The sequence below is a fragment of the Larimichthys crocea genome, chromosome XIII (assembly GCF_000972845.2).
Source record: "Larimichthys crocea isolate SSNF chromosome XIII, L_crocea_2.0, whole genome shotgun sequence".
Taxonomy (NCBI): domain Eukaryota; kingdom Metazoa; phylum Chordata; class Actinopteri; family Sciaenidae; genus Larimichthys; species Larimichthys crocea.
This window is the reverse complement of record NC_040023.1, coordinates 41595838-41877982: the sequence shown is the minus strand read 5'-3', so window position 1 is coordinate 41877982 and position 282145 is coordinate 41595838. Positions and strand designations below refer to the sequence as shown.

The window sequence follows — 282145 nt, the reverse complement described above, 5'->3', positions numbered from 1 at the left end:
GCAGTGGAATCAGCCAATTATTTCTCTGCTGGACTTAAAGCTTTGCCGTTTTTTGCTCAGTGGCAAAAGGAGCTCAGCTAGTTTAGCCAGGAACACCAGCTGAATGACCAATGATCCGGACAGACAAAGGTTGAATGACAGACGGGAGAAAGCTGATTGAGATGGATGATGAAAAGTCACACAGTGCGGAGACTGAAGGCAGGAATATTATGTCAAAAGGCGGGGGAGCCCGAAAGAGTCAGACCATATTTGTTTCTATGACGACTCAAGCATACCCACGCCGCATTGTGCGCGGCTCTGCAAACGGTGGGTCAAAAAGTTGCATATTTGGAATACCACAGGGACAGGTTTTGATTGGTTCGGCAAGTCTGGAGGGATGGGGGGAGGGACAGAGTTGACATGAGGATCTGGTTTGCTTATTGAGTGATGAAAGATGGACAGAGAGTGGGAGGGGATGGCTGACACTGATGGATGAATAGAAACAAAGAGTTGGAGTAAAAATGTTAAACGGTCCAGCTTAACTAAGCTCATGATGCACCTCAGCAAGGCGTCATCTCTCTCTGATGTGCCACCTTCCTCGTGGATTTACAGATATACCTATAGAAAATAGCTCCCTTGTGTCCAGTGTCCTTCATCGCACTGTTAATGCCTCTTACTATCCTCTTTTCCCCTCTGCAACTATGAACACCCTCGCACACACATGCATAGTCAGTGTGTCTCTTTCTGAACTCTAAAACGCCAGTGTAAAAGGAGTAATACCCCTTCTCTTTGTGAGAACAATAGATGTGTGTGAGGGGGGGGGCTCCACCCTGCCTATCTCACCCCTTTACTCTGCCACCAGCCCTCAGCCCCTGCTCTGGGCCTCGCTGTCCACTCTAAGCCCCTGTATTAAGCAGGGTCTGGTGCTGATGAATGGACCCGAGCTCAGCCTCTGCTCTACCCAATAATCCAGGCTTGGATGAGCCGATTAGGTGGTCCCCACATTCCGGTTCACTCATCTGTGACGTAGGCCAGTCACCTTTTGGGTCACATTAATGGCGTGTGTATAGTCAGAGAGGAAAGTAATCGTGTTCATGTGTTTGGTGTGACTGTGTGGGGGACAGCACAGGTTAAGTAGGCGACAACTCCTGTTTTTATGTGGCATGGTCATAAATGTATATTATGTCCTACCGTGGCCTTTATGGGACTTAGAATAGAACTGAATCAAAGAGAGTGATTTAAAATCCACTAGACCCCCTTTTGCTGACTATTCCTGTATAAAATTCTCCAGTGCTGACTTTGCGATTGTCCGACCTTTGATCTACATTGCGGCCCCTTCGCCTCAGAGGTCCAGCATTCCACAGGGCGATAGAGTGCAGAGATGAGAGGGTGATGGATGGATGAAGGGAGGGGGTAGAGGTGGAGAAGAAAGCAAAATGCTGGCCAGAGAGATTAAAGAAGAGAGATTAGACTCCTGCTCCTGAAGAGGCTCCAATAAATCAGGAATTCTTTCTTGGGATGGGAGGACGAGTGGCCGGGTTGGTCTGTAGACGATTTTCACCAGATTGTCCGTTCGCATGCACACATCGGACCACTTTACACACCCTCGCTTCTATCATCTGTGTTCATTACTGGCATTTTTTAACAATCTTATCACGACTGAAACACACTCCCAGATTCCTTTAGAGCGCTTCAGACGCAACACAAACAATCACACGTTTAAATGCCTCAGGGTGAGACAGACACACGCTCACTATCCCCGTTGCATATCTGCCATAGCTCCATAAATCATCCTAAAGTAGAGAATAGAACAACTCCTCCACTCTTACTTGGGCTGAGCGTCACTGTCATTAAAAGAGAGAACCCTGGGATAAACAATGGGAATAAATCAAGACAGCTCACTGACAGAGAGGAGGAAACAGTCTGGAAGAGGAAAATAACAAGGGACTCACACTGACGGAAAGAAAGAGGATTTTTGTCTGCTAAAGTGAAGGTGGCACGATTTGACTTTGTTAGTGAAACCTTTTCACACCAAGGCCTAAGCTCGCTTTGAAGTGCGTTACTGCAATCAGTTAATTAAGCTGATGATGTGGAACGTTTCAATGCCGAGGCGTTAGAGAGGAACAAAAGGCAGCAGGATAATTAAAACTATTTGCCATTAATAAAAGCGGGGTAGCCAGCCTCCCCGGGTGTGTATTCAGCCGCTGTTCTCTCTGCTAAGTGAGGTATTCCATCAGTGCCGGCACATGAACAGACACACTGTATGAAACAGAGGCATTGATAAAGCAACTGTAGCACTCTCATAGATACTGAGAGAAACTTCATAAGCCATTTCCAACTCAAGCCCTTTGACCCCCCCCTCCCTCCACCCTTCCTACGCCTATTCATGGCCTCCACACCCCCCCTAAACTCTCAGCCTAAAGGGGCTGGGAAGTGGGGAACAGGAGGGCATAATTACCCCCCTCTGGGGCAACTTTAATACCCTTTTTTGTGCTTTAATTGCACCCCCCTTCGACCCCCTTTTGATGAACACATTGGGAACATACCACAACCAGTTTGTAATCGGGGTTCTGAGTGAAGGGGGATTTGGGTGTAGGGTGTTTGTTTGTGTGTGTTTCCAGTGTTTGCAGGGGGATGATAACTCTGTCAGGCAAAAGCAGACAACAGTGTTTGTTCAATAGTGTTATCGATTCGACTGGAATTGAAAGTGGCAGGGGGAAAAAACACTTTAGCGCCAATCTGGTAAACAGAGCGTGGCAGGCAAACTGCAGATAAGCACTAAGCTGTCTGGACCATGACAAAATGATAATTATTGCCTCCCCACCTCAAGAAAGTTGACTGGAGCATACTCTTCTGCACAGTTAGATGGAAGCTTCATCAGTATACTAAAAAGGTGCTTGTTTTCTAACAGGCCTGTGTTGCTGTTGTAATGGTGTTGCCAGCTAATCAGGTCATCAGTATTGAGGGAATGCAGTCAGGCGAAGAGGGCTAACGGGAAAGGGGGAGGCAGGGAGGCAGAGGTGGGGGAGCAGGAGTCAGGGCTCAGAGTATGGAGCCACAGCGTCTGTCCTTTTTACCAGGGGGGTACCAGAGAGACCACCGGCCACAAACAAAAACACCAGCTAACAAGCGACTGGAGCCTGTGCCTGGCACTTTGATCGTTAGTCACACATATGGACCTTGTCACACAAACACAAACACACACACACACCCCCCCAAATGCTACGTCTTTTTATTTGGAGTTCTCAAAGAGAAATCCACTTCAGTGCTAGAGGTGTCTTCTCAGCACCCTGTAGGCTTCCAAGAAGTTGTTAATCTGTCAGAACTGTAGATCTGATTAAGCGGTAACTTAACTTAACTCGCCTTTTTTTGGGTGGGTGGGTGGTTGGGTGGGGGGTGGGCGGTTGAAAGTCTGATGAACCATCCGTGTATTCATTGCAAAAGCAACAAAACCCTATATTAGACACACATTCTCCTTGTGTGTTGTGAAAATATTTAAGTCTGTCAAATTTCAGCCATTCTCAGGGAACCCACGGTGATCCAGAACAGTAGGAGACCGTAAAGTGATAGGCATCACTTGGGAGCTCAGTACCGAGGGAGGAGGAGGAGGTGTGTGTGTGTGTGTGTGTGTGTGTGTGTGTGTGTGTGTGAGCAGTAGGTAGCTACTGCTCTAAGTTGTTGATAGATGGGAATTACTGTGAAGTGTGTGTGAGTTTGTGTGTGTTGCTAGTGGCCAGCTACAGCTCCGGGCTGGTGATAGATGGCTTTGGCTGAGAAGAGAGCATTAGCTGTGAGCCGCCCCTGGAGCAGTCACTCAGTCAGGGGGAAGGGGACAAAGCTGAAATACCTTTAGTGACGATTCCCTGGAGATAAACTCATAATGTCTCTGAAAGAAAATCCGGCAAGGGGGAGGAAAGGAGTCATGGGCAGCTGAGATAAGGCCAATTCAAAACAACTTTAAAGCTTGCTAAAGTGTTATTTAACTTGTCTAAAGTCCTCCATAATAATTGAATTGTTTTTGCGGGTGTAAAGCAAGCTCAAATTTTGGTCTTTGACCGAGGTCCAGAAGCTGAGCTGGAGGACGTTTAGTTTACTTAAAAGACCATCGTAAAAAGGGTGGAGGAGTGTAGGGAGGGATGCGGGGAGGAATGGAGGGGAGGCAGACAGTCTGACTGTCTCTCTCTGTGTTTGTAATGAGAGGGAGTGTGGTGGGAGACAGTTACAGACCGTCACCAGCCTCGTGTTGTATGTGTCTGCCTGTCTCTCTCTCTCTCTGACCCTAATGAATGGGTTAAAACATATGTGACCTTTTTTTATTTTTAGCCTTGTGTGTATCTTGTGTAAGCTCAGGTGTGTTTCTGCTTCTGTTAAGGTGAACATCATGAATTCTGCCTCTCCAAGGGCGTGTGTTGGTGTTTGCATGTATGTGTGTAGCCCCGCGGATGTCGATACTCATCTCCTGTCTTGACGAGCTAACTGACTGCTAATGTTCCTCTGTAAACATCATTCAGCTCCCGGGGGACTTAGGATCAATGTGCACTCAGTGCTAACTTGCAACACAGCAGCAAGCAGCAACAGCTACATTCGTTTCACGTTCATCCATATTTATGCGCATGTCCCCTGCAGATCACTCTTCCCCTTATTGCGTTTTTGCTCTTCATTCCCCTCCAACACACACATACATCCCCTCTCCTTCCCCTGCTCTATCTCTAGTTCCCAGGCCTCTCAGTCTTTCCTCTGATTTCCCTGTTGTACACCGGCGTGTAGCCGATCAATATATAATCACAGGTTTTGAGGCTTATATTTATTACTGCTCCGATGCTATAACCACGGTTATCAGTCTCCTGCCACTTGCATAACTGTCCTCCTCTGCTTTCCTCCCTGCAGGTTTCTGTGGGACGACTATGCCGTGGAGGTGAAGCTCAACGACTACCTGGACATCGTATGCCCCCATTATCCTCAGGGTGAGGTGCCGTTGCTGGATGCTGAGAGATACGTGCTCTACATGGTGGAACGCGAGGACTACGAATCCTGCAAGCCCCAGTCGTACGATCAGATGCGCTGGGAGTGTGGCCACCCGTTCGCTCCTCACGCCCCCGAAAAGTTCTCTGAAAAGTTCCAGCGTTTTACTCCATTTACTCTGGGAAAGGAGTTCCGCCAAGGAGAAAGCTACTATTATATCTGTAAGTGTCATATGTCAACGTGTTTGCCATTAATTATGAGGGGGACATGAATATCTGTAGCAAACTTTATGGCAATCCATCCACTAGCTGCCCAGACTTTTCACTCAGGGGACCATCACAGTCATTAAGATCCATCCTATGGCAATCATGAATCATGTAATCATGGAATCATGTAAGGTTAGATCTGCAGTTTTGTCATGTTGGTCTACTAACTGTGATATACTTGAGCTTTGTAGCCAGCTCTTTGAAGCTTGACATGGACATCAACTGGGGTGTCGGCTCAGTTTGCCAAGTTTATGCAATACTTACCCTGCTAGAATGTAACCACAAAGAGCAAGCAGTGTTGTCACCCTGACCATGGCTGTAATTAGATAAACGGCAGGACAAGACACACTTCGCCTGGTCACAGATGGCGTCCTAAAGCTTTGTCCCCGTGTCTGTGTGTGTGTGTCTGTCTGTTGCCAAGTGTGTGTGCGTATGCATGAAGGTGAATTAAGGGGCCAGTGGAGGATAAGTGCATTAGTTAGGATATTAACGCCTGTGTTGTTTCTGCTCTCTTCCCTGCAGCCAAACCTTTGCACCACCATGGAAAGGAGTGCCTCAGGCTCAGGGTGGACGTCGTAGCTGCTGATGGTGAGTTCAAACCACTTAGCTACACCTCTTGGCTGTAAAGACAGCACCACAATGACCTCTGGTAGTCGTGTTAGACTATTGAAAGCAGTCATTTCATTGTTTTTTTTCTCCTTTTCTTTCAGGCTCTCAAGAGGCCAGAGTCGCTAAAGGAGGCACAGGTGGGGCTGGAGTTGGAGCTGAGGGTGGGGTTCATAACCCATCCAACAGACTGCCTGCAGGTATGCTGACCAACCCTGTGTCCTTTCTAATTATCCCTGACCTTTAAACAAGCCGGCACATTCAGGACTACGGTGTAAATTAGGGTGTAAAAATGTGGTAGTAATGTGTCTTCTTTATCTCCCATCTTCAAGCAGATGACCCAGTGGTAATCCTGCCAGACATCCAGAGGGTCACAGGGAAGAGCTCTACAGTGGCAGCTACAGCCTTCACATTGCTAGTCCCATTTTCATTACTGCTATTGTTGCACTGAGAGTACATGAAAGGACTGCTGTTGGCAGACATCTTTTTCAGGGACTACAATGAAGACAGTCCGTGGGGATGAAACCACTGACTCAAAAAGACAGATTTCCATGCCCAGTGCTGGCCACAGGGAGAGACTTTTGAAGCTTGTAAAGTACAGAGAGACTCTCTTGCACTACACGTGCCGAGTGACTCTGAGCGTTTGAGACAAAGTATGTGTGCTTCGTCTTATTTTTCAAAAGGTGACAGTATGTTTTTTTTCTCGGAAAGACCCAGCTCTCCGTGATTTGTATTTTTTTTTTAGGGCTCTCTCCAAAAAACTTTTTGGATGATAATCCCAGAAGAAAATATGAGGAAATCGAAGAGGAACCTTAAGTGGCCGAAGAACAATCAAGAGCAAAGACACCAACTCTGTTTGAATTCAATAGATATCCATTAAGACGGAATAAATCCATGTTCAATGGAAAAGTAATCTATTACCTTTTGAGCCAAAGATCAGTCATCTCTCCAACTTGTACACTAATCCACCCTTGCGTATTGTGTACTATTTGTTGTATTGTTCTTGTAATGGTATTGAGTGGCATTGATGTCCCAAGTGATTACTTTCTCTAAATGTAGCATTGACAGACACAGGGGCTGTTCTCATGACTACCATTCCTTTGCGAACTCGACCATGTGCTTATATACTGTAGCACTAATACTGCACAGTACAGAGACGCCTACACACACACACACACTGCACGGCACAGACACACCTACATACGCTCCACACACACTGACATCAGATGACATGCGGTAACACATGAGAAACACTACATTGAACTGTGTTACGTGTACATTCTGTGAAGATAATTTATGACATTTGCAGCTGAGACGTTTTACTGTATATACCATGTGTTCACGAAAAGAAATGTTTACCGTTGGCTATGGGGAGAGCCTCTTCTCTCTCTCTCTCTCTCCTGGTAGAGTTTGTACTTGTGTGAAAGGGAAAATGTGTGCGTTGATGTGAGAGTTGAAAAAAAAAAAGGGAGCGAGTGATGAGACAAAATGCAAAACACTGAGACGTTGTGTTCATTGTAGAGAGGCTGGACTTCTCTGTTTGTTGGATCTTGCCCCTGTATTGGTTAAACAGTCTGACACGAAGAGCTGGGATCAGATCTTTATTACTTAACGGACCCCCTCATGGTGCTTTCCTTCATGTGTTCAATCTCAGTTGGGAAATAAGTGTATGCTAACAAAAGGGAAGTAATCAGATATTTAGACTTTCACAATAAATTCTCACAGTTTTTTGGATCTCATTTTTAAGACGTTATAATAGTCACCTACTCACAACAGACACGGCATCAAACTGATTTGCCAAGCACACCTTCACCTGACAGGCTGGCTCGATCAACAAAGCACAACCGTGTATGACTACGATTGAAGTCGGTCTTTTTTTAATCTGAATTCTTGTTACCTAATTTTGTACATGTGTAAGTAAGAGAAGTGTATATGTGTGTATATATATAAATATATATACATAGAAGATTATATAAAGACTTGTTTGATAAATATGCTAAATGTGAAGATTTCATGTGAAATAAAAAGATATTTTTTGAAAACCAGAACAGCTTTCTTGTGATTATTTTTTTTGGGGCTGTAGAGATAGGAATGTTGGTCGGTTGGACAATCCAACACTGTGGTCCAAACTGAAACATCTCAACAGCTTTTGAGTGGTTTGGCATCAAATTTTGTTCAGACATTTATGGTTATCGGATGATTACTCCTAATGACTTAAGTGATCATCAGACTTTTCCTCTGCTGCTACTATGTGGTTAAAAGTGAAAGATCTAAAGAATGATTGGATAGATTATCATTCAATTTCATTCCACTTTCAGAATGAATTCTAATAGATCTAATTATCTTTTCATCGAGTGCCATCATCAGATCAAAATGTCATGTCAAATCTTTTGGTTTATGATCAAACACCTGCTGAACTAATGACATTCCCATCAGCCCCAGCTGTACTTTGTGTTTAGTACTCATGGTGAACGTTATACCTTCTCAACCAGTATTTCTCAGCTTTTACACAGAGTAACACCTCAAAAAAGAAGGTACAGTAGTCAGACATTAAAATACAGTAGTGTAGACCGACTCTATTCAGCTAGAGACCTAAAGATTAATTATTGTTGACTGTTGAATACTGAACTGAACCGATTAAGACTAGACTAGAGCTAATTTGGTGGAAAAGCGTTACTCCCAATCTGCACTTCTCATGCTAATACGTCCTGTTTAGGGCCATGATTTCAGTGTTTTTGAGCCATGCATTACCTCCATTTGCTATCTTGCTGTTATATTTTAGTTCATAAAGAAACATGGATATATGTGCATGCTACGTGCATGAACGTAACTATGTAGCAGGCTGATATTGAATCAGTATTGGAAACCTGAAATGCAAAACTTATTTTAAATCACACCCCAGCAGCCTTAGAGTTCTTCATTGACAATTTTGCAGTGTTTTGATAGTATATGTTTTTAATTTGTTTACCATAAATTCCTCCATGTACCACTAGAGGAAGGTTATACCATAGTTTGGGGACCAGTGTTATCTTATTATGTTATATTACATCAATATGAGTATGTTGCCATACAGATGTTTCACTGTTACGTAGACATGATTTGGGGTGCAGGTTCAGTTATCTGCCCTATAAAAGAAGCAGCAAGCTTCCCAGTATCATCCTAAATGAAAGATCACTTTTTCCCTTGTAACTCAGGTGATTTTGGTGCTAATAAGCTGTCAGGAAATGCAGCCCATTTCTCTTTTTGATTACACCAGAAAGATCTCCACAGAAAGAGCCGACAGCACAAATAATGACTCACACACACACTAATGTGACAGGAGTTGAATGGAATCAAGGCAGATGAAGCCAGAGTCTGGAAAAAGCCACAACAGAGAGAGCTCTAAGTTTATTATCACTATTCAGGTTTTGCCTTTTGGTTTGAAGACTGAATACACAGGTGTGATCCCTCTGCTGTCTTTATCTCAACCTTCTGGCAAGCCTCCACCCTGAGCCCCCCCTAACATAAACACACACACACACCTCCCTCTTTTCTCCAGCCTTGATACTTTGCTCATCTGCAAGTTGCATGTCAAGCCATTGTTCTCATCTCTCCTTCTCCTGTCTCTCCCTTCCCAGGGGAGCTTTATGGCCGTGACAGTAAAAACAGCTGTAGCATCAAAAACTGGTGCCACCGCCTCCCAACTCCCCAATGTTTTCAAAGGGGTGGCTGTAAATTAAGGCTGGCGGACAAGGCCCCTTAACCGCCCGACCCCTAGAAGAGACTCCACTGAGTAGTAACTCGTCAAGATGAGACAATTCTTTTTATTTACTCACTCGTTCAGCATACCAGCTTGAGTAAATGTGAGCAGAGAGTGTGAAACCTTTAACGCTGTAGTAAATGTTAAGGGCAGTCAGGAGATAAGCAGAACAAACGTGGAACGCAGAGAGCAAGAACATCCCGAGGACAATGTTTTTACAGGCTGTTGGCACAAGATTTTAAAGCCCAAATTCATCCATCAGACAGGCTGTAGCAGGACAGCATGAATTAAAATCTTTGAATGTTGAGATTAGGATCAAAGAAGATAGACAATGTTTCAATATAGCATGCTATATAGTACAATATATATTAAATCTTAGAGCGGTTTGTACTGCATGTATTACTATTACATTCAGCTAAGCATCCATCCAAACATTAATAACTGTCAATGATTTTAAAGGTTCTAGAAGATTTCAGGTAGATCTCCAGGTATCCAGAAATGACACCTCCATGCTTTCTCCTCCCTTTGTACAATCCAATAAAAACATAAACATATATATATTTTTTATAAAAATAGAAGAAAAAAACCCACCAATATACACAATTAAAACAGTGACAGTACAGTTTGAGCTTAGACATACAGTATTTCAGACTAACTTAATTTAACAGTAGTCCGACTTGAGAAATAATGAAAATCATTTCTATTGTGCAGCAGATGGAATATTTTTATTCAAGAGTCTTTAAAGTTTCTGGAGGTTCCTTCAGAACAGCAGTAAATGTTGTTCAGTTAACCTCTGGATTATTTAGCCATGCTATTGGCATAGCTCTATACAGTGCTTGTGATTCTGTCCCCCACTTTGGTCCAATATCTCAATATCATTCATTCAATATAATCTTCTCCAGAGGATGAATCGTACTGACTTTGGTAATCCTTCGATGTCTCATCTGGTGTCACATTTTCTACATATCCTGGAAAATATCTCATCATCTACTGCATGGATTGTCATTAAAATTTGTATTTATCCACAGTAGATGAGTTTTGAGTTGGCTGATTCTTTCCTCTAGCTCCATCATCAGGTCAAATATATGGTCCATGACTGTGTACCTGCACAACTAATGATATTCATGGTGAACACGGTAAACATTTAAACATCATTGTGAAGATGTTCACATGCTGGTGTAGTTCAATACAGCACGTGCCTAGATACAGCCTCACAGAGCTGCCAACGTGGCTGTAGACTCTTGTGCAAAGATCAGAGTATTAATATTTCGGGAAAAATGAATGCTTAGGTCTGTGACTCTAATGTAGTGGGAATACACAAGACACAAACTGGAACTATTGTAAATCAAACATTTAAGAACAAGCAAGAAAAACAAGGCATTTATTAATTCATCAGTCTGAGTTTAACAGAGCGAGAGAGGAGCCAACAGCGTGTGGCACTAGAAACTGGGAGGAGGCCATGAGGAAGAAAATTTCAGAGTAGGTTAGGCATGGACAGCTGGTCTCTGCGTCTCTGGACTGAGTCAGGCCTCACTATCAGCAGGGCACATGATGGCCAGTCCCTGTCTGCCTTCTAGCGTATGTTACTACTTAGATGAAGCCAGGAGTATCTGCCTTACAGGACCTCTGGGAGGTTACCTAATGTTACTGTGGCTATTTGTAGCATTTATAAGCTTCAGCCTAGAATGGGAACCCAGTGTCCTGTAAATATCAAAGCCGCTGTTTATGAGCAGCCAAAGAACAATAGATTGACCCATGAGTGACTTTTTAGCCCTATTCACATGATTTTTATGCAGTGATGATGGACTGCATGTTTGGATTAAATGCCATTTTAATGTAGCAGCCTGCTTGGAAGCTTTCCCTCTTTTTGCTTGAATCCTGCTGTAAAAGCTTTAGATGACAGTGGCGTCAGACGGGGCTGATGGGAAGGAAACACCTTAGGATATACAGAATAAGTCAGAGCCTGTGGGCCAATCAGGGCACATTTTGGACCCCTGCCATCACCGGCGGTCGGGGTGTGGTCTCCTCTTCCCGAAAAAATCCTGTCACACAGTCTCTCTGCCAGGGTCGTCTGTCTTGTTCCAGCTCATGCTTTGGTTTCGGGTTTGACCGTGTCACTTAGTCACTTTCCCTTTTTTTAATTCATTCTCACTTTGACACTTCTTTTGTTCTGCCCCTTTAATTCATCCACTCTCTCTCTATCTATCTCCTCTTTTCATTCGTCTTCATGGCAATCGCATCCTGTCATTACTGTTGTTCGCTTTTCTGTATCTGAATCAAATCTCTATCTCTTTCAGCTCTGGGCCTCGATTACCAACTCCATCTCTCTTTCTGTCCGTCTCTCGATGGTTTTGAGGTTTTGCTGTGAAATGTGTGGGTGGGGAGAGAGAAAAAGTCTTTTCTGTGCAGAAAAATGATAACCTATCATTTTTCAGTCTTAGTTCCCAGCCTTTTGAGATGGATTTGCTCCCAGCAGTGTCACCGAGTGTCTCTAGAAATGTTTTTTTATAGTATCACTAGGTCTCAGTGGGGCCAAGCTGCGGGCACAACCCCATGGCCTGACCCTCTCACTTTCTCTATCCCTAATACAGTTTCCTCCTCGTCTCATCACTCTATTTATCTGACGCCTCAAACCTTGCCACTTTGGAGCAAAAGTTAAAGAACATTCTGTGCATGTTTGCCATCTTTCTCAGCCTCCCTTACTGTCAAAATCTCTCAAAATATGACAAAGACAGATAGAGCAAATGTGAAAAAGCTTGCTTGTACCCCAAAAATCTCCAAAGAAGTTATTACTTAGACCTGTTACATCACAGAGAATTTTAGCTGACACATGTGTAACTTACCACTTTGTGATACAAGTTAATCAAATATTTAGATACGTCTCCAATGATTCTCAGCTTCGATGTTTGTATTATTTCAGGTCACCTGCTACAGTAAATGAACGAAGAAGTGTGTAAATGTTTCATTTCCACATAGGGAAGCTTGTCATTGCTAGGAAAAGAAAGAAACGCATGAAGAGTTATGCACGATAAAAATAAAAATACTCATGGTAAGCCACAGTCTTAAGGCAGCACAGATACTGAATTACTACACAATCGTTATTATGGATTTTGGTCTGCGCTTCAAGTTACTGCACTCTATCCGGTGTATCCTCTCTTGTGAATACTGCCGCTCTAACAGCAGCTAAAGTGATGCTCATCGACTCACAGTCGGCATGGAGATTTTTTTAAAAAAAAAGAAAAAAGCTAAGAAGAATACTTGCTTATTGTTACATCTCCGTCTGAGCATCAGATTACACTTGCTATCATGTAAATGATAAGGGTTCAGTCTGCGAGGAAGCTTACGTACAGTATATAAGGGATTAAAGAAGAAAGGCTCAAACATGCTTACACTGTTCATATACTGTACGTGGCCTGTATGTTGAGCCTAATCTGATTTATACATTTGTCAGATGTATTAAAAGAACGAACAGATGGATGCGTTCAAAGATTTGGGGGGGAATGATTATTTAAACCAAAAAAAAGAAGAAAAAAAGGAAAAAGTGATGAACTAGTTCACATGTGGCTACGAGTGAGAACATAACTGCCTACCAAGGGAAGCCTTTGGTGTAATTGCCAAAGTAGAAGATTTTTCTGGTAAATAACAGGTTGCCTTTCATCCAGTCTGCTCTTGCAACAGCTTGCAGACATTCGTGGGGGGTGACGTTGCAAGGCATGATGGGGCTGAAAGCCAAACAGCACAACAGGCAGAGCTTGCACACAGAGAACCGTCGACTCTTTTGCATTTGTTCTTAAGTTATGGGAGCTTTTGAAACCCTATAATGATGCCTTTGGCCAGGCTAGCCTTTGTTTGCACACAGCAGGGATTTTGAAAATGAGCTTAGGCAGCCTTTTAAAAAGGCACACACACAAAAAAAAAAAAACTACACTTGCCAACATCAGATTACTTCAGAACTACATACTTAGCTTACATTTTCTGATTGGAACAAACCTCTGTGAGGCAAGAAAAGAAAAGGACTGTATAATGTATAGTTCATGTCGTTAACAACAAAATGGAACAAAAGAGATCTGTGTCTTGCACAGAAAGAGGCATTGAGAAGTTGATATAAAGCCCTCAGGGCATGTGGGTTATGCTTGACGAAGGAATGCATCATATGGGAAAGCATTCTTGCACATACTCGTATACCTCCTGGCCCTATCCGAACCCCAACCCACAAACGCGCACACACACACACACATTAGGCAGAAAAACTGAAGAAAATAGACTTCCAATTTAATTAAGTCACAGCAAACCGTCTCAGAATGGAATGTACACTTCTTTATAGATAAAATCTAGTCCATCTACGTACACACACACACACACAGACACATAACAACGTCCACACTGTGTCGTACCATTTCGGAGCTGATGCAGATTGAAAGCATCTGAGAATTCTGAGTGGAAAGCGTCTCTGATTGTTCCAGTGTGACTTCTTTGGGGTCGGTTTGTTTGCATTTCAGCGATCAGCAACTGGTTACAGATGATAATTTAGCATACCAGTGATTCTCAAAGGTATTTAACTGTGGCCAGTTTGCAAACCAACGATGGCGCCATGTGTGTTCTTCTTTCATCTGGTTTATGGGGTGAAAAACCTCCTGCTACAAACAGAAAGTGTTTTTTTTTTTCATCATCCAGTAACAAACTGCTCTGTTCTCGTTTATGAGAAACTCAGAAAATCATCAAGGACATTCATGTCTAACATCTGATCTGTATGAAAACAAATGGTGCTTGGTGAAGGACATTATTAGGATTGATGTTTAGGACATGACGGCTCAGAGTTCAGTCTCATTTCTCTTGTGAGTGACTCCGACACCACGAGTGCAGGCTTGGCTGTGTGTCCCTTTCAGTCTCTCAGGCGTTCCTACATACTCCTCCTCTACATCTTCAAGCCTCTTTTCCTCAAGTCCTCTTTGGCTTCCTTGATCTGCTCCTGCAGCTCTTTCGCTGCCTCCTCACAGTCATTGAAGGTGGCCACTCTGTATCCCACCGTGGCCAGAGAGTAGCATCCAAATGAAACCAGCAGGTAGAGAGGCATCGGCCAGGCCACCTCCCTGTAAGTGTGCGGCAGGCTCAGGTCCAACAGGTCGAAAGTAACCAGAGCCCAGACTGCGCCCACCAACGACACACCGAACAGCCACTCCACAAGTTTAGTCATGGTGAGAGCTGCTGCGAGGAGTTCAGGTGAGCGACCGGGGAAAAACAACCTGCAAGAAGAAGCAGACGGTTAAAACGCCATTCATTCAGTTAGCTTAGCTTTAGCGCGCCAAAGCAGCACCGTGTTGTCGAACTACACCGCGCGAAGAAGACAGACGACAGCTCGGCGGCGGGAATGCAAAGTACAAAAGCGACAGATTCAGTGAAAGTACTCGTTCATTTAGAGAACGAGTCGTTCAGTAATGAGTTTAAGAAGTAATAATCCGACATGTTTACCTACCTCTCAAAAGCCACCTCAGCTCTGCCGCAGGTTTGTGACGTAAGAAACCGCGTCGCCTTGTGGGAAATGTAGTTACCGCTGCCTTCCTAGAGCTATTCCAACAACTCAGCTGTATTATTGCTTGATTTTCTTGTTCGTCAATTTCACTCTGTTCGCAAAACCTTTCATTCAAAAGCAAATAAAAAAAACGAAAACAATATTTTTTAAAATATTATTTACATCTGCATTAATTGCTATTTTTTGTGTTTTATATTTGGTTATTAATACTTCCCTGATGTAATCCTGTACTGAATTCATAACATATTCATTAAAAGAGGAGTGACACGACGTGGTCAAAAGGATTAATTACTACATTTCCTCCAGGTTTTTTTTTATACTTCTCGATAAATCTCAATATTGTAGCTGCCTTTGTTTTTCATTAAAAACTGCCCGAGACTGTTTTCTGATATATTAACAACACCAATACTCAGCTGAGATAGAGAAAACAATTTATTTCCACAGAGTCTTTAATGATGTCCCCAGTCAGGCTTTTAACACACATTAGACCTCTAACTGTTTCTCTTTATCACCCTCTTAATTTAGAAAAGCCATTTTGAAAATTAGATAACCATTAGCACCAGCTGAAAGCTATCCATAAATACAAATGTTATTCCAAAGCGTGGAATCCAACAACAATTTCATTAGGGGCCACCGGGACAAACACCCATGTTTGATCTGAGTGTCTCTTTCGGTGCCAAGGGGCCTGTCTTTTCATTTGGAGCTTTGAACTGTCCAGGTGCAGAGGGCACGGACCTCTCTAGGGTGAAATCAGGAGGAGTGGGAGACGTAAACATCATTCAATTAGCTGGAGAAAGGGACACGCTAAAGGCACTGAGAAATAAACATCATTCTTTGGGGGAAAATGGAGAGATATTCTTAGAACAGTGGTGTTTATGTTTGTCTGCACCGGTGTTAATCGTGTAAGTGATGATAAGAGTGCATGCCAGACGAGTAAAGTCTGTTTATTCTGTTTATGGAGACTGTTATATGCAAGGCTGGAAGATAGTCAAGGTTTATATCTGTTTGCTGAAAGCGTAAATCATTAAATCCTGAAATCTACAATTGTCTTTCCAAGTTTGCGATGTAGTTTAAGGATGCTTTATACTGTATATAGATGCATATATCCTTATATATAAATAAAAATATAGAGATAAATCAAAAGGTAGAGGCACAAATGGAAATCTTCTGAATCAAATCAAACAATACTGCATTTGAATTACAACCTGTGCTCATGAAAATGAAAGCAGTCTGGACCTCCTGCTATGCTTCATAAGATGTGAAACATATCAGACTGTGAAGGTCAGGTCACTCCACTGCATCAATAGAGTAAAGTGAATCCAGGTGGGATTACCCATGACATGCTGCATCATTACATACATCATGGCATGTGCTGCGTTCTGCCTGGTGATGCATCGGTATGAGCAGCAGTGTGAGCGTGTGTGACACTCAGTGGGAACAGTCGAGCTGGCTTTTCTCAGTGTATCTCCCTGCCAGCTCCTGTTCCGTTCCAGTACTCAGGAAACCTGTGCTCCAGCCGAGAAGGCCTGGCAGACACAACACAACAGCCTGCGAGCGGGAGGGGCACTGAAACAAGAGAGAATGACACAAAGAGAGAGAGAGAGACATAAAGGACGGGTGAGACAGGGTGTCATGCAGAATGAGATAAAATCGGACAAACGATGTGGGGAACTAGAGTGAGAGAAACAGGGTGAAGCAGTGGCACTAATTACTTTGGGTAAAGAACCAGAAGAGGGAGAGAGAAGATGGAGGGATCATTTCATAGCTGACAGGGTGAGAGAGAGAAAGCTGAGAGGGCCAGGAATCAAAAGAAAGGGTGACCAAATATGTGGACGAAAGAGGAGAGGGCAAAGCGGGGAGAGGAGGGGACGGAGGGAGCAGACAGGGGAGAAAGGTTTAGCCGGGGGTGGGGGGGAATCAGGGGATTTGCAGGTGCAGCTTGAACAACCAGTGACCTTAATGGTGCATTAAATCCAGCTGTTGCTTATCCAGACTTTTCTTCAATCCCCCTAACACCTTCAACTGCGCAACAGACTGGATGCAGCACCTTGGTTCCCACCACGAGGAGTGAGTATAACAGTGTAGGCATAAGGGATGAGGAAAGAAAGAGGGATTGGCAGAGACAGAGCGATGGCAAAGGAGATACTTGATCCTCAAGTGCAGGAATAGGAGTGACTAGGTGACTCCATCCACAGAGCAGAGATAAGAGGCATAGATAAAACAGGAAGAGTGGTAATGGAGAGTTGTGTTGACTCAATCCCTCTGGATTTATCAATATTAGTAGAATGAAAGGCCAAGATAAGAATGTGTGCCGCTAAAGAGCTATATGGGGGATCAAGATTTGGCTAGATAATAATTGTGTAATATTTCACTGTGTACCGCACTCTCTGTAATGTGTCAAGCAAGACCTGGAGAGTCAGAGACCGATGGGGGGGAGAGAGAGAGCACGTACTGTCAAAATGCTGTTTAAGATAACAAGTTGGACTTAAAAACAGGAACCCTCTGTTTCCTGAGCTGGAGACTATAGCTGTGCGCTGTGTTGTCATTAGATGTGTGTGTCGATGTGTTTGGGAAAAGGAAATGGTGACTAAAAGTGCGTCACAATGTCCTCAGGTTCTGAGGGTATTGCTGTTGGAAGTGTGAGAACTGATACTTACTCCTAACAAGGAGAGGTTCCTGACAGAACTAGGCCTAACCTTCAAGTTGTTTTTTTTTGGTAAGAATCAAATGAAAAAAACAGCAATGTTGTAGTCAAGATCAGCTAAACTGAGACCAATATATATACGCCATAAGACACATAATGTACGCCATATCTCTCGTGTCGCAGTCTTCTCAGTAATTGTATTGTAGGATTTAGAGACTATTGCTAGTTTTCTTTTGGATGCTGTTTTTCAGCTGTCTTTTTTTAGGAAGTCAAATTTTATTACAAGAGGTTTGACTGACAATCGCTTTCAGCCGTGTGTGTGAAGGAGGTTATAGTGAGGGCTAACAGCCCTTAACAGTGACAAAAATTTAAAATTAGAAATGAGTCAAGTTATTGGTGTCATTTGAAGCAGGAAGTTTCACCTTCATATTAATTTCTTTTTTTAGTAACCTGCTTAATAAAACACAGCTGGCTCATGGTCTCTGCTCTAAAACTACAGACTGTAGAACAACTTTTTTTAAAGTGTAAAAGTATTTTCAGTTCATTATGACTGTGGTAGGATAAATTTGACATTATTAAGTGAAAAATATGAAAACACTGATGATATCCCTACAGTTGTGGTCTTGAGTCCTCTTTGTCCGAGAGTGAGACAAGGCCGAGTAAAAATGCAGTCATTTCTGAGAAGAGACCGAGACCTTCAAAAAGTGGTTTTGAAAAGTCAAGTCCAGTGTAAGTTAATTGGGTCTTTGAAAATCAGAAAGCATTTGAACATCCATTTTCCATAACCACTTATCCTTATCAGGATAGCGGGCGGCTGGAGCCAATCCCAGCTGACACTGAGCTAAAGGCAGAGTAACAACCATTTACGTTCACATTCACACCTACAGGCAATTTAGAGTCACCAATTAACCTGTTAACCTGCAAGTCTGTGGGAGACCTGTGAGGAGGAAGCCAGAGAGAACCCACGCAGACACGGAGAGAACATGCAAATAACCAGGGAACCTCTTGCTGTGAGGCAACGGTGTTAATCATTGCACGATACCACCCTACATTTGAACAGTATCCCTTCAAAGAGTGTCTTTTACATAGATAAGATTGCATGGGCATATTAATATAATAATTGGATTTACCCATTTTGCGCAATTAAATATGCAAAATGTTTGGCTATGCCAAGTCTCCTGCTTTTGCAATGTCAAATCTTGAGACCTAAATATGTTGGCTCTCTTGAGTCAAGTCTGAAATAAGTCAAGTCTCAAGAGTTTTTTTTTTTTTTGTTAGGTCTCAACAGCCTCAAGTCCAGCCAAGTAAGTTGTTCTTTCCCTTAAATCGAGGGTTACATTTGTGTTCTCTCTTTGAACAAGAGTACTTCTCAATACTCTCTTGTACATCCATCTTGAAATGTCACCTCCGCCTTGCAATTTCCTGTTGTGCTTGGACCAACCATATCGAGTGAAGCAAAGTTTGCGGGGATGACTTTGCAAGTTTAAGAAAAGAGCTCCCCAGACAGGTGAGGTGACCACGCATCAAAGTAGATGGATCAGGGTGGAGGGCCCCTGTGATACAGCTCATCAGGGGTCCCTGAATTCAAAACAGGACTGAGAAAGTTTTGACGTTGATAAGCAAACTGCTCATAAATATCCTTGAACTAAGATCATTTATGGACAGGGAGAGGCTGTATTAAATTGCCGAGATAATAGTTGTGAGACCCCTGCACCACTTAGGGCCTTCTTAATGAAGTCTTGTGCTACTCAAGTGGGTGTAAGGTCAGAGTGTGGTCAAGTGTGACCAGTCTGAACCATGTGAGAATAGCACTTGTCTTGCCCTGGGTGCCCTGAGTAAAGACACACACCTGTTTCAGCTGCTGCTGTGACGGCTGCAATGAAACAGCGGAGGAATGCGCCCCTCCCCACGCACTCTCAATGCTGTCCTAATGAATCTCATCACACGGCCTGTGTTTGTCCCACTAGTGCTTTGTTTGTTGACCTTTATAGAACGTCATTACTTATTATCTTCATGAGTTGTGTAATTCTGCCCCATAACACAACCCCCTCAACATCCACGGCCCACAATATGTGTATGTGCGTCTGATCAAATGCTTCTTGTCAGTGTAACAGCCATTAACAATGAACAACGGGCATAAGCTTGATGATGTCTCCCTCCTCCCTCTATCTATCCTCTCCTCTCACCCCAGAACACAATGTCCTTTAGCATTACCATTATTGACAGTGGAACTAATTGGCACATGGTTATGAAAGTTCCCCCTGGGGCCATTTTAAATTGGACTGCACAATTTCCTTCAACATCTGATAGGCGAGTCCGCTCACGGGACCTGAGGAGGTATCGATTAGAAATGTATTAATGTGGGTTAGTGCTGTGTACTCAGCAAGGGGTGGATGATGTAGGGCTACATGTCTAGACTGGAATAAACTGACCACATCTTGTGTTTACATAATGGATGGTAATGGGAGGAAGGCGGAGTGGGGGTTCTGTCCTGTAGTTCTGCTTGCGGCGCTATTTTCCTTTGATAGATCTTTTGTACACAGGTCTTAGGGAGAAGTAGCTACCGTGGTGTAGGTGAATTCAGTCTGATTGCTAGCATAGTGTACAGCTGTAAACCATCAGGAATACCACTTCGATTTCAGGGCAGACATTATCGACTCATTCTACTGATCTAATGAAGGGGATCTGGAGAAACTGGGGCATGCATTAGACAGCCAAACATGAAGTTACATACAAAAACTCATTAAATCCAGTCGATGGATGCAAGCATCTCTTCATGCATACAAGATATTGCCTTTGGCCTCTCATTATATCGACAATGTTCTTTTATGCTCCACCAGCATTCAGGGCGGAAGTCGTATTGCTTTGCGCAGTCAGATAAATCACGCGAGTTCGGTGATTTGGGCACACATCAATACGTTGTCGATTAACTCTGCAGACTAATTATAGTGCAGTTTGCATTTAAACAAGCTACAAAGTTAAATTATTGTGCTGCATGTTGCGTGTAATCAGTAACTGTCCTTTGAAAGGCGCATTTATTTATTTATTTATTTTATAATTACAGATCGGCTTTGGAATTGAATTCATACAAATGCACCGTACAATTGTCGATGCCTTTGCAACTGTCTGACTTGACTTTATGTTGAAAATGCGAAAGGTCAAGGATTCAAGGATTCAAGGATTATGGATTTATGGTGGACAGTGAGTAATACCCTGAAAGCTGATTGTGGCCGCCTCAGGGGCAGGTCGTAGCTGTCTGTCATTGCCCCGTAAATGAAGTTGATTAGGTGAGGCTGCTGCTCTGTGGTCCCGTCTATCTCCTGCCATGGACACTAGCCATATTGTCCCTCCCACCCACTTCGCTCGTTCCACCCAACAACTGCGCCTGCTTGACCTCTCAGAAATCTAACCCCGAGGCTCCTTGCTGCTCCCCCAGGCACCTGCCAACCTTTCACCCCTTCACTGGGTGAGCATCTGGAAGGTGAGGAGGGACAGACGAGGAGGCCAGGTTGGGCTGTCGAGAAGTATTGACATGGTAACAGATAGGACTATGGAGTTGTCAGACTTCAGAGAGTTGGTCAGACTGTTTTTCTCTTTTCACAGATCAAATAGCAACTCCCCCTCCTCCACCTCATAATCTGTGTACGTCTGTTGGTATCTGTTGTTACACGTCTGCCTCTTTTCTGTCTTTATTTCTGTCCTCCCCTCTTGTCTGTCTTTTATTTCCTTCTTTAACTGTACACACAGATCATGCAGGCTGTGATGTATGCACAGCTGGTCTTGACAGGGCTGTCCAGGAAATGTGTGGTTTACAGATCCCCTGTTGACATACTGATTTGACTTGCCTTTCACTTTTCAGAGACCTGGAATTTTTACTGTGCAGGGGCTATTAAGGTCCGACTCAGCATGTCTGACCACGGTGGAAAACCACTCAAAATATGCTGCGTCGTGACTGACTGACTGACTTACTGAATGGATGTGTCACATAATACATAAAGCTCAATCAAAAATCATGGTTTTCTAAATGCACGTGCAATGTTCCCACACCTGCTCACGCCATTTGTTACAAAGAATTTGGTATCATTAGTCTCGCTAAAATGCTATTCCACACTTTGGTTTTATGGAAACAATAATATCCTCGCTGTTAGGTTACAGGCAGAGTGTAAAGACATATATCTGAAGTTACGCCAGACTTAAAGTTACACCTCAGGGCCAAAAGCTATGTAATATAGTTCGGTCCACTTGACACCTGTGATCCAAAAGACAGGACTTTAATGGTTTAAACCAGTGAACTGTTACTTTGGGTTCAGAATGAATCAGGAATCATAAATCATTTCTAAAAGATAGGATCCACACATTCTTGTTTTGTGTTTAAACCCGCTATAACTCATTTCTTGGCCACTTGGGGCAAATCGTGAACACGCCACAAACATATAATCACCCTTTAAGTAACATCGTACTTCATTTGGAGTCGTATTTCTGGCTACCAGATGATTTTAAGTCCAGCACTGATTCTCATTTTAGCACTGTTTTTTGTTACTACTAGCTCCACAGGGAAATATCTTTAGATGCTAAAAGCTCCACTGTGTTCACCAACTCCTCTCTAACTGCATCTGTCAGCTGTTTGATGCTGAGCAGGTTGTGTATAATGGATTTTTAGGACTTTAAAGGTCCATTGAGTAAGATTTAGGGAGCTATTTACAGAAATCGTATATAGTGTGCGTAACTATGTTTTCATTAGTGTACAATCTCAATCTAAAAATAATTATTATTTTGTTTTGTTACTTTAGAATGAGCTTTTTATGTCTACAGACGCCGCGAGTCTACCTTGCTGAATGGCCATTTTTCTACTATAGTTCTGAACATGCTACAAACTAAACATAGGCTCTAATCAGGGCCTTTTTTAAGCATGTATTGTGCCCACTGTTTCTCCTTCACACTAGGAAGGAGAGGAAGCCACCATGGGGGTTGCAATGCAGCAACTACGCCAGTCGATGTCACTTAATCCTACACATTGGACCTTTAAAGCTGTGAAATGCCGCCTGCTGTGACTGAATTTGATAAAAGAGAAAGATTGAACACAAGCAAAAGAAGTTGCAGACAGGAGAGATAAACTTGCTATAAAGCACTGTAAAACTTGGAAGATAATTCCTAATAACAATTATTGTAATAATGAATGAATTGTTTTCACATTGTGATTTGAAAAATTGAGTTTGATATTTTGGAAATTATATTTATTTAGTCAGTTGAAATGATTAATACCACAACCGGCAGCAGGTAAGCTTAGCATTTCTTAGACAAAGAAACAGCCAGGAGTGAAATAGTCTGACACACAACCTCTGATAAAACTACAACTTGCGTTTTTTGCACTTTGGCTTTTGTGGCGATTAAACAAATTTAGATTCAACTTTTTTTATATCTTTATGCAAAGCTAAAATACCCAGCTGAATAATGTAGCCCTGTATTTAGAGTAACATGAGAGTGATCTAACTCTTACCAAGACGAGTTTTTCCCGAAATGTCAAAGTACACCTGTAATAATGTTTATTGTAACCGAGCACTCTCTTTATACAACTGTGCACTGTATGCTGTTAAATCTATACAATAAACTTCACAATCACTACATGATACTCATTGTATCATTAAACAGAGAAAACAAAGTGCGGTACACAAATCCAATAGAGTAGGACATGCCACTGGAGTGTTATGTTAAACTGAATTAGCCCTGTATTTTCTCTTACAATTGCAGTGCACTAGGTTACAGTATGTGGCCATATGGGCTCTGTCTAGCATTACTGTCACCCCTCATTTATTATAGTGAGAGAAGATGGCCCTGCTATGGCCCTCAAATCCTCTTAGCCAACATTTAGCCGATTGATTTTTTTCCCCTCCTTCTTCCTCTATTCAGATTATCAATGTGATAAAAGCAGGAAGTTGTATATTATTAATGCTATTCAGTCTCATGGGTGGATGGATGGGAGAGAAAGAAAAAACATAAATGTTTCAGCAGTGGCCGCGTCTGGAAGAATAATACCAGGGCAACTTTATTGAATTCAAAGGCAGAGCAAACTGAGTAAAACGAAATGAATGATGTGAAACGTGATTCAATCCCTTCAGCAAATAACCTGTTACATATGGAGAGCGAGTGGATGATCAGTGAAATTAGAGTCATTGAGGTTTGTGCTTATGACGATTAATAATAAATGTACTTCATCAAATTGAAATTCCACATGTAGGTAGGAGCTGTCGGAACCTGAGCTCGCAGCTCAAACCTATTATATTCATGTCTTTTTTCTTTTCCTTTCATTTCAACCCCTGTCCACTTAATTCCTACGTTAGGTCTCCATCACAGAGATCCACGATAATGGTTCAGACTCAACAGAATAGTATTAAGCAGAGACGGTATTCCACTACAGAAACCACATAGCAGGTTCAAAAAACAAATCGGGGTCTTTTGAACATGTGGTTTTAGCTTTATGTTGTTTAAGACAGTTGGGTGAGCGGATTCAGACCCTGTCCTATGTGTTCTCCAGATGGCATCACACACCGGCTCTCACAGATTGTACGCAGCTCTGAGATCCATCATAAGTTCAGATGATTTCCTCCCCCCCTACCATCCTCTTCCTCTGAACTATACGAAATGATGATCGTGGAGATTATGTATTGGTAATTCCTGCCAGGTCTTTAAAAGAATGCCCATGCTGTGTGCTTAATACTCAGTGAAGGGATTATGCAGACCCCTACATGTGGTGTTGTGGCTGCATACCTCCAGTCAGACTAAACCCAATCTGTTACAGATTTGGACTAAAGAAGAGAGGTGCAGCAGCAAGCAAAAGGGGAGTGGGTGGAGGGCTGTGCACTGCTTTATTCATGCTTTACAGTACATTCCACTTCTTCTATATCATAGGGGATCAGAGCTAAACCTCCCTTTGGAGGCAGTATTTTTATCTGTGCGTATTAGGACATTTAAAAAAGAATCTTGGCTTGTGTCAAGGGTGTATGCTTTATTATTTTTTTTTCCTCAATCCTCTTTTTTCTTTTCTACAATTTTATTTTCCCTTTGTGGTCTAGGCAAACCCAAATCCTGCTACAGTTTCCCCTTGAATGTGGGTCCAATTAAACACACATGTGGATTTTCATATTGAAACTCATAAAAGGTAAACTCTGGCCGATTTACATTACATTTACATAAGGAATGCTAAGTACCTACACATGTGAGGTGTTAATATCTGTATCAAAAGCAGATGCTCATCACGATTCATTATTCTCAAGGTGTTTCACTGAGAAAGAATTTGATAGGGGATGATTTTTGATTTGTGTAAAATTCCATAACGGTATTATTTCCTTTCAGGAAAGGCCAAAAAAAAAAAAAAAATTAACATTTGGAGGTATTTCAGAGGTCTGCCGGGTCTGTTTTCTATTTTAAGTTGTGATTAGCCAATAGGTGGCGTTTTTTGCACTTTACAAAACTCAGTCATTTTATATTCAGTATACAGTGTCAGGGGACTCACAGGTCTAAAAAGACACATATTTGATGTCGGTTACTATGTGAACTTTTTATTGCATATGTGTAAACAATAAAGTTTGATTTACTGGTTCCTACACAGCCCGTCATACACATAAAGCCGTACATAAACGTAAGAGACTATTTGGCAGTGAATGGTATTCTGTAGAGTTACAAACTTGGCATGTATTGTCAAGTTTATGATGGTTGTCCAGATCAGCCAACATGTTTAAACATGCTGTACTTTATTCTCAAGGCTATCAGTGACCAGTCAAAGCGGGGCAGTGCATATATGGTTATAGAAAAAAGAGCGAAAAAAAAAGACAGACACTTTAATTGGGAAGGTAATAACAAAAAAAGGCAGCCGATATATGCTTTAAAGATCTATAAAAAGCAAATCTGTGATTTTGGAGGGAGATTTGGATGCCAATTTTTCAAGTTTCCAATATTTAACAGCACATTTCGAAATGTATGTTGGCCAATATCCTGTAACAAAGAGCTATTTTATGGAAAATGGGTCCAATTATTCATCATTCCAAGTAAAAAATACTTTGACCCGTACAATAGCTGCAGTATGTCGAGACGAGGATGGAGCCGTTTCTGATAGTCTGCTGATGTCTTGCTGCACCCTAGTGGTGAAACAGTGCACCAAAGCTTCACCCTCACAGCTGAAGCAGGTGATTCCGATCTGTTGAAAGACTGGATGGAGCAGAAACAACAAAAGGAAACAGAATGTTTTTTTTTTTGTTTTGTTTTTTTGTAATTTAAACAATTAGCATTTATTCACTGTTTATTTCCATAATCCATTTTTCTTTCTGCAAACATTCTGCCAGCAGGTGAAGTTTACATGAATTTAATCTGCTTATCATTTCATAAGAAGCTCGTTAACTTACAATCAAGCAAGGTTAAAAAAACAAAAATCAAAACTATTGTTTGCGTGAAAACAACCGTTTTACCATCAGCCAGTGAATCATCGCTGTGATCAGTCAAACCACACGCGTACCCATGCACATAGGGGAGTAAACACATGCACACACACACACGCGCGCAGACATCAGATTCGTGTTTGAAACACACACACACACACACAAAAAAGAGTGCAGCAGAGGTATAATTGGAGCTTCTAATTACAGTATTTCCTCTTTGTTCCTCTCTATCTCTAATTAACCACATTTACTTCCCAGAAAAACATTGACTTTGGTCGGGATCATAATGTGTGAGTGAGTAGAAAGTGTTCAAGGAGAGCCAAGAAATCTGTGTGATTACACACACGTTTAGTTACAGATGCAATAAAATAGTCGAGGCCTTTTTTTTTTTTTTTACTCGCATAAATGTTTATAACTCTAAAACATAAGCATAAGCTTTTCACATTAAGAACATGAAATGGCAGTAAAAGCGTCTACAGGATGGGCGACACTGTGCGGTGCTCTATCTACATTAGCTTTATAAATGTATGCAATATAGCCTGGCTGCAAGTGCAAGCATCAAAGGTGTAATTCCATATTAAGTGCTGGATATACCAAACACTACATAAGCAATCATTTTTGCAAAACTGCATATAACAAAAATGTAAAAAACTTAATTACATTGCATATTTGTTGCTATAGAAACATTTTCTTATACAAAGAAAATTAAATACAAAACAAAATCGCTGAGATATCTACCTTTTCGCTCTAGCTGAGTAAATACTTCACAATTACCAATTACATTCCAAATTACCATATGACCTCAGATCAGCCTTCAGTTGCTATTTAAATTAGAGACACGGGTTTGGATGGTTACCCTTCTGACTGGCGTCTGATCTGCGTTGCGATTAGCTACCAGCTCCTGCAGCTGCAGCGCCCCACCGCCGATGAAACAAAAAGCCGGGCACACGGGGCCGGAGCAATCTACATGACCTTCCCACAGAGGTCGCAGAGAGTGGGCATCGTAGAAGGTGACGCGACCCTTCTCGAAGTCAAGGCACACACCAAGCCGAGGCGGCAGCGGGTAGGTGATGCCTGAAGGCGAAGAGGGGCCGTTGCTGGTGGGGTCTCGGATACCATTCCCGTGGTTACTGTGGTGGTGGTGGTGGTGGTAGCTGTGTTGGGGCAGGTAGATCTTACCCATTCCCATAGTGAGGAAGCAGAATGGTGGAGCAGAGTCCAGGGTGTCCTCTGCACCGCTGTCATGACCACTGTCGGGGTCGTAGCTGGAGAGAGAGAACAATTTGGAAAGTGAGGACTCCTTATTTTGTTTGTTTGTTTTTCTGATCTATTATTATATACAGTGGCAGATGAAATATTCAGATCCTTTACTATTGCATTACCGAAAGTACCAATAAAACAATATAATTGCATTGCAAATAAAAGTACATAAGTATTATCCTAAAATGTATTTATGTATGTAATAAAACAGAATATTTCCCTCTGAAACAGTGGAAAATAGAAATATCTGAGTAAAATACCATAGAACACAGTTACTTCCCACTTCTGATTACATACTACTATTTCTTTTAGTTTTGTCAATTCATTTCCAGTTCATATTCCAGCTGCTCACCGGGGGCTGGCCATGTCTTGTGGAAGGTGAAACCATTCCTGCAGTTTTGATTCCAAACCCACTCCAACCTGTTCAACAAAGAGAAAACCATGTACTAAATATTTCTCTTGTCAGGTAAACGATTACTGAAATATTACTTAAAGTAAAGCAGAAATACAAGCATCTTTACTGGATGATAGTGTTAAAATGAATGGTTCAACAATAAGTGCGGATCAGGAGTACTCCCATTGTAGCTCTGCTTCTGGAACTGGTTCCATTCAGGATTTAATAGCAATAATAATAGTCAACAATAAATAATGGTTAAGAACAATAAATAATAAGATATTAGTATTAATAAATATTAAGAATAAGAACTTATTAGGAATTCTGTGTAAACTGTAAACTGAATAGGGTCGTCCTACTGCAGTACTGCTGTAATTTAACTTCTGTTTTACTGGTGGTTCTTGGAGAGCCTAAAATTTTACAAGGTGGTACACAATGTCCTAATGCATTCCACATACAGGGCAGTGTGCAGTATAGAGTAGTAGTATCTTGTACATAAAATTCCAAGTACAAGACGGATGCTGTATAAAATGTATTTCTGTTTTCAACAGAACACAATGATTTGAAAATCCATTTTTTTGTGCTGTTGTGCTTGTTGGATCATTTCACAGATACACAGGTTCATAGGTTATGGTATCATGAAAACAGAATTATGTTACCTTCACTAGGTAAGATCCAGGCTCCACTGAGCATGCCCAGTAGTGCCGTCCCTGTGTAATAGCCACGTCCCCCACCAGGAGGTCAGATGTCAGGTGACAGGAAGTGAGGGCGTGGTCAGCAGCCTGCAGCAGAGAGAGACCGGGGACACTTCGAGCACCACGCTGCTCTTTACTGACCACTAGCCGGTCTGCATGGAGACCCCAGCGAGAGTCCAGGTAGAAGTTGAGGACTAGGGGGAGACGGGGTGGGGAGAACACAGCAAAGAAAAGGAAAGGGGGAGGAAGGGGGGAGAAGAAGTAGATGTGAGGATAGAGGGAAGAAAAAGACAGGTGCATCCAAAATGACATAAAGGGTTTTTAGAAGCGACCGGGAAGTTTGGGCAACAACAGAGGGAAAGTTTTACAGATTTGCAGTCAGAGACAGAGAAGAGCAACGAAGAGAATACAAAGCAACTGAGAGGAGAGAGGAACAAAAAACAGGCATGCACCTCCTCCCACCAGCACTGGAAGAGAAAAGCATACTGATCTATACGTTGATGAGTCAGGGAGTGAAACACAAAAGGTATAACAAAGAAGCTCTGGTTGTGGGAAGTACAGATTTTTCCAAAGGAAGAACAATTTACAAAGGGAACATACGCATTAGCAGGAAGGAAAAACAGCCTACAGGGACACAAGGAATTCACCAATCACTCAACTCGACCAATAAAAAGCCTTGGATCTGAATCCGATCCATGTTGTTAAGCCTCACGTCTTAACAAAATGCAAACCTCATCAGCGCTCGGACAGATCTCGTTATAGAGTGGGAGGAAGAACAGAGGATGCATGGATTGACCACAGAGAGAAAGAGGAGAGGAGATGATTATGCTGAATGGGGTGCAGAAGGGTGGTCAAAAAGACATGAGTGCACTTCTTACGTTCCTTAGCAGGCATGTAGGTTGGCAGCGTGGAAGTAGCGCAGAAGAGGATGACATGTACAAAGCTGTGAAATGGAAATAACATGAGAGAATGATGGAGAAATAAAAGAGTAAGAAGGTGAGAATGTGTAGAAAGTGAGGAAGAGGTGGGAAAATATTGAAAAAAGGAGATGGGAATGGACAGAAAGAAAAAGAATGAATTATTAAATGCTCACCATAGTAACAATCCTAATGTTTTTATGCCCGGTAAATAATAATGTAAATAATAAATAATAGTGTGAGGAGATGAATGGCTCCTACAGCATGGAAATAACACGATTAGCTCTAGCTGTCATATGCATGTCTCTGATTTAAAGGTGACATCTAGTGGACTAGTAGCAGATTGCAACCCATCCTGTTCCAAGCATGAAAGACACAAAACAACCAGCTGGGAACTGTGTTTGGTTCATGAGTTCTGGGTTACTGTAGAAACGTGACAATGCATGTATAAAAGGTTTATTCTAAGGTAACAGAAACATAACAATTCATATTTTCAGGTGATTATCAACTCATGAAAACATATTGCATATTATATTCCATTTATACCAGAATCTGTAAAATAACACCCTAAATCTGACACACTGGACCTTTAAGTAATTATTAGTCATTAAAGTAACATTGTGTAACCATAAAACAACAGATTTTAATTATTTTGATTATACATTGACTTGGGAATGTTTGTCTCTGTCATTCCCACTTTGCACCCTGTATTTGTGCTTCTGCTCTGTTTTACTTTTTTCTTTGGTACGATCACTGAATGCTGAGGGGGAACGTAGCTGGCACTGTGCCAGAACCAGAGCTGGATAACATATGGTGCAACCATAACCAGGTTCAGCAGCTATGGACATAGCTAATAGGGAAAAGAGACTGAAGAGGATGTTGATGAATAGAGCGGACAAGAGTAAATCTGGGACTCACTTTTAGTGATTGGCGAAAGCCTCTTGAAATAAAAGGCTGACAGACAAATGCAGAGCATGGTTTCTTGCTGTTGGACTAGTAAGTAATATTAGCTGGCTGCTGTTGTTGACATTATAATTATTATAACACACAGGCAGAAGATACAAAAACAAATCCATAAAAGAGATACTTTGTACAGATGAGGGATGATCCTTCTAACAGTCTGTTCTTGGACACAGAACAAGGATCGTTTCAGTTTACAGTGCAGAGTCATCTCTTATTTTCACAGTTTTGGTCTTTCCGCATAGTAAAAACAAGATTGTAAAGACAAAGTTAATTGCAAAAAAACAACGACATTGCCTGTTGCAGCCATGTATAGTCCATCACCTCATGTTTGCCCCACCCTTCTTTACAACCTTTTTACAGTCTGTTGTAAACATCATTGCTCAAACGTCCTGGCACCTTACCACGAAGTGTCTAAAAGTATAATTAACTGTGATGTTTGAGTGTAGATGTTTTTACTTAGAAAGGTGTGTGTGTACCCTCACCTGGTGCAGGCGGGGTGTGCAAGTACACCTCCTCACTGTATTCCCCGTAGCCTGCCTTGTTGCAGCCTCTCACCCGCAGCACGTACACGCTGTCCATCTCCAACCTGTCAATCACCGCGCTGCTCCCACTCACTTCATCCAATCGCTGCCAGCCCCAGCGAGCGGCTGCCAATCCTCCTCTGATCCCACCTCTAGAGGCTCCACCTGGCACCACGCCGCGACGGCGATACTCGACGGAGAAGTGCCAGGCGGGTGCAGAGTCTTGGGGCAGTCGCCAGCACAGGAAGAGCTGGTCGTAGGCCAGGGTACGCTGGGTATCGATCACCGGAGCCAGAGGAGCTGTGAGAAAAATGATTCCGATGTAGTTTTGTTAATAAATCAAGGTTAACAGTTGTGCTACCATCTTTATTTTATCAGTGAGGTAAAAAAGCCATCCTCTTCACTCCCATCCTTCCTTATCATGCTCCTTATCATCTCCATTCCTTCCTTATCATGCTCCTTATCATCTCCAACCCTTCCCTTCCCTTTTCCTTCCTCCCCATTTCTCTCATTATTCCCTTCTCACCCTGGATGAAGTTCAACTCTGTCAATAATTTGAGCTCTTTGGAGACATCCAGCTGGAAGTGTCTGAAGGATGGATCAGCAGCCAGAGTGAAATGCTGCAGACTCTCGATTGCTTTGCTCAACCTGGTGCAGGAAAAGAGGAGGCACAGATTGTGCAACAGCAGGGTTAATATGTTTCAACATGTGACATGTAACATCATGTAACAACATGTAACAGCTAATTAAATTCATTTTCTAAGACAAGCCTATTTGGGTTTTTTTTGCAGAACCCCATGGTGTGACAAAAAATACATGGGAAGAAATTAAAAGCAAAGAGTGATTCCAAAAAAATAAGCAAATAAGCACCTGTTATGAGTCTGGCGAGCAGCCTGCACAAAACATGGCTGGTCTGTTTCTTTCAACAGCTCCTGGGTGAATGCCATGAGCCCTGCGTGTTCCATCAAGGACCGTCGCTCTGCAACTTGAGCAGCCAATGCTTCGCCTCGTTTCTGCCTCGTTGCCTCCAGGGCCTGGGTGAGCGACGCGTGGCGCTCAGCCAGAGCAGCTGTCAGATCCCTGATGCTCTGAGCCAGCTGCTCTCTGGCAGCCACGCTGTTTACCTGGTGAATAGATAGAAACAGTCAGCTGATGGCAGTTGACAAAAACTTTATGTCAGGTTGACTGTTTATACAAATAATGAAAACAGATTCCCAACCATGTGATGGGAGGTTCAATTAATCTTTAAAAATCTGATCATGTCTGTAACTTAGTCGAAGTTCAAGTTCGAAGTTCTTTTACAGCAGAAATAAACATGTTTACAGCCTGGTACAAAAAACAGTTTTGGTCTCTATAGCTAATTTCACAGTTTTGTACTGAGTCTGAATTTATATATAGCTCACCTGTTTAAATTATCATGAAGGCTTAAAGTTATGTATAATTGAAAATGTTGCCACTTTGATTATTACAGGTGGCTTGTTTGAGCAACCAGGCTTCATTTAAGCAACCTCAGCTCCACCTACTGTCCACCTCATTTTTAGATTAGCTGGGAGCCAACAGAGGCAAGATGCTGAAATGACAGTGGCCAGAGTCACCACACTGAGCTTCACAGCTCCTCAGAAACCTGTCACGGATACTACGTCCATGTTTTATACAGTTTATGGCAGTGAATGTCAACTGGCAGCCTGCGGGCCACATCCGGCTCGCCAGAGCTTTCCATCTGGCCCCCAGAATATTACTGGATACAGGAATAGCCTAGTAAAGTGGAAAAAGTATGTTTCTACATTTTTCTTCAAGTGAAATGAAACAAACGCCCTTAGAAAAGTAGCTTGTGCCATAGCCCGACTCCAATCAAAAATGACTTTCAATCTTTTATTGTTTCACATCTGTCAAAATGATCCTTTCTTGGGCTTCATTTCCCCTCACAATAGCGCACTATTGCAGTGACTCAATAAAAACTGTTAACATAACAGAGAAGAGCATTGTATGTGCAAACTTTGCACATCAGCAAATAGATACGACAAATAAAAGCGTCAGGCCGTCAGTTATGAGAAATGTTACTCTTTACATCAAATTAAAGTAGCCTGTAATCCAACAAATAAATACGAAGTAAAACCAAGAAAATCACAAGACGGAAATACTCACGTTTGGTTAATGAAAGAAGTGACATCCGACACTGTCTTTTTATCATCGGCTTGCTTTATGCGCCTGCAGCCCTAGTTAATTTTTCACAACTTCACAGGTGTATGTTGATCCCAACATGGTGAGCACATACATGGCCAATGTCTTCAGTGTGTTATACTTTTGGGGACAAGCCACCCAAAAGGTGCTCAAGATTTCAATCAGTCAATCAGTTCACTGTGATTGGCCGCCTTGTCCAGCGGCATCGCCTTCCCCACGTTAGCAGTTGACAGCCTTGTGAATATGAAGCCTAAAATATCATTTTCGCCCCCTTGTGGCTTGCTACTGTACAAGTAATATGAGTCTGGTAACACTGACAAAGGCTAAAAAAAATAACATACATTTCAAAGGCAAATTGATATATGAAATAATAATATATTACTTAGGATACAATATTAATTTAATTTTACGAGAGCGTCTGGCCCTGATAGTGTCTGTCGAGAAAAATTCTGGCCTTTAGAAAAATGTAGTCTATGACCCCTGGTCTATGGTATTTATACAGTATTTATTTATCTACAAAAACCTCTTCTTTACAACAAGCAATGTAGTAATTATCTTCACAAGCTTTGAAAACATTTAGTATTACAGTTTAACAGTATTCAACAGCAGCTTTGTGTATTGTGTTATTAAAAATTAACTGTTTATATGCCAGTCATGGATGCTTCATGGCCTAATTATTGATAAATATAACAGTAAAAAGTTATGGCTGTGGCTCAGAGGAACAACAGGTCGTCCACTAATCAGATGGTCGGCTATTCGATCCCCTGCTCCTCCAGACTGCATGTCGAAGTGTCCTTGGGCAAGATACTGAACCCACTGTTTGAATGTGTGTGAATGGGTGAATGATATATGTAGTGTAAAAGCGCTTTGAGTGGTCAGAAGGCTATATAAGTACAGTGCATTTACCATTTACCATAACTGTGTTATGAGAAATGGAGGGATATATTTGAAAAAAAGTGTTACTTGGAAGTCTTTTAGTCAACTTAATATGAGCGAATGTGAGCAATCACAAGTTGACTGTCAAAGAAGGTGGTCAAAAAATGAAATATTAAGTATTAATAAGTGTTAATTCCATGTTCGGTATCAAAGTTTTAATCACCTCAGTCTGAGTGATGGAACTTTCCAGCTGGGTAATCTGACTCAGAACTGTGTCCTGGTTGGACAGGATGTAGTTAATCTCCTTCGTAATCTTCTCCTGTAAAATAAACAGTGAAAACACAACAAACAAACAGCAAACACAGCCATAGTTACATTATCCGCATAAAGCTGAATAAACATAATCCAGTACCAAAGAGATATCGTCCTTCGTTAACATAACAAGTGTTATTTTAAATTATGTAAATACAGCAATTTATGACTGGTGAGTATAAAACAAAAGTTTTCTATTAAATTGTGCAAAATGTGTATTTTTCTAAACTATCCTGTAAATTAAACATTTCATTTTGCGGAACATTTAGAGAAACTCCATGTCAGATTTAGAGTCTTACCTTCAGGGCTTGGTATGCATGGGCCACTGGCAGGATTTTATGTCCGGTGTGGACACGGCGCAGTTTACAGAGAGGGCAAAGCAGCCGGTGACAGGACCGACAATAGAACTGTAGTTTCTCCTGCTCATGCTCTGGACATGTCAGAACCTGAGGACAAAGATCCAGTTCTGAATTTATCTGAACAGTAGATCATGAAGAGAACGTATTTATACTGTATGCAGGGTCAGTCTTCTGTTCAGGCAAAGGAAGGAAACTTAGACACAGAAACATTGGTATAAAGTTGTTTTGATGTTTTGATTTGATCTTGTATAGATCTTGAGCAACATGGCCCACATCTGATCTAAAAACGTTTGTGTTCACATTGTGGAATGAGAAAAAATAAGATCAGTGTGAAATTATGAGGAGACAAAAATCAAATTGGGTTGCAATTGGAATGCAAGAACACAGTGGCTTGGTACCATTCTTTATAAGGGATGTAAATGTTGTAAGTAATGTGTTTTATCTTGTTAAATACATTAACTCTTAAGCTTCATTATTCGGTTAAAAGCCATTAGCTGCTTTTGGGTTGCCACTATGTTCATAGAAGCTGCTGAGCCCAGTTACATTGCCCTCTTGCCCAGCTCCAGTTCTGGCACGACACCAGCTCTGCTCACAGTCACTTGCTCTTCACAGTCGTTCAAAATGCCCGTGGTAAAAACACTATCACTTCCCTGAGCTGGGCTAACATTAGCTAACAGCAGCTATAATTTGCAGCAGTTTACTTTACTGTCCATCAGGAAACTGTTTAAATGTGTTATTTCATGGTAAAAAAAATAAAAAATAAAGTTAATGCTCCTATTATTAAATGGTGTCACAATGTCTTACCTTTGGTCTGAAGTTGAGCGTAGGCTGGATGTGTTCATGCTGTGCCCGTGGCGTCCCCCACGGGTGATACAGCTTGAAACACTCGTTACAGAAATTGGCCCTGCAATCAGCGCAGCCCTTTGTGGCCTCCAGAGCTTGAGGAGGCTTACAGAACTGGCACATCACAGCAACACTGCCCAGGCTCACTGTGTGCCTGTACCTGGTGGTTGTGTGGAGAGAGAGCAGCAAGGGTAGGAAGAATAAAAAAGGTTGTTTTAGCCCATAACCTTTTATCAAGAGGGATCCACCAACAGACGAATAAAAATGTTCTAGACAGTCAGACAATCTAAGGATGTTAAAATATATAAAATGGGGGAAAAGGCCAAATGCGAGTTTGAGACCAACAGCATTGAATGGGAGATAAAGTGACCATAAAGTCAGCCACTGTAGCTACAGTATGTTGCAGTGCACGGTCTGCAGGATTCTTCAATACCTCAGCTACTGCTGAATACTTACAATCAGCATTGGACATGTTCCCACTTTTTAGGCCAACAACATCTATTCACACACCACTGGCCTCAATCATCACACCCACTTAAAGACACTTGGACTGTGTTATTTTTAGTGCATATCTTATTGTTTTTGGTTCAAGAGTGTGCGTATATGTACATGTGTGTGTGGTACCTACCTCTCCACTATACGCTCCAAGGTGAGATTACGCAGACAATCTGTAAGGCCTTTCTCTCCCAGCTCCACATCTCGGCCACAGGGGACACAGGGGAACATCATCACCAGGGGTGGGCCTTCCTTACGCCGTCGTCCTGCATACGTCCCAAATCCCGGAGACCGGGGCATGGAAGGGGAAGGCGGATGGGGACCTAAAACCAACAAGAAAAGCCAGTTATGAGCAGAGGGGGAGACAGAAATGGACTTTTCTCAACATACATATTTCATATTAGTTATGGTTTGATGATGAGGTATGAAGAGTTATTACAAACCTGCCCGTAGGACGCGATCAATAGGACGCTGCTCAGCTTTAGGTGTAGGCCTGCGAGCCTGGCGGGGTGAGCGGGTGTTGGGTGTGGAGGCTGGGGAGTTTGGTTCTGGGGGAAGGTCTGGAAGTGGGTAGCCGCTGGCCACTAAGACCTCCGAGGCACACATGAGGCAGACGCTGTGCTGGCATGGCAGGACCACGGGCTGTTTAACTATGTCCTTACACACAGGACAATGCAGCTCACACTCCAGGCTCTTCATGTTAGACTGTCAGAGGGAAAAAAACGTGATGTGTAAACACAAGCAGCTGTAAGGACTTAACTAAAGCTAAAATTAGCCACATTTGGATTCAAATCAGAAACGTTCTGATTAAAGAACACGTAAACAAAATTATGAACCTGACCAGACTCTCAAAGTAAATATTGAGGTATCACACCCAGCCATACTTGCAGGTGTACCAGCATCACAGGACATAAAGTGACAGGCGAATGTGAAGAGCTGTCTCAGAGAGGCATCATTCTTGTTAAATATGGATAAAGATCAGACATTAATCATTCAACAACTGCACAGAGTGCATCCATTACTTTGCAGCCCTGCATATGAACATGCTTTTGTAACACACTGAGCTGGTCCAGTAAGTTGAAGGATGACATATATTTATATTTTTCTAAGCACCTTAAATATACACTGTGGAGTGCATGGTACAATGGAACATAACATGCAAAGTCACACACATATACCAAGTATACATTTTACTTTTCAGTTCATTTAATCAGTTTTACCACACTGGCTTTGTTTCTTTATATTTATGAGCGTGCTACACAATTGTACATCACTGCCACCTTCAGTTTTATATAACCACAACGGTCAGAGCCGGGTCCAGGGAGGTGGGGAGGGTGAAAAGCTGCACCTCTGGAGCACTCAGTGTGTCACATTCCTGCTCAAGGACATGGATTTACCAGAAAAGGACATAATGGATGATGCAGAAGCAGTCTAACCTCAAGACTGCACTGCCTCCTACAGTTAAACCATTCCTTCATCAATTTCTCTGAGCTGGCATGTGTGGTAATTGCTCAGTTTTTGTGTCGAGTCAGTAGTTGTTAGAGCAGCACAAGAGGAGCATATTATATTTTCAGGCATTCTGCCATTCAGGATGGCCTGCTTTCATTTGACACAACCTCAACATACAGCTTAAACTGTTGCAGGGCCAGTGCCAGAACATCTACATCACTTCACACTGTGAGTTCACTTCAAAACCAGGACAACTGACTGACTGTGCTGCATTGGGGATTTGGGGATTTTGTCAGCATGATGTGATGTGATGCAGCGCTGGGAAATCTTATTACAGCACACACACACACACACACACACACACAAATCACTGATTCTCGGCCATGGTGGGGTGCAGAACCAGTAGGGATAATATACAGGTGACCATATAGCCTACAATTCCTGCATGTTCACTGGATTTTAAGAAGAATAAGAACTCACACAATATAAACTGGATGACAAATCACATAATGAATGATGAAAGCAATCTACCCAATTTACATGTCAAATAAAAAAAACACAGCTGCAGACAAGGAGACCCATACCAAGACAGACCCACACTGATCCGGTTACAGTGGAATAATTGGATTCATCATAATAACCTACTTTCTCCCTCAGTCCACCTCTGTCTCTCTGTGTCATTCTCCAATGTCAACTTCGGCCTGCCTTCCTCTCCTCCTCTAGCAATTTTAGCCTGTCGCAGTTCCAGGCTTTTTGCGGCTGCAGCCGGCTCTACACACACCGCACACACGATGTTGGATCTATCGCAAATGAATAGCGCTCCTAATGCTGAGCCGGGCGCGGTGAAGGCGTCAAAGGAGCGATGCGACAGCGCATCCTTACCTTCACCTGGAATCTAGGCGCCATGGCAGCAGACTACGCGTGTATATTTCCAGCATCAAGGCAGCGTTGTCTCATGAAAAGAGGGGAGGGGTTTTGAGGCATTGCATCGCGAGCACTGAGCCCCCCCTGCGCCGGTAAAGATGTGGACTGAAGGAAAAGGACCGACAGCATCAGATGGGTGTTATTTCCAGTTTGAATGTGGCACGAGGCGAGACCTGCGGGCCTCTAGTTAGTCCGCCATGGTCTATTGTAACCATGCCTGCAGAGTACTTCTATATTTTAACCCTATAACAGACGATGCTACCAACGACAACCCACACACACTGTTTTTTTTTCCTCGCTTGCCTCAGCAGCAGAAGGTCCTGCATCCCGTTTCCATGGAAACGAGCATCCCGTGAAAGAAAAAAAAAAAGAAACGTGTCAATTCTCTCTGCACCCACACCGTTTTGTCATTTAATAATGTTTGAGACGTCTTAATGTGTGATCAGAGTATAAGCACGTTTTCTTCTGATCCTGAGGAGGAGTTTGGCTGGAGTCTGGCGCACCGAGGCATTTTAGGACCTCCTTTATCACGGAAACAGAACGAACCTCAGGTTATAGATTTCCAACAGGAAGCATTCAAGACAACACATATTTTATCAGCAAGTCAGGTTATAACATTTTATTTTGGACGGTGCTGTTAATCTGAGTGCAGGAAAATACACACGAAGGCCCGTATCATAGAAATGCTCTGGCAGGTGAAACATGGAGACATGGAGACGTGCCATCCGTGCCGTTCATTCGTTACTCCCCTTCGGTTTGTCGTCGTTGTGGGGGGAAAAAATGTGATACATATATTGTGATATATATACTATATATTACTCTAATCTGATTATTGATCTAGTGAGACAAACACACACACACATACTCACACTGATACGAACCAATGCTTCCATCGTCGATGTGGCTGTTTTTAAATCCATATCTGCCATTTTAAGAAGATAGCTCCCTCCGGTTTTCATCATCTGGATATAAATCGCGATGTATCGCGGACATACGCCATATGTTACTGATTTTAAATAATATATATGTGCAAACTTCTCGATAATAAAATCTTAAATTCTGCGTTTTTTGATGATTTTTCTAAAGACACTCCATCTGGACATTTTTACGCACGCGAAAGAAAAAGACTGACACGCATCACCTTCTCGCCATATACTGAACAAAAGAAAAGGGAAAAAATGAAGACACCGATTTCTAAATTTGGCAATGTATATCCACACTAACAGATGCCTGTGGCTTTTAGTCCTCACCCAGACATCCCTCCCACAACCCTCCCCATCATCCCTCACCGGATGCCTTCAAATGATGTGGCACACAGCAGGATGAAAGCTTGATGTCATAGGAGAGAGAGAGAAAGGGCATCTCTAATGTGGATCTCTAATCAGGTATGTAGACCAACGTCCTCTATCGTTTGCAGTTGCCTAATCTGTAGGTCAACGTTTTTTCTAGATCCTCACACATGTACATGGTAGCCCTATAGCCTGCAGCTGATGCTGCTTATTTAGCGCACATACATATGCCAAATGTGAAGGTACTCATTATTGTTATTATCATATTATTCTGATTTTTACTATTGGTAGCAACGTTTTAAGGTGGTAGCAGGTGGAGATAAATAATAAAAATAATGATATGTTCTGTATGTACACTCTTAGTGTGTGTCTGCAGAGTAACTCTAACTAAAGCTAAAAAAAAAATGGATAAAAAATATTTTGAATTTGAAGCCAGCAACATGTTTGAAAAAAGTCTGGACAGGGTCATGTTTGTCACTCTGTTCATCATCTCTTAAGCATCTGGGAACTGAGGAGATGTTAAGACTTGATGTAGGATCTCAGAGGCAAAACTTTTCAGGGTTTCATATTACACCAAACATTTTCAGTACATGACAAGACTGGAATGCAGACAGGCCAGTGAAACAGGTTTAATGTTTCCTAGAAAAAAAACACCTGTTCAACACCTGGATTTAAAATGTCCACACAGTGAAAAGAAAACAACCTATGAGTGATGCTGACACACTGTGTTGTTTCAGGTATTCTGTCTACACGTATTTGTGATTGATAAACCGACAAACCTGGAGATTTCAGACTGCTTGACAGTCTTACAGTGACAAATATCTACACCGGTGGTGCACGTTACTTTTATTACCATAATTAAAACAACAAATAAATACAGCATTTTTAAAGAATAAAAAAGGTTCTTCAGAGCACCAAAAGTATTACGAAGGGTGACTTAAAGTTAAGAACGAGCTGCCTTATACTTTATAAATTCATCTCTGCTTCTCCTTTAATCCAGTCCCAGAAGGACCCTGCTGCTGCAGACCAAATGAGTGCCTGGACACCAACAGTGATGGCCAGGTGGATTATGAAGAGTTTGGTTGTTAAACTTTCATGGAGGAAACAGAAGAAACCAAAAAGCAGTTCAATATTTGTAAAGATTTTGTTCTGTCCAATAAACAATTTCAAACCTGGTGTGTCTAGTGGTTATTACATGTGTGTGTGTAAAATATGTTTCTGCCTCATTTTAATATACATCCTCCACCTCTTCCTTTGAGTTTTTATAGATTTGATTTGTGTAAAATGTAAATGCCGCAAATGATATTGTAGTGCAATGAAGTAAACTTATTTTTCTTTTAAACGCTTGATTTTTGCACTTTTTGTACATGTCAGTGCACAATATTTGTGGTAATATTGCCTTTCATGCCTTAAGTCTTACAGTGGAGGAGTGATATAACTGCAGGTTGTGACATGAAGGATGTCACTGAAGCTGATTTTATCACATATCTCAGAGCATCACACTATTAATTACTTTATATTACTGGATTATTATTGTTTATTGATCAACATAACATCATTTTAATGTTGTAGTTTGTTGTGGTCAGGTTAATTTCAACTTAATCCAGTGATGTAGTGGTTCATATTTAATAATGCATCATGTTACATAAACTGATCATGTGTTTTGTATGTAAATTAAAATCTACAAAGTATCTGTTGCGGTCAGATAAATGTAGTGGAGTCCATTTAGCCCTGAATTTTACTGGTGTAGACGTGAAGAATGGAGTTTACAGTAAAGAAAAACAATTCCAGGAGGAAGTAGTCTGTGGTTATTTGTGTCTTGTATGCAGGCCCACAGGTGCATTACCAGTCCACTAGATGGCACACATAGAGCTCGAGATCATTTGCAGCGTGACTTAATGATATCAGATTTATTATTACATTAGTAATAACAATCCCACATATAACACTACTAGGGCCCATCATTTATGCTTTTATATTTGATGTTTTGAATAAACTTGACTGATACTCTATTTTTGTACTTTAACTTAAGAAAGGATGTGAATGCAGGATTAGTTTTTGTTATGTGTAATCTAGTAGTTTCATATTCCAGTATTTCTATTTTCACTTAAGTAGCATCTGAATGTTTTTTCAGTATGATTCACTGAACAAAAGTGAAAACAAATCTATTTAATGGAGAACAAAGCTCTCTTATTCAAATGTGCACGTCTACTTTAACACACTAGATTTCCCTGGTGACCCTGGGTCACTTTGTAATAATATGTTTCAACCACAAGAGGGCCCACCATTCATTTATTAAAGAGCACTTACCAAAACATCCATAAAGTATCATACAGTAATATCGGTGCATTAATGTGTTCATTATTTTACTACTGCCTCTTGTAAATGTGGGGCCAATTTTAAACTAATTATATATTTATATATGTATAGATATTACTAGAAAAAAAGTCTAAAATTTGCCACTGCAGTAGTAAAGTAAAGTACACAGTTGTTTTTTAACTGTATTTGGATACAGTAATATCCAAGTAAATACAACAAAAGAGGTGTATGAGGAGAATAAGTAAGAAACTGTTATAGAAAACAAATACTTAGAGTAAGGAGAAGTCTGTAGTGCCTGTGGGACAACACAATGAGACAACACTGTAAACTATTAAACTCAGTATAGTTTATATTATTATAATATGTAGTTATATAAGTTCTTCAGAGGAACATAATAAAAATATTAACAGTGATATTTGCTGATTGACTTGTGTTATCAGTCACTCAATCACTAGTGATTTTGTTCAGTGTTTATCTAGCAGATGATTGACTAAAACTCAGTGTAATCAGGAGCACTGTGATTACACTGAGCTTCAGTCATTCATCAACTCCATCATGTTTTGTTGTCAGTAGTGTTTGTAAGAAATCCTCTAAATAAAAGTTCAAGTTAGACCCTAACGTGGTTCTTGAAGTTGATACCATAGGGAAACCTTTCACCTGTTGATTCTTCATTTATTATCAAGTTTTATATGGTGCGATATATAATAATTTGAATTAATTTCTATAAGTTATTGTCACATTATGAATCTCTCTCTCTCTCAAAAGTCGAATTTTACCCTTCCCAGTTAGAAATGACACCATGCACAACCATCATATCCACACACAGTCACAAGTTAGTCAATAGGTTCTATATAGTCTAGTATACAGCAGCCATTAGTTAAAGCCATGTGTACTTCGGGTTCCTAAAAAAGTCTGTTCAAAGATAGTCAAACTGTCCCGTTGTTGGTTTTTATAAAAACCAGGCCACATTGCTGCAAAAGGTTGACTTAAAGAGCTATTAAAGATCTTTCAAAGCACCAAAAGTACTACAAAGGGTGACTTAAAGAACTTTATTGTTTTTGCATTCAGTTAAACAGATAGGAAGGGGAGAATAACCTGCTTACCTTGCTACTGATCTTCTGTTTCTCTTCTGCAATTCATCATTCAGTTATCAGCATACCAGCAGTGTCAGATATGACAGAAACTGACTTACAGCACACAAGACCATTTGTAAGATGATTAATCGATCATTAATCATGTGCTATTTTCTTCTCTACAGTCTATACATTACTAATTAAGATTTGTCTATCAGAAAGTAAAACTGTTATATTTTATTTTGGTAACCACTTCTACCGTTATACCAGTGGTTAGTGTATTTATTTAGGCTTGGCTGTGTTAGATTAATGTTTAAACGCATTATTAAAGAAGAATGTTAAGTTGATCAGTTTATCACTAAGTGTTACCGCCCACTGTCCGTTCAGTCGGCAGGGTCCACTGTCCATGTCGCAGTTGACTCATAGCACATAGCCTGCAGGGCGGCGCCTCACTATAAAATCTCCCCGCACTTATTCCCGATCTCTGAACATTCCTACTTCTCCTCTGCCGACCCGTCCCACCTCTGCACGGTAAGAACTAACGGTACTGCTGTGTCTAACTTTGTCAGGGTGTTTTATTAAGCAGCTAGATGTGGTTAGATGTAATTGGATTATAGTGGATCACTTACTCTTTATCTGATAATCAAAGTTTTATTAATGGAAAAACATATTTTATGTAAAGTATTTCTGCTGTTAAGTATTTTTATGTGTATATGTTTAGAATATTCAAGCAGTGTATTCATATGATTCCTCTTGGTTTTTACTTTTTCTAAACTTTTACATTATTTTACTAAGGAGGACTAACTTTTTAAGATGTACATTCAGCTAACACAATAAGCACACAAAGACTAACTATGACTGTTGAGGTAAATCCATAGACTAGAGGGTGTGGTTGGACTGTGCATGTACACACAAGTCCTGTGCTACAGTTGTGTCACCTCTTCTTTTTTTTCACATTTTTCTTCCTCTTTCAGCTCAAGTTTTCCATTCCCTCAGAATCTAACATACGTTATCCCTCCTACTTCTTCCCCTTTTTTTAACTCTTGCAACACTCACAGTGGTCAGACCTATTTGAGTTTTGTGATTTTCTATGTGGTCTTTTTCTTCCAACTTTTCTCTTTTTTTCATACAATTTTATTAATCTGTTAAACAGTTGTATAGACAAATAATGAGACACAACCCGATGACCAACTTTCGTAAAAGACCTACTCCAACACCCTTCCAAGTGATGAGTAATACTCAGAGTCTGATGACTAATACTTCAGTGGGTCAGTTCTTCTTTGGGCTACACCACATGCCCTTTTGCAGGACGGAGTCTGACCTTTATTTCAACCAGATATGGTATATTATCTCCTCAAGATTCTCAGATGAAGCTAAGTCTCATAGAGCTGGCAGATTGTTTATTAATCAATCCAGCTTTTGTTTCATGCAAGGAAAGGCTACTGTTTAGATGAGCTACCTGGGTTTTGAACGCCCCCTCGCCACTTCGGGTCATCAGTAGGACACAAGAGTCTTTTGATTAGTTTAAACCAAGTATCACAGTCCAAACTACAGTTCTTTGGGGCCTTGTTTTAAAAGTGTCCAAGCTAATGCTCCAGTGATCCATATTCAACAATTTCTTCTTTATCTGACCTTTATTTTTCAGTGTAAACACACCAGCAATCATGCCTTCAGAACTGGAAGGAGCCATGGAGTCACTCATCAAGGTGTTCCACCGCTATGCCTCTAAGGATGGCCGGGGCACACTCAACCGACGAGAGCTCAGAGAGTTGATGGAGAACGAGCTGTCTAACTTCCTTAAGGTGAGACAGGACTGACACGTAAAGTGTAAAATCACCATCCACAATTGTTATATCAGTTATCATGCAATACATTATAAACGTTTTCTTGTTGATGCCGCCCTCACACCTCTCCTTTAATCCAGTCCCAGAAGGACCCTGCTGCTGTAGACAAAATCATGAAAGACCTGGACACCAACGGTGATGGCCAGGTGGACTTTGAAGAGTTTGTTTCTCTGGTTGTTGGACTTTCCATTGCCTGTGAGCAGTGCTATCAGATGCACATGAAGAAGATGGCAAAGAAGTAAAAGATGAAAGCAGAGGAGAATAGAAGAAACCAAAAAGCAGTTCAATATTTGTAAAGATTTTGTTTTTTAAATACACTGACTGAATTTCAAACCCGGTGTGTCTAGTGGTTATTACATGTGTGTGTGTTTCTGCCTCATTTCAATATATTCAATACACACCCTTCACCTCTGCCTTTGAGTTTTTATAGATACATTTTTGTACTTGGACACAAAGCCCCACGTCAACTATTTCCCAGCTATTTGTTTGGTATGATGATGCAATACCCCAACTGTATTTTATGCTTAATGGGTGTGAAAGGACAGATGAACCTCTCCCCTTGTGTTCAATAAAGCCCTGCTTATCACTGGACTGTGAAATCTGCAGAATGCTTCAGGCGTGGACACACCTTTATGTCAAGCTGATGTGGCAACTCTCTGAACTGTGGCACATTCACGAACAGTTAAATTGGATGGTAGTGCTCATGATAACTGATTAAAGTTTGTAGCATTCTGGTCAATTTGGCTTTACTGGCTTTATCGGCACTGTGAAGAAATGACTTTTCACTGAATTCTTTTCATTGCGTTTCATGTCTGGTGAAGGAGAGCTTGGGCAGGATAACCCCCTCCTTCCGACTCTCCCTGATGACAGAAGATATTTCTTATGCTCTAAAATAATGTCTTCCAGGCAGCACTTCTTCTCTGACTATGAGCTAGAACTGATCAAATGTTAAAGTCATACATGGTTAAGATATGATTTCGCTAATTTAGGTCTTGTTAGGGTCTGCCGTTTCCTAACAAGACCTACCCGTTTCCCGCAGGTAGTAGGCAGAACTTTAACTACCTGAAGAAAGTCTGCCTGAAAGTCTGCCTGAAAGGCTAAACTCAGGGCAAAAAAGTCTCTAAATCTCTTAAGCCCTGCACACACCTCCTTGGCTAGGGCTACAATTTGTGGCCTACCAGTCTTCATGGTAACAAGGCAAACACTCAAGTTGCTAGGTTACAACACTTTGTACAGTGTGGGTAAAGTTTTTCTGTTTACACAAGCACCACGCCCATGTGACCCACAGCTGAGCTTAAAGCCAGGAATTCCTACTGTACTGACTGCTTTTCACAATATCACTTCTGTGTAGTTAATGTATTTTCTGTTAAAGGGCTGCAATCACTGCATTCAGACATGCTGTATGTTCATCATGTGGCTTAAAACAATATGATCATTATGTGTGCAGATGAATAACTCTAGACTAGACAGAGGTCACAGCTTGTTCCCTTGGTAAAGAGATGTACTAATACGGAGATCATGAACTTTGGATTTGGAACAATCCTCCACACTCACAGTTTTAAGATTTCTTATTTGATACACAGTGGAGGTGTGTATTGGTGTGAATTCCAAGATGAGCAAACATACACTAATGCATACCACACCTTCCTTGAACACACACAGGCAGAACAGCCCCTTCTCTCTCTGGACAATTTCATTTGTTAAACAATAACACCAATGTTCTGAGCCGGCCAACCCTCAGGTTTGATGCTTTTGGAATTGGATATGAAATCAGGCTATTATGATCTTGTTATTGCAGATGATACAGTTCATAAAAATGTTCACTGTCACTTTAGCCCACGCTTTGCTTTATAATTTATATTCACAACTGAAAGACAATGTCTGCAGTTTTCTACCCCACCCTCCATGCAACAGTTAAAACATCCAAAACACTTCAATGATTAAAGGGTGGATATGAAATTTACACAATATATAATTAAACAATCTTGGACTGCTCATCAGTTTTAGGAGTTCACCATTCATACACATTCACACACACCGATGATGCAGCCTTCAGTAAGATACTGAAGGCCTGGCATCAAACCACCATTCATCTGATTAGTGGACAACCCCTGAGCCAGTCTTTAGTTTTCATTCATTTTCATTCTGTGCTAGAAACAGTTCAACGTGGTATGACTAAAACTCTCATTCTAAGGTCACAAAATATTCTATTCAATTTCTACCATACCGTGTAAATAGAGCCCCCTAAATCTGACGTACTGGACCTTTAAGGTGTCAAACATAACCTGCAATGTCCCCAGTTCCTGTGTGGTTAGGAACCTCACACCTTCTTGCTTGTCATTCCACCTCTTATTTTATGTTGTGTCTTTCTAATAAAGGCACAAAGTGCAGCCCAACACTTTCATTCTTTTCTTTTTTTTTTTTATTATGGATTCTGATCAAAATCTTCTGAAGGAGGTGTGGGTGTGTACTGGGTAGACTCATTAAACAACTGACTATATAGCTCTGGGTGGATGTTAAATTGCTGTTGGTAGTAAAATGGGGCATTTGTGCTTCACCTGTGTCTCAGACATGGCTGCATGTGAACAGTCTGTGCCGTCTTTCTCAGTGTACTTCTGCTTAACCACTAGATGGCACAAGAGTGCAATTGCAAACATAATGTTGAACATATTGTAGCATTTGATAAATTATTCTAAGCGCTCCAACTGCACTAAGTTCAGTTTCACAGCTGGATATAATATAGAATATGGTTTCCATAGATACTCCCTGGCTAATTTAGTAGGTGTGAGTGAGTAAGATGGACGAGAAAGAAAAAGACACCACACAGTGAAAAGGGACTCACATTGTGTTTGCATAAAAAAAAAAAAATCAGTTGGAGAATACATGAATATTGTTCAATTTATGTGCCTTGACTTCTAATTTATGATCTATAGTTTGAATGAAGTTGTTAATTAGAGACCAAAAACAATTATACCCATGCAGAGGAGAGACAGGGGGAAAAAAAACCTTTGATATCTAACTCAAAGTCACAGAATAGACCACACACAAATAGAAACAAACATACATACGTACAGAGCTGCCACAGTGCTGATTTTCATGTCCCTAATTTCTAGTGGCGGCAGTAGGAGTTATGAGCTTCAGGGATATATAACTCTGAGTCACAGCCTCCACCACAAAATTGCAAGGGAGACACGACCCACTCAGGACCATAACTCTCAGTGAGTCACTGTGGCCAACGTTTTCATTTTAGCATCATGTGCATCTCAAACAAGTAAATAAAAATAGAAAAAAGACAATTATATACAACAACACACAGAAATTAGTTACAATATACAATTAAAGTGTCCTCTGAAACACGGACTTGGATAGAAAATAGACACAAAAGTTTATTGCTTTAGTTACTTATTTTTCCAGACAGGAAGGTTTTTAAGAAGGGCATTGGAGCAACATTTGATCCTCAATCAAAAAATTATCAAGGTATACACAGTATGAGAGGAAAGTGGAATTCTAATCTAAAATGCATGTGCAAAATTTGTAATGATTCAAGTTAGTTTTAATTAAACTTTCTTAAAAGGGTTCCAGCATTTGTCTTTTTGACTTCAGGGGTTTAAGGGATTTTCTTTGCAAGAGTCCAGGCTATCCTGTCTTACACAAACTGTGGATTTTCTTTAAAAAGAATAACAAAAGTGAGCTCTAAATGGAGCGGCTATATGTGACATCACTACAAAATCTGAAACTTCTTTATTCACCATCAAAGAGTAAAAAAAAGGGGCTGTAATATGACTAGTTTGACTCAAATTATACTGCAGCTGTAACAAGTATCAAATAACGCTAACGTCCCATTTTTGCTTTGAAAAAGAAAGCAGCACACTGCTCCACTTTTTCTCCATGTCTCATGCTGTCTACCGTCTTATTAGCAATAGCTGAGATTCGAATGCAATCTTAAGATCATAACATTAGAAATATTTTTGTGATGAATGAAGGGCTTCCCTCCTGAATGCCAAAATGCCCTATAATGTAGTCACACACCACCAACTATTTCACTTATTTTCTGGTTTTCCCTCTAATGTACTCCAGCCTCTCCGCCACGACTCACTATGATTTGCAGTGTTTCCTGATGGACAGTAAAGTAAACTGCTGCCACTGTAGCTGCTGTTAGTTAATGTTAACTTTGTTTGTTAGCTGGACTGTAAGCTCAGAGTGTTAGTGTTTGTACCACAGCATTTTTAAAGAGGAGGTTTCCAGGCTGAGGTGCAGGAGACTGCAGACAGAGAGCGGTCCCGGTGTTGTGCCAGAACCGAAGCTGGCCAAGCTGGCAATGTAAACCGGGCTCAGCACCCCCTATGGACATAATGACAGAGGCTACTGAGGATGTTGACGGAGTGAGCTAAGAAGAGAAAAAGAGAGAGTGACCAAGCAAGAAACCATCAGACCTAAGTAAATCTGGGACGAGCTGGGCTTCTTGCTGTTGGACTAGTAAGGAATATTAGCTGGCTGCTATGTCTTGTGTTGCTGCATTTCCTTGATGTTTAGTTGCGTTAGAAAGTTGCCAATTTGCTAAGAAAAATCACTTAAATTACTAAATCACAAAAATGCCAATTTCTAAGCAATGTTGTTTTAAAGAATAACTTAGGAAATGAAAAAGGTGACAAGATAGGGGGGAGAAGTAGGAGTGGTTGGTGATGAAAAGAGAATTATAGGGGGAGGGATAAAGGCTGTGGTGGTGTATAAAGCATCATTTGCATCCATTTCTCCATCACTGCAGCTCATCTAAGACTGACTGGCTGACCTTCACTCTCTAATCTCTTTAAATCTACAAATCAGCTTTGGTGAGTAGAAAATCTAAAGAATGATCTTTTATTTGTTTGATTGATATTATTTCATGACTTCAAAAAATGCACCAATACTTTTTCCAACGGGAAATTATTTTGAATGCAACAACCTTAATGTCATTTCAGTTTTATTTATGAAAAATGCAAATGCAAAGTTACCAGCTCTGGGGAAATGTATATTTCTGAGCAAACCGTGGCTTCTCTTCATTGCTTGTGAAACTAAACGTTACAACAGGCATTGCTCATGTTGCTCGGATGATGTTATTCAGCAGACTTTAGCCTGAAATGAGTCTAACTATAGGGGCAGCTGTGGCTCAGGTGGTAGAGCAGGTCGTTAGTTTGACTCCCAGCTCCCCAAAGCGTCTTTTAACAAGTTAGTGAACCCTAAATTGATCCCGATGTCAGTGCGTGTATATGGGTGGTTTAGTATCATTGTGGGCATCAGTAGTTTATCAACCTTTCATTCTTACTTATATTTAAAACCTTACTTATAATTACAACCACATGAAACATCAGAACGGTCATTATAAATATGTTTTATGCTCTCTTCCTCCACAATTCAAATCTGTTTACAAAACCTTTTCCTCTGCTTATTACACCCCAGAGAGGGAACAGCACCATGTGAGTCAGAATGCAACTAGAACTGACTCTCTTGGGTTTATGGAGTCAATGGAAAAAACACTATTCCGACATACAGCGTTAAGAAAACAGACTTCAGATTTCACCTCTGGGATTTAAATCAAGTCTTGGCCTGCTTCTTTACCAAGTTCAGTTGAGTTACCTGGAGAGATTAAGCTGTTGCCATAACAATGGCTTGTGTCACTCGGCAGAGATGATGCGTTAGAGACCGGGGACAGGGGGAAATAAGACTGGGCCCCGGTGGAAACTCAGGGTTTATTTTTATCTCCAGCTCCATGGAAAAAAAAAAGAAAAACAAGAGACAAAAGCAATGATGTCAGCCGCTGCTTAATGTATCTTTTATGTATACTTTGCTGTATGCATATATATATTATTTTATCTCAATAATTACAGCATATGAATAAATTAACTGTAGCAGGAGGGAAAAATGGCCAACAATGGCACAACATAGCGATGCTGCCTTATAATCAGAATGTCAGATTTTAAAGATCAATGTTGAGTCTTAAACTCTCTTAGTTAAACAGGGCCTGCACTCCTTTCTGACGTGAATTTAGATGCATCTTCCCTGCAGTTAATTCGCTCAAGTTATGAGCAGAAATGCTGCCCGTAATTAACATTCCAAATGACCTGAACCCATTCCATCCTATTATATAAACTCTCTTATGACAGCGAGCACATGAACATAAGTCAACATGTGTCAGTTTCTAACTCTTTTTTTTCCTGTTCTCTTAAAGTGTCCATCATCATGTCTGACATCGTTACAGCTATCTCTCTCCTCATCAAGTGCTTCAATAAGTATGCTTGCAAGGAAGGGAACCCGTGCACCCTGAACAAGGGAGAGCTGAAACTGCTACTTCAGAATGAACTTGGAGAGCTGCTGCAGGTAAGCGACCTCTGACCACTCTCTATCTTAATCCTGCACAACCAGCAGGATGCACACTGGCTTGATGCACGTGTGTTGTGGTGCAATGTATGGAGTAGGAAGAATTTATGAATCATCACAGCCTGTGGTGCTTTCTTATCGTTCACATGCCCAAAAAGCACCTAAAGAGTAGAATACTGTGTGTCTTTGGGTTGTGTACATGTTTGCTAAGACTTTTCTCACCTGCAGAAAGCCAATAACAAGGATGAGCTGGACAACATCTTCCAAGACCTGGACACAAACAAGGACAACAGTGTGGACTTCACTGAGTTTGGCAGGCTGGTCTTGTGCCTCACTGTGATGTGCCACGAGTACTTCATCAACAAAAAATAGGAATCCGAGCGCCACCTTGGGGTCAGCATAGAGAGCTGCCTCCCTGTGAAAGAAATGTTTCCCATTAAATCTGTTCTGACAAAGGAATAAATATTTACTACTATTTACTAAATGACCCTAAAGTCGCGAAAAATGATATTGTAATGCACAATTATTGAAATAAACTTCTTTTTCGTTGAGCACTTTGTGTGTTACTACAAAGTCACTGGATGGTTGCACAGACATGTCAGTGCCAAAGTCTAAATAAGTTTATGATACATGCGGTTCTTGCTCAGAACACCTGACATGGTCATGTTTTGTTGACAATAAGCTTTCGTGCCTTAAATTCACTTCAGGAAGGAACAATAGAAGTGCAGGTTATCACAGGAAGGATGTGACTGATGCTGCTAGTATCATGTATAAAGGTGAAAAGAACAGAAAACATTTGCCAGACACGTTATTTAAATGTTAATTCATAAGCAATGAAATGCATCATTTAAACTAGTTTATGGTGGTTAATAATTGCTAATGTTAGCAATCATTAGAAGTTGTTGTTTAGTTAAGTGCCATTACAGAGTCACATCACTGACCTCTACTTGTGCAGCTGTTATGGTACATTTTAGCATTTAGAATTATTAAGTAATTGTAGCTTGCAGTGAGTGGTGTTCAGCAAAACCTACAAAGTTTAAGGCTGCCTGACTGTTTTGGTTGTGTTGTTTGACTCTGCTACATTTATAGACTGCCTTTGTGGTTACTCAGTCAAATGAAGCTTCACATGCAAAACATACAATAACTATTACAAATAAATCAAGGTCAGCACAATGGTTAAGCCTCTGATATCTTTGCCTCACTGTCACAGAGTGCTTGCTCGTGGTGGGAACCTGACCTCGCTGGCTGGTGGTTTCTACATGGGGGTCTGCATGATTTCCTGTACGTGCCTCAGTTTTTTTTTTGCACAGCCTGAAGACATGCAAGTTAGATTATTGGAAAATTTTAGGTGTGACTGAGAATGCAAGTTGTCTAGATCTGTGAACCCTGTGAGAGGCTGGTGACCTGACTTTGTGTTGTGACCCTACCTTTCACCGTGTGCATCAGAACAGGCAGCCTTGATGAGGAGATATAGAAAGTGAATGGCCCCAATAGGTATCATTACTATACTCAAACTCCATAAATATATATGAATTACCACATTTCTTTATATTGTAAGAAAATGAATTCTTTTATTTTGAGGTATCATTTCTTATATTTTAGGTAAAATTATAAATAAAACCTAATTTATTTATTTATTTTTTGGTAGCATTTGTACTTTAAAAAGAGTTTCCATCACTGATTTAAATGAGTTTCTTTTGCTGTACACGTTTGTCCTTGCTTCTTTTTCTTTGTTCTAGTCTGTGGCGTGTATCACTGAGACAATATTAAAATATTCTTCTCAGGTCATACACACCGCCTCGAGGGCTGATAACCTGCAAGTTTTCATTCCAAACAAACACTGCAGCAGGTGACTTACTCATGACTTTTCCCTCTTTAGAAATGAGTAATCAACACCCATATTGCATGGTTGTCTTTTTAGACAAAGTACAGGAGATAACCTGAAACGAAACACAATAATATCAGTGTTTGGCATCAGTTTTGCCTGATGCCAAACACTGTCACAATATGGTAAACTTGTTGCAAGTGCATGAAGCGTGAAGACACCACCTATACAAATATTTGATATGATGAAGTGCTGCTACTGTACTACCTGCCTGGCTACTCAGTTTGTGAAAAGACTCTAAGGGCTTACATAACTGTCTGCACTACAGACCTTTATTTTATAATATATATTTTATTTTTTTATAAATGGCTTTTTAGAATTAAGCTAAAAGTGAATAGTAATTTTAAAAGGAAGAAAATGTCTTTGAATGCATGTGATTTAAAAAAAAAATCTTTATTCTGTTCTGTTAAAGTGGGTGTAAAATATGTTTATATAAAATGATATTTTCTTTAATCTCTCTTATAATTTTGGAGTACAATAGAAAATAGCTAAAAGAAGTGATAAGTAATGTTGCATTGAAAAGTTACTTATCGCTCCAGACCTTCTGTGACGCCTCGGGGAGGTCACGTTGTGTGGCCGTGTCTCGTGACGCTACAGAGGGGCGGGTTATCAACAACAGAGTCGGTCTGTGGAGCTAACGTTACGGAGGGACAGAGCTCGAGTGTTGTTTTGAATTTACTAGAAGACGCCGACTGGAAGGGGGGCTAGGGCCTGTGGATAAGATGGCGGATGTAGGAGACGATGAAACTCGGTCGACTCTCCCTTCGGCATCCCGTAATGGTCCGGTTGTCGGTTCATCCGCGAGCACCGCGGGCCAGAACGCGACCATGGTAACGTCGGGTCCGCGGACGGTGAGGATCGTCAAGTCGGAGTCCGGCTACGGATTCAATGTTCGCGGTCAAGTCAGCGAAGGAGGGCAGCTTCGGAGCATCAACGGGGAACTGTACGCTCCTCTCCAGCATGTCAGCGCTGTTTTGCCTGGAGGTGCGGCGGACCGAGCCGGGATAGCGAAGGGTGACCGGATCCTGGAGGTGTAAGTCGGCTCCTACCCTTTCAGTTAAGCCAGGTAGTTAGCCAGTGAGGCTAGCTGCTCAGATTAGCCCGTGTTGATGTGTTTTCAAACATGTGTTAGCCTCCTTCAAGGTGTCGTTATAACGCTACGTCACCTGTCTGTTATGACAACAAAAGTGGTCGTTTATCTCCCTGACTACTTATTCGTCCAATTCGGGGCCACAGTAAACATTTAGCAACGTAGCTGAATGAAGCTAAGGCTGGTGAGTTAGCTGTGAGTGGAGCTAACAGCTTACATAAGTTGGACTACAGGCTCTGCATGTTGATTAGCTTTAGCGAGCTAGCGAGCCAGGTAGCTAATGTCTTTGCGCAGCGACTGTTTGAGCTCGGCTGAGAGGACGACGTCTACCTGACAGCCTTGTTGACATTTCATTGTCGTATGCATAATGGTAAGGTGGTGTATTTGGACCCTGTAACGTAGACAGTGGATGGCAGTGTTGTCACTCAAATTCAACATCATATGCTGTGTGTGTGCTCTTCTGGTCTTGAACGGAGCTTGACAGACTATCCATCACCACAGACATGTTGTTTACATGAGACAGTGCTGTCTGTGTTTTTGCCCTTCATTCCCATCAGTGTACAGGAGTGATCTTCATAAACATGGATTGAAGCTGAAGATGTTGTGTGTGTTTGTTTGGAGAAGTCAGGGCCAAATGAACTGTCTGTCTTTGCCAAGAAGAGATTTTAATGACAGTTTTACCGTATTTATAATTATTTAAAAGAGAAAGCACATACAGGTAGATCACGTTAAACAAACTATCAGTCATTCCTCTCTCGTGGTTGTAAACTTTGGTAATAAATGGAAATGCTGGAAGCCGTATGAGGAACTGAATATTTACAACAAGTAACTATGTGCTAGTTACGTAAAGCTGTAAAATGTCCATGCGTGTCAACTTAGACTAAGGGAGAAGAGAAACAGAAAACAAGGAACCGTGATCTACTTCTACTTGCTGAGGCATCAGAAAGGTTTTTACACAACCTTTTGTTTTCTCCGTTTTATCTACATTTCTCTCAGGTCATATGACAGGACCAGTGCTAATCATGTGACTTATTAACCAGCTTGCCCTTTTTGCAAAAATGCAAAAGAATCACCTGGTTAAGTATGTTATATGTCAGCATTTTACTTTTACTGCTTTATGAACAAGGAACGGAAACAAAGCTGCTTTATTGGTGAGAACCGGTTTTATTTCTTTACTGGCTCTGCTGACTTCTGCATTACACCAGATTCTTCACAGTCACCTTTAAGGTCACCGTTTCGTTTTGTTTTTTAAGATATTTTTTTGGCCTTTTCAAGCTTTATTTTTGATAGAGACAGCCTGAAGAGTGACAGGAATGTGGGGAGAGAGAGATGGGGAATGAACATGTGGGAAAGAGCCACAGGTCGGATTCAAACCCTGGGCTGCCGCAGCAAGGACTGAGCCTTCATACATGGGGCGGCTGCTCTACCAACTGAGCTAAACGACACCCCTAAGGTGACTGTAAATTGTTACAGGAATCTGTCCTTGTTTATGTTCTTTAATACATGAAATAATTCATCCAAACATGTTCATCGAATTAACTGATAATAGCTTAGAACCAAATAGCTGAGGCAGCCATTCTTCAGTGTTCATATTAAGTGCTTAATTTCTGTCTTCACATTTTTCCAACCCCCTTGGTTGCTTTGTTTCTGTTTTGTCTAGAGGAGGATGGAGGGATCAGAGCAGTGTTGAGACCAAAATATCTCCCCTTATCTCCACCTTCACTTCCTACCCTCAATTTTGCCAGACAGTTCACCATCTCAGGAGGAACGCCGTCATGTCAGCCTCTGTTCCTACAATAGACCAGCTCTGCCCATCTCCTGTTGTTGACTTTACTTTCCACTTCCCTCTCTTTATCGGCCTGACTTATTCCCACTTTGATTCATGGTACAATACAGATACACATATCTAAACACTAATTGAGACGTGGCATACAGTGGACAGACGTATGCTCGCGTCACGCTCTCACCTCGCCTGTGTCCGTCCCGCTGTTTTTCATAGGAAGATTAGCAGAGACACCTGATGCTGCCGCCATCTGGCCTCGGCAAAGCCAGGATGGGAGGTGTCTCACGGCACCAAAGGAAAGGGCGACATTAGAGATGACCTGGTTACTCAGCACTCCCAACACTGTGTTTCAACTAAGGCACACACCACACAACGTCATAGGAAAATTAACAAGATGCAAATTTGGTATACTGGTGTAAATATTTCAGAATTATCTAAATATTTAGATATGTATCTATCAGTAACTACACCAATACTCCCCTATCAGTAACTACACCAATACTCCCCTTATGAAGTGGACTGGTTGTCCATCCACATTAAATATACTCACTATCAGAATTACTATGAAACAATTTGTTGATGCTATCGGCTACATTCACTTGCAGCGGACCGTTGATCAAATTGGTATTCAGAGAGACCCCGAGCTGGTTCGGCACGCTAAAGGTTCAGTCAAGCTGTGGACAGTGCTGAATACTTGATCTGTTCCCTTTTGTGTGTAGAGAGCAGCATTATCTGCCATGTGGAAATATAAACTGATCGTAGGGAAAACAGGATTTTCAAAACTCTGCTAAATTGTCTCTCCTTCCCTTCTTCTCCCACCTTTCTCTTACCTCCCCCTTCTAGTAATGGGGTGAGCGTGGAAGGTGCCACCCATAAGCAGGTGGTGGACCTGATCCGTGCTGGGGAGAAGGAGCTGGTCCTGGCTGTGCTGTCTGTTCCAGCACAGGAGGCTGATGGATTGGAAGGAGGAGAGGATGTCCAACCAAACTACGACTACAGCGACAAGCAGGCAGTTCCCATTTCCATTCCCACGTACAAACATGTAGAGCAGCACTCGGAGAGGTTTGTGGTGAGTGCTGATTTGATTTATCATAATTTTTCTTTCCTGAAACAGCCGCAAAACTTCAAGCAGGTAGGACATTTTTATGTATTGTCAAACATTTGTTCTTTCTTCTCTAATGCACTGTGATGTGTCTGTCCTGTCTTTGTCTCGATGACCACAGGTATACAACGTGTACATGTCAGGTAGACAGCTTTGCTCAAAGCGCTACCGGGAGTTTGCCATCCTCCACCAGAACCTAAAGAGGGAGTTTTCCAACTTCAACTTCCCAAAGCTTCCCGGTAAATGGCCCTTCTCCCTGTCTGAACAGCAGCTGGATGCTCGCCGCAGAGGCCTGGAGGAGTATCTCGAGCGAGGTAGGCTGATTTGGAAAGGTCACTCGCTTGTAAACCCGCTCGTGTGTTGATTTTCAGCATGGGCGTTGGGCTAGAAAAGAGGTCAAGCCCTGGCCGTGATCAACTTTGCGCCGTACACAGGAAATACTGTAAATCTGAACACAGGATACAGACAAAGTGACATTTAGCTGTCCTTTTCTTTATTTGATTTATGTTGACCTCCTTCTCTTCCTCTCCATCTTTCTCTGCCTCTATATTTGTCTCTAGTTTGCTCTGTACGGGTGATCGGGGAGAGTGACATCATGCAGGAGTTTCTCTCTGAATCAGATGAGGTAAGCATCCCATTATTGTTGTTCTGATATGGATTGTACCAGATTTAGATGGAGCTATTTCTGTGTGATTTATTTTTTTCATTCTGAGCTTTCAAAAGTTGAAGCTTTGAGAGGGGGAAAGTTTTCCTGCAAGTCTGTCAAAAAAATCTCCAATATAGAACTTGTGCCTGGTGGCAACACAGCACTTTATTTATTATACTGTCTGCTGTGCGTTCCAAAAATCAGACAGTATTAGGACTGTATTTATCAGATATTCTGTGAGCATATTTTAGGAAATTTCAGTGTAAAAAAAGTAGGCTAAATAAATAAGCACCAGCAGTTATGGCAGTTGAGTTTAATTACTTAAAAGTAGCTGGTGGCCCATCATGACTGCCGCTATGGTGTTTAAACGGTAGAATCAAATGACGACAGCACCAAAGACTAAGCACTGATTAATCTAGCACTTGATGAGGATTTGTAACAGAACTTCTGTTTTGTCTTGTTTGTTTTTTCAAATACACAAACACTTGCCAGTAATTCACAACAAACACACTCATACAAGCTTGTTAATGTACACATGATTTGCTGTGCAGAACTACAACGGAGTGACAGACGTAGAACTGCGGATAGCCCTGCCAGACAAGACCACCATCTCCGTCAGAGTCCGCAAGAATAGCACCACAGACCAAGTGTACCAGGTAAAAACACACGATACCTGGGCTGATGCTGTCATACAACTATATCATAGATTTTATCCTCTCATTGTTTGAATCTGTACTGGGCTGAGCTAAACGGATGACAAAGCTGATGAAAAACTAATTCAGAGACACTTTATAACCTCTCATGGTGCAGTAGAAACGATAAAACAATGTTTTTTCTTACATAACTGACTGTACTGCTCTTCCTGTAGGCATTAGTGATGAAGGTTGGAATGGACAGTATTATGGCGAGCTACTTTGCCCTTTTTGAAGTCATCAACCACTCCTTTGGTAAGAACTGCATGTGTATCTAATGTTTGTGAGTGTTTCAAAGTGAATGTCTCTCATGTGTTTAATTTAAAAGTTCTCTCTTGGGGGTGATTTCACATCACATGGCCACTAGTTTTCTAAATAAAGACCTCTGTCATCCCACTGGTGAGTTTGATCCATTTAGCCTCAGGGTATTTGAGCAGTTTTGGACAACAAGGGCAGGTAATTTGGTACAAGCTAGATTTTTATGTAATGACTAAACAGACCCCCCTCCTTGCTTTTCATGCCCCTTCTTATCCCTCTCCTTCTTTCTATTATTTGTTGCAGTGCGGAAGCTGGCACCTAATGAGTTTCCCCACAAGCTTTATGTGCAGAATTACACATCGGCAGTGCCGGGGACTTGCTTGGCACTCCGCAAATGGTTGTTCAGCTTCCAGGAGGAGGAGTTGCTAAGAGACAACCCGCTGGCACTGCATTACTGCTTTCACCAGGTAATAACAATAATTGAATCCCGCTTGCCATGGACTTAAGGGAGCTCAGCACAAAATTTGATCTTCTGGGTATAAGAGTTTATGGACTTTGAGTTAAAACTGTTCAAACATGTTGGAGGTGTCAGCATTTTTGGTCATGGATCATTTCTGCCGTAATCAGGGAGAATCACTCTTTTACTCTTTTGTAATGATTATATAGACTCTCAGACTCATTAGATCAAAGTTATAACACTTTTAAAGTAGTCTTGTCTTCTATAAGGCTACTTTCCCCAACAGCAACCAGCAACAGGTTTGGCCTTAGCTCAATTCTTCTTCTGTGTGTGTGTGTGTGTGTGTGTGTGTGTGTGTGTGTGTGGGCATCTACAACAGAGATCTTAAGTCTCATTCTAAGCAAAATATCAGGCTATTACCATTTCTACAAGCGAGCACAGCTTTTCTACCGTTTTTGAAATATAAAGTGTGAGCTAGAAAACAAGAATTCTCCAATGCAAATGCACTAAAAATAGCAACAGCAGAGCAGAGAGCTGCTATGGGCTTATCTGCTGACCAACAAAGGTCACCACCTGAAGCATGTGAGGTTGAGCAGCGACTAATTAAAGCTTGCAGCTCTAAAAAATAAATTAAACCTCAAATAACTCATTGTTTGGGTCATCTGAGGGCAGTGGAGGCAAGTTGTGATGCACATTTAACACCGTTCAAGATGATATGGTGAACTTGTGAGCAAACAGTTGCATTTACACATCTAGCATTTATGCTAGATTAAGTTATTTGAGAGCAGTATTCTTTTAGCTCTGTTTTTCGTCTCCACCAGCTCCCGACAAAAAGTCTCTTTAGCTGCTAAATGCTCCACTTTGTTGCCTGTCTGGTGCTGAGCAGGTGGTGTACAGTGGGGTTTAGAGCCTTTTCATTGAAAACCGTTCAAAATCAGAGACATGAGAGTGAACCAAAACAGTTCCATCTAAACAACTAAACAAGAAGAAGAAAGTCTATAAATGTCTGTAAAGTCGAGCTGAGCCGAGCTGCAGATTCAGATGACAATTCTCTGTAGGTCCATCACTACAAGGAACCCCTTTCTCATTTTATACTCTGTTATTATCAAAGTATTATAGAAGAAATGTTTTTCAGTAAATAATCGTTTTTGCGCAGTGACCTCAAATGATAAACTGAGTTGTATCTCTTCACCCCACCGCCCTGTCTGTCCAGGCATTGGAAGATGTGAAGAAGGGATTCATAAAAACGGAGGACAAATCCTACCAGCTGCAGAAGCTGGCAGAGCAGCGCAAGATGGCCACGGTCAGTCCCACAGACCACTCTTTGTTCGGGGAGGGGATCGGGATGACTACACTTTTTGCCTGCTGACCAGAGCCATCACCAAAACATTACCAGATAACAAAATGGGCAAGAAAAGCCAAAAACCCCTTTCACACTTTAGAATACAGCCCTCTGTGGTGTAAACAGAGATAAAGCCACTGAGTTGATTTGACCGTTTGTAGAACATTATCTGAGAATGTGTTGAGTGAGAGGGTCTCTGTGTGTAAACAACTATGTAGCCACCCAGCACAACGTTTTCATGGTCTTAAAGGGTAACCTCAGATAAACTAATCCAAGAGCAACGCTTTCCAAATGTAAAGCAGCAAACTGGAAGCTGGGGAAAAGAAGAGGAAATTGAAATATTTGGTTCTAGTACACCAGTCTGAATTTTACTGAAAAAGACAAGAATGTGTGAATGTAGTGGAACAAAAGGAGAGATTATTACTCATAGCTGTGCTAAATTCCAACTCAAACTAAAATTTCTGCTTTATTTTTTCTGCTATAAACTGTGTCAACAGCTTAACCAAAAATGGGGGTGTACTATGAAGCGAGATTTACGTGTTAGCAAGTTATATTAAAGTTCAGGATCTCTACAATGTGCAGCTGTCAGGTTAGGAAAAACAGGTGGTGTCGGGAGTGCATTGAGTTGCTTTTGGCTGTATTAATTTTTTATAATGTTATTCTTCATTGCTCGCCATTGTAACAAAGTAGATTGCACACAATTGACCTACTTTGTAAAGCGTCAAACTTCCCTTTTTATCGGGACACGCACAGAGCGAGAGAAGAAAACCTGAGATAACAAAGAAAGTTGATAACTGCCGTCATGATCTGTGACTGGTTATGACTAACTTGCTTCGTAGTTCACCCCTCTGCTCCCAAACTACTTGTTCACTAAGATTTAACTGAATTAAGAAAATAAGTTACATTACATTACATTACATTGCATTTAGCAGACGCTTTTATCCAAAGCGACTTACAGAGGAGGACATAAGCTGACAAAGGTGTAAAGGAGCACAGAGTAGTTGTTAGTTTTGTTAGGCAGGGAAGCATTCTCGAAACAGAAAGGTTTTTACAAGTTTTTTAAAGGTAGAAAGGGATGTTGCTGTTCTAGTAGCCGTTGGTAGGTCATTCCACTATTTGGGGACAACCACAGAGAAGAGTTTAGAGTGACTTAGTGACCTCGCTTTGCGAGAGGCGAGGGTACAACTAGACGGTTTGTATAAGCGGAGCGTAACGCCCTGGTCGGGACGTGAGCCTTTAGTAAGACGCTGAGATAGGCAGGGGCAGATCCTGAGATGGTTTTGTAGGCTAGCGTCAGAGCTTTGTGTTTAGTTCTGGCAGCTGGCAGCTACAGGCAGTCAGTGCAGGTCGCTACATATGAAACATAATCTTGTTTAGAGTGTCTTAACCTGCTTGCTAACAGTATAAGTGACGGATGTGTGTGTGCTCTGTAATACCTGTAGTACCTCAGTCTGCTGCGGACATGTGAGGGCTACAATGAGGTGGCGTTCCCCCATTGCTCCTGTGACTCCAGGAGGAAGGGACACGTCATCACAGCCATCAGCATCCATCACTTCAAGCTGCATGCTTGTACTGAGGATGGCACGCTGGAGGTGAGTCTGTCTGTGCTAGTTTGATTAAAACGTGTAAATACAGAACAAATGGCAAAACCTGTTTTTAACTATTTAGTAAAAACATGGATAGTTATTTATTCTTAAATAAAATGTATTGTTTCTTGGATATATAGTTTTTAAACTTGATTTAATTAAAATCAAATTATTTCGTTATTTTCCTAAATAGATTTTGCAGATAATAACTTTAGAATCAAACTAGTGCAGTGATGTTGATGTTTTCACTGTAGTGAATCACCGAGACCCACAGGTGGTCATTTCAGTGAGTCCCAGGAAAATTGAGTGTTTTCCCAATAAAATTGAAACTGTAGTGTTAAATTCATGTTTGCTACTATGTGCTTATAATTGTGTTTGTACAGAATATTTGGACCTGAACAAACAAACAGTTACATGAGCCATATTTCCCATTGATCCAGTCAGAGCAATTTTTTTTACAAACCCATTTTGACTTAGGACAGGTTCAGTTTGATTTGAGTGAAAGGGGAAGTGACAAAGTCCCATTTTGCCTCATTAAACATTGTTTTAGCACCACACCAAATCCCTCTCTCCAAGTTAACACTTTAAAGTTTCTTTGCTTACAGGCCTATGTGGACTTCCCTCAGAATATTTATCCGTTACTGTGTGAACTCCACATAAACCACCCTTCACACCGGCTTATTTACAAAGTCAAGCTGGTTCAAATGTTATTTCTTTCTTCCTGATGAGTGGTAAAGAACACCAGGAGCAAGTGCCAGCAGTCGAGTTTTCATAAAAAAAAATTAGGACTGATGTGTTAACTGCATGTCAGTTGCTGACACGCAATGTAGCTTTTTTTATTACACACAACATACTCAGGCTAGCTGACGACACTTCAGAAAACTTTTATTCGAACATTCTGGCTCAGCTAAAAACACAAAATCTGTGTTTAATGTGTCCTTTCAGAATCAAAGACGCAGGATGCGTACGCAGCAACATCACTACAATGTTCAGCTAAACATTCATATGCCTATGTATGCGCAAGGCTTACCTACTGTAAACCCTGTATCTTCATCAGAACCAGGTGATAGCTTTCGAGTGGGGGGAGATGCAGCGCTGGGACACTGATGAGGAGGGAATGGCTTTCTGTTTCGAATATGCCAGAGGAGAGAAGAAACCTCGCTGGGTCAAGATTTTCACTCCATACGTGAGTGTGCACACTGCCGCACTGCTGTTTGACATTTTGAGGGTTTTCTTTGGTTAGAATTTGCAGTTTTAGAGTAAAAGTTGTTGTAAATTTGAATTAATACTTCATAATACTGACACGATTGGATAGTGGATACACTTTCTCTCACATGTAATGAACGCAGTAATAAGAAGAAACAAAGACGACTGATAAAAACGTAGCTTGCAGGCAGAATGTGCTGTATTAGAAGGCTGGATAACAATTCTTTTGTCTTTTTCCTCCCAGTTTAACTACATGCACGAGTGCTTTGAGCGGGTCTTTTGTGAGCTGAAGTGGAGGAAACAGGTAAGGACCACTCCTTTCCTCTTTCTTTCTGGGAAGCACATGACTACATGCCAAGTTTGAAACTCTATACTTAGCTTATTATTAGAGTTTTCTTTACAAATACAAAAAGCCACTAACGTGTTTTCTTCAGGCTTTTGTTTCAGATTACTAATTTTGTATTGTACCGTATTGATTGCTTTTCACTGGCAGGTCGAGGAAGAGGCATCTGACAAAGACAACAAAAACTGCAGCAACAATGGTAAGCAGCACACATTTTCCTGTCCTAAATACAAAGAGATAACATTGTTTGTAACACACACACAAAGCACAACACAACAAAGCGCTGAAGGGCAAGAGGCTAGATTCTATCTAGGGCATATCATGAAGAAATATGCAGTCAGATGTGGTGCTGAGTGGTGCTTTGAATGACAGCAGCCATAGAGCACTATGATTAATGCAAAATTTCTCTTATCTGGCAAGAAAGAAAAGAAAAGGGCAGGACTTCATGTGTGCAGCCTTCTTTTATTTCTGTCTATTAAAGGCAAGATATTCCTTAAGTTCAGTGACATTACAATACACCCAACCCTGAACAAGCTGCATTCAGATATGCCTGCATTGTTTAATTATCCCTGTGCATCTACTATGCTGTTATAACAGAAACAAATCAAAGGGGGCCACAAAGCAGCGAAAAGGCTGCATTTTGTTGACAATTCACAGACCTTCACGATGCACTTAAGTAGTGAAAGATAAATTCCTCGGTGCTAACCGGTTACTGTGAGAAGCCACACACTGATGTGTTTGTGTGTATAGACACGTGACTCACTCACTCTATCAGAGTCATCTCCAAGAGGCTGACACGTTTGGGGGAAGTGAAACTATGTGAGCCACGTGAGTCAGCACAAGACCAGAAATACCAGAAGTACGTGGATGAGCAAGTGCAAGGCGTCAGGATGAGTAAGGAACCTTATAGGAACAGAGGCAGATGACAAACAGCAGAGGGAAAGATGGGGAGGATGTAAGCCCTAACCCCCAGATGTAATTCCACTGGGCACGGCTGCAACGCGTCCCGGCTGCTGATCGCGGCCTTTCTAGATGAAAGTTTGTGATCCCAGCGTTTCAGAAAATAAAACACCTTGTACACACTCCTGTTTGGAACCAACAAAGGGGAACCAATTAAACTACATACCCTACTTGCAGATGATAAAAGCACAAAAATGGTCTAATCTGAGCAAATTCATCAAATCTGCTGGGCAAACTGTTCCACTTCTGAATCACACCTGGTCGGGTGTGATGAACAGACCAAAACAGTGTTGTAGCCGCAACATTAGAGCTGTGACTGGTGGGATTTAGGGGTACAGCGAGGGCTTCAGTATGCCAAAGAGTCTCTCATGGAATCATAATCACTAACTGAAGCACAGTAGACGCTGGAAAACACTGACTGATCTGTGTTGCATGACAAGAAAAAAAAAAAAAAGAAGGCCAATCATTCAGACTTGTCCCCTCAACCCTTTCTCTGTGTTCCAGAGTATCTGCCTCCTCTGGAGACACAGCAGAAGGGATGGCGCCACCTAGGGGGGGAGATTGCGACTTCCTAAAACCATTTGTCATCACCTAAACTAGAACTGGTCCACTCGCATCATCACAGCCACCCCAGAGAGCGCCCATCGACACACACAGAACTGAGTGACAGACTGAGGCGATCCATGCCCCGAAAAACAAACTGGAAGTGACCTATTTGGGAAAATCGGAATAGTCACACTAAATCAACCCCAGGGATACACACAGCAAGAAGAGCAACGAAGGAGAGTAAACAAAAGCCAACTTTCATGTCATTTACTAGATCTCCATAGCGTTTCTGTTGTTTTCCTCCATGCATCCGCCCTGTGATGTGGGGCAGGACACGAGCAAAGTCTCGCCACCGGTTGAGATGTAACACATAAAATACAGTGTGTGACTGGTCAGGGTCACCACAGCGCCGCAGCACCGTTTTGCGCAAAGGGAGCACAGTGATGAATCGCTGCCCGACGAGGGGGCCGACGTGTACGAGAGAGAGAGAGAGAGAGAGGATCGTGACGGTCGGTTCGTTAACAAGACCAGTTCCATCCGAAAGCCTTCGCCGTGGCCCTCAACTGCTGAACTGAGATGATGATGGCGGTGAAAATAAGAAGGGAGGGATACAGAAACGTGGGGTTTTTCACTTCTTTTACAGTTAGTGATGAAGAAAGAAAGAAAGCAGAGTCATGCTTTACACCGATGAAGGACATTAACACAAAGATGTTTTCTATCTGTGGGCTCAGAGGTGTTAGAAAACAAAGCAACACAAATGTAACTAACTGCAAATGGATGTGTGGGCGGGGATGTGTTCATAATAATGTGTATGTTTAACAATCTTAGTTCTGATGAAATATAGATTAATATAATAAGAGTTATAATAATTGGTTTCTTGATCTAACACAGATGAAACACTAACTGAATTGCGTTCCAGCTGCTCTTAAATAATCTCCATTTTTCACCTTGTCTTCTGGTCCAGCCCACACTACTTCAGAGCGACGTCTGTTGGCAGTCTGCCGTTAGTGTGTGTGTGTGTGCGCGTGCGTATGTGTGTGTTTATCCCCCTCGCAAGTGTTTTATTGTGGTGATTTTGCAGAGCTTATACGTTGAGAGGAAGAGGCTTTCTTATTCTCAGCTCTGCACAGAGATGATCTCTTGAACAAAAGGTCGACGGGCCAAACCGTTGATTCGTGTTTTTTTTTTTCTGCATGGGGAATCTGTCTGACAGATTTTTTGTGTGTGTGTGTGTGTGTGTGTGTGTGTGTGTGTGTGTGTGTGTGTGTGTGTGTGTGTGTGTGTGTGTGTGTGTGTGTGTGTGTGTGCTGCATGGGGAATCTGTCTGACAGATTTTTTGTGTGTGTGTGTGTGTGTGTGTGTGTGTGTGTGTGTGTGTGTGCTGCAGTTTACTGAACAGGCAGCAGAGAGCAGCAGAGTGTAAGACAGATGTCGACGTAGGTTTCTGAGCAGAAATAGAAATCCTCTCAGAGCTTCTTAAAGAGTGATCCCTCAGGCGCTGTAACTCACCCAAAAGTATCACTCCACTGCAGTTTGTCCATTAACCATGTCAGGAGGACAGGTGTGTGTGTGCGCGTGTGTGCGTTAGACAGAGAGTAGGTGGTGCGTAAATTTGCGTGACCGCAGCCATCATTATACATAGCAATGCGGGCAGCTGTCTGCCTCTTGCTGCACCTGAATGAATCCAGTATTAGCTGCGCGTGTCTGCACACGACATGATTATCTGACAGTTTTACAATTTTCCACAGATTTCTTTTTGTTTTTGAGCGGCATTTCAGTTTTTGTTACATGACGACAACATGTCTTTCTTTCTCCTTTCTCCGTAGATGTCTCACTGTTTGTGTAGAAAGCAGGTTTACTGACAAAGTTGAGACAATATGTATAATGTATTGGTTTAGCCTGAATGCGCTGAATGAGTTTTGTTTATCCCACTAAGGGCTAGTGGTTTTATCTCAGCCAATTCATTACGGACTCATTCTTGTGCTTCACTCGCCTTCCGGCAGCGACCAAAAACCTGACACTGAGAGTGATGTTGGTTTATTTTTTTTATTCACACTGACTTTTAGAGCACAAAGTTCAAGTTTCAGTTTGTTAAAAGATTTTTTCTTGTTTACAGTCGAGCTTAGCTTTCGGCTCAATAAAATGATTAATTCATGTCTAGGTTTAGTCATAATTTGCTTTCAGTCAGTTACCTTGTGTGTGTGTGTGTGTGTGTGTGTCCTCTGTGTTTATCATTGACATTGCTGATAAGCTTTTAGGCCGTGATTGGACGGGTCTGATGAGCTGTCGGTGTGAGAGCCGGCAAATGAAGATGGGGTTTTTTGTATCTGTACGACAGCGGAGACGCCAGACAGATGGAGACAAATGGGAGGCGTCTCCTATTGTCTAGCTAACATTCACAACCCCCTCCATAACACTCACACACACACATTCATGTCTCCGTACTACTCTGTTTGACAAGATGTTTTTGTTATTTGTGATCCAGTTGTTGCCTCTTAGGGCAATCTCAACCTATAGCAATACATACCATATTGTAGTAACGTGTGTTTTACACACACACACACACACACACACGACAGGTAGCTGGATTGAGAGAGAAACTGCAATGAGCAGATTGCTGGATGGTCATTTTGACAGCCAAAGTAATAGCCAATTCTAAGATGGATGACATTAAGAATTGGAGCTGTTCAACCATGATTTTTATTTTTTCTCTTCATAAGATGCCGAGGGAGAGGCAGATAGAGGTTGTGTGATTGTGTGCGTTAGCTTTTCTGTCCTCTGCTCTTATTTTCTCCAGGTTGGTCTCCCCATCATCACAGGGGGATGTGGTTGCCGTGGCAGCACCACGTTGGTTCAACGCACTCAGTGCAGCCTCTGTTCCTTTTATTTCTGTCAGCCAACTGACTCACTCCTCCCAATAATGTATTCAAAGCAGTGTTTTTTACTGTTTGATGTTTGTTCTCTGTCCCCGTGGCTCATGCTGCTGTGAATAGGCTTTTAGAAAGCTGCTGTTTTTTTGTTGTTGTTGGGTTTTTTTTTTTTTAACTTTTGTGTTTTTCGGTTTGTCTCGTTCGCGCCAGGTGCCATCTCACGCCCGGTCTCAGTCGCAGCCAGGTGTGCATACTGTCAGTCGTCGTCCGTTTGGGCCATCTGTGAGATAAATGTCATAGTAACAGTGTTTCGGTGAAAGCAGAGAAATGACAGGAATGTTAAGAAGCACGTCTTTGTACGGTTGGCCAGTGTTTGTTTGTCAGTGTATGCTGTGCTGTGGGCCACCTGTGTTTATGTTTGAGATGCTGGACAGCCATGGCCTGTAAATTAATATTTACCAAGAGGATTGAATGTCAAACAGGACTTAACAGATAAACGTGTCCACGTGTGTGGACGGAGCGTGAGGCTCAGAAAGTTTGCACTCATCATAATCCGCCACTGAAATGCTCCGTCTAAATGATACTGTTGCTATAGTAACATCAGCTGTCTGAGTCTCCTGCCAAATCAGCGCTGATTTCCATAATATCATAGTGGCTGATATTGTGTGCGTGATCTTTTCTGTCAGTTCCGACTTCTACGGCATTTCACAGTCCAGTATTCAGAGTGGTATTTATGAGGCCACTCAGTCAGTCTCTTTCCTTTGACACCGTTGGTTCAGTCAGAGCCGCTACGTTCGTCTCCTCATCAGCGCTTTTGTGTAGACTTGATGTTCGTCGACCTCTGGAACACTCATCCAGCTTGGAGTGACATTAGCTTCTGGCTTTTCCCGTTTCAGCTGACATGTCCTACCCATGACTAACATGAGGGGTGGATGTAAAGTGTTTGTTTAAAAAAAAAAAAAAAAGTGTTAACGTTTGTGTAATTAATTTCTCTTCATTGCTTTGACACATAGGACTTTACCACGGCAAGTAGTCAGTGACATGAATTTAAAAAAAACAAAGCCTTGTTTGTCTGTCTTCAGCATAACCTGTAAATAGTTGTTTTAAAAAGAAAAAGAGAATATCCCTTGGACAAAATGCACTCTTGTTTTCTCCAATTCAAACTTTTATTTATTTAAACAGAAATTATAAAGATTGGGGAAATGATAGTGTCCGATGCTAGAGCCACTGCTGATCATTAATTTTGTGCGTGGGCAACGGCTGTACGGATTAGCTAACTACACAATGAAACAAGCTGTTCAAAAGAGTCAGTGTCTACAGACATCAATTAACACCTGATGCAAAACTAGGCTCCTGAATGGAGAGTTTTATATCTAAAAAAACAAACACACACATGAAGGTTTACTAACCAATATAAGAAAAATGGAAAAAAAAAAAAAAGGTTTGAAAATGTTGTGTAGAGTAATAAATTGTAACAATATTTTAAATAAAGTTATATATTGGGAAAAAAAACCCCGCTGTCTGTCTGAATTTATTGACTCATAAAATGAACCGTGGATTCATTTTCTTTATGTTGGCAGTAATCTGGACTCACTTCCAGGAGGCTTTTTACCAGATGTTAACTCACATTGTGTTTATCAATGTATGGATTCTCTTCCTTTCCAGTGGGACCTGTCCAATGTCATGGCTGTCCTCCCATAAAGACAAAGTGATAAAGCAACAGTGTTCATGTGGGGCCAATTAACTTCTTGAAGGAAAAAAGACAAGTGCACCTAACAAGCTTATAATGCCTCTAAAGGTCCAGTGTGTCAGATTTAGGGAGCACTGTTTACAGAAGATGGTAGAAATGGAATATTGTAGTTAAGGTTATGTTTTCATTAGTGTGTAATCACCTGAAATTAGGAATTATTATGTTTTTGTAACATTAGAATGCCTTTTATACTGCAGCCATCATTGTTTCTCTTTAAGGCTAGGAAGAAAGAGGTTGAGGCGAGGGGTTGCAACAAGCAGCTACACAGCTAGACGCCACTAAATCCTACACACTCCTTTTAAATTGGATTGGTCAAAATGTTACAGCAATGCCGAATAATTTCTTTTGCTGAATGTTTCTTTTGTGAGCTGCCAAGCAAGGTGATGCCAGCCTCTCATTCATGCATTTCATTCATTCTCAAGGGGTTCAGAGACATAAGAGCTGTAATTTGCGTGCGTGCGTGGGAGGCATCTATGCAAATATAGTTCCCATTCAATCGCTGCTGGTAAATTATAAGTTCAGGGTACAATTGTTTGGCACAGAATGGCATGAGTTAAGCGGATGAAGCTTGATTTGACAGGGATTTTTGTATTTCTCAACACTTCTAACTGTGCTGTTACAGCCTGCTGGATGAGAAATGAAGGAAGGCTGATCATGACAAGAAACGAATGTGACAGTTTTCTGGCAGTAAACATTTCCCTTTATCCATTTCAGTAGTTTAAAGAGGTTTAAGATGAAAAGTACAATGTCACTACTTTTTTGGAGCTAAATAAATGACAGAAAGATTGTGCTTCAGTAGTAGATGTCTCATTAATGAACAGCCTTGCTTTGCTGCACTGTCTTGATAGTTTACAGTCCACTCTCCTGAAAACAGCCTCAGGTCTGCCGGAAAGGGAAAAGTGTTGTACAGTACATAACAGGTCCCATGGTAGAGAACAGCAGGGCTAATAAAAGGTCCACAGGCACATTATTCTGGCAGAGGAACAGGCACAGTGACATTTTGATGGTCACATGCTGCACAGAGGTTTATGTTGTTTGCTGTGCTCAACAGGAGCTGTTGCAGTCCATGAGGAGGTAGTGGGAAACTGAGGTGAGGCATTATTCAGACCCAAAAATACAGAGCCTTTTAATGCACCCTGTGGAACCAAGCCCATAAAATGTTGTGTGCACTGGCACTGCTGAGGTGAAAATACTCATCTCATTAAAGCTGTCTCACGTGGGTGCTGTGTGCTGACTGCATGCTGCCACCAGGACTTCACCACCTGCCCTCACTTCCCATTTTTCTAATGTTTAAACTCAGCAGTGTTATTATTCATTAATCAGGTGTGACTATTGTTGAACCTTATTAACACCAATTCAAATTATATAAATGGATACTAAGTATCATATATAGTCATAGTATTACACGGTCACCTCTTGTTTTGAGCCTGGACCTTGGAACAACCAGAAAGTCCTAAAGCCAATCGTAAAATGCACTGGAAGCCAGTGGAGGGAAGTTAAAATTGGTGAAAAGTGATGTCGTCTGAACAGTGAACAGTAAAATCTGGAAAAGGAATTTTGAGCCATCCAGCATTTTATGTCATTCAGGCAGTGAAAGACAGCAGCTTGGCTTCCCGGGGTTATCAGGTCTCAGCGGGAGGTATATCTGTGTGTCGTCTGCATAGCAGTGGAAAGATTATGGAATATGGAAAGCCATCATGACTACTAATAATCTGAACTAGGGGGAGCATATAAATAGAAAATAAAAGTGGACTTTAAATTGATCCTTGCGATACACCACAGGCAGCTTTAGAACATGTGTGACTGCCTATGATGACTGCATAGGCTCTTTTTAAAAGGTAGGAATGAAACCAGCTATGTGCAGTGCCCTTGATGCCGACCTGGGTCCTAAAACTTTCAGTTAAGATTCTGTGGTCTAGTGGAAAAAGCTGCACTTAGGTCTAAAAGGATTAAAATTGCCTGACAGATAGTCCTCAAAGAGGTTGTTGTGACACATAAAACCTAAAAGCTGAGTTGAAACCACTTTTTCTCAAATCTTTGATAAAAACTGGAAGTTTAAAAATTGGTGTAAAATTATTAAGAACTCAGGTGTTGAAGTTATGTTTCTTTAAAAGAGGTTAGAGCACAACATAAAAAGACAGGAAAAATGCCTTTGGTTATAAAGCAATTAATAATCAATAAAATACTGGGTCTAACTGTGTCTAAAACCTGCTGCACGTAGCATCATATAACTTATGGTTTCATATAAAAATGACAGTGAGACTGAGCTAAAATTGCTGTAATTGCAGTGAGTGTCTCTACTGATAAATAAAATGCAGTCTGACAGGGTGATCTATTGTCTTATGGTAATGATTTTGTTTTTGAAGAAGTTTAAGAATATTAGAAACACTTTGATGCAGTGTGTAGGAATTAGTTGCATCTAGTGTAGTAATTGCTGCACTGCAATCTCCTCTCCACTGGAAGAAGACCCGCTTCCACTGTAGATACAAAAGGATAATTTTAAAGTAACAAAAACAAAAAGATTCCCCTTGGACCTTTAATATACCTTCATATAATGAAACTACGCTAAACTACAACCTATGTGTCAATTAAAACTGAAACATTTGAGGCTTTGTAAAAGTAGGATTTATGGGTTGTTGGATCACATTGACCTAATCACCTAATGAAGTGGCCAATTGGTGTATGTAGTGGAGTATAAACATGAGATAGACATGGTATTGTAGTATTAAGAAGATACATAGACCACAGTAAGTCCACATATTAGGAACTTACATAAAAAAAGTTATGTTGATGCATTGTTATAACTACACAGAACTATATTCATTAATTTAGCCAGCTAGAACATTAAAATGCTGGTTACACGTTAATGTATCAATCAAATGTTGTAATATATGTTAGTATAATACTGACTTATTAGTCATTTTATTTAATTAATAAATCACCCAAGTAGCAGTTTGGTAGCAGAGAATTGTGAATGCAGGTCTTTGACTTGTAATGGGATGTATTGACTCTGCAGTATGGTGGCAGACAACTGGCAAACACCGAACTGAACACTCAAAATCAAAAGTCATCAATATGTCTACATTAAACTAGGTTAAAAGGCAGAAAAGGACAGCTTTAAAAAAATGAGGTATAAAAACATGTGTAGGTAAAAAAGGCTACATTTCAATGTAGCCCACCCACAGGTTTCATGTAACCACTGTTTCAACTGAATTTCAGTGACTATTTCTTAACATTTAATAAGCTTCACATTAAGATTAATTCATTTTAATGAGCTCTTTTTTAGTCGAAATGTTCAGTTGTTGACCTGCAAATTAACATATGACTAGCATAACACCATAAACAGTTTGTAGTGTAGTGTAGTGTTATTCACATTGAACAGTTCAAATGAAATGCCGCCTGAGAAATAAGATCATAAATGGATAAACGGCCACTTGTTAAATATTTCGACATGCAGTGGAGAGGAGGAAGAGGGGAACCCTATAATAAGAACACTTGTGAACGCTTGAGTGATTTTAACTGTCAGCTCAGACCCACAGAGTGGCTGCTTACCCAGTGGTCACACCTGAGGGAAAATGTGTTAAGTCTACTTAACGTCCAGTTGTGTTGATGCTTCAGTGAGAACAGTGTGGGAGTCGCTCCAGCCTGCCATTCTTAGTTTCACACAGAAGCAGCTGTGGGGGTCTTAACCTGTTGGATTTACTCCTTTCTTGTGTGTGTCTTCCTTGTCTGCTTTTTAGAATAGAGGGATGCATCTGGAATCTGAAATAACATTATATAACAGCAAAAAACTTGCATAATTCTATCATGTATAATTTAAATCTCTAATAATTTCAATTCAAGACTTGTAACACCCTTCATGTATAGAAGTTCTGGATTGTCCCTGTTTGCTTTTCCTCATCTGTGTAAACACATTTGAGTTTCACTGGATTGCAACATTCTCCAGAGAGGAGCAACTAAAGACGAGTTTGTTGTGTAAAATACAAACTGCACATGTGTAATGAGATTTAAATGAAATTTTATGCATACTCTTAAGAAAAATAGAGTTTTTATTTCTGAAGGAGCATCTAATTAAAACACAAAGCACATCCCTGCGCTTAATAGAACTTTTATTTTCTTATTCATAGTTATTTGATATGATTGACTGTAGCTCTATAGTGATGCGGAAAATAACAGGTGTCTAACATAATCAGTGTCTGGATAAGAGTGCGTGATGATGCAAACCTTATTCATTTTTATCAGACTGATCTCATGAGATTAAAGCACAGATAACAGCTCAGCCATGACATTCATTTTTGCACTCATTCTGATTCAATCATTGGCGTTAGACACTGTTTAAAGGCATGTGAAGTTTAATTTACTCGTCAATGTCTTCTGTTGCTCTGGAGGGAGTTGCTCTGAAATAACTGTGATATCTCGGCTGTGGTTCGGAGACACTCTTAACAGAGAGCAGGCATTGCAAATTGGTGTGGGATGTAAAAAGAGGTGGGTGTTCAGGATGCAGGAGGTCTAATTGCACTGTGGAAAACGTCTTGGTTGAAGTGCGCGGTGAATAGAAGCCAGCATATGTTGGCCTCTGCTGCTTTAAGTTTCATTCTGTTTTTAATCTCTCTTTCTGAGTCCCTCAATTTTATGAAAGTGAAATATTAGGTCGCTTGAGTACCCCTTTAAAAAAAAATCAATGATCAGATGAGTCTTAGTTCATTATTCACAGTGCAAGTGACATAGATAAAACATCATTGATTTCCTTGGCTTGGAAAATGAGCACAATTCCTTTGTGATTTAGAATTCGAATTTACGTCTTTGCCAATGCTCGTAGGCCCCGTGGAGTAGAAATTAGTTGAAAGGATGAATGAAGTTATTCTACTTTAGCTTGACATATCGGGTGCATTAAGAAATCAGAACTCACAGTCAAAATGCCAGTGCTGTAGAGAGCAACCAGCCACCATTGACTTATCGGTTAAGAGGCCTTTGTTCCCTAGGGCGGACACCTCGTGTCCACTTAACCTTGTGACCGCGGCAGCCCAGGCTGGTTAAACAGCGGTCTGTAAAGTGAGTGAATGTGGCTTGGCAGGATTAATCAGGCCTAACGACACATCTGTAGGTAGGCTCGCTGGGAGGAGTGAGCATCAATCACCGTCTGGAGAATCTCCCTGCCCCTCTCTCTCTCTCTCTCTCTCTCTCTTTCTCTCTCTCTCTCTCTCTCTCCCCCTCTCCCTCTCTCTCTCTGTCTCTCTCTCTCCCTCTCTGCATCTCGTCAGCTGTATCGACCAGCGCTTTGGGCCCTCGGTAATTAAAAGGCATTGATCGGACTCAGCCGCAAGATGTTGGGATGCGATCATGCAGCACAGAGCACTGGGACCCTCAGAGAGAACAGGTGTGCATGCACATGGGTTGGGTGCATCTGCATATATATTTTCACATGTATGTAATTAGTATGTTGTGCGATTGCTAATGTAGCCCTCTCCAGAGTGCTGTGTCTGCAAATGTTATTGTGGTCCCATGTTATCATCTCTCGCTGTGTTTAGTGGTTTTTTTTTTTTCAAGGCTAACTTTCTCTTGCCGGTTCATTTGTATTCTTTGCAGTGATCGCATCTTTTTTTTTCCATATCATCACCCCATTTACACAGTCATAGAGCTTTGTGAGTCCTAATGTGCCTCCGGCAAGGTTCAGTAGAATTACCCATCTGGTAAAATATCTGAGGTTTGAGAGCAAGCCTTAGGTCGCCACGCTCTTATTAAATGAGAATTGGAAGTGGAAAAAAAACAACAACAACTGATTGATTCGATGCGTACACAAAGTCTCAGCCTCATCTTCCCCCCATAGACACACACACACACACACACACACACACAGAGCCTTCACACACGTTCGCTCTCTCTTCTTTTATTCCATCCGAGTGAACACAGTAAATCTAAGTGCCGCTAGATTGCTAGCGCTGCACATTTTTCAACCACAGAGAGAAAGAGAGTCAGCCCGTCGAGCAGGGAGCCTTGGCCCAGGCTGAATAAGGACCAGCACGCTACTATAAATACACCCCTGACTCTCTTTACGCAGTCTGACACACTGACTGAGTGACACAGTGAAGTGCTACACACCCAGCCACACACCTTCAGGGTCCCCACACTTGATGGACATATGCTTGCATGAAGATATGCCTCTAATTTCTGTTTATTTCTGTGGTATATATTTTCCCGTGTGCCATGATATACTGCAGTGGCCTTTCATTTGATGTCTGTGACTGAGTTATGCTTGTCTGAGCACCCATCTCCCCTGCCTCTGTCCCTCATAAATCCGATGAATTACCCAGTATACCCCCCTCTTTCCTCCATTAACCCCCCCCCCCCTCCCGTCCGATCCCCCACCCCACCACCGCCTCCCTCTCTCTCTCCTTCCTGAACGAGTGATCAATTAAGGCCCTGTCCAGCTCTCACTACTAGTCAGCACTTTCTCTCCTCCTCTTATCCCCTCGCTCTGTCATTTTTCTCTTCTTTTTTTGGGTGTTGGGCCAGCCACTGTCGACACAGAGATATAGGGAGCAGACCAGCAAAGGTGGTAGAAAAAAACGGGGGGAGAATCCTTTATTTTCAGGAAGAGAAATGCTCTGTACAGATGTGAGTGTTTAGTTGTCAGTATGTGCTGGAAGGAGGACATCCTTCTGTGAACCACTCCCCTGGCAGGAAGTTTACTTCCCCCCCTGCTAGGGGATTTGACTTTAGGGAGAACACAGAAGATGAAGAGAGGTATAGAGACAAAGTATTTGTACAACTGTCTTCACTCTGTAGAGCACTTCACAGTGACAGGATGCATGTGTACAGTCATTAGAGACAGTGTAGGTCCAAAATATAGCATCTACTTGATCCTTGTGTTAAAAGCAAACATTTGGATGGTTTTCTTAAAGGATGAAGCAGCCAATATTCTAGATTTTTTTCTTATTGTCATCAATTGTCATGAAATCACACATTTATCTTAATATCAAATACTGCTGTGTAGACAATGTCTGATAGAACGCCATTGTTTTAAAACTTAAAACACATGGGTGATATGTTCCTTCATCACAACAAAAATGGGCTCTGTAATTTATTTATTTATCCTACATACTCTCCTGCTAATGTGTATTATTCCACAGCTGAAAATAGTCCCCAGTGAAGCACTGTTTACTGTTTTCTACTAACTGCAGTGCCCAGCTGACCCGTTTTATTAAGGATTATGTTTTCATTTGGAACAATTGGGCATGGAGCTTTGTGCCACAGGCAGTGTAGAAACGTTTTGACAGACAGGTTAGTTTTCTCCATGAGATTTGTTGACAATGTAAAAAAAATATATAGAGTAACTCCAGCCTCCTGCTACAGTCAGACAATCTGCGAGATGACTTCTTTATGCCTTGTTTACAGTTTGAATGTATGTTTAAATAGTGAGCTTAGTTTACTTTGCTCAACTCACGGGTATCAGCCACTCAAACCCAGGGAAGTACACTTTATCCACGGTTTGAAGCAAAAACATTTGTTTTCACCACTTCTGACAAAAAGAACTAGGGTCACAAAAAGCAACTACTACCACAATTTTCACAAATACAGAAAAATCCCACAGTCAGAACAATTTTTTCTGACATTTCTATATTTATTATCAGCGGCTGTGCATCATACCCATATCCATATGGAAAGTAATACTTAAGACAATGTGACACCATCTGGGAATGTGTGAATCACTGGGAGACTCAGCAATTACCTGCAACTGATCTGAGTTGTTGGAGGTACGCTTACAGCTTGTTGCTGCTCTGGTGCTTCTAGCGAGTCTGAATGACTCATCCTTCTCTTCCTGGGCCATGTCCAACATCACTCGCTCATTAACTCTTTCACTATACCCTATGTAACAGACGCTCAGCGGTTTACTCTATAGAGAGCAGTGAAAGTAAGATTATAAATCATCACTGATAGCTATAGCGTCATTTCCACATGTAAAATGTGACTTTCCACTGGTCCTATTTGAGAGAACCATACAGATTTAACATTGTCTAGTACACTATACTATAGAGCATAAGCAGTAAACAGAAATGTTTTTGGACACAGCTACATACAAAAAAAGTAGATTGGACGCTTGATCTAATTTCTCTGTTAATTGTTAAGTGCTTATGTGTAGTACAACTTGTACTTTGCTCTGGTCAGACAGCCATCCTCGGAACATCTGAACCCATAGACATTCATGAATCGAGCTAGGCTAACCTTGCCTTCAGCATACATTCAAACTGCGACGAGACACGAGAAAGTCAATTATGTTTGTCTGACTCGGTGAAGTGGAAGAAAAAGTTCAATTCCCTCAAACCCAAACTAATTTAAGACCTTATTGGTTACCACTCTCTCCATATGCTTTCTGGCTGAAGGTCATACTTCAAATCCAACCCATTTAAATCACCACTTTAGCAACTAAAGTCAATTTCATGAACATATATCTCTATCAAAATCCCATCTCCCATTTTCGATAGATGTGAAAATCACTCATGAAGCCGTAAACCCCCCCCGAAGGGATCTGACAGGAATTTGATAGGATGTTGCTTCTCCGTATAAATTTTGTAACTTTGAACGGTCGTATCTATTTTTTGTGCCTCTTTTAAAGACCTGACCTCCCATTTCAGTTTTTCAAACATTTAGCATGAAATCCAATGTGATATGTTGGCCTATTAGGACCTGCCAGATACAGTTAGACAACTGCTTCATGAGTTATTATTGGGTCGAGCCTCCACCACCGTGCAGCTACTGGCCATCGCGTTGTTGATGACCGGTTAATTCCGTTTCCCGGTCGTAATAAGCACTGCACACTGTGCCCGCTTGCTGGGGAGCTTTTGATCTCTGCTGATTGTTGCAGATTGGCAATCGTCTCAGAGAGATAAGGCCTTGGAAATTTAAAGTGGTGTGCAAGCAGAGAGGGGACTTCATCTTTTAAAAGGTTATTAGTCTTAAAGATTATCCAAGGTCTTTCAATTTGACGGTCATTAGATGGTTGTGATTGAATAATAGATGAGATCCTCTTCTGTTGCTCTCTGCTGCAGCGTTCCTGATCTTCAGTCCAGTTTTGTATATCTGAGCATCAGGCTGCCTCATCCGCCTAACTCCGCTAAATTCTTGTTCCTTCAAGATCACTCTTTGTTGTCGGTCCTTGTAAAAGTCTTTTTCTTTTACCCCAACCTTCTCCTCCTCACATCAATATAAATGATGCAGTCTTTTCTCAACAAGTGGGAGTGAAGGACTGTATTCCCTCCTTGAGAAAATAAAACAGCCAAATGTCTGTCTTATTTATCTGTCCCTACCTAATGCCTGTCTCTTTTCCACTCTGACTCTCTCAATCACCCTTTGCCTTTAAGAGTTTTCTTACTTGAGGTTGCATTGGACTGATAATCGTTTCTTTCTTTTTCCTTTTCTGACTCAGTTTTCTCCTGATTTGGGGGGGAGAGTCTTTGAATTAACCACAAGAATCCATTTCACCTTGTCAAGAATCTGATAAAGCACCCTGCTCAACCTAATCTCATTTTAAGTTCACCCTCTGTACCCTTCCTCATCTGTTTTCTTCTTATATTTCGGTTACAAAACACAATGTATTCCAAAGAAAACCATTTGTTTTTTTGTTTTTTTTTCTATTTCCAAGTTTCTCGCAATCACAAATCACAGAGCCCACAGTCTGCTGGAAATTGTGTTTCCTTGGATCCAGGCCCACACCATCCTTCATCCTAAATTTAATTCCCCCATCCCTTCCTTCACGCTTCTTCTCCTTTTTCCTTTCAAACGAAGTCCTTTGAAATAGCCTCCACAAAGTTAGGCGCAGACATGAGGATGGAGATGGTGCATATAATGTTGAAAACGCTGAACGCCACCAAACACAGGCGGTCGATTACAGCGCCTGCAAATTTCCACTGGTCGGACATGCTCTCGGCCTCGTCCTGCTCCCGAAAACGGTCTGCCATATAACGCACTTCCTCCAGGATAGCCTGTAGCTGAGGGTCTCCTATCCCTGCGGTCGAGCACCCTCCAAGCCCTCCAGTTCCAACTCCAAAGCCCCCACCACTGGAGACAGTGCTGGGGCAGCCTGTATCCATATTAGGGGTAGGAGGTGGTGGGGAGCTGCAGAACTGAGATGGCAGGTGCGGAGGTGGGCTTCCTGCTACTCGTGGAGGCCCTGCTGAGATGTTATTCCTCTGGACAGGCTCTGAGAGCATCGAAGGGTCCTCCATGCTCTGGAAACCCATGTAAAGAAGGTTCCCATTGTTGTTAGCGCTGGACTGGGCGTGAAGGTGAGGGTGCCCCGCATGGAGAGGCCCTGTTTGGAGAGGAGCCAGGTTTTGCGGGTGCAGCGGATGGAGGGTGGGGTCTTGAGGATTCGGGATGCTCCCGCTCTGGGAGCCAGAGGAGCAGCGTCGCAAGTGAGGGGCACACGGGGGCCTCTCTGGATCGTCATTCTCTCCTGGACGCTTCATACGCAAAAACCACGCAACCCACTGCAGCAAGACGAGCTGAACCTGTGGAGAGAAAAACAGAGAACATATTAAAAGAGCTCAAAAGCATAAAAGGAAAGAAAAGGATATATAAGCAAGCTGTAAGCTGCATTGAGAACCACCTACACATCTTGACCTTCACATAACATTCAGTTAAAAGCTGGGTGAATAGCCCCATTTGTAATGCACTGACAATGATGCTGTTTCCAACCTTGCATCTTGTTTCAAAATGAAGCTGCACATGTATAAGTAGAAGTATGAGATCCTCACTAGGGACCGCAAGTTAAAGCACCTGAGGCAAAGAAGATTTTCTATCTTGAACTGTATTTCTAGCAGAGAGGATACAGATGAAGATAGCACTAGGAATCATTGAGACTGACGATGAGATCAGTACTTCCTGACTACAATGCGCTTGCAGTAATGTTTCACTAAACTGCAGCATTAAGATAAAGAGATGATTAGCTGCTTGTAAGTTGTAACAAATTTAAACCTTGTTCTTTTCCACTCTATTTTCCACTCTGTTCTTCTTGTCTACTCTCATCTCCTCTTCTCGTTTCCTCTCTTCACCACTTCCACAACAGGAGAACAAAACTCCCTTGGAAAAAAAAGACTACATGTCCCCTGAAAGGGCATACTGGCCCAACAGCATCCAGATGGGTGTCTGGCATCTAATGAGTAGCTAATGTCCAGATGACTGCTCAATTAGTCTCCACCGAGTGTGTTTACTGGCCAGGTAACAGTCCCCGTTGCTGCTCCCGTTGATGTTGTTTTTGTCCGGGCTGCAATTATGAACTGCGGTGGTTCGATGCACTCATCTGAACCACATCAATTAGCTTGTTAACTGGCCATCGGACTGTCTGAACAGGCCATTCATCAACAGAACGTCCTCGCAATATATCGATACAGCATCTGCACTCTCATTTACCGAGCTATTCATAGATGCTGTGTATCAATAAATGTACAGCTATCAATTCTTTCTCTGCAGTCAAAACATTAATCACAAAAAATACATCAATGCCGTTCTATATTCAATTGATTCATATAATAGAATAATAACCGATGATAAGAATATCATCTCTTCACTAATTGGCATTTTTTATAGATTAGAACAAAACTTTTGTAAAAAAAGGCTTGATGCATTTTTTAGCATTAAACAGAAGCCAAGAGAAAAAAAGAAGCATGCAGAGGGAATGAGTCAAATCAAATCCGCCCACATATCCAGAGCGCTTTGAAAAGCATTCCTGTTGAAGTCTGCGGCGAGGCATTTGATGAACACGCTCCAGCAGACTGACACTGCCGGATGAGTCACAGCCGAGGAAGTTGGAGAAAAAAGAGAGAAAAGAAACAGGCGAGGAGCACAGGTAGCTTTAACAGATGGATGAAATGGCAGAGCAGAGGAATAAGACTAATGCTGAAATATTAACAAAAAAAAAAAATTAATACAATAAAAAATATATATATACCATATCGGAAATAGACATAGATATCACAAGCTGTAAAGCACAATGTATGGAAATGACTGTACACTTGAGATCAGCCTTACCCATTTGGGCATGTTCCCTCCGTTTGGATCGTGATGATGATACTGCAGCACCACCACTGTGGCGATGACTGACATCCCCACGATGATCATTATACTGGCAAAGTATTGACCTGGGCAGAGTAGAGAATTGAGCGGTGTTCATTTTTCATTCATTTTACACACACACACGCTGTAATCTCCTACTACTGTTTCTTCCAAGGTTACCATAAAAACACACACCGGTGTACTGACCATTTGATTTCAGTGGTTATTTAAGACATGTGTCCGAGAGATACTTAAAAATGAATGAAGGGTTTCCTCTCTGCTATATTCAAAATGAAAACATCCATTGTTAAACATCTGTGTGCCAACCTGGGATCTGCACTGACCCCACAGCCTCCGAGTAACCACAATGTGTTCAAATCAACCAACAGATTAAGTCTGCACATGGGTATTTATTCCTACTAGGAGAATTATGCTGAAGGCAGCACTCTAGTGATTACGACTCTACCTTTTTAAGTTTTTAATGATCAGGATTTGTGTCTTTAGGCAAAGATGTGCACGCATCTGTCTCTGGCCGCAGTCTTAGCTCAGTAAACATAATTTCCGGCAGCGTGCCCACAATCAGTTTAGCCAATTAAGTTTTAAAGCGAGCAGATGGCAGATAGCATTTTGTACCACAACCACTGTTAAGTGATCTGTTGTGATTGTGTTTTTTTCCGTTTACTTTTTGTTGTGTTTACCCATCCAAAGCGAGAGTCTTTGAATAATCTGGACAGATTGTAAAGAGTTCTGTGACAAAGGTGGAATCTATAGCTACACTGGCAGTTTGGTCAGTCAGTCTTTGGTTGAGACTGACTCAACTATGAGTCATTTCCATGTTGCCCGGAAGATCCCTGACATTTAGGGTAGTGCCATGGAGTTGACATTTGTGGTTTTAAATCTCTACAAGTGTTACCATGAAATCTGGTGCAGAATTCAGGATGAACTGGGACCATCATCAGGTCAATATTGAATTATGATGATAAACATGGTAAACATTATACCTGTCAAACATCAGCTCGTCAGCAATGTTACTGTAACCATGTTAGCGTTTAGCTCAAAGCGCCACTTTGCCTAAGTAAAACCTCACAGAGCTGCTGGCATGGCTGTGACCTGTTCTCTTAGCGATATATAAATAAATCTGACTTGACTTGACTATAAACCATGAGAGCTCCACAAGAAAAAACTTGAAGCTTCTACTGTACACCGCTGGGAATTACTGCCGAAAAATTGATTGTCACTGTCAGATGGAATCTTGATGCAGGATCTCTAACGAGGAAAACATATTGACAGTCATTAAATGTTTTAGCAGTGGGTTTTAAATGGATGTGCAGTTAAACAGCTTCCTCATTAAGGTCCACGTGAAGCAACGACTTGTGAAAATACACACAAACGCTTGTCTCTCACATACCTATGAGAGGGACGGAGTCAGATGTGGCTGGCATGATCTCTGCAACCAGCAACATGAACACAGTCAGAGACAGCAAGACGGTGATACCTACGGAGAGACAGATGGACTTTACCACATTTTGTTGAACAATCAATATCGTAGTAGTCGTACATTCTTTTAGGAAACTGCATTAGTGTGGTTTTTTGATAAATGGTCACACTTAGGACGAGGTTTGATTTATGTAAATAAGTAGCTTATGCTCAAACAGAATTACTTTCTGACATTCTATACCTGCACAGCGAGAACAAAAAGCACTTCGGTGCAGCAAATAGACATTTTTTAAGTTGGCCATATCCGCCTGTGTGCACATGAACACACACCCCCATACGCTCCCGCGCTGAACCTCATCTCCATCTTCATTTATCCACCTCCCCACTATCTGTCTCACTTCTCCAGCAGACAGAATTTAAGGAGTGCTTTGCTGGCATAACTGTCCCCATTCAGAAGCATTCAATTAAACTCCTAGGCCACAAGATAAAATATGAATGCCCTTTAAGGATATTAAGGAAATTAAAAATCCCTCTCTTATGTTGCTTTTTCTTTTTTCTTCGAAGTAACACTTATTTTTAAAAGCACGCTCCTCTGACCCTAAAGGCCTAGCCACTTGGTCCCTGTGTCTCCTCCATCAAGTGAAGTGACAGAGTATTTTCCTGGAAGGCAGTGTGTAAGCTCTCTCCCCCTAATCAATTCACTAGCCTTAATTACATCAATAGGTTAATTGGCCGTGTGTGTAAGGCTTGGCATTTTTTTTTTTCTGGAGAGAAATGCTGCGTAATGCATCCTGTATTGAAGAGGATATGCTTTGACAGTGCTCGCGGTTTCACTCCCACCCACACATGAGTGGAAGTGGAAGCCTTTATCTAAAGGGTTTGGAGTATTTGACGAGTAATTAGACTGGTTCAATAACGTCAGAAATAGGGCATAACAAATATTTTTATTCAGTTAGTTTGCTGACTATTTTCGTGTTTGATAGAGTAAGAGTGTTTGTTTATAAAATGTCAGAAAAGAGACATATCCACAAAGCTTTTTCTGTCCAAACCACCAAAAACAATAATTCAAAAGTCACTGAAACAAATTATCGGTTATCAAAAATGATTTTTCTGTTGGTCTTTCTGTCTTCCATTAAACCATTTATCCAGCTCCAGTTAGAAAAGTCAGATCTTGAGTCTTTATTTCCCTGATGAGGTGTACACCATCCATCGTGCTCTAAGCAGGTTAACAGAGTTATTAAAAAGTGTTTGCAGCACGGCTTTCCCTCTCTCTCTTCCAGCTTATTATAGTGCGATGGTTGTCTCCCACCTTTTCCTCCTCATCATTCCTCCCCGTCTTTTGTGCCGTCCTCTCTCATCCTTTTCGAATTCTTCTCCTGTCTGCGTTCCATCTTTGCTATCCTCCCGGCACCCATCTGTCTCTGTACCCCCTCCTCGCGTTTCTCATCTTTCTATATCATCCTGTAATCCCTCTCCTCTCTCCGCTCCACACGCCGGCTCCCTGCGCCTCTTTCATCCCGCCTCATAGTCCTCAGTGACACTCTTTTTTTTTTTCTGCCTTTATTCTAGGAAGGTTTGCTTGTCGTGAACGTTCAATAGGTTGGGTGTTGGGGGAAGGGGGTGTTGTCGCCTTTTCAATTCAGATTTTCGAGCTGTAAATCTAACAAGATGAAAACACGCTGCATTGTTCCACTCCTGTACACCATGTTTTATTCACCTCCCCAAACTTTTGAAGGTGGCTGTTTTCATTTCCCATTCACACAGTCCATTCATTAATGATGTGATTTATACAATAACCTATAACCTTATCCTAAACATTAGGCATGCAATGCAATGCAACATTATCTTCATCTTTTGTTTTGCTGTTTGTTGATACAGATGTGCGTTGTATGAGTACAATTCCATTCCTTTCCTTTCCTTTCCTTTCCTTTCCTTTCCTTTCCTTTCCTTTCCTTTCCTTTCCTTTCCTTTCCTTTCCTTTCCATCTCTTTCCTTTCCTTCTTATCCCTGACTGAGTGACTGATTGATCCAATTGGTTGTTGCTCTTTCACAATGAACAGGCATGGACAATCCTCAAATACCAAAGGAGCACATTGACCATACACAATCCAGCCACTTTGTTCCTTTTCTGCCGTTGTTTGGCGCATTGCTGCCATTATTGGCGTGTTACCACCACATGTAGATCAGTGAACTTGTGTAAAAGCACGAGCCTGAATGTGTATCCCATCACTTAAGTGATGTACATATTGTTGCATGTTCACGGTTGAAACATAGAACAAAACAAAGAACTTTCTTCTGCATACAATGCTACAAGCAGCAAAAACCCCAGATGCAGAAGTCACATGACTGATGAATGGACTTTATAAAAGGAAACAGAAACAACTTCGTACACTACCAGGATGAGGACAGAAATCGTGACTCCATCATTGCTCTTTTGGATTCACTCACCCAGCGAGATTTTCTCCCCAGAGTCAGCCGGTAACACAAAGATGAGAAGGGTCATCGAAGACAGCAGCACACAGGGGATGAGCAGGTTCAGGGCATAGTAGAGTGTCCGCCTCCGTATTGTCACAACGAACGTGACATCCGGGTAAGGCTCCTTACAGCAATCATAGAAGGCCTCGTTTCTAGTGCCGGGAACTCCTGGATGATTAAGGATGCAGAGAAATGATGCTGTGACTGCATTTCTCTGATTAGGACACAATGCAAAAAATTCATCTTACTCACCAATTAGGTCCCACTCTCCATTGGGCATGTAGCCTGAGATGTCAGCATCATTCATCTGGAGGTCCAGCAGCCAACCGTCATACGTCCAAGAGCCGAACTTCAGCTCGCACCTCTGGATGTCGAAAGGGAACCAGCGAACGTCCACGTTGCATGTGCTCATAAAGATTCCTGAGAAGAAGACAATAGAGGAAATGTGAACCGGAGACAGGAAGATAAAGCCCCACAATCAATTCAGTGATAGACAGCATTGACCCCTGCGGCTTGCTGTACAGAGGTGGTGAGGGAAAGATGTATCAGAAAACACTTGTGTTGTGCAGAGAGCCTGTCCTGAATATCAAGTTGCTTGTCAAAAAGAAACATTCATTCATTTCATATCCAGCCATCTCGCCAGCGAGACCGAGTTTTTAACTTAAAATACAAGCTTTCTTTACATCGCAATGCTGTGGTAAAATGCTGCATCACAACCAAGAGTGCACGCTGCAATAGGATTTTTATTAACATCGTGCAAGTCAGAGGCAAGGTTTACTGTTTTGAAATTGAGTCAGAAGGCCAGAGAAGAGGAAGCAAAGACTAGATTAGAAACAACCTCTATTGAAGAAATGTGTATTATAAAAAAACAACAACCTGGGAGCAGTATTGTCACTCACTCAGGTTTAGGATATTCTTTTTCTGCAAACAAACGCTGTTTCTGCGCTCTGCCAGTGCACACAGCTGTTCGCTAAGCCCCGGCAACAGAAGGAAACATCAGCAGGGACACTGAAAAATGAGATTGTGTGCAGGGTCCTAATCAGATTACCACTTTTATTATGCAAAACGCACTCACATGCATATGCAGAGGCACAAAAAAAATCATAAAGACACACATTTCCACCCCTCAAACGAAAAGAATCACAATGATCCTTGCGATGGTCTCTGGCAAACTCCAGCCCTTAAAGTAATTACTGAAATAAACGTATCAAGGCCGTGGAGATGTTCAGACACACACATGCCAGTGAAGCCTTACAGCCCTCAAAGACATTCATTATGAGGCTGTCGACATGCAAATCAGCCTTCAGAGTAGAATGAAAGCAGAGTTTGGAGGTTAGCAGGTTGATTTCTGGTTTCAAAGCGGAGGCTGATCACAAAAATGACAGCAAATTAAGCAGCAGCTATAAATTGTCTTTTTATAAACTCTCTGCTCTCTCAAATCAAGTTCCTGACATCAGGTCATTCGCTCCATGGGATGATGTCTTTATAATTACTGCCATTAAATTCCACTGATTATGTAAAAGTAGTTTGCAGTCCACTGATCTGTGCACCTTCATGCACAGTATATTTTTGTAACGCGCCTCTCACAGATATCCGGTCACCTTGAAGCAGCGCTCACAAACAAGACAGCTGGATTCTTTTGCACCTTGGAACAATTGCTCTCGCTCTCGTAGCACAGCTCCCAAAATAAAACTCCATCAACATTCTGAGAATCACTTCCCAAGAAGACATTACCAGACCCAGAGACAAGATTACCCCGCTTGGAAATGTCACCCAATCAAGAGATGAGCTAAAAACCTGTTACACCTTATCACCATTAAACCCGAACATAACACCTCTGCAGCTACCAGAGGTATTCTTCAAATTGTGGTGTGCAGCAGACACCTGGGAACCTCCGCCTTTAAATTATATATCGTGTGTCAAGCTTCTTGCCTTCTTGCCTGCCACCCACAGACCTGTTGCCTTTAATTTACTGACAATAACGGCCAACGAAATTGGAACCAGGCTTGTGTGTGAATAAGTCAAAAGAATCTGCTTTGCTGCTTGTTCTTTTCCCCGTTCTATCATTTCTTTTCCATTTCATCCATCTCTCCCGCTCTGTCGCTCATCATGTTTTGTGATAAAGCCTCTCCTCCTCCTCAGCACTATCTTTTTATTCTGTTCTCTAATTGGCTCACATCCACATCGCAGCATTAAGGGAGCTGTATTTACATTCAGCGGCAGCCTGTTAATAAACATGGCCCGCTGAATAGAATTGAGAGGGTGGCTTGCTGAGTTTTTACTTTGACTTTTATTTCAGAGGGCCATTTTAACTCAACCCCCCTTTTAACACCAGGGACTCAGTCTCAGCACGCTGTAATCTGGAGTACAGAGGAACAACCAAGAAAATACAAAGTAAAGACCTGTGGGAGCCCAGGGGAGCCATTACTTTCACAGGCTTGCACGGCTCTTGCGATTGGGTTTAGACAGGAAACAGGGGACGCCAACATCCTATTTATAAGTGTAACTCACAGCACTGGGAACGTGTAACCGGTGGGTAACCAGGGATGATGTTTTTATCCTAATGAAATATTAATGTCAAGTGTACTAAAAGGGGAGACATGCAGAGACTGCAGAATGAAACGCTGCCCTTGCACTGCAATGAGATGAGGATGTGATGGGAAGAGATGAACAATAATGAGCATCAGCTCACCTGGAGGGAGGTACTCGGCGTAGCCGCTGGAGTTCACCAGAACATTGGTCTTAAAGGTGGAGTCAAAGTCGTCATCTGCACTGAGGAAGGAGAGATGGGGAAGTGAGACTACTTGTTGAAATATAATGTGTGTGTGTGAGTGTGAGGCGTGTGTTGAGATGTGTGTGTGCGTGTTTTACCTGTTGTAGAGGAGGATGTCCGGCGTCCAGATTTGATCTGTGGTGAAGCGGAGGTTTTTCACTCCGGGATGTTCACTCTGGTTCCACTGGAGATAGTGGTCGTACCAACTCTTAAACACACAGACGAGGATACAGTCTGCAGGCTGATTTATACATACTGTACCTCAAATATTATATAATAATATTATTTTTGTATCTATTTACTGTCAGAAAGGTGAGCTGTTAAGAGCATATAAACTAGTTCAAATCAAAATTAACTCAACCCCCATAATATCACCCCATACACAACTCTCCGGGGACCTTACCATCCGTAGCCATATGTTAGTGGTGAGCACCTGGTTCTTCTCATCCTGCAAAACATTTCAAACATTTTTAACACGCCTCTTTTCTTATAAATAATTTTCTCCGTAAATCACACAGCAAAGAGTTTTTTAATATCTTGTTGTTCGCATCGTCATGATTATTATTCTAAAATCACAGGATGCCTAACTAGGTGCCAAACGATGATTTTCTTTTTCTTTTTTTAGGACTCATTTCCATATTAACACAACAAATCCAGAGGGTGCAAATGTATTTTCTTTTAAGCTTCATCACACAGATCATCAAACATCAAACAAACATCCTCATATATTTTAATACACCTACCACGTCCATGATCTGTATCAAACTGAGGGAGAAGATGACGGTGAGAGGGTGGGAGTCGTTGCCCACCGGCCGCTCCATCCGGTTGTAGTCCTTCAGGAGGTTTTTCAACAGGTTCCTCTGGTGAGGACCCTGCAGCGACACTGGAGAGGCAGGATAATATGATGCTGAATTTAAATATGACAAAATGACTGAGATTAAGTCTGCGTTTCCTGTGAGGGGAATAAAAAATGACACCAATCTTCACTGTCACAAAAGGATTTTAATTCCCGAGTGACAAAAATGTAAGTAGGGATTGCTTCAAATGAGACTTTGGGGTTGGAAAACAGTTAGGAGGCGAAATAGGAATGAGAAGATCAGCAGATCAGATGGGAAGATTTCACCCTCAGGAATTTCCTTATCTCGAAATACATCCGGAAGGACAAGATTAAAAAGAAAATCAAGGTAAGAGAGAGGAACAGGAGATTTAATGATGTAACTATCAGAAATAAAAACTATTCTCTTATCACCATTAGTCACACTTATCCTGACATTTATGGTTTAAGGTTTTCAAATGAAAAATGATGGAGAGGTGAGGCCCAGCCAAGCAGCAGACTGAAATGTTTGACAAGAATATTAGAACATAGAGAAGGAAATGGACGAACGGGAGAAAAGATTCAGAAGCAGAACAGTCAGTAAACAAAATAGTAATTTAATTAGAAATATGGGAAACCTTATCAAGGCGTTATTAGCACTAATGAATGTGTAATTAGGTGAGGTCAGAGCAATACAATACAAATAAAATGCTGAGATGTTTAGTGGCAAATTTGAATGGACTGAGAGCAGACAATTTCAGATGTAAAGGATGTGTTACTGCAGCTTCTTTTGTTTTTCCTGTCCCATCAGTGGGTCCAAAGCTTACAGATTTTATTTTGTATTCTAGATTTCTGAATACACCATGCTGCTGTTCAGGGAAGTGAATGAAAATAATTCTCCAAACGGGAGAAGGATTTCTCCCAGCGTGCAATAGAAGCAATTAAAAAAAATGGAGTCCTGGATTTGAAAACATCACTCGCTTATGTTATATAATCTCAGTAAAGTCCTAGAAAAGCAGACACACAACATTCTCTATGAGAAGAGTAGGTGGAAATTGTTTTGTTTCTGACTTTGAAGGTTCAATTTGTGGCATGTTGAAGTGACGCCAAAGCCCTGGATGTTTCCTTAAATCCAGCGTTTGTTTAAAATTCAGTCCGCAGCAATATTGTCTGTCTTTCCTTATCCATCCTCTTGTCTTTTATTTTGTCTGACTTTCTTTTCTAAAGCTTTTTTATTGAAAACACAAACAAAGAGAAAAAGCATCTCACTGCTGGTACTTCTCCTGCCTGTAGGGAGGAAGTTCTCCTCTCAGCCCTGTCATCAGCTGTCAGCCTTTATATTTATATACAGCCACAACTTCTGCTGCTCCAAGCTCCATCAGCTCGGCTGCAGCAACACATCCACCACAGGGGCGGCAAGATGGAAGAGGGGCCGATCTATACGTGCAGTTCAATTGATCTGTGACCTGTTTTGTGTGGGGGTAAAGCTCTCCTGACATGCACACAGATTTGGACATGAAAAGGCTTGTGGAATAAGGAAAGAAAAGCGATGAGGTTCCTTCTACACACTGTTTCTGTCATCTGGCTCACTGCACAGACTAGATGTCAAGCGGCTTGTGAAAGCATCTAATGTGCGAGGAGATGAACCAATCTGATCAACCCAGTATCCAGAAAAATGTGAACACAGAAGTGAAAAATCCAAGAGATGTAAACAAGCGAGCAAACAGGTGAGCCAGATCCACACTTTTCTTCTCCTCTTCCTACTTTAAAACCCCGTATAGTATAAATCCAGATTTATACTTCACACACCGAGCATGAACACCGCTGACTCCAGTTCCTAAATTCCTATAAAATCACACACTTTGAGACTAAAGTGCTGCTGCTGCAATCTGGTTACTGAAATCAGAATTAAAGACAGAGAGAGAGAGATAGAGAGAGGCTCACCGTGGATCAAAGCAGAGAATCCAGAGAGGAGCAGAGCCACCGAGTGCCACATCCTGGTGATGAGGAGCAACAGAAAAAAGGAGAAGCTCCGGGTGTTGAAGGAGGAAGATGAGGAGGTTGGAGGAGGTGGAGGAGAAGGAGGAGGAGGAGGAGGGGAGGGAGGAGAGGGAGGACAGACTCAGGAAGCTGCTGGAAATCCCCCGGTCTGCATCCAGTCGGCATCAGAGGAAAGGAGTGTGAGCGTGTGCGCTGGGAGAGAGGGAAGCTGGGAAAGGAAGAGGAGGAAGGAGAGAGGAGATGGCTGTGATCGCTCTCTCTCTCCCTCTCTCTCTCTCTCTCTCTCTCTCTCTCTCTCTCTCTCTCTTGCTGCCTCCCTGTCTTTCTGGGAGGTGGGACTAAAATGGAGAGCAAAAGAGAGAGAAATGTCAGTGATGTGGGGGTGAGAGGGTTGAAGAGGATGTTTTAATTGGTCAGTCGCCATTAGTTGACCTTATTAAAGACAACAGAAGCAGATGATGCACGCGCTTTTAAATGATTTTAACGCTAATGGAGAATTGATTGAAAGAAAAGTGTGATAAGGGAAAAGGAATCCGCGTAGAAACAGTGGGGAAAGTAGGCTTCGCAAACAGGTCAGAGAAGTGTTTTAAATACGAACAAAAATAGGCGCCAAGAGGCAAAAGGAACATGGCAATCCTTTTTTTTCTTTTTTTTTTTTTGTTCCTTTTGCCTCTTAAGTGCCTGTTTTTGTGCACAAACTGAGCCCAGAAAGAAGCACATTACTGAAAAAAACACTTCTCTTCTCTCCCTTCCTTTTTCATTTTGTGAAAAGCAAATTTATACATGAAGTCCTGTTTAGAAGCTCACTCATTTCACACTCCCATCCCCTCGTCTTTCACTCATTCCACATCAACCCACTTTGTGTGTGTGTGCACGCTTTTAACATGTGCCATGTGTCAGAAACATATGACATGATAACACACCACAGTGGTTATGGTCATGGACTGCTGGACTAAACTGAAGCTGTGTGCGACTACCAGTGTGTGTGTCTGTCTGTTTGTGTGTGAGCTATCCCCCATTCAGTGGGGGGGTGAGCTTTGAATCATGGGGGCAGATGGACTCCAGTTTAATTGAGAAAGTGCTGGGCTCTGCAGGAGGGCAACGGGAATGTGCATAGTTAAACTCTACTTCTCATTTGTCCTCACGAAATGCTGATGCAAGGGCAGAGGCAGCGAGAAAGCGTAAGACTGAGAGAGGGGGTGAGTGGGGAGGCGAGGGGGGGAGGGAGGCAGGGGAGGGGGGGAGGGCAAAGGAGGAGGAAGAAAGAGTTGGACTGTATAATAGATTACCCTATTACTTCTACTGCCCTTCGGAATTACCTCTCTCCTAGGCAGCCTGTCACACATCCAGAGTGTTCCCCGAGCTACAGATTCATGCTCGGCTGCACACAGAGGATGGAGAGTGGCCCCTCGGAGGAGAAAAGAAGGATGGCTAAGTCAACGGTTAAACCAGACAAAACTGCATCCAAGCATGGAGCAAGGACACACAACGTGCCTCAGCAATGTATCATCAGAGGAGCATCCTGTTGCTGCTGCTGCTGCTGCTGGCTGCATCCTTGCAAGACTGCTGCTTAAATGTGTGCAAAATTGAGTTTGAGTTCATCTCTTAAAGAAGGAAAGAAAGAGAAAAAAAAAAAGGTGGGCTCCTCGTGCTGTTATGCACCAAGCGCCAGTGTGATACAGTGCCAAAACCAAAATTCATTACGCTTCATAAAAATACAGATTGGAGGCACTGAGGCGTGGGTGACATCTGGTGGTTTGTTTTCCAACTGCATGCTGGCTGCAGCTCAGCAGCACTGGCAAGAGGGCGAGTGAGGTGATGGTGTTAATTAACATGGAAGAAACTGAGCTAAATTAAACCCGAATATGATGAGAGCCAATGCTATAAAGAGAAGGCAAATTAGGAAACAATACAGACGGATGAATGAAAACACTGAGCAGGGTGTGGAATAAAGCCATATCAGTAATGACGATGGTTGGAAGGAGAGAGTGGGAAGCATGAGGACTGTGTGGATAATAATGTGGTGCTAATGGAGCCACAGATCACTCTCTGCATAATAATTTTGTTGATCATGATTGTGATTGGAATTGCACAGCAGCAGCAGTGGTGGCCATCGCTCTGACCTGGCATGACTAGACCTCATCCTTCTCTGGACTAAAAGCTGAATGCCACCCCTTTACAATGCAGCCATCAGCCCATCAGGGCTGCTGTGCTGTGTGTTTTTAATTACTCTGCTGATTGGATTAGACCCTCTCCTACGCAGACACGTCCCCTCCACTTAATAGGGTGTTATCGACAAAACTGGCACATCCACTCGTCTGTGAAGTCTGATTTGTCAGAGTGGCCTCTTTTTTTTTTTTTTTGTCCTGAATGGAGTCTCTTCTCTAATTGACGATTATATCGTGGCCCAGCAAACCCTGGAGCAAACGCAAAATGTTATCCAATGAAATTTTATGGTGTGAAATCTTAAAAAAGTAGGCCACCGAATTAGTGCCTGGCTTAAATAACGTTGTCGGACAGCAGACAGCGAGGCAGAAACAATTTATTGTCCTCGCATACGTCTTCCTTATCAAAATCTACCACTTATGATTCCCGCAATGCAACTGTGTTACACTAGTAGTGGCTAATTCACCTTTGAGCCACGAGTTCTCATGTTTGCACACTAACTACAAAGCTATGACCTGGAGGCGGTTAGCTTAGCTTAGCATAAAGACTGTAAACAGGGGGAAACCGCTAGCCTGGATCTGTTTAGAGGTGACAGAATTGCCCCATCAGCACGTTTAAAGCTCACTAATCAACATGCTGTGTCCTGGTTGTTCAGCTTTTTAAAATAAATCAATCAAAAGCTGTGGTGTATGGGAGGTTATGTGTCAGACATTTTCTTGGCCGGGTGCATTGACTTCCTAGAGTATGATGGTTACCTGGCAACCCCACAGCGACCCCACACTAGATTTCATTTGTGTTGATTAGCGTCTAATCTGTAGATTAGGTAGATTGGTAGAGGCATTTTGAAATCTTTGAGCTGAGCTAAGCGAGTTGTTTCCCTCTGTTTTAAGTCTTTATGCTAAGCTAAGATAACCATTTCCTAGTTGTAGCCTGAAATTAGATTTGAAGATATTTCTGTATCGAGTCTAGTGGACTACATGTGTTCCCCATTAATGAATGAGGAACTGTTATTCTTGGGTGGATGTGTTGCATTCAATGCAGATGGACTTGATATGAACACTTAGTCTGAATGATATATATGTTTACATATAGTGAGAAATGGATGTTCAACATTTTTTAACCTAATTATGGGCAAAGATGAAGAAGTATTTGTGAATGTTGTATTGTTTATGGTGATTGATATTTTGTAAATAGCATGTTCTGATTATAATGTTTTGTGTATATGTTATCCATGGTGATATATCGATCAGATGACAGATCATTGTATTGTATGTAGGGAAACTGGAAATAATCCCGACCTGATGAAAGCAGGATAGCAGAAAACATTTGGTGATGGTGGTGGATAGTGGAGAACTGCTGTGTGCCTTGCTGTGTGTGTTCTCAAAGTATGATTGTAGCTCTATACCTAAGAGATATTCATTTTTCTAAAAAAATAAATAAAAATAAAATAAACACCATGCAATCTTTGAAAACCCCAAAAGGTTATTTAACAGAGTGTAACACTTTCCTGAAGATGTTTTCAGAATCCTTTAAGACTCTTCTTCCATCTGGATGAAAAAATCCTGTTTGCACAATTTAATCTGACTCCTAATCCAAAGATGGCTGCTGGAAATGTCTTCATTTATACAACACCAGCTAAAAAATTATTAACAGTTATATTTGTATATTTTTCTATTATTTTGTATGTCATACAAAATCATAACTTTTAACATAACACTGTGAATGTATAGATAATACATGAGGGGCAATCAGTTTTCTTATCTAAAGAGCAATTAATCATATGTCACGTTTTTTTAATCTAACTTTTAACTCTAACTGTGAACTTTGACCTTAAAAACACACAAAAAAAATACTTCTGTTTGCATCCTAATGGGACTCTCCACAGATCAGACTGAAGCATTTAATGTCCGGACCATAAGATGAACTGGCACTCACTAAAGATGCAGGGCCCGGAGCAGATTTCCCATTTACCAGCCACAGCAATTAGTGGACTCAAAATACCCCCTGTTTAATTTCACTTTCTTAGCAGCTGATTTGCAGTAGAAAAGACAAATTGAAGACGCGCTGGCTGACGGCCACAGTGGAAAGATGAATTGACATACTTAGATACCAGCCACAGCAGTCAGGATTTACAAGCACTTGACTGGAGGCTTGAATTAATTTGAATCCTTGCAGATGTGCATATATCCTCACACCATCTTATTAACGGAACAACATAATTTAAGAATATTTGTAGAGTCAGAGTGCAGAGTCAGTCTTCTTCCAGCTTTGCTCTATTCCAGCAAAGTAAATAGTCTTATTTTAGGGTCTAGTTCACTGCGAGGATGTGAGATACCATCCATATTTACCAAATAGCATCCACAGGGGGTTTGATGTTGACAGTCACACACTGAGCCACAGACAGTTGGGAGCTCCCTGCCTGCAGAATATCAAAACAAAAAAGCCAGACAGCAGCATCTGGCTAAGTCTCAGAGAAGAACAGAGAGTAGTTTTTCGCATAATGAATCTATTTTACATCTGAAGGGACGTCTGAAGAAGTACAACTGTCTGATCTAATGTTTTTGCTGTCGCACCTGTGCACAGTCACGACTCTCCTTCTCCCTCTATCTATCTTTAAATACATGTTGTCTTTGGATTAGATAATGCCTTTCTTTATCCTGCTACTATCCGGATGCGGTCCACCCACTCCTTTGCTCCTTAGGTCTTTCCATTTGGAGGGAGCTCTGTTATCTGTAGCCCCATCTGTCATGCGGATTTAGATAAATAAATAAATCTGAATGTCATTGTCATGATGACTTTAATGCTTAATACTCCACCCCGATCTGTGCATATTGTTTGGTTAAGGGCTGACATATTTGATATTTCATAAGCTCATAAGTATCAGATCTCTGTCTCACTTGATTAATCTGCAATACTAATCTGCTGAATTGATATTGAGGACCATTATTCTCTTTTAATGATTAGTTTTTGATTTAGATTTAGTTTGTATAACCAGTTTGGAGTTCCTCTATATGACATTAATGACACTGGTTGATGAAATTACAAATAAAAAGTGATTCGATAGCATTTGTTGTCTGACTATGAAAATCATTTCAGACTGATTTTGGACACCAGTACACCCTGCATGTGTCAGCAGATGTCCCCACGCACACACACCCACACACACACATACACACACAGGAAATCTGTCAATCCTGGCTAAAAAAACTCTGACAGATGACTCATTCTTTGCTTTTGCTCCAGGCAACATCTGCAACTCAGTGCCTCCGCTGTCATTAAGCCTCTCCAGCTTTAAGGTAGAAGCCCTAATGGTGGACAATCATAAAGCAGGAAACACACGGCCAAACAAGGGAATAAATGCCTGAAAATGTCATGGATATCTACCTCATATGTCGTCACATGCAGGAGGTTATGACCCCTGCTTGATTCTGTGGGAGGGGCTCCGTGATGCTGATGCCACTAATGGATTGCTGTAAAGTTTATACATGCAGAGCGGGGATGTTTTGATCTGATCACCTCAGAGCTCATTGGTGGTGTTTTTTGGATTTTTTTACTGTTTACCTCATTTCATTGTCTCCTCAGTGAAAGTGGTTTGGCTGAGTCTAATTTGCAGCAGGATTTTATTTGAAGGATCTCTTTGTGATTCAAGCCGATGTGACCTACAGGACCGTAAGAAGATTGAATACTGAAACAGGAATTATCAGATAAAGCAGTCGCAGACTGAGAAATCTGACTGAAAAGGTAAGAATGAAAAAAAGCTGTATGGAAAACGTTTTTTTTTTTAGCTTAAACTCCAGTTAAGTTTTAGACAAAAACCTAATATAAATCCTCATATCTAAATCTTAATATTAGTATTAAAACAAACATTTGCAATTGATTATTTGATTTCTCTTTACATTTTAAAATCATATAATTGAATACAGCCAAGAATAAAAGTGGACTGAACAGGTAGGAAAGATTTAGGAAATCGTCCCTGATGACTAAGCTACTAATCTCTGAAGCTTTCTGTAGTTTCCTTCACGCTGCTGTTTAATTGCCTTGTCTAATATTGTGTTTTTTCTCTCAACTCTGTTCAAACCTCTTAAAAAGATCCGGTGAATCACCACCTATAAACCATCTCACCATGGAGCACTCCCCTTCTATGAACTCAGCGGTGGATGGAGACGAGGTGGAGGACCATCGCCCCCTCCTGCCACCCAGGAATGTCCCTCCACCTCAGGCCTGTCCTCCTCACTGTGGGATACACCAAAACATCCAAACATCAGCCAATCAGACCGTGTGGCTGGACAGAACCCAGGCCATGGCCACCACACCTTTATACAACGGCCACCTCTATGTCCCACCTTCACCTCGCTCCAACAGGAGAGGAGACAAAGGCAAAGAGAAGAAATGTGAGAAAAAGTCAGGGGGGAGTCGACAAAATCCGGCACACAAGCAGCGTAATCACCAGTGCAAATCCAAAAAGCCAGCATCTCACAGACTCCAGGAGAAAGTTACCTCTTTCATTGACATCTCAGTGTCTCCCTGCGGGTCACACTTAGATGTCAGGGATGTTGAAGGCAGAGGGCGGTGCAAGTCAGCCAGCGTTTCCTTGGAGATGCACAACCGCCAGAGTCTCCCAGAGATCATCATCACCAGCAAAGACGACGACCTGCAGTCGCACAATGAGACATCTCAGTATCACCAGGACCTGTCTGAGGCCAAAGGCCTGCTGCCAGAAGCCCAGCATCCCAGTCCGAGTCCAAGTCCAAGTCCAAGTCCTCAGCCCAGCCCAAAACACAAGGCATCCGACAAGGACGACAGCTACTGGAAGACCCACAGCATTGGCTGGCGGCTGGTCCACAGGAGGGCTCTATTTTTGAGGAGGCAGCGCCTGAACGACTGCGCCCTTGTGGTGGGGCTATTCGGGGTGGTGATGATGGTGATGGAGACTGAGCTCTCTTGGAGCATCTACAGCAAGGTCAGAAAGAAAAGAAGGAAGACCAAACCCTGAGCCACTGAGAAATCCTGGGAGAAGTGTGAATGTAATCACGGGGCTGTAAAAGTTTTTCAAATCATAAAAAAAGGATTGTTAAATAGAAGAAATCACGCTGCACAAGTGCAGTTATTATCTTTTCTGAAAGAGCTCATTACTTTTCAAAGCTTTACTGCCCGTGAAATCACATTTAAAGCAATAGAGCATACATTTCACTTCATTTGTCATTTTCTTTCATTGTATTCAGTAAAAATTTTTCCCCACAAACCTGATCTTTCAGGTTAAATCAGTATGAGCGTTGATCTCCCACCAACTGCAGGAAAATGTGAAACTAAGATCATTTTCCTTTTATCAAGCAAATGGATTATTATCGTAATGTATGTTAGATTATAAGGTTACAGCAGGGATCACTGATGCCTTTTGTAGCTTTTAATGACAGTCATCAGTTGACAGTGATGTCATATTTGTGTGTGCCTATCTGTGTATGTGTGTGTCTCCCACAGAGCTCCATCTACTCCCTCGCACTCAAGTCCATCATCAGCCTCTCCACGATCATCCTGCTGGGCCTCATCATAGCGTACCACTGCTGTGAGGTGCAGGTAACTTATCTGCTCATGATCACACAATCAGGTTTTGTTTCAAGGGTTTTTGTTCTCCAAGGAGGTGTATCTGAGAAGCAATTTAATTATCACCTCCTCTACATTACTTTTTTTTTTTTTTTTTTTGATAGTCACTACATAGGGAGCTGAAAATTACGGAAGCCCTAAAAGGCCATACATACATACATACATTTTATTCCACCCGTTTTCCCGTGATAACAAGATAATTTTCCTCCATTTTCCCGTGATAACGAGATAATTAATTCGAGATCTCGAGAAAACAAAACAATAGTCTAGTGTATTAAATCAAGTGCGCCCATATTACAGAATGTATGGCAAATGCATGTAGTCCATGATCCGAGCAAACCTATTACGCCACTGTAAAATCCCTTTGATCCATAATTTCTGACAAAGGTTTGTACACTTCATCTCAGGACTGGAGTGAGGATTAGCCAAAGTGTATCAACCTTTGTCAGAAATTATAGATCAAAGGGATTTTACAGTAGAGTAAATATTGCACATAATGCCCTTTTCAATTCAAAATAATGAACTTTGAGGATGAATTGCTCCAGAATGATACAGTAAATATGCTTTATACTGAGTGAGTGAACAGTTAGGATGGTCCTGAGATCAAGTGTATCAACCTTTGTCAGAAATTATGGATCAAAGGGATTTTACAGTGGCGTAATAGATTTGCTCACCCTGTATCATGGACTCCATGCATTTGCCATACATTCTGTAATACGGGCGCACTTGATTTAATACACTAGACTATCGTTTTGTTTTCTCGAGATCTCAAATGAATTATCTCGTTATCACGGGAAAACGGGTGGAATAAAATGTATGTATGTATGGCCTTTTCGGGCTTCCGTAGAAAATGATCCCAATGAAAGGAAATGAAGTTTCTACAGCCGTCGCCAACCTTTTTATGTTGCAGCCTATTAAAATTCAGCAAACTCAACTTACGACCACTCATCACAGGTTATGGCTGTGTGAGCAGCTCGACCAAAGAGTGATTTTTTCTTCTCAGGCTGTTTCGTCTGAAAGATTTTTAGAGGTGACAGTGCCTTTAAAAGAGTGCTCCAATAAGTTAGCATTGAAGTCACTGTTGGGAAATTTAAAAAACAGAATTATTGTATTGGGGTGGATGAGGTCCGCCCGGAGTTCCTCAAGGCTCTGGATGTTGTGGGGCTGTCTTGGTTGACACGTCTCTGCAACATCGCGTGGACATCGGGGGCAGTGCCTCTGGACTGGCAGACCGGGGTGGTGGTTCCCCTCTTCAAAAAGGGGGACCGGAGGATGTGCTCCAACTATAGGGGGATCACACTCCTCAGCCTCCCCGGGAAGGTCTTTTCGGGGGTCCTGGAGAGGAGGGTCCGCAAGATTGTCGAACCTCGGATCCAGGAGGAGCAGTGTGGTTTTCGTCCTGGCCGTGGAACTGTGGACCAGCTCTATACCCTTAGCGCGGCCCTGGAGGGTGCATGGGAGTTCGCCCAACCAGTCTACATGTGTTTTGTGGACCTGGAGAAGGCGTTCGACCGTGTCCCTCGGGAGGTCCTGTGGGGGGTGCTCCGGGAGTATGGGGTTCCGGACCCATTGATACGGGCTATCCGGTCCCTTTACTCTCGGTGCCAGAGCTTGGTCCGCATTGCCGGCAGTAAGTCGGACCTGTTTCCCGTGGGAGTTGGACTCCGCCAGGGCTGCCCTTTGTCACCGGTTCTGTTCATAACTTTTATGGACAGGATTTCTAGGCGCAGCCAGGGCGTCGAGGGGCTGCGATTCGGTGGCCTTAGGATTGGGTCGCTGCTTTTTGCGGACGATCTAGTCTTGTTGGCTTCATCGGATCGTGACCTTCAGCTCTCTCTGGAGCGGTTTGCAGCCGAGTGTGAAGCGGCTGGGATGAGAATCAGCACCTCCAAATCCGAGGCCATGGTTCTCAGCCGGAAAAGGGTGGAGTGCAGTCTCCAGGTCGGGGATGAGATCCTGCCTCAAGTGGAGGAGTTCAAGTATCTCGGGGTCTTGTTCACGAGTGAGGGAAGGATGGAACGGGAGATCGACCGGCGGATCGGTGCGGCTTCTGCAGTGATGCGGACTCTGCACCGGTCCGTCGTGGTGAAGAAGGAGCTGAGCCGAAAGGCGAAGCTCTCGATTTACCAGTCGATCTACGTTCCTACCCTCACCTATGGTCACGAGCTTTGGGTAGTGACCGAAAGAATAAGATCGCGAATACAAGCGGCCGAAATGAGCTTCCTTCGCAGGGTGGCTGGGGTCTCCCTTAGAGATAGGGTGAGAAGCTCGGCCATCCGCGAGGAGCTCAGAGTAGAACCGCTGCTCCTCCGCATCGAGAGGAACCAGTTGAGGTGGCTCGGGCATCTCGTGAGGATGCCTCCTGGACGTCTCCCTGGTGAGATGTTCCGGGCACGTCCCTCCGGGAGGCGGCCCCGGGGAAGACCCAGGACACGCTGGAGGGACTACGTCTCTCGGCTGGCCTGGGAACGCCTTGGGGTCCCCCTGGGAGAGTTGGCAGAAGTGGCTGGGGAGAGGGAAGTCTGGGTCTCCCTGCTGAAGCTGCTGCCCCCGCGACCCGAACATGGATAAGCGGAAGAAAACGAACGAACGAACGAACGAAGAATTATTGTATTTTTTTTACACATTCTACTTCCTTGTCAAAGAACAGTGCCTACATTACCCACAATGCAACTTGACTAACAATAAAATTTGGCTCCTGGAGATGAGGAGTGGGCTGCAGAAGTTGTGCTTTTTCAAAAGTCTTAAGCTGATGCTGACTCAAGTGACATCACTCATTTTTAAATGTGCGCTTGTACTCCCCAACACTAGCTAACCCTGATGGCAGAATAAGATGTATAAAAGCAGTGAATCATTTCTTCCCACCTCTCCGGCAGCTCTACGTTCACGACATTGGCGCAGAGGATTGGCGGATTGCCTTGACAACTGACCGCGTAGCTCTGGTAGCCCTGGAGGTGGCTGCGGCAGCCATTCATCCCTATCCAATGGGTCTGCTGACGTACTTCCAGCAGACCTTACAGCACACCAAGTCTCACCTGTCGCCGTTAGAGACAGAGCTGGAAATCATGCTGGCTCTGCCCATGTTCCTCAGGCTCTACCTGCTGGGCCGGGCCATGATGCTGCACAGCCGCCTTTTCACTGACACCGCATCTCGCAGCATTGGAGCGCTCAACAAGGTGGGAGGTCAACTATGAGGTCACCCCTTCAGAATCTGGCTTTTGGCTGAACTGGCTTGGATAGTACTGTGATGAGATCATGGCACCTTTAAATTTAATTTAAGAGTCACAGTGAGACTTTTTATATTATCTAAGGGACATAATTCATGGGATATTAAAGTTTTTATTTTGGTCATTTGGGCTGGGTTTTCCTTTATGAACACTTCATGCACATCTGTTTATGTCTTGTCTAGGTGGGCCGAGAGGTCTGTAGAGGTGTGAAGCTTGAGGTGTGACTATCACAGTCCCATGAATCCCAGTGGTTTCACATGCTGATTACATCCCTCGCTAGCTCTCCCTTGCTTGTCTGCTGTGTGTCCACAGTTGATAATATCCACTCGGTAATCCCTTCACTTATGAACGCTAAGAGTGAAGAAAATGACCTTTGTCTCCCCACTGCAATGCCAAACCCACTGTCCGTGTATCAAGCCAGATTGAGAACAAGTTTTCTTATCCCTCATCTCTCGTGCATTATATAATCATAATCTGACAGGTGCTATCCTAAATAGTCTGTGTACTATGTATTGTACCTACTGTCAAAATTATGACGTAAATGCATCTCGTCTGTGATCTGCAGATACACTTCAACACCCGGTTTGTGGGGAAAACACTAATGACCACCTACCCAGGGACTGTGCTGATGATTTTCAGCGTGTCTCTGTGGATTGTCGCAGCGTGGGGCTTACATGTTTGTGAGAGGTAAGTGATGATATGTTGGTCTGCTGCTGAATCTATAGTAGTGTGCTCAAGGCATATATTTAATATTTAATTATCACCCATATATTTGCAGATATACAGTAATGCTTTAATGTTTTGACTGCAGCAACAAATTCAGTTTTCACTCTGCTGTGGATGGATGACACTGACTAGATCAAATATCATCTGATGTTCATTTCATTGAGGAATATCTGTGTTCTATTGGATAAAATGGAATATAAAGTAGGAGCGGGGAAAGAAAGAAAAATCACTAATAATGTGAAAGTCAAGTAGAAATTCATTATTCAGCTACAGCAGCCAGATCAGCTCAGTGAAGCAGCATTTAAGATCAGACAAAGGCAAATAATAAGCTACCTAAAAATATTATGATGAACCAAAATGAGAAGGCATCAATATTAAAACGTTTTATCTGCTGGCTATACATTCCTGCAGACACCACAACCACAGAGACCTGAGCAGCAACTACATGGAGGCCTTGTGGATGGTCTCTGTCACCTTCTTGTCCATCGGTTACGGAGACGTGGTGCCTCACACCTACTGTGGTCGTAGCATCTGCCTCCTCACTGGGATAATGGTGAGACTTGGGTTGATAGTTTCCTCTACCTGTCAGATCAGTTCAGATTCTGAACATAAAAATTGCGACTCTCACAGGGAGCGGGCTGTACGGTGCTGGTGGTGGCGGTTGTTGCTAGGAAGCTGGAGTTGACCAGAGCAGAGAAACACGTTCACAACTTCATGATGGACTCCCACATCTCCAAGAGGGTAAATACCAATATCTGTGACTTTTATTTTACATATGGGGGTTAATAATAAAAGATTCTGCAAAGACCTCTGCAAATTGTTATAGTATTATACACCTCTTTACTTGCTTTTTATTGGGCGCTGGCATCAGAATATTCACAGGACAAGTAAAAAGCTGCATGTGGGGTTAAACAAGTTTACCATGCTTCAGTAGAATCCAGTAGTTTGTTTTCTTCATACTGCAGGGATCTGCATTTCTTTGTTCTGTTGTCAGTTTTTGACATTTGTTTTTAGAAAAGAAGAGAATTTAATTGGAAAGCAGCAAAATTATTGTTAATGTTAATTATCTCACCCCACAAGCATACGTTTTTTCACTTATTTTAGCTTTGAAAGGTTAATATGAGACAGAATAACTGTTGCAGTAAATAACAGTGCTTTTAGCTTATGTGCTCAAACATAAAATAACTCTGTGTCCTTTCACTAGACAAAAATTGCTGCAGCGAATGTGCTGAGAGAAACTTGGCTTATCTACAAACACACTAAGCTGTCAAGAGAAAGACACCACACCAGAGTCCGCATGCACCAGCGGAAGCTGCTCCTGGCCATCCACCAGTAAGACTTCACATAAACAGCTCCAGCCTTTCACTTTGTTTGCTATGATCGTGCTCGAATAACAATATTTGTCAATCAATGCATGACTTAACACGTTTATTTTAAACAAATATGAAAATTTAAAACACTCCATTCTCTTTCTAAGTGATATTTGATTGATTTATGATTTCCATTGATCTGTTCAAACATTATCATCTGCACTAATATCTATTTTCAGCAGGAAATTACTAAATGTACTTTATTTTTCAAACTTGGCAGTTAAGCCATGACATTTAATCACCAGCACCTTTAAAAGGTCAGTTTACCCACATCATTAAGTTCACCTCCCCCTGCAGTGGTATGGTATGCATACATTGTTTTATATTTTGAGGTTTTGATGAATTTGCCTCTTGAAATTAAAGTCGGATTGTGTAACTCGTGAGAGATACCAGTAGCTTATGGTGGCTAGTGTTTGCTTTGCATATCAGCATTCACTATTATCCTGTAAATGTTACATAGACTTGCATTAGGGGACCAGTGTATAGTATTTAGTGGCATCTAACAGTGTAGTTGCTGATTGTAATCCCTCGTGTCACCCTCCCCTTCTTAGCATGAAGGAGAAACTATAGTGGCCACGAAAAGGCCTTACTCAGAGTCAGTGCTAAGTTTGTCCATTATGGGTTACTGTAGAAACATGGCGGACTCCATACAAGAGGACCCGCTGGGTCTGCACATACCTTATTATTGTAAGGCAACAAAAACAAAAAAAGACTCTTATTTTCAGGTGTTTATACACCAATGTCAACGCATTATTAATATTATAGTCCATTTCTGCCATATTCTGTAAATTAGAGACCCCTAAATCTGACACACTGGACCTTTAATTCAGCACTTTGCCAAATACAATGTAGATAACAGTAAACTGGTTCGTCAAAATTTGAAAAATTACATTTTAATGTCCTGATAATACATACTATGGAGAATACTGTGAACAGCTTTTATTGGAATGACCCCACAAGCAAGGAAGTCCCTACAAAAACACTTTTCAAATATTGCAGCAGTAGTGATGTCATACATAACTTGCTGTAGCACCTTAAACTAAATAACTGTGCCCTCAGGCTTCGGAAAGTGAAGATGGAGAAGCGGATACTTGCAGACCAAGGTAGCTCACTTGTAGACCTCTGCAAGGTGAGAGAGGCAAGTGAACACATCATTTCTATAACACATACAGTCAAAACCCCAATAAACTAGCATCTAATATGCCATGATGCCTTTTCTCTCTCTTCTTCTACATGGACCTACATGCACCGCCGCGGACATCAACCCCCAATGCAGATGCAGAGCATGATGTATGATGTGCTGTCGGAGGTGCAGGGCTGCAGGGGGGAGCTGGATTCACACATCCACAGCCTGGAGAAACACGTGGAGGAGCTGAGGGAGGGCTTCAGGAGCCTGATGCCGCTCCTGTCCAGCACCCTGTCCACGCAGAACTCCTCCATCCGCCACTTGCTCAGGGAGAGGGAGGTGAAGACAGAGACTGCCAGTGCGAGTGTAGACAGGTAGAGGGAGGCGATGGAGAAGTAAAAGCTCTCAGGTGCTCCTGGAGGAGTTATCTACCTATAACGCAGCTAAAATTATGTTGGGATACTTTTTCTTACAGGGGTGGATAGATGTTAACAGGCTGTACAGAGGTATATTGTAGGTGGCACCATTTTCTGTAGCAGAAACCAAAATGTGTACATTAGTTTTTATTTACTTATGAGTTTTCCTTTTCTCCTGGAGTGACAGGAAAATGAACATTATCAATGTCAGAACAGAGAACATAAATTGGTAACCTTTGACAAAAACTGAATTTTTAAACCAGTTCCAATTATTAACCAGATATTTGATTTACTTTCCCCTAAATTGAGTATTTTTGACAGATAAAAACTCATTTTCCAAGATGTGGAGATGGTAATTTGTTTCCTGATGTTTTATAGGCCAACTGATTAATAGAGAAAATGAATAACAGTCATTGCACTTTAATACATTATCTCAATCAGAAAATAAGCCTGATCATTCCCATGTCAGTGAGTAGCTTTACCTGCAAATGGTGCATTTTTCTGATAAACATAATTTAATACAGTTTGGTATACTAATATAAATATGTAATCTTACTGAATTGTTAAGATAACCTGTAGTACCTTCTAATAAAAATGTAAAACTGCCTTTGTGTTTTATAGTTAATTCAAACCATTTCTTGATAAGAGGAAAATAACCACACACCAACCATTCCATTAGCCAAAACAATATTTTATTAAGAGAGACAGGGTTGGAGGGTGGAGTTACAGCAACAACCGATCTGACGACGTAAACAGTGCAAATCCATTTGCTGCCCAGTCCGTCTTCAGGTCTCAGATCAGACCGCTGGGTACGCTGATATCAACCGGTCCATCCCCTCCTCTCCCCTTCAGCTCCGGGGAGAACAGCTAGTGCTGCTTCCTCCTGAATGAGCACCCTGCCAGAGGAGACAATGACAGTCAGACTGATGCTAACAAAACACAAGCCTTACAGTACAGAAATAATGCAGGCGGTGCACACTACTATTGTCCGACACAGCGCTGATACAGGAGTCGGTTTCCATCATGTGACTGATTAGGTCATCTCTTCCCTTTACATTAATTGTGCAGAGAGAAGACACTGATGCAACATCAGGCTTAAAGGAAGCTGACAGCAAACTGGCTAAATTCAATTATGGACTAAAAACTACAGCAGCAGTATTGGAGTTGTACTTTACAGTAAATGTAGGACCTATTTGTTCTCAGCCTTCGAAAGGGGGGAGCCAGTGGTCTAGCTCAACCCTTCTGCAAACTGAGGTTGATCTGGCACTGGAATGAGATTGGAAGACCACGATAGAGGAAGTCCAGTCACTTGGCAGTGCGGCTAAAAACTTCAAAATGTGTCACATGTGGACACAACTCATGCACACATAACCCATTTTCAGGGTCTGAAACACAAGCTGAATAAACACGTCAATTTAAACTCTAAGATAAGTGACTGGATATTTAATTATTTCAAAATATTTTGCCTCTCACTTGTAACTCACAGTTCTACACACACTTCTCACAGCAGCCAATTCATAACATAAACCATAAAGCTCTAAAGTCCTATAATTTTCAGTCCTGTGTAGATAAGGCAAAAAAAGAATAATTTCACACTAACTACATTCAGTCTAACCATTTCATGTGAGCCCTCAGTGGGAAGGACCGTGGATGATCATCGGTTATTTATTAGTTAGTCTAGTGTGGAGAACTTTGAAGATAATCTGTTGATTTGTGAAAGTCAAATTAAGACATTGAAATGTCACTGTACACTTTTGGTTTTTGTTGCTGTTGAAGAAATCCCTTCGAAAAGCTTGCATAAATTAAAAGGCTGCACACATTTGTGGATTCTACACGCCACATTTCAGCATAAAAACGGTGGCCATACGCAACAGCAAAGGCCTGTCGAGACACTTGAAATGAGAATATTGGGCCAGCTCGAATACATTCGACTTCAAATCCACCAGTAGGAGAGCCTTACAGTTGAACTGTATTTGGTAGATTAATACTGACCCTCTGTGAGACGTGCTTTGCCTCCAGTGGGCTGACACAGGACTGTTGAACAGCCAACACACAGCACGACTGTCTGAGCGTGGCTGAACACTGTCGTGATCTTGTAGCATCCTGAGGGAGGAAAAAAAAGAAAACCCAACATCACTATTGTGTAAACAGAGGGATTCATACCGTCTGTGCTGAATGACAGTACTGATCTGTGTATTAGGAGAGAAGAAAAAAAAAAAAAAGAAGTACCTGGACATTTCACATCCATGAAGTAAGAGTTGGGACTCTGAACAAGACGCTTCTTCTTGTGCCTCCTCTTCTCCTCCTCAGGGGATGGGTGCAACAAGTCTTTTGCGAGCTGCATTAAAAAAATTTTTTTAAAAATTAATCACCACGTTAGTGAACCAACCCAGGAAAATGTCTCTGCGATAAAGACATTTACAGGCAGTTAAAACGTCCATTACTAATAAAAACACGTGCTATTCAAGTAAATGTGGTCGTTTAAATATATAAGTTGTCCTAAAAACTCCGGTTAACTGTGGTGCTGACATTATTTTGCGCTGCTAAACGAAAGCTAACGTGAAGGCTTCACGCCAGGCCTACGTGTCTTGGGTTAGGTAACGAAGGCTACGCATTTTTAATCAATCGCGGGAGATTCTTCAAATATTTGGGATAATATGTCCGTCATTAATCCAACAACATTATTTAAGATGAAATAACGACTGCTAATGTTGGTTTTTCGGAGTTTTCAGCCCGCTCACATCCACCGTTCAACTGGCTCCATGTTTGCGGTGTGTGCGCAGCCATCTTGTGTCACAATGCGCTCGCAATGCGCTCAAATGTGCACAATTATCTGTGTCAGCCCGGAGCCCGGACACAACCAAACCACCTGAAACCGACACCAGTCGAAACGCTAATTTCTTACGAAAACATTGAGCCGCTGCTCGGCTCTCTAGCACTCCATTAAATACTATAAATGTCATTTTGTGGCGGCCTGCGGATACTCACTGGCATGTTGGCGAGGAAATAGCCGCTGCCGAAAAGGAGGCATTACCGGAAGCGAGGGGTTCATATCGGTTGTTCCTCTTGAGCACGGGCCGGATGTGACGAGTATTACACGAGTTGTCGGCCATATTGGTGAGGTCCAAACTCCACCCTGCTCCTGCTCCCGCCACCAAGCGAACATTTACATATTTTAACCTTAAACGTTAATATGACCAATGACAGTGACTGTTTTGACAAAAAAAAATATATATATATATACAACGCTCTTTCTATGAAAAGTGCAAATAAGAAACACACCATACATTTAAAATATTAAAGTGTACTAAAACTAAGGTATCTCCCCACCGTGTTATTATGGCGGTCACAAATCACAAAATGCATGATCATTCTTCCAATTATTACACTGTCAAGAGTGTATTTTTATTTAATTATATGAAAAAAAACTGAACAGTGGAAGAATAGAGAGTTCATTATTTCATTTCCTGTGAGGCCCCCTATTGGTACCTTAGGCTCATGGCTGATGAGTCTCTCTTCTGTTCCAATTGAAACGGCCAGTGTGTAAGATCTGGGGCCTCTATTTTCATAATAAGACAGACATGGAATATAATCTATATAACTATGTTTTCATGCATGTATAATCGCCTGAAAATAAGATTTTTTTTAATACTTCAAAATGATCCTTTTATATCTACAGTGGGTCCTCTTCCATGGAGGCTGCCATGTAGAAACACCATGTTTGTACTGTAGCCCACAGGAGACTAAATAGTGACTCTACACAAGGCCTTTTAAGTGTTGTTTCTCCTTTACACTAGGTAGGCGTGGGGGGTGTAAGGAGATTGCAATGCAGCAATTACACCACTAGATACTATTAAATCATACACACTGGACCTTTAATTCTTTCTCTTGGCAAAAAAAACCCCAAAACAAAATCTATATTTCTGTGAATAAATAATTTCTACACCTGAAGCTAATATTAGACTTCAGTAGCCTGAAACAGACAAATAAAGTCCAAAGCCAATCAGGCTTTCTTCGCTTTGCAAGAAGAACGTGTGAAAACAGAAAGAGACTATTTCATACAGAAAAGACTAACTTTGACACAGACACCAGCCAAATTTCAAAAACTGGTGAAGTTTGTGGTAAATAAATCAGCAAGTTCTACCCTACACTGGCTAACAAGTGTGAGATATGATAGAGATGGTTCATCTATATTACGTCTGTTCTCAGTCTTTGTCCTTGGTGGTAAATTCTGACCGTGAGCAAAACAAAGCAGTAAAATGGATCTGTAAACACGGTTATGATGAGCTGTCCTATGCAAAGCATCTGGATTTTAATGTACCACACTGTCCTCTTGTTCAGCATCTTTTTATGTACCACAAAGCTGTTGCTGTTAATACTTCCATTTGTTGAGCTTGTGTGTTACAAAACCACAGCAGAGACAATATATATTCATGTATATTTATTGGCATATATTAAAATTGTGTAGAAGTTGATGTCAGCTCTCTCAGCACTGTGCCCCCTGTCCCTCCTCTTCTGTCTGTTCAGATGTGTTTTTGTTGAGTGCATCTCTGAGCGCCATCAGTTCCTTTATCTTCACATAAAGCTCACAGTCTGGTGAGAAGAGGTTTCTCTGAAAGAGAGATAAGAAATCATCCTCAGACAATTCATCTGCATGTTTCTCTGCAACTGATAATCAGCTCTGTGCATATCATTGAAATTCTGTTTTTATGCAAAGTCACTCATACGGAGAGAGCCTAAACTAACATTTCAACTAATGTAATTAAAATAGTCAAACAAGCTTAAATATTTACCGTCCGGTGAAATGTACCATACCATGAAGCGGAATTAAAATGATTCTGGTGCAAAAAAAGCAGATAATATATAATAGATAATATATAAAAGGAGCTCAAGTGTACTCGAACCAACATCACCACATTCCTAGAGTTCAGCAATTAAGATGATGAGCATCAAAATGATGTCCAAAGCTATTTAATAAGTTGTAGTAAACCAGAATTATTATTTAAATTCAAACTGTTAAACCAATTAAAAGTACACACATAGAAAGACAGTAGTTGTAAATTATTTTTCACACACACACACATACACACACACACACACACACACACACTTGGCTTGAGTCCACTGTGAGTGAAGCCCACCTGCAGACAGAGACGCAGCAGACCTCCCTCCTCACCCTGCATCTCTAGTGACGTCAGGAACAGAGGCAGCGACTTCTCTGTAATTTTGTTTCCTACACAATCACACACACACGGATAACCATTTTAATTAAATCTTCAAAGGTCTTTACAAATTTTCATCATTTCTCCTGCGCTCAGCCCGAGGGAAGGAGCTGCTAATTAGCGACCAGCTTGTACAGAATAAATGGAAAGATGATGATTTCATTAATCTAACGTGACCTGTAAATAATAAACCTATTTATAACTTCCAGTGTATCTTTTTTTATATAAAAAAGTTAATATATGGAGAACATCTCTAAACGGAAAGTGAATAATTTAATTTAATATAAATTTGCAACAAAATTGATGTTCAGCATTAATGAAAATATTCCTGCTATCAAACATAAGCACGCTTGTGCTGGAAACACCTTGAGGTGAAAGGTTTCCTTATTTATTTATTTTCCTGTCAAGCTGAGATAAACACACCACAGTCACTAACCTTCCAGGTTGAGGGAGCTGAGAGTCGTGTTTCCAGGCAGAATAAGCTCACCGTCCCTGTACTGCACCAGTCGGTCCAGCAGGGGGTTCACTATCTCCACCGCCTCTACCTGCTGGTGGAGAGGGAGAGATTGTAAGGAAGTGCATGTCAGCTTATATTGAAATCAAATTCACCACTGAGAACAAAAACAAAAACAAACCTCATTCAGGGCAGTCGTTGGTTTATCCTGCAGAAAAAAAAACAAAGTCAAACTAAATTATAATAAGCTGCATACTGCACATATGGCAACCAGGCTCAGAAAGCATGTCTCCGGTACCTCCTGTGCTGTTAGTTTCTCTTTGCTCCCCTGCTTGCCGCCTTTACTCTGAGGCACCTTTATATCAGGAGCTATGGAAGATTTAAAACAGACAACAATGAAAAGAAAGCCACGGCTGCTGTCAGAGAGCAAGAACAGAGCAGAACAAGTGTTTATCTTTGACAAAAGCAGTTACATTTCTTGTTAGACTTTGGGTTCTCTTTGTTGGCAGCTGGTTTCTCTTCTTTTTTCGATGCTTCCTGCAAGTTAAAAGATCTCAAGATTACTTTACAAACCACAGATGCCACGGAAGTTTTTGAAGAACACCACAGCTTCACTTCATGTTACCTTCTTTTTGGCTTTGTTCTCCCCTTTGCTTGTGCTCAGTGAAGTGCTGCTGGGTACTGAGGGAAGTTGGCCAACAGACGACTGGTCAGAACTGACCCTCAAAGATGACTGAAAGATGACAGAGCGAATGAATCCAAAATGTGCTTAAATCTGAAGAGGACACATTCATGTTTAGGATTTGTATGCATTTTAAAATAGGGTGAGTATCAATGTTAGACATTGCTGCACTTACATCTTGTGTTCTTTCCAGGAGCAGCTTTCTCCTCTCTACGACTTCTTCATGGGTTAGAGCAAACTCGGCAAGTGTCTGAAAAATGGAAGTGGTTAAGGGGCGCAGGCTTATTAAATTACATAACACAACGCAATAAGCAGAATATAATTTAAAACAACTTAACGACTGATTTAAATGCATTATCTCCCAGGTTAGAGTCTTTCATGTAAATGGATACCGCAGCCAGATGACCAGCTCCCGAGTCTCCAATCTGATTGTTGGACAGCGAGAGAAAGAGCAAGGCACAATTGAACCGCAGGCCCTGAGAGACAAAACAGGATGAGGACAAGATCTCAGCGGTCATCAGGGGATCGTATAATATAGATTCACTTCTGGGTTATACCTTTGCGATATGCGCAGCACCTTCATCACCAATACAATTGAATGCCAGGTTGAGTGACAAGAGGTTCTTGTTGGCAGATCTGGTAGTTGAGAGAGCCGACCCAATTAGACGAGCGCCCTCATTCCCTATGCGATTGTTTCTCAGGGACAGGTGAGTGAGGCTGGACCAAAGAAACAACATGAGTCAGGCATGTTTGTGCTCCTGTTTGTGTGTAAATGTAAATCAATGTTTAATTGAGCCAGTTTGGTGACTCACATGCTGTCTTCAGAGAGAAGGAGGTGGTAGCTCCTCTCTGGAAGAGGGTTGCCCTCCAATGTCACAGCTCTAATGTAAAACAAAGAGGAGGGGGAGGATCAGTAACCCTTTGTGTTTGACTGATGTTGTCCAACATCCTGAGATAGACTTGCCTCTTCAACTCTACAACATTTTCTGACTCATATTTAGCTTCCCAGCCTCCAACACAGAAAAAATTAGAGCCACTGTAATGCCAGGAGCTACAAAACAAAGTGTGAATGACAGCCGAATCCACACACCTGAGGTTGGAACACAGTGATATTGTGTTCAAGAGGGAGATTAGCATTTGATCAGTGAGTCCTGCTTGCCAAAAGCTGCAACACAGTGGACAAGATTACACAAACAAACAAGAACAAAACAGCGACAGCTGTAACCCTGTAACAAGAGTGCGCCCTCCCCGTCAGCTCATTTACTCACTGAAGGCTCTGTAGCTTGCTCAAGGAGAGGAGCATCTTCTGTAGCACTCTGACAATCTGCTCATCTACCCTCCATCCTGCGTTTGTGAAAAACAGATTATGTTTCCAGCAGAAATACGGAACGTCATTAACTACAGCAAGGCATTGTTAGTTTCAGACTATTCAGGGTGTCAAAATGAGAATTTATAAAGAGGGGGAAAAAACACAATATGGTTTAAAACATTTGATCTCACCAGAAATTTTCAGGTTCTTGGCACTGAGGGGGTCTTCACTCTCCAGCTCCACTTGGAGGCACGCCTTAGGCCAGACAGATGAGTCATCTATCAGTGACTTGTTGTCATCTAAAGGTACAATTATGATAATTATAAGTTTATAAAAAAACAATTACTGCACATTCAAACTTCCTATATAATGATCTATACAGCACAGTAAAGAAAATCCTTAGATCTTCAGATTTTGTTTCATTCAGGTGTCTTTATGTTGTACAGTACCTACAAAACTATAGTCAGTACAGAAAAATATCAATGCTGGTTTATCTAACATCCACTTATATCTGTTTCAGTGAAGCCCTGCCATTGATAAATTAACTTATACACGATAAAACTAGATATTAGCGTGTCTGTCTGTCTGTCTGTCTGTCCCTTTGTCATTGCAAAGCTGTTCACATCTGGAGCAGCTCTTGTTTACCCGTGTCCTCTTCTTCAGTTTCAGTGGTGAGTGAGGCCGGTTGCTTGGTGCAGACAGCTGGGATATTCTTCATGTCCAGAAGAGCACAAAGCCCAGGGAAGTCAATCTCCACATTGCCCGAGCACTGATATTCATCTGTGGGAGAGTGTTTTTTTTTAAAAGTATTGATCATAAAACTCTGTCAGCAAAGACAGCCTGATAATGTTACTTACCAAAGTCCTGAGCAGGCAAGTTTTCAGTTGGAGTCTGTCCTGAAAACAACAGACAGGCCAAGAGTTTGAATCCACTGAGCATCTTCTCTTTACATCAACCGACTGGACAGTTCAAGTAGAAAAGTGAAAGTGAGTACATGTCGTGTCGTATTATAAATAGTGACTGAGAGCATTTCATCGCTGACATCTATTAAGATGCAATCCAGTCTTTTCCTGTTTCCCCGCCATCTGCACAGCATACGGACAGTTACAGTACATCTGCTGTGACAAGGATGTGAGGAAAGCCACTGAATGTGTGAATGAAACCAAACCACAAATAAAACTACTACTTATTACCAGAGTTGGAGTAGAGTACATTTACTATAGTATTTCTATTTTATGCTACTTTATTATTCTACTTCACTACATTTCATATTGTACTTTCTACTCTACTACAGTATAACTCTCTTAACTTTGATACCGTCAGGACATTTTGCTGCTCACACTTTTAAGTAAAATATGAATGCTGTATGAGTTTTACTCACAATGGAGTGCTTTTATGGTGTAATACTTTAGTTAGAGAAAGGGCAAGTGATACAAATAATAACAGAGTGCTACTTTTGCATCATTATTTTATTATTAAAAATCTAATAACAGTTTTAGAAGTGACAGCTTTAGGGAAGGGGCTAGCTGGCTAACACTGACGCCATCTGACCTGTGTTTTTCGCGCTCTCGTCCTCAGCACTCGCACTGTCTGCTTTGTCTTTGTTTTTCTTTCTCGTCATTGTCGTGTTGCGTCTTCAAGTCGAGGTAAAGCTCGTTAAATCACGTAAAATAAGCACGCTAACGCCGTTATGCTGTTTGCTCACTAAATGAACCCCACTGGGCGTCACTGGCGTTACCATAGTAACCAATTCTCAGGCCAACGTGAGCTTCTCGCGAGACTTGTGGCAAGGTACCTCCTTTGGCTCTTGGTATATTACAAAATGTTTTCATCTATCCTTTTTTTTAAAAAAGAAAATATTCAAGCACTTTGACTGGTATTTGTGTTACTACCAGTGCTGGGAACAGTGGCCTGCCATTTAACTCATTTAATATCCAACTGACGTGATATCGCGAGAGTTGATCATGAGCTGCCAAAACTAAGAAAATACAAATTTCCTGAATAACTTTTAATTTTAAATCCACGATGATGTTGACTCTGGTCTGAATGAGAATGTTTGCACCATCTGAAATCAAGTCAAATTATTTTCCCTGCTCAAACTTTCAACGGAGGAGAAATCACTTGCCTGCAATATGAAAAGATATGAATATAACTTGCTCCAACTCCCTTTAGTATTTTCACATAAATCCTCAAAAGGTGTTTGAGCTGCATTCATTGGGAGATTAATAGCTGCTGTGATAAATTATCCTCTCTGAAGTGCAGTCCATCTCCAGTTTTTTCCATCAATAGTAGTCCAAGTGAAAACTCTGCAGACCTCACTAAGATTTCACATCTTTTGATATTTCAAGCTACGTTTTCTGCTTTTTTCTTGAGGAATATTGAAAGCATAACAACGTCAGGTGTATTCACAATAATGTAGTGCTTTTTATTAAAAAAACAAACAAACAAAAAAAACAAATATAAAACAAAAAAGTAAAAACCAACAGCATTTTTCATGACTTAAGAATCATAATTACAAACTTTTAACGAGTGGAAGAAGTTTTTTTTGACAAACTGTACACATCACAAAATGTCCGCCAGTCTGCCATTTACAATGCTTGCATCTTATTTTGTGATTGTCTAAAAATAACTAAACGAATCACACAAAACACACAAATACAAGTACAAGCATCATACAATGACTGCTATCACAAAACGGAACCATTTCCTATTTGAAAGAAAAAACAAAAAATAAGAACATGATATCGGGCTGACAGCTTTACTTTTGCTTCTGTCACTGTTTAAAAATATCATAACATTTTTATGTTGGTTTGTTTTTTTAGTGTTCAACACTTTGCAGCAAAAAACAAGGAGCACTTTTCTCCTTAAAAGTAATATTATTAACAATATTCAGTGACAGAGGTGTCGTTGCTGAGTCACTGTCATGTCCCAATGCCTTCTGTGTCCGTTTGACATTCTTCTCACTCATGCAGTAAGTACATAGATGAATTTCATTTATAGGCAACGAAAACTCAGCTTAAGTTTTTATGTCATCGGGACAGTTAAGGTGAGATTTTATGGACATTAAAAAAATCATTTCCCTCCGAGCTTAAGTGTCTTCATTATAGTAATACAAACGGAAGAAATTATAATATTATCATTATTATAATAATCATAATACATTTAGGGCTGAGTCCTGTACAGTACAATAATAAACAAAATCCATTTTCAAGATATTGCTTTTGGAGACACTCCTCAATGTAAAGTGTGTATATTTACATAACTTGGCACTGTACAGCTTCCCGTTCCCTCTCTCTCCCTCCGTCAGTGTCTCATTCTCGTCACTTCTCTGTCAGTTAACCGCACTGGGACATTGCAAGCTGCCCCTTCTTAGCAGAGGCATATGGGGAAAAAAGGAAAGAAATCTCATCAAATATCACAATTTCTTTTTAAAACATTCTCCATGGCAACCAGGAACATAGTCTAAAGACAAAAAAGATCTTAAGTCCCCCTCCCCTTCCCAATATACAGTATACACCGCCCCACCCGTCTGACAGAATATAAGAAAATATGACCATCACGATACATTTCATGTTAAGTATTGTTTTCCATAGTTTTCTTAAAACTGTTAATTGCCATCGAGCCCTTAATTTTTTTTTTCCATTTTTTTTTTAAAAAGGTATATCTTCAAGAAATCTGGCAGAATACAGACACACAAGAAGTGCGTACGCACGCACACACTCGCACACGAAGGCAGTCGGAGAGCACGGCTGTGTAAGGCGTTACAGTTGAAGCCGGTGTTCCCCGCGCACGCCTGATTTAGTTAAGCTGGTGAATCATGTTACTTCAAAAAAGAGGGGCGAAGCTCAACTGCCTCACGAGAAAAATCAAAAATTTCAAATTAAAACCTCAACAAGACACTTCGACTGACAAAAGCGCACACTCAATCCTCCCCTGCCCTCCCTTTACTTTAAAAACAAACACACCCCAAGCCTCTTCTGTTCCTAAATGAGTTACTACAGTATAACAGGAAAAAGATAATAGACTTTTTAACTTGCTTTTTTTTGTTTTGTTTTCAGACTGCATCATCCAATACTGTGAGAGTGTTAGTGTGTTTTCATTATAGATACATTACACAGAGCTTCACAATATCCATGGTACCAAAAGTGCAGTTCACCACCCTCGCTCTCTCTTTCTAATGAGCAGCATCTGAGCATACTGCTCAACATACATTTCTCCTATGCCATTTTTCCCCCCTCCGCAGTCTCGGCGCAGCTCTTCTCTCGTCTGATATATTTTGTCATTGCAGCTAGGTCCCACCAGGGGGAACAATTCTCCAGCATTCACATCCCCGTTGACTGAAACAAACCATCCCTCCCTCCATCCATCCCTATTCAGTACCACTTGTTTAATTTCTGATGCTTGCTAGTGGAATTCATCTACCCATGTCTGTAACATTCAATGCATTTAAGCGCATGGGGTATTTCTCCTATGTTCATGTTTAAAAAAAAAAAAAAAAAAAAAAAAAAAGACAGGTTTTGCATCATACTACTTAAATAAGCAAGAAGTCTGGGTCAGCTCTCTCCTTGTACTCCTTGAGAACTCTTGAAAAGCTGAAATTGCGATGGAGTCAGCGCTTCCAAACCCCCTCCACCCTCTCAGAGTTGAGATGACAGTCTTGGAAGAGGTAAACTGGAAGAGGCCCAGAGGGACGCATTGTGGCCCTTAATGGTCGGACAACCGACAATGCTCGTTATCCCTTCTTGCTGTCTCTCCATTTTCTGCCGCTTGCTCACATAAAGTGAAAGGCAGGGTGCTTGACAGGCACGTAGCGACTTTATTTTCTGCCCACGAAATCGCCGAATCCGAGCGTCCGCCGCCGTAGCCGCCGCCCCGCGCCCTCCTCCAGGAGATAAGTGACATCTATGGCTGGTGGAAGAACGCAAAGGAGGGGGGAGGGAGGGGGATTAGGAGCTCGGGCAGAAACAGCTGACACACAGGGTGTTATATCAGGAAAACGGCAAAGGTAAAGGTAGGTGCAATAAAATGTAAAGGTAGGCAAAGGTGTCGTCTGTTACTGATCGAGCTTAAAAGTGCTCAAAAAGTTTGGAACTTCTTTTATGACAGCAAATCTGGGAGGGAGGAAGTGTCCAAAAATGTTTTTGTAGCTCTGAAACCGCCTATCAGTCTGCTCTAATCTATCTCATCACATCAGGTTTCGGCGTATTCCTTTATTCTTGTTTTCACCAGTAATCTACAAATAAAAGTCAAACTTCTCGTTCCTGCTTTGTCAGCAAATGCTTCCTCAGCACGTCCTGCAGCCGCTTTACGCTTGAACAGAGCACGGTCGTGCCTTTCTGAAGGATTTAACTGTGAAGCAGCTGCAGGACACGGCTGATAATAATCAAAATCTTTGAAAAGGGCCCAAACAAACGTCTTAGTCTGTATCCCAATACTTTCTGACTTCCCTCCCCAACCCTCACACACTCTTGGCACTCAGCCAACTGCTTCTTCCTGAAGATTTAAATCTTTTAAAAATAAAATGGCTCACAAATTTGGCATCATTAAAGAAAAGTTGCCTTAAACCGATGTTTACTGCGTTTTTTTTAGCTAACATTAGTCAAACGGGTAAATATGTTTGCCGGGGGACTATTTTCAGCAGTCATTAATACACTCTGGTGCTGGAGCTGAACGTACGTGCGATTGATCAAAATAGATGGTGTCTATGTTTATCCTGATTAAGGAACATGTCACAGACAGCAACTGTGTGGCTCGTTTATGTGATACAACAGAACAGAACCAGACTTTCCCTTTAAACAGAGATTCACTATGTATTGTCGCTGCTAAAAAATGGTCTATATTTAGACGCTCTTTAGTTCTGGTGTCAGCAGATAGAAGAAATCAAACACTGCACAGGAGAACGAGACTGCAGACCTGAAATCCGAGGTTCCAAACGGTTAGAAAAATGCTAAAAACAGTTTCAGATAAATGTCTAATAAACAGTTTATTGCACCAACTTTGAACTTTGCCACTTAGAAACCGTCTACAAACATGTTTAAATGAAGTGACCCTGATTTATCTGTTGACCTACCCCCCTGCTTTGTTCCCGGTCCCTCACCATTCTTGCTGGGCGTTCTGTGCAGCAGATCCAGCAGAATTTTGTTGAGTCGTTCCCTCTGGGCTTCCCTCCTGCCCAGCACCGGGTGGTGTAATGGCGAGGAGGCCGAAGACGACGGGAGTTCGAGCATCTCTCCTATCCTCTCTGTGGAATTCTCCTCCAGCTCCTTGCGCTCCTCAGTGTCCTGCCCTTCCTCTTCGTCCTCCTCCTCGTCTTCATCCTCGTCTCCCTCGCCGTCCCGTTCCACTCGTCTGGGCTTGGCTGGAAGAAGTTCCGGATCCTCCGGCGGCATGTCCATGTCGTCGTCCACTCCTCTACTGTCTTCGGCCTCAGGCGGGAAGTCATCGCCCCGGTCGCAGGAAGAGCCGTCGTCCTCGCAGACTCCGGCCCCTTTGGGTTGTTCGCTCTTCCAGGCAGAACGGCCCCCGTTCCTCTTGTAGTTGTCAGGAACGTAGTGAGGCTGCAAAAATGTCACAATCAGACCCGGTTCAAATAAAGTTTGCAAATACTTTTCATGGTTATATTTAGCTGACTTCGGTTCCAGATGTTTAGGGTTTGCAAATGGGAAATAATTATCAGAGTTTAGAAATCACAGAGAAGTTTTGGAAAGTCATCTTAATTTCAGTTTCTGTGATAGACATTTTACTGAACTAATGTAATGCAGCAAAAACATGAAGCTAAAAACTAAGAAAGAAAGCGCTGACAAGAAAACCTTTTTTTAGTTCACTTTGCTGCGTAAAAAAACTCCACTAAGTATTTAGCCTGCCAAGTCAGTCGACATTACATAATTGGCCACACAAATTGCCAACATTGTCAATCTCCTAAAACCAGCGACAAAACGCACGTGGACATTCACTGCAAACTATGTGGTTTGGCTCAGGAACAAAACGCAGGTGCGGTTTCTCTCATTTGTTTCTGGTTAGCTCCACCTTCACCTGTGATTGTGCTGCAGGCAGCCTAAACACTGTAAACAAGATGAGGTGCCGAGGCAAAATGCGCGCTGGGCTGTAACATTACCTCCTCTCTTAAAATATCTTTCAGCGTTAATAAATCAGTAATAGATCCTGCAGCGAGCAGCAGCCCCACCCTCTAAGGACACACACACACACACACACCCCCACTCTCACCGAGAAGTCTCTTTTGGGCGTGAGCCGCTTGGGGAAGTGGTTGAAGGCATATGGCTTGGTGCAGACCGGGTAACGGTTACGGTGGATCTTGTAGAACAGGTGAGCGGACTTGTCCAAGCGGTAATCACAGATGTACACGTCCTGCTCTTTTACATTCTTCGGCCGCCCTGTAGAAAAACATACACTTTGCATTAGCCGGGAGCTCCTGTAAATGAAGTTGTGATCAAATATTTGAAGAGCAAACGCCTCCAGATTTACACTGGTATGTTTTTGTTAAAGACTGTCGAGCTGAGCTGAGCCGTAAAGGGATTATTAACCTTAATTTATCAGTGCTGTGCTGTTTGATATTCATATTTATACACATTCACGCCTGGCAGCAGACAAGTACATCTACATTTTCTACAGTTCACTGAGCCTCACTCGGGAAACCTCAGCAGCGGTTGTTGAAAGACTTACTATTTCAATGGGGAAATAAAAGCATCAAAGCCACATGTGGGAGTTTGAATGTGTGTGTTTCCCCTCACCCTTGCAGTAAGTGTAGAGATCAAGGACACAGCAGGTTCCCACCACTGCCTCCAGGGGGATGATCTCGTAGAGCGGCATGCGGAATAACTCGTTCTGGTAGAAACGCCGTGATGGAGAATGATGTGTCTCGTGAGGACGGAAGTAGTGGTGGCCGAAGGCAAACCTCTCACCTCTTTGGAGTTTTGAGTGAATAAAGAAAAAGGTCAGAAAACAAAACAATGGAACGCAACCTGATGAGCACAATGATCTGCAGTGCATCATCTGATGAACTTACTTCTCATTCTTCCAGAGTTTCTCGATTCGGAAGATGTCGAGTTTGTCTCGGTTGATGTGAGACAAGAGACGGTAAGACTGTCTGACAGGCTGGCCCTCAGGTGTGCGTCTGCTGTCTCTCATCAGATACACACAGTCACCTGCACACAAGACACAAGACACTGACAGGTTACTTGTCTACAATGGTGACATTTTTCCAAGAAATTGACTGCTTGATACGAAAGTGACCTGACAGGTGCAGTACAACATGTCAGCAGAGTAACACTTCTTCTCCAGAGTTTCGGATCAAATTTTGGCACGTCAAAACAAGATCGCACAGCAAACTTTTCCACTCAGCCCTGATCGAGCCTGTTGTTTTTTTAAAACTTTGAAATAATACAATTCAGTTAAACTGACTTCACTCAGAAGTTAAAAAAAAAAGAGTCACTTTAAAAAGGTTCCCTGTGGAGTTTATAGCCTCTAGTAGCACTACGAAGCTTCACATGGGTGATGCGATCCAAAGTCCTGCCAATGGTTTCACACTGATCTACAGTTCGCTGAAATGTGCCAAGAAATGCAGCAATGTGCCACAAAGGAAGACAAGAAGACTGTAAGCTAGTAAATGTGGATGTTGTTCAATTTATACTTTTTAATACTTGTTTTATGAGGAAGGAAATGCGCTCAACACTCGTGTTAGACCTCAAGGAATCACATAATGAGTCTTTGTGGAAAACACTCAATATAAACATCATTTCTGTTTGTTTACATGAAAAATCCACAGGGCACTTTTAACACCAGAGTGTCTCTGCCTTCTCTGGCTGAATGTTTCAATACTGTTTCAGCTCGGATTACTCCCAACAAACCTGATTAGAGATTCAGAGGTGTGCTCCGTTGCACTGTCAACTACACCAATAGTGATGTTTGGTTGTCCTCCACCTGTACATCACTGCAGCAAGTTAAATTTAAACTGTTTTGGCACATACAAGATGCTGGTCGGGGCTTTTAATTGCTCTGTAGAAACGGGACCTTTCTGAGCATTTCTGTGCTCACGACTGCTGGTCTGTATTGTTCCTTTACCTTGATGTAGCAGCAGGTCATCTCTAAGGAGGCAGATGTAGTACACAGAACCAGCCTGGGCATAGCTAGGCTGAGGTATCATGGGAACTTCCTGTAACAACAATAACACATGCTGGTGAGATTAGATAAAAGAAGTTAAGCCCCAAAAGGGACTGTGGTAATATAAACCTGACTGTCCTAAGACAACAAATTAAGTTAAGTATTCATGGCTGACGTACCCTGTCTACAGCCCGAGGGTCACACTGCTCACACAGGTAGTGCTCCACCTCGGTCTCCAGCCGCATGCAGTCAAAGTGCTGCCACACCTGCAGTGATTAAAAACAATGAAAGGAAAGGGAAAAAAATGTGGATGTTGTTGAATCAGTGATTCCCCAGCTGGTACAGAGTGAGCCACTCTTTAAAAAAATAACAGCGATGTTCCGAGTCTGTGTTACTAGCAAAGACAAACACATTTATAACCAACGCGTTGATTCACAACTGTGGTAGTTTCAATCAATATTTGTAACCCTCCTTGTTTTCTTTGTCTAAAAATAACAAATATACACAGAGGACTGACTGCGTGCTCTCCTTTGGAAAATCTCCATGACAGAGTACGCCTTAGTTAGGTGATGTCTCGGGAGAAAGCGCTCACTAAAACAGGTGTGCATCTTTTTTTCTCTGCTAGATTTTCTTTGCAGTTATTTGTGTCGGACACTTTGCTTCTTACCATGCACTTCTCACACTGGATCATCAGGCCTTCGTCCTTGTACATTCCACAGATGCAACGGATGACATCGTCGTCCTTGTCATGGGACCCCGGTCCTCCTCCTCCGCCGTGGTGGTGGTGGCCGTGATCGCGCTCCAGTGAATCCGAGCTGTCGGCTTCGCTGGCCGTCTCGCCCACGATCTCATCAATCTGGACAGCGGCTTCGTGACGAGCGCTGTAGTAGGCTTTCCGCAGCCGACACACGTCCCTGCCCACCGATGACTTCCTGCCGTAATATTTCTGGTGAGGAAACAAGAGCCGTTGTAAACCAAGCAGCTTTATTTATTTACCTTTTGATAAAAACAATAAATTTACAGGAAACGATCTTAGTGAATCGGTTACCGCCAGCCTGTCCTGATGCATGGCACAAGGACAACAAGACGTCCCAAACAGGACAATAAAGACATGACATAAATCTTACATAAAAGGCAGAAGAATGCACACTTGACTCCTGAATTATGCCCTCATCATTCAGTCACTCAGACAAGACTCTGCCTTCAGGTTTACGGGCAATTTCCTACAGAAGAAAGGCCACTGCCACAGAAAGATGCACTTAAAACTGACTTTGCTGCTGTACGGATAATGCTACAGCTCACAGCTCTGTATTTAACCAGAAACCACATTCCCCTCACGTTTTTTTTCAGTCTGGCAAAAAGGGTCTTGGGACTAGAGGGTGAATCTAATTTAGACGTCCACTTCAAACTTCTTTGACTGGAATAGTAAGCTCCTCTGAGAGGCTTCAAGTGGCACTTGTTTAAACTGCTAAGCTATACAGATGTAAATCAAAAGGGCCTGCAACGTGTGCACAGAGGATCAGCAGTCATGGTGTGATATCCCATTCGGGAGGTGTTTGTGTGAGAGTCAGGAAGAAAGACCGTGGGAGGAAGAATGCATTAAGAGCTGCGGTGTAACAATGTAAATTATCATTTTTATGAGGCTTTCTGATATTGATTGGGCTCTAAGAATCTGGGATTAAGTTTCAGAGACTCACAAGTGTTATTAAATGATAACGACTGGATACTACAGCAGCCCTTCAAAACCACATGTGACTTTCTTGACAGTGGGTTTATCCTTCGGCACCAGCTAATAGGGCATTTCCACCAAAGAAACTTTCCCCAGGGGACCCGAGAAGATCTCACGATCTAAACGTGTGTTTTGACCAAAGGAAGCAAGGACTACATTTATGTCCTGTGCGACAAGTGTAAAAAACTCCCTTGCCCTGGGGAAAGTACTTTCAGATGCTTCAGAAACTAACAGGGTGATGCTTGCCAGGCTAAATATTGCTAACTGATCAAACAGAAAGTGACAAGAAGCAGTGGTTGAGAGAGCTAGCAAGTGAATGTGGGAGAGGAGCAGTAATCCGTCACTAAACTGAAGTAAAAGGGAGTTTAGATCCAGAGTTCAGGGTGTTCCCTTGTTCCTGAAACTTTACGGCCACAACAAGCTGAAATTGTTGTGTGCTGGAACTAGACGGCAGTAACTGCAAACACACACAAACACTCTTATTGTAAATAACGGGATCATTAATGCAACGCAACTAATGGGACACCTTCCTACCTCAGCATTGCGAAACACCTTGAGCATGTCGGTGTCGAAAGCTTCAACGGTCTTGTAGTGGCCGGTGAGGATTTGCTTCTCGATGGTGCTCAGGTCCAGAGGGTCAGACACCTTCTCATAGTACTGGCTGTTTCTGTTGGCACACAAAAGAAAGCAAGGTTAGTTAGGTCAGTTATTTTAAAGCTGTGACTCTGCAGATCTTAAAGGCCTCCCAGTGGAAACACGTCTCTGACTTTGACAGCGTTAGTAGCCAGACCTAATGAGCTGTTATTGTTTTGACACAAAGTGATTACTATCAATACTGGACTACAACTGGAGCTGTCACGGCTCAACTGTGGCACAAGATAAAACTGTTACACTATGTGGGTGCTGTACACCGATGGATGAGATAACAGTAACATTGCTGTCTGGAAAACAGTAAAACATTATGAATGAAGCGGACAAAATGCGGGTTTACTCTTGTATGCGCTCTCACCTCTTTCTGGATGGGAGATTAACCAGCGGAGCAGCAAGCGTCTGACCAGCTGAGTCTGAGGAAAGACAAAAAAAGTAACATTCCTGTCATCATTTTTCAATCATGGTGCCTTATCATTCACTGAATATTAGATATAAGCATAGAGGCACTGACAGATGTGTTTTAAAGGCCTGATCAGATCTCAGATCAGGCTAGAGGTCACACTAATGAGAAGATTTAATAGCAAAGCACAATAGTAGCTCTCCCACATTGACACTGACCCTTATAGCTGGTGATCATGTCACAGATCTCCTTGAAGATGTGCGCGAGGCGAGCAGTGCGTGTGACTTCGGTGTTTTCCTCGGCGGCGGCAAGTCTCCGAGTGCGAACCGACCGCGACGTCTGCAGGGCCGAGAACTGCGTCAGGAACACATCTGGAAACAGGGCACGAGCATTATGCAACAGGTTTTTTTTTTTTTTACACCTCGTTTCAGATCACTTCGATTCCAGTTAAAAGTTGTTTACAGCTAGAAAAAGAAATTCACAGAAGTGTTGCCACTTTGAGGAACTACTAGCAGCGCTGGCTTGAGCTACAGGCGTGGGGGTGTGTGACAAAGTGTGTGCAGTGTTTGCTTGGAAACAATAACAGTAGCTGCTAAAGAAGTTAGCGCAGATGTTGCAAGAGTCAGATATATTACAACTGGAGAGTTATTCACTGAAGGAAGAGAACAGCACTGAAAGTTTTCTTCTTCGGGCAGGTTTGATGATTGGTTGATCTGGTTGAAGTTCGCCCATGATAGACAGATGATTTACTTTACAGATGTTTGTTACATAGAACCAAAAACAGTTTTTTTTTTTCACAACTCAATTTTCCACCACCTTCTCTTCGCACTTCGAAGCATGTGCGCTCACCTGACTTAATGTTGCCGTCGTCTCGGATGACTCCTCCCCAGCGCGTATATATGGACAGGCTGCTGGCGTCCCTCTCTCTCTCACCCTCCCTCTTCAGCAGCTCCTGTTTCTCCCTCATCTTCTCCCAGTTCCTCAGAAGAAACACTCGGTGCTTCAGGACAAAGTTCCTGATGATCGACGGAGAGAGGACAGGAGTGTGAAGACATATTTAACGTGTCAAATGTACTTGTGCTCTCTGATGGAATCCTAAATACTACCACATCATACTGTAAATTAATGAACTGAAAGCTAAATTTGCATTCATTTCATTTATTTCTGAAATACTTCAACAAGTCGTGGTTTGTATAAAAATGTCTGATTAGGAATGAAGAAGTGTGCATTTTTTCCTCTAAATACACAGAACAAACAGCAGCAGAACAAACTTCCCTTCAGACAGACGTGTGAAAACTTGACCATGTTTCACGCTTTCTAAAAATGCAATCTGATATTGGCTAACAGATGTGGGAATGTGACTGTTACATTATACTCCGCATCATAATCAGTGTAACGAGTTCCAGTATAGAGTGTGATCATGATGGTGTGTGTCAAACATCTCAAGTTCTGTTTTTCCTTGCTTGTGACCATTTGTTTGTGTGTGTGTGTGTGTGTGTGTGTGTGTGTGTGTGTGTGAGTGTGTGTTTACCTCTCTCTGTTGGACATGGGCTTCATGAGATGAGGATAAAACTTGTTGCTGTCACTCGACTCTTCCTCCTGAGAATGAACAAAGTTGTTTAAAGCGTGATATCTCAGTGGAAAACGCTGCTCGGGCTCATGAACATATGTGCTCCTGTTTTCATTGCTGACGTTGCTAAAAGCCCATATTTAACATGTGCCACGATATACTGTAAATTTTAGGTCATACCATTCAGCCCTAATTCAAAACTCCGCCCTTTAAGGTACTCTGAGTTACTTTTTTAGACACCTTGTGGCCCACTAAGTGTACCTCTGAGACACAGACACATTCGTGCCCTACATAGAGACTGCAACTGATATTTCATAAGACACCGCCATGCAATAGCTTCAGCTAGATTACAATAGCTCATAATTTCACCTCAAAGATAATCCTAAAGAAAATATAAAACAAATAAATCATCTTAATAAAGAAGGGCTTCACTGAACTGATAGCAACACATTAGTACATTAGTATTTATATGTGCATTCATCACTTACTCGTTTCTTGAGCTGATGTTTGGACTTCCTCTTCTCCTTGAGTCGACCCAGCCGCCGAGTCCCTCCTGTCTTCCCAGGCAGTCCGTTAATACGCTGGCTCTTCCCTCCAATGATGCCCCGGCAGCTCTCTGAACCACACTTACACACTTGCTGTAGAGGAGAGGAAAAGAAAATGAGATAAGGCTCTTACAAAAGGGAAACAGCATGAACATGAAATATCCAAAGTGTGATTCAAGGAAAAAGATGAATGCCGGTGCTTCACCTGCTCTTCTGTATTGAAGGAATGGAAGTTGTAGTCGTACGTGAGCTCAGTGCCGCTGGTGATGTCCTTGAGTGCAAACAGACCTATTCTGTACACCCCATTCACCGACCTACAAGGGAAAAGTCACAGGGAGGGCGAGTGAGGGGGAGGAACGCTCACATGACAAACTTTACATTGAATTTTAAAGCATGATCAATGATAAATAAATAATGAACTCTTGTAAATATTCCAAAATGAGGTTCACAGCAGGAAAGCACAAGAGAGGTGTGTGATGATAAACATGGTAAATATACACTCCAACACTAAGTCTGTCAGGTTTCTGTCTTGACATATGTTAAACCAGCCCTGTCAGAATGACAACTAAATTAAGACGTTCTAAGATCAGGACAAAAAGAGAAGAGGACTGTCCCTGTTTACATTTGCTCTATTTGGCAAACGCTCAACATGTTGTCATCCCTGTTTTCCCTCTCCAAACGAAGCCGTGCTCCAGCTTTTCACAATTCTTCTAAGAATAAAGAGCGCTATTCTGTTTGCCAGCCACTTGATAATTTATTCCTTCTATAGGGGTAAAAAGCTGGTTCAGCGCATTGTCTTCAGGCACTACAGCTGTATCTAAGGCCCGGCTGCATGTAATCTCTCTTCTGTGACAAGATGGATGACTCGTCAGGCTTTGTGCTGAAAATCCTCCATCCTTGTGGAGTCTTTTATTTCAGCCCAGCCACTCTACATTACACACACACACATACACCAACCAGTGCCCTAGATTATGAGCTGGTCTCTGCTGAAGGGCAGAGGGTACAGTTTGATAGTCCACTCTCTTATGATCTTTAGTAGTCCACAATAAACCCTCTTGAGGGTTAAAACTGCCTTGGCACATGTTGTAGATTCACTATATACAGGCACACCACAACTAAAAAGGAAAATCCAAGTAGGCTTCACTTGTAAAAGTCAGGCAGCGGGAGGGCTGCTCAGCCAGGTCTCCGATTGCAGTGGATTTAACCATGCTGCGAGAACAATCCCTCAGGAAACCAGTGAATTGTTTTGGTGCGGTGCAAGGCCTTTAAGCCATTTAGGTCTCTGAACACTGGCAGAGAACGACTGAGGTGATCTCATCAGATTACCACCACACAACCACATTAATAAGGTTGGGGTTTCGAGGCAGAGCTTTCTCATTTACAATGAAGTGCACCTGCTACACGTGTCCCTTTTAGAGCTTGTGTAAGATATCCAAACTAGGGCAACACAACATACACTGCAACTACTTATCCGTGCCGATCCACTAATTATAACCAATAACAATATACATTTCTGCCACAATAAGCCCACATTTGTATGCATTAAAGTAGATAAAGTGATTTATAGCTACAAGATTCATTGTAACATGTGGTTACTTATAGTGAAACCTCTGTTCTCTGGTAACGGTGCGTGAGAAGACAAGAGTAAAATTGCCGTAGCAGGACTTGGCTTTGCTGGCCTTGTCTCGATTTGAATCACGTTGTACCAGAACGATTATTTCTCTGGTGAATATCTTTCTGGTACTTTCACTCTCAGTTTGCCTCTTACAGGAGAAAATTACCCAGCTCACCCAAATCAGCAGGCATGCAAACAGACAGCAATTAACTGAAACTATTTAGCTAATAGGCTACTGTTTTCCAGTTCGTTAAACATAAATGACGGAAGCATTTAGGATACAAAATACTAAAGTATCAAGCTGGAACATTTTCCAATCAACCAGTCCCACTTTCCTCTCACAACAACAATCCTGCAAGATTCTTAGCTTCACTTGTTTAACACTGTCTGGAGCTTTAATAGAGTCTGTGGCTGCTGTCACTGTACCTGACAGTCCTTAAAGGTTCCCTGAAGAGTTTTAGAGGGCACGAACGACACGACACACACTCCTGCCAAAGGTGTCACACTATTCCAATGATCTACAGGTGGTGGTAACACACCAAGATATACTGCAATGTGGCAACAGCGATAGGGAATAAGAGCACTGCAAGCTAATAAACATGAACAGCGAAACAACGCTGGATCTAAATCACCTCTGTGCCTTGTGTTCTCCTTTGAGAACGTTTATGACGGTGCCCTCTGAATGCTGTACCTGTCAACATGGACCTTATGTCGATACAGCCAATCAAAGCTTGTATGAAGCAGCAACATCAGCACACGGTCACACTGAGCCAGACAGCAGCTACACAACACAGGAGCCACAGAACAACAACTCACGCTAGCTTTCCTGCTACGATCTCCTTCTTATCTGACGCACAAAAACGAACACACAGACAAACATTCATCGGGTAATAGTGCACCGCTAATATTGCAGGCTAATTAGTTACTCATATTTAACTGCATCTAAATGTACCTGCGAGTGTCCTTGCTAATACCACTAACGATGCGCTGTCTGCCCGTGACATGCAGTCACAACGCGAGTTTGTTGACTTTGTCCTTCATTCCCTATGGTGTAACAAAGACGCTCTGGCAGTCTGTCCGCTGCTGTCAATCAAACGCAGACACCGACAGTGACACGCCCCTCCAGCCGGCTGGGATGAAAGGAGCATTTCTGATATTTCCCCAGAGACCTTTTTTTTTTTTAATGATCTTTTTAATCATAAAAACTATTAACGATACATGGACGTTATTTTAGACTGTAAAGGGGATGACTAAACATGATTTCAGTTTGACTTTGCAAATGTTTTTGTAGGGAAAAAAATGCACTGGACACATAAGGTTAAACCTCAAGGATACACAGACTGCGCTTTGTGAGTAACACTGAATGTAAACAGAATATTTTTAATGTTTAGTGATGAAATAAATAAATAGTGAACCCTGCTATTATTTTAGCCAGATGAGATGTTGACATTACCAATTAGTATTGCAAAGTCAATACAGTATGTTTCTTTTGTCATCACAGTCAAACAAATGCAGCAAACATCAGGTCTGACTCCATAAAAACTTGTAGAAACCTCCCATGCTCGCTCCTGAAAGGCTTAACCAAACCTGGGCTTTGGTAAGAACCCAAAAGCACTACAAGGACATTAGGAGGGAACTGGTTTAAAGCTGCCATGACACCCACCACTTCTGCATCTCACAGTTGGGTTCACAGCTGTGGTTTATGAAGCGTGCCTCATTGCCCATTCGGTAGCTGTCAATCACCATGCCGCTATCCAGGTTCAGACAGTAGTGGCCACTGTGGGAGAAGTACTGCTCCATCATACGGCTCCTGAAAAAATTGTAGGATAGAGTGGATGGAAGATTAAAAGAGAGGCGTTCATTAATTTCAACGTCAAGTTAAATTAAGTCCTGAGCTGAGGAAGTGAAACAGGCAGCAAGACAGACGCAGGACATTTGAAATCTTCTGACGTCCGCATACTTTTTAGGCCTCGTCTGCCACCCATCAAGAATTTTTTGCATAATATGTAACTCACCTAAACTCCTGTTCGCTAACCACCTCTCCCAGGTACTCGATGATAAACTGTCCAGAGCGAAGTGCCTCCTTGGTGCGGATGCCCCAGCCCTTGCCCTCAGCTCGGAATCGCTCCAGACACTGGACCCACTCATGTCTCTGGATGTGCTGGTTGTCACACTGCTCGGCACACGGACAGGTGCCTGGAGAGCACTCTGCAAAACTCATCCTGGAGACATGGGCAATAAAAAAAAAAAGGTAGAATGAGGCTGAGACAACATACCTTGACAAACATATAACCAAATGCTGTGATTCATCTTTACCTATTCAGGCAATCATCCAGGCAGCCTTTCTCAGTCGACTCCTCACGAGGTCTACAGTTGCATGTCGTTGCTTCATAACCAGAAAGAGGCTTCACGTCCACATAGACATCTGTGGCAGACAGACAGGGGGGATTACCATTTATATTTACAGTTAGTAGTACACTGTCATGTCAAGTGTGAGCAGTAGTGAGAGCATCAGATATTTCTAATCCCTGTTCTTTCACAACATATATTTTATTACAAGGATTACAAGAGTGAAAGAAAAACCAAACATTGTTCAGGCTTTGAAAGACATTCTGGCTGGATCAGTGGAACAAAGACGAACACTCACTTGATCTGATCTTCTTATAAAGGGGGACATCAGGCCTCTTGTAAAGCTGAAACACAGAGCAGTGATAAATATAAAAGGGGTTTAGAGACAAAAACAAATACGTATGTGAAGCTCCACTGGGGCTGTACCTTTTTAAACTACCTCTCAGTAATTTACTGTGAGCATGGGAGAACCCTAAAAACACAAAGTGCTCAACATGATTGATCACCTGATCGTGTTTCCACAGCCATAAGATGTCGTAAGGCAACTGGAAATCAATGCGCTTCTGTCTCAGGTACTTCCCTTGAAAAAAGAAAGCAAGGAGAGACAGAGAGAGAGGTCAAATTGAAACATAAGAAAAAAAGGGGGAAGTAAAAAAGTTCTATTCACGTACGATGTAAATGAGAAGTCTGACCTCCTGATGACACATTTTGCGTTATCACTGCTGAAAATATAGGTCTGTGGTAACTGAGAAAAAAAGTTTTGTTCCTAGAAACAGGTCAACTGAGTTATCTGTAAACTGATGAGTAACCCCAGAAGCACTCCAAATCTGACTAAAAAGAGGTGCGGCTTTTACTCAGAAAAACTCTGACTTATCAAACTTCATGACACAGGTTTTTACTTCTGTGTATAGAAACATGACAGACAGAACAGACAGCGCCAGAAAACATGAATAACTAAATTTGTTGCAAGATTCAGATTCTATGTTTTAAAAACATGACGCGCGGTGCAAAAGAAAAGACTCACCAACATGTATAGGAGCTGGAAACAATCCATAATCATGTTCCCCAGGTATGTACTCCAGCTTCTCCTTTTTCAGCTGCAGAAGCTGACTCCTGGGACTACACGGTGTGGAAGAGAAATGGTAAAATGTAAAGAGAGTTCAGGAGCACTTCAGAAAAGCTGTATTGTGGCACATTAATATCTAAAATAAACATCAATATCAGCAGCCCAAGACTTTTGTTTTCTTTGGAACTCACTCTTCAGTCTTGTACACATCCGAGTAAAGTCCCGCCTTCTGAAACTTCTTCTTTGGAGGTCTGGCTGGTCTCTTCTCCCGCTGGCTGGTTATGGGCATAGGAGGAGCTTGTTCCCTGGAGACGGTGCCTGGGCGTTCCGGGGAGCAGTGGCCATCTGGCTTGCTTTCCACTGGGCTAAAAATAGAACCATGACTTGGTTTCTAGTGACTTGATAAACGTTTATAGATCAGCATTGGATCTTAATATCAGCACTCTAAATTTGTGTCAGTGTCCCTCAGCTGAGACTTTCAGGTGTAAAGGTTAATATTCACCAGTGTGGTGACACTCTGCTTACCCGCGAAATTGCTGGAGCTCGTCCTGCGTAAGCCAGCTTCTTCCTGTCCCAGTTCTGGACCTTGCCACCAGGTTCCCCAGGTTCTCCTCTCTGTCTGGCAATCGCTCCTCAGTCTCTTCTACCTCCCCGTCCTCTTCCTCTTCCTCCTCCTCTTCTTCTCCATCTCGGTCCCAGTGCTTCCTCTTCTGACCTTTTCTACGCTGGCCTTGGACAACTGACTCAATAGCATCGGTCACAGTGTCCCCCTCCCATCCTCTGCTCCCCGCTGGACGTTCGCCCCCTCTATCCCTGTGCCGAGCCTGATTCAACTCAACCACTGGTGGTGGGGACGGCGGCGGGGAGGGTAACGGGTGTTTCCTCGGACGTCCGGGGCCCCTCTTCTTCACCACATTGTTTCCTGTACGTGCCTGTCTCTGCAGCTTCTTGGCGCGCAGGATTTTGTTGACGTGGTGCAGGCTGTGTTTGGATGGCTGTGCCCGATGGGAGTGGTGGGGCAGGGAGGCATCCACGCAACAGTCCTGAGAGGGGGAGAGACAGGAGGAGGAAGAGGCAGAGCCGTGGGAGTGAAACAGGGAAGGTGGGTGATGGTGCTGCTGCCGGTGGTGCAGCGATCCTTCGGGTCCTTCAGAGGTCGAGAGGGCGACACCTCTTGTTTGGATACCTGATGACCCTAGAGGAAAAAACAGGAAATTAGTTATGTTTCAAAGCACACAGGACAAATTCTACAAACAAGTGAGACAATCAGTTCTCAGAAAACTATGATGTCCTATGACTGTCTTAACTTTTATTTCTGATTCTTTACATCACTTTCTGTTCGCATACCTCCTTCTTCTCTTTACTCATTTAAATTATTCTTAAACTTATATTCTACCCTTGTCTTACCCCCTTCCTACTTCCCATCCTTTGATATTTCAGATCTCCGTTTCCCTTCCCACACATCTTCCTCGCTCTTGTCTTTTTTCCTCATTAACATTGTTCTCCTGTGCCCCATCATTTCAACCTCCTCGCCCTCTTCCTCCTTCCTCCAGTTGTGTGACCTCAGAAAATCCTTCTTCCGTCTATATATTTGAGACCAGGCTCAGTGAAAGAGGGCTGCCCCATGTCCCGTGACCCACAAAGGACAACAGATCCACCATTGCCTGACCCATGTCCCTTTCCATGGGGTAAATAATGTTGATGTGAACGTCACAAACATTTATTTGCATTGTCTTTTGCTGACTTGAAAATTCAGGAAATATGAACATTTTATGCCTTATCTATGGCCTCCATTCCGCTCCTATTTTCCCACATCACTCTCTTTTCTTCTGTCAGTATGCATCCATCTACTTCCATCACTCCCCACTTGTCTCGTGTGACCGCTCCGTCCCCACCCTTGGCCTCCTCTACCTTCATGGCGCAGTCTGCGACCGCTGGTTGACCCCCAAGCCCTGAGCTCTAATCCAGGATTACCCTGGCGTGGTTTGATCGGCGCCATGCTGCCTCAACGAGGATCTTACGGCTTCCCATCTCACTTACCAACATGCACATAAACATTAGGTGGTATTTACATACAAAACACCATCGTACCACCGCAATAAACACAAACCCACAAGCAATCAGCAATTAATCAGCCTTAGTTAGGGAGCATTCAGAGTCACAGCGATGAAGCAAGAGAAACTGTGTCTGCAACACTGGCTCAGCCCAGGTGCTGGGTGTACTGAAGGATAGGACTAGGCTTCACATTGTGGGCTTTTGAGGGAAATGTCTACTAAATATAGCATGTTAACAAAACACTCCACCCCTTTGGCTCTGGGAGGAATGCTATATCAACTGTGGCCAACTGCGGCCATCCACACTCACAGAGAAGCCAGTTTAAGTCATTACACATGCTTTTTTTTTTTTTTGCAAAGCCTGTAACCACTAGTAAGAGCTACCAAATGTCAGAAAGTGTATGCGGAGGGGACGTCACTGTCTCTTTCAAGGGGGACTTTTCCACTAAAATAAGCAGCCCCTTCCACTTTGTGTTTTCTTTGAAAGGATGGGTTAGAGCTGAGAGGGATACAGAGGCAGAACAGATCATTTTCCATCGCTGTTTGATCTAACCACGACTGAGATATGGATGGTTCCAGTTGTAACCACGATTTCTCAACATGGAGGATTTTTAAAAAGGGATACGCAGGCTTCACCGAGCAGAGATCAAGAAGATTTGAGAGCCCCACCCCCTTGCTGTGCCATATGCCAGTGTCTGAAAGGGTTGCTGCCCAAAATGCATACCCCTGGAATCAGTGCTGGATCTAATTGACTGCACGCTGTGCCAAATTCGCCATGAATGTGCCAAGCTCATGAAGCTCTTCAGACATCAGCCAGTCATATTCAGCTACAGGATTCTTGATACAACAGCATCAGAACTATTTTTAGAAAATTAATTTGGGTGCACAATAGACTCCTGTAACCTTTAACAACACCAAATTTAATTTGGGTCAAAAGATTTTCTGTGCTGAATTGCTCATCACACTCAAAAGCTCATAGTTGTTGCAGTGAAGGGAATATCCAAGGCCAAATACATGCTCCCTGTTGCTGTTGATACTATTCAGTATTCTCTTTATTTTAAATGAACTGTGCACATTCTGTTCAATCAAATTAGACTTACCTAACTCCCTCCTTTCTGCCGATGTTGAGCGGTCCTTCCTCATGGGTCGGTCCACGCGGGAGAATCTAGAGCTCTCTGCGGCATCAGTCTTTCTGCTCCTGCCCCCTTTCAGTGTAGTGCGGGTGAGAGCAGAGGCAAACAAATTTGTAAGGTTTGGAGAATCATGTGCTCCAGCCTCTACGTCCTCTGTGGGGCTGAGGGGCTCCTCGTCCTCGCTGTCCGAGCAGCCTGCCGGGTCTTCAGCTCGTCCGTCTGAGAACGGACCTTGGCCAGGTGCCACATGACCCCGTGCAAGCTTAGAGTAGTCTGCCTTAGTGCTGCCCATCCTAAACCAGGACTCTACTGGGTGGTGGCCTTTTGAGCTGCTACCCAGTGCAAGCCTGGAGGGGCCTAGACATGACATGGAGCTCTCTTTGCGCTTGTACCTTTCTGCAGATGAGGATGAGGAAGAAGAAGGGGAGTTGGCGGAAGTGGCAGCAGCTTGCTTGCTGGTGCTGATGCTGGAGGTGTCTCGTCCAAAGCGGCATCGTTGTAAAGACTCTGTCATTCCTAAACTGCTGACTCTCTCTCCTTTCCCTGATGCTCCGCTGTCAGAAATCCCTGCACTAGCCCGACTCCCTGATCCTCCTCTTGCTGCTTCCTCTCTGTCCTCCTCAGCACAGCGCTCTCTGTGTTTGTGTCTGTGTTTATGTTTGTGGTGCCAGTTGAAGGAAAGCTCGGAGGACATGGGTGGGTACAGGACAGGGGACCTTCCTCCTCCCAGGTACTCCTGCCTAAGCAGCTTATGTTTTTTCTTGTGAAATTTGGAGGGGTTCAGCAGGAGATGTGAAGGGTGGTGGTGATGCATGTAAGATGTCGGGGGAGGAGGGGGGAAAGACGGTGAATGGTGAGAGTGGTGGGATGGGGCTGTGTGGGGTGACTGATGGTGCGGGTGGGGATACAGAGCGCTAGCTGGAGGATAGCCTCTGTAGTAACCCAAGCCCAGGGGACCGGAGGAGTAGGGCATGCTATAGGAGGGGTGGTAGAAACCTCCACTGGAGAGTGGGAATCCAAGCCCGGGTACAAAGGGAACCTCAGACATGGACTCCCTCAGTTTGGGAGGCCGTCCCCGTTTCTTCTTCATGTCTGGTTTACGAACATAGTGCAATGGGTCACAGTGGGAGTATGCAGGATGGGAGTAGAAGCTGCCAAAGTTAACCCTGAAGATTGTAGGCAGGAGGTCCCTGTGGACATAATGATGGGGAGGAGGGCCGCCTGTGCTTCCTATGCCACCACTGGCCCTGCTCCCCACTCCTGGCACTCTACTTGTTCCCGCAGCTATGCCTATTCCACTGCCAAGCCGGTGCCCTGTGGTACGGTGTGCTATTCGTATTTCACTCAGTCGCACCACAATCTCATCCAGCTCCACGAGAAAGTCAGGGTCGTGCCGCCGAGAGCGAAGCTGCAAGTACTTCTTCTTGCGTTTCCTTTTCTGTCTCTTTAGCTTGTCGTAGCCAGGGCACCCGTGGCTGCGGCGTTTGCACTTGTGCTTATGTTTCTCCTTGTGTCCAATTAAGGAGGAGGCGGGTACTGCGGGGTGAGGTCTCCGGGGATCAGGAGATGACCTCACCCCGTGGGGTGATGGAGAGGGTGAGGGATGTTCCATGAGCACAGTGGAGTGTCGCCGCCTGCCTCTGGAATTAAGGCCCACTCCTGGACCCATAGCTGAACCGATGACCCCTGGCATTAATAATCCACTGCCCATCCCGGGTGGCATCCCGATTCCACCCAAGCCACCCGCCCCTCCAGCTTTCTCACCACGATCAGAAGTGCTGTTATTGTCTGTTCCGATACCACTGTCGCTGGGAACTGTCTCCTCACTGTGTGACTCACTGACTGGTGATGGAGTGGCTTCCTTTAGCTCACTTAGGGGGGCAGGGGAGGTGGGATGGAGCGGCCTGGGAGGGGAAAGCTTATGGTAATGGTAGTGCTGCCTGTAATGGTGGTGGTGATGATGGTATCCACGACAAGATGACTTTTTCTGGGAAGCTGCTGTGGCCATAGCCGATGACGGGCCCAGCCCTGGGTTGCGGGGATTAGGAGCCGAAAAGGTTGGGGGAGGGAAAGAGAACGTGTTGTGGTTATGATGAGAGTTAGAATAGTGAGAGTGACCTGCAAAGTGCACTGAGCCTGGCTCCACAAAGCTTGCATCACTGATGGGACTGTGGCCTCCACTGGACTGTGAGAGGGAAGGGGAGGGAAAGACCTCTGAAGAGGAGAGCTGGTGCTGTTGCTGGGACTGTGATTGATGGTGATGGAGAGGGGAAGTGGTGTTTGGGGATAGGAAGGGTTCTGGTGGTGGCGTTGTTGCTGCTGTATTACTGGCTGCTTTTGGTTTACGGCCCCTCCTCTTACCCATATATATTGTGCCCTTTTTACTGACATTAATTTGTGGCCCTAGTTTCCCCCCAAAAGAAGCAGCCAGGGAGGATAATGATTGGGTCGCAGCTTCCACAGAGCCAACCACCCCACTGGTGGCTTTAGGGGTGTCTTCTGGTCTGGGACCTAACAAGATTTGACTGAGGATACGTTTCCGTTTCATACTTTTCATCTTATTGATCTTGCCTATGATAGTTTTCATAATAAGCTGCCCATTTCCTTTGCTGCGGAACCGTTTGTCCCCCATGTCCCCTGACTCTGGAGCCAACGTGGGAGGCTGACCCTCCTGGGGTAAAGTAGGAGGAAGGCGCTTGGGGCGTCCACGTTTTCTAGGCATAGGTTTAGGGGGGTTCAGGTCCACCTCTGGGTGAAGAACAGGAGGGTCTTGCTCTTCTTTGGACTTGAGTAAAGATGAAAAGACCTTGGAGGGCGCCAACTTGTTAGGAAGACACCCACGGGCCGGCGCGTCAAGCCTTGGCATTTTAGACTTCGGCCTTCCCCTTTTCTTAGGCTGGGGTGGGAAGAGCTGTGACCCTGGATTTTGTGGCACAGGATTTGGTTTGACCTTATTTGGGTTGGGAGGCCTGCCCACAGGTCTTTTAACCGGCGGCGACGGTATTTCCAAGCTTGAGGATAAAGGCATGGTGGTTTTGCTCTGGTCAAACAGACTGTCCTGGCCTGCTCTGTGACCCTGTGCCTTGTTCAGAATACGGGTCCAGCGGGGTTTCCTTCCTCTGCGTTTTTTAAGGGGTTTGCTGTCCTGCTCTGCGGGAGAGTCTATGGATGAATCAGGAGAATCATCTCTAAGAGGCGTTTGTGGGCCTTCATCACCATCTGGTTCTGGTGATGAAGGTGCCCTCTGTCTTACAGGCTCAGGGGGACTGGTAGTCCGCCCAGGTCGGCTACTGTCCCTGTTGGGACTGCGCTTACTTGGACTACAGCTCTTCCCCCTCTCAACTCGCAGTGACTGATTACTAGCCCCCTTGTCTTTCCCTTCTGGCTTTCCTGTTCCTGTTGGAGGAGGGCACTTCGTTAAGTCTCTGGGGCTGTCCCTGTCCTGCTCCACCTCGCTTGCACTGCTTTCCTCTGCCAAGGCCGCACTCTCTCGTGCATGGTGTCCTTGGGAGGGAGCGGGAGAGCCCAGGTGACTCACTGCACTCACTGTCCTCTGCTCAGCTGAAGTGGCAGAAGAGGATGAAATGGGACAAGATGGCGAAGATGTGGTGTGGGCTAGGCAGTGAGCAGGACGTGACTGTGGCTTAGAAATGCTACTGTTGCTGTTGTCACTGCTGCTGTCCTTTGACATGGCTGACAGGCGGTTATTACCATAGGCGAGTGCTGGGCTGTTGCTGCGACTACTGTTGTTGCTGCTGTTGCTGATGTTGTTACCGCCGCTGCTACTAGCTTTCCCAGGCCCTTCTGCATCCTCCTTCCTCAGTGGTGTCAGGGTGGGTGAATTTTCCATAACACTGTCTTTGTTCCTAGAACCATAGGGCCGACCGGGTGGTCGTGATACAGGAGGTGGTGGAGAAAGATGTACCATTCTTGAATATGTGTTCCTATTGGCCATAGCCCTGTCTCGTTGCTTGGCTGTGGGGGCCATAAAGCCTGAGCTTGGGAGAGGAAGAGGAGGGTCAACCTTTGCGGGTTTGGCTGGTTTAGGGGTCTTTGACGGTGGGCAAGTCGCTATGAGTTGAGCTAATTTCTCCGTGACTGTGGGTGCTCCCCAATTCTGAACACCTTTGTCTTTGTCTCTCTGACTTTCAGTGCTGTAGGTGTATTGAGGAGGCTTAACTCCTTCAAAGCTGGGTTCTTTCGACGCAGGTAGTGGTGGAGAAGGTGAAGATGTCCGAGGGTTGGATTGTGGAGTTGGTGTTTTCTTCCCAGAGGGATGCGTTTTGCTGTCTGGTGAAGGGCGGTGAAGGTTAAGGGGCCTCTCAGATGTAGTGGTGGCTGCTTTCATGTCTGGCTTTGCATCAGACTTGCAATCCATCTTTGGTGAACCCTGCCAAGAAATAAAAAAATAAAAGATAGCAAGTGATTAATGAGAATGAATAGATGGTAACAGGAATAATTACTGCATTTAGGGAATATACTGTTTTTCTACATTACATGGATGTATATACAACACTAATGCCACTAAAGCTAACACATCTGGCCAAATAGCCCAAGCTGTAAGTACAAACTATTATCAGAAATAGGTTCCTGTACCCCTTTACAAACTGCAATCCACTGACAGGATTTTCTGTCCAGTGCTGCTTCCCGGGCATGCCCATGGGGGAAGTTAGACTCAACTCAATAACACTTATCAGGGTCAGATTGGGGACAGAGAGGGAGAGCCAGAGAGAGGGGTCGCACAGGGGAAGGGAGGGGGGTGGGGAGGTGGAGAGGACGTGGCCGTCAGAGACAGAGGACAGACAACACAGACGGAAGGAGTTCAGAGGGGGGGCGGTGCATGATGAATAGAGACAGGCCAACAGAGAGCACAAAGAAAGCTAAAGAACAATTTATGCTCTGCCCTTTATCTGTGCAATAACATGGTGATTACCGGGGTAAATCTGTTGTGGGCCGATGCCTTACAGACTGACTGATAGGCCTAACACTTTAAGGAAGTACGGTGCACACGTTTGTATGCTTAATAAATACAACACATTGGTGAGCAGTCAAGTCAATATTGAATGTTCACATTTGGCACTGCTAACTGTCTGTCCTTACCCTTTTTGCTGGACCGCTCCCGTTCACTTGGGAGGGTGTCAGGGTGGTAGTACTGGCGGGAGGAGGAGCAGGAGGAGGTGGTGTGGGAGCTTTAGCAGAGGGGGTCGATGATGACGGGGCCGGTCTGTTGACACTGGGACTCTTCTCACTCTCTTTTTCCCTGCCTTGTGAAGGACTCTGGCTCTGACTGCCAAGCCCGTCACTTGTAGCCACTGCACGGTTTCCACGAGCACTGCCGCCTCCACGTCCCGTGTGCTTCACGGTGGCCCTGAAGGCCGGTCGGCACACGTAATTCTCCAGGATCTTGGGGGGCTTCTTCATGCGTTTAGCTTGAAGGCCGATCTTAAGTTTGACATTGCCCTCGGACAGGCTGCTCTCTTTGATGGAGAAATGAGACTGGTCACCACTGGCACCTCCTGGCCCGCTTGCTCCTGCCCCTCCTGTGCCAGCAGAGACAGCAGCAGCTCCCTCCTTCTCTCTGTCTCTCTTCTTCTCCTCCTCTTCTTCTTTCTTTCCACCCCCTCCATCTTTCTCTCGCTCCCCCGCGGGGGCACCCGAGTGGAGAGGAGGTGGAGTCGTAGTTCCCCCCTGAATCTTCGAATCCATCAGAACTTTAGGGGGGTGTGCAGGTTTATTACAGAAGGGGGGGTGTTGTGGATACCAGGTAGAGTTTTTGTTAGGGGGACGGGATGGGGGGTGAAGGGGGAAAAGGGGGAGGGGGATAACGGTGAGGGTGAAGCGCTCCTTGTATTTAGGTGGCTTCTATCCCTTCCTCGGCTGTCCAGCCCTCTTTCTCCGTCCTTCAACTGTATGAGTAAAGACAGGTAGTGGGGAGAGAGAAGGGAGAGGGAGGGTGGAGAGGGGGCAAAAATTCCACATTAGTCACCGCAACACAGAACATCAACCAAACATTGACAGTTTTAAACAGTGCCCTGCAACTGAGAGGAATAAAAATGTCTTTTAATGAATAATGGTGGAAAGCAGACGGAGGGCAACAATTTTTATCATCTATTTGGTTAGAGGCTGTCCTTCACCATGTCTGGGTGACTTTTTATGGTGTGTTCGTCCTCACAGCCTATAACAATCTGTGACCTATTTACACAGCAAAGGCTCTTCTACCTGAGAAATGTAACCTTAGGCTCAAGGACTCTGAATTGTCCACCTGAGAACAACAAAGTCCAGAATCAATAGTCAATCCCACCACGCTGCCACATCCTTTCCGAGGTGTTACAGGATAAGATGCCAAATGAGTGTTCCCTTAAGTTGCCTAATTAGCTGCAGTAAAAACCTGTGCCTGCGACAGTGGCACACGGCTCACACCCTATGTTAGCACAGCAGCGGCAGAGAGCAGCATGTTTCTTAATTGTGCTCCTTAGAGGACAGCCCAATTCAATGAAGTTGTCTACAGCTCCCTGTGGCCATTGAGTGATTTAATGCGGATTCGCCCCCAAGCAGGTGCTTTCTCTGGGTGAAGTCATTTGGAGGCAATTCAGAACTGTGACCTCAGCACATTGAGCCCTCTGGGACCAGACAGAGGATCCGGCCGCCTTTCTCAGCCTTCGCCAGCAGCAACTGAGAGTGAGTGATAGAGCGTCAACGTGCCGGCGGTTTCTCTGCGCCCTACATTAGCGGAGAGCACTAAAAGAGCCACTTAATGGAGCCTCAGGAAAGTCATACAAGTCGTCACATCAGTAAAGTGTCACAGGAAGAGAAAAAAAATAAAAAATAAAATCTGTCCTACGCTGAGTCCTAGACGATGTTTGTTTTGGATTATGACTGTGGAAAACAGTAGTAGAGATTTTTTGGTTGAACCACACAGTAAACGCAGACCGATTTTTGGAGTCTGGCCTAAAGTTCCCCCACACCCTCTTTTCTGTTTACTTCAATTACTCACTCCATTTCGCCTTAAAACTGCACACACACACACTCGCTCCTCGCTACACATACCACAACCAAATCACACCTCCCTCTTTTCTTTAACACTCCATCAATCTCTGTGTTCTTTCACCGTTTTCTTGAAGCTTTTTCCGTCCTCTTCCTGACTCGATTTCGCAAACTTGGAAAGCCGTAGTAACAGCACACAAACTAAAGTCACTGTGTTCCTACTTTAATCAAAAACACATTGCACCCACCACCACTACCGCCGCCACCGCCTCCCCCCCCAACTCTGTTCCCTGTGTCCTTCTCTCACAGAGTGACAAATGTTCTCCCTCATTCTTTTATACTAAACTCTTGCTGAGATACTACGCTGCTTCCGCTGCCTGACAGCAACCATGCCAAAAATAAGCCACCGTAGTACCTAACTCTGACAAAAGTGTCAAAAAAAAAGCCTCCTGGAGAGTCAAAACAGTCTTTTCACCTCCAACAAGCGAAGCCAGGTCATTTACTGCCACTTGCTCTCATGTAAATGGTGTGATACCGGGCCAAATTGCTTACTAATTTGTGATTGATAAACCTTGACACTTTATCATAGCATTTTCCTGTTTACAGGTCGGCGCTTTTACGAAACACGGCAGCAGGTCATTTCGTTTCCTTTACAGTCATACTGCAAAACAACAGAATAACAGCTACACTGATTTTAAAAGACAGAGATCAGTCATGCCTGTCTGTCGCCTGCTTTTACTTTCAGAGGGAGTTGAAGTAGAAAAACATAAAGCACAAAAACAAGTGTTGGATATCAAAATGAAAAACAGAGAATCAATAATCAATATCAGGCCAACAACATAAGAAATGGCAGAGCAGGCAGGAACGTAGTAAACAACTTCCCGCGCCCCCTCCCATTTCTTTCCCCCTTTTACTCCCTCCCTCCTTTCACTCCCTCCTCACTTTTTGCACACGTTGTTCATAACTGCTGATTTCCCTTTGGCCATGGCAATAGTATCCAAACCCGCCCACCCCCCACATCATTCACATGAGGGGCTGGCGTCTGCCCTCAGAGCGCCGTGTCATTTCCACGGCTTTCACTTCATCGGTATTTAGTAGAGAGCCGTGCTCTGGAGGGGCCAAATTCCTTTGCTACTACCAATAGTTTATATCATCTAACGGGGGGAAAGTGATCACATGGGATCGTAATACGCAGCGGCTGTGATGTTTAAACCTCTTCAAGATAAACGGATTGCGGTGATGGCTGCAATAAAGCGGGCAGGAATGACAGGTGTCGGTCAGAGCGGCTCCATGCAAACATCTTCATGAGTTCATCCCGTGCTTATGAACATTTTCATCTATTACACTTTCCCTCGTGTTATGCAAAAAAGAAAAAGAAAAAAAGAAACGTGGTTGATGAACAAACCAAATAACGTTAACGTGCTTTCGGTTTCCTGTACAGTCAACACTGCCCCTCGAGGGAAAAAAAGAACAGATCACACTTCAAGTGCTCGTATTCACCCCCCCCCCTCAGTTTAGTCATGATCATAATTACTGTCTCAATCGAAAAGGAAATCCGGCCTCTCAGACGTTTTCTCAAAGCCGTTGAGGTGACACTGCAACAACGCATGCAGCCCCAGGAATCATTTTTGCATAACATCTCACCAGCATGTAAACATTAGACCCATTAAAATCTGAAGCTGAAGGGGAGGAGGGAAGCTGACAAAACAGGAACAGTGAGCAATCTGATTCAGTTGCACCTATACTGTTATGTCAACAGCAACAATACTATCGGCAGATCTATTCAAATGCATCATTAAGACACTCACTCACCTCTGTAATTGTCCAGAAAACGGTGTTCACATTATTTGGCTGTGTCCTCCATTCGTGTGTATCAACGTGGTGGCCACATATTGTATCATCCAAGTGCTGAATAGCCCCAAAAACAAACATGAAAAAAAAGGTCAGATTTCTGCTGTTTCAGTGTGTGTGATTTTTTTTTTTTTTTAAAGATTTAAAACCTAAAGCGACGACCTAAAAGTGACTGCTCCGTCCTCAGTGTCCGGGCTACACTTGCATAACAAACATTTGTGTTGTGTGTGTGTGTTTTTTTTAGATGTTGTAAGAAGGTTATAACAAGGTAATAATGTTGAACTGAACCTGAATCAAAGCGCACACAGCTTGTGACCTCGTACATACGTTGGATTGGTAACCTTGCCACCTCCAAAACACAAAGTTGCCAGCATGCAAAGCATCCCACCTCCTTCCTCCCACCAAAAAAAAATATGTCCATATTTCCATAATATTTAGGATGATAACAAGGCAAAGGCGGGATAGTAATAAGGACGGCGTGGCCACTTGGCGCTTAATATAACACATGTATTGTGAAAGGTTTGTGTTTATTTTGTAACGAGCTAGTAGCTGCCATCCGTCCAATAATAATAAGACAGCCTGTGCTACATTTTGTATCAATGGCACTGGCAGCGGCTAACTAGCCATCTATCAGCAGCCTGTTTCTGGACCATTTCTGGACCTGCATAGCTTTAACCTATACACTCACGTTATGTAGTCTGCGAATGAGTAGTAAACGCCTCCAGCTTCCAAACTATTTGTGTAAACCGAGCGAATGTGACACAACCCCGGGACAAGTGATGCACATAATCTTACATCTCCGTCACATTCTCGCAGGCACTCGTGTTACTACATCTCAGCTACGACGGCTAACGATGCACTTAGCGACTCGGCTAAAGCAGAAAAAAAAAATGTCCCGACGTTGTTTCAAAAGACAAACGCGCATTTTAAATCGACTTAAATACAAGCGCGAAAAAAAAATAAATATGTGGCGGTTTCTATCCCGGTGGTGTAAAATAACAGATGCAGCGCCGAGTAGGTTATTAAAAAAACACTAACTGTCAACAAAATGGCGGCTGCGTTGAATCAACAGAGACCCGAAATGGATCTCCCTCTATTTCTTCCTCCTCGCTGTTAAAATCCTTTTTCCTTACAGCAAGTGGTATCCGTAAAATCTCCCCGAGATGCTCCAAAATCCACTCCGACAAGCCGTTAGCTAGGCCTGGATGTGTCAGCACGGGCCTCTCTCGTTAATCGGGCCTCCATGTCTGCTCAGCCCGTATCGCTACTGTGTCAGTACAACACGGGCATTCTCAGTCCCACAGAGGAGGGAGGGAGGGAGGGAGGGAGAGAGAGGGGAGGAGGACGGACCGAGGAGGGCGGAAGGGAGAGGAGGAGAGGGGAGGAAAGGAGAGGAGAGGAGAGCAAATGTCGGTCGTGCGCGGTTCCTGCGGTCCTCGGTCATTGACAAAAAATGTCTGTGTTTCATTATTTCACTATTTTCGGTTGCCGCGGAGAGAGCCGCGTTTCGGGCTGGTGGAGGGTGTGTTTACTGGTATGCAACAGTCAACTGTCAAACTGGCCGTGCCTGGTCTCAGCTGCTACGGAGACTGTCAACATAACGTTACTGTGTATTACCCGGAGCCCTTTACCCTATAAATAAATCATCCTGCTCTATAAAGATGTTGGTTTTTTTTATTCTGTCCTGATACACACGAAATGAGTAGTCGATTAATGAAGCAGTTAATTGGCAAACCTTTTTTAAATAATCGATTAATCAATAATTTATTCTGAAAAAAAAATGACATGTCTGCTTCTCAAATGTGAGAATTTGTCAATTTTCCCTGTTTTATATCACTTTTTTCATTATCACTTTCTTAAAATTAAATACAGATTTATCATATAGGTTCATTTTAATGAATGTTTACTGTGTCTCATGCTGCTTGAATTTTCCTCAGGATCAATAAAGTCATCTATCTATCTATCTATCTATCTATCTATCGTGTTGTACAGTGGAGTCACCTATTGTACCTATTGGATTCTATTAGGGCTGCAACTTCTTATTTTCATCACATTATTTCAGGGTCACTGATTAGTCTATAAAAGGTCAGAAAATTATACTAATATTTAGCAATCATTTGCTTAACAAATGATTTAGACTGTTCACTAATTATCAAAATTGGTGACAAGTCATTTTTTAAGGTTTTAGTTAACTGACTTGTTTCAGTACTACATTATATGCTGCTATATTCTGTTCCATATGGCCAATATTTAATATGTTGTATTTTATTGGATTAGACTATTCTATGTATGCTGCCATATTCAAATAATCCTTTCTATTGTCTTCTATTCCTGTGAGATCTAAGATCTGTCATCTTTTAAGCAGCAACAATGCTGACCACAAAATGCAAAAGGAACACAGCAATGCCTCAAATATGCGCTCAATATAAAACTGCCATGTTAACCCAGCTGATTATTAAACAGATCGTTTGATAGGCCAATAAAAATTCAGCAATATGGCTGTGAATATCTGCCTGGGAATCTCTGGGAATGATTAGGGAGATGAAAGAAGGTGCGGAGGGTGAGGATCACAGGGTTAGGCTTTAATAACAGTTTTAAATAGAGAGATCAACACTGAATCAGACTGTGTGGAAAAGGGTTCACAAAATGTACTGCATTAAGAAATTGTCTTACCAAGAGCACAAGGTTACTTCATAACTCTGTGAATTCCCATCATTATGAATACCACTAGCAGCTCAGTGGTGATTAGTTCATGACATCAAAGTCGGTCATTCAGAAATCCACCTGAGAGGGCAGTGTAGCGAGAAGGACACCTCCACATCTTGTCAGCAAACTCCAGGGTCCTTTTGTGTGTAGCTGTGTGGCTTAAAATGGTAAAATGGTGTTGGAGTAAAAAAATGTAAAAGTCCTTAGCAGTGATGCGTGACTCAAATGCAAATTATGACTATGATGCAATGTATTTTATTTAAGCAGTTATGGAGGAGGGGAAGGTCTGAAGTGAGTGAAGGAGGTAGAGTTGCTTTGGCCCGTTTCTCAGATCGCCTGCCTTTCCTGTTGCTCTGTCCTGATGGAGCGGGCTTCCGGGGGTTCTGATGTGGGCAGGAGGCTGTTGTCAACACCGTCAAGGCTTTTTCGGCACACCGGGCAGGTATCATGCTGTGACAGGGAAAGACAAACATCAGTGGGATAACAGCAGAAAACACTAGTCCTCTTTTTGGTAAAAGGTTTCTGTGTTGTCGTCACAGCCCTCGCTTCAGGATGTGTGACACACTGTTAAAACCTCCATGACAAATCTAACAGACCTTCAAACCCTTATGCCCACTGACCACATCCACTCCACGTCCTTACCAACTCCAGCCAAGGCACTATACATTCGCTGTGGAAGTAATGGAGACAGGGTAGCTTCCTAACAGATTCCCCTAATGAATACTCCTCCCTACAAACTGGACACTCAAGTCTGCAGTCTGGGAGAGAAAAACAAGAAAAACAGAAACAGAAGGCATGAGTGTGTGCATGAGGAAGAGGTACACACACACAGAAGTAGACAGAACACACAGTCATAAAAGTTTTTAATGATTCATTACACCTTAATTGTACAAGGCAGGTCTATAGGCCATTACAGTGTAACACAATGATGCATCTGTAATGTTGTCCTCTCTCATTTCATGTAGCTAACTCAGTTTAATGGTGTGTGTCTTGGGATTAAGGAGCTATGTTGTTACTTTACAATAAGTCATATTTCTAAAAATATATTATGCATCAGTAAAACTATTTTGCGGCCGCCAGGCTGTGAGTGATCCCTTTACATGAGAAGCAGCACCTCCATGAACTGTGTGAGCCACTCTACTGTTCAGAAGTAGTGGTCTACATGCAGCACAAAGAAATAACTGCATCGTTAAGTGGTCATGGGTGAGAAGGAAGAAAGCAAAGACATGATGATGAAAGGAACTAAAAGTGGGGGTACAATATAAGACGAGGGAAAGACAGGTAGCAAGAGGAAAGCAAATGTGATAGGGAAGAAGAAAAGTTAGGAGGAGGGAAGGAGAGGTAGGGGGGAGGAATAAATGAAAGGAGAAGGTTAAGTTATGAGAAGGTAAAGAGGAATAGAAGAAGGAAAGGCAAGTCATAGGGAGTTCAGGAAAGGCAGGGGTAGAAAATGAGAGAAGGGACGGAAAGATAGAAGGGGGAAGGAGAGCTAAAAGTTATGGGGAAGTTTTGAGGAATAAGGAAAAGAGTTGAAGAGAAGGAGAGAAGGGAAGAGAGGAGGAAGGAAAGTATGATAGCAGGAGGAAAGGGAAGACAGGAGGAAAGTATACATTTCTGAGAAGATAAGGAGGACAGAAAAGATAGGACAAGGCAGGGAAAGACGAGAGGAAAGATAGATGCAAAAAGTAGGTGGAGATAATTTAAAGACAGGAGGAGGAACGGACAGATAACGGGATGTAAGGAAAGCTAGGAGGAGAAAGGGAAAGATAAGAGGTAGAAAGGAATGATGGGGGAGGGAAGAAAGATAGGACTCATAAATCAAATAGCGTGTATACAGCTTCTTGTAATGTAGAAATGCTTCAATAAAAATCTCAGTATCTAAACTTTTCAAACCAGTCTCTAATATGAAACATGTTGGACGGATCATGTGATTCGTGTGCAGCGTGCCACGCTGGGATCATTACCTGTCTGCTCTTGAGCGATGCAAACTGTTGGCAGGGTGGAGATCATCTCCTTTTGTGCAGGGGGTGGACCAGTGTTCTCCAACTGTCCTAGCAACTAAAGGTGAGTGGGAGAAGAAACAAAGAGTGTGAACATAGAGGTGGAGAAATGAGGGTTGGAGAGGCAGTAAAACGAAAAGAGAAGTGTAGTTTGTGCAGACAAAGAAAGATGTGGGTGTCAAGACAGGATTAGGATATATGAAAGCAGTTTCAATATAAAAGGTTGAGAGAGCGAGGGAAGAGAAAGAAAAAAGCAAAATGCTAAAACTAACAATGAGGCCACACTCCCTGTGATGTCACTGACCTCTGTGATGACAGCGTCCAGACCTCCTTGACCCCACGCGTAATCTCCAGGGTTTGCGTACAACTGGAGCATGTTGGATCTGAGCGACGAACAGAAAGAGAGCAGGGGGTTGTCACACAACATTAGATGAAATCGAAAGCAAATGATGTGAATCGAGAATTAAAAAGCGTTTACAATGCAGCTGGTGTAGCACCGGGGTTTCCATTGCTGGCAAACAGGCCAGCCAAGAACTGCTGAACGATCCTTGAATGGGCAAAAGCAGAGAGCAGAGATGTCTGCTTTAGTGTGCTTTCAGAACACAGACTTTACTTACTGAATATTCAACTGTTTTTTGGAGGTGTATCAACTGATGAATGCAGCTGTTCTCTCTTTAGTCAAAATGACGAGGCACACACCACTGATGAGCATTCTGTACATAGTGAGTCTTATACTGAGACAAGAGAGGAAGATTCCCATGAAGATGAAGAATTTTGAGATGTTCAAATCAAGTGATTACATAAGGGTCCTTCATTATGGCAGCTTGATGAATATATAATGAAATAACTGTATAACCATATCATTATCTGACGTATGAGTGGGGACAAAATAATCCTGTTTGAATTGAAGCATCTATTCTCACATTTAAAAATGCCTGACATTCAACCCCTACACACAATCAGGTTAAACTCACCTGAACCTTGATTGGTAAGCTTTATATTTGTAATAAAGTTTAAGGTTACGCTTTAGATTGCAACTCATATATCACTGACTTATACAGTAATGAAGGGGCTTTCTCCCACATTTTCAGTGCTTTGTCCTGATTGTAGAGTGTCGTTGCTAAAAAAAAAAAAGTAACAGCCAGTAGAACAGCTGTAATCACATTTTACAAAAGAAGCATGAGTAAAATGAGTAAAAGATAAAACTGCAAGAACTGCAAGGGATACAGTATAATGAAAACAATAAAACTTAATAAAGTAAGTGAAAGTTTTCGGCTCTTTAGTTATTTATGACCTGATGATATGACAGGACGTAAACACTGTTTTATTTTCTTCTCTAACATCAGTTCCGATTAGATCTCAAAACTACATGACTTCCCCAAACGTCACTATTTTATCAGTTTTGCTGCAAAGGTCCACAAATCTGCTTCCCATTATTAGCCTAACATTGACATATACTATATTAATAATGTACTCCATATTTTAAAATGTATTATTTCCGAATAGATTGTTTTGCAATTATATTGTGATTTAAAAAATAAACATTTCAAATTAGATATGCTGTCCCCATGTTATCAGTTTTTATTGTCTTGTTATCAAGTAATCAGATTACTATATCTTGTAAATATTAAACTGGTACTCAGTAATGTAACTTCCTCTTGACCACAAAGTTTATTTCCTAAACCTCTTGTCCTTATTGTACTTATTTACCTTTTTCTGGGTATACATAGGTACCCGATAAGAGTTTTTATTGATATCCTGAGTTTATTTTACAATACTCTTAAATTTTGCAGAAACTTAATCCCTTAATGTAATGATGTGTTTATATTATAAAAAGGAGTTTAAAGTTAGAGATGAATTTCTGCAAAAAAAACCAAAGCAGTTTCTACTTTTAAAATGTATGTTGGTGTTGTTTGTTCCATATATCTTTTACTTCCCTGTGTTGTACACGGAAATATCATAAGATATAAATAGAAAGAAATATAACTAAGGATGTTTACACTCTCAGAGTTCAGTCTCTGTGTACCATGTCCACACACCCTTCCACTGCAGGCCTTTGTTCAGGCCTGGATGACCTCTCTTGCTCCGACTGGGAAGGAGATTCTGAATCGCTTGCCTCTGCGCTGTCTGCTGACACTGGAGAAAGACGGCTCTGACCTGCAGATACCTGCTCGCTATCGTCTGGGTCTGACTCCGAGGAGGGCGGATGTGACAGCAGAGCAGAGCGCTCCATAAACAGCAGCTGCCATAACTTGGAGAGAGACCAGAGAAGCAACGTGTCAAACAAAGCCTCGGAGAAAGAGGAGTGTTCTTATTAAAGTGCCATATGTTCTCATACCTCTGAGAATGAGGAGCTGGAGTCTTCGCTGGGCCCTGATGTGCTGTCCTGCAGGAGACTTGGAAGGAAAATAAAAATCAGTTTTAATATCAGTGCAGTAAAATGAAAAACACAACTGTTAAGAGCCTGCAGCTTCCCGGACTTGCCTATAGCGACTGTCATAAATATTTTATTACCTAGAAACATGCTTTAACCCAGACAGTGCATTTAAACACAACAAAGCTGAGCGGTACCTGGAGTCTTCTGTCACCTCCTCAATGAAGCCAGAGTCACATCTGGGACAGACAAAATCCTTGAAGAGAGAAAAAAAAAAACATAATTACTCCCTGTCCCCCCCACCCCTCAAAAAACTGTGGGAATTAATCTGCTGCTTAAACAGCCTCCATGCTTTTCGGAAGGTTTTTGAAAAGATTTTGGGACATGGCTGGAGAGATTTACTCTCATCAGCCACAAGAGCATTAGTGAGGTGGCCACCTGGCCCACAGTCAGTGTTCCAATTTATCCCAGGTTGTTGGATGGGGGTTGAGGTCAGAGCTCTGTGCAATCCGGTCAAGTTCCTTCACCCCAGAATCAAGAATCATTTCTTTATAGCAGAGATCTGACTTTGTGATACTTTATTTAGATAGTCTGCCTGTAGATAGATTACTTGTTGGTTGAGCTTTAGCAGTACATCAGTTTTCTGTTATTACACCACTGTGGTTCAGGTGTGGTTGGGTTAAGCCCTAAAAATATCCTAGTTACGGTGAGTTCACAAACTGTCACATACACTCTATAGATGATATGTTAACATCTACAGACAGCGGGAAATGTAGGTGTACTATCCAAATAAAATGCGACTGCATTTGACAGGTGTATATACAGGAAGGAAAGGTGGGGTTATGACATGAAACTAATGTACAAACTTGCCGTTATAGGGCACGCATCTTAACCACAAGTCCGTTAGGATGTCCCAGGTCACTGTCATGCAGACAGAAGGAAAAGAACCTGTGTTCTCACAGTGTTGACACAAAGTTGGAAGCACATAATTAAGTAAGGGACATGGGCTGAAGCACAAAAAACAACAACCCCAAAACCAAAGTGAGGCATTCCTGTGGCTTAGTGGTTAAAGGAACATTGTTTTTTGCTCTGTCACCTGTTTGATTCCAGCTGACATTGAATCTCTTTCACCCTCTGCCCATGTTTCCTATCTGTCTTTTATCAACTATAGACAAATGATCTTTAACAAAACATAAAACAAATATATCTTCACATGGGTGTCCACATATTTTAGCTCATATAAGACACATTAATCCAACTTCTCACGCACAAACACGCGTGCGCTTTTTGCCCCCAAGCAAAACAAATGCGTAATGGTGCTATAAAAAGTGCAACAAACAACGCTCTAATAACTGACTTTCACAGTGTGCTCCGAACTGAACCACCAGTACAAATAAATCTCCAGTAATAATCAGTTAAAGTTAACACCTATGTCTTTCAGTTGGACTTTACTTGGACAACAGGAGACCAAAACAGATCTGGCTGCAGGGGGTTAAAGGCGCCTATTTGCGGCTCTGTGGCATGTAACGGTTCAGAGCGCCATGTACGTGCTGCTGGTGCATGTGGTGACAACCGGTCAGCCCCTCTTACGTCTCTCACACGCAGTTGACAGTAGACAACTGGTCACAAAGTCGCCAGCAGTGGTGCTTCTAAATATGGCAACACGAATCACCAGATTTGACTCCCTCTCTCTCTAATGTAAGATCAAGGTGCATGCTGTACGCACATAAACAACCACCAACAGGCTGTCATATGTGCGCTTTGGTGACCACAGGGATCAGAATTATAAGAGCTAAGTGTTAAAAAAAAAAATCAGTTAACTTTAAAGAAGGAGAAAGTGCTCCAAAAGTCTTAATCCCTCTCTCCATGGGCGCATGGATGATCCGCAGATCGGCTCCTGTGGATTAATAATTACAAAAACACTCTCCAAAGTGACTCACCGGGAGTTTGGGATTAGTTTCACATTTACAGCAGTGACAGAAAAACCGGTGTTGTGGTGTCTCCGCAGCCTCCGCCATCTTCACGGTGAAGCGCAGCGCCTGACGTCGGAGTGGCAGCCTATAAAAATATGAGACGGATCAGCGCAGTCCTGAGAGGGTTCAGTGCCCGGGACGTGTCAGGAAAGCGGCTGCAGATGCCACATTCATATAAATAAAAAGAAGGCAACACTGTCTGTACACTGACTTTTTGTGTAAATAAAGTTGAGAAAGAAAATATATTTTTTTAGATTGTTACATGACCGACAGAAACAGGCGTTGTAAATCATCCATAGAAACGGTCTCATCAGACTTGCCTGCGTCAGTGATCCAAAAATCAAGTTGACGAAAGAAACCCGTCAACAAGTTGTCAGGATGACATCAGCTTGCAGTTTCCTTTAAGTATGTTGGGTGTCGCCAGAGAATTAAAAATGTTTTAAGGCGGACCTCCTCTTAAAAACAAAAGTTTGGTAAAAGAAGGTATTCACCTGAATTTTTCAGGTTACCCTGGCAACACATCCCATCCTAGCAACGCAACAGAGCAGTACACAGCTTCTCATTCAATAGTTGCCTTTAGTTTTATTATTTTCTGCATTGTAGATGGACACAGAAGACTATGAAATAACGCATATGGAATTGTGTGGTAAACAGAAAAGGTGCAAACAAAGAAAATCTGTTTTATATTTTAGATTATTTTGCTTTGATGACTGATTTGCAAACTCTCTCTATCAGCTGCATGTGGTAATCACCTGGAATAGTTGACAATAATTAACAGGTGTGCCTTGTCCTGGGTTAGTAAGAAGAATTTCTTGTGTTCATAATTTGTTTGAGACCAGAGATCAGAGTTCAAGTAGCAGATATATCTCAACATCATCTGTTCAGAGGAGACCTTCATGGTTGATTTGCTCCAAAGAAACCACAACAGAGGGAGACCAACAACAAACAAAGAATGGTCAATAGTCTGATTAGTAAAATCTGAGAATATTAGTTCCAACTTCTGTGTCTTTGGGATGTTGAACGGTTAGTATCTGCATGTGTGGTTCCCATCATGAAGCAGGGAGGAGAAGGTGTGATGGGGCGGCTGTGGTGGAGCTGAGATGGTTTGACGAGTAGGACCTCTGAGTGAAGTGCTCAGCATATATGGAAGGTCTTTCAAGACAGCATTCCATGTGACAACCTCATGAAGCCGACTGAGAAAAAAGTAGTGTGCAAAACACTAGACAACTGTGTAAGCATGACAATATATCTTTATTAAAACCAAGACAGTGACATGTAATAATCATATGAATCACAAGCAACAATAACAGAACAGTGACAGATATATTTTTAACAGAAATAACAGGTTCAGAATCTTTACAGTATGACAGGTTTTGGCAATAAGGTCAATATGCATTCTCATTCAAAATAACAAAACAACTGGTTAGTTTACACTTAAGCAACAACACCACCAACAAAAAAAAGAAAGAAAAAAAAAACACATTGGCCAAACTTGGGCCACCAGTTATGGATCAAATGTTAGAATGGCAACGTTTCAGTGTTCATCTCCATCTCTTTGTCTCCTCATAAAACACAATGTACATCCAAGTCATTTAAAAATGAGAATATCCAGGCTACAACGGTCTCACTTGGCACACAGCTTGTTTTTTTTTTTCATATAAAAAAAAAAAAAGCATTTCCCTGCATTCACTGACAACTGGGTACAACTTTTGATAACAGCTTCACATCTTAGCGTTTTGACATCTCACAGCATCTTTCTAGATCGTCAATCAACTTATGATTTGTTGACTCCTGGTTTGGCAATGTAGCTAACTTGTCCTGTACACCTTTAGAAATTAAACAACCTTCACCTTTGTCTCATGCACGTGCCCTGAAGTTCTGTTGCCCAGGGGTGATTATATAGACTTGGCCCGCACGCCCCCACACCACATCAAATCCTAATCACATGGGGAAATAAATACTGATCCTCTATCAAGCTGAAAGGGGCCCTCCTCCTCCACCTCCTTCTCCTCTTCTGATGCGTCTCATTCTGCCATCCCCTCTCGTCCCTCTCTATCGAGGGGCGTTGAAGGCCCCCGTGGCAGCGGTGGCAGCGGCGTTGGTAGCTGCCTGGCGTACGGCCTGATTGGACATGACTCCGGTGGCGAACTCGGCTTGGGCCTTCTGGAAGCTGGCATCAGTCTGCCTGTACAGACTGTGGACCTGAAGAAGGGAAGAGCAGAGCGCGCTGACACCGGATCCATGCGGCAGTTCATCATCATCATATCATGCACATTGTGAGGGTGGAAATGATATGCAGAACCTGATATCATGGCTATTCTTCGGACTGTTTGTTGTCTACTGACAGCTTCATGGTTGGTGCACTACCTGGGCGCAGCAAGTCGTGACTATTTGCACAGAGCAGGTAGAAAGTGCAAATACAGCTTAATTTTATTCCACCGTGGCTGCCACAGTATCATCTTCAGCTTTGCTGAATGCATTTAAAAGCTCCAATATTCAAGTATTATTTCACTCAGACCTACCAGTCCTTCACTTCTAGACTGGATTTAAAGTACGTTCTGTCATTTTAAATACTACATTTATTAAATTCAATTTAAATTTTCCAGGGACTTTGTGTTTGTGTTAAGCATGGAGTGTAAACACCACAACCTAGTCTCTGAAACCGGAGCGGCTTATTTCAATAAGTCAGGCTTATTTTCAGGATATTCTGCTTCATAAAAGAAAATAAATAAATAAAAGTCTGACCCAAGTTACCATGGAAACTTATCACTCCAGACAGGCCAGGTTAGCTTTCAGGCTAAGCTACACTAAGTCTACAGGACGGAAACTGTGTTCACTCAATAAGGTTCCTCTCTTTGTAATTAATGCCAGTTGTCAAATGCCTGGATGTGTTAGCTGTTACTCTGAGAATTTATTCTATGCAACCAAAATGACATTTGTTAGTAAACTTATGGTGAAACATGGTGGTAAATAATGATGAAATAAAAGAAAAGTCTGCTGAAGAAACTTCATCTCAGAGGTGTCAATCCAGCACATTTCAAAGTGGACCCTCAGAAATGAGTGGCTGAGATGATCAGAGACCTGGATACTGTTTTGATGTCTGTAGGGATGAACGAATAACCAGGGTTTCTCATCTTTAAAATGCCATATCAGCATTCAAAATGCCACATCAACAACACAGGGCTTACACTTTGTCCAATTTACTTGCGTTTATACTCTAAGGAATTTCACTCTTTATGCTACTGCTCTGAATATCCTGTTAATTGAGCCGCACAGGGATGACATGACCGATACCCTGTCAAAAATACAGCCTTAAATTTGAGTCACCACCTCTGCATGTAAACACATTTATGCAGATTTCACCTTCTTCAGCATGACAATCCCCATGGCAGTTTGGGCAGTAAAGAGGACGGCATTCATCATCATGATCGCACCGACAGGGACGCTGGTCTTCAGAGCAGCCAGGCTCACGATCCACCCACTGTGGGATGGGGACAGAGATATAAACAGACATCTTAAACACGAGGGGGGAAATTATGCACTTATTAGCTTTGTTGTGTCAGCGCTGTGCTCAAAGAGAGACGCTGCAGAGTTAATAAGACAGGCTGATGCAAGAAGACACTTCATCGCCACACTGCCATGTAGAGTCTGATCATATCCTGTAAACAGGTTATCTGAACATTGACATGCAAAGGTGTAATTAATAACAATGATGACAGCGGTGAAAGATCCTTAACTTGAGGTAAAGGCTTATTAACATACTTACGACACTGTGTCTGTTTCACTTTATGAATATTTCTGCTACATTCATGTGTACATTACATTTTACTGCTGCAGATGTTTGAGGTCAAACTCATTTTAAATACTTTATACACTGCTGGGTAGTTTAATCAGCAATGCAAGATATTCTGTAAGATCATATGTTTGTAGCATCACTGTACTGTGAGAACCACGTATCTCTAAGTTCCATGTGCTTAAAAAAAAAAAAAAAAACAACGATGCAGTTTCCAGCTAATCCAAGACTATTTTTAAAATAGTTTTTACCAAGAAAATTTCTCAGCCCATAAAGACACACTTAATCCTTAAACCAAATATCTGCAAGTACCAGTCTCCCTGTTTGATGTGCGGTATCTGCAAAGTAACTGACTGACTGCTTGTCAGTCAAATGTAGTGGACTAAAAATTAGAATATTTGCAAATGACAGGTAGGGTAAAGTCAAGTACGAGCACTTTGAATAGTGTTAAAGTACAGTACTTGTACAGTAAATGTATAGGCTTACACTGTTGCAGCTAACCGGGACACTTAAATGAAACAGAGCCAGAGGATCAGGGTTTGTGCTGTGTTTATTTGTGCTGAACGTAAAATAACTTTTTAGTTTGCCAATTAAGTGGCTGCTCACTCTCTCTCTCTCTCTTCCACTCTCTGTCACAAACAAAAGTTAAACTTCTTGATGTTACTATTTTTAGAAGCTGGGTACATGAACTAAACAAAGCCAGAACACAACAGGTAGGGTATCAGAGTTTAGTCCATGAACCCACCTGGACAGTATCATCATAAGACATTTCTGATCGTCTGATTAGTGGCCGCAGCGCGACGTGTTATGACATGCCGTGTTTTTCTAAAAGTTGGATCTGGCTCAACTTCTCCACTGCAGATCGATGCATATTTTGGTGGACACCCCCCACTTAAATGAATGGAAAAACCTGCGTTTTCTTCCAGCTAAGACAAGACAAATGTCTACAGTCGAAAAAGAGTTTTCTTACCCAGATAAGATAACCAGACACAGACTGTTTTTAAAGCAAGTTTTAACATGAAAAACATGAACTGCAAAGAGTAATGGATCAGTCTAACAGAGAAAGGATTTGTTTTTTCAGTCATACCTGAAACCCCATCCAGGGATACCAATAGTCATGATGACGTAGGTGACCACTTGGGCAAAGAAAACAAAGAAGAAGACAAAGAAGTTGAAGGAGCTGTCACTCCTACAAGAGAGAGAAACAAAGCAAAAGTTAACATCTTTTCCAACATCTTTTGGTTTAAAAAAAAAAAAAAGAAAAAGAAAAACACAAGAAGGTGGTACAGACCTGAAGGCTTTGTACACAGGTCTGTACCAACAGACGAAGGAGCAAGGGGTGAAGAGGAGGGCCCAGAGGATGGCGAGACCTAGGCCAACACCACCAGAGGAGTCCACACAGAACATGGCCAGTGAGGAGACCAGGTTAAAGAGCAGTGCGCAAGTGCCGGCTGGACATGAATAAAACAGGATAAAAAGGAGACATAGTACAGAAAGATGAATGGGATCAGTTGAACTGGGGTGAGCAGCACTGCAGTCTTTGTTATAAAGACGTTGACTACAACACAAATCCATCCCACCCTTCCCCGCTGTGAAGAGTGAACGTGGAAGGAATTGAGTGATGCAACATTACGCCCTTTATTACCTCCCTTTGCCTGTTGCTACGTTTGTAGTTGGCTCTCCTGGTTTTGCTTTAGGGCAGCCAAAAGAATCATTATCCGACTTTAAAGCACTTCTTATAACCCCTAAATGGAAGGTATTATGTGTAGTCTACATATTCCAATTAAATAACTATAATCTGTGTTAGACAGGGGTAAAAGGAAAATAACTGAGTAACAATAACAGTAATAAGGAACTTAAACATAAAGCAACATGGTAGCATGACAAACCATCAAATAGAGATTTGTATTCTACAGCTTTACAGGCCACACGTTCCAGATCCTCCAAGTCTAGTAGTGGTGCAAAGCATTGGAACGTTTGCTACCATGTGCTAAAAGTACACTTTCACTTCCTCTTTCACTCGGTCAGTATCATTTTTAAAACTATGTCAGAAGCCAATTTTACATCTCTGAACATGAAAACAGACTCATATTTAACTGCTGTGCATACTATAGGTGTTTCAATAAGGACTACTTATTTATTTTAAACAGTTTGAACTGATTCTCGTGTAGATGCCCGAGGTGAAGACATTTTTAACTGATTTCTGTTGGTCCCTGCCAAAGTCCTCAATCTGGCAGTGAAGAGTCTCTGTACAGACATGAGTCAGCTTAAGGTTCAATTCCTTAAGTGATTCTTTCACTTGCACCACCACTGCCTACTAATAAATCGAAAGTCTTAAGAGGTGGAGAGTGTAGTGTCAGCGTAGTTTCATTCCAGTCACATACAGAGTACCACATGACATATTACATTATGACACTGATGTTTCAGCAATAATGCTGGGAATTCACACAGCAGCACGTACTAAGAGTTACAGGAACTCACACATCCAGAAGTAGTACATGATGGTGACGGTGCGCTGGAAGCGCTGTGTGATCTCCACATTGATGTCCTGGTAGAAGCAGGGGCCCACAGGACAGAAGGAAGGCAGTGGGGGCCAGTTATTTTGACGAGCTGATGAAGAGAACAGCAGAGAAATGGAATAAAATCAATAATACATTTAGAAATCTTCTGTTTTTCTTTATTCACATTATTTCTGCCTCTCCTCTTTCCACCCCTCTTACAGGCTCCAGGTCCCAGGCTGTGTGACTCCAGCTCCCTCTCTCTTCTCTCTAGCTCCCGGGCTTTCTTCTCCAGCTCCTCCTGCTTCCTCAGGAGCTCTGCTGTGGTAGCATTAACTGCAGTCTGACACAGTAAGACACGGGGTAAAGGATGCATCAGAACCGCACGTCAAAGAGAGGTTGTGTTGTGTCATAAATAATAAAAAAGGCTTATGTAAAAGCGAAGAGATTCACAGTGGAGATGCTTTCATGTACATATGCGAATGTAAGCATCAGCATTGACATTTAAGTGATGTTTAAAGTGCACAGAAGTTGCAATGAACAATGGTTTTGGTTTGAGCAAGTCATTATTTGTACTCCGCATACATTTCTACTTTTACAGATCCAATAACAGCGCGAGTACAATCGCATTTCTGACTGCCAGTGAATGTGTTGATACCGACATCAGAGACAGTGGGCCTTAATCTAAAGTGACAGGTGTGTTTATGTTACAGCTTGTGTACCTGGGAGTTATAGGAGCCATAGTTGCGAGGCTCAGTGGGTGTTGTCCTGCTGGGTGGAGTCTGTGCAGGCACAGATGGAGCAGAGGGAGAGGTGGCTTCATACGCCGGTGGAGGCTGAAATAGAAAACAACATAAAAAACAAAAAGAAAAAAACAAAGACATCATCAGGTTGTGACCAAGACCAGAGTGAGAGGCATTATCTCAAGTTCAAGTTAGATTTCATTGTCACGTACAATCATAGTGAATATACTTCACGGGTATGATACAATTATGCACGAGGCTTGATGAATCTACAAAGACTAGTTGAGTTTCAAGACTTGCTAAACATGGTCATATTCAGTTCCTGTTACAGCAGTATTTGCTACAATCAGCAGCTGACAGGAAGTCAGGAACCCAAGCGGTTTCCTAGCAACAGAACCTCTATGACACTGCCCCTAACATAGACCCAAGTGGTTTCCTTGCAGCAAAAAAAAAAAACCCTCAATAACATGCAACTAAGATATAGATCACAAAGTTATGTACATGTTTCAGCTCTTTCACGGCTGCTTTCACGGCTGTTGGTCATAGACTGTAAAAGCACTTTATGTACAATCCAGTCCTCATAGTCAAGCCTGGATAACTAACCAAACAAAACAAGGCAAATATCCCGGAGGCTGCAGGACTGGAGGAGCACTGATAGCTCCAAAAGTTTGTGTCCACTACTGAAGCACAAACTCTGAGTGTTCAGGTGGTTGGTTTTGTTTCATAACCCTGAGATCTTGTAGAGGTGTTTATGCTCTGCACAAATGAACCATCGTTTGTGATTTGTTCGTCAAATAGAATAAACAGTTATTATTAGGATGCTAAGATCTCTGCAGTGATTTTACAAAGTCAAACACAGTCAGTTACTTTACCGGAAAAACAACTACACAGACCAAACTCTAGTTCATTTCTAATGCTACAACATCACTTGTGAATTTTTCAACCTGCATTTATTATTGTTACTATTTTTTTTTTTTTTTTTTACAGATAGTCTCCATTAGCTTGCAGCCAGACAACAGACAGCTGAGTGGAAGAGAAAAGCTACAAACTAATGAACATTAAACAAACGGAAATTCAACCTGATTATGTGGCGATTTGTGCAGCCTCATGCTTACACTGTTGCATAATTCTACATTCAAATGTCCACACAGCAACAACAAAAAAAAAAAGCCTGGTTATACTCCATCTTAGAAGATCTACACACAACACACAGATAACAGGAGGAATGATGGTGGAGGTGGTTGATGGAGGTGGTTGATGGAGGCAGAGCAGCATTTCTTGGCTCTGTGCCTCGCTGTGATAAGTCCAGGCATTACATCATCTGCACAGCACTTTATAAACAATTATCAATCATTATCACACAGATAAGGAAGAAATATTGCTCACCCCGGTCGTATTATCAAACGGGTTGTAAAGGTCCAGTGTGGCATATCCTGTGTTGCTGCTGTGTTGAGTCACTGCAGGGTCCTGACATACAAAAACAAAAAAGGGTTATTTATTTATTTATTTAATTAATTAGTTAGCACAGCAGTGATACATTTCATTTTCTGGAACATTAATACTAATAATTTAACAAACAAAAATAAAGGGGGGGTCGCTTCTTATGAGTGTGGGGAAGAGCTACAAGTGGGCGAAGATGAAGGAGGCCCAGAAAAAAGCCAACACACGTCACATGAGCAGCAGCTCGCCTGCTATTACACGGAGCCGACACCAGTGACCGTGATATACATCAAACACACCCTGACACCCCGCACTGACACCGGCCTAATTCTTCATTTCACCCACCTGGAAAGGGTTGTGGTCGTCCATTGGTTCTGGAAAGCTCGTGTATTTTGACATAACGTTGGCTGCCCGTTTTTAGGAAAAGATAGCCACCGTCAAGTAGCCGCCACTTGCTGCTAACTTGAACGTGAGCCGCGCAGACACAGAAGCGGCGGCTCGTTTACGACATAAAAAAATTATAAATAAATTAAATGCTGCGTTTGTTTGTTTTTTCTCAAATCGAAAGTGCGGGCGGTGTAGTCGGTTTATCCAGTCCACTAGCTACCCGCCCCTCCAAAAGTCATCGCTCCGCGGTTTTAGACGACAGGTTAACGCCGTTTAACGTGAGGGGAAAGCTCGCCGGCTGCTTTCTCCTCCGGTCCTGGGTGTCAGGATGTGTGGACTGCAGCTGTGTTGTGTCGCCGGATGACAAAACGACTCCGTTAGTTTCACCCGCAGGAAAAACAACCGCGGTACAGGAAGTAACCAGCCTGAAAACTGGTCATGTGACTGCTCCTGCGGCAGAGGAGCACGTGGGAGCTATGAATATGAGAGGGGGGGCTTTGTTATAGACATTAATGTGCGCGTGTTCCTGTCACATCTGCACAGTTTGGGATGCAAGGCGTCCGATTTTATATGAAAGGACTGAAAAGACTGGAATGTGATATGTATTAGTATGATTTCATTAGTGTATAATAACCTGAGTGTAAGAATCATTGTGTTTTTGTTTGTTGTTGTTAAGCCCTTTATATCTACATTGAGAGCGGGTCCTCTTCCATGGAGTCCAACATTTTGAACCGCCATTTTTCTACAGTAGCCCAGAACAGACAAACTAAACACAGATCTAGATATGGACTTTTGCTTTTATGTGTATTTCGCAGCCAGAGTTTTTCTTTCTTGGAAGAAGAGGAAACGTTGGAGAGTATTCATTTGGTTGTAGGTGGCACTAAACTCTGCACACTGAATCTTTAATATAGATTATAGAATATAATCTATATAGAATTCCCACTTGTTATAGACATTATTGTGCACTTGACAGTGAGACAGGATCCTGTTCCTGTTCAAATTTGCACAAAAGCTTCCAATTTTACATTCATTATCTTTTCTTATATTCTTGCTCAGAGGTTATTTGTCTCTTTCTGTTCAGTTGTCAGTCTGGTTGATTTTGATCGATTATTTATGTACAGTATTTATTTAGCAAATCTTTTGTACATCTGTTTGTAAAGAGGACTTTGTACAACCTGAAAGCATGAAAGACCATTCTGAATTTACTGACTCGCCTCACGCTCTCATTCCAAGCGTGAAGGAGAAACTACAGTGACAGTATAACTCTTGAAAAATGTCAAAGGTCCTTTCCAGTACCAGTATTTGGTTTGTCCCTTCTGGGCATGTGTAGAGATGTGGTGGGTCAACATGGCAGACTCTGTAAAACTCTGCAGATATTCAAGGTTTATTCTTATTTTCTGGTGATTATAAACTAATGAAAATATAGTTATAGCACTCCATCACTCTCCTTCTTGGTCAAATAGATGAATAAGAATATGAATAAATATTTAAGATAAGACAGCCTAACGATATACAGTATGTCTATTTGATTTCAGTCTTTGCCTGATGTTTAATTGTTTATTTCCACGCCCTGCTCTTTTATAAAGATACTCTCCTTCTCTTCCAGTAGATGTCACTCATGTGCCTTAAAGACACTTCTCTGGTCTCAGCGGACTTCTCATGACTAATCTGGGATTTGAACATGGGGTAAGGTGCAGCATGTCAGGTAAAGCAAAAAGAAGCAGTTATCTGTCATATTTTAATAACATTGTATGCACACACATGTCACTCCAAAAAGGTTATTTTCACATGGCCTTCTGCTTTGCACACAAGAGTTATTAGATTAGAGGTTCCCAGAGTTAATATAGTGGCACAGAGTTAAGGTGTATGAAGGATGCTTGCCTAAACGACCTCTTCATTGTTTTTTTTTTCTTTGGGCTTCTCATGTATGACAGTACAGTCACCGGTTGAGCAGCAGCAGGGAGGATTACACCTAGTTATAGGTTTAGTTTAGATGCACTTCATGTCTTAATGCCCTCGTTCAATCCAGCCTGATCTCTTTTCTCCAAGAAATCACATGGGGACACATGGGTGAGGCCAGTCATATGATTTCATTAAACACACAGATCGGACTGTCTGTCACACACAAATACAGTACACACAGTCTGTACATACATACTGTACATTCCTTATTACTGAATCCCATAACATATCTTCACACATATGAACTGCCATAGCATCCAGTGTTCTTTAATTTCCGCAGCTTTAAGGTTCATTTTCAAATGATGTTCAATGATGTTATGTTATGATGTGACACTCTGAGTGTAATCCATGTCATCATTTCTCCAAAATTCAACTTGACATATTCAGTATTTGTGGAAACTCTGGGCTCTCCTCTAAAATTTTAAACAGAGCTCTGCAGGTTTGAACAGCGCTTGACTGCCCAGCATTAGTTTACACTGACTGTCCATGTGTGGGACAGAGAACAAATATAATGACTTAATGAAATAAAAAAGAGGACAAAACATGTTTATGCTGCATGAAATGAACCTCAGATTTCTAAACTCACATATGCAGTGTGTGCATAAATGCCCACCAGTCAGAAAAGGTTGAGAACCACTAATATTGTATAATGTTATAGGAAAGTGATCGATAAGTATCTTGATAATTGATTAATGGTTTGAGTCGTTCCTCAATACCATTGCAAATGCCAAACATTTACTTGTTTCAGCTTCTCAGATTTGCCTTATATTACTATAATCTGAAAATGTTGCGTGGGAAAACTCTGATGGATATTATTTATGGATGTTTTATGGATTTGTAGAGAAAATAATCAGCAGATTCATGATAAGACCATCATCTAACCCGAGTTAATTTCCGCAGTTCCATTTGGTAACTGCAGGTCAAAGTGGAACTAATATATATATATTTTAATGCAATCTGAGATTCATTCATTTCCTTATGGAGAACTATGAAGAAACAGAGCTACTGGGTTAGAAAATGGATGTGCCATAGATAACAAAGAATGAGCGGCCATGTTTACAGTCTAAATAGATTGCAGAAGCAGCGATGGAAGTTTCTCTAACTCAACAGGATAAGCGCGCAAGTTGTGTTTTCCTTAACCTGATCACAGGTTTTGCTTTGTTCGTCTTCACGCCCTCCTCTAGCAGCATCTGTGTTTGTCAGCTGACTCCTGTGACTCATTTCCTTTAATTGCCCTGTCATGATTGGTCCAGATGGCTCAGATTCAAAGGCTGGTTGGCTCTTAGTTGCTTCCCGGTCCTGAAACCACAGCATTCCTTCAGCCAATTGAGCAATGCAATGCTCCATGACATCACTGCCTGAGGAATGAACTGGCATAACAGTTGTGTGTGGAAAGTGACCGGGCTAACAAGGAGGGACTGGGTGGTTTCGACTGCTCCGGCGAGGCCGACCATCACTCAAATGGGTCATTTAGACAGTATCAGGCAACTTGTGTATTTGGATGTATGTGTGTGTGTGTGTGTGTGTGTGTGTGTGTGTGTGTGTGTGTGTGTGTGTGTGTGTGTGTGCAATGCTAATGTTCTTATTGAGAAAATAACAGGGAACTTTTCCATCCCCTCCAGAGTGCAGTTGAAGCACTGCGGTTATGATGAGCGTTTACACAATAACATGGGTTTCACTGAGGCCATTGAAAACATACTTTCTGCCTGTGAGACATAAAAGCAGGATATAATGAGTGAAGTTGTGTAAGCCGTGCATATTTGGTCACACATCTTCATGCAGATTTTAACTGTGAGCAGATATGCGGTGGAAAGACAGAACACACTGGACTCACTGTACGTGAGTATTTCCATTTTATGGTAACTTATACTTGTACTCTGTACTAAATTTAAGAGGCACATGCACTTCTTACTGCACCACATGTATTTGACAGCTGTTGTTACAAGTTAATTTATAGATTAAGATTTGGCCGCAAATTCTTTGGCTTGTGACCTCTCACAAAAAAGTTGGTGTATATTGCCACATTTGTTCCACCAAAGAGACATTTCCCCTCTAAACTTCTCAGTTAGTCTTATTTAAATAACCGTCCAAGTTTTTTTTCCCCCTTCTTTCCTGCTACATTAATCACTATGTGTCCCATGAGATTTATCTTGTGATTCTTTGTCGGGGCCGACCTTTAGTTTGGAAGCAAATGGACTAAATTACTTACGAGTGATTGTATGTAAAGTATTTGAAAGCTCCACCTAACATCTAACCCTAACCCTAACTCCGATCAGCTACAGCAGCAAAATGCTACTTACGCATCAGTGTTAACAATGTAATAATAAAATATACAATATAATAATATATCAATCCACACCAGTGCTTTTACTTTCATACTTTAGGTACAGTTTTCTGATAATAAATGTACCTGTACTGGAGTATTTTTACATTGTGGTATTGGCAGTTTTACTTGAGTACTGGTGCAAACACGTACATTTACCCGCAGAGGTTATTGAGAACATTCATCCTGGAGGAGGCCCAGTTCTCTTGCTCTTGCGCCGTGTGTATAAACTGGAAAGCACTTCAGAGGGACGCTTGTCTGCCCGCTGTTTGAAAACCTGGAAAAACCATCACGGCCTATGAACCGTAGCAGTACTCTCCTCAGGAAGTGCCTGAGAGACCCCGAAGGTCCATTTTTCACAGCGAGGTGAAGTCCGCCTCAGACTGGATCACACAGCCGAGTTTTAGTTGAGTAAGAGACTTTATCGACGCTGATAGTCAGTTCACATTTCAAGTCTTGGGTCATGGATTTTGAGGAGGAACAGCTGGAAATCTTCCTGCACAGTGTAAGAGGAAGCCACTAAACACTTTGTACCTGAGTGCAAAGCCAGAGCAAAGAGGTGGGGGAATTTTTATTGAGCTCATACTGTAAGTAGGTACAGCTGGAAAGGGGAGCATACAAACCTCTCTTGATGCGATGAAATCGTTTTCTCATGACCACCCTCTCTCTTTCACTCAGTCATTTTCCTCTCCACTCCCTGTTTCCCCCTTGTCTTTGCCAAATGTCTCTCTTAAAAAATATGAATTGTCTCTGGGAGCTTTTAAACTAATCGACTACATATTGCAGTGAGCTATGATGACAGAGAGCACACAGAGGACAAGGTACTGGATTGCAAATGGAAAGATGGAGGGGCATAGGGTGCGGAATAATCAGGAGAGTTTGAATTTGACAATGATGTAAAGTGATATGCAGATGGACAACAAGGGATTGGGAGGCGAAGGGAGGAGGCAACATTAAGAATTAGCGTTTGACAGGGATTCATTAAACAGTGAATTCATATAAAACAGTTTATTGACATCTTGAAAAAGGATTTAGACACTGCAGTACATTCGTGTAAACTGAAGAATTCTCTATGCGGTGCACGGTTTGAGCAAGAGCTGACTGGCAAGGGGGAAAACAAGGCAAGTAAATGTAAACCATGCATGAGGCACAAAACAGGAGTATAGTATGACAGTATGACAGTAAAAGAATTTCCTCATTCCCTCTCATAAACTCTGGTACAGACAACGTCCCCGGCAGTCATTGTCTGAAAGAAAACAGCAACGAAAGGGAATCTATTACAAAGAGTTTATAAATGAAATAATTCATTCTTCATTGATCTGTAATAAGCCATGATTAAGAACTTTGTTTGGGTTACAGGGTTGTGACAAATCTCTGGCTGCGGTGTCACCTCCTCCAGCATGACACTTACTGACAAAGTGTCCTTTTAGCACTAACTAAAAAGACACAGTGTCTCTTTGATTCATCAGAAAAGCTCTCCACGCTTTAAATGTAATTTGTTAAATGGATTTTGGTCCAGATGCTTTGCCGCTCTTTTCCAGAAGAAAAGTGAGCAAACAGACCCTTGGTGGGGTTTTCCTAAAGAGTAATAAAGCTAGCATGCTGATCTCGTGGCATGGCACAAACTGGTTTTACACTAAAGTGATTCTATCAGAGTTAATATTGGATATATATTTTATATTTTATGGATATGATATTTTATTTTGATATAACTGGTGGGGTTTCAGGCATCTCACCAGTGTTTGGTAACACTTCTTTACTTCTTTTCACCAAGTCGATATCAAAAGTTCATAAAAATCTACAACTTGAAATTACAATTAGGCTAAAGTAAACAGTTTTTTAACTTTGTAACTAAATTCATTTAACTTTTTATCTAGGATATTGTCCAATGCTGGTTTATCACCAAATACATGCAAACTAATGACTAATAAACTTTGCGTTTAGTGCCAATTAACAAATGTCAGCATGCTAAAATGTTACATTGAGATGGTAAGCTTCACAGAGCTGCTGGTAACCTCAAATATGTTCTTATTTATGGCCTATAAATGATTTACATTGAGTATTAGTAAGTCATTTTTTAAAGACTTTAATCTGGGTGTGCTAATAATTACCAGTATCAGTTCTCCATCGTTAGTCAGCTCTCGGGTCCACGATGTCTTGGGCCCATCGCCTTTCTGTAAAGTCTGTTCACAGCTGATCTTGCTGTCTGTTTCCCACTTAGGGAAACTCTGCAGGGATTAATTATGAGAAATAATATTAACAACTGACATCATTTAAGTGTTTTGGACACTGTTGTGACACTGTTTCATCATAACTGGAGCTCAAACATTTTTATGGCCTGTCAGGAACTATGTCCATCACAACTCATTATGCACAGAGAAATGAAGAACAGATCCATGTATTATCACCACTGCACTCAAATGATTTCCATATGTGTGTTCTGTGAGAGCTCTGGATAGTTACACCGTCCTTGGCCTTGCATGTATTCACATTATACAGGAATGTTAAATGGGAATGCGTACCGTGCAGGGACGTCCATCCACTGTGGCCTCACTGAAGGACTGACCCACGGTGAAGGAGACGTTGGTAGTGCGGACGCTGGTGGATGTCTTGATGGACAGACTCTCTCCCTGCTGGGTGATTTCCACTGCTGGGCTTGAGGCTGCTGTCACTGCGATTTTCCTCAAGAACATATTCACACCTGTCCACACACAAACAGAACTAATAATATATACAACCACAAGTGTCACTACAGGAGAATGCCAGTGGTTTTGAATGTTTATAGCCCAAACAAACTAGACTTATCCAGACTATATTATGTGCTTTTAACCCTTTCTTAGCTTCAAAAGTAGCCTTTTGTTTTGAGTTCTTTCCCTGCAGCATGACAATCATTGCACACAGATTTTGTGTTTGCTTTAGGTAGCCCATTTTTTTACATTATCACTGTAGCAGTGCAGCTTTGAGCAGGGATTGTTTTTCCTTGCTTGGTGCGCAATGAAACTATTTCATCTGTTATGTTTGAAAAAAGCCAAATTACAGCCTTTATAATACAAGTAAAACTCTAAATCTGTGTCCTTCTTTTTACAGTATTCATATTCGCTTGCAGTTTCAACATAAGTTATAAATGTGAGGCTTTCTGGCAGTCTGGAAGATGTCAAAACAGTCTGTGTCTCAAGTTTCTGCATGCTGACTTTTGAATGAGCTACAACCAAGGAAATTAAGAATGTAATGCGTGGTATGCGTCAGAAAATGGTTGCTAGTAATATAAAGCATATGTGATTTAATGATATTTACAACATGCAAATCCACTGGTATGATCTTTTAAACCACTAATTACTTTGACATTGTTTAAGACATACTGTAGTTTACCCTGGGTCGAGAGATGGATATTCACCATAGTGTCTAAAAGAACTGAAGCAATAAGGTTAATGTTGTTTCTGCCTGACGTAGAGGTGAAAAGAACTGTTGCTTTACTTGGTGGTGAAACAGTTAAAGACAGCTATAAAATATGTGATGAATGCATGGGCACATTATGTCCCTGTTACCCTCCACTGCTCCTACAGAGGAGCAAGAGGAAGATTGAAAAGAACTGTTGTTTTACATCTCTTTGTAGTCAGTTTTGTGTGTATATCTTTTTTGGTTGTTTTAAATCTCTTTGTAATCACTCCACACCTTGTTATGGTTGTTTTGTGTCTCTTTGTGGTTGTTTTAAATCTCTTTGTGGTTATTTTGCATCTCTTTGTGGTTGTTTTAAATCTCTTTGTGGTTAGTTTGCATTTCTTTGTGGTTGTTTTAAATCCCTTTGTAGACGTGTGCACCTCTTTGTGGTTGTTTTTAACCAACAATCTTTTTTTTTTCTTTTTTTTTTTTGCATCTCTTTGTAGTGATTTTGCATCCTTTTGTCTCTTTGTAGTCATTTGATTGACTTTCCAGTGACTTAACAGTCACTTCAAATAGAGGCTCTGATCCATGGACCCCCTGAACCCTTGGGCCCACGGGCCTCTTCCTGCTAGGCCCATTCTGTAATTCATTCATCCATGGATTGATGCAGCAAGAGAAATCGCTATAATAAACAGAGTGATATGCAAAGTTCAACTAGGTTAAAAGAATATATAGCTTGTATTAACATCTATGTGCTGGGTCAGTAGAAATATGATGTGATATTTCATGAATGTAAAACATATGTAAATCATGCTGACATTTTAGTTTTTGCCATTATTAATGCGAGGTGGACACGGTTCATGAAGATCAAGACTAGCCCACAAATCAGATATAGTTCAGACCATATTCGCTCATGGAGTGGTACTAACAGAGGTAACACACACACACACACACACACACACACACACACACACACAGCCATACCGCCATAGATTGGGTCAAAGAGGCCCAGGGTAGTAAAGGAAAGTCAGTCCCAGAGCTGGCTGGCTGCTGGGGCCCATGTCAAGGCTTAGTTCCGTTTACACTGGCTCTAATTACAACCGCATGAGGAGGACCCTGCTTCAGATGAGTCTAATCTAACATTCCTCCACAGGCTATTTGTCTTCAGATTTTTAATGGATGCCACTGACTGCCCCTCACCTGACCTCTCTCTCCTGTTCTCTTTCTTATAACCGGAGTCCATACAGCCTCATAGAGCTTAACAAGACTCATATTGCTAGGAACGTAGGGTGGCAGGGCAGGAGCAAACCAATTTAACCACAAAGAGTCACTTCAAACCACTTTGGTCCTCCAGCTGACCTCTAAGCCAAGTGGATTTCCAGTTGATAATGCATCAGACAACATGATTGACAGGTCATTGTGCAGGAGATGCTTCCCTTTCCCTTTCTTTTACTTTTTTGCATTTTAACAATGGAGGTGAATGGTTGATGATAAACCAGATGACATTATGCTGCTTAACTCTGAACTGGCACCAAAGTTTGAATAGTTTTTGCATGTTATGCATTTTGTTGGAAAAAAAAAAACATCATGCAACCCTGTCCTCAGTTGGAAAACTTTGTCAGGAAAGTTTCTATTGTGCATTACTTGCAAGAAAATTAAATAGACCATCCATCTACGTGTGCACATTAAATGATCCAGACGCATTACTCACCCAACGCTTTCAAGAGATCCTCGAAATTTTCCGAAGACTTCATTTTCCATTTTCCTGAGAAATCTGTGATCTTCTTCTCCATTTTGATGCAAGCAGTCTCAGAGATTATTATTATTTATTTTTTATTTTTTTGCAGATTAGAAGCCGATGGTGGCTGCAGGCTCTCCGGCTCGAGTCTGTCCGTCCCTCTCTGTTAAACGATTTGTAAAGCCGTCTCCTCTGCCTGCATCTGCTCCTCCGCTGATTGGCTGACAGCTCGCCTGGATCTGATGCTGGTCCAGCCAATTCAGAGTCTGGTGGCAGGGAGGGACTTTCCTTCCAGTACCCTCCACCTCTGTCAGCATGGTGAAAGATTTGGATACGAGCTGGAAAATGCACTTCCAGTAAGTGCTTTGATGTTGACGAGCAGCTCAGATATTAAGAAAAAGTGTTAATTGTTTTTTTTTTAAAGGTTGGTGTCATGTTAGTCACAATTATTCGACAAGAAGTCCAGATATAGATGATGAGTAAACAACCAAGTGAAACATAGATGAAACTTTTTATTCTAAATCTTACCTGAAGCCACGAGTTAAGTTCTCAAATCTGGAATGTGAAATCAGATACCAGTGTTCAGCTCCACAGGGGTTTTTTGTAAAGCTGGTAATGAAACAGAAAAGATAAGACATACAGCTGGAGGCATCCATCCAGGAAGGTGCCATCAGCATGTTTACACTACAATTAAATGTAAGAGAGAGGAGACCGTCTACTCGGTTCATTGTGATCCTATACTGTAGGCTACCACTTTCATTTACTCGTCTCATTCTGTCTTTATGTGAGTTGGACAGTGGCAGGTTTCATGTCTTTAGTATGTCTTTAGGGCTGCATGCCAATCTCCTCAGTGAGCTATCAGTTTATACAAGAATCATTCTGCTCATGCTGAAATCAGTCGATTACCTGAACCATTTCTATTCAGGTATCTGTCTATTTACATTACACATTAATTATGTATTACTCTCTTATTACTTATTCAGCCCCAACAACTTCATTCATTTTAATTCAGGAACTGCTTTATGTGTCAGAACAGACCAACGTTATGTTTCTGTAATGTCAAGCTGAATTAGATTAAATTAATCTCAAATAGGATCACATGACTGACATTGTACTTGGTAAAACAAAGTTGTTTATTGGCAGGAGTTAGGATTAATGATAACAAAAGATAACAGAGCATACTACAAGGGAAAGTGGCGAGTGGATGATGTTTAAACCAAAGAAATAACCAAAGGAGAACTCAGAGTTTAAACTTCCTAAACAGGGAAACCCTGTATTTATTTCAAATGTTAATTTATATTCATGTAGAGTAAATAGTCATGTCATGGCATAAATTATAAATGAATGTGAAAAAGTGAACAATTAAGGCGTGATATTAGAAAAGAAATATCCATTTGGCCTTAGTCTGTGTGAGGTAGACCATCACAGCTATGCAGTGAACTAAACACAATTTAAAGACATGAGTGGAAGCAATTATGAAACTGTGAAAGCAGCATTTAATAAAACACATAATCATAAATAAACATGACAGGCCTACAAGAGTTAGACTGCAGTTATTGTAAAAAAAAAAAAAAAAGAAGAAGGTTGTAAGATGTCTAGACAGCTTGTCAAATTGGTTAGATTGCTCGTCATGCCAGGATTAAACAAAAAAAAAAGAAGTATAACCAGTGAGAGATCACAACCCATTCTCACAGCAGTCCACAAAACTGTCACGAAAGTGACTCTATTTCTTGACAGTTTCACGAACTGCTGTGAGACCAGGTTGGAGATCAACATTAAGTCTCCACAGGAACCACACACAGTAATTCATCTAGTAAACATACATGCCGGCCACAAATCAAAAGTGTTTAGAGACAACAGTACAACAGGGGCATAAATACGCTCATCAGTATTTGCTTCCTCATAACTTGTAAAAATGTATTACATTAAACTGCTATGTAACTGTGTCAATAGGTGTTGTTATAGCAACATAATGTTCACCTGAAGCTTCTCAATTCAATTTATTTGCCATAATCATAAAAAAGCAATTACAGTTATTATATTTTTTCGGTGTTTAAACTGAATAAACTTCAGTTGCCCTGAAGTAGAGGACTAAGATAAATACATTAAAGAAAGTTGGAACAAATCAATAACCTACATTTAAAAAACAAAATCCCCTCAAGGACCGTCAGGGAGATATGATTTGATAATTGCACCCCAAGTGGAATATAACTCTCAGCGCAAATTGAATTTTCTTTAGGTCATAGACTGTCTCTCTGATTATTCTTTCTCCCACTCTACTCTCTGCTTCACACACACACACACACACACACACACACACACACATGCACACACTGCCAAGAACATTTCATCAGGCCTGGATCAGAAGGGATGCCTCTGGAAACATGATGCAGTGCATTCACCCAACAAAAGGAGTCACGATGTTATCTGTCCCTGTGTCTCAGCATTCCTCCCTGTGGCTCCATGCAGCTACTGTACCCTATAGAGTTACAGCAACATGGGAATTAACCTCATCAGGCATTTTATCCAGAGAAAGGAAATATAAAAGCACTTTTGAATGCAAATTAGACTTATCATCTGGGCCAGCATTCACCGCTGGCTGACCCCAGGCTGAAGACAACAGCAGCTCAGGGATGAGAAGGAGAAGAGGAGAATGGCCTTGTGATGAAAGGATAACACTGGACGCTGCTGTCCCTGTTGCTACGACAACGACTGTTGTTCCATAAATCTATGATTGCCCTGAGATCTTCGTCTCTGTGTGAAAACTAGAGTAATTGCTGTCAGTTTCCCTGTAGTGTAGAGACCTGCATTCATTCATGCAACATTTTAAATACATGTTTTCTGAAAGAAAGAAAAAAAAAGAAAGAATGAACTTTTTATGTAAGCCTATATTTAAATTTGTCAAGATTTTACAAGATTTGAGAGTTGCAGATATCATAAAAACACTTTTAAATTAAATAGAATTGAAAGGAAGTGCATTTTAAAAATATAAAAAATTCTATTTAGAGTCAATGTGAACAAATGAAAAATGTCATCTGAGAGTATGTTTGAGCAAAGCGTCGCCTAGCGTTGATTCAGACGTAGCTTTTTCTTGTCTCCGGAACTTGTTGTCGTTAGGTGTTTCCAGCCGGTCGGTGTTAGAGCAAGCACCGGTCACCGTCATGTCGAGGCACCTTCGCTTCATTGCTCGGACCGTGATGGTTCAAGACGGCAACGTGGACGCAGCGTACAAGAACTTAAACAGGTCAGACTGACGCGTTCAACACTCAGTGTGAACATCAACGCGCTGTTACTGCGGGAAATATGAGCTAACGTTAGCCTAGCCTTCCGCTCAATGTCACGGAACTGCGGCTGCGCAGTGGCGTCACGCAGAGGAAGCTGAAATAACGTAAACACTATATTAAACTATCACTAATCACTAATACTAATAATGTGAAAACAGCATCTGTCAGTAGTAAAGTAAGTCTGGAAATCACTAGACCAGAAGATCCAGACAATGTGTACCTGAACTGTATTTTCAAAAATAATTTAAAGTCATGTGTATGGAAGCCTAAAAGGTTTAGAGAAAGACATGATATAAAATAGATCCATTCTTAAATTTTACACAATTTATTCACATGACTATAGATTGTGTAAAATATAGAAATGAATCAAAAAATTCTAAAATTACTGACGAGATTCACGTTCATGATTCATTATATCATGTTGATTTTATTTAGAAGAAGAAGAGATACTTTTTATTAATCCCTTGAGGGTGTTTTGCTCAAGGGCACCTTGGCAGCGCCCAGGAGGTGAACCTCTCCAGCTACCAGTCCACCTCCATACTGGACTTGAACCGGCCACCCTCCCAGTTCCCAAGCCAAGTCTCCATGGACTGAGCTACTGCCGCCCCTCATTAATTTTTATAGAAAAGAATATAGACTTTGTATTTTAAACACCCCTTTTCAAATGTCGGCTTATATTTTATAATGTCACCGGTGTTGTAGTCACCACCCTCTCACCATTCAGCCAATCGCACATTAAGCATGTTCTTTGGTTGTCTATTAGTCAGAATCCGTCAACAAAAAGGTGTCAACAGATTTCATGAGTCAAGAAAAAAAAAGACAGGACTTGCTGTGCCGAACAGGGAATATATATCAGAAAATTTTTGTGACCTATTGCGTCATTATTATTATTATTATCATATAAAACCTGACTCATGTACTGCATCCAGTGTTTGTCTGTTATAATGTGTGTTTTGGTTCAAACCCTGCACCCTGCTTTGAAAGTTTATAATAAATATAAATAAAACATTTGTAAACCTTCAAATCTATAAATCCATACCTTGGAGGTCTTAACCTTTTTCAAATGAACCTAATTGGCTCTTTTAAAGGTTAATAGATGGAAAATCTTTATCAGGTTGTATGAAGAACTTAACTTAACTGAGAACTTAACCTCACAAATCTTTTCTGCTGCACTGCTGTTACTTTTTATTTTGAGTTAGAATTGGTCCGGGCGTGTGCTTTGTTTATATCATTGTATTGTATCATGGCTCCATAGCTGTGGTTTGCTGCATTTTACACTCAGAAAGCCAGTTGCACTTGCATTGTTGTTTCCACTACCAGTTTTAATTCAGCCCAAGTCTCAGTTATTCACACGTTTTCTCTACATACTCCAGGATCCTGACTCAGGAAGGGATTGTTGACACAGTGAAGCGCAAGCGCTACTACGAGAAGCCCTGCCGAGAGCGAGTGCGGAAGAACTTTGAGAACTGCAGGCGGATCTACCACACGGAAATGGCCAGAAAAATTGTCTTTGTCTCCAGGACAAACAGAGAGGATCCCTGGCTCGGCCGCTAGCAAAATGGGGTGTGACGAAAAGGGACGCTATCAATGAACTGGTCAAGACGGGGCTTAATGCACCTGGGAAATACGGAAAGAAGTTGTTTTCATGTTGTCACACTGTTGAACAGTTAAGGTGCATTCATTGTCAAGTCAACTATGGACATTTTTTTCCATTTTATCAGCAACATTTGGCATGAAAAGTGCAGTACTCGTACTCATTCTTGGTTGTAATGAACAGGTTGATGTCATTTTGTGGTTTGAATCTTCCCACACAATATTACTGATGAAAAAAACTAATAAATGTGCAACATTTTCTGAAAATCTTGTGTTGGAAAATGTATTCATTGTAGTTAAACAACAATCATAAACTGGTATCTGCTGTAAACACAGACATGTAGCGTGTACGGCATAAAGTCCAGAGTAGCTGGATGTGACCTCTTTTGCTGGAGGACATTCAAACAACGCAGGAGATGTGTTTTTTTTTTTTCTGGGATCGGCGTCACAGCTCAGCAGCAACTCGCTGTTAATTAATTCAAGGTCACTGTTGCACAGTGTGGTGTTAATGTCCACTGATGGTGTCGGCCATCTCCCGCAAACTCCCATAAGTGAGATACATCAGCCATCCACATCTGTCAAGACCCTGAGCTTTCACCACGGGGGGGCTTTAAAGAGGAGCTCTTGCTCTTTTCCACCTCACACAGGGCAAGTTAAACATTCGCACCAGGCTCACTTGTCTGAGAGGGTTACCAGGTCATGTTGATGGTGTGTCCTGTGGGTTGAGTCAAAGGGTGGGTGGCATTGTGAGGACTGAGGGGCGCTTGATGATAGATGTCTTATATTTTACTCTGAAAGAGATTGATTGCTGTGTCTGATCTGTCTTTTTAAAGGGACAGTTAAAGAATGAACTTTTTCTCTTTCATTTCTAGCTGTATTCAGCTACATCTTTTGTTTTGTTTTTCAGATTCCACTCTACCCAAAGTACTTTTTGACAAGGAAATAGTCTCCAAGGAAACTGCTGACTGTGTTCTGTGAATTATTCAGACTCATTTTGTCATTTTTCCATGCTGTGAGCTCCACAGCAATATTTTCTCCGCAGAGACATATGTCTCAAAAGATTGGAAAATTGGATCACTCTTTTAACCTTTTTAATTAGATAATGACTGGAAACGGGGTAGAGAGAAAGAGAGGAAAACATGCAGCACATGGCCACAGGGTGGAATTGAACCCGGGGCACCGAGGTAAGGACTCATGTCAGGCACATGTCACGCAGATGAACAGCTTTTCATATACTGAATAGGGCAATTGGACATTTCATGCTGTTTGTTAATGTTAGGGTCATTTAAAGTGCGTCAGTAGGTGTTTATCAGCACAGAACACAAGTCTGGTTTACTTGCACTCTGTCTATGTGACACGCGTAGGCTGTGCAGTCAGTGTCAGCAATATGATTGTGAAATGTGTAAATGTTTTTGTTGGCCCCCTCCTGACATGCACACTCAAACACAGGCACGGCTTCCTCGTCACTGATCAACCACAGTGTGGGAAAAACTGCAAGATGCAAAGATTCATTTATTGGGCCATGTGTTATTAAAAACCTAGTCACAAACTTAAAGTAACATTGTGTAACTATTCTTCCATTAAATAACAGACAAGCTACACTGATTTGTAATCAGTTTGAATGGTGTCTCTTCTAAATTTTAAACCCTGATTTGAAATTCAGATGGAAAGTTCAAAAAGATAAGATAATTCTGGACCTTACAAATAACAGTCAAGCGAACCCTGATCAATTCAGACAAATGCTGGAGAGAATGTCAACCACAAAATGGAAATCACATTATTTTTTGGTCAAATCCAAAGTTGAGAAATTTCTGGAAGGGCTCCAACAAGATATCTCCAAAGTTTTGAAGGTGCTCCTCATGGGTTAAATTCCTGAAAGCTTTAGGGGGGGAGCTAAAATCTACTTGGGGGCTCCCATTAAATGTAACATAATTAGATGGTTGAAATCTGACTGTCAACATACAACATCCAGGTTAAGAAATATTTAGAAATTGTATGATCACATAAGCGACATGGCTAAAACGCAGATTTATAAAGTGCCCCACAACTTTATCCCTGCTGTTTTTTCTTTTCTCTTAATTTATCTAACAGTGTAACATGTTGGCTGCTGATCATGCTTAACTGTGTGTGTGTGCCTTACTTGCCCTCAGAATGTGCCACATTCCCATTGCAGGTTGAGTATCTGCATCATTAAAACTGCATGGCTGATCCGGCCTTCAGCTGTTTCACTGTTCACAGTTCTGTGTACAGATCTTTGGGTATTTGCCACTACTGTTTGCATGGTTTACGATCTGACCGATGCTATTTGCTTGGTGACGGTATGTTGCAATCCAAAAATCTGGAACTAAATGTCGCTATGCAAACGTCAGAACCATGCATCGAGCCTGTTTACATAAGATATCAAGGAGCCCCTGACAAGACACAAAGAATCTAACATAAAAAGAACATTACTGCTGATTTGCATAGGGAGCCAATGCAGATAACTTGGACTGCCAATGTCCTCGGGAGCCCTGTGCAACTCTAATTAAGTAATTTTGTGATAATTGCAATGACAATGGCAATTCACACTACATCACTATTGTTTGAAATGTCATACTAGTCTCCAAAGTTGTTTGACTGCTTTGTTTGAGGGTCACTTTGCTCCACACCCATATTTATGGCAGCATCTAATTTGATTTATGTGGTGCATTCATTGACCAACCCTTTTCTGTACCTTCTACCACAACACCTTTGACTTGTTTCCTGTAAACAAACTGCTCTCATAATTATTAAACATCAAAAACATGCATTTGGCTGTAAGCAGCTAACTAGGTAGTTGCAGCATTACATCCTCCCTCAGGTAACAGCAACCTATTTTATTTGCATGCGACAAAAGAAGCGACTCACTGCTCAGCGTACACTAATCTCATTATATAACTATGTAAGACCGCGTCCAAAGCTTTCTGTCCAGCTCTAATAGGCCTATGATGCCATATCTCATAATCGTGTCTGTCTTATCTACATTCACCTCGTTGTGAACAATGAAAAAAACTAGAGCTTCTAGATCACAATCAAACACCAAAGTGAGGCTTGGTTGTGTTTGCTGAAGGGAAAAACTAATCCTTAAAAGTGCAGCCCTGTATTCATATTAGAAAACAACTTACATGATTTTAATGATCAATGTAGAGTGGAAGGATGGCCATATGTTTGGCATACACGGCCAGATAGATTGCACATGTTTGATATTTTTCAATAATATAACATTTAACAGCATTTGATGCATATTTTCCTGTATTGTGTGTGTATGTGCGTCCTCCTAAGCGTCTTCTTTGATCACTTTTGGTCATAACCTCTATATATATATATCTATATTTTTGGTTTGTCTTCAACTTTGCATGAAAATAGACACAAACAAGCAAGTAAACAAACCCCCAAAAAACACAAATAGGTGGAATACCAGCATCCTAAGCTATAGTACCACTGTTATATCCCTCAAAGTGAAACCTAGAAGTGTGCTGGTGAACGTGCAGATTCCTCTGCTTGTAATTGTGTTTATCACAGCAGACCCAAACGTCACCTCGACGTCGCCAAATTTTCTGCACATGCTAACTGCCTCGTGCCGTTCTTCCCCGTCTTCAGCCACACCACCCGCACGTGCCGCCGTTCGCAGGTGAGGTGGGATCTACGCATTTACTAGCCAACCGGCGCCGCGCACGCCGCCGATTGGCCGAGCCTCTGAACCAATCAGAAAGCACCAAAGCTCCCCTCAGCAAATCGCGGCGCCGTAGCCGCCCAGCACGTGTAGAGTCCACCGCGCTCTGTGGGTACTTTTTGAACAGGTCCGACGTCAGACTGAGTAAACGGAACACGAGCAGGCGCTGGAGAGACAGGGTGGGACTAAAAGCCTGAACTGGACAACAGGCCTAACCCTTGTATGTACACTTGTACGCTCACAAAGATAGACGTTGGCGTAGTTATTTATCTTAAGACTTGAAAACATCTTCAGGTAGCGTGACGTGCCTTCTCAAACGTTGTTTTTAATTTATTTTTTAACGTCTTCGTGAATACAGCTTGGCTCCATACAAAAGGTAAGAGCTCTCTCCCTCTGTTCACTTTTTTCTGTTTCTTTTAGAAAGTTGGCTGTTTTTCAGACTCTGTTTGACGTTAAACAGCCACTTTTGGTCATAACTTCTAATGTTACTTTTCTGAGTAGCTAAATTTAGGCATGACTAACGTAACAGGAGCAAACGGAACTATTTTTTTTTAAATTGTACGTTTGTTGTTTCTCCATTTAGCCACTACTGCGTTTATAAAGTGTAGCTGCATTAGCGTTAACGTCCTTATTATATAGCGGGTTAAAGGTTTTATTTATTTATGACGAGGGTTTAGGAGGTAATCGCAGTCAGTGGACGTAAACATCTGTCCTCGGGTGACCCAGCTAGTTTCCAGTGGAGTGCATATGGCTGACAGGAGTTGGTTTGCATAGCCTATAGGAGCAGCTCCTTTGTGTACTACTGACTAGGTTGTATTGGGTTACTCTTGCTGAATGTTCAGGTATGAATAATCTAAGGTGTCTATAAGCCCTTTACTGTGTAGTATAGGTTGCTTTATGAAGTGTCAGTATCGGCATGCTGTATGAGAACAGATAATATAGGTATTTTGTAGTGACATAGCTTGTGTTTGCCTCGCCTGCATTACACAGTTTCTGAGTTTATTACACATTTATATCCAAAAAAGTAGAAATCTTTTGTCAAAAGTATTGATTTAGTCAATATCACATTGTACAAAATGTTTTACAGAAGAGTCCGTTTGGGATGGAAACATCATAGAAATGTTTCGGTTTATGCAACTGGAAGACACAAACAGATCGTGTTTATTATGTACACTAGTTTTGTGATTGATGAAGTGCTGTAAGTGCAACTTCTTTTGATTTCCTCCTTTTCTCTGCAACCCAACCTGTGTGATTTTACCCTGTGCTCACGGAAGTTGTGTTTTGACATTATTATCTCCACAGATGAATTCACTGGGCAGCTCTTCCAAATGGCCATCTTATGACTCGCTACCCTCCAACTCGAGCTTTCTCCTCAGCGAGAGCGAGCAGACCGAGGATGAAGCAGATGTCTTCTCAGAGGGAGAAGGGGACAGCGGAATAAGAAAGTCCATGCCAGATGGGGAAAGAATCACACTTTCTGGAAATTACCTTGAATTGCCAGCTCATTCAAATCAGCCAGACTTGAGGACTAAGAGCAACCAGCCTGAACACTGCCCTGATGAAACCAAGCGTCCTGGCTTGGCCTCTTCTGGAGCTGCCACATTGGGCTCATCTTCAGCAACACCAGCGGACTTGGCTTTCGCTCAGAAAGTGAGCACCCTCTAGATTTTTGTTTTAGTAATTTTGTTTTAGTAATTTTGTCAGGCACATAGCAGTCGGAGTAGTAAAATTAATCTTTCTCTTTATTTCCTCAGTGTGCAGATTTGCACAGGTTCATCCATCCATTGCTTGAACTCTTGCATGGACTAAAGACTGGGCGATTTGACAAAGGTATGTTAAATGTCAAACATGATTGTCATTGTTATGTCCATACCAACCTGTAATTAAACCCATAAATTCTTGTTTTAAGCCAACGTGTTAAAAGTACATTTTAATTGTGGCAGGTTTATCCAGTTTCCAGCAAAGTGTTGCCATAGATAGATTGCAGAGGATTCTTGGAATACTTCAAAGGCCTGAAATGGGGTAAGACCATCACAAGTAACAAACCTGACATTATAATAGTCATGAAAATGTGGATATTGTCATCCATACCCAGCATTGTCATTAATACTTGTTCCTTTTTTTTCCCGCAGTGCAAAATACCTCCAAAATCTGTTGCAGATAGAGATGATGCTCAAAATTTGGTTTCCTCGGGTGGCATTTCAGTCCACAGATCAGACACCAAGCCAGACCGTCACTCCCAGACTCCCACCACACTGGCACCAGAATCAGCTCCACATGCCAGTTAAGGTAAATGGCACACTCCTGACACACCTCTTGTACAGTAATAGCAGGGCCTTTACAAATGTGCTCACCTTATGATCCAGAAATGTTAATGTAGACAACGTTATATTTTTTATTAAAACACCATATTTTAACAATATAGCAACCATGTGAAATAACTGTAATAAATACAGTAAGATAAAAGGCATAAAAACAATATTGCTGTAAGGGAACTTGATAAAGCATGTTTATAAGAGGGTTAAACATATTGACTGTAGTTCTCCCTTAACACCTCAGATTATCATGGTTGTTATTTTTGGTCTTACTTTCCCCTTCCAGAAGAGAAAACTGAGCTGGTCCGACCCTGACTACTCTGGCAAAGATTTAGCTAAGCATAAGCAACATCAACATGAAAAACATGTGAGCACCCAGCCTGCGACTTCACTTGACTCACTTGTTTCCACGCATGTACCTGGATCACCTAAAAAACAGAAAACCGAAGCGGAAGAGAGAGTCGAACCAGCTGGGGTCAGCTGCACAGCTGGACATGAGTTTACAGACAGCAGTGGCACTTTAAACAGGCCATCATATTTATGTGGCAGGAGAGAAAATGAGAGACGGAAGTACCGTGTGATTTTTTTGTCCTCCCCTTGTGGCAGCCCAGCTGCACAAGACAGCTCAGTGTCCTCAAGCAACACCATTACTACAACTGACTCACCTTAGCTGGCCTTAGCTGACCTTGCTACCACATGGAGGCGCCACATCGTGTCAGCCAGAGTGAAAGCAGAGGGCGGACTTGATTACATAATCATAAAGTTAGGTGCAGAGCCTGTCTGTGATGGCTGCGAAGCATGTAAAACCAGAAGAGGAGGAGGAGGGGGAGGAGGAGAAATGCAGAGAGACATTCATTAACTCCTATCTATCCAGTGTGCTTTCGGATTATACCAGAGTTATTGCACTATATTACCAGGATTTGAATATTATTTGTATGTGAAAGTATCACTTTTGTATAAATTTAAAAGATGTTGGAAATACTTTACATGTGTAACGTGTTTAAGTAGTCTGTGCTGTTTTTGTTATTTTTCATGTAATGGAATAACAGTAACAGTTTAGGGTTTCATGCCATTGATTGAAAGACCAGATATGACTTTTATAAAAATGATGAAACAAAGAGGATCCGTTTACAGCGCATAAAATAATTTTTTTAAAAGCAAAAATACCCCAAATGTGCTCATCCAGTCTCTTACACATCACAGCTTTTCTTTGTCACATATGATTAGAGTAAACTCCAGAACTTTATGAGGCATTTTTCACAGTTTTTGTACATTTATAGACCCAACGAATGATGAATCAAGAAAATAATTGGCAGCTAAATTTGTAGTTAAAAAAAAGGTTACAGCCTTGGCACAGTTACAAAAAATATTTCAATCATGAACACAGATGATTAAAAATGTGATGTAGTAAGCTTAAAATAGTATTTTTCCAGCTGATTGTAACACAGTGTCTGCCACAATGTGCCAAACAAAACCGTTTTGCATTATCATATAGTTCTCCTACTTTACAGTCACTTTATTTATGAAAAACAAAATCTTTGTTTCTATTTAAATGACAATAAATGCAATTGCACGTATGGTAAAAGAGCAAAAATGCTGCATAGGAAGTACCACAACAAAGTTTAAAGTGACTTTTTTCCCCCTATTATGTAAATGATGTGTATAAATTATGGAACAGGCTCGATACATTTGATCTGGTGTACATTGGAATAGATGTGACTGCACTTTGGATGACAATAAGGAAATGTTATTAACATCAAAGAGTTGTGATATTATTTATTAAAGATCTGCTAAGAGAATCTGTACTTGAAACCTGCAGAGAGAGATGTGGAGCCAACATGACCTGGTCATGTGGTGCTGTGGATGGAAGTAGTTGTTGAAAGTGTTTTTTAAAATTATTTTTCACACAAAACGCCCCAAATGTAATGTGTCATGATGAGGGGGAAGAACAGCTCCTGTGTCCCATTTAAAATGGATTTGTGTCACTGATTTGCTGTTATAAAATTTCTATTGCAATAGTACAAAATTGTAAGTGCTTTACTCTTGATTATGTAATAAGGAATATCATGGAGATATGAAGAAGAAAACTATTTCCATTCCTGAACACATCAATTATTTTTGATGGCATTTTGTACCACCGTATTTAAAATCAGATATCATTCATGTTGAATGGTGTTTCATCTCTGGTGGTTTGCCACCTTATCAGCCTTACTTATACAATAGACATAAAGGTGACCGTAAACTTGCCTGAAATTACATCATTGATCATTATTACCAAACAATGGTAAAATCATCTTCTCACCACATTGCAAAGTAAATGTGCTGCTGTGTTAGATGCTCCTCAGGCTTCGACGTTAGTCATTTTCACTGACCCTGAGTTATGTTATTTAAAATGGAAAATGTAAGCACAACAGTGTGTGAACAATTGTGTAGTGTGGTGTTGTTTTGGTACATGAAATGTAGCATCCTACTGTTCAGGTTTTGCTGTGCTGGGTTACATCTTTCATTTGTGAAACAGGAAAAAACTGAAAGTAGAGTAAAAGTTTGATTTCCCAGTTCTTTGTCTTTAATTCTTCTTGTTTTTAGTTGGTTTTGTTTTGGGCGATTTCTTCGTTTCCTATTATGAATTGTCATTATTGGTGATTGATTGATAAATGCACATATTTTTTCATATATTAAAAGAACGACGTGGTTCATCAAAATACAGAATATGCTTTTTGATTTCAGGACCGACAGCCCAAGCTCGAAGATGTTCAAGATTCATTAACATTAACATTATTAACATTTTCCATGCTTCGGTATTTAAAGTTAACGTTTGAATTTTGATTATCATTTTATAACACAGAACTTGAGTTTCAGAATGCATTAAATGCAAATGCATCACTTCATAATAGCTTTTTCTAAATGGAGCAATTAATTGATTTATTCTAATTAAATGGTAAAAGTCTGTTACTACTTCCGCTTCAAAGGGAAACATTGGACCTTTTACACCTCTACATTTATACTCTGTAAATAAAGATTTCTACATAAAAACAAACAAATGATCTCATCTCATTATGATACATTAGTACTGATTAAACTAGCCTATAGTATATGGCTTATGCATCAATATTGAAGGGGCATGCTTCTGCTAGCCAGTCCAAAACACCTTGTAATAATAATAATGATAATTCTTTAGTTTTTGTAAATACGTATTTGTATTAAATACTCATATTTTGGTGCTGTTGCTCTTTAGAGGAGGAAGGAAAGGGAACATGGTGGAACCTCTGTAACAAATACAGGAACGAGCAACTTGCAGAGAAATTGATGCGCAGTGGTTGTGCACGGCACACAGAGAGGCCGTGGATGCAGTTGCTACATTTACTTGAGCCCTACCTCCAACAACAACCAACTACCTCACATAGGAACCTTGACCATCCTGCTGCAGACACTCTCTCGACATGAGAGTGTGACACGCCCTTTTGCAGCACCTCTACGCGCCCAGCAGACAGCCTTCAGTGTCACACACCAACACCATTCAACTTCCCGAGCACACCTGAGTCCTCAAGGAGCCCCAGTCCTCCTGCACACAGACCCTTGGGTAACATCACTGATACTACTATCCCAGCAACATCGCCTTTAAAGCACAGTTGCTCAGCATCCTGTCTGTCCCCCTGGATGAGGATGACCTCTGTGCCCTCAGCCTGGCGGCAATCATGCGGAAGCAGAAGCTGCGGTGCCGAATAGAGGAATGCCTGTACGAGGTTATGTTTGGAGAAGAACACTAAGCACGCACACACAGACAAATACTATTTTATTTGCATTGTGTTTGGACTGTATTTCTTGTTTTGCAGTTCTTGTTTGCAGTTTTTTTATGCAGATTTGCCAATTTATCTTGCACATGTGATGGGTCTGCTTTTTTGCGGTGTGATTACAATTTTTTTTCCTACCCTTTGGTCAGTAGGTACCCATAATACTAAAAACACTGGTCAATTTTAAAAGTGGTGACATAATCAGTGCCAACATTTTGTCCTGCAAAAACAGAGACAAGCACCAGCAGGGAGAAGAAGTATGCAGCAAACGTGTTGCAGGCGGACCATACTTACTTTTGATACTTTGTTTTTAGAATCAGAATCACTTTATTGGCCAGCTGTGTGGAATTAGACTCCTGCTCACCGTGCTCCCAATCGTACATACAGGTGTAGACATACAGCTTAACAAGGAACATGACAGGTAGGCGCTGATATGAACATAAAACTTAAGAAACATAAAACACAAAAACAAAAAACAACAACTATATACATATTTAAAAGATAAGAAAAGCATATATATGCAGACATATACATATACATACATACATACGTATCTTTATATAGACACTGACAGACATTTGTAGACTGGGTAAAGGACTGGTGATGATGCAATGAAATGTGTTATGTACATGAGGTAGGTGGATATGAAAGTATATACATATCTCTGTGCAACAGACTAAATGTAAACAGTGATGATATAATGAGCAGGTTGTCTGTTGTCTGGAACACACTACTTTTATTTAGATTTGAGTCTCCACATTAAAGATCAGAATACTTCTCCCATCACTGTTTAATTTACTATATAGTGTATATATATTTATATATGCTGCACAATAAAGTTTTCCTACGTTACCAAGAGCACGCAGCAGGCGGCGCTAAGAGAAATGAGCTTCCGTGCCGCTGGGTGGCGCCAAACTAACGTCGGGTTTGCGGAAGCGTCCGGCGCTTCAGCAGCAGCGAGTAAACAGAGCGCAGGACGCACAGATATATGTTGAGGATGCCGCTAGGCGCTAATTTCTTTTTTATTATTAGGCTGAACGACATAAACTCTCAGCTGTAATACAAAAAGCTCACCGTGGGATTTTATCAGACGCAGAAAGTGACCGCAGGACAGCAAACCGAGCACTGAAGTGTGTAACACTGTGACGGCGTCTGTGCTACGCTCAGCTAGCATGCTAAGCTAAGCTAAGCTAAGTCCGGCTAACCTCGGTCGGTGTCTGTGATGGTAAATCGCAGCGCGACCTCCTCCGGGCATGGCAGCTGGAGCAGGAGCCGCTTCTGGCGGCTCTCTGGAGTCTACCTTAGACAAGAAGTTTCGTAGTGTCACGAACACGATGGATTCAATTCAAGGACTGTCAACGTGGTGCATCGATAACAAGAAGTACCACAGCCTGATCGTGCGGCACTGGATGAAGTCTATGAAGAAATGTAAGTAGCTTTTTTTTTCTTCCGCCTCTTAAACTGACAGCTGCAGCTTCGGCAGGTGCGGGTGAAGTCCTCATAGTGTCTGTGAGAGAGTGTGGCATGTAGGCGTTTTGACTTGCAAATCGACAAATTCGCCTAAAAAGTTTGCAGTACCGGGACACAGTGGAGTTAAAAACGTGCGCTCCTCTTATTATTCCTCATTTAGTTAGCCTGCGCCTAGCTGAGACCCTGCTGCGTTTAGCGGGAAAGCTCGATAAATAGCGACGTTGTGCCCGTTTTTTTATGTTTTGTCATGTTTTAATGTCTGTAAATTACTGCTGTATCATTTTCCGACATGAGGAACACAACTAAGTTTAATAAAGTGCTCGGTAAGGGTATGTGCACTTGTCAAATGCTGTTCAAAGCTGCATTAGCAGCTATGAGAAGCGTCCTGAAGAGTCCCGGGTCCAACGTGTATCAAATGCTATCTGGCTAATTGATTATTTTGCAAAGTTGCAGGTTTATATTGTGTCCACATGCGGGAACACCCTTGGTTCTGGGTCTCTGCACAAACACATTGAAGCTGTCATCCACAGGTGCCCTCAAACAGGTTATTCAGGCAGAGGTGTTACTCTGTTCAGTCATCTGAGCTGATAAAGGCTCCTGGCTCATGTACTTAAAGTAATCTCATCTTTTTTGAACAATTGTTTTATTGTCTGATGACTGAACTCAGTCAGGGCTTTCAGTAGTTATTTTAATCTATCAAGATTATTTCGTTATGGGGGTTTTTCAGGGTAACACAGCGTCAGTCCTGTTTGATTTATCTCTGAAACAAAACATGTGCAGCTTGTGAAGGTAACAGTTCAAATTCAAATAACTGTAACGAATGACAGTGGCACCAGTGATAGAGAGCTATTTAAATAGACTGATATTTGCTTATGTAATCAAATGCAAATTAGTTCAGATAAATGTACACAGAACATTTTATACAGAGTATGTTGTTTCCGATATACAGCTTCTCTCAGCTCTGTATCTTGTTATGACATTCACATGAGCTGTCTCTGCTGAGCTGAGGTGTTGAGGCAATCGTCTTTGTTTGTCGGCTCGGCCTTCCTCGTGTAACTGTAGCTTTGTGTGTTTCTTACTGTGAGCAAAGAGCAAGAGACGACCGTAAAAGCCTCGAGACGGCGAGGCCTGTTCTCTCTCTGCAGTCACTGCGTAAATCTCCCAAACGGTAGCAGGTCATGCCTCTCAGTCTACAGTGGTAGTGTGCTGTCTTCTTGTTGGTTACATATACATTTATTAGACTGATTATGTTTCATTACTCACAGTGTACAAGACTTCATAGATGACATTTACATTACATTTAGTATACATTAATGCATTATAACTTTAAGTCCATTACCAGTGGAGAAGTACAAGATATATTTGTTAAATTTATGCATATATCTGCTGGATTGATAGTGTTCATATTTGTTTGTGTTATTAAGAAAAAATGTACATTTATTATTTCCTCCTGCTCCTCTGTTTTGTGTCATTGTAAATGACATATCTTTGGGCTGGTTTGACAAACGACATTTAAAGACATCACCTTTTGTCTCGTGAAACAAATTGGGATTGTCATTTTTCACTATTTTTTAAATATTTCTAGGCCCGAAAATCTTTTAAAAAGTCACTCAACAGATTAATTGGTAATCAAGACAAACATTAATGTTCTTGTTAGTTAGCTGTTCTCTGTAAAATATGTAAGTAAGTATCATTAAATGGTGTGCAATTACCGTTGATGGTGGCTGTTCAGGTTTATTGTGTATCCCATAATGCTGACTTGAAGAGTGTTTTTGAATAACAGACATTTGTCTTGTTTCTGTCATAGAAACACGTGTCGATTAACTCATTAGTGTAATGACATTTCCGTGCGTTACATTCTGAACACTTGGTTTGTTGTGATTAATGCTGGAAACGTTCCTGTTGCATTCATCTTACATTTTTGATGTGCTTGCTTGCTTTGATGTTCAAGAACATTTCTGTGTTTTTCACACTGTAGCAGGAGATAAGGAATTTTTATTCTGACCTCTGCGCCAAGGTTGTCTGTTAGACTTTGGCTTCACGCCAGAACTCCATGAAAGTGGAGAAGTTTGTCAGAACTCAGAGGTGTCCTTGCCTCACACTGCTGTCTGTCTCTCTCTCTCTCACAGCTTGCTGTTTGTGTTTAAAGTCGTGTGTTGTTAAAATGCGCCTCAGTCTTTAGACTTAGTGCGGATTACAGTTTTAACCAAGTGTTTGTTATGCGAGATGGATCACATTTAAACGATCAAAGGTCAAAGCCGTAAATGTAACTGTCCGCTTCCCTTGCATTAACTTGAAGGTCTTCCCTGGTGAACACAAACAAATGGTTGACAGGATGAGAAAGTGTTTGCTTTGGGTAAGAAATGTGTCTTTCTGGAGGACTGAAGCATTGTAAACTTTATTAGTAGATTCATAGGCTGGTTAAACCAGTTTATTTTGAAAATCTGATGTTTCAGCCTTTGGTCACAGTTTCAAATCTTGTGCAACCTGATTTAAAAATGTATAATTAGTTTCCTGCGGATCTGTTTTTTTCCAAGGTCTTTTCATCACTGTGCACAAACGGCCTAAAGTCGGTCTGTTCATGGAGTTATTTAGCATTTGTATGTCTGGTTTTAGTACTTAGAAAGTACAGATGAAATAATGTTTGTAAAAGTTGGCACAGAATACTCAGATCAGATTTTAGCTTTGCTCACATGTTCCCCCGATGAGCCGATCGCAGTTGAGACGGTTGCTTCTCGAATTAAAGAAAGGCTTTGCGGGGAAGAAGTGTACTCACTCCGTCAGTAAAGTATAAATAAAAGTATTGATTTGGTGTCCGCGCCGCAACTTGGGTATCATGCTGGCGCTGGTATCAAAGAAATGAAAATTATACTCAGTCCTGTGTGTGAAAACTAAGTAGGCTGTTATTTCACTCGCTCTCTTGAAAGCTCTCTGTTGTCATCACAGAAACATAAATGGCAGCAGAGATAGTGATGATGAAATGTTACATAGTCTGATGTTGGTTATATGTCATATTTATTGACTGCTCTCTTACAGGACTTACCTTCTCTTGGCCTTTTCATCATGTATTTTAATTATTCACATTAGTGATTTGTTTGGGTTCTGGTAATAAGGGTTTGTCTTTTTGACATTTCACAGAGTAGATAATGAATCGATTATCCATAAAAAAAAAATAATCAATGCATTGCAGCATTAGTGGTGACTACAGATATATGTGAACATGAGCCTCATTTCAGGTTATTTGGACTTGGCTCCTCCTTCAGCAGAACATTACCGTCTCTAACGTTACCCTCTCTTTCCTCTAACAGCTGATGCCTCGCACAGGCTCAACCTTTTTTACCTGGCCAACGATGTCATCCAGAACTGTAAAAGGAAAAATGCCATCGTGTACCGTACAGCGTTCGCTGAGGTGCTCCGCGACGCCTTCTTGCTGGTCAAGTAAGTACCTGGTCAGATAGTATATTTTAGTAGCAATACGGTTTGTTGCCCTATTTCTTCCCTCTCCATCCTCTCAACCTCATCCTTTGTCTTTTGTTCTCACGTTCTCCATCTCCTCTGCCCTCGCCTTTTGTTTTTATTCATTCAAAGCGGTTCCTCGCACATAAATAAATCTAATGTCATTGTAACAAACAAACATAAATCTCCTGGCTCCCTCGTTCTTATTCTGTCATCCCCTCTCCTTCCTCCAGCTTTGAAGGTGACCCGAAGGTTACTAAATCGGTGGAGAGGATACTCTCCATCTGGGAGGACAGGGGTGTGTATTCAGGGACACTCATCACTGAGCTCAGGAGTAGCTTAGTCAAAGAGGAGTCCCCTCCAGAGACACCGGTGGAGCAAAAAAGTAAGTGATGCTTCATGAAACACATTTCATGCGCAGACTTTGCATCCATAGATCCAAGATCACAATACTGAGCTGACCACTTTTCTGTTATGATCTCTAATTTCTGTTCTTATTTTCTCAAAGCTCCAGTCGAGTCTAAAGCCGAAATACGGTCAAAGGTTGTTGCTGAGTTTGTGGTAAGCAACAAATTTTAATGGGCAAATTTAGCATTTTTCAACCTGGAATTGATTTTCCTGTGTTTTTGTGTCATAGTGACTATACACCGTTAAAATACAACAGCCAGTCTCTCGAGCCTTGCAGCAGTTTGTTCAACTCTTTCTCCCTGCCTGCTTTTCAGTTTGTAGGAGCTCTTAGTCTGTGCACTCTGACTCAAATAAATTAGAGTGACCGCCCACATTGTCGGCTAAATATTCGCTACACTTCCTGTACTCCAGCACAACAAACTCTTATGAGCCAGCGTTACTGCACTCACATTTCCATTGTTGACTTCCTGCAACAAGTCACCTCTCCTGAGATTTCAGAGTAAGACTACTTCTTGAGGGAGACTTGGTTACACACCCAGCGGGTGTAGTGAGATGAAAAGAAAACCTTATTATAAGTGTCTGATAACATGAATCTACAGAGAAATAAAACAATCAGAGAGTCAGTAAGCCTCTAGGATTACTTTGTAGCCAGTTTCACAGCTGCAGGCTGCAGTGCTCTCACTAGGTACTGGACCATATTCAAAATGTGTTGTCCCCATAGTCACTTTGACAGAAATACATGGGGAAAAAAAGGTTAAAAAATACTGAAGTTACTCTTTAAGCTGAACTAAACCGCTTGTTCCTACGTGTTATTTTATTTAACTGATGCTCATTTATTTAACTTCCTCCTTCACTCAAATATTGTGTTGGTCTGACGTTTTGGCTAACTGCTCTGTCTGCTTTAGCCCCAGGCACTGTTAGATGAACTGTCCAAGTACAAGAGATCTGTCGAGGAGATTGACCTGAGAGAAAAGCAGCTGACGGCTATGAGAGTAGACATCTGCAGTTCTGAGGCCCTCAAGAAGCTCAAAGGTGCCCGCTCTACTCTTGTACTGTCTGTCCTACTGCAACACACAGATAGGTCTTTGCTTCGAGATCACCAGTGGTTCTTCTCTTTTTGACATTCTCTCAAACGTCATCCTTACATTTTTACAGATAAGGCCGGAGGAAAGAAGTTTTCCAAGGACTTTGAGGAAGGAAGTGCACAACTGCAGGAGTTTGTGAAGTTCCTTGACAAACAATGCAAAACGGGACCTCCTCTCATGGAGGCCCTCACCAATGCAGATATCTTCTACGAGACCCAGTACAACGAGGTCAAGATTGTTGCTAATGTGAGTGACAGGCGGATTTATGGTCAGATATTTATTGTAATATGTACATTTTAGTTCTTAATCATAAGAAACATAAAGCAACACTGTGATAGATATACTGTGAAGATATTCTTATTTTTGAAATTCAGTGTCATACCATTGTCGTAATTCTGGAGTGTTGTACATGTGTATTTGTTATTATTACATTATTTATCATAAAAAATGAGTTGACAACTTTGCTAACAACCAAACATCAAGCAAGTACAACAACACATGACATAGCAGCCAGCTAATATTACTTACTAGTCCAAAAGCTGGTTGTAAAAACAGACAGAGGCAAAACAAATTTACTATGTAGCATATTTACACATGTAGAAGCATATTTGGAAGCACCTAAACCAAGGAAAGTGACCAGATCTGAACAAGTAAACAAAGTCTGGCCGGCTAAATGCTCCCGGTGGGGTTTGAGGTCGCATAGAGGACAGACCAAAACAGCGTCGCAGCCCTGATGTGACAGAGACGTGCCTAGTGGGGTTTCGGGGTAAAAGTCAGTCCCAGATTTACTCTTGCCTGGCGGCTTCTTGCTCACTGTCACTGTCTCTTTTTTTTTTCCTCTTGTTTTCGTGGTGGTACAAACACTATCACTCCCCTGGTGCTGTAAGCTCACAGTCCAGGCAGCCCGGCTAACAAACTGAGCTCACATTAGCTAACAGCAGCTACAGTTGGCTGCAGTTTACTTTAGTGTCCATCAGAGATGAGGCGGAGCAGCCGGAGGACATCAGAGGAAAAAAAACAGAAAACATTTTCTCTATAAAATATGATCCGGTTTCACCAAAATCAGTGAAATAATAAATATAAATAAATTCCAGTGGACTAGGAATGACAAAGACAATGTTGCTTTAAGCTATTTGTATCAAGATTACTTCCTCACAAACTTTGTTTCACACTTTTGCAGCTACATATTTGTTCACAGTAGTATATACTTCTAATTTATGGAGATGGGTTAAAGTTAAAGTATGCCAGCATTGTTTGTCTTGTTCAGGCTCCTATTCTCCCTGTTAGTCAGAAAGAAACACATGTGTTCATGTGCTGATACTCCATTATTTCTCCTCAAGGCCTACCAGACGTTTGCTAACCGGGTGTCCCACCTCAAGCGTAAGCTGGACACTCTGAAGGCCACCTTGCCAGACCTGGACGATTCACCCATCCCCTCACCCTCTGCAGACGCACCGTCTCCGACGGGCTCAGAGTCCCCTTTTCATGGTCTGGAAATGGCCCACCCCGATCCAGATCTCGACGGCTCCGCTATGGATGATGAAGCAGAGCCACCGGCGCCGAGCCCTCTATCCTCACCAGGAGGATCCCCCAGAAACATAGACGCTCTCGGGGAGAATGACAATCGTGAAGTGGAAGACATGGAGCTCTCTGATGAAGAAATGGACAGCGGTGGCATTATAGGTAAGGAGTCAGCTGGCAATCAGAGGTTTTTAAAATGCAATATTTAGAAAAGTACAACATTATTCACACTGATTTTTCTGTGGCAGCATTATAAGGAGAATGTGATGCACCACCAAAAATAGGCAAGTGAAGGCACTGACTCATGCTGAGAATAACACAAAACTCCATCAATCCAAGCATTTCTTCCATCTGTGTTCCAGCCAATTTCACTGGAACACTTTCCCCGCCCGGAGAGCCATCTAATTAAAATGAGACACATTTTTACAACAGCCGTATATCTGCCATTTTCCACTTTTTATGTCCAGTTCATTTTTTTTATTGGCTACAGCACCTGCAGCTTACCTTTTATATGATCTGTGTTAACTACCACACTCAACTCTGACGGGTTAAAATATGATTTTTTTTACCAGCAGGTACATGTGCTTAAATTCATTGTCAGCCACATGTAGAGATGATCCTGTTGTTCTTTTTGATGTGTTGCTTTTAATCCTCTGTGAAAAACAGGACCCCCCCCAAAAAAAACAATGAAGAATTGATCAGAGTCATGGATAATAAAATAAAATAGTTGCAGCTACATTATATCAGTCTCAAGCATAATATCTTACAGCCAGTATAATATTACTTTATTAGCGTATTATAATTTTAGCATTCCAAGAAGTTTTGTAATTTAACATATTTTTAAAGATAACTGTAAAATATTTGCATTTTTTTTTAGATGTCTGACCTGTGTATTATGATTTAGTTTTTCACAGAAAGCGGATGAGCCCATGTTTCAGTGATTTTTGGCAGCATATCCTCCCTCAATTAACTTACTGGCAGCAACTTTTCTGGTTGCATAAATTATCTGCACTTGTAGAAAAACTGATGAAATGAGTTGCACTGCCTATTAAAATATGAAACAACTGTAGTTGTCTTGCTTTTTTATTTTATATAATTTATTTTATATATGCTTTTTTATTTTATATATATATATATATATATATATATATATATATATACACACACACACACATAGAGTGCATATCGGATAGCGTCTGAATTGTTGTATTTTTCTCCTTAGTTGAACAGCGGGTTGAACGCTCCACCCAGCCAGAGGTGTCCACTCCAGCCTGTGCAAAAACAGAGCCGTCAGTGGTGACGGAGCAGCCCGTCGCACAGGTCACGCCCCCTGTCGCAGCTCCTGCAGCGGCCGTGGAAAGTGTCGATCTGGGTAAAATCGGCTCCATCCTCAACAGTTTAAGCTCAGTCATGAAGAGCACAGGTGAGTGCTGGTGGCTATTGATGTAAAAACTTTTGACCTTTTTATTAGAGAGTTGTCACACTTAAAATAATGTTTTTTCTTGATTATAAACACTTCTGGATGATAAGACATGGTGATTTACATTTTATGATTTACTTTTTCTCTCTCTTTCTTTCTCTCTTTCTTTCTTTCTTTCTTTCTTTCTTTCTTTCTTTCTTTCTTTCTCTCTCTCTCTTTCTCTTTCTCTCTCTCTCTCTCTCTCTCTCTCTCAGGACCATCAGTGGAGAGTCCTCCTGCAGCTGCCCCTGCTGGCTCCTCATTGAGGACGACCCCTGCTGCCTCTCTGGCCTCTCAGGATGCCACTTCACTGGTAAACATTCTTTCAAAGGTGGACGTAAGTCCTGCAGACCTCCTCGGTGCTCTCTCCAAAGTCCATGGCCAAAGCAGCCGTGACGGTGAGAATAATGAGCCCTTTGCTTAGTTTGTAATAGTTTTATATCATACATTTAAATCAACAAGCTTGCTTAAAAACATTCCTGTGTTTCCCTTTTCTTCACTCAGGCATCAATTCTCTTCTGAGCAGCCCAGCTGCAAATGTCTCCTCAGACTCCTCCACTACAGGCAAGATTCCTCCCTCTTCCTCATCCACATCTGCTTCAGCAGTGTCCTCTCAGAGCCTGCCTGTCTCCTCTGTTGCACCCGTGCCTTCTTCATTTACCCCCACTGTCGGGCAGAGCACAGACTCCAAAACCCTCACTCAGACTTCCAACCCAGCCTCTGCCCTTGTCCAGGCTCTACATAGAGACATGGATTTGACAACAGAGACTGAGCCGTCCTCATCCTCTAAGAGTTTAGAGTCTAAAATCCACAGCTTCCTGCAGGGGAACTCTGCTTTCAGTTCATTTGACCTGGGGTTTATGCACTCAGCGCAAAGAAGTGATAACCTCAGCCCAGTAACTGGGGCAGACAACCAGGATGGGACTCCAGTGCGGGACGAAGGCGGTGGCACCCCAACTCAAGATGAGATTATGGACAAGCCTGTAGTGGCCCCGTTGCCTTCCAACACAAATCAGCCATCTATTGGAGAAACTTTTAACCCGGCTCCTGTTGCGTACCAGAACAGCAGTCAGCAGAACCCCAGCAATCCCCAACAGCAAGCTCACCTGCAGCCAGGTGTGGCTCAGAACGGACAGGTGTACCAGCCGTACCCATACGGCAATCACGAGATGTCCGAGCATGGGATTACTGCACCTGTTGCACATTTCCAGCAGATTTCTGCACAAACAGGAGGCCCAGTGCCTGGAGAAAGAGCCCCGGGCAGTGCCAGTAGCACACAGACAGTTGAAGGCTTTCAGGGGGTGAGTGAAAGGCGTTGGTATGGAGACATTTACCCAGAGGGGAACTCTCAGCAACCGCGAGGCTACAATGCAACACCGCCTGAAGGGGCTGGAGACAACGCGGCATCAGGACTTTATCCATACAGAGTAGACCAAACTCAGCAACCACAAGAATTAGCCTCCCAGCAAGGCGCCGCCATGTCCTCTGGTTTCTTCAGAAGCACCCTTCCCCCTGTTCCAAATTTCCCTCCCCCTCTTCACGCCCCTCCTGCAACCAGCGGTGTGATGATCCCCCGAGAACCCCACGCTGACACCGGGGAGGCGATCGGGGCCAGAGCGGACAGTGTCATCAGTGGGATGGTGGTCCACGACCATCAGCACAAATCCATGTTTAATCCAGATGAACCGATGTATGACCATGACCGCCCCCGGCCTCCTCACCCTCCTCCCCCTGATGTTTTGCGCCCTCACCCGGATAACCTCCAGTACCAGGAGGACCCGGAGCGCTACCACAATGAGGTCCACCATCGTGATGACATGTACTTTCAAGAGGACCCTTACCGCCACCCAGAAGATCCATATTACAGACCAGGCAGCCCTCCACACCACTACCCCAGACCGCGAGGGCGACTCACTCCCCCTTTCTCACCCTCAGAGGACCCTTACTTCACCCACGACTACCAACGGCACAGCCCCCCTCCTCCTCAGCACTACACTCCGAGGAGACCACCGCCGCATCTTGAAATCCGCCATCCTGGTCTACGACCTCCTCCCCACCGGCCTCCCCACCGGCCTCCCCACCCAGCACACCATCCACACCCCAGAGGACCCCTGCGACCACCACCACCATTTCCTCGCTTCCACGGCCCCGATCCAAGGATGAGAGGTAAACGTCCGGGTCCAAGAGGAGGGGGAAATGCCGGTCCAATGTTTGCCCCGAAAAGACCCTTCTTACCCCCACGGTACTGACTGTGCATTTAGCTTTGAGCTCTTTAAATCACTGTGGATGTCACGAAGGAGGGGGCAGGACTTTTAAAACTGTGTGTGCGTGGTGGTCCACACCCTGCCATGAGAATCTCAGATGGAAGATGTGGGTGGATAATAGTGCAGATAGTGAGTGGGCATCAAGAGACAAAGTCGTACTGTAGAAGAACTTACTCAGCAGCTACCAGAAGAAAACTGCAAGCGGAGAAGAATAAAGGATTTGTAGAGGGGTGAGGAGAACAAGAGACAACTCCAGGAGATGTAAAAGAAGTCGGAGGCTGTGAGGGCTGCTGAGCTGAAGAGCGAAGACAGAAGATTAAAGAAAATAAGAGGTGGATATATATAATTCACTTTTTGTGTTATTTGCTCCAGTATGAAGCATTGCATTAAAAATGTAATTAAGCGTCCGTTTGATATAGGTCAGACTGTGTGCATGGTATGCGTGCGTGCATGCGGTCAAGTGTAAGTCAACTAGCCACAGAGTCCGGAGATAGTTATTTTTTTGCTAAGAGTAAACACAGAATGTAGTCGATGCAATGTTTCTGCTGTCATTTAGTTTGTCAGCGAGCAGTTTTGACTGCTCCTCTTCCACATCAGCAGTAACCTTTTGGTAAAACATTTTAAATTAAACAGTGTAATGTTAGAGAATTTATGTTCCTTCTACAAAACACGTTTGCATATTTGGGGAAATTATTTTTCATTGTCCCAGCTCCGACTGTTATATTTGTGAAAGCGATGTTCTCTCTCACTGCGTCAGAACCCTTTCGGCGGTAGTTTTTACGTCTCGTTGAGTTCCTTGAAAGAGAGCGGCACAAGTCCATTCAAATGGAGAAAGACGTGTTAGTTAATTTTTTTCAGCCTCCATCGCCGGACGCAGAAGAAGTGCATTTTTGGAGGGGATGAAGATACTGGACTTCAGTTTCGTTTTTACTTGTACTGACTAATAAAAATCTGAGTTTGAAAGATTGTGTTGTTCATTTTCTTTCCTCTCATCCTGGGACTGTTGCACCACGGCCCGAAACTTAATCATCATCTTCACATGCCTAAACCAAAAACATCATCTGCTCGTCCAGCACCAGAGAAAAATGGAACCATCGTCTCTTTGAAGTGAATACAGGTTGCATCACACAGTTTGATGCATTGTGTAGAATTATGCTTATGCTATTTAAGGTTAATCACCATTTTAATACTTAAATATTTTTTTGTAAAAAGTCATCGGAAAGGGTTTGATCTGTCTTAAATAAAACTCAAAGAACAAAATGAACATTTCTCACTTTTGCTGTATTTAAATAGTATTTAGTTGAACAAAATACTGAAAACATGCAGCTATTTCTAAAACAAACTGTTTTGACAGCTCACATTAAAGCTCTTTAAAATCTAAAATGAATTGAGGTCTAGATAATTAAGCATTTAAACTAAAGGAACTGTTACACTTAACGAAGGAATATCCACAGCCAGATTACGTACTCGTGTGGACGTTCCTGTTCAATATCGGCATGTTTGTTTTTAGTCATTTCATAAAATCTCAAATCTTTCTCCTATCAGAGTCAGCTTGTTAAATGTCTACTTATATAACCTGTGGAAGACAGACAAATCTCTTATTACCATTTTAAAATGTCCTCAGTTTAGTTTGAGTGGAGTGAACTCCACTGATTACAAAGTTAACACATTTCCTAAATTACTCTATTCTTCTTAAACTTCTGCAGGTTTTTAGTTTGCCTTCTTAAAATTACAAGTCAGCTTTAATCAGTCAAAATCTATCAAATCTATGTATAGTGCTGCAACCTTTGAGCATTAAAGATTTCCATTTGGTCCAACTTCAAATCCTCTCCGCTGTTTTCTGCTGTGCTGCTGCTGTGATGAACACATTTCCAGTTGAGGGTTCATTGTTTCCCTCTGGAGAGCAGATGTTTGTTTTCACTCCTGGCACAGCAGAATAAATATCTCTGCCTCTTTAACAGAAGAGAGGACAGTGTGAGTCCACACAGAGCTCCAAGGTTTTTAAGACAAAGTGACAATCAGTAAGATTAATTAGGCAATTACAAAACGAGTATTAAAGTCCTGCCTGATTAATTCATTTGCAAAAATTTTAGATTTGATGCTCTTTTTAAATGCTTGTGACATTTATCAAAATAAAAGACTTTTCTTAGAGTCACTATATTAATTAAAATTAATAAACCATCACATTTATCCAATTATACACTCTAACTTTAATAGATCTGAAACAAACAATAAACTTTAACACTTAGCCTTCACTTTAGGAATTCATATTTTACATTTATCAAAGTCACTTGTGCATCTGTATTAACAGATGAATTGAGAGTCGCCTTAATTAAGATCATTGCAGCCTTCGTTAGGGGAACTCATGCAATTTTGCAAAAAAATTGATGTTGGATAAAGTAATGAAAAGAAAAAGTGAAGTTTGGAGTGAATAAGTTTATTCTGCGTGATAAATTAGGTCGGATTTTATCGTTACGTATGTGGAAAGCGGCCGTCAGAGCGATGATAAACGTTTCTAAAATAAAAAAAAATAGTGCACCGAGCTCAGGTGAGACAGCTGTCGCCAGGTGTCAGTAGATCTGTCCAGCTTCACTTTCACTTTCTGCCCTGTGGGATCAGGAGCAGCCACAGACAGCACTTTACAGAGATCACCAATGCACCACATGTTGTTTACTGTGCTAGAAAGTGCGTCATGATGATGAAGAATTTATTTATGTATCCTGTGTGAGAACTGTTTACTTTTCTTCAATGTTGCATAAATCTTCTTTCCCTTGAATTTGAACCTGTTTCCTGTTTGATCCCCTCCCTCCTCCTGTTTTCTTCCTCAGGGATCCAGAGCCACACTTTGATGTGTCTGATGTGATGGGGAACCTTTTCCACGTGTTTGAATCCTGCACCGCTTCCCAGTGATGGCTCTTCACGGCCTCACATGAATGCTGTGCACTGCAGCAGAGGAGTAAGCCTCCAGCTTAATACGTCTGAAACTAAGTGGCACCAGCAGGAAATCAAATCGATCAATACAGGGTGTGAGCAAATCATAATATTTTTTTTGTCTTTGTGTGTAGGTGTGTGTGTGTAGGTGTGTAGGTGTGTGTTTGGGAGGAAGTCACAGGAGAGCAGGAAGGTTGGACAGAGAGGCCCAAATGTGTAAGTACATCCTGGATTATTAAACACTGTTTAAACATGATTCTCCTTCTCTTTGTCTCTGTCTCTCACTCATACACACTTTCCTCACACTGCTTCAACAAACCTGCATGTACATACACTTCCAACATGTCAACACATTATGTCCAATAAATGCATGTTTTTGTGAAATAAAGAATTCCTGAAAACAAAATAAAAAGGTTGTGTTGTCTTATTGTACAGCGTACAGCTTGGATACATTGATTGAATTCCCCACAGAAGACAAAGCAAAGACCTTTAGAGTCTTAGGTCAGGCTGGTCTTGTGGAATATAACTTAAAGGTCCGGTGTGTCAGATTTAGAGGGCACCATTTACATTTTCATAACTATGTCTCTCTAGATGTCACTGTATCTTACACTTTCTTTTTTTTTTTTTTACTTTTCAGGATTTTTAGTACACATTTTAAATCCTGATGCATTTGCTCCTCCTCATCATATCATTTAGTCTATAGCTCAGTCCAAACATTTATTCTACCAGTGCTGTAAAATATTCCAGCGAGTTCTGACACAAATCGATATATATCTAGTTTGTTAAAAAAAACAAAAAAACAAGCTTCCCTTTTCATGATTCTATTTATATTTCTGGTTTGAAGATACAGTTTGAAATATTGCTGCTTTTCTTTGCAAGATCTTTTAGCAGATTATTTGAATAAAATTTGTTTTAGGACCCAATAAAGGCAGTAAAATACATCAGTACTAACATCCTATTACTGTAATAATAGAAAAGATTGTACTGTGTCTATTACAGGAAAATTCTGGCAACCACAGCTGCCTTTTTTTTTTCTACAGTGTGCGACCACTATATTTTGTCCTACACAGTTGGAAGGGGATGGTGAGGTGAGGGGTACTCAGTGAGTTTTTGGAATTTCACGACTAGATGTCTCTAAATCTTAAACACTTGACCTTTAACTAATGGAGTATTTATACTTTCCATGTAACTTTGACTTAAAGGTGCTGTATACTGTCTTTCACCTCTGTTTAAATCAGGAGCACACCCTCGGGTCCCCTCGTGTCTTTTGCACAGTCATACGCTCAAAGCGCAGCAGCAACGTAAACAGCAGCACTGTCCTCGTTTGTGTTGGGCTCGTCGCCAGATGTCGTCGTTGGTTACTCTGGAATAAAATGACATCCATTGTGAAAGTGACACCGATCACGTTTTCACGAAGCTCACTTTGGTTTGTCATTCATTTACACCTGATCAACGCCACATGAACCGAGTGCGCGCCTCGCCCGCGCCGTGGGCTTAAACTGGGGCTTGAAGGCAGATAGGATTTAGTGGCCGATGGCAGATGGTAGTCTTAACATCAGAGACAAGCCAAGGAGATGCTCAGCAGTTGGAAATAAAGGAATTAACGGTAGACAGAGGGGAAAAGATGTGTCTGTGATTTATGAAGAAACACTATAATGATGTTGTTTGAGCCGAGCAGCTCCAGATCGTGACTGCTTTGAAGTGTGCGCAGGTCGGGGTGTGTGCTGCCTGCTGTCATGTGGGCTCATTGTTTACATGCTGTCGAGATTTCAGAGAGGGCGTGTGTGTGTGTGTACGTGCGCGCCTGTGTGTGTCCTGTGAAATTACGGTCCCTGCATTCACCAACACTTTTATTGTAATTTTTTCCCTCTCTCCACTCTCAGGGGGGATATTGGAGCCGTAATAATGTGTCACGAGTTGAGTAGACCCATTTCAGCACCATGGCCAGCTCCACGGCGAGAACAAAAGGCGGATTTGCATCGCTTGATGTCAGGGACCGTCTGCAATTTAACCGCCCACACGAAAAACGAAAGAAACGTGAAACCCTCAGAGCAGCTTTTAAAGCGATGCCTTGTCTCTATATTTCCCCTGTGAAGAACTAGACACCTTAAACATTTGACCGCCTCGTGTCTTACATCTAGCATATCGTATACCTTTGTCTAAAGTGCCTTTTAGCCCGCTTTAGCCTGATTTTAGTATGTATGTTTCTGTATAAGCAGGTGATAGTCACACAGTGAATCCATTCTCTCGTCACTCTACTTTAGACTTGATTAGACTGGATGTCATATGGAAAATAGCTTCACTTTCGACCAGGTCTTCATGCGTATGTATGTCGAGTTCGCATGTGCGATTTCAACGTTAGGTGAAATGGTGGCTCTAAATTGCCTGTGGCTGTGTATGTGACTATAAATGGGTGTCTGACTATAGGAAGTATATATTATGTGGATAGACTGATGACCTGCCCAGGGTGTACACCGCCTCTGGCCTAATGTGAGCTGGGATAGGCTCCAGTCGCTCATGACCCTGCACAGGATAAATGGCTATAGTGAGTATAAAGATGGATGGATGTTCATTTAGAGCCCTCATTCAGGGCTGTCATGGCAACATATCATCATCGTGGATGGATAAGTGAAGCCCCCCCATTTGTGGTATTAAAGGGCCACAACGTTTCATATTGGATGAATGTTGAAAATATGAAGCACCTAGAGGAAAGGTAGACTTCTGAGAAACAGTGAATGAGATTTTTGGTCAATTTAAACAGTTTTCAAAGATAGGTATACAGAAATTGATGGAGTACATTAAATGAAATGTCATCTGTGATGCTGTGTTTGCTACTCTACATATAGTAGCCTACACCTGACATTCAATATAAAGTCTCCTGAATTTTCACATAAATAACTTTCTCTCACGTGGGTTTGTGCTCAGCTTTCCACTAATATGTAACACTGATATACGCGTTAATTAGATGTTATGATTAGCCGCCTCCGAATATAAAATCAAGTGATTTTATAAGGTCATGCAACAGGAACAAAGATGGAACCAATGTTATTTTTCCTACAAGACAATATATCATGGATATTGGGATATGAAAGGATAGAGAAGCAGAACTCCTTACGTCTGATAAGATGAAGTGATTAGTTTTGTAATTAATTGGCAGAAAATAAATTGAAATATTTAAGCAAAAATCAATAGCCCCAAATTCTTGTTATGTCATCTATGATATTAAATAGATATATATTTGGTTTGGGGCCATTGGTCAAACAAAACAAACAATAAAAAATATATCAACATGGCAATTTATTCATTATATTACGGTATTTATAGATTTTATGTATTACGAAACGTATCAAAATATGGAAATAATTGTTAGTTGCAGGCCTAATTGTGAGTATTAAATGTCATCAATGGGCACTGGGATTAGCCAAGACTAAAATGCATGCAAGAGTCATGAAAGCATTTAAAAATAAATATGAAAAACAAAATAATATGAAATGTATTTGCCCTCTTCTTATTTTTCTTCCTTCTCCTGTCCGCTCGGCTGTCACGGGGGATGGTAGTTTAGCGACGGTCCCTGACGGCAGACATCACGGCTCGTACAGCCCAGGGGAGGAGGGATGGAGCTGAGATGGACAGGGAGGGAGACACCGGCTTACGACGTCAAAGGAGTACAGACACACACAAACAGGGATAGGGAGAGGAGAGGACAAGCAACCAGACTGCCAATTCCCTCCGGTCTACTGAAGGAAACCTAAATTCATCCATCACAACACTCCTCATTCAGCAAAGCAAAGGGGGACATTTGTTTATTTTTTATATCAGATTTATTTGAGAGAGAGAGAGAGAGAGAGAGAGACAATTACGGATCCTCTGTGAGGAAAAGAGCAGGGGGAGAAAAACAACAAGCAGATCTAGAAAAAAAAAAAAACACGCTCATGCCGAATAAAGGACCGTCGCTGGATGTTACTTGTGTTGTTATAGGGGGGGTACAGGCCTAACTTGTTACAGGATTCAAAGACGCTCTTACAGACAAATGAACTGAATAATTGAGATTCAGTAACTAAATAACAGCGCGGGGAAGAAGAAAGGCAGCCACTGAATACGCCGATTCTTTGCCACGAACAGCACCACAGGTATGATCTGCCCATTTCTTTTTGATTTAAAAAAAAAAAAAAAAGCAAAAACTCTTCGTTATGTTTTGGTGAAATGTGTAGAATCATGTTCAGGTCATTGTTGTTGTCACCAATGTCTTGACAAAGAAGAGCGCAGGTCTCCAGCTGTGTTGACAGACACACTGTCATGTTTCTGCACGGGCTTGATAGAAACAGGCGGCCTAGACCGAATTGAGAGCGAGGTGTGTGTGTGTGTGTGTAGGATTTACTACAAACATCACATGGATTTATATTGTTTTTAATCATTTTAATGTCATTCAAAGAGAGTATATCTTAGCTCTGTGGCTATGAATCAGGATTATTGATCCCCAGTGGTCATGAGCTGCCAAGAATATGAAAGTTAGGAAATTATAATTTCATTTTTGGGGGGATAAAAATATTTTTATTTGAAGTTTTATGCGAATAAAATGCAATATATTGCGAAAATGGTGTCAAAAAATATGTGTAATTGCGTACAATCACCTCTAAAATCAGATTACATCACTATTCCTATACAATCTACAGCTCTTACAATATATGTAATAGTCATCATAGTGGCCTGAGGTTACTTAGTAATAATTGTATCCATTAATATATTAATATGTCATAATTTAAGCCTCAATCGTGGTTTTATTGTGATAAAAAACAGAAAATCTACAGCCAGATTACGAAACTATTATTTCAGCCTCCCATTTCTACTGAACGCTCTCATCTGCACCTCCATACCCGGCCTCCTGTTTGCACCTCCTGTGCAGTGTGAATTTAAGCCTGGAGGCTCCTGTCTGCTCCTCCTGACCGCCTCCACCACTCTCTCTCTCTTTCTCTCTCTCTCTCTCTCTTTCTCTCTGTGTCTCTGTGTATGTGTGTTATTATTCCTCCCCAGACTTCTCAATGAAGGAGCCTGACGCAATCAAGCTCTTCATCGGGCAGATACCCCGAAACCTGGAGGAGAAGGACCTGAAGCCCATCTTCGAGCAGTTTGGCAAGATCTATGAGTTGACGGTGATAAAGGACAAATACACAGGGATGCACAAAGGTAAGGGAGGCTTTGGGATAAAGGAGCAAGAACTCCCCTTTTTTCATAAGATTCTGTCTCAGGAGGCTCATATGGGGAAATATATTGTTAATTTAGTATTGATTATGTGAGAAGACAGTGTGGTCACCACAGTAGTTGCTCTTATTTGTCCTGCAGCTAGGATTTAGTGAGGTTAAACTATTCCTCACGTGTCCCTCTGGAGCCTTTTTAAGGACCTCCGTGAGGGCCAAAACCTGATGTTTAGCACCATGGGTCTTAAAAGGAAAATCTGATTCACCAAAATATCCAAATATTTTAGCCGTGGACTGACTAACGTATCGATCAACGTCGAGTCACATTTCTTTTTTAAAATGAGGTAGTGATTCACACTAAGTACTTTAAAGTTGAATCAACATAATTCCATTCACTTCACTCAAACTGTACTCTTAGATTAATGGCCCGTACAGTCACATTAGGGAGTTGGCTGAGTCTATAACGACAATTAAAATGTGGAAACAGTATAAAGAAACGTGTTAAACACAAATGTAACACATAAAATGAGAACCATGTTCATAAGACCCCCCCAGTGCATGATGGCAGGTTTGGCTTCACGCCTATCTCTGGATGCTGCAGTTAAAAATAGTAGAAAAAATGAGTCATTTCAGAGTGTTGCAATTAAAAAAATATATACCAAGGCTGAAAAGCGATGTAGAATGTTGCACAGCACAGAAAAGTCTAAGCTGACAAAAAAGTATTTTGTCAGTCTGTAATTGGTTTCATGTGGTGATATCAGTCAATTTGTAAGTAACTGTCACCGTGTACTACTACGACTGTGCGTCACATGGTGAGCAGGCATCTCTTATTTTGTAAGTAAAGTCTCAACACTTTCACAATCCTGTTTGGCAGATGGACCAAAGCTGGTTGAAGTGATCTGAAGCTAAACAATGATCCTCGCTGTCATTTCTAATGCAAATCTGAGCTCAGAAAACAAAAGCTTTTTCTTTTTTCTTTCTTTTTTTTTTTTTTTTTATAAATCTCTTGTCATTTGGGAGACATATAGACCAGGTGGTATCAGTCCTCTAACACCTATAACACCTATTCTGCATATTTTTACATATTCATGATTTGTGGGAGCCCTAAAGGTTAATGAAGGCCTTTCTCTATTATGTGGGGCTGCATACATTTTGCTTGACCAGCGTGATATTAAATACCCATTCAGACCGCTTGTGTCTGAATGCTCTCCAGGTATTATGATTTAATAATCCCGTAGATCTCTGGTGCACATTGGGGGAGCTATTTAACAAAATGACACATGTACATTGTTTAGGTTGTGTGTGTGTTTGGTTTTTTTGCCTCTCTTTTATGCAGCTTTAAACGCACATTAATAACGATGGCCTCATTAAAGGTGGGAGGCCTTTTTTTCTGGCTGGAGTTTTTTTTTTTTTTTTTGAAATTTTAAATACATGCCAACCCAGAACTGATCCATGGCACATATATGAAATGACGGATTTATAATAGGACAAGGAACTCCAGCAGCATGATTCTGCCTGCAGGCCTTCAGGGCAAATGGCCAATTAAGATTAAGTTACAACAACATGCCACTTCCAAATCTGACATTATATAATATCTGACATAAAAAATATATAGATCATAGTTTGCTGATCTTCTGCCGCTTGTCTTTGTCTCCAGGATGCGCCTTCCTGACATATTGTGCGCGCGAGTCCGCCCTCAAAGCCCAGAATGCACTGCACGAGCAGAAGACACTACCAGGGGTGAGTGTGTCGTTGTCTTTTCGAGATCCACAACAGCTCGCATGTATATTTATATATTTAAATATAAAGGGAGCAGAATAACTGGCATGTTAGGCGATCTGAACGCACCACACAGACACACGAGGACACACAGTGACACAGGAAAATTAACTGAGTTTGACATGTGGGCCTCACTTCCCCCTTTAGCTAATATGCTCCAATAAAGGTCAGAGGCTGCTCTCTCTCTTATGTTTCATATGTGATGCATCCAGACATATCCATCCAGTTAAGGCATGAGTCATCTTGCAACATGTCACGGGTTGAAAGAGACAGCTATGAGGCTCGCTGCTGGAGTGACTTTGCCAGTTCTTATTCTCTCTGATGTTTCTCTTCCTTTCTGCTCCTCTCGTCTTTTTTTCTCTCCCTCTGCCCCCTCCTCTCTTTCCATCAATCTCTCCCTCTGAATTCTAATCAAAGTTAAACCTAGCTTTATTAGCATAGCCAGGCAGCAGGTGTGCTGCCAAATGACATTTCCAGAGCTAAATATGACATGACAGCCGCGTCTCTATAATAACCGACTATATGAGAGACAAGGCGACAAGGCAAGGAATTACTGAGACAGAGTGTGCTCCCAGACTTGCTGCTGCTTCCTCTTTTACTAACAAGGCTTTACCCTTGTTTCCTTTTGGTTATTTTTGTTGAAATCTACATCATTCACTTCTTTTTTTTTTTACCCCCCTGCTGAATGACAGCTCGTGACCATAGTTTTTGAGTTTGAAGTGTAGGGCTGCAACGATTTTTCCCAGTATCATTAATGTGTCAATCTTTTTGCTTGTTTTTGTCCGTCCAACAGTCCAAAATCTAAGGATTATTTAAAAAAGACTAAGAAAACCAGCGGATATTCACACTGTAGAAGCTGGAACAAGTTTATTTTTTGCATTTTTTGCTAAAGAAATTTTAAAAATTGGTTAATTTAACAAGCTGTGAATCAACGGAAAATTATAAAATGAAATATTTTCAATTAATGGTTTGAACATTTGAAGCAAAAATTTCAAAAACATTCTCTGGTTCCAGCTTCTCAAATGTGACGATTTGATGCTTTTCCTTATCTCATGTAGCACTTATCTGAATATATTCAAGTTTTAGGCTGTTTTTCTGGGACAAAACCAGATGTTTGATAGACTTTGGGTAAGAAAGAAAACCAGAGAATATTCACAAGTTTTGGCCTTTTTGCTTAAGAAATTTAAAAACGTTATCAATTTAAACAAGCTGTGGATCAATGGAAATTTTTGAAACAAAATATTTCCAATTAATGGTTTGAACATTTCAAGCAAAAATGCGAAACATTCTCTGGTTTGGGCTTCTCGGATGTGAGGATTTGAGGCTATTCTTCGTCTCATGTGGCACTAAACTGAATATATTTGAGTTTTTGGGTATAAACCAAGACGTTTGATGGACATTGGGCAATCAACATGGGCATTTTTCACTATTTTAAGACATTTTACAGAAAGCACAATTAATTGATTAATGAAAATAATCATTAGTTGAAGCACAGAGACGATCGAGCCAGCAAATTATGTATAATAAATGATTATTAGAATAGTTGAAGAATAACTTATTGATTGTTTCAGAACATTGTTGTAATGGCAGGTGGGGGGTTATTTGGGAACACAGCGACAGTTTGAAGGAGCAGGCTGGTATTAGGGTGGCAACAAAAGAAATCCTATTGTTAGCGTGACAGTAGCGTGACCTTCCTGACCTCTCGTAGGGGATCAGAAGGGCCCCATGCCCCATGGCTAAAGCTCTCTTCCCCTCTGTGTCTCTACCCCAGTGGCTCTCCCCTCACAACCTCTTACCTCTAAGCCGAGTGGAACAAGCTAAACCCTCCTGTGTCCCCCTCAGTCCTCCCCTGCCCTCCCCCCATCTCTTGCCAAAAGGAAAAAAAAAAAAAAAAAAAAGACGAAAACCATCTTATTAGCTCCATACACGCCCACACGGACAAGAACTACTTCCCACCCCTGCTACCAGCTGTGGTGTAATTGTCATCTAATTGCACCTGCACTGCCAAAGAATAATTAACTTTGGCATCTCATGGCCAGGGCGATACAAAAGGAATAACATGAAAGCAATTATAGGACTGAGGGGAGAAAGCTGGAATGAAAGCACACCTGAATGTAGAGAAAGCTGAAGGATGTCATTAACACTCAGCACTGCTTTTTATTTTTTATTTTAGCATTTCCCCTCTCTGGGTCAGTCCCCTCTCTCTAAGACCTTTTTTTTTCCTCCTCTGTCATTTTACTGAACCCCCCCCCCTCCTCTTTACTAACAATGGGAGGGAAGAAACAAAAAGAGGATAGAGAAAGAAGTCAGACAGGGGTGAACAGATGGTTGTTTTAGAGTGGCACCTGGCCTTGTGTTTAATTTCAGGTGAGAGAGTCCGTTTCTGAGTGAGAGGGGGGGAGGAAGAGTGTCAAAAGCACATTCAGCTGAAAGCGAAGAAAAGAAAGTGAGAGAATAGTATAGTTAGAAGAAAAGAAAAAAAAAGGGCAGGAGCTCTGAACCAGATTCACTCCGAGAGGAAGTGTGGAAATGAAGGTTGGGCAGAGAAAAAGATTCACTTGTGAGCCGTGCTCGCATTCAATCCTGCCTGGACATCTTGTACTCTTGTCCTCTCTGCTCTTATCTCTTTATCACTGTAGTGTCTCCGGCCAGTTTGTCTGGCCAAGTAAGCTGTTGTGAGGCTTGTCGAGACAATAACGGGGGCAATAACGTCCAGTTACATTAAAAGAAGCCATTTTACACAGCGACCTCCGAAGTCAAACTTAGATTTCAACAAACACAATAAAAATGGCACAAATTGACTAGTTTCATCTTTTTTTTAGAAGATAAATCTTCTTAGTATTCTTAATTTTTATAGCTTTTTAACATGAGCGCTGTGAACCTGGCATTTAGAGTCAAACAAGAATCAATTAATTGATAAATTGGCTAAAATAAAAGTGAAATTTTTTGTAAAATCTACTTATTTGACTAGAGTTAGATGAAAAAATCGATCCCACTCTTAATGTTACTTTGATAATGCGATGCTAGCTAGCTTAGCTTAGCATAAACACTTGAAACTGTTAGCCTGTTAGCCCACTTCTCTCCAAAGGTAACAAAATCCACCCACCAGTCAGCACCTCCAAAACTCACTAAGTACAGATTATAAGTTATTTTTAGGCCAGGCTAGCAGTTTCCCTCCGTCTCCAGTCAGTATGCTAAGCTAAGCTAACAGACTGTAGCGTCATGTTTAGCATTCAGACATGAGGGTGGTGTCAAAGTCCTCATCTACCCCGAGGCAATGAAAGGAAGAATTCTCATATCGCCTTTATCAACACTCACTTACTAAAATTAATACCTGCAACAATACCGCAACGTTAATTCTAAATGCAATAAGTATTTAATAATGTTACTGTGCCCATGTGAGAAAGTATCTGTGTGTGTGTGTGTGTGTGTGTGTGTGTGTGTGTGTGTGTGTGTGTGTGTGTGTGTGTGTGTGGTGTATATTTGTATGTGCAGCGGGGGGAAGGGAGGGCAGGTGTTCACACTAACACGGTTTAATGAAGGGTGTGTGCGCTTTTGTGTGGACGGCTGTGTATAAATGTCTGTTTGCTTTTGTGTGCGTGTGTTTCCGTAGACACATCCACAAAGATATGAACGGAAGGATGGATACATGGATGGATGGATGGATGGATGGATGGATGGAAGTTGTTGGTTTTATTATATGCTCCTCTCAGGTTTCTTCATTCACTCTGTGTGAGAGAGTAAAACCTGAGCTGCGAGGCCTTCTGTGTTTAAGCCGCCCATACGAGAGAGGAAAGAGTCCTCTTTGAGTGGAACATCTGACTAAGCCTGACATTTACTCAGCCATAAGGACGGAGCAGACAGAGGGGTTTTATCAATAGTCTGAAATAAATGCATATGCTAAATATAGCCCAGGCTTTTTTACACAGGATATGAGATGGGAAGTTGTAGTGCCACAATGTTAGGCCCTTAATGTATTCTGCTGTGGAAACACACGTCACCAACAGTTGCAGTCTCTTTTATACCTGTTGGCACAGCAGAGTTTGCTTTTTTTTTTTATAGTAACCACAGATAACTGGGCAGAAACTGACATCCCATGTGCAACAAGACAAGAAATATGACAGAAACACAAAGTAGTTGCCCAGATTTGCTTCACTGAGGCCCTAAAACGCAGGGCATGTTCAGATATTTCATGTATCTGACAATAAGCAGATAAAGCAGCGTCTCCATATGTAGCTATGTCTCGATGTCACTGACTTGCGGGGATGATGATGATAGCAATTAGTGTGCCTCCGAGCGAATGTGTTCACTTGATGAATCTATCTGGAGCTAAGTGTGCATTCATCCGTCGATTCATTTACATACGCATGCATATCAATGCGTGGCAGGGACGACGCAGGACAGGCGGCACCGACTGACAACACACACAAAAAAGAAGGGCCCGTCCTCTGTACGTCACTCTGGGGCGACTGTAATGATGAATGCAGATTGGATTTATAGAGGTGGTAAATGGGTGTGAACTGGAGAGAAATTGGATAAATGAAGGAGTGATTGGGGGGGGGGGGGGGGGGGGGCCCCAATAAGGGAGGGTTGTGGGGGGAGGGAGGAAGAATGAATGAAAGTTTGACATAATGAACAGTGGGTGGCAGTAAGGGGGGGGGGGCATTGAGGCAGTGTGTTTATCAGCTTAAATACAGACATCTGTTACTGAGAAATAATGTTTTTGGGGGGGTAGGGGAGTGTGTGTGTGTGTGTGTGTGGCAGGCAAGTGGGAAGAGGCTGTTGTCACAAAACTCATTAGGCTCTTTGAACTACATCTACAGTGGACTACGGTGGTGTTAAAGCGTGTAAACCGTGCCCGAATTTAAAAAAAAGTGGGAAAAAAAGAAAAGTAGGACATGGACCTTATCCGTATACACACACACACACACACACACACACACACACACACACAAATCTGTCTGTGATTCAGTTCTTCCCCCCTTCTGCTCCACTGAGTCGAGTCAAACAACACTTGACATGAATATTTAACAGTCAGAGGAGACAAAACAATCGAGAGTCAACTTGTTAGAAATTTACTCTTTGATATTCAGTTTCTCCACTTTGAGGGATTTTTGTTGGCTGTCTGACAAAAAGGCTGAACGTCAGCCCTCGAGAGCTGTCAGTTCTGTGCTGATGCCGGACAGACTAGTGAACCCTGTAGGAGCAAGGAGAAGACACAGGGAAGCAGCTTTGACACTGAAGACAGGATCATTGATTAAATATTATTGAACTGTACGCGCTGTGCTGTCAGTCTCTTTGCGTTTGATTGATTTAGTGACTGGCTGAATTCAGGAGACAGAGCGAGTTTGTGCCTGCCCGTCCGTCCGTGTGTGTGCGCGCATCTGTGTGTGCATCCACGTGTAGAAACATTAACAGAGCGTACTTGTGCATCTCTGTTCTTTGCTCCCTGCCTCTGTCGCTTTGTTCCTACTCTTTGTGCCAGCTTACAATCATCTGCGTTTATTACTCCTTTTTTTTTTTTCTTTCTTATTTTTCTTTTCTTGTGAATCTACCAATTTCCACCTGTGCTTGTTCTTTTTTCCCCCGGGTGAATTCACAAGTGCGTCCCAGCGTAAGTGCATTTGCGAGGAGGTGGAGGGAGAAGGAGGAGGAGGGTGGATGGATGGAGAAGCGGAGGGAGCAAAAGCAGCAGAAACGGGAAAGGGAACAGAGCAGGGAGGGGAGGGGAGGCGGGAGGGAGGTGGCAGGTTGATTACGGTCGCAGGTCTCGTTGCCTGGAGACGGCGGGGACCAGGGATGCCAGGTTGCTAGGCGACCGGCACGATGCAATGACCAGCGCTGTGTGATGGAGCGGAGGGGAGGCGAAGACGGAAAATTGTCTTTGTGCACCCCCCCCCCTCCAACAACTCTGCCTCCCCGCTGTAAATGTTCTTGAAAGAGCAGGGGAGATGGTCTCCACTGATATATTTACCATTCAGAGCGGCTGCTTTTCAGGGCAGACAAGCAGAATGGATTGAAATTGGAGAGAAAACAGGCGACAGAAATGTGTCGCCCTCACACACAGCAGCAGCTATATAGACTTAACAACACTGACTGCTTTGAGCTGAGAGCGTAGAGATTATCATCCGCTCTGCGGGCCGTAATAGAAAGATGAGAAAAATATCACCATCGATATGTTTCTCTCACACCGAGTGTAAACGATCCTCTGTCATGGAAGCACATTTGCATGAGAGCAGGTGCCACTTCTCAATGTGCATGGATGTAGATGTTGAAGGGAGGGTGGAGGAAGGGAGGAGGAGAGGGAGGGTCATGCGTTATAGTGAAAGGGGTCGAGCTGTGATTTGATTGGATAATCTATGGATTTAATATCTCGTAATCCGAGTGAAATCCCCCCGCGGCATCACAGAGTGAAAAGATTAAGTATGTGTAGACGTGTGCTCATGTTGCTGTGACCGACAGGGGCAGACAGAGTGTGTGTGTGTGTGTGTGTGTGTGTGTGTGTGTGTATGTGTGGAAACAATGAATGTGTGTTTAATCGGAGGATGATTGTATATAATATCTGTGCTGTGTGTTTGGAGATGGAGCACAGGGGGAGAAAAAAAGATCAAATAGCGGATACACACTGGTAAAATGGGCTGTTGATCAGGCAGGGTTTGCCTGTGTGTGTTGTCTGTGCACAGTATGGGACTGTTTTTGTAAACAAGCCTAAGAGAGAAAGGGGACAGGAGGAGGAGGAGGACGAGGAGGAGGAGGGGGGGGGGGGAAGCAATTACTGTAAAGTGTACGTTAGTGGTTTAGGCTTAGAGGGAGATATTTTTCTCCCTGCTTCTGCATCTGCTCTTGAGGCAGCGCCAACATTCAACAGGCACCAACGCTCGCTCCATCATCCTTTTTTTTTTCCTTTTTCTTTTTTGTTCAGTGTCTCTCATTTTTTCCTCTCCTTCCTCCCCTTTCCTCCCCCCTCCCTCACACATCTAATCCCTCTATCTCCAGACCTAGAAGCACCCTTTGTCCTCCTCATTTGTTTTCCACCCGTCTCTCTCTCCCCCTCTCTCTCTCTCTGTCTCTCTCTCTCTCTGTCTGTCTCTCTCTCTCCCTCTCTCTTCCGCACGTCGTTCTGGGCAACCTTGTTTACCTGATGTGGGGTTCTCATCGCCGGGGGTTGCCATGACGATGGCCGCGCGAGCGCGGTCTTCGTCAGAGCAGCGGGGCCGGTTGCCGTGCCGATATGAAGTGGCACAGCCTTGATGGCCTCCACTTCTCACTGTTTTCCCTCTTGTATATTCTAATTCCAATCTCCTGAGCCATCTGCTGCGCTTCTCCTTATCACAACCGCTGCGGCCTTCACTGTTTGTCCTCCCGCACTCAAATATGGGCCATGGGGTTTTTTTTTTTTACAGGCATCATTCAAACACATTATCAATCAAACACGGCACATTAAACCACTGCCATGTGGATGTAGCATCGGCTTTGATTCCTTAAATCAACTCTAAGATTAGACAAAATATTTCACAAGGAATTATCTCTGATCTTTGCATTAGAAAAGTCACTGATCTAATCTCCTCCTGAGTCTGGCACTGTTTGTACAATGTTTGTCTTCAGAGATGGAATTAGTCTATGTATATTGCTCTCTGTGTGCAGCATCCACTGAAAACTCCAAGGTCACAGAGGGCTTTATGTCAGTGTGGTCAGAGGTTTACTAAAGCTAACTTTCGCATTTGGTGAATAATGGATGAGGAAAAGCCTCCACCCATGTCACACTTTCATTCAGTCCTATTTTGTAATTTACACCTATACTCACATCCCATATTGTACGTGACCACATCTGACCATGTTTTCTTTTGTGTCCCAATTGCCACATCTGATCAGAAATCTACACACTTTGGTTTTTGCTCCCATTTTTCATCGAAGCAAAAGATTTTATTTCTCTCAAATTTTGTTCAAAAATTCCTTGAAATCTATGTTAGTGAGCACTTGTCCTTTGCTAAGGTAATCCATCCACCTGATGGGTGTAACTTTAACACAGGTGAGCCTGGTCACAATAAAAGGACACTGTAAAATGTGCAGTTTTATCTTGTTAAAATAATTTTATCAGGCGCTGAACTATGGCTATTTCTGGAGGGCAAAATCATGATCCAATGAGTATTGTGAACAAATCTTCAGATAAATAAACCTTTATTAAAAAAATGGAATACACCTTTAAATTAAGTGGATTAAGAAAAAACCCAAGAGGGCATTAAGATTTCATTCGAGAGTGAAGAGAGACAAAAAGCTCATCAAGTAGTAAACACAGATCTAGTTAATAATCTCTTAAAAGTGGCCTGACTGATTTTTAAAATCCTGTCCGACATTCAGATAAGAGAGAGTAAACAAAGAGCAAGAATGAAGCAACGTGTAGTTTGATATATAAAACACGGGATCTCAACGGGCAGCAAAAGCATGTGCAGAAAATGAAAGGCGTAGAGTACATGTATCACACTGCACAGCAGTAAATAACGTGGCCTTCTGCTGTGGTTTAGTGGCACTGCTGGTGTATAAGTGCAAATTGCATCAGAAGTGATTGGTACAGTGACAAACAGTGGAGAAGAGACGGTGAATGGAACCTTCTACAATACCATAAGTGATCATGTTGAGTGCTTTTATCCAAAGCACCTTATAAAACATGAATTTTAGCATGTGGGCCGAGTCAGGATGATGTGATCTTCACTGACACGCGAACGTTTTAAATCTAATTTCACGTAGAGATGAAACTCTAACTATAATTTAAGCAAAAATTACTATTCACCGACTGCAGGAGCTGATGCCCACATTTGCTTGACTGAAGATGGTTTTGAGACTTTGCCCCTCCATCTCCTCTATCATCCTTTTAATTGGTGCAATCAATTGGACGCTCTCAGTGAGGAGTCACAGGGCCCCGCTGCAGCAGGTGGTATTTCAGCTGGTGGTTTGGTGAGGTGGCGGTGGCAGCGGGTGGTGTTTTGTGCATGCGGGTCCTGGCGGCTGAGTGCGACCGTAGCACCGATCAATAGTTCTCCTGGTGACCGGTCACAGCGGATCAATCAGTGACACCGGATCACTGACTGGCTGAAATGTCACCAGCTCCATAATTAAGACCTTCATTAAGCCACAGTTAACAGAGTGTCACTCCGTTGCTCTCACCTCGACACCTCACCGACATCACCCTCTCCCCCTCCCTCCCTCCTCCTCCTCCTCTTCACGTACGCCACACATCCCCCCACCTCCATCCTTTCCTCCATATGCTCCCTTCCCCTCAATCCCTCTCAATCCCACCCTTCTCCCGTTTGCCCTCTCTTGTTCGTTCTTTTCTCTCATTCAATGCCTCTTTTCACCGTTTTCCTGCTCTATACATCTGAAAGGCGAGGCGCCGAGGCACTGATGTGTGCACAATTTCATACGGGGGTTTTAAATAGTGGGGAGGACAATGATTGTGAAAAAGGGAAGGAAAAAAATGGCATTTCAGCAGCTCCTCTTTTGATGAATTATGAAAAGGTCGCCTAATCCTCCTCTGCGTCGTGTGTGCTCTCGCTTTTGCTTTGTCATTCTTTTATTCTTTGTTTTCTTCAGATATTATTCCCTCCTTTCTATCCCGTCGTCTCCGTCTCTCTGTCAGGCTCAGAATCTCTCACTATTCTGATGCTGCGTGCTCCTGTAATCCAGATTAGCCGGCGAGTGTGCTTAATCTTATCACTTCCCCAATCCCGCGTGGGTGTGTGCTTTTCCTGGTTTTGTGTGATGGGGGGGGAGAAGGAACGGATTAGAGCAGATTCTGAGAGAGACTCAGAGAGAGAAAGAGAGAGAGAGACTGTACGACACTGCAAATGTAATATCACACATATCGGTGTCAGCCGTGGTCTGCTGGAGTAGAGTTGGCACAAAAAAAGGGAAAGGAGAGAAATTAGTGGGGGGACTGTAAGAGGCTGGAGCGCAGGCCAAATTCACTAACATCCATACATGCCCACATGACCACACGATTACATCATGTTTCAGTATTAATAGCGCTTCCAGATGGGTTACATTAAGTCAGTGCGTCATCTTTAACCATTTACAACACAGCCGTGGCTACATCTTCATATGTTTTTCCTGTCCTGTGTTTAAAACTAACCGTGCCGCGTGGCCTCTGTCTTCCCAGATGAACCGTCCAATCCAAGTGAAGCCGGCAGACAGCGAGAGCAGAGGGGGTAAGAGACACCTGTCCCCACCCAGAAGCACAGCACCTGTTCAAACAACACCTTCACAGTGTACACAAGCAAAAATAACCCTTCTTAAAAGAGATTTAGTCTGGTGCCAACACTTAAACATTTGCTTTTTTTGCAACAAGTGAAATTTTCTCAAAGCGACACTACTAGAATCAAGACGTGTCCACCGATGATGAATGACATTTCTGGAAACAATTTATTTGTTGTAACAAAACTATGATTCAAGATTCAGTATTCGATTTACGCACCTGTTAAAATGGACATTTTGTTTCTGTCACACACTTTAAAGCTGCATGCCTCGACTACCACTACTGTGCTACAATGAATTCCAGTGAAGATCCTTCTGTCTTAACATCCAATCAATCAGTCACCTCATCATTTTAACCCATTGTTCAACATTTGTGAGCATGCTATCACACATTTAAGCTGTTTTCAAAGACTTAAATCATCATGTTTCCCTTCATTTATTACAATTCATACATATTATGCATTATTGTTGCCCATTTTCCAAAGCATACCATAGTTTTATTGCGGCTCTTGGTTTCAGTAAACTATAACAATCATGTGAAAATGTGAAACTTACTTGAGATACAGAAGGCACCTCATCACGCACAAAGTTTTTATGAACAGGTCTATTTCAAAAGTGTAAATGATAACATGAACAATGGCTGAATTCCATTTAGCTGCCTCAGTTTTAGGGTCCTTGTCTTGTGAATGTTGGCTCGCTCTCACACTGTCGAGGCTCACTGGGACACTTGAATACAAAAGATCCATCGTTAGTTATTATAAAGACTTGCAAATATCATATTATGACAAGGTACAAAACATACTATCATTTTTGGAGGCCATTACTTTCCTTCCTTGTACAAACAGCTTGATAGGTAATCCATCACAGTCAGAGCTCTGATATCAGCCTCACATATCGGCTGTCAAACCACAACTTTTTATGCAAAAAAAAAAAAAAGACCAAATTCTACTTTCTGCTTGATTTATTTTTGAAACCCTCGCTTATGAATTCAGTGCTTTACAGTTGCCAGCTCTCAAATCTAGCACATTAACACACCACACGGGCAGACATTTCTAATCAAAGCACATTTTCTACAGAGATGCCATGTATCAAATGCATGAATGTATCAAAATATAGACAAGGACGCCGTGACTGATTCTATGACTCAAGCTTCAAGCCTCTTGACAGCTGATTTTCATACCGTACTAATAAGAGTAGGTAAGAAAGGGCAGCATGAATGTTAAGACAGATAAAGGTCACAATCCATAAATCTATGGCATGCTTTGGAGGACTGTCTGCAGGACTGTAATACGCATGTGATGTGTGTTGAATGGGCTCAAACGTGCAGGAACGCTGGTCTGATCCCTCACAGACGGGGACAGACGGAGCAGCTTCTCTGACAACACAGAGGGTGACAAACATTTGAGTCACGGCCAGATGCTGTTTGTTTGGCGTGATGTTCGTGTTACTGCACTCTGGTGGCGCTGTGAAGCATTGCAGGCTGATGTCCGTCCCCGCTTTGTAGCTGCTTCATCACACTGTTGTTGTTGTTGCCTGTTATTTATGCATGTACGGTGGTGACATGGCACTTCTCTGCTCTTTTCCTCTTTTTCCACCGCCTGCATCATCTCTCCCGTAACATATCTGCTGCCACTTTTTGCCCTCCTCTGTAATCTCACATTATCTACCCATTTTCTCTCCCTCTCCCATTTTGGCAATCTCCTTCCCCTTAGAAGACAGGAAGCTGTTTGTGGGCATGCTGGGAAAACAGCAGACGGACACGGATGTGAGGAAGATGTTTGAGCCGTTTGGAAGCATAGAGGAGTGCACGGTGCTCCGCGGGCCTGATGGTACCAGCAAAGGTAACGGCTGAGAAACAGCACAAAGGGACATGGAGCGCGGACGTGCAGAAACACAGAATACAAAGTCAAACAAAGTCCAAGCAGCACATAACACAAAGAGACTAAAAGTTCATATTCATAGCAGTCGTGGCCTTCACCAAATCATAACAACAAATATTTCTGAACCTTTACACAGTACATTCAAACATGAATACATGAGTTTTAAAAGCACACATCTGAAGCGTTTATAGCCACATCCATGGATGAATTTGTTCCCATGTTGGCCTGTAGTACACTCAAACATCTGTGAAGATTTACGCATCTATACTCAGGACTTTCTGCTGAATACTGCACCCTGTTAGAAATGTTTAACTATTTTAGTGTTTTAAAAAGTCCTGTACCTAAGTGGATGCAATAATATCAACATATCGTCTTATTTAAATGACCCAGCCCGGGTGATTAGACTGTCTAAAGTCCTGAGGACTAAATGCATATTTGTCCCAGTGACCAAAATGATCAATGCTAAGTTGATTTTTGGAAGCTTTACTCACCATCCACCCTGAACTCAGGTTTCCCTTTAGCTTTTAAAACACTCGAGTGAAATGGAGTCCAGATCATGACTGTAAAAGTGACACAGACTTTGTTTAACTGTCTGATTTTTTTTTTTTTTAATCCGGCCCTGAGAATTAAGCCTTCAGCACATTGCCCTCACGTGAATGTAAATGAGCGTTGTCAGTAACAACAATGCTAATGATATTTGCCATGTAAATCAAAGTCCAGTGACAGTTCAAACACAGATGCTAGATTTTTCTGCGTTTGTTGCATGAGGCATGACTAATGGTGCAATAGGTTTTATGGGTCATGGCTAATGATGCGTTTGGTGGTTTACGGACTGTGATTGATGAAGCAATGAATGTCTTGTGGACCATGTTTAATGATGCCACCGTAACTGATGAAGCACTAGATGTAAAACGGCTCCTAATGTATTTTTAAAGAGAAGTAGTTTCTGTGTGTGTTTGTATGTGTGTGTGTGTGAGTATAAGAGAGTGTGTGTGTGTGTGTGTGTCTGAGCCCACGTTTAATGGTGTGTCATTTCATGTAGGGTGTGCATTTGTAAAGTACCAGAGCAACGCAGAGGCCCAGGCCGCCATCAATGCTCTGCATGGGAGTCGTACTTTACCAGTGAGTCCCCACCCCCCCTCTACACACACACACACACACACACACACACACACACACACATGCATGCAGAGAAACACATGGTCATACATGTACTCAAACACTGACACATTTAGACATTTAGTTCCAAATCCAGTCATTTAGACACTCAATGGGGTGACTCAGCTAATAATCACCACTTCTCTTTTCTGTCCCTCTCCTCCGCAACACGCACACACACACACACACACACACACACATACACGCACACACACACACACACACACACACACACACACACACTATAGAGGACAACATTTTTCAGCTGTAGATTATTTGTACTGGTTTGATGTAGGTCGACTAATAGTAAATTTTGGAACAGTTTATATATATTATATATTTGTTATAATTTATTCAGCATAGAACTAATACGAAATGAAAGGAGACAGAGGAGGGATGACTTGCAGCAAAGCTCCCCGGTTGCACTTGGACCGGGGACGATGTGATTACATGTTTTTTAACCTGACTGAGTGGCAATATTCTTTCTGCCGTCGAAGAAGACTGACATAGAAAGTGTCAGGCAGATGGAGTTATGAGTTTTCCCGTTTTCCTCTGCAGGGCGCCTCGTCCAGCCTGGTGGTGAAGTTTGCCGATTCGGAGAAGGAGCGAGGGCTCCGGCGGATGCAGCAGGTGGCCTCTCAGCTGGGAGTCATCAGTCCCATGACCCTGCACCTCGGGGCTTACAACGCCTACACACAGGCCGTGAGGAAGACACACACACACACACACACACACAAACACACTCTCTCAGAGTTGCTGAGAGGTCTTTATCTATTTATAACTATATTAGTTACTGCACAGAGAGAATACACAGCAAATAAGAGTATGTTTCTGATTTCTGCTGGCCTGGGAAGAATAATTATTTGATTGGAGTAAAAGCTCATGTGACAAATAAACCGTACATATTCAACGTTACATATTCAATGTGTTTCTAATAGAAGCGTTTTAATATCATACTAGATGTTTTTAACTGAAAAAATTGCAATTTACAATGTGGAGTAAAGACACTTTACTGCTCTCGTCGCTGCTAATTGACCGTTTACTACAAATGGTTTCAGATTTGGCTCATTTACAGTTGTTCAATTTGTGATGCTTAAGGAGGCCTGACAACATATTTACTCATGATGGATGCGTTGATTTATAGCCACGTTTTACACACCAGTTAAAAAACAACAAAAAAAAACCAACTTGCTCAAACAAGTTGAAAAAAGTAGGTAAACCCACACAGCAGCAGAGGCAGGATTTAATCTAATCATTACCCTGATTTGACCGCAATGACTTCATGAAGATCGTGAAGTGTCTGCAGAGAAAAACAGAGCGAGTCACCAAGGACAGTTGGTCTGTCTGTGTTATGTTGCAGCGTGCAGAGATGTGGCCTTCAAATATATTGACTCCTGATTGAGGCACAGACTGGAGCCACTGCAATTATATTAAACGTTCGATTTTTATGACTGGGTCCTGTTATGTGAGCTAGTTAATAACAGAAATATGTGCATTGCCTCCATTTGTAAATGACAGATTTTTAAAGACTTGACCTGAGATTACACTTATAGACTACGCACAGACAGATCACTCTAAGCCCTAATATCTCTTGACTCCTCAATCACATCCGGTCTCTCTCTCTCTCCATCCTCCAGTTGATGCAGCAGCAGGCCTTGGTGGCGCAGTCAGCCTACCTCTCTCCTGTTGCCACGGTGGCGGCGGTTCAGATGCAGCAGCTCGCCGCCCTCAACCCCAACAGCATCATTGCCACACCAATCGCATCCATCACCCCCTCCTCAGGTAATGAGAGGCAGAGATGTCTGGCCCCCGGCCGGCCTTGATTAGATTTCTGCTTGAAATATGAGGACAGATACACAAGGAGCAGTGGACCTAAGAGGACAAAATAACAAACATGTATTTTGTAGTTTTTTTTTCCAGCCTTTCAGTCTGTCATGACATTAGCCATGTTAGCTTTTACATTTAAAGTGGAAAAGACGGTAAAATGGTGAAGGAGTTGAAGCACCTGCATCCAAAGCAGTTGGATAGATTGGTGACACTAGTGTTGATGTAAAAAATATGTAATGTGTCCTTGGCATTTGTGTATAGCAATTCCCTGTTATTTATCGTCTGACATGCAGACATGCAGTATGCCGATATCAATATATCTGCAATAAGCAATTTATTGGTTGTGCTCTAGGCCATTTTGGCTGCAACAAATCTATAAGTCTACAGCAGTATATAAACATCATAAATAATGACCTGTTGACTTAAAATGAGTTATTTGCTCTGACAAAGCAGCCAGAAAACTCAGAGATAAGCAGCAATGATAGACTTTGTGCAGACGTCCATGTCCTGCTGAAAAACAGTCTCTTAAGTTAACTTTTCATTTAGCTCCATCATCAGGACAAAGTTTTAATTTGTCCAATACTTACCTGCAATACCTGCTAAATGAATGACATCCCCATCAGCTTCAGTTGTAATTTAGTTTTAATGCTAATTTGCAAGCCTCCTGATGAATGAAGAAGGTGACATCTGTTTAAAGGAGCCCTGTGGAATTTTCTTGTAAACAAGCAGAAATGTCATTTAAGCATATTAGCATGCCGATGTTAGCATTTTGCCATGCAAAAGTACAGGCTGTCAGTGCTGCGAGCCTGGCTGTAGTCTCATACTCTTATTATTCAATAATTTAAAATAAATGGATTAATATTTTTTTGGTTTATTGATGTCATTTCAGCTCAAATCTGTACTTCTCTCTTTGTTTGCCTTTAAATTCAGTTTTTATGCTGTTGATTGAATTCATTCAAATAAATGCCTGAAACGTATCTGCAGGTACCAGCACTCCACCCTCCATCGCAGCCACACCTGTTCCTGCCCTGCCTCCACCAATCGCAGTGAACAGTTACACCTCTGTGCCCGCTCCACCCAACGGCCAATCAGCAACTGAAGCCCTGTACACCAACGGGGTTCATGCCTATCAAGGTATAGCCGTAACATCCTTCACAGCAGCTACACTAAGCAAAGTAAAGAATAACTTTGTGGCTGTCAATAAATATTATTCCACAGATTCACAGGCTTCCTGTTTTGATGCGCAGCAGCGACGACCTAATTAAAAAAGGAAATGAAATGAAACTAAAGCTCTAAATGTTATTTGGAGCGTGCTGATGTGCCCCAAATAGCATTTAGGATTTGTTTTGTGTGGATATAGCAATTGGTGACGATGTGTTTACTCTGTCACAGCTCAGAGTCCTGTCCTGGACCCCCTGCAGCAAGCTTACACAGGCATGCAGCACTATACAGGTGAGCCTCGAACTGTGTTAGATGTGTCCATCGGCATAAAATGTGACATGAATTGACATTTATTTATAGAAATGTTGATATAGACTAGTTTTCCTGCTTCCTATAATTTATATCAGTGTCTGTAGGGGAAAAAATAAATGTTTAAATTGATTTAATTTGTTACATTTTACATAAATTTGACCACTGGACCTGAGTTTTATTTTTATTTTTACTTCCTATGAATAACTTCAGTCTGTGTAAGTTATGTCAGTTTTATGTAACATAATGGAATACAGCTATATTACCTTTGCACTCCTAACACGGCATGTGTGAAGTAGAAATTTACATTCAAAGCAAAAACATGCACATATATTACAAATGTAAATAACCTGCAGCTCTATCCAATATGTCATGCGCTGCAAAATATATGCAAAGCATCTTGCAGTTTTAGCAAATCTGTAGGTGGGAACGCAGCTCCGTCAGATGCTGTTTCCAGGAGAAAAAACGTATTAGTTTGCAGTCTGTGTCTGTCTCACTGCTGCTCTCTGCTCATCTGCTCCTCCTCCTCTCCATCAGCCACCTATCCCACTGCCTACAGCCTGGTGGGACAGCCGTTCCCCCACCAGCCCACACTGGTGGCCCAGCAGCCGCAGCAGCCGCAGCAGCTGCAGCAACGAGAAGGTAAACTGAGAAAACACAAATGTGGGTCAATCGTATCTTAGATAAACATTCCAGTGGTTTTGCATGTTTTAGCCCATTTACCACAAATCACACATACTTTACATGGCTGATAACCTTTCTGCTATCATTTCTGTATGATATGAAAATGTGTTGGCAGACTTTTAGAACTTTATATTTTATCACAGTGATGATAAAGTCTGCATTAAGCTTTGTCAAACCAGAGCTGCAACTAATGATTATTTGTATTATTGATCAATCGATCCAGTACTTTTATGATTTTGTTTATTGTTGTTTAAGCAATAAAATGTTTGAAAATAGGCAAAGACATTCAATATGCAGTGGAATAAAACTGAGATATATGGCAAATCATCACGTTGGAGAAGCCGGAACGAAAGAATATTTAGGCTTTTTGCTTAAATTACTTAAACTCAATCAACTTTCAAAATGATTGCAGATTAATTCTCGACTAATCGTTTCAAAATGTAGCGCAGACTTTTCAAATCATCTGTGCTTAAACGTCATTACCAAGCAATGATCATTTAAAAAAAAAATGAATGCAGATGTGATTCACATTCACTTCACAGCTTTACACGACAATCTGGTAACTGATATTAATTCCATATAACCCTGAATTGAAACTCGTGGCTGCCCAGAACCGAAAGAAAAATACATCCACAAATTTAAGCCTGCATTACTCCACATGCACTCGATAAAGCTCAGCAAAAATCCATCCATCCATTTTCAAGCAATCGCCTCTCCTCATCAGGGTTGTGGGTGGATGGGCCTATCCCAGCTGACTTAGGGCGAGAGGTGGGGTATATAAATATAAAGTGTAAATGATCTATCTATAGGAAACTGGTGTATTGTACTTTAAGGACCCCCGAAGATCCAATCTAAACCTCTTGTCCCCAGTTTGGCCTGTGTCAAAACTGTTTTTTCCTCAATCATCAGTTTGTTAAAGACAAATGTGCAGGTGTAAGAATAAATTGAGTTATGTTTCCCTATGTTTTAAAGGAAGGAGGTCATTCAGCATGTTTTAGGTAATATGCTGTTTTGTTTTCTTTGCTGATGGATGGACAAGGAAATTAATACAATTTTAATGTCTACATGGTAAATATGTACCTGGAGACTATTAGTTTAGCTTAGCACAAAGGAGGGAACTGCAAGTCCAGCTCTGTCTAAAGGAAACAAATCTGCCTCCCTCTGAGACTCATAAATTAGTGCGGGTATGAAGTTTTTCTCACTTTCTGACTGTGCTAGGCTGTCTGTTTCCTCCAGTTTGCAGGTTTTATGCTAAATTAAGCTAATCAGCTGCTGGCTGTAGATTCATATTGACCCTCTCAAGTCAATATGTCTACATCAATGTAACTTTTTTTGCAAGGAAACAAATAAATGAATTCCCAAAACAATTTTAGATTTTATGCCCTGCTCTGATCTGCTAGCTTGCACTTGTTTCTTAGTATTTTTGTTTCTTCATCTAGAAAAGCACTCTACAAATAAAATGTACTGCAATTACTGCATATCATCTTACTCACACCAACTCAGCTTTGAGTATTTTTGAGGGTTTCTTCAACACTGCAGTTTCTCTGATCGCCTAACCTGTCTTGTCTTGTCGTGTCATGTCTGTGTCATTGTGGCTCTCTATTTTCGTACAGGTCCTGAGGGCTGTAACATCTTCATCTACCACCTGCCACAGGAGTTCACTGACTCTGAGATACTGCAGATGTTCCTGCCTTTCGGAAACGTCATCTCTGCAAAGGTCTTTGTTGACCGTGCCACCAACCAGAGTAAATGCTTCGGTGAGTCAGTGTGATGGTTTTGTGCATGACAGTTGTTGTGAGACTTTAATTCTCATGTGAAAAAGAACAGAAAGTCATTTTAGCTTCATTTACTTTCAATAAATGATGCTGCTATTGCCGCACCATTAATATTCTTTCATTCTGTCACTTCTTCTTCAGGCTTTGTGAGTTTTGACAACCCGTCCAGCGCCCAGACTGCCATCCAGGCCATGAACGGCTTCCAGATCGGCATGAAGAGACTGAAGGTGCAGCTGAAGAGGCCCAAGGATGCCAACAGGCCTTACTGAAGGAGGTGAGTTATCGTATATTGACATATGTGAGGAGATAGGGAGGGCTCCGGGGGGGGATTGATAGACGGCTGGAAATGTGTCTAGAAGTTAAAGAGACAGAGTGGATGTAATTGGGGGCTCACTGCTTAAATGGCTGTCTTTCATGTGGAACTGAAGAAGTCAATAACCCTACAGTAGATTAACTTTAATGAGGTGGCAGCACTCTGAAAATACCATCAATTTGAAATAGATTGTGTAAAAGTGGCTCCTTCTTTTTTTTTTTGCTCAGTGTGTAGGGGCAGTTTAATTGAGAAGCAGATTTTAACTCGGTTCAAATGTTCTGTCTAACCAGTGTTCTGTCGCAGGGTTGAATGCCAACTACTGTTCGTCATTAATTTTTTGTTTTACTTTTCATTTATTGTTTTTGTGCTGTGCCATATGCCATTTTTCCTGAAAAAAACATCACACCACTCTCAAGACTGTCCCGTCCATACATATATCGTGGAGACGTGCGTCGCTATGGCTACGGTTGCCTAGCAACCGCTAAAACCTCCCCCCCTTCCTTCTCACTGCGTTGTAAGTTAATTGGCCTGTGTTGGTTGCTGTGGCGATATTGCCTGTGATGGTTGCCATTAGCAATTTTTATTTTTGGGCCGTTGCCTTGATTCACCATGCTCAACTGCATGGCGGGTTACTGTGGCGACCATGAACTGTGTTTGGTGCGTTGTGAGTTTCCTCTTATTATTTTGTCCTGGTTTTAATCCTTGCAAACACTGATCAATAACTGTCACTTTACCTCAGCATCTGTAAGTAATTGATTATCATGACATGCTGTTTTTTTTTAAGTCCTCTAAAAGCTTCAATGATAAGAGCTAAATTAGCCTGCTGTCCATCAAATATGGATACATTAGGATTTTTTCCTTTTAGATGTTTTGGTTTTTGATTAGTTTCCTTTTTGTTGTCTGTCATGATTATCATTCTTACACGTTCCCTCTGTTTAGTTGGTTGGTGTGGTAGTTTTCGGTGAGTGCGGGTTTTTTTTTTTTGTTTGGTTGTAACTCAATTCCAAGTGACTTTGTGCCTGAACTTTGTTTGGTTTTTTGTGAGACTGAAAATGTACTCAACGTGCCCCTGTAAATGGTTGACGACATAGTATTTGTGTACAAGTGACGTGCGTGCGTTTGCGAGAGACATCCAGATGGTGCGTGCACTTCTATGTGTGTGTGTGTGTGTGTGTGTGTGTGTGTGTGTGTGTATGTTTTGTATTGACTAGATGTAAAAAAAAATATTAATGTGTAAGTGAATGTGTGTGTGTGTGTGTGTGTGTGTGTGTGTGTGTGCGTGTGTGTGTGTGTGTTGTACCAACTGAGACACTAACCTTACTTTAGAAGGTTTTGGGTAAAGCTGTTTGGTTCCTGTGACACGTGCTGCTGGCTGAGGAACTGCATTCCTCTGTAGGAATTCTGGGATCCAAAAACATAATACTAAGAACCATAAAATAATCATATAATATATAAAAACCTAGAACACATAATGTGCCTTATGCACAGGGTATCTGCTAGTCACTGACCAAGTTTGAAAATGAAATATAAGACGTTTCTGGATCTGAAAGAAGCACAAAATTAATTTTAAAATATCATAATTTAACCTCTAAACTAACTAGATTTTTATCATTCTCTATAAGACCCTTCTAAAACTCAAACGCAACAAAGCAACGCATTTATTTTTACATTAACCCCTTACCATACAGTTTCCCCTGTTCCCCCTTCATGTAGTATATATATGAAGCTATATGTTGTTAAGACTGAGCGATGTTTGTATAGCTGGTTTATTTATCAAATGGAAATATCCTAGATTTTATATGTATCATTTTGCACACATTTTTCTGACATATTTGAAATTTTAGTATCTGAAATCAGAATTCTAATCTATAGAAAATGAACAAAGGTTTACAGTTCGTAATGACTGCTTGTTAAGGGGTTTTTAATATAGTTCATATAAAATTAAGATTTATATTTGCTGCTCTGATACACAGATACAAATTTGCTTTACCAAAAGTCATAAATAGATTTTGTGCCTGCAGATGCCCTGTTTGCAGCAACCCACATCGCAAAAAAAAACAATTTGGTGGATGATTTGAAATTTCAAACCTCGCCTCCCAGAGAAACTACAGTTTGGTGAATGACACAGTTCTGAATATGATTAGAATAAATGTAATATTATCGCCAACTGCTTCCTCGAAAAAATTGGAGAGTTTATCCCCACCAGAATTCCTACTGTGCATGTTCTGAATTAATTTGCCTGCCAAAAGAGATGACAAACTATTTTCTAAGAACGTGCATACACTTGCAGCAGTATGACTGTCACTATTTGAGTTGCATGAACACTAGTTGATTACTGAGACTCCCCCTGAGGCATCAGTGCAAGCAGTGTGTATTGCAGACACCACTCCACTTCCAAAGTCTTAAATGTATGTGTTTGATTGCTGTGATTTGGTTTAAAATCTTCTGTGCTCTGTTTCTTTCTCTTTCTTTGTCTCTCTCCTCTCCTTCTTTCCCTCCAGGAAAACCTAAGAGTTCAATCAAGAAAACCACTTGGGATGTCCCAGCCTTTTTTGGTTGTTTGACCAACCGTATAGCACAGGAGCAACACTTCACAAAAAGCAGTATCATGTGTATGTGCTTACAAAAACAACAATGACAGCAGTAATATCAGCAACAAATGCATCAACAGAATCAGCATCCGCAATATCAGAAGTGCTCCAGATTTCCTATCATTCCACAGCTGGATTCATTTATATTATGTACATACTCTATTGTCGGCAACAAAAACTACATGTTAAGAAAAAGCATATCACTGATGTTATTCTACTGAACAGGGTTCTACTGTATAGTGTGATTTGTGGTCTATGGCGTTAACAGAAGGCCAGTCTGCACAGTCGGAGGCAAAAGAAAATACTATTCTGTACGATTACCATTGGTAATATTGTTATGTAGAGTTAGTTTTATTATTTATACGTAAATTAAAACATGGGGTAATTAAACTGGAAGAGAAATGGATTTCCTCTCACTGTACATACCTTGGTTTTAAGAACGGAGTTAAAGGACTTCAACAGTTAAGATTCTCTGCTGCCACTACTTTTCAAATTAACCAAGCGGAAGGAAGGGCTGGGAATTTTTCTATCTTGATTTTTTACGTTTAATTTATTTGGTAATCAATTTGATGGGAGGGGGGGATGTGACAATTTCTTTTTTAATTTAAGAAGAAGAAGAAGAAGAAAAAAAAAAAAGGATTCCTGCGGTCTTCAAGACAATGAACACACTTATTATTATAGAGTTTTTAATTACATAAATGTACCTATGGAAGTAAAAAAAAAACAAAAAAAACATAATGTTTCTTTATTTATTCTCTACAATCGCTGTTTTAAAACATATGTCTTTAAAAGAAAATAAAGTACAATTTAGAAAAAAAAAAAGTGAACGTGTGTCTGCTTAACTGTTCTTATGTGATTTACCAAAACACAGCACCTTTCTTCAGAGTGGCAAATCAAATTCAAATCAAAGATGACACTTTTGTTTAATTTGTTTAAGCAGGTAGAAAAGTTTTCAAGGCAGTTTGAGATGTTGATCATACCTGAGTTATCCAGGGGAGTTTGCTGCTCTCTATAGGCCTGAAGAAGTACTGAGAACAGAGGGAAACATCTGGCCTCCAGTCCTGGTTTCATATGAACCTGTGGATCAAACTTAGCAAGACTCACGTGACTAGAGATACCTTTAGTGTTTTCATCTGGGTTTCTTTAATGAGTTGGTAAGTGGAGTTTCAATTAAGCATGTCTAATGCTCATTATAACAGCACATACTCATGTTTAGTCATTGATAGCCCCACTTCATCAAGATACCAACATGATTTATTGATGACCCTGCATGCAGAAATATGCAGCTTAGATATGATGACAATGGAAAAGGCAGATGTGTGTAAAGACAGCTGGGAAGCGCCAGGAAGTGTAATAACTCTGTCTACCACAGGATTTTGGGTTTGGTCTGATGAGTCCAAACACGCCTGAGCCTTTGCATGCCTGCCTGTATGAAGGGCGATTAATGCCACACAGGCAGAGGAAGGAAGGATGAGGGGGGAAAAATATGTCTTTAGGTTAGTAATCTGTTAACACTGCTGCATTTTGAGCTGCAAAAGACCCGCTTGAGAATGAATAGCCATAAAGGGGTAAGAAATGTGAATGAGCCTGATTACAGACACTTGGATTGTGTTTTAGTTAAAGATAATACACAATATTTCATAAGCACAGGCCGTCACTGTCATCATTAAGAGAAGATGAAAGCCACTCTAGAGTTTTGACATTAAAATTTGAGCTACAAAGCTACACTCACGCACACAGTACCAGACTCTCTCTAACATGTTTTTTTGTTTTACCCCTTTCTGAAAGTGTCCTGAGTACAGTCAGATCTAATATAAGTGGAACTGACTTAACTTGAGGCACAGTTATTAGTATCACTGTCTGTCTGAACATGCCCTAAAAGGGCAGCAGAACTACACCTGAAACTGACAAGGTAAAAAAAAAAAAAAAATCCCAATGAACTAGTTTAATAAGAAATAACTAAAAGTAATGACTTTCTAAAACCATGAGTATATGTTGTTATAATGTAAACACCATACTACATGAAACGCAGTAGTGGTATTCAGATCTTTGACTTAAGTAAAATGATGTCCGCTGTAAAAATACTGCTATTAAAAGTAAAAGTCCATTAAAAGGAGGATTTCGTGGCATTAAGCGGTGTTGTTACCGATTGCAATTACATCGTATCATCCTCAACTTCCCAACGTGAAGGAGAAAGGTCCTATATATAGAGCCAGTGTTTAGTTTGTCCATTCCAGGCTACTGTAGAAACTAATGGTGATAATGGTAATAAAAATGGTGGACTCTATGAAAGAGGGACTGCTGGGTCTGTAGATATAGAAGGTTTATTCTAAGGTAACAAAAACATAAGCATTCTTATTTTCAGATGATTATACACTTATGAAAACACAGATATAGATGTTATATTCCATTTCTGCCATATTCTGTAAATAGAGCCCCCTAAATCTGACACACTTGACCTTTAAGTACAGAAGTATCACAGCAAAAACAAAAGTAAAAGTACTCAGCCTGCATTAAGCAGCAGAATGTATCATGTCATAGTAATGTTCCTGTATCATACCATGCTGGGTAGCTTCATGCATAATAGATCATAATGTATTAGTTGTTTCATATTTTGTTTTAATAATCTGAATTTGCAAACTAGAAACTGTAGTGGAGTGAAAATACAAAAACACATTGTTGAACTTGTTAATGACATAAAAAAAAAAGAAAGTTAATGTACTTTATACACTTGTCCCACTCTATCCACAGCCAAGAGCACAGCTATGCCCCTCCCAATACAATAGACTGTACATTTTGACTTTTCAAAGTCTAAAAAATACAGGTGGACTTAATACCAGTAATGACAGCTCAGTTCCAAAGTGTCCCAGTAACAGCAACAGTGAACCAGCATGCACAGCAGCAGGACCCCCTCCCCTAAGTGGAATGCAGCCAACATTGATACCTGTGAGTTTCCTGCTGTAACATGTCAAAATGTCTGCTGTGTGACCAGTCCATTGCTAAGGATTACTCCCAACCCCCACCCAAACAACAACCTTCGGTTCTGGGAAATGAAGCCAATGTGGAAGTGTTAAAAACTGTAACTCCTTGAGCAGCCACTTAAAGTTGGCTGCATAAGTGAGTCATTCACAGCAGAAATAAACATGTTTACAGCCTGGTACAAAAAACTTTGGTTTTCGGTTTCTATAGCTAATTTCCTTGCTCATGACAACTGTGAGGGGGGTGAGTTTTTTTTTTTTTTTTTAACTCACCACTCAAATGATATTAAAGCTTAAAGTTACACATAATTAACAGTTGCCGCTTTGACTGACAGGTAGGTGCCGTTACAGATGGCTTGTTTGAGCACCCAGGCGTCATTCAGCCTGCCTCAGGTCCGATGACCCACGTCTTTGCTTATCTTTAGATTAGCCGGGAGGCGAAAGAAGTGGTACATCCAACATGGTGGCAGCCAGTGCTGCATATTTTCAGCTTCAAAACGGCACTTTGGAAATCTACGGGTGACGTCTCTCATACATTCTTTATACCATCATTGTCCCTACCCCATGAGTCTCATATACATAATATGCTGTGTTTATCAATCATAATAAAAAAAATCATGTATAATTTAATCAATAGTTTTAAGAATAGTTAATGAAAAAGAAATTAATAAATGTATAGCCAACCAGCATAGTTTTGCCTATTCATCAACCATCGACGAAGACCCCCAAAAGCACACTCCAAGTAGGTCCATTAGGGCAGTGGTCCCCAACCCCCGGGCCGGGGACCGGTACCGGTCCGTGGATCAATCAGTACTGGGCCCCACAAGAATTAATTAGTTATTTCTGTTTTATTTATTATCCAAGTCTCCCGCAAGTGAGGAGAATACGGTCATTTCGAAATAAAAAAACGTTTCAAAATAAAAGACCGCTCGGCCTAGACTGGGACTATAATAAAGGGGGACTTACTACTTCATCCACAGTTGGTAGGAGAAGAAGAAAATATTAAGTATAAATGTAAATTACAAAAGATAATTAATTGTGCGAGGTAGTTGTTAATTATTTTTGGGTTGATAATTTTTAATTGACTCATTGGATTTCACGGGCAACAAGCTACAATGCAATGCCTACTGCATGTTCTCCGTGCTCTTTTGTTATTTGCATTCATAATTAATATTTTCTTCTTCTCCTACCAACTGTAGATAGAGTAGTAAGTCCCCCTCTATTATAGTCCCAGTCTAAATCGAGCGGCCTTTTATTTTGAAACGTTTTTTTATTTCGAAATGACCGTATTCTCCTCACTTGCGCGCAGACAGTACCAGGAGTCCTACTTGAGCCCCCCCCCTCCGGTCCGCAGTAAAATTGTCAAGCGTTGACCGGTCCGCAGTTAGGAAAGGTTGGGGACCACTGCATTAGGGCACCCATATGAACGTTTCTAGGTGCGCCTCTGCTGCGAGCCGCCCTCTTGTGGCACTGACCACCTCCCATACAGAGTAAAGGCTCACGTCACTTTAAATAGCCTCCCTCCCCTCCCTCCCTCCGCCTGGTCCACTTTTAACATTGTACCATATTATACACCATATCCAACCAATTGAAGCAGCCGGCTAACAAGCCGAGGCTCATATAGATTACTTTGATCAGACGCAAAGAGTGGCAAAAACCAAACATCACTTTCTGCTCTGCGAGTCAGACACAGGGGAGAGAGTGCGGAGAAGAAAGTGCGACACAGTTTTCTCTCTCTCTCTCTTTTGAGAATGTGGCGAACCTGCGGTTAGAGAACAGAGAAAAAAAAAAGGCGGATTGCGGCTCATTGAATGATCAACAAGTTGGAGAGTGTCTTGATAGGCAGAGCTACATGAAATCCTCTCAGCTGCAACAGGAACAGAGGACGAGCAGCAGCAGCAGAAGAAGAAGACCCGCCGTACATTTTGAGCTCCATTACCTGCACACGGTGAAGTGAACAGAGGTGAGTTGACTGCACCGTTACGTGATGGACGATGCTTCACGGTGTAAAACCCCCGTTCAGAGCCTCAAATCTGAGACACACTCACACATTGGGCTGCTATTTTTAGACAGAAATCGGAGTCACCCTCCCAGGAGGATTTATGTTGTAGTTTGTAACAGGGTTGCGGGGGGTGGGCACACTATCAAAGTTTGCTGACACACTCTTAAGTGAAGCTTCAGCTAACAGGCCCTTTCTTGTGCTCATGTCGGGGGTGTTTGTTCAGGAACACCGCGATAACAGAAGGTCATGAAAGTGTGGCGGCGCCTCGGAGGAAATACAGAAGTAGTTTCCAAACGGTGGACGGCCATTTACATCGCTCGTGGCGTAAATTTTGACTGCGTATAAAAAGTTGTTTTTTTAACGTAAACCGGAGATGTCGCCGAGTAAAGTTGCCGCCGTTTTTCTCTTATGAGTCAAAACATGAGGACAAGTACGTGTCCCTCTGTGTGAAGCACGAAGCGGGAGTTAAGTAATGTGTTGTTGTTTTTAAGGGGGGAAACTTGTTCAAAGCTTGTATCAGTGAGTCTGTTCCGCTATGTCCGGGAGACTCCCCGCTTGCGCCATGCACTCAGCCACTCCCTGCACGAGTTTACGCAAACAGCGTAGAGAGAGCTGTGACAGATACGGACGGAGAAACTTCAAAACCAACATGGGAAACTATAAACAACTGCCTCCAGCTTCACTTAAGACTGAGGAACGATGATTATCTGACGTTAGATGTTAGTCAGAGACAGATATTTAAGTTATTCTTTCATGTGTTGAATAAGTCCTAAATGGAGCTCTCAGGATTTTACAGTGTGTATAACATCTGTCTGTCTAAAGGGGTATGAACTTCAGTAAAGTCATCATAGGTACTACATAGACTGTAAAAACTGTTGTATAAAGTCTTGTGTGGCTCCGGAGAGAACTTTTATAAGCTTTTATTTGATGAAGTCATTGTAAACACTCCATGGTTTTATTTATATTCAGCCCTACTCACTAAAACACAGTGAGTGTCCTTCAGGCCTGATGCAAGAGGTGAATGCATTTCCTTCTTTGCATAACATTTTGAAAGCTGCATCATTTACATCCGTGTCCACAATACATTCTTCATGCATTACCACCACCTGTGGACCAGGGGAATTAGTGTCAAGTATAAGCAGTGTGTGTTGTGTCACCCCTGTGCTCGTGGAGTTTATAAAAAGCAGGCAGGAGAGGTTGAATGAAAGTTTGATCGATGGTGGATTTTTTTTAATGCTGATATAATGATGATCATTTGGAGCAGGGAAAAAGCCGATTAATCGACTGCATGCTCCTGCACCCTCACACCTCCTGTGTCTAATAGACAAGTTTAGTGATTCCTTGACAACTCCAGAGTTTTACCTCCCTGTAGTCCGACTAGTGTGCTGCTCTCAACTCCTGGAAGCCGGGTGGTTTGATGGTGGGTCCACAGAGTAGTTAAGTTAGAGGATGGAGAACAATCCCAGAAACTATGAAGCCTGGACTTGTTTGGGTTTTTTTTTTTTTGGCTTGTTGCCAGGTCAAGACAGACTTCTCCTGGTTAGTAGATGCACCTTTTTTGGTTTTAAACGTTGGTGTAGATATTCCCTGAGTTGACTTTTATGTGTTTATGCAGCGCAGCCAACAACCACTATCAGAGCCAATTTCCTCTGATAACAGAGGTTTTTAAACTATCCTATCGGTGCATTATGGGTTGTCAGGAATGTGTTATCTGGAGCTTGGCACATACTCTAGACAAAAAGTCAGGATATCTCGACCACGGCGGCACAAAATCTGACAGTTCTTTTTTTTTTTTTTGTAATCTCACACATGTGACTCCTTTTTAACTTTATGGAAGTACAACACCAAACTATGGATTATCCATTCACCTGTGTCAAATAAGATAAAAGAAATACTTAAAAACATACATGAGGCAGAGAGACCAGAGACACTGAGCAACTTTTGGTATACCATTCACACAGAGGGAGACGAAGCAAGAGAGCTTAATGTAGACATCATAGACAGACAGCAGTTAGCACAGTAAGTGAGTGGAGTGAAATGTGACTAAACATCAAGTGAAGCTGAAATCACTCTTGTTGTCAACCGTCCAAAAACATCATACCACTGTTGCCAGATGCTGAACCATTTGTGCCAGGACTGTGCACTTTGGTCTGTCCAAAAACTGTCCCAAAGTTGAGAACGTACATGCACAAGCTAAGTGGCGACTGGTGACACTGGGTTTAAATGATACAGTAATAGCAGAGTAAATGATAACAGATGGAGGATAATGCAACAAAGCAATTAACGCAGGAAATATCTTCAATAATGGATTAAAAAATGCTCTGGGCACATGTTTGTTATTTTGTTTCCAAGTGTACTAGCACAGAGTGCACAATGTGCTTTTATATCCAGAGTGTGATTCATTTACAAACTATTGAACTAATTCCTACACGCCAGTCCACAGGTCTTATTTAAAAGCTATACGTAATGCCTTATGACTTTCCAGCGCAGCTTGGCAAACAGAATCAAACTGTAGTTAACTTTAGCTTGCAGCAGTTGCACCTGCCTAAGCAGCACCTGTTCTTTGCCAAATATTGATCTCCCGTCAGTCAGTAAACTTTAGAGGAAATCATGCACCAGCATGAGAGCGCACGCACACACACACACACCATGCTGTACTTGTCACACATAAAGACAGGGGAGCGCCACTGTGTGTAACCTGTGCACACTTCTCTTCCGGTGTCACCTGTTTGCCTCGTTGCAACGTTGTCTCCCAGTTCCCACTGTTTGACAGAAAAACCTGCTGCGTGTTCACCCAAATCCTCTAATTCACAGCAGGACTGAATAAGAAATATGCACTCATTAACATGTTTTAGAACAATCCGCAGAAATCCCGTTCTCTGTTTGGAGTCTTTAGAAGACTTAGCATGACGTGTGGTCGGCTGAGCACAACGGTGGGCACACTGTGACAAAGGTTTATATCCATGTTTTTATAGAGTGGAAACAAGAGCTTATGGTAGATTTCTAGCATTGGAAGTGGCAGCTTCACTGGAATCCACACACTGATTAACTTTAAAAGACAGTATAGTTGAAATTTTACAGCTGTTGGTTCAAGGTGAGGCAGTTTGTCTTTTAAAGCTGCAACAGCGATCCTGCTGCTAACAAAGGCAGCCTGCATGAGTTCCTCTACATTCATAGCAAGCTTATAATGAACAAACACACACACACACACACACACACACACACACACACACACAGTCCTTGTTAAAGCATCTATCAGGAAACGACTGGAATTTCCCTCTCAAATGATTCGCTTCAGAAAGTGGCTCATACTTATACTTGTACATACAAGGCGCAGCAGTAACATGAAGTAATGGGATGATCACAATCTGCTAATGCTGACACCGTGAGAGTCCACAGGTGAGTGCGTGTTCGCCAGTAATTACAGCAGCGCTGGTGTCACCTCGGGTTGTTTGACTACAGATCCTGCTGCTGATTCTGCTCTAATAACAAAGCAGTAAAACTGTCTTCTGTGCCAAAGTGTCTGATGTTTGTTCCTTTTTAGTAGACAGTGTTAAACTTCAGTCCCTGATGTTAAAGACCACAAACCAAGCCAAGAGTGTTCAACATGTTTGCAATACATCAGACCATAAATCTTGAAAGATTCTACAGTCATGCTAACTCTCAGGAGGTGAATGAGACATTGGTGCTTTGAGCTAAATGATAACATTTGCTTATTCGCACTGAATCCACAGTACAACCGAGGCTCGTTAGTTTTGCAGGTACTATCATCTCATAGAGTATTGGCGACAGTGATGTGACTGGACGAAAGAAGTTACTACAGTTAATCTGCTGGGAATGTGAAAGGCTTCACCCAATGTCGTGTCAATAGTTGAGATATAAAAATAATTAAAGAACAAAAATAACAAATTCATGGTGGTGCTAGCTGAAAATATGGATAGCACCAAGATCAGTGAGGTTCAACCTCTGGTAACCATGAATACCTGTACTAAGCATGCAGCAGTGAGTTAAGAGTTGTTTTTCAGTGTGATGTACACCAACAGCAACAAAGCAAGAAAAGGAGGACCTGCATAAGAGATGTTCTTGATTTCCTTCTTTCTTCCTTTAACTGATCTTGTAGGGACCTTGAACATATGTGGTAATATATCACTGAGTAATGAGTACTGTATAATTTCCGTCTGATATTTGGATTTCATGGTAATCCATCCAGTAATCGTCAAGTAAACACCCTCCAGACCACAAATGTCAAACTTGTTGAGATCTGTGGTCATGGGTTCTCTCAAGTCGGTAGACTCCACGTCTGTCAGTGCTGATGCAAAATGATTCATAAGTGTCTGAAATCTTAATTTACTGCTAAGTATTGAGTAAACTGTTGAGGGAGTAGAGAATGAGAGAACGAGGGTGTGATCTTCCGACGCCGCTCTGCGTGTCTGAGTACGTCACCGAGCTGCAGGAATAGTTTGTTTTTCAAAGAATGGAAATAAATACAAAACTGAAGTCCACGTTAGATCTCTGAATGAATCCCCACAGGATTCCTGATTGTTTTGTGTGCAGCATAAACAGAAGTCCTCCCGTCATCGACGCCTTTCATCTGGAACAGGAAGTGCTCAGACAGATACGCTGCCTTTGCAGCTGCCCAGCGAGATTAATCAGCTCGAATCAATACTCATTCCTCTCGGGTTTCTCTGTTTCCTCTCAGGATATTGTCACAGCTCAGTGAGTTGCTAAACGTGTCTAATGGAAAATCTGAATGGAGATCAGCAAGCAAACAAAAACCTTCATTTTCATATCTGTTCACTTCCTCCCACCTGATGCAAAAAAACCCCCCGCACAAATCCCTTTTCTGTCTCCTTCGTCTTTAGGATGTTGTCTCGCCTGACTGAGCTGATATGGTCCGACTGGATTTGGTTTCCTGAAGGCCACGGCTGGGCTGACCTTGAGGACCGCGATGGCAAAGTCTTCCCTAAACCACGGGACCTCTGGGCAACAATACCCATCGCCCTCTGCTTCCTGGTCATAAGACAGATATTTGAGAGGTGAGTCATGTCCAGTGGTGACTCTTGTCATTTGCCTGTTAATCTGCCTCTCTACCTATCTGATTTGAATGTTTTCTTTCTGTCATGACTTTTTACAGCCTGTGTGTTTTTCCTCTTTTCAGGACAGTAGCAAGTCCTCTCGCCTCCCTGCTGGGAGTGAGCGACAAGAAACGTGTTTTTGCTCCTCCGAATCCCGTCCTGGAGGCTCATTTCTGCAGCACATCAAAGCATCCCACACAGGTAATCATGAATGCTGCACTGCTTCATACATACTGTGTCCTTTTGGTAATAACACAACTGAGTCTAACTGTGAGAGAGAGATGTTGGCCTTTCAGCTGTAAATAAATGAGAACCTCTTCACTCTTAAGGTCTTACGTAACTTCTGCGTGTCTCCAAATGTTAAAAGACTGATTCCTCTCTCCTCTGTCCTGCTTGTGTTGTCAGAGCTCCCTAGAGAGTTTAAGTAAACAGACAGGCTGCTCGGTGCGACAGGTCCAGCGTTGGTTCAGGCGGCGGAGAAACCAGGACCGGCCCAACAAGTTCAAAAAATTTCAGGAAGCAAGGTAGCTAAATATTTTCACATCAAACTGTTTGAGTCTGTTTGAATCACCTGCTCTGAAATTTTTTTTTTCTTTCTTTCTTTTTTTCATTATTTGTGGAACAGAAATAGAGGTTGTGATGTGCTCTTACAAATTCCAGCTTCTTTAAAGCAGCGATTCCCGAGCTAGGATATATATAATCTAATATATATATATATATTTCTACACATATATTTCTACAATATTAAACATTATATATTTTCATGTTTCTTGTAAACAATTTCACCTAAATAATAACAAAAAGTCCAAATCATTCATTCAGTAAAAACGATTCTCCGCTAACTGTTCACATCTGATGACGGCTCGTCAATGGACATTTCAATCTTTTTAAACAGAGACGTTTAAACACTAGCACACTGATGGCTACTTTATCATCACTGACTTCCAACCCTGATACACCCACGCATTCCTTAAATGTTGCAAAGCGGTCCACATGACGGGAGGATACGTACTGTACGCCCAAGCAGAAAAATACTGCAAAACGAAACAAATCCAGGTATTTCCTGTCAGTAGTTTGTCTACAAGGTGAAGTAAAAGGTACATAAGCGAAGACACAGGTTGTTGATCTTAGGCAGGGACATCCAGCTCCATGAGCACAGTTTTTTGTTCTTTTTTTCTGTTGTTATCTGTGTCCAAGTGGGCTGTTTGTTTTTGTGGCTGTGGCTGTGAACTGAACTTAGAACTGTATTTCTGAGATGGCTGTGCGTTCTCTTACAGTTGGAGATTTACCTTTTACCTTCTTGCTTTCTTTGCTGGCCTGGCAGTCCTTATTGACGTAAGTGTCACATGTTGTTTCAGTAAGCTTAAAAACTCACTACATTTGTCATTTCACAGAATGAAACAGTCACAACTGGAAACACATTTATTCCCTTACTGACTGGTTTCTTCTCCAGAGAAGTAAAGGAGGATCTGTTTGCTACATCTTGCCACATAAATGGAGGATTTTGAATGTTGACATTACAACTGTCGTGGATTCCCTTCGAATGCTATACAAACATTGTCTTCTTTGCTCTTGTTTGCTGTTTGTGCATAAAAGTGCCTGTGGTGTTATAAACTCATTAATAATGAGTGTCTTTGTCACCTCAGAAACCATGGTTCCACGATATGAAGCTGATGTGGGAAGACTTCCCGAAAATGGTATGTCACTGACAGCACCCGGAACACATCTCCAATTTAGACCTAAATATTATTTGAAAAAGTTTAAGCCATTTTGTTCGCTTAAATAAACAGACTTGTTTAACCAAATGACTCACTAATGGGTTAAATTGTTAGTATCCTAAAAGCTTGTTTTCCTTTCCCTTCTCTTCCAGCCGCTGTTGCCCTCGCAGTACTGGTACTACATGATCGAATTAGGCTTTTATACCTCGCTGCTTTTTAGCGTAGCATCGGATGTCAAGCGTAAGGTAAGAGTTGCAGAGCCGTCTCGCAAACTTTGTTAGCTCTCGAAAATAAAACCCCTCAGAAACCTTCGATCAAGAGAGATCACTCGCCGAGTGCACAGAGTAATAAGAGCGATCCGGTGCGTTGCCAGTGCATTTTGAGGTTTAAACATTGATTTTCCTGTGTGCATTGTGTTGAGTGGGAGCTGTCAGCATTCACATTGCCTGTTTAAAATAACGTACACTCCGGCTCGTCTCTTCCACTTTGTCAGCTTGGTGAAGTCAAAGTGAGTGAACGTGAACGCTCTGTCCAGTCGGGAGACGTTGCATCTCGAGGTGCCCTGTGAGTTAATGTGTAAATGAAAGACAGTTTGACCGTGTCGTTCACAGGTCTAAACGTTGTTGTGAAATGAGGCGGCGTTTAAGCCTGTCAGCAAATTGTGATGCCCTTGTGCAAGCTCTTGTTCTATTACTCCAGCTCACAAATGCAACGAATTCAGTCTTTTAAACCACAACTGGACCTTTTCCGGACATCGTCTGTGTTGCAATCAGCCTCCAATGTGAGGAATGATTTAGTAACTTCCTTTTTTTGAGACCGTTTTATTTCTTTTTATAGCAGTAGAGCCGTATAATCTGCTTCGCATGAAGAGTTAATCATTTGTAAAAACCTGCATACCGTCGATTAGTGACCAATCTTTACAGCTCGATCAATAAGTGACCAAATGTTGTTGGATTTTGTTTTTTTCACGCCATCTCTGTCTGCTTCTCTCTTGCAGGATTTCAAAGAGCAGATAATTCACCACGTAGCCACCATTGTTCTTATCACGTTCTCCTGGGTTGTTAACTACATCCGGGGTGGGACTCTAATCATGTTGGTGCATGATGCCTCTGACTATCTAATGGAGGTATGAAAACATGCAAACATGAAGCAACAAATGTGCTGCTCCCCCCCCCCTCCCTCTTGTCCTCTTAACATTTAACATCAGTGAATAGCTGAATGGTGATGTTAAGGTCAGAGCACAGTTCTGCCCTCTAGAGGAGAATAAATGAAAAGGTCACACTCTGATCTCTCTCTCTCTCTTTCTTTCTCTTTCTTTCCAGTCAGCCAAAATGTTCAACTATGCAGGTTGGAGGAAAACCTGCAACATCATCTTCACTGTGTTCGCTGCAGTTTTCTTTGTCACCCGCCTCATTATCCTCCCCTTCTGGTAAATATGATGTTTCATGATGTTGCTGTAACTAGAATGAGTCACTGGTATTATGGGAACCTTTTTTTGGGGGGCTCAGCACAATGGATTTATTTTAGTGGTCACTCTTTACAAGGATTCCATATATTTATTTATTTATTTATAACCCTATAGGCAAAAAAATAAATAAATGTAAATGCCAGAAAGGTGGAAAAAAAAAAGTTTCCATACCTCAGAAAGCTGATGTATCAAAAGAGGACAAGACTGAGGAAAGTAAAGTTATTCTCAACAAATTCCAGGAAAAGGCCGACACAAACAATAAAAACCTGTCTGTGGAGACACGATCTGATTAAACTTATTCCTTTAGAAACTATTAATACATATTATTCATTATGATCAACATGGGCATTGTAGTCCAGTCCACATGCACTGTCCTCACTGTCGCATCAAATCTGTATTAATCCACAGCTGAAAGTAGTCCCCAACAAACTCATCATTCACTGCTCTTTGAGTAATGTTTGCTTAAAAACTACAGTGCCCAGCTGTTTAAGATGTTACTTATTCTCATTTAAATTTTAAAATTGAATTCAATTATATATGTTTACCCTTTTTTTTTAAAGAACAAATTGTTCTTTAGATTTAACTAAAAGGAACTTAAAGATAGACAAACACATTATGGATAATAAGTAAATAACACCAGCTTCATCCTTTTTAGCATAACATTCATTCATAAAAATGAGGAAGTAAACAGGTAGCTCATGACAACACACTGATTGAAGCTTTTTTTAGCCTAATTTGCTTACGACTTCAGTAACAATGCAATGGGAACGCAACAACAGACACATTGTGTACTGTCCTGGCCCGCCTCAATGGGCTTTTGATTGTGACTGTAGGTGGCTCTGACTGGATTCTCTGTTCTGCCTTTGTCCTCTCGTCCAGGATCATATACACGACATGGGTGTACCCCCTGACCCTCTACCCCCCCTTCTTCGGCTTCTACTTCTTCAATGGGCTAATGTTTGTGCTGCAGGCGCTGCACGTCTTCTGGGCCGGCCTCATCTTGCGCATGGTCATCAAATTCCTGCCGGGCAATGTACGAACCACCACTTTTGAATGTTTCACTGTTTTCATCTCACGAGCAATGGTCCAATTTTTATTTTTTTATTTATTTTTTTCAAATTTTGGCAGGATATCGTTGAGGACGAGCGCAGCGACAAAGAGGAGACCGAATCAGAAGACGAAGACGACGAACACGAGCAGAGGGAAAAATCTAAAAATGGCCACGTGCAGAACGGCCACACCGTCCTCAACAACAACCACAGAAAGACGGACTAATTGGACCCACGGGAGCTGAAGACGAGGTGTGAGTGTGAGGAGTGACGAGGGGCCCTCACATGTGGCCCTCACCTGAAAGCCAAAGAACAGGAGCGTGGCATTTTGAGAGGGGCAGCAGACGGCACACACAAAAACAAACACTCATCTATAACCTCCTTTTTTAGAAACCCGGGTAGTCCAATGTGGATAATATCCCTCCTCGGGGGGATTACATTAAATGGAGAGTGGAAGACTGCAATGGAGAACCACGATGATCTGCTTAGCACCTAAGCAGCAGAGTGGTTTTCTCATTACACACACACACACACAGACACACACCTTCTCCTCTTTTCTCTCCCCTCTAGTCTGGTTTGCTATTTGCCAAGATTTTGTGCTGCTGACCAAGTCGCCACATGTCGAATCTGCCTGCGTGTAGCTTTAATGTTTTAGAAGAGTTTTAAAGAGACGTCGTGGATAGGACGGGCGCTCCCCTTCCTGCACGGTCACTTAAAACTCTTCTAAGTGTTCTCGCCCTTAAACATGACTGATCGTTTTGCTCTAGGTAACCACACTGAGGTCATGTGGCATTGTGAGGAGCATTAAGGTGATGCGGTGATGTCTTTCTATGGACCATAACCTCATTTAAGTCTATTTACTGAAGTCCAGAGTATCAATTAATGATTAATTTGTGCAAGTTACTGCAGCTGTCACTTGTCACTTTGGCTCATGCCATTGGTTTTGTTGAAATATATTTGTTACAGTAATGTTTAAAACAAAATAATCATTTTTTTTGTTAGTTTTTTTTGTTTTTTAACAGTCTGAACGAGTGTGAGAAGGTGCTACATCTGCCTTGTGTGTTTGGAATGTGCCTTTTTGTGGAAGTTTGTCTTAAATGCTTTTCTCCTCTAAAGCAGAATGCACACAGATTGTTTTAAATGTTGTTTTTTTTGTTTCAGCTTTTTACTTTTAGTCTGATTTTATTTTGCTTTACGTTTTATTTGTTTCCAGTCAAGACGGTTTCAGTTTGGGAGCAATTTGTTTGAGTGTAACCCAAACCAATCAGTAACTGTTTATGAATTCTTTATGAGCTGGACGAGTCATTAGCATTTCCATTCAGTGTTGTTTTCCCCATCTATCCAAAGATGCACTTTATGGTTTCTTCTATGGATCAGCATTGACTAAATATCGAGTAAACAAGCTTAGTAAGAGTGTTTGATTCCAACTCAAACCTTGTTTATTTTTAGTTTAGAGGTTTGGAGTACGATTTTTGTCTATTTATTCTAATTGCCTACCCGAGATCTTCCTCTTTGTCAGTGTTTGGAGTCATTACGAAAATTATTTGAATGAGAGTAAAGAGGTAAAAATGAAACACCAAAGTATGGTTTACATTTTGTACTACCTTGTCATTTGCAAGTGCCTTCATCATTTCAAGTGTTCATTGTAAAGAAAAGAAATAATAATAATGATAATTTCCATCCCTTCGTCTTTAGTTCCGCTGTCCTCGTGCGCCAACAAATCCAAGTGTCTGTAACACTCTTTGTAACTTTCTTTGGCTTGACGCGACCAATCGCCTGCAGCTTTCTCTGAAGAGCTCCGCCTCCACAGAGAGTGTTTTTATTCTGCTTTATGTGTTGCTGAGTTGTAAAAAAAAAAATCACAATGACGATTATGATAAAGATGAGCGTGGATAACTTCTGTGTCCTCTATGGTTTCTTTTTTGACTTTGAATCTAAAGTCATTGACAGGGATGTAAAGGTTTAGTTTCAGAGATTTAACACAAAGTTTACAACAAACTCAGTAGGAGGAGGAGGAAAAATAACTTAGGTTTTCATATATTCTTATGGTGAAAATTATTAGTAAAATGACTGACTGATGTTCAGATGTGAAGACTTTGGGATCTGCTCTTTTAAATCTAAAAATAACTAGCAGATTTTATTAAAATTCTTGCATACTCCTAGAGGTTTTTTTTTTTATTAGAACAAAGTAGATGGTTAAATGTTGCAACTAATGAATGTTTACATTATCCATCCATCTGTTGTTGTTTTTTTTTTGTAATAAATGATTGTTAACCTTTTAAAAATGGAAGAAAACAGAAAATACCCCTCTCAGAGTACTCAGATGGCTTGTTTTGTCTGACCAGTAGATTTAAATTCACAATTATTGTAAATAGAAAAGCAGCAAAATCCAAAAATTGTACATGGAACCTTGAGTATGTTTGATATTTATGATCAATAAAGTGACTCATTGATTACCAAAAATAGTTTTCTGTAAATGTGTCAATTGACCAGTTGGTTAATGCATCGCTGTAACACCACAATCCTTTCTTAACCAGCAAAAGTTGAAGTCATCATGTGTCTATGAATGAAGTCAGTGATGCGTCAACACAGTACATCTTTATCCTGCACACAGTGGTTTGTAACAAAATCACTAAAAGTAGCTGCAGCAGTATTTTTTTTAATAGTTAGTGACTCTAAATATTTATTTGTAGGGTGTCTCAAGGGTGATATATATCTTCTATTTGGTAAACTTGTGTTACATAAAAAAAAATACTTATTGATGGATTTGATTGTCCCAGTTGTCAGTTCTGACATTTTGAGGACGGGTAGAATTTTATGATTTGGACAGTGTGTAAACAACTTAATGATACAGCGGAGGCTGTCCATCCAAAGGGCCATGCTGCCACAAACACACTGCCTGGAAGCTACTCTGTCACTGCCTTGGAGTAAATCCAGTCAGGCATGAGCACCATCTATCAGTTATTGGTGCAGAGTAGACTTGATTGCACCGTGGAGCCATTACAATATCAGATAGCGCAGTGTAGTGGTGACACACCTGGCTGGCGCACTTTTGGCTGCCAAAAAAATGTTCCAGACATTTGCGTAATGATGTTGGAGTGACAGAGCTGGTCCTCATTCGGTCGGAAAGTTCGACAACTCGGATGAGGGTGGACTTCTTTTTCATCCATCTGAAAAAGAAACCAGTTCTTGTTTCTTCCTTCCTCCTCTGCCACTTTCCCCTACAATATTTTGGCTGTGGTCTAAAAGGCCTTCTTGACTAATTGCATATGGAGTGGGATCACTTTACCTCCGTGCCCTGCACTTCAGCCTCCACACTGTTCTTGTCACTGGCAGCCTCACTGTAACAATCTCCATTTTAAAGCGGCAGGGTCAATTTCCACCCTGCTCTCGCATCTGGCTCCACAGTTTAATTGCTAATGCATCTCCTGTTTCCCCCGCTCTGACGTCTGGGCATTCCTCTCCACGCCCCCCTTCTGTGTCCAGTCTTACTCCTCCTTTTTAAATCTTTGCCTCTCCTTTCACATTAAGTTTCCCTTCCTTCCTCTGCGGCCTTGTAATGAATAAGCTCAGTGTCGCCTGAGGTGCTTGAGATAATTGTGGTGTGAAGCTGAACTGGCGACAGCGATGAAGGTCCTCCTGACAGCAGAACAAAAGCTGTGGGGTGTTTGATTCACTTGTGAACTGTGTAGACTGTTATTCAATTCCTGCTTAAGTATTAATAATGGCTTTACACGCCAGAGGGAGGTCGCAAGGTGCAAGTGTATGCTTGTGTATCTTGCATGTATGTATGTGTGTGTGTGTGTGTGTGTGTGCAGGAGTTCATTTGTGGGCTGCTCATTTTTCCTGTGATGATCATGAGAGGAGGGCCACGGTAAAGCCTCTGGTAACTGATGACTGTCTCATGTAACTCGAGTAATAAGCGACCTCAGGGGGAACCAAGACGAACATGCTGAAAGCGCTTCAAAGGTTTGGATGGGTGGTGCAAAGACTGCAGAGACAAACAGCTGGGTCACTGATGACAAAGCAGAATGGTGAGTTTGAAATGGTATCTTATCCTAAATGATATTATGTTTCTTCAGCTGGTTTTCTTAGAAACCATGTGTTGCTTTCAGCTTTTTATAGTCGTAAAAAAACACTTTATAAACCAGTGGTAATGCTGGGTTTGACTCTAAACTTGTCTAACAATGTAAGTTATAACTATTTTGAACATTGATTTCTTGAACTAATCTATCTGTGAGGCTTTTGTGCTGTGGTCAACCAACCAGGCAGAAGAATTATGTAATATCCCAGCAGGATATTGGCATGCCAACTTGTCCAATCTAAAAATGGGAGAGCTGAAAAGATTAGTTAATTAATGTTAGAGTAAGTTAACAGAAGGTTATGAAGCATGTATTTTGATGATAAAATGGATAATTTTCACGTAAAAATATCAAACATTCTAGTAAATTGAGCATTTTCACTGTTTGACATTTTAGTAAACAAAATATTGTTGCGTTTTGGACTGTTGTTTACACAAAAGAAGCAGTTTAAAGACAATACCTGGACTATCCAGGATATTATAATGCTATTGATTAATCATTTAATCAAGGAAATAATCTGATTAATTCTAAACTCATCTCTCAAAAACAGTAACATTTCAGGGCTCACAAACAGCAGTGTGAGTTCGACCTGTGTGTAGCTACTATTAAAGCAGAACTTCATCGATTTTACACATTAAAGTCTGTTCACAGGTCTGGAGGAGTATACTGCATATGGGGAAAAAAAAGTTATATGAAGCCTTTTGTGGCTCTGGAAGGGGCTGTGTGAAAGCTGATGAATTTACCCTAACCCTGACCCTAAAGTGACATCACTTGAGTGACATCATTTGAGTCAGTGTAAGTTGGGTAAGTTTGAAAACAAAATCGAGTTAGAAAGAAGCGAGTTTACTAAACCTCTGCTTGAGGCTAACAATTTGAGACTATAATGGCTGCTCCTATGCGCCTGTGACACCCAAATCTGTGACTCACCTGTCAGTGCCTGTCGCTTACAGTTGCATTGTGGGAGCCAAGTTTTGACAAGTATGAAAAATTGGTGGAGTGCTCTTTTAATGAATGGCAAGAGAGGGGGATCAAAGCAGGGACATTGCAAGTAACACGGTTTGCATCTTAACCACCATCCCACCAGGATGCTCAAGACTCTAAGTGTTATGTGCTGAATTGAGAATCTTCATGTCTTTTTTTAATAAAGTCTTTCTGGCATCAGGTCGTCACCATCATCTCCAGAGCACATGTGCACACATCTGTTGATTGTGAACTGACGAAGAGAAGAAACCGTTAAAGGGGGATCAGCAGCAGTCATCATCGGGCCACATGGACCAGGCTCGCTATCCTGCAAGGCCGTTTGAGGTGGACGTGGATCTGGGCTTCGCTCTCTTCTTCCTCTTCCTCCTGTGTTTCTTCCTGCTGGTAACGGTGGTGCGTTGTGCCCAGACTGTGGTGGATCCTTATGGCTCCATCTCCACCTCCACCTACCAGGAAGAACAGATCACCTGAGTGATGGGGGAAGTCATCAGTAACAAGACTCTGCAGATACACTGTCCCTGCTGTGTAAATATATATTCTAGGTGATGCAATTTGAATGCAGCCTCCATTGCATACGGTAGTCAGGCCAATTCTGAACAAAAAGGAGGCATCATTACACTTTCAAGGAAGTCACAAGACATGTATCAGGTTGTGCCTGACTGAATGGACCTACTGAGCACACTCCCACGGGCCCAAGGCATCAAGAGACCTGACCCACAGCTTCTTTACAACTCCTGACAACAAGATTTATTTTGTCAAAGAACTCAGTGGAAAGTAGCAACGTCCTTATCATGTTCATGTATCTGCCAATCTTAAGAGCATTAGTTTAAATATATTTTTATTATGTATTACTGTGTGCTGTCCTATATAATACAGCTGTACACTGCAATAAACCTACATTCCTGTAAGTAGTGAAGTAGTTTACTGTGATTGTACTCTCTCATACTCTGTCAGTGTTATAGCCTTTTAATGCAACAGATAGCAGATGTGTTTCTCTAAGAGACATCTGATATGCTTATCTGTGCAGCTATCCTGCAAAGCTTTGGACACAAGGGGTTTTATAGGTTGTATTCCTGAGAGGAAACACTGGGACTGCAGACACAGAAAGCACGGCGCACAGAGAAACAAACAAACAATTGAATGAATGAATGAACAATTAATGATTCGTGAATTACAATGCTATGCAATTTATTTTTTTGTACAATAAACTATTTGCACATGATGTAACCTCTGAGTTTGTAAGATTTGTGAGACTTCTTTGACTCCACGCTCAGGCGAAAGAAGAAGAACAGGAGAGGCCTTGAGGAAGAAGCAGAACTACGTAATAAAGTTTGAAAGGAGGGAAAACGAAAATCTTGAAAGAAGCTGTTGATAAATCAAGGATTAGTATGTTATATAAAAAACAAAACAAAGGATATGTATTAAAATATCAGTGTGGATTCAGAAGAGTCAGAAATACCCTGACTTATGTTTAGAACATGAAATAAGAAAAGCACAGATTATGTCACGTCAAGTTGGGTTTTTGTCCTGTCTCGTCATTTCCTGTTTTATTTTGATATTTACCTGTCCTCTCGTTTCAGGTCACTTGCTCTTCCTCATGTGTCACCGGTCTGATTGTTTCCACCTGTTCCCCATTACCCTGTGTATATATTGTCCGCGTCTCCCTTTGTCCCGTGCCAAAGTGTTTTGTCTTTTGTAGCAATCATCCAAGCCTTGTTTCCTTGTCCACAGCCACAGCCATAGCGTTATAGCTCAAGTGTTCTTTTGTTTATTTTTCCTCGTATGAGTGATTTTCTGTTGTAACTTCTTAGTCTAGTCCTTTTGTTTCATAGTGCATAGCGTAGTGTTTTTCAGTCTCTTTGGAGCGCCTTCAGTTAATGTTTTGCAGCCTGTTGTTTTTCCTCCTTGTGAGTGATTTTGATTTTGATCATCTTTTATAGAGCAGTTTAAAGTTTTCCTCCTTTGGAGTGTTTTTTGTTTTCCCCAGTTTAGGCCGTTTTTATAGCCTCACTCTGTCGAGGGATTTTTGTTATCAATAAATAAGCTCATTTGACACCTCTGCGATCGAGTCCTGTTTTGAGTCCGGCCTGACAGATTAACAGGGAAAGCGTGGCAGCCATCCTTTTTTTTTTTTTTTTTTTGGCCTAGAGAAGGCCTGTGATAACAATGGGAGGATTATTAATTCATGTAGATTAGGAGTTTAAGGCCTGATGTTGGTATTTTTATAAGGAAGAATGATTTAAGTAAGAAGTATTATTCAGGAAATGTTGTTGTTGCCTCCTGAAGCTGCAATCCACAGGGTTCAATAAGTCACTGAGGTTTGGACAGCCTCATAGCGTGGTGTCTGTGTCTCTCAGCTAACTGCACGTCTGCCTGGGGTAAATTGTGAATGTTAATTATTAAAGTAACTTGTTAACTTAGGTACTTGTTAGCTATCTGGGGACTGGGCCAGGTGTACTTCCTCTTGGAGTCTACCCCATTCTTTACAGACAGCAGCTCTGCTGCCCTTTAGACTTTAATAATTGATCATAATTGCATGCTTATCTGTTGTCATGGCCTTACTGATAGGTGTGTCTTACTGACATTTTATTTTATGACCCACAAACCAAAGATGACATAACAGTAAAGTAAGGTCAGATGGAACACAACATGTTTTTGTGCATTTAATGCCACCCAGGGTTTTTTTTATTTTGTGTTTTTTGTTGTTGCAAAGATACATCCATGATGACTAGCCGCTCCTGTCATGTTTTGTATGTATTATTGGTTAATGTGCATTTTCTCAATAAATTTGATAGTTGATGGTCAGTAAAATGTCAGAAAAGGATAAAAAGAAACGTTGGTCAGTGTTTCCCATTTGGTGACGTCCTCAAATATCTTGTTGTGTCCACAATCCAAAGATATTCAGCTCTGTCATAGAGGACTAAAGAAACTAGAAAATATTATATAAGTATCCAGTAGTAGTAGTGGTGGTAGTAGTAGTTGGTCATGTCACGGTGACAAACTGTGCTGCTGAGAAGGAAAACGGAATCTGAGAGAAACCAAAAAGTTGATGATGATGTTGATGAGAGGGTTTCATGCCTGTAGTGGCCTCTTTTTATTAGAAAATATAATGAGGGATAAGGAGCAATTTCTCTTTTTAAAATGTACTTTATTATTATTAATGTTATTATTATAGTTGTTATTGTTATTATTTGTATTTATTTATTTTATTTATTCACTTGTTCATTTTTAATCCAGTAGGAGGCAGTGATGTAACATTTTGCACTCAGCTTTGCAGTCTCCAGTATGATTCAAATGCAGCCAGTAGATAATGTGTTCACTTTTTCCTGACGTGCTCACATTTAAATCTGTCTCACGTCCTCTCTATCTGAGGTACTGATGTCTTATGCCTGCAGCGCCCTCTGCTGACACTTCTATGATCAGCAGGAGTTAAATAACCACACAGTAAGAGACCAAATAAGAAGATGAATTAACAAAGCAATTCTGTTTTTGAGACCTTGGCTTTCACTGAAAGTTTTAGGGGGGCCTAATATTTCCGTCTTTTCAAACACCCATAAGTTCCAAAAAACTGCAGCTCCTTGAGCGGCCACTTGAGGCTGGCTACGAGTCAATCTCCATAAGAACCCACATGCAGGAATAAACATGTTAACAGTTGAGAGCCATTACAAGTGGCTTGTTTAAACACTCAGGCTTTGTCTGTCTCAGATCGTTATATAGAAATTCAGTCTCAGTACAGTTGTCATGAACGGGGAAATTAGCTATAGAGCCCAAAACAGTTTTTTGTACCAGGCTGTTAACATGTTTATTTCTGCTGTGAAGTTGTTCAGTAGCCAGTCGGCCTCGGTGGGCCGAGTACAGAAGGCCTCTGCAGCAGGAGATTGAATTCACCCAGAGCATGAATGGTGCCCATTTACTGAGCACCACTGAAGGACAATACCCACTTGAGCCACAGCCTGTAAACTGTGCTTCTATCTAAAGCAATACAGAAGTATCCACTTGAGACAAATCAGTTTCACAAAGAAGTGATTTTATAAACTGATGTTTATGTCAAAAGTCAACAGTCTTATTCATCATTTGGAGGACAAAGTAAGTAAGTAAGAAAAAAAAGTAAAATGAGGTGGTGAGATATTTATTTTTAAAAGTATTAATTAACTGAGTGCTGAGCTGATTGGACATTTTTGCATGCAAGTTTAGACTTAACTTTAAGTTAACACCATGAACATCAGAAACCAGGATACATTTTCAGATATGTATGTGCTGAAGTTATTGCTTTGTCTTGAGCAATTATTTGGTGATAAAAACATATACATGTTGTGAGCACAAGGTAATAACCTGTACAAGTTATGACTTTGGATGGACAACAGAAAATGTAATCTTTCAGGACTTTGGGGCTTATATTTGAAAATCACTCCATGGAAACAGATCGGTGACACGCAGACCAGGTCATATATAAGACCTGCTGACCTTTGACTCGTTCTCACTTTGCACCTGAACTTGACCCGAGTTTGAACTGCTGCAAAGCCTGACCGCTGACCGAGAGCTGAAATGCTGAAAGCATTTGGAAAACTAATCCCAGAGCAGCACAGAGTCCACTCCTTCTACATCTGGTGTCAGCGTCTCCATGAAGAGGAGCAGCATCCAGCTTAGAGGCCACGGAGGATCTGTGAGGAGCCTCTTGGAGAGGATGAGGGTGTTGCTATCTCTGAGGGGGAGGATGAACATCCAGAAGAGGACATCGTTGTCACTGAGGATGAAGATGATTCACAAACTCCTCCACCACGATAAGGTTCGCTACCTTATCGTGGTGGAGGGGTTTGTGTGTTCCTGGGAGCTGTGAGGAACATGAGGAGCAGGACTAAGACAAAAAACACAGGACTGAGGAACAGACACAGACAATCTGACCAGGAAAAGAGGGAAAACACATGGACTAAAGACAAGAGAAATAGTTAACCAATTAAACACAAATGACACAGAAAACAGGCGGGAAAAAGACAAGGCAGGTACTAACAGAAGACATAAAACGGGAAGGAAATACTCAACCAGAAACCCCAAACCAGGACAAATATAGTCTTTAATTTAACATGATATAATGTAGTGAAGTAAGAAGTCAAATAATGTAATTCAATGTAATGTGGTACTTTAAAGGGATCGTTTGGGTAGTTTTGGACATTATGTTACATGATCCACTGTTCTGTGAGATGCTTCCCCCTCAGTGATGGTGAGTTAACATGAAGCTTCTTAAATACTGAATCCAATGGGTGTGTCACAATAATTGTTTTGGATAAAATGCTTCCAAACAGATTTTCCACACAGAGCAATAAAATAATAAAAAAAATGTTTTATTTATTATATTTATTATATTATTTTAATTCATTTAAGGAAGCTGACTCAAGATGAGGTATAAAAGTTTCACATTTGTTCTGGCATGTCCAGTATTTAATAATTCAACTGTCTTAACAATACTGTAAAATGAACCCTTCCTGTCCCCGTTTCCTATATATATCTATATATATATATATATATATATATATATAATTTATATATATATTATATATATATATATATATATATAAGCGTCAAGCGTCAATAAATAATACAGCATAAGACATCAGGCTCCTGAACACTTTCTTCCCTTCTGACCTCACCATTGACCTTTGACTTCAGCAATTTCTCCACAACAGTTTGAGAAACTATTCACTGCTATTTTCACAAGATAATAACATGTACAAGTTATGACTTTGTCAGTGAGGACATCAGGCTGCAGGCTGGTTCATAAGGTGTCACCATGTCTGTTATGTAGCATAGAGTCAGACCCTAGCTGACCCTGATCCTGAACTCAGTGTGCGGATGAAGCTGTCACTATGTGCTTCCTCTTTGGCAGCAGGTGAAGCTCTCAGCATCTGCAGAATAACTCACATTACTGTGTTTACTAATTTGAATGATCTTTACGGAGATTTTCTCTCCTTGCAGATGGTATGATCCTAATCTGTCCTCGTATGTGATTGCATGGTGTGCCCATCAAAATAAAGTCCCACCCCTGCCTGTATGGAACAACAACATAAGACAACATGAGTCTGAAATAGTGCAAAATATGTTTATGTTGATATTATTAAATATGTAAACCATACGTTAAAATGAACCTGGGATAGATCTAAATTTAAATATGTGAAGAGGAGTTTGCATAGAAAATAAATATATAACTGTGTTAAGAAGTTAATCCGTGCTAAACATCTATACAAATAGAAAACTATATAAAAATAGAAAGTGACCGTTTAGCTGACATATAAACAGTTACTTCAAAAAAGGTCATACCGGCAAAATCAGTTTCTTTTTTTACCCTAATAATACATTATTGCTATGGGTAGGAAGAAAAGTAAATAGCAGCTAAGTCTTGGTATTTGTTATTTTGTATTTTATTACAGAACAACTCTATAGTTATATGTTTTAAATATTACTAGAGTAGCAGGACTTAGCCACAAGAACAGGAGCTAATCATCACACAGATTAGATAAAAGTATATAGAACGATATAGATGACATACTGACCATGCCAGTTTAATGGTCAGCTCTGGCTTGTGGGTTATTTACTGGAGTTCAAACCATTATTTTAAATGTGTGTGTGTGTGTTGCAGTGATTATGGAGGTGGATGAGACGACAACGAGAATATCTGGAAAGAGGTTTGAAAATAAGAGAAAGACGGACTTGTCTGACTCGCCACATGAGTCTCATCCCTCCACAGATCAAACTCCCAGCAAGAAGACACAATTTGAGGACACTGACTCTCTTAGGGTCGTAAAAAAAACAGTTGTGGTCTTGACCAGTCTCCCTGAATATAAGATCAGCGCTCTGTGACCACAGGCGCCTGAGCAGTTCTACAGTGAAGACGAATCCCTCAGCAGCTCTGATTCAGACATACAGTGGGAGCCAGAGGGTGACTCTAGTGATTCTGATTTCTCAGTCTCAAACAATAAACAGAAAACTGAAAAACCCACCAAGAGTGGCACATCAAGAACGCCTCCACCACAAACAAGTAACAACAACAACAATGGTAATGCCATAAACGACACCATGACATTCACATGAACACCACATCACATTTTTTGGTAGAGCTGTGCGATATGATGACAGAAAAATCATTTAATATTATGCCCTGTTGCTTTTTTAGTTGTGTTGCAAGTCACACTCCTAATGGCAATGTGTTTCATCATTTCACAGATGCAGGCTACAGGCAGGACATTTGCATTTAGACGACACAAACAAACAAGGAGGAGAGCCAATGTGACGAAGAACGGGGTCTTAACAGGAGAAGGACTCTGACCAGCCAAGATAAATTACGGAGCTCATGCCTAAAAGAGAGGCTACCTGTCACATGGATGTGGTGTGGGTATGCAATGTTTGACGCATGACCTAGATTTTTCTTACACAAACCACTGCTAATTATGCCACAGCCTGGTCCCCACAACAGACTCAAAAACTACTGACCACCTACACAAGAATCATGTCAAACAGTACAGAAAGAGTCTACAGACGAGAGACACAAAAGTACTGTTGTGTGCTCCGGAAAAAAAAAACCCAGACTCAGATGTTGTGGGAGGCTTTGGCTATGGCACAGCATGTGGCAAAGAATCACAAAGATTGAAGGTCATCATGGCTGCAGTTGCAACTTTTTTATTTTTTTTATTTTATTTCAAATGTTGAACATGCCTCAGGAGATAAAATGTATAAATACATAGATGTTATTAACATGAGGAATTAAATCATAGTAATCAAAACTGTATTCATTCATAGAATTTACAGTAAATGTGCTATATCATCATATGTATTATTATCAGGATATGAGATTCTGGTTATATCATATTTTGTGGACATGTTTGGGAATATTTAGAAATGAAACTCATCATTTGACCTTTATGATGATACATACATACTGTATTTATTCCCTTCACAAGCTATTCATATTTAACAATCCTTCCAGCTCATTAGTTTTAGTACAATCATTTTGTGTTTCTCCACATTAACAGAACCAGCCGCTGTCATAATATCATCAGCCTTTGCCCACTGCTCTAATGAAAACGCAAAGGTCCATCCTAATTTGCCAGACAAAGAGGTCAAAGTGGACGTGACAATCCTGGCGAGGAAAAAACACATGAGATGGCAGTGGGGAGAAACAGTGGCGATAGTAACGAGAGGTAAGAAAACTACTACTTTTATTGGGCAGGATACTGAACACAAGCATAATACAACATAATATTACCAGTTCATTGATTATTTGATAATCCATTAATCATTTAAGTTGTTAATCAAAGCACATGTGACAAACACTTGCTGCTTCCAGTTCCTAAGATGTGAAGATTCACTTTGTTTTTATATAGCAGGCATACAAATGACCTGCAGGGGGCAGCATTACGCATTTAGTAGTTTCCTGAAGAGAAGAAGACGAGCTCCACAATAACAAAGGTCTAAGATGGAGGAAGTTGTGTTTATCTTAATTTTGTCTAATGCAGTTCCTCAGCGGGATAAAATAGCATAAGTCATTTTGCATAATTTGTATACAGTCGTGATACAACATAACAAAATAAAGACACCTGCTGTATATCCAGCTGCAGTCGGCTTGTGGTGCTATCCTGACAGCTAGCCTCTGTGCTGCCAAGTGACGCACAAACTAATTACAACAGAGACCAAAGGTAAGCTACGACTGTCAGCACTGTTACAGCTGTTAGACGAAACAATGCAAATGTTACCGTGCCTACAGGTGTGTCTGCAGTAAACACGTCAGCAGTTTCAAGCTTGTATAAAACAGGCATCATCTCCAGGAGCAGGGTGGAAAAATCAGCCAAAGCGTTTGAGACTGTGATTTATAAATATCTAATCCACTCCATACATAATGAATCTATAGAAACACCAGACATCTAAAAAAAAAAAAGTAAGCATTTACAGCTAACTTTATTGTTGTATGGTTTTCAACATATAAAATTTAACGAATTAATCATTTATTTAGCAGCTATTTTATTTAAATCTGGACATAAAACATCCAGTGTGACATTCTTAAAACATCCAACCACTTACCTAACATGGGAACATTTTTCTTTGAAGACATTTTAAGCTACAGAAATGATATTTACCATATTAGGAATAAAACATTATGTCGGCACTTAAAAAAAAAAGAAGTGAAATGATATTTGGGTGACACGGTGGTGCAGTTGTTAAGCAAAGAGGTTCCTGGTTCAAAACCTGGCTGGGGCCTTTCTGTGTGGAGTTTGCATGTTCTTCTCTGGGTACTCCGGCTTCCTCCCACAGTCCAAGGACTCAGTAGGTTAATTGGTGACTCTAAATTTCCCCTAGTTGCCCCGTAAAGAACTACCCCGCCTCTCGCCCAAATAGCTGGGATATGCTCCAGTCCCACCGTGACAGATAATGGATGGATATTGATGTTTCCCTTCCATTGAAACTGCCACAATTCATAGAGGCTGTCAAACTGAATGATGTACTTCTGATGAGACGAGCTGTCACTTCCTCCACTGTGGCTTGTTCTCTGTTATGTTTCACTTCTGCTGCACACTAGTCCCAAAGATGCAGATGTTGTGCAGAACAGCTGCTGCACATATGATGGTGCATGCCCTCTCTGCATCCGTCCTGATTTAACTATGCAAGAAAAAAAAGAAGTAATTAGTTTATCTATATGCAGTAGCTGTGCATCATCCTGTAACATTAGTCTCTGATAACCTGCACCAGTTTAAGTGTAGGCTAAAATAAATAAGTGGTTCCCAGCTAGTGTACATAGTTATATTACCTTTCCTGCTCTACTGGAGTTTAAAAACTTAAATCATGTGTGCGTTGCAGTGGTTATGGAGGTGGATGAGATGGAGACGAGAATCTTGGAGCTGCATTCTGTGGAGAGGGCCGAATCTGATGAAGAAAGAGGTGATGGTGGTGGTAAGCACATAGTGTCATAGTGTCATTTTAAAAATGAAAACATTGTAGCTTTCAACCAAGTTGAAGTTTAACCTCAATATCCAAGAAAACTAGGTCAACACCTAGTGATTGGTTGCTCTGTGTATGATAAGCAGTAGTCTCTCTGATATGAATTCCTGGATATTAAATGTTAATCTGCAATAGCAGAAGTAGCACCACATGACATAGTTATGCTACGTTTAAGTCAAAAAAATAAAATAAAAATGTTGCAGTTACAAGAATTAAACTTCCCACTCATATCATCAGATGTTTGGTTTAAGAGAGAACCATTCTGATGATCTATTACCTCCTCCTGCTCTTTCATTTGTTGCAGGATGTCTCTCGTGACTCACTCTTTATTGAGTGTTTTGTAACTTGGGACTGAACGCTCCACCCGTGTCTCTCTGCACATGGAGAGTTCGGATGCAGAAGCACCGCAAAGAGCTGCCCACTTCCTTTCAACACCCACATTACCAATTGCGCTGTTCTGTTTTATTTCTTCCCACTTGCTGCAGGCGAATCTGTCAAAAAAACACAGATAATCTATTCTAAACAATATAAATGATATATATTATTTGATTCTGGTAAGATGAAATATGCATCCTGTCCTGGCCAACCCTTTTGATTTCTCTGCCCTCGATTCTGCCTCCATTCCCCTGAAAAGCCCAAAGTGATGCCATTAAATTCTAAATAAAAAATATATTTTATTCACTTTCATATATGATGCAAACAAGCTCCAAATCCATAAATATTTGACATGCTGTAACCAGCATATATTTAGTGTTATTGATCCAAAAATGTCTCAAATAACAAAATAGTTGCTTATTAATTGTTTGTTTGTTGCCAGTCACAATTTCAACCATGTTCTTTTCTTTGCAGAAAGTATGTCTGCTTCCCCATGGAAGTCTGTTCCCTCCACAAATGAAACTCCAAGGAAGAAGAACAGTTCTGACTCTCTCAGGGCCCTAAAAGAAGCAGTGGTGGTTTTGACCAGACTCCCTGAATATAAGATCAGCGCTCTGCGACCACCGACGCCTGAGCAGTTCTACAGTGAAGACGAATCCCTCAGCAGCTCTGATTCGGATATGGAGTCGGAACCTGAAGGTGATTCTTTTTTCTTAAAGTCTTAAACAGTAAAATTGGAAAACCCAGCAAGAGTTTAGAGAGTTTAATGCATGGTAACTTTCTGCACACCTAACAGTACTTACAAACGGCCTACAAAAATAAGAGTATTTAGCTCATTTAAATATCTTTATACATTTATCATTTATTTGCTCCAAAGTCTGTTTCACATCACTAGAGTTGTAGCTGAATAAATAAGGGCTTGTATCTGTACTTTTTATCGGAGCACTCCTTTTTTTTTGTGCGGCTGCTCTCAGTGCTTGGTGCAGTGCTGGAGTCGTCACCGGCGCTCCTTTTCAGGCAACTAACCAAAGGGCGTGACTTGTCACCTCCATAAACAAGAAAATGGAGATGCTTGTTTTGGGTGTGCCGTCCTATCTGGAGCTTTTTTTACACCACCATTTTTAAGCTCATCTATTCAAACTATGAGGGCGGTGCTCACACTAGTGCTTCATTTATGTGCTCCTCCTGCACCCTGACTGTAGTCAGATCTACTCGTGCCCTAATGATGAGGCATTGATATTACAAGCCTATTAAATTACACATTCACACAGTCAGCGATGTTATTTAATGTTACAGTTTGATCTTCATTTGTAAAATATGCAAATCTGCTGCCAGTAGACTTGTCCATGTTTTCAAGCGAGTAACACTATCATGTATTTATTTCCCTAAAAATTCCTATGACAGGTCATTCATATTTAACAATCCTTCCAGCTCATTCATTTTAATATACACATTTTGTGTTTCTCCACAGTGTCAGAACCAGCCGCTGTCATAATATCATCAGCTTTCGCCCACTGCTCTGAAGAAATCACAAAGGTCCGTCCTGATTTGCCAGACGAAGACGTCAAAGTGGACATGATGGTTCTGGCAAGGAGAAGACACATGAGATGGCAGCGGGGAAAAATGGTGGAAATAATAACAAGAGGTAAGAAAATTACTTTTCAAAACACGCTCTGTATGTACACCTGGATTTTTAATCTTAAAAACATTCTGGAAAATGTTCATGTGTTGGTAGAACCACATTAGTTTGAATCATACTGAAGCATAAAACGACACAATGGTGACTTTACCAGCTTCACTCACTGACATTTTGTTATTTGCAGAAGATGGACGGTTGAAGTACAAAGTAAGTTTTAAAGAAAAGGGGAAGAGCCTTGTGTCTGGTCACCACATCGCCTTTGACACCACACCGAGGCTGGAGCAGCTGTATGTTGGTGCTCGTGTGGTGGTCAAGTGTAATGATCGAAAGTTCCGGTCTGCTATATTGGCAGAGCTCCCCAGCAGAAAGAACCGACTAAGGTGTGTTTTCGAATAAGGAGTGGAACTAGTACCTCACAATTTACTACAGAAAATCCAAACACCTTAGTAAAGATTTGATTTCATGTGAAATATTTACATTTTTCAGGTTCTTGGTCTTTCTGGATGATCACGTTCCGGTTTATGTTGGTTTACCTTTACTTCACCTGGTGTGCAGACCATGTAAGTCTGTCTCTTTTCACACTTGTGTGTGTTTTTTCACACCTGAAGCCAAGTGTCCTGTTAGAGTTAGAGACTCTAAATACTCAAGTCATGTCCAGGGTGTTTATGTACCTCTGTTTTGGAAAAATACGTTCCATTTTATATTTCATCATATTTTGGTCAGAAACTTTCATGTTTCATTGCAGAGCAAAGAGTGGGTTCCTTTTTTGTTTATTTCATGCACGCACAATCATTGTGTCCCAAATCCATACTACATCCTAAATGTCATAGCATACTGTTTTATAAGCTAGTCAACAAAAAATATATTTATTATATTTACCAAATGCTAGAAGAAAGTAATACGATGCAATATCAGATGTCCATTGAACACAATAATGAGAGTAACAGACTCTTTCTTCGTTTTCTGACAGTGGAGGATGTATCAGAGAGCATTCCAGACGGCCCTCACAAGTGTTTCATGAGGAGATACCTGAAGGACTGGCCGTGCCCACATTTAATCCATTACACCGCTGGACAGACCCTGAATGTTGAACTCAATGGAGTCCAGCAGAAGTGTGAGGTGCAGGTGGTTGACAGCAGCTTGATACAGGTCGTTTTTCAGGTCAGTATTAAACAGTGCTATTGTGTGAACTATTGATGTTCTTTTCCTGTTACATTTAAATGTAATGTTTTAATCACTCTCAGAATAATCAACACAAGGAGTGGATTCATCGAGGCTCCATACGACTTGAACACATGGCCAGATTTTTGGAGTTGCAAGCAGCGCACGAGGATGATTCAGACTAAAAGTCCACAGACAGAGATATTAAAAAAGTCATATCTGTCATTATCACCCTAAAGTTATGTGCCAGTTTTTTTGGGAAACAGTAATTGAACCATTTCAGCTCAAAATAAGACTTACAATTATGAGAGGAGTGTGTGTGGGTTTTTTTTTTTTTAAATGTTAATAGGGTTCTGCATAATTATGCATAGAAAAAATACTAAAGAATGATAATTTTCAGTTTGTCCAGAAATGTGAATGTATTTTAACACAACTTTTGGCAGAATATTAAAGAAGCTGTAAGTTCAAACAGGCATGTCGCAGACAAGAATATTAGCCTTGTCTTCTATTCTTTCTTTTTTTTTTGTACTGTGTTACAGATGAGGCCTGTTTTGATGGTTGAAATTATTCATTTAATCTAGACTTTGTATTGAAATATGACTGATTGAATGTTGAGCTTTGAGTTTTTGGAAGCTGCTGTGACAGTTAACTATAAACTGTCAAATTGAAATGCTTTTTTTAATGTTTATATGCTTCAGTAGTGGGATTTTACTGCATGATAACATGTCCTATTGTTTTCAGTCTTTTAAGTTGCTAAGATCTTGGAACAAATTATCCACCCAAACAAGTCAGAGATTCTTTATTCATGTTAATTCATGTGCACTTAAGAGCTCAACTCAGTCTCTGACTTGCCTCCGAACATAAAACTAATGAACCATTAGCAAATATAAGTTCAGCCAAATCCCCCGCTCTGTTCCTCGAACCAGTAGCCCAGGCTGTCCTGAAATCAGCTAATCATGACCCTATTCTTCCCAGCACCTAACACTGCATTTCTTTGTATGCAGATGATATACTGCCCTTTACACAGAATGTCCTTTAATCTTTTCCCCCATCATCTACACGTCTTTAATAATTCCAGCCAGATCTCAAGGAAAATCGACAAAATTACATTTATTTGTTCTTTTATTCTTTTTATTTATCAAAGATAACCCCTTGAGATGTACCATCTCATTTTCGAGGGGGTCCTTACATCCAATTGATACCTTCATTCCACCATATTCTGTAACAGTTGTCCTAAGTTGGGAGGACATCCAGCATCATTCCCTCAGTGGAGCAATAATGATGTACAGACTTTATATTTTGGGGGACATTTCAAGACATTCAGAAGCACTTTAACTCACCTAAAGCTTTGTTTTCTTCTTCTCTCTGCAACTTTTCACAGCATTGCACACCAGTGGTGGGATGGCCGCTCATCCTTTTCACATGGCACTGACTAAGCCATTCAGTTGTCTCTACTACTGATGCTGTCCTTCCATTATAAGTGTGTGGAAGGAGGACCTGTCATCTAATGATACCAATCTGAACAACTAATTTGGCACAACACACTGCTATCCTCTAGATTCTAGAGGATAACTTTCTAGAGTTTAGAAAGTTAGCCACTTTAATAAGTAGGGAATGGGGGGAAGATGGGGATTGTGGTATCTTTTTTTGTGTACGTGTAATGTATATTAACTTGTAAGTGTCGCCTTCATTTCCAGAGATGTATAAAGAAATCTAAGTTCTTAACCTTGTTCAACTTTGTCTTTTTTCTGCTGTGTGCACCATGCCTAACACCTTACACATTATAATTGATTGTCATGATTGATGTGCAGTAAACATAAATACATACAGTATGTAACCTTCATTCTCTACTTCCACCTATCTAGTCCATATTTATCGGTTTAGTTTCATACTTTCTAGGAAACAAATCGTAGCTGGATGGACATTACTGCTCCAGACAAAACTAGTAAAACAGGTAAAACAACAACATGCATGACGCATGCATGAAGACATCGAATAATACATGACGTATACATTTTATAAATACCAGAGGAGTGGAGAGGACATTCAAACCATTTGTTACAAATCACATACTATATATATATATTATATTATATTATATTATATTATATTATATTGTATTGTATTGTATTATATTATATTTTAATATATTATATTATATTTTAATATATTATATTATTTATTTTTAATTCTGATCTGCGTTTCGTTTGCTGAACAACAAGTGACAGAAATAGAGAATTGGTATTTTTACTGTCGGTGTTATGGACACGGGGGCAGCCGTGAGCTTCTTATGACTTGGCGCAGCAGAATGACGTAGAAATCACTGGACGGCGGAAAAATACAGGGATACGGGGGCGGGCTATACAAAGGTAAGACTTGTGTCCTGTGTGCTAACTACATGATCCACTTACAAGAAAACAATGGTTGAGGACTGAGAGTTTGGCAAATGTATGTCGGGTATTCTTCCCCGCTAAATTCAAAGCCATACTGACCTGACCACGTGTAAGTTTACTCCTGTGTGTTACTTCACTTGTATGTTTGATACAAGAAGACATTTGTGCATCCATCAGTTGTGTTGCACACTTGGACTTCTAGGCGTGCATAAGTTCAAAATAAAACTTGGGTTCGTTTCTCTCCACGTACACACATGCACATTAGCATAATGCTGCACACTGTTTACATCTTCTACCGACGTGCACCCCTGTATTGTCCACAGTTCCTGTATCAACTTCATTCATAGACACCACAAACGTACCTGATCAGAAAGTAGCTGCTAATGTGAATAAAATAAAATCCTTTGAGGCTGCTATGCCTGGTTACATTGCCTAATGCCTGCTTGCCCAGCTCCGGTTCTGGCACCACTGGCTCCACTCACCACCGGTGTTTCGGTTTATTCCGTGACCATGTAGTTGTCCTCATGAATGCATCTTTGTTTAGTTTTTACAGTACAAATGTCAAAAACGTATCTGATTCATCTTTTATGTTTTGTTTGACAGCTAGATTTTCTCTTTCTGTTTCAGCAGCTGTCTTAACTACAGCAACCACAGACGTATTTGGCTAAGTCACCAGTTAACAGGGTCCCTTGTTAAACACTTGTAACACCGGTAACAAACTGAGCTTACATTAGCTAACAGCAACTACAGTTGTAGTTAGTTATAGTCTGTAAATCACAGCGAATTGAGGTGGAGCAGCCGAGGAGGACATCAGAGGGAAAACTAGAAAACATTTTCTCCATTAAAGAAGGTTTTTAAAGCCTTGTTACATTTCTTTTTTTTTCTTTTTTTTTTTTTTTTAGTTTGCTGTACATTTGACCTTTTGTGCATTCTCTCAAACAATGTGTGTTGCAGTGATTATGGAGGGAGATAAGATGAAGATGAGCAAGGAGGAGTTCCAAAAGTGGATCAGAGCGGAGGTAAAAAACAACCTAAGATCCACAGATGTGTATGAGAAATGCAAAATGCTGCAATCTCTGCTGGAAAAGAAGAAGAAACAGGCTGCCCAGCTCCACAGGCTCTACAAGTAAGTGTCATATTTACTCTATGCTCTTGTGTCGGCCTTCTGTTGGGACCATAATCGACTATTTTGTTCTGTTTGGTTACCCCCATGGACACGATTCATGGTATATCACCATTCTATATTACTTTTAGGCCCTTTTTAAGCCCATATACATATACACAGTATATGCAGGTGTTGTTACACAGGACGAATATGACTCCATTTATAGGCCACATAAGCATGTCTGTCTGCCACCCAGCTCTGAAATGTACTGGCATCTCTGCTCTGTGTAGTCTGAAAGTTCAGTGCTCATCATCATCAAATAGAATGAAGTTATTCCCTGAGCCACACTTGTTAAACTACAGTACTACAGCACACTTGTGAAATACAAACGTCATCGGGCTGTTCACTTTGTTGTCAAGATCAAGATCGAAATTGACTTTATTGTCCCACATTGTGAAAAATGTGGATTCTACAGAAAACAGGCAGAAAACGTGTAAGAATATAATGATGGAAACACATGTTTTATTGTTAAATAGATAAAGTGCAAAATGATGCTACATTGGAAAATGGTCCATTTTAATATCAATAAATCAATAAGTAAAAATTGAGCTTGTGACTCTAATTGTATCAAAGAAGAATGTACTTTTATTAAAACCATCAAATTGATTTATTTGATTTATTTCAAAGTGTCGAGTGTACTGGTCCGTTTTCTGTACATAAAGTGCAGTTGTCTTCTTCGTGTTCTGATTCATGTTGTCTTTGTTGTTGATGTCTTTCAGTTCTGTGGCAGCGTGTGAGGCAGTTGTGAAGAAACAATACTCTTTGCTGGGCTGGGAGTACAGAGACACAGATTCTGATGATGATGAAGATGATGATGAAGATGATGATGATGTCATGACAGACTGTGGTAAGATTGAAATCATTGCACTCTTTATATTGTTTTTAACCACACACAACTGACTTATTTTTATTTGTTTTTACTTTTTTGTGACCTGTGTTTTTTTTGTTTTTTTTTCATTTTGTAGGAAATCTATCCCCACGTGAGGTAGTTCTGGATGACACTCAAGCCCCCAGCTTTCCAAAAACAAACAACCCTTCTCCTCTCTTACCAAAATTTAAAGACAGTCAGAGTGTTGATAGACATAATGGCAAAACAATCACTAGCCAGCTAAAGAGAGAACCAGTAGTGGTCTTGACCAGACTTCCTCCACGTATGATTACTTTATCATGTCGGCGAAAATCTCAGAATTACGTCAGTGAAGATGAGTCTGCAAATGATTCGGATGTTCAGTGGGTAGCGGATGGTGCCTCAAGTTATTCAGATGATTCCATCTCAAATGAAAGAACTGGGTCAAACAAGAGGAGAAAGGTTAAGCAGGAGAAAGAGAAACCTTCAACAACCCAAACCAGCACAAATACCAACACTAACAGTGACGAGGTGAAAACATCGACACCACCAGGAAACACCAGCGGTAATGACACCATATACCAAAAAAACACCATACAAGAACATGAATTCCCCAACCACTAAAATTCTCCAACCCCATAAAACCTAACTTTCTGGTCTGATGTAAAATGGTAGTGGTAGTGGAGTTCCTCATAAGTTAGGCTGTCAGATTTCTTCAATTTAGGCTCGAAAACTTTGGTTACTCCATTTTATCAAGTCTGCTGACCCACATCTGATTTGAAGTTAATGCACCTTGTAGATGTTGGCATCGACTGATTGACTTTAGCCTGCTAACTACTTGATTACCTTAGTAAATAACAGTATTGTAGAGAATAAGATGAAAACTTTTACAATGACCAGACAGTTTGCTGTTTCATGTTTTGTAACTTTAAATGGCAAACAGTTCTGTTATATTGGACCAATCACAATTAATTGAAATGACAATTAATCACAGACACCATGACTGTTGATATTTAGACCTCACTTATTCGGAGAAACTTCTTATCTTTACATTTAAAAGAAGTATGTAGGTACGACCAGAAATTGTTTTGATATTAACATGTTGTGCTTCTTCTCCACTAACAGGAATAAACTTGGTGAGCACTGTAAATATCACTGTAAACATGAAGGTCCTGGCCAGAAGGACGGCTCTGAGCTGGCAACGTGGGAAAGTTGTTGAACTGGTAACAAGGGGTAAGAAAAGAGTTCAGCAGGTGCAGCACATTTGTCTTCAATTTGTCAGATCGGTCATGCACTTGACAGGCAAGTGCATGACCTAGGCTTTATTGGATTACAAAGTTTGCCAGTGTTACAAATGATATGCCCTGTGCAGCTCATTATGACATTCAGCAGCTTCTAACTGTGTCAGAGAGGAAGAGAGAGTTGGACAAACAGTTTGTACATCCTTACTTATCTTTTGCACAAAGTTTCAGCAGATCCACACAGATATTTGGGTTTGCTCATGAATCAATCTAGCCGCCACAAATCCATATGACAGTGTTTTAAAAAGGGTCTTTGTGAGTGTTTTTGTTTTGTCGTTTTGCAGATGATGGTAGGCTGAGATACAAGATCAGTTTTAAGAAGAAGGGGAAAATTGTAGTCTCTGGTCACCACATCGCCTTTGACCACATGCCAAGGGCAGACCAGCTGTTTGTTGGCGCACGGGTGGTAGTCAAGCGTGAAGCTAATGAAGATGAGGAGCCACGGTTTTGCCCTGGTATCGTGGCAGAGGTACCCTGCAGAAAAAACAACATGAGGTTTGTGTGTCTAATAGTTAAAACTTTTTCCTTGATAAAAATGTATGGTTTGATTCAAAACTTACTTTAATTTTTTTTTTCTCCAGGTTTCTGGTTTTTATTGATGACCACACACGGGTGTATGTTGGCTTACCTTTACTTCATCTGGTGTGCATACCGTGTAAGGTTTTTGGAAACTCCTCTGCCCTAGTAGACCCAAACCAGAAATCAGCTACATCACTTCTCAAATCCTATTATGATGACAATTATTATACTTTAGATCCACGTACATGCTTGTGCTAGAGTTTTAGGCTTTGAATTGAAAAGAGAATTATCCTTTGCTTTTTTTTATGTGTGATGCTGCTTCTTTCCTCAAGCTTCATCCTCTAAACTTCACCAAATCAAATCTTATTAATTCATATTTTATTTCTATATGTGTGTATTTGGAAGAAGATATGATGTTTTATACTCTAAAGAAATACTTTTATACATTATAAGCAGGTGAAGTGGAATTAGAGTGACAGACTTTGTTTCCTTTTCTCATGACAGTGACGAATCCGTTGGATGACATTCAAGATGAAACCCACAAGAATTTCATGAAGGAGTACATAAAGGACTGGCCTTACCCACCCAGTACATGATTGTACAGAAAACGTAGAGTTAACAAGTTAAATGGATTCTGGCAGAGGTGTGAGGTGCAGATGTTCGACTGCAGCTTGATACAGGTTGTTTTTGAGGTCAGTACTAATAAACATCATTGAAATTTTGAAATTTTTTTGTGTTTTTTTCGCCTAAACTAATTGTGTGCTTGGAACAACTGATTAATATGATGGAATCTTTGGAATTGAAAAGGAGGTGAACCAGAATAAATCATCCAAAACAGTCGGCACACTGATAAGACCATGATAGTGTGAAGAGAACCGGGTGCTTTATTCCATGAAGGCACTACTTGAATTCAGTGAAAGCTGCCCACCAGGCACATTAACTGAAAATATTTTATGCATTATAATTACTATTATTATTGCAATGCAATATTTGTTCATGTGTGTATACATATATATATTTTTGAATTCTTAAATAAAATGAAATTGTCTTATTTCTTTCAAGATATTTTAATTTGTTCAAAAGCATCTATTCTAGATGTACATGAAAATAAAGACTGCACACTTTGGAACCTCATTTCTACTACTATATTTATAATTTTACTGAAAGTCGAAATTCTAAAACGTTGACAACTAAGTCAAATCAAGTCCAGTCAACTTTATTGTCAATGCTGCTGTATGTACAGGACATAGAGTATTGAAATTTCGTTTCCCTCTTATCCCGTGCAAACAGCATAAACATGACATATAAAATAAGTAAAAGATGTGTATATATATATATATATAGATGATAATATATATATATAATAGATAATATAATATTTATAATATTGTGGGTTGTGGGGTGTGGTGTGGTGGGTGTGTGTATTGATATATAATGTGTGTGTGTATATATATGATAATAGAATGTAATGTGTCTAATATGGTATAATATATATGTGTGGTAATTTCTCTAAGACTATAGAGATATATATATATATACACACACACACACACACAATAAAAATATACAAATCTTAAATGTAAAGTATATGTATGGCTATATAGCGGCATGGACAGAATTTACAGTATTTACAGTATCCACAGTGAGTCAAACAATTATGTCAACAATGAAATAGTGATTATTAAGTCCATTTTATGAGAAGTAATAGTTAGAAATGACTTTAAAAGTACAAGGTAGCAATTCAAAAAAGTTTAATTGTGATTAAATGCACATAATAAGCCAAACATCTGGCTAAATAACACTTATCCATCAGTCAGATTTTATTCTAACTAAAGCTCGGCACACTCGCCCCTTTTGAATATGAAATGTATGATTTGGTTGGCAGTGCTGCGGGCTCGGGGTATGGCGCTCAGTCGTCATCTGTGCTTGTTTGTGTACATTCAGGACTGAGTTAGACTTCGGGCGCAGGGAGGCGTGAGCAGCGCCAGTCTGAACCAGAACTCACGTTAGCTGTAAAGAGGAAACAAGCTGGCTGCTAGCGACGGAGAGCCTTGAACATCGGGCTAGCAAGAAGATTAAAAGAGGAAAACTGGAACGCTACCACGGATTTCTTGTGGGACAAGCGTACAGGCCTCGCTGCTAAAACGGTAAATATTGCACACGAGCACAGTGCGTGCCGTTAAACGGAGACCGAGGACGGTTTGTGCCGCGGCTAGCTGTTTGGCTAGCTGACGAACGCAGCTAAACTAAGATGGCGGCCAAATTATTTACATTTGCTAATGTGGCTAGCGGAGCGTGCTAACAGGCTGTGCGTCGCTCGTCGGTTAGTTTAGCTGCCTCGACTTTAAAGCTGTTTTTCTTTAAAACACTGTCGTTTGAAATGGGCACAGTGTCTCGTGTTAGCGCTTGTAATTACAGTGTGTACTGAAACTGGCGGCGTTGGAAACGCGTCGTCTTACACGGTGAGGGGAAAAAATAGCGTCTATAACTTGGGACGGTGTTGTGATATGAATCTAATGTTAGCCTGGTTAACGCTTGTCTGATAATAGCGGATGGTTGTCATTAGCCGTGTATTTATAATCATTGTGGTCATTGCAGTTTGGCGCTAAAGTGCGTTCACGCTAACCAGCGGTGAGTTAATAGTTAAATAGGATCGTTATTAAAATGCATACGCGCATTTTAACCCAGGCCCGCCGCAACAGTTGTCTGCATGGCTGCAACTATATATCAGCCAGCTCTGACTCTTCTTTGCTTCACATCGATGCTGTTGGAGTGTTGACCTGTGTGTTTCTGAGGTCAGCTGTAGCTCAACACTTTGTGCCAAGTTTATGCACCGTGCTGTTGAGCTGTTTTTCTTTTTCTCAAGTGCATCTTCACTGAACGGTTAAATGAACGTTTACATCTTCACAGCTGAATGTTCAGGATGGTTGTTGGGTTCAGATTAGATTTGTTTATTTTTGTATCACACATCTTGACCTTTTGCAAGACGCTCACAAATCAGTCTGGCAGTGGACAGCTGTGAACAGGAATAGCTGTGAAAGCGAGTCTCCTTAATTACAAATAAAGTGCTGCAATTGTAGGAAAAAAAATCATAAACTTTATAATGTGTTTTGCTATTTTTTTTAATTTTTATAATGTTTAATTTGTTCCTCTTATAATCCACCAGATGCCTCACAATCGACGATACTCGTCTTCGGACAGAGACAGTCGAAGCAGCTACCAAGACCGTTACAGAGACCGAGACAGAGGGCGAAGACACCGGCACAGAAGGTCGCCCACTTATTCATCCAGTAGTGACAGAGACAGAGACCGAGACAGAAGAGGACGGGGACACAGACAGGAAGGAAGTTATGCACGCTCAAGGAGGTATGTTTGCTAAGCTGAACGTGTATTTTATTATACCATCTCTGCATATCTTTCTTTTTTTTTTTGGTGTGGTTGCTCATCAGCCTCTGTCCTCTGATTCAGTCGTAGCTATGACAATCGCTCCACGGAGCACCGGCCATTTGACCGAAGATACTGCGAGGGATACAGACGCCTGGGAGATCAGAGCCGAGATCGAGACCGTGACAGAGACAGGGAGCCACATGGAGCAGCTGAAAGTTACTATCCACGCGACTTCTCCCCAAACATGTGCGACTACCGACGTGGCCGAGAGAGGGAGCGCGAGCGGGACGAGTCGTACCGGCGGAAAGGCAGCAGGCGTAAGCACAAACGAAGGCGGCGTAGAACCAGGTCCTATAGCCCATCCTCCTCGGTGAGTACAGCCTGACCTGAGATTGTGTTTTAATTCTCCTCACCCTTCTCCTCCCATCTCTGTCTCCTCCACTCAGCTCTTTCTGTCTCTCTCTTTAACCATTTCTTCCTCACAGCTCCTGGAATTGGTAAGTAGTACAATCTTTATGATTTGCTTTTGTTCTGTCAGAAGGGTTTTGTTTTCTTTCTTTTTTTTTTCTTTGCTTAAATTGGCATTTCCTTTTGGCAGAGCATTTTCATTTTTATTCAAACACTTTTTCTCAAGTTCGTTAACGATCAACCATTAATTCTTGCTGCTCTTCAGATACACTTCCACGACAACTTTCTATTATTTTCCTTTTGAAAGCCTTGTTACACCAGGCCACGCTTAATTCAGTGTCAGTGGCCTCTCCATTCGTTACATTTTCTTTTGTATGATGTCAGTTGTTCTGGAAAAGGCCTAAATGTGTACAGTAGCAGTTGGTTGGCCACTTTAGTGCAGATAGGCTGAAAAAAGTGAAAATGTTCTACCAAACATCATGATAAATTTAAATTGATGCTGGTTTTGTTAGAGTTTATCGACATTTCAAATGTTTTAGATTTGTTAAAATGCTTCTTGCGTGTGGCTCTTGTGCGACCACACCTTTATATTAAGTAGTATTAATTTAAGTGAGCAAGGGGTTGGATTTGATATAGCATATATGTTGGGGGTTATCTTATCTTACATATGGTCCTCTCATTTTATTTTCCATCTTGTTTAATCTGAAACCTGATAAGTTTAAAATTAGCTATATTACTGTTTTGACTTGGTTTTGCGTTGATGAATGGATTTGCCAGTTGCTTCCTTGTTTGTAAGCAGCTGTGGTTTAAAGGTAGAGGGGGGAGAGGAGCAGAGGACAACATGTGATCTTTGACTTGTTCCCTTGCACTATATCCCTATCGTTATATATTTCCTTCACGTGGTGTCATGCGTGAATCGCCCCATGACCACCAAACCCACCTACAACCACAACTACATCAACTACCACCAACACCACCCTCCTCCTCCCTCCTCGTCTACCTGTGCCGCCTGACGCCATGGCTGCGGCTGCCCCTGAAAACCCCCCTGTTCCCTCTGGTCGTGTCGTGACCTGCTGATGGCGGTCTGGGTGTGAAAACAGCGGAGCAACAGCCGGACACGGGCACTGAGTGTGAGGGACGACGAGGAAGGGCACCTGATCTGTCGGAGTGGGGACGTCCTGCAAGAGAGATGTACTCACTGCCACTACTCTATCGTAACCCTTCTCCATATGAGTATTAAAGCATAGAGCATTTACATGACATGGAAGTGCCTGATGATGATGATGCCTTGCTAGAATGCTCTTCGCTCTAGCTGAAATAGCAGGGTGGATTGCAAAAATGTTGGAGATTTTGAGAGGGACTTTAGATACCTTCTCCTTTTTGTTCTAGGATTTTAAGCTGTGGAGCATTTTCTGTGTTTCACAGGTCACATGACTGACTTTCCTAAACATAGAATCCCATTTGCAGCTGTTCGTCTCTGTTTGGTTTCAGATTAAAACTTAGTTACAGTTTTAAATCTGTAACTTAAGATAGCTATTTCCCACAAGGTGTATTTCAGGAACATCTAACACACACATCACCTATTTAGTCTTTCTCTAGCACAAACAGCACACTAGTAAAATTCTATTACCACATTTGTCATTTTCCGGATCATACATGTTTTTAGTAGGAGTAGTATCCCTGCGTCCTTTTAGGCAAACACAGCCACATCTTGAAAGGATGTGCCCTTATTTGGCTGCAAATTTGTCATGAAAGGAAAGGGAGCGCTTTACATTTGCCCCCTTATCTTCTTCACATGTATCGTAGTGTTACGCATAGATTACCTCAAAGTGTTTCAAACCTGCCAGATTGAATAGGCAGCCATTTGAAAAAAAGGGGATGGGCGCTAGAATCGGTCCGCCTGTCTACACTTTTGCATTGTGTTGTCCCGCTGAAGTCCACATGTCTAATGTTCCTGTTCTTTCTTTCCCTCCCCACCCCACTCTCCCTCTCTCTTCCCTTTCTGTCTGTGTTGTGTTGCAGATGAGATCGTCAGCACTTTGGGGGAAGGCACCTTTGGGAGGGTGATGCAGTGTGTCGACCACCGCAGGTGTGTTTGACTTCACGCTAAAAAAACAACAGCTGACAGCCTCTGGGGTCCTATTTCCAAGACCCCTAGGAGGGAATAGCTGCTCACTGTGCTTGATCTCTAGGAACAGGTGTGCTTTGTGTCGTGCCTCTCAGGAGTTAGACCTGAACCAAATGAGATGAGGATAAGAGTAATAACATCCACATTCAGCATCCATTTCTGCTGCCCTTCATGTGCAGTTTACTCAAGGCAAATTAGCTCTGCTGCATCTTATCCTTGTGTAACTGTTAGACTCATTGTGGAAGCTGCGTTGTCTCGTGACAGTGCCACATCAAGCAAGTTCATTTTCACAGGCTCATAAAAAAGTGACACCTCCCTATTGTTTGCTTATTGCAAGTATTGACTTTTCATTTTTCCCACCTTATAGCTAACACTGAGGTCAGATACTCTGCTGTCATACACATATTATTAAGTGTTTGTCTTTTTACAGGGGAGGAGCCCATGTTGCTCTGAAAATTATCAAGAATGTGGAGAAGTACAAGGAAGCAGCTCGCCTGGAGATCAATGTATTAGAGAAGATCAATGAGAAGGACCCTGATAACAAATTGTGAGTTCTGACGGAGTATTGCGGTACTGCAGTTAAATTCTTACCCATAAGTCACACTGCCTGCCCCAAACACACTGTCTGTCTGTATAAGAGTAGTACTGACTAAGTATCAACTAGCTCTGCTCATATTAGTATGTTCAGACATGTTGCATGAGATCAGTCTCTATTAAAGTGTTTTGATTTGTTGCCTGCTGCGTCACTAAACCTCGTGTATTCTGTTTATTTTGCAGCCTTTGTGTACAGATGTACGACTGGTTCGACTACCACGGTCACATGTGTATTTCCTTTGAGCTGCTAGCACTCAGCACCTTTGACTTCCTCAAGGAAAACAACTACCTGCCCTACTCTATTGGCCAAGTGAGACATATGGCCTACCAAATCTGCCTCGCTGTGAAGTGTAAGTTTTTCCTGTTTTGTTATCTTTTCTACGATATTTTTTTAATTTATTTTTTTGTCTTAATCTTCCTAAAATGATTGCTATTTTTGTGTAGTTCTGATGCTTCTTCATCAGTTGTCTACAAATGGCTGAGTGGCTAACTAATAGCCTCATCTACATTGTCTGTGATAGACAGCCTGCAGCCACACGAGGGCATTATAGAGCCAAAACCCAGGCGGATGGGTGCATCTATTAAACTTATTAAGCTTCTCAGGAGGAAGATTCTGCTGTAATGTAGAATTTCCGTCTCAGATGTCGGTATCTACATGTGTTCTTTGTGTATTCACTATGCTAGACATTCTTCTCCTGTTCTCGTTTATATTAAATGTATCATCAGCATTAAACCTTGTAGCATGTCTCATCTAATCTAAAAGGAATTTCTATGAGCACACTATGATCAGAAGATGGCTTGTGTAAAGTCATTTTGAAATCATTCAGTGGAACCTAAATGATTAACTCTTGTTTTTTTCTCTTGTAGTTCTCCATGACAATAAGCTGACACACACAGACCTGAAGCCTGAGAACATCCTGTTTGTCAACTCAGACTTCACAATGTCCTTCAATGTAGAAAAGGTAAGCTGTCGTAGAATACAAAGGACAAAAGTGAAAAACATTTTTTTGTCTGCAGGCTTCAGTGTTTTCTTTCTTCCAGAAGCGAGAAGAGCGGACGGTTAAGAGCACGGCAGTACGTGTGGTGGACTTTGGCAGTGCCACTTTTGACCATGAGCACCATAGCACCATTGTGTCCACGCGGCATTACCGTGCCCCTGAAGTCATTCTAGGTGAGGATGTCTACAGGCTATAAAAAAACATCAAAACACTTTTTATTTCTTGGAAACACACACACTGACAGTTCATTGTTGAAGAAGAATTGCTCATTTGAATAATTTTATGTGCTGTCAGCAAGAATGAACCCCAGTCTGGAGTAGTCTCCACATTTGGCACTCTCTCGTTTAATCTTCATGTTTTCATCCTTCAGAGCTGGGCTGGAGCCACCCCTGTGACGTCTGGAGCATTGGCTGTATCCTGTTTGAGTACTACCTGGGCTTCACCTTGTTTCAGGTACAGTGGCACCCTACTGCTGTCAGCAGGCTGCAGCCGAGACCTTAACTTCAGTCAGTTCTAATTTAAATGAGAATCCTGGGCCTGATTTTCTATATAGTCTTTGTAGAAATTTGATCGCTTGGCCTGTATCTTACCAAACAGTCAAATATGTTAATTTGGTAGATGTTAACCATTGGTGTCCTTTTTAACTCCAGTTAAACCATGAGTATTTTTGTCTCTTCCTCTTTTCTGCTAAATCATGGTTGCCTAACTCGTATTTCTTTCAGACTCATGATAACAGAGAGCATTTGGCCATGATGGAGAGAATTCTTGGACCAGTGCCCTCGAGGATGATTCGTAAGACGAGGTGAGCGAACATAAAACACACAAGTCTGTAATACTTGGGAATACACAACATACATAGAACAACACAGCTCACACTGATCTCTGTACCCTCTTAGGAAGCAGAAGTATTTCTATCGTGGCCGTCTGGACTGGGACGAGAGTTCCTCAGCGGGAAAATACGTCAGAGAAAACTGCAAACCCTTACGGGTAAGATCAGTACATGAGTGAAAAAGGAAGAAGTATGGTGTTCAACAAGGCTGAAAAACAAACTTGTCTTGTTTTACATTGCATTTCCTCTCTCAACATTGTCAGTATTCCTCTTACTCTTCCCCTTTTTATCATCCTTTCCCTCATCAGCGGTACTTGCTGTCGGAGGCGGAGGAGCACCACCAGTTGTTTGACCTCATCGAAAGCATGTTGGAGTACGAGCCCTCCAAGAGGTTGGTGCTAGCTGACTCCCTCAAACACCCTTTCTTTGAGAACGGGGGGATCAGTGAGGCAGCGGGCAGCAAGAACTGGGAGGGGAACCGGGACATCAGCCGGTGACCCGCGAGCCTCCAAAGACTGAATAACAGGAGATCAAGTCTTTTTATATGTGGAGCAGGTGAACTGTTGAATCAGTCGGAGCAATCAGATGCTCTGTCGTTTGTCAATAAAGCATGGACACCTTAAACTTCTTGCTCCTCCACCCTGCCACTCTGACGTCCACCTCTGCGGCCTCGAGAGGCATGTTTTTGCAGCAGAGACCAAAATAACCCACGAAAGACTGGAAAAGAGTCAAAATATTTTTTTTCTAGCAGTCACAGCCTCAAAAGTAGCCCTCTATGCAGCTCCTGTCTTCCTTTTGACTTCGGAACCACCTTCCTCCCCTCCATCCGTCCGTCTATTATTTTCATCAGCATGTATAGAAAATAATCCACCTTTCTAAGACAAGAAGCACTACAACAACATCAGTTATACAAACACTCCGTTTAGGACAAGAGACGTCTTCCGATTCTGAAGTCGAAGGAAAGGGCAGAAAGGAGATAGAGCTGTATATGCAGCGCAAGTCCTCACAGACGTAATTTTAACATGGAGACATGCGAGATATTCCATTATGCTGACATCAAATATTCAAGTAGGACATCATATTTCCTTGGAAATTGCAAGTATCTCCAGCAGAGAGAAGCGTCCCGAGTTTTTGGTTATATTTTTGTTAAGTGAGCACTTGCATTGCATATGTTTCTTTTTTTATGTATAAATGGATTATCCCATATATGGAGACTCTTGCCCTTAACCTCCGGTCGTTATTATTCGCCTATGAGATGATAATGGTGATGGACACTCCACACACGGGCCTCTAATGCCTGTCTTATTGATAGATATGTTTGTTCTGTTATGCAATGCTTTTTGAGTGTGAGAGTACATGTGTGTATGTGTGTATATATGTGTGTGTGTGTGTGTGTGCGCGTGTGCGTATAGAGGTGAGAGGTGACACGTTCATCTTAATGTATTACTCAGTGGCTTCTTAGTAGTTCATGATTAGTCATGGTTAAATTCTCACACTTATAAAACATGAACTGCCTTTTCCATGTGTGATATGGTCCGACTAACGTCTCTCCATTGAGGTTAAGCACACAGCTCCTGGTGGTAGCCAATGAGCCACACACAACTCCTCCGGACAGTATTTATTTTAAGTTCTGATAGGTCATAGTGTCTGCCCCCACCCGTACATGACGTTTTTCTGTTTGTTTGTTTTTTTTGTATGAAATTAAAGCGTATAAAACTGTACATATGTATGATTGTGTAGAATTAAAGTTAAGTCCTCCTTGCCAAAGGCTTATGGTGCTCTCAGTATCGGTTTGGGCCTCTGGTAACAAAAAGGGTGGCGTTCTGTCTTTAAATACCATCACAGTGTCTGAGTCCATCTCTTACCTCACTGACTAATACCACTGCTGGATGCAGTGTGAATGTCCAACATGCTGTCTTAAAAAATGAATACAGTTACCTTCAGTGCCTCCATAAAATATTTATTAACATCTATGGGCTGATTGCACAGCAGATATTTTGACATGTAGCAGGAAACTCACTGGTGTGTTAATGAGGCTACATTCCACTTAGGGAAGGTCCTGCTGTTGTATCTGTGAGTGTCACTTACCGGGACACTGAAGCTGAGCTGTTGTTACTATTATTGAGTCCACCTGTGTTTTTCCAGTCTGCTTTGCAACCAGTCCATTGACAGATTGACAACATTAAAGTTGTCTCACCCCGGGGCAAACCCAGAACCTGCTGGACCCATATATATAGCCCGTGTGGCCTGGGAATCCCTAGGAAGAGAGGGGCGGCTGGAACCGTGGTAAACCTGCTGCCACTGCGACCAAACTCCCGGATAAGTAGAAGAAAATGGACGGATGGATGGTTTTTGTATGGAGCAGTTACCCATTAGGTCTACAGGTGCATGTGTTCATATGATTTTCCCCTACGACTGCTTAAAGGATCTTTTAAAAATTAGTTGAATCATGAAACTATTTAAGACTTTGCTGTTAAGTTCTCTTGGCAGTTACCTGCACAGGTATCGTATGTTTCCTCTTAGCCTTCATTTATTGTTGGTTACATTTTCTTGAACTAATCTCTCCTCTCACTTCCTTCCAAACCCTCAGCTCAGCTGGCGCCCTGTCGAGACAGGAAGAGGCAATCATGCATGGGGAGATCTGCTGCAACAGGTGTATCGGTGCTTGGTCACATAATCCCCCCCCCCCATCTGTCAGTGATGCTGCTTTTGTAACCTCATTTACTGCCCCCATTCATTCCTGTAATTTTTATCCTGTGAATGAATGAATGGATTAACCTGCCTGGGGGTTCTACAGAGGTAAATATAACCCATTGTGGAGCATTAAGACACGTATTAGCAAAGAACCCTGCTATGTCAGAACTCAAGACTAAAACATAATATAGGAATGCTGGGGCCCTTGGGAGTAAGTGGCCTGAATCACAGGGTCAGTTGCCACTTTTGTTAGTGATTCAACCTCACCCCATCCTGTTAGATAAGTAGAAAATTATATGAGCAGATTCAATGAGTAATACAAGATTGCTGTTTGACTTGACGTTAATGGTTCCAGGACAGGAAATGACAGAAAAATGTGTATTTTTATATCTCTCCAGTCTCCAGTTTCATTGAATGAATGAAATGATTCATTCAGCTTTGTGACTCAGTCTCAGTGTCAGTCAATAAAGCTGTTTTTCTCGTCTTGGAAGAAATCCTCTCTGCGTCATCGAAGTGTCCCCGTCCACCTCTCGGTCTTTCTACTCTCTCTTCATTAATTGTTACTTTAACACAAAATATACACGTTCCGTACTGGAACTGTGACTTTTTAATCTAAGTACATCCAGCCTATTTGAAGTCGAACCCCAACTGTCCTGACATTTGTTTATAAGAGCTATTTCAGTGGTCAGGTATAAACAAGCAGCAGTTTTCATGTGAGGGTTTGCTTGGAACTCTTGTTAATCAGATCAACTCTTGCGTCTTCAGTTAATCCTGTTTGAGGCCCAGCGGGGTCATGAGTCAAATCCCCATAAGAGCAGACCGTGACAGGGCAGAGGTGTATTATAGGTGCACACACTGAAGGACTGGAAGCAATGCGATGAATGGACTCTTTACAGCACTGACGAATGATACTCATCAGCCGATTGTGTCTACAGGAGACAGGTGAGTTGCTGTTTCTTTAAGGCGTTTGCCTCAAATGATACTGTTGATACAAGCTGTTAATATATTTACTCGGCATTATTGTTATTCTTTATGTTTGCAGATAAAATCTAAAAGAAGACATTTTTTTCCTGATCTGATTCACCACAGACAACATCAGCTCGGATAACTCTTAGGAATGGATTCCCTCATGTCGCTGGGTTCTCCCCTGAAGCAGTTCACCAGCTGTGTGTCAGGGAAAAGCAAAAACTCTGCCACCAAGAGAGTGGAGAAGAGGAGCCAGTCTGTCCGCAGAAGCAGCTTCACCCGCAGGAAGAGCATCAGCAGGAGAAGAAGCCTTCCCTGCAGCAGCCAGAAAGTCCCAGACTCCTGGCTCAGAATGTACCAGGCTGAACTAAAGAGAGAAAGGTGAGAATGAGAACAGTCACCAGCTCTAAAACAGGCATTCTGGTCTTTTATAGTGATATTTTGTCAAATTTGATTTTCAATTTCCATACTGTACCGACTTTGGAAGAAATTAAAGTATTAAGTTACCATCTTGTCATGCAGCTGAGACTCTTGGCCCAGACAGACTTTGCTTAATGAGGATAATGCTGTCCTCACATGAATAAGCTGCTTGCCCATGTGTCTTGCCTAACGTTGCTTCTGTGGTGTTTGCCAAAGGAAAAGACAGCAAGCCATAATAGCCAAGAAGAACGCAGAGAGGTCAGTCAGAAGAACGCACTTCAGGAGCCACCATTGCCTCCCAAGGGTAAGTGAGCAGTAAAAGCAGAGCAATAATATTTAGTAATAATCATTAATATACAGATGTAATAATCTTCACCCTCTCTTCTACATACAGCAGACCACCGCTGCCAGAAAACCAGCCACAGCGAAGGATGATTCCTTCTTTGGGGCCTTCCAAGGCCTCAGTCTGGATGGACTGATGGGTGGTAATAATACTAGTCATAATAATCATCATCATCATGCAGCTCCTGCTGGAGGAGATCCCTGCAAAGTCATGTGAGATCTAACACCTAAGGACAATCAGACTGTTTAAAAAATGAGACTTGAAGGACAAAAGGATCATGGTGGAAAGATGAGTTGGAGGGGAGTAAACTTTGGATTGTTGTCATTTAAGATTTTATTCTTAGAAAAGTTAATATTTCTTATGTTTTGAAAATTGTACTTTGCACAATTTCTCTCTTTTTGTGTTGAACTGTTTTTGTGAAATGGTTGTGGGCAAATGATTATAAAATTGAACAAATCTCTGACATGTTGTCCTTGAATGATGCT

At 41.7% G+C, this 282145-nt stretch overlaps 22 protein-coding genes and 1 non-coding gene across 44 annotated transcripts in view; 13 read left to right on the top strand and 10 right to left on the bottom strand.

The window, feature by feature from the left end:
- Nucleotides 1-7858, top strand: part of efna1a (ephrin-A1a) — a 13881-nt gene extending 6023 nt beyond the window's left edge. The window contains exons 2-5 of one of the 2 annotated variants that reach the window (XM_010741637.3): nt 4867-5162; nt 5730-5795; nt 5918-6013; nt 6149-7858. In XM_010741637.3, the coding sequence (XP_010739939.1) occupies nt 4867-5162; nt 5730-5795; nt 5918-6013; nt 6149-6264 (574 nt within the window). In that variant the 3' untranslated portion in view covers nt 6265-7858. Of the gene's footprint in view, nt 1-4866; nt 5163-5729; nt 5796-5917; nt 6014-6145 lie in introns of both variants that reach the window. The other variant, XM_010741636.3, reaches the window with a different exon arrangement.
- Nucleotides 7859-13790: 5932 nt separating this feature from the next.
- Nucleotides 13791-15132, bottom strand: dpm3 (dolichyl-phosphate mannosyltransferase subunit 3, regulatory). The gene is made up of 2 exons (XM_010741635.3): nt 15026-15132; nt 13791-14795 (listed from the first exon to the last, which is right to left on the bottom strand). The coding sequence occupies exon 2, from the start codon at nt 14744-14746 to the stop codon at nt 14468-14470; it is 279 nt and encodes a 92-aa protein (XP_010739937.1). The 5' UTR covers nt 14747-14795; nt 15026-15132; the 3' UTR covers nt 13791-14467.
- A 10889-nt stretch (nt 15133-26021) lies between these two features.
- Nucleotides 26022-39615, bottom strand: trim46b (tripartite motif containing 46b). 5 transcript variants are annotated; one of them, XM_019264355.2, is made up of 12 exons: nt 39214-39613; nt 36415-36676; nt 36105-36294; nt 35438-35636; nt 34574-34720; nt 34186-34281; nt 31776-32029; nt 31432-31553; nt 30867-31205; nt 28469-28698; nt 27768-27835; nt 26022-27420 (listed from the first exon to the last, which is right to left on the bottom strand). In XM_019264355.2, the coding sequence occupies exons 1-12, from the start codon at nt 39304-39306 to the stop codon at nt 26970-26972; spliced, it is 2451 nt and encodes an 816-aa protein (XP_019119900.1). In that variant the 5' UTR covers nt 39307-39613; the 3' UTR covers nt 26022-26969. The 5 variants fall into 5 exon arrangements, with proteins under 5 accessions (XP_019119900.1, XP_019119902.1, XP_019119904.1 ...); XM_019264357.2 differs by having other exon boundaries at nt 39226-39613; XM_019264359.2 differs by lacking the exon at nt 39214-39613 and adding an exon at nt 38303-38735.
- Nucleotides 39616-43404: 3789 nt separating this feature from the next.
- Nucleotides 43405-45202, top strand: s100a10a (S100 calcium binding protein A10a). The gene is made up of 3 exons (XM_010741632.3): nt 43405-43556; nt 44671-44827; nt 44950-45202. Exons 2-3 carry the CDS (start codon nt 44690-44692, stop codon nt 45109-45111), a joined length of 300 nt encoding a protein of 99 aa, XP_010739934.1. The 5' UTR covers nt 43405-43556; nt 44671-44689; the 3' UTR covers nt 45112-45202.
- A 4086-nt stretch (nt 45203-49288) lies between these two features.
- Nucleotides 49289-51774, top strand: LOC104929090 (ictacalcin). The gene is made up of 4 exons (XM_010743526.3): nt 49289-49345; nt 49635-49698; nt 51075-51223; nt 51452-51774. The coding sequence occupies exons 3-4, from the start codon at nt 51086-51088 to the stop codon at nt 51593-51595; spliced, it is 282 nt and encodes a 93-aa protein (XP_010741828.1). The 5' UTR covers nt 49289-49345; nt 49635-49698; nt 51075-51085; the 3' UTR covers nt 51596-51774.
- A 1906-nt stretch (nt 51775-53680) lies between these two features.
- On the top strand, nt 53681-65165 carry snx27a (sorting nexin 27a). 2 transcript variants are annotated; one of them, XM_027286420.1, is made up of 13 exons: nt 53681-54141; nt 56825-57050; nt 57205-57397; nt 57644-57708; nt 58281-58385; nt 58598-58676; nt 58983-59146; nt 60350-60439; nt 61921-62070; nt 63122-63250; nt 63515-63574; nt 63764-63812; nt 64364-65011. In XM_027286420.1, exons 1-13 carry the CDS (start codon nt 53831-53833, stop codon nt 64369-64371), a joined length of 1629 nt encoding a protein of 542 aa, XP_027142221.1. In that variant the 5' UTR covers nt 53681-53830; the 3' UTR covers nt 64372-65011. The 2 variants fall into 2 exon arrangements, with proteins under 2 accessions (XP_027142221.1, XP_010741826.2); XM_010743524.3 differs by lacking the exon at nt 64364-65011 and adding an exon at nt 65078-65165 and having other exon boundaries at nt 53684-54141.
- Nucleotides 65166-76162: 10997 nt separating this feature from the next.
- chrna11 (cholinergic receptor, nicotinic, alpha 11) lies at nt 76163-91548 on the bottom strand. Its single transcript, XM_010743523.3, has 10 exons — nt 91234-91548; nt 89219-89358; nt 88879-88923; nt 88574-88683; nt 88395-88474; nt 85955-86122; nt 85676-85870; nt 83199-83285; nt 81767-81876; nt 76163-80247 (listed from the first exon to the last, which is right to left on the bottom strand). The coding sequence occupies exons 1-10, from the start codon at nt 91283-91285 to the stop codon at nt 79513-79515; spliced, it is 1722 nt and encodes a 573-aa protein (XP_010741825.1). The 5' UTR covers nt 91286-91548; the 3' UTR covers nt 76163-79512.
- Nucleotides 91549-95362: 3814 nt separating this feature from the next.
- Nucleotides 95363-106715, top strand: LOC104929092 (small conductance calcium-activated potassium channel protein 1). 3 transcript variants are annotated; one of them, XM_027287335.1, is made up of 10 exons: nt 95363-97197; nt 97546-98416; nt 98935-99030; nt 101934-102233; nt 102850-102971; nt 103422-103563; nt 103641-103751; nt 104215-104342; nt 105440-105509; nt 105657-106715. In XM_027287335.1, the coding sequence occupies exons 2-10, from the start codon at nt 97580-97582 to the stop codon at nt 105882-105884; spliced, it is 2034 nt and encodes a 677-aa protein (XP_027143136.1). In that variant the 5' UTR covers nt 95363-97197; nt 97546-97579; the 3' UTR covers nt 105885-106715. The 3 variants fall into 3 exon arrangements, with proteins under 3 accessions (XP_027143136.1, XP_027143134.1, XP_027143135.1); XM_027287333.1 differs by having other exon boundaries at nt 105440-105518; XM_027287334.1 differs by lacking the exon at nt 95363-97197 and having other exon boundaries at nt 97412-98416; nt 105440-105518.
- rps27.1 (ribosomal protein S27, isoform 1) lies at nt 106598-109041 on the bottom strand. The gene is made up of 4 exons (XM_010743521.3): nt 108911-109041; nt 108152-108260; nt 107915-108025; nt 106598-106818 (listed from the first exon to the last, which is right to left on the bottom strand). The coding sequence occupies exons 1-4, from the start codon at nt 108914-108916 to the stop codon at nt 106790-106792; spliced, it is 255 nt and encodes an 84-aa protein (XP_010741823.1). The 5' UTR covers nt 108917-109041; the 3' UTR covers nt 106598-106789.
- LOC113747530 (small nucleolar RNA SNORA35) lies at nt 107114-107243 on the bottom strand. The gene has a single exon (XR_003463687.1). It is a non-coding gene; the product is annotated as a small nucleolar RNA SNORA35 (small nucleolar RNA).
- Nucleotides 109042-110339: 1298 nt separating the features above from the next.
- lrrc71 (leucine rich repeat containing 71) lies at nt 110340-115347 on the bottom strand. 3 transcript variants are annotated; one of them, XM_019264214.2, is made up of 17 exons: nt 115141-115347; nt 114447-114485; nt 114235-114369; nt 113781-113888; nt 113549-113624; nt 113371-113445; nt 113093-113161; nt 112838-112997; nt 112673-112756; nt 112456-112530; nt 112224-112331; nt 112072-112135; nt 111897-111967; nt 111780-111806; nt 111581-111689; nt 111064-111155; nt 110340-110534 (listed from the first exon to the last, which is right to left on the bottom strand). In XM_019264214.2, exons 1-17 carry the CDS (start codon nt 115208-115210, stop codon nt 110409-110411), a joined length of 1488 nt encoding a protein of 495 aa, XP_019119759.1. In that variant the 5' UTR covers nt 115211-115347; the 3' UTR covers nt 110340-110408. The 3 variants fall into 3 exon arrangements, with proteins under 3 accessions (XP_019119759.1, XP_019119760.1, XP_010741822.2); XM_019264215.2 differs by having other exon boundaries at nt 111581-111692; nt 114447-114548; nt 115141-115346; XM_010743520.3 differs by having other exon boundaries at nt 111581-111692; nt 115141-115346.
- A 649-nt stretch (nt 115348-115996) lies between these two features.
- On the bottom strand, nt 115997-145959 carry ash1l (ash1 (absent, small, or homeotic)-like (Drosophila)). Of its 4 annotated transcripts, none has more exons than XM_019264251.2 (27): nt 145692-145959; nt 144615-144710; nt 140919-141724; nt 135786-140208; nt 133157-133826; nt 132823-132996; nt 132590-132684; nt 132072-132145; nt 131864-131909; nt 131533-131641; nt 131232-131438; nt 130880-131026; nt 127807-127915; nt 127545-127694; nt 127018-127085; nt 126336-126502; nt 125705-125857; nt 125445-125499; nt 124970-125102; nt 123374-123652; nt 122886-122972; nt 122668-122758; nt 121613-121751; nt 121338-121510; nt 120814-120980; nt 119660-120146; nt 115997-118497 (listed from the first exon to the last, which is right to left on the bottom strand). In XM_019264251.2, exons 3-27 carry the CDS (start codon nt 141522-141524, stop codon nt 118406-118408), a joined length of 8901 nt encoding a protein of 2966 aa, XP_019119796.2. In that variant the 5' UTR covers nt 141525-141724; nt 144615-144710; nt 145692-145959; the 3' UTR covers nt 115997-118405. The 4 variants fall into 4 exon arrangements, with proteins under 4 accessions (XP_019119796.2, XP_010741829.3, XP_019119797.2 ...); XM_010743527.3 differs by having other exon boundaries at nt 145787-145959; XM_019264252.2 differs by having other exon boundaries at nt 119687-120146; nt 145787-145959.
- A 1255-nt stretch (nt 145960-147214) lies between these two features.
- rnf115b (ring finger protein 115b) lies at nt 147215-154230 on the bottom strand. 2 transcript variants are annotated; one of them, NM_001319933.1, is given in 10 exon segments: nt 147228-147809; nt 148002-148117; nt 149324-149417; nt 149664-149742; nt 149838-149906; nt 151399-151610; nt 151698-151755; nt 151931-151989; nt 153674-153791; nt 154027-154210. In NM_001319933.1, coding segments are annotated over 9 exon segments (888 nt in total). In that variant the 5' UTR covers nt 153752-153791; nt 154027-154210; the 3' UTR covers nt 147228-147686.
- A 708-nt stretch (nt 154231-154938) lies between these two features.
- scamp3 (secretory carrier membrane protein 3) lies at nt 154939-163017 on the bottom strand. The gene is made up of 9 exons (XM_010743517.3): nt 162526-163017; nt 162127-162207; nt 160720-160833; nt 160220-160340; nt 159981-160109; nt 158791-158950; nt 158587-158688; nt 157070-157187; nt 154939-155908 (listed from the first exon to the last, which is right to left on the bottom strand). The coding sequence occupies exons 1-9, from the start codon at nt 162577-162579 to the stop codon at nt 155759-155761; spliced, it is 1029 nt and encodes a 342-aa protein (XP_010741819.1). The 5' UTR covers nt 162580-163017; the 3' UTR covers nt 154939-155758.
- Nucleotides 163018-167845: 4828 nt separating this feature from the next.
- Nucleotides 167846-172188, bottom strand: crabp2b (cellular retinoic acid binding protein 2, b). The gene is made up of 4 exons (XM_010743516.3): nt 171945-172188; nt 169375-169553; nt 168964-169080; nt 167846-168098 (listed from the first exon to the last, which is right to left on the bottom strand). The coding sequence occupies exons 1-4, from the start codon at nt 172024-172026 to the stop codon at nt 168048-168050; spliced, it is 429 nt and encodes a 142-aa protein (XP_010741818.1). The 5' UTR covers nt 172027-172188; the 3' UTR covers nt 167846-168047.
- A 2883-nt stretch (nt 172189-175071) lies between these two features.
- Nucleotides 175072-177115, top strand: mrps21 (mitochondrial ribosomal protein S21). Its single transcript, XM_010743515.3, has 2 exons — nt 175072-175215; nt 176629-177115. Exons 1-2 carry the CDS (start codon nt 175133-175135, stop codon nt 176807-176809), a joined length of 264 nt encoding a protein of 87 aa, XP_010741817.2. The 5' UTR covers nt 175072-175132; the 3' UTR covers nt 176810-177115.
- A 3515-nt stretch (nt 177116-180630) lies between these two features.
- On the top strand, nt 180631-185409 carry ciarta (circadian associated repressor of transcription a). Its single transcript, XM_010743514.3, has 6 exons — nt 180631-180915; nt 181842-182189; nt 182294-182369; nt 182483-182561; nt 182672-182828; nt 183141-185409. The coding sequence occupies exons 2-6, from the start codon at nt 181842-181844 to the stop codon at nt 183522-183524; spliced, it is 1044 nt and encodes a 347-aa protein (XP_010741816.2). The 5' UTR covers nt 180631-180915; the 3' UTR covers nt 183525-185409.
- A 2082-nt stretch (nt 185410-187491) lies between these two features.
- On the top strand, nt 187492-201651 carry rprd2a (regulation of nuclear pre-mRNA domain containing 2a). Of its 3 annotated transcripts, XR_797330.3 has the most exons (12): nt 187492-188073; nt 191424-191553; nt 191805-191956; nt 192080-192132; nt 192885-193011; nt 193135-193310; nt 194405-194747; nt 195808-196008; nt 196260-196442; nt 196549-198640; nt 201137-201264; nt 201374-201651. XR_797330.3 is itself a non-coding variant. In XM_010743512.3 (10 exons), exons 1-10 carry the CDS (start codon nt 187899-187901, stop codon nt 198291-198293), a joined length of 3285 nt encoding a protein of 1094 aa, XP_010741814.2. In that variant the 5' UTR covers nt 187492-187898; the 3' UTR covers nt 198294-199273. The 3 variants fall into 3 exon arrangements, 1 of the variants encoding a protein (XP_010741814.2); XR_002042300.2 differs by lacking the exon at nt 201374-201651 and having other exon boundaries at nt 201137-201343; XM_010743512.3 differs by lacking the exons at nt 201137-201264; nt 201374-201651 and having other exon boundaries at nt 196549-199273.
- A 3101-nt stretch (nt 201652-204752) lies between these two features.
- celf3a (cugbp, Elav-like family member 3a) lies at nt 204753-230981 on the top strand. 3 transcript variants are annotated; one of them, XR_002042299.2, is made up of 15 exons: nt 204753-205369; nt 206271-206423; nt 208092-208174; nt 218367-218415; nt 220174-220302; nt 221384-221463; nt 222058-222201; nt 223137-223281; nt 224311-224460; nt 224719-224778; nt 225334-225438; nt 227094-227237; nt 227397-227529; nt 227985-228082; nt 230070-230981. XR_002042299.2 is itself a non-coding variant. In XM_010743510.3 (14 exons), the coding sequence occupies exons 2-13, from the start codon at nt 206279-206281 to the stop codon at nt 227522-227524; spliced, it is 1359 nt and encodes a 452-aa protein (XP_010741812.1). In that variant the 5' UTR covers nt 204754-205369; nt 206271-206278; the 3' UTR covers nt 227525-227529; nt 230070-230981. The 3 variants fall into 3 exon arrangements, 2 of the variants coding, with proteins under 2 accessions (XP_010741812.1, XP_019119894.1); XM_010743510.3 differs by lacking the exon at nt 227985-228082 and having other exon boundaries at nt 204754-205369; nt 220177-220302; XM_019264349.2 differs by lacking the exon at nt 227985-228082 and having other exon boundaries at nt 204755-205369.
- Nucleotides 230982-234672: 3691 nt separating this feature from the next.
- Nucleotides 234673-246912, top strand: cers2a (ceramide synthase 2a). The gene is made up of 11 exons (XM_010743509.3): nt 234673-235100; nt 240002-240175; nt 240298-240415; nt 240620-240738; nt 241492-241549; nt 241861-241911; nt 242085-242177; nt 242930-243058; nt 243255-243361; nt 244280-244433; nt 244529-246912. The coding sequence occupies exons 2-11, from the start codon at nt 240003-240005 to the stop codon at nt 244673-244675; spliced, it is 1149 nt and encodes a 382-aa protein (XP_010741811.1). The 5' UTR covers nt 234673-235100; nt 240002; the 3' UTR covers nt 244676-246912.
- An 11009-nt stretch (nt 246913-257921) lies between these two features.
- LOC104929075 (histone-lysine N-methyltransferase SETDB1-B) lies at nt 257922-264393 on the top strand. Its single transcript, XM_019264170.2, has 8 exons — nt 257922-258196; nt 259353-259445; nt 260343-260567; nt 261340-261513; nt 261692-261887; nt 261994-262067; nt 262478-262668; nt 262752-264393. Exons 2-8 carry the CDS (start codon nt 259358-259360, stop codon nt 262851-262853), a joined length of 1050 nt encoding a protein of 349 aa, XP_019119715.1. The 5' UTR covers nt 257922-258196; nt 259353-259357; the 3' UTR covers nt 262854-264393.
- A 1498-nt stretch (nt 264394-265891) lies between these two features.
- On the top strand, nt 265892-269827 carry LOC104929074 (histone-lysine N-methyltransferase SETDB1-A-like). Its single transcript, XM_027286247.1, has 8 exons — nt 265892-265911; nt 266016-266187; nt 266946-267073; nt 267192-267638; nt 268199-268306; nt 268659-268869; nt 268956-269029; nt 269398-269827. The coding sequence occupies exons 2-8, from the start codon at nt 266021-266023 to the stop codon at nt 269487-269489; spliced, it is 1227 nt and encodes a 408-aa protein (XP_027142048.1). The 5' UTR covers nt 265892-265911; nt 266016-266020; the 3' UTR covers nt 269490-269827.
- Nucleotides 269828-270797: 970 nt separating this feature from the next.
- clk2a (CDC-like kinase 2a) lies at nt 270798-278958 on the top strand. 4 transcript variants are annotated; one of them, XM_010743503.3, is made up of 13 exons: nt 270798-271040; nt 272060-272259; nt 272362-272650; nt 273789-273879; nt 274711-274777; nt 275247-275363; nt 275594-275760; nt 276278-276372; nt 276452-276581; nt 276779-276861; nt 277131-277210; nt 277305-277395; nt 277546-278958. In XM_010743503.3, the coding sequence occupies exons 2-13, from the start codon at nt 272060-272062 to the stop codon at nt 277732-277734; spliced, it is 1599 nt and encodes a 532-aa protein (XP_010741805.2). In that variant the 5' UTR covers nt 270798-271040; the 3' UTR covers nt 277735-278958. The 4 variants fall into 4 exon arrangements, with proteins under 4 accessions (XP_010741805.2, XP_010741807.2, XP_027142047.1 ...); XM_010743505.3 differs by lacking the exon at nt 270798-271040 and adding an exon at nt 271138-271355; XM_027286246.1 differs by lacking the exon at nt 270798-271040 and adding an exon at nt 271849-271969.
- The last annotated feature ends 3187 nt before the right edge of the window (nt 278959-282145 follow it).

Coding starts and splice junctions, on each gene's coding strand:
- dpm3 (XM_010741635.3), bottom strand. CDS start 14,746: ATGACTAAACTTGTGGAGTGGCTGTTCGGTGTGTCGTTGGTGGGCGCA.
- trim46b (XM_019264355.2), bottom strand. CDS start 39,306: ATGATGAAAACCGGAGGGAGCTATCTTCTTAAAATGGCAGATATGGAT. Junction 34,721..35,437: donor CGCTCAACTTCAGACCAAAG/GTAAGACATTGT, acceptor CTTTGTCCTCAG/GTTCTGACATGTCCAGAGCA. Junction 31,206..31,431: donor AGAGTTGAACTTCATCCAGG/GTGAGAAGGGAA, acceptor TTTTTCTCACAG/CTCCTCTGGCTCCGGTGATC.
- s100a10a (XM_010741632.3), top strand. CDS start 44,690: ATGCCTTCAGAACTGGAAGGAGCCATGGAGTCACTCATCAAGGTGTTC. Junction 44,828..44,949: donor AGCTGTCTAACTTCCTTAAG/GTGAGACAGGAC, acceptor CCTTTAATCCAG/TCCCAGAAGGACCCTGCTGC.
- LOC104929090 (XM_010743526.3), top strand. CDS start 51,086: ATGTCTGACATCGTTACAGCTATCTCTCTCCTCATCAAGTGCTTCAAT. Junction 51,224..51,451: donor AACTTGGAGAGCTGCTGCAG/GTAAGCGACCTC, acceptor TCTCACCTGCAG/AAAGCCAATAACAAGGATGA.
- snx27a (XM_010743524.3), top strand. CDS start 53,831: ATGGCGGATGTAGGAGACGATGAAACTCGGTCGACTCTCCCTTCGGCA. Junction 58,386..58,597: donor CCACAGACCAAGTGTACCAG/GTAAAAACACAC, acceptor CTCTTCCTGTAG/GCATTAGTGATGAAGGTTGG. Junction 60,440..61,920: donor AGCAGCGCAAGATGGCCACG/GTCAGTCCCACA, acceptor TAATACCTGTAG/TACCTCAGTCTGCTGCGGAC.
- chrna11 (XM_010743523.3), bottom strand. CDS start 91,285: ATGTGGCACTCGGTGGCTCTGCTCCTCTCTGGATTCTCTGCTTTGATC. Junction 85,871..85,954: donor TGGAGAGTGGGACCTAATTG/GTGAGTAAGATG, acceptor TTAATCATCCAG/GAGTTCCCGGCACTAGAAAC. Junction 80,248..81,766: donor GAGGGAACATGCCCAAATGG/GTAAGGCTGATC, acceptor TTCTCTCCACAG/GTTCAGCTCGTCTTGCTGCA.
- LOC104929092 (XM_027287333.1), top strand. CDS start 97,580: ATGGAGCACTCCCCTTCTATGAACTCAGCGGTGGATGGAGACGAGGTG. Junction 102,972..103,421: donor GGCTTACATGTTTGTGAGAG/GTAAGTGATGAT, acceptor ACATTCCTGCAG/ACACCACAACCACAGAGACC. Junction 105,519..105,656: donor ACCTCTGCAAGGTGAGAGAG/GCAAGTGAACAC, acceptor CCCCCAATGCAG/ATGCAGAGCATGATGTATGA.
- rps27.1 (XM_010743521.3), bottom strand. Junction 108,026..108,151: donor CATGGATGTGAAATGTCCAG/GTACTTCTTTTT, acceptor TTCCTCCCTCAG/GATGCTACAAGATCACGACA. Junction 106,819..107,914: donor CAAAGCACGTCTCACAGAGG/GTCAGTATTAAT, acceptor CTCCTCTGGCAG/GGTGCTCATTCAGGAGGAAG.
- lrrc71 (XM_010743520.3), bottom strand. CDS start 115,210: ATGACGAGAAAGAAAAACAAAGACAAAGCAGACAGTGCGAGTGCTGAG. Junction 112,531..112,672: donor GAGCTGGTCATCTGGCTGCG/GTATCCATTTAC, acceptor TCCATTTTTCAG/ACACTTGCCGAGTTTGCTCT. Junction 111,968..112,071: donor CCCAAAGTCTAACAAGAAAT/GTAACTGCTTTT, acceptor AATCTTCCATAG/CTCCTGATATAAAGGTGCCT.
- ash1l (XM_019264251.2), bottom strand. CDS start 141,524: ATGGATTCGAAGATTCAGGGGGGAACTACGACTCCACCTCCTCTCCAC. Junction 131,910..132,071: donor GGCTGTGGAAACACGATCAG/GTGATCAATCAT, acceptor TCTGTGTTTCAG/CTTTACAAGAGGCCTGATGT. Junction 122,759..122,885: donor ACCCTCGGGCTGTAGACAGG/GTACGTCAGCCA, acceptor TTGTTGTTACAG/GAAGTTCCCATGATACCTCA.
- rnf115b (XM_027285974.1), bottom strand. CDS start 153,751: ATGGCGGAGGCTGCGGAGACACCACAACACCGGTTTTTCTGTCACTGC. Junction 151,756..151,930: donor GAGGTGACAGAAGACTCCAG/GTACCGCTCAGC, acceptor TTTCCTTCCAAG/TCTCCTGCAGGACAGCACAT. Junction 148,118..149,323: donor CATCGCTCAAGAGCAGACAG/GTAATGATCCCA, acceptor TTTCTCTCCCAG/ACTGCAGACTTGAGTGTCCA.
- scamp3 (XM_010743517.3), bottom strand. CDS start 162,579: ATGTCAAAATACACGAGCTTTCCAGAACCAATGGACGACCACAACCCT. Junction 160,834..162,126: donor CGTTTGATAATACGACCGGG/GTGAGCAATATT, acceptor TTTCTATTTCAG/CCTCCACCGGCGTATGAAGC. Junction 160,341..160,719: donor ATGGCTCCTATAACTCCCAG/GTACACAAGCTG, acceptor TTACTGTGTCAG/ACTGCAGTTAATGCTACCAC.
- crabp2b (XM_010743516.3), bottom strand. CDS start 172,026: ATGGAGAAGAAGATCACAGATTTCTCAGGAAAATGGAAAATGAAGTCT. Junction 169,081..169,374: donor TGGATGGACGTCCCTGCACG/GTACGCATTCCC, acceptor TAATCCCTGCAG/AGTTTCCCTAAGTGGGAAAC. Junction 168,099..168,963: donor ACGATGGAGAACTGATACTG/GTAATTATTAGC, acceptor GTTTTCTTTCAG/ACAATGACTGCCGGGGACGT.
- mrps21 (XM_010743515.3), top strand. CDS start 175,133: ATGTCGAGGCACCTTCGCTTCATTGCTCGGACCGTGATGGTTCAAGAC. Junction 175,216..176,628: donor GCGTACAAGAACTTAAACAG/GTCAGACTGACG, acceptor TACATACTCCAG/GATCCTGACTCAGGAAGGGA.
- ciarta (XM_010743514.3), top strand. CDS start 181,842: ATGAATTCACTGGGCAGCTCTTCCAAATGGCCATCTTATGACTCGCTA. Junction 182,370..182,482: donor GACTGGGCGATTTGACAAAG/GTATGTTAAATG, acceptor TAATTGTGGCAG/GTTTATCCAGTTTCCAGCAA. Junction 182,829..183,140: donor AGCTCCACATGCCAGTTAAG/GTAAATGGCACA, acceptor TTCCCCTTCCAG/AAGAGAAAACTGAGCTGGTC.
- rprd2a (XM_010743512.3), top strand. CDS start 187,899: ATGGCAGCTGGAGCAGGAGCCGCTTCTGGCGGCTCTCTGGAGTCTACC. Junction 193,012..193,134: donor GGCCCTCAAGAAGCTCAAAG/GTGCCCGCTCTA, acceptor ACATTTTTACAG/ATAAGGCCGGAGGAAAGAAG. Junction 196,009..196,259: donor CTCAGTCATGAAGAGCACAG/GTGAGTGCTGGT, acceptor TCTCTCTCTCAG/GACCATCAGTGGAGAGTCCT.
- celf3a (XM_019264349.2), top strand. CDS start 206,279: ATGAAGGAGCCTGACGCAATCAAGCTCTTCATCGGGCAGATACCCCGA. Junction 206,424..208,091: donor ATACACAGGGATGCACAAAG/GTAAGGGAGGCT, acceptor CTTTGTCTCCAG/GATGCGCCTTCCTGACATAT. Junction 222,202..223,136: donor ACAACGCCTACACACAGGCC/GTGAGGAAGACA, acceptor TCCATCCTCCAG/TTGATGCAGCAGCAGGCCTT.
- cers2a (XM_010743509.3), top strand. CDS start 240,003: ATGTTGTCTCGCCTGACTGAGCTGATATGGTCCGACTGGATTTGGTTT. Junction 240,739..241,491: donor AAAAAATTTCAGGAAGCAAG/GTAGCTAAATAT, acceptor GTTCTCTTACAG/TTGGAGATTTACCTTTTACC. Junction 244,434..244,528: donor TCAAATTCCTGCCGGGCAAT/GTACGAACCACC, acceptor AAATTTTGGCAG/GATATCGTTGAGGACGAGCG.
- LOC104929075 (XM_019264170.2), top strand. CDS start 259,358: ATGGAGGTGGATGAGATGGAGACGAGAATCTTGGAGCTGCATTCTGTG. Junction 262,068..262,477: donor TCACCTGGTGTGCAGACCAT/GTAAGTCTGTCT, acceptor GTTTTCTGACAG/TGGAGGATGTATCAGAGAGC. Junction 262,669..262,751: donor TGATACAGGTCGTTTTTCAG/GTCAGTATTAAA, acceptor AATCACTCTCAG/AATAATCAACACAAGGAGTG.
- LOC104929074 (XM_027286247.1), top strand. CDS start 266,021: ATGGAGGGAGATAAGATGAAGATGAGCAAGGAGGAGTTCCAAAAGTGG. Junction 267,074..267,191: donor TGATGTCATGACAGACTGTG/GTAAGATTGAAA, acceptor TTCATTTTGTAG/GAAATCTATCCCCACGTGAG. Junction 268,870..268,955: donor TGCAGAAAAAACAACATGAG/GTTTGTGTGTCT, acceptor TTTTTTCTCCAG/GTTTCTGGTTTTTATTGATG.
- clk2a (XM_010743503.3), top strand. CDS start 272,060: ATGCCTCACAATCGACGATACTCGTCTTCGGACAGAGACAGTCGAAGC. Junction 272,260..272,361: donor AGTTATGCACGCTCAAGGAG/GTATGTTTGCTA, acceptor CCTCTGATTCAG/TCGTAGCTATGACAATCGCT. Junction 276,582..276,778: donor TGCCCCTGAAGTCATTCTAG/GTGAGGATGTCT, acceptor TTCATCCTTCAG/AGCTGGGCTGGAGCCACCCC.